The following is a 288,358-nucleotide window of genomic DNA, read 5'->3' as shown; positions in this document are numbered from 1 at the left end:
TCTAGTGCACAGTCAGCTCTCTAGTGCACAGTCAGCCCTCTAGTGCACAGTCAGCCCTCTAGTGCACAGTCAGCCCTCTAGTGCACAGTCAGCCCTCTAGTGTACAGTCAGCCCTCTAGTGCACAGTCAGCCCTCTAGTGCACAGTCAGCCCTCTAGTGCACAGTCAGCCCTCTAGTGCACAGTCAGCCATCTAGTGCACAGTCAGCCCTCTAGTGTACAGTCAGCCCTCTAGTGCACAGTCAGCCCTCTAGTGTACAGTCAGCCCTCTAGTGCACAGTCAGCCCTCTAGTGTACAGTCAGCCCTCTAGTGCACAGTCAGCCCTCTAGTGCACAGTCAGCCCTCTAGTGTACAGTCAGCCCTCTAGTGCACAGTCAGCCCTCTAGTGCACAGTCAGTACACAACACTGCCCATCATTTCTTAGCAGAATCAGATGGTGGCACGGGTCCCAGCAGGGTCAGACGGTCAGGGAAGACCAGTCTATCAATAAAGCTCAGGTGAATTTTGCAGTATATTAACAATATCAGTGAATGATACAATGTTCCATCTTGAATTGATGGGTAAACCTACTGTAGTTACAGGACAGCAGTTTAAAGCTACAGTCTGGGTTCTGGGAATAATGGTCATTTAAATGATTGAACTATTGATTCTATTCTTGAATAATATAATGTATAAATGTACACAAAGGTCATTCTTTGTCATGCCTCGTTTTAGGAGGATCAGATGGTGACAGGGGTCTCAGCAGGGTCAGGCAGTCAGGGAAGAACAGTCTGTGGAACAGAAAAACTACCGCTCTGATGCAACACTTTATTCTCTCTGTGCAGCAAACACTGGACAAGCCAGGTGCTATTTTAAGGCAGTCTGACAAACCTCCAAAGTTGATTTCAAAACTGTATCAAGGGTTGAGAGAAACACAAAGAAACATCCCTTCTTCAGGACCCTGTCTTTCAAAGATAATTAGTAAAAATCTAAATAACTTCACAGATCTTCATTGTAAAGGTTTTAAACACTGTTTCCCATGCTTCTTCAATGAAACATTAACAATTATGAACATGCACCTGCTGAACGGTTGTTAAGACACTAACAACGATCTGTGAAGTTATTTAGATTTTTACTAATTGTCTTTGAAAGACAGGGTCCTGAAAAAGGGGCGTTTCTTTTATTTGAGGTGTTTGTGTTTTTTTTGTTTACAAACCGTTCTCTTGGGAATACATGTTGTTTAAGCTGTGAACTAGGAAGGAAATTGTGTTGGTAGAGAATTGAGTTATTGACTAGACTGGTGGGGCTCGGTGTGCAGGCGGCTCGGGATGCTGGTCGGTCTGGCTGAAATTTGAGGTTTTAATACAGACAGTCAAAGGTCTTTGTATTTTTTAAAGAGTTGTTCATTTGTTAGGCTCTTGGTTAAAGGTACAACACAAAATGTATTATTGAATTACCTTTGATCTAGTTCAGTCTTATTAATCACTTAAACATATGTAATAATGATCTCTTACCTAGCTTGATTACTGTGGGCATTATTGCTTACTTTTTGTTCTAAATAGAGACGGCATATTGGATTGTGTAAAAATGCAGGATGCCCTAAAAAAAGTATGGGGGAGGTTATGCCTAAAAAAGAAGAGTACAGAGAAGTTAGAAGTAAAATGAGTAGCCTACTGATACTACAGTCATACTCAGTCACCCGCCGAGAGAAAAGGAACATAGAAGTCTGTGTCAGTCGATACTAGTGTAGGACATCAAGAGTGTCTGTCCATACGATGATGCTTGCGGCTGGAGGCATCATCACCGGCACCGCGCACTGAAACACATGAGCAGGGGTGATTTTACGACAAAGCAAACTCAGTAGACTAGGCTACAACTGACTTTGTAGCCTATCGCAGTGGATGGAAAACATATATTCAACGTACTTTATATGAGCTATAGCTATTATTGATAGTTATTTAGAGAGTTATTGCGGAAGTGAAACTATGTGGTGAGTGTGCGTAATCAACACCTCTCCAATACGCAGCGGTCTGTCTTGTCAGCTCAGAGAGCGCGGTTCGTCATTGCATGCTCCAGCAGAGACTGAAAGTTACCTGCACATTGGTCCTCGTTGTCTTTTATCAATGTCTCCAATGTTATGTGAACTACAGAGTTGCCGGGGTATGATTTGGAACCCCATTCCCTTTCCATCAGCTCCTGGACAACAGTAAAAGGGGAATGCTATTGAGGCAGTCCGTGGCAGGATCTTGTAGAATAGGTAAGATCGATGGACTAATTGATTACCTTGACTTGCCTTGAATTAATTGCATTACATACTGTCATGCATTTTCAATTCCATTAGATATGAATAATTCATGTAATAACGTATTTATAGAGACAGACTGCGATTGATGAACGTGTGGAATAGCAATGAATGTGTGCCATTTCAGAATTGGACATTCAATTAGCCATAGTTGTATTCCAAATTGGACTAAGCACCGTAAAAGACTGCTAGAAATGATTTGTCATTTCAGATCATTGTTGTCACCTCTCAAAAATGTATTCTACTCACATTAATCAACAAGAGAGAGAGCAGCTCACGAGCCCTCTTCACGCTTACTAAACTGAGCTCTCCAACCAGAGACTCATATAAACATAAGTGCATGTCACTGTCTGTCTGATGAATTATTAGTGGACATAAAATATGCTCTTTGTTGTGTAATGTACTGTGAAGGGAACATTCCTCTTTTCTGAAAAGCAACAGAGATGCATCCTCAAAGGCATATGAGAATCACTTTGTAATTCTAAAGCGAAGGTAGCACACTGAAAAAACACAAACCATAATTGATGCTTTGCCTTGACATGCAGAGAAGGCACTTGCGTGCTGTGGGAATCTTCCCAAATGGACATGATTTTTCATAGAGTCAAAGGTCCAGGCTGAAATGACATTATTTCTCCAGCCCTTAGATAAGCTCCTTAATGTACATGTTCTGTGATATTGCTCCTGGGTGAATGAATCCCCCAAAACATTTCCTAGAATGAAGGATAAATTCATATTCAGAATTCCGTCCCGCCAAGCCTTCTTCTTCCACACAGAAACAGCTACACGATGACTAATCTGACATAGCCATCTTAATGCCATCCTTCCATATAAGACATATAAGATGCAGTGATTATGCTATAGGATACGGGATATATGCTCACTGGGTTTTTTCATTGCCTGAGATGTGTGAGAGAAAATTAAGCTTATATGCTCTCCTCTCATCAGAGCCTCAGTGAGTAAGCTTGGGTGGAAAGATTAATTAGCTGTACAAGAAGGTCATCTCATTGACCTCCTCTGGGACTGAGCTGATACGCTTTCGTTGGCTACTAGTTATATTTATGCTAATTTCCCTGTCTGCTAGTGAGAGAGGGAATAGTGGTGAGTTTTCCCAGCATTTCAGAGCGCATGAATCATACTGCTTAAAACAACAAACTAGCTCACAGGAGGACATGTTACCCTGGCGACACGCTCCCCTGGTGCTGTTACTGACATTATTGAAATAGCATCTTGAGAATACACTTACCGCGAAAATACCTTTGCTATTTCCTTTCGTGCTTTGTTTAGCTTTTTAAAAGTCAAGTGTCTCAACAGTCAACATAACTGCAGCTTACTCATGACCTATGAGAGGCTTCCCCCCACTTCTAGAACTGGGTACTCCAACGATGCAGAGATGACTAGTTCATAGAGGGTATCTTAGCACTATGATCAGTATGCATTAAAAAATCCTCCAACATCTGTCTTCATCTCACTTGTTGGTATGGAGGGAGCTTGGAAAATGATGTGGGACTTTTTACCACCATTTGTATATGAATTTAGGGGCATGAAATGTGCAACAGTGACAGATGGTAATGTGGTGATTCATACCATGTGAGGTGTAATACTATGTGAAGAATATTCCCAGCCCATAAACCATGTCTCCAATCTACGTGTGCTGCATCAGCTTCTTCTGATCAACACCCTATATAGATGCATTTAGCTGATTCTATTGTAAATGCATCAGTGAGAGTTTCATACAATTGAATATCATCACGTATCAAACCTCATCCCACTTTCCATAACTATACCTGTCTTGTCCTTTCTAGCTCCCAGCCTGTTATCAACGTTTGCAGTCTATCCACTCTGATCTCCCTGAAGTCCCTCTCTGTCCCCCACCATGGAGAGTCTGAGTGAGCTGCAGAACCCGCTCCTAGATAAGACCAGCAGCAGACACATGGTCCACAACGACTACCAGGCTTACCAGGGCGACTACCCGAACCGTCAGTGCCAAGAGAACATCATTGGCTACTTCGTCACAGGGAGCAACGGCAAAACTAAGGCCCAGCAGTTCCTGGATGCCACCTCTCTGCACCTGGCAGTGGAGGCCTTCTATAGGCCCAACTTAATCCTGTACAAGGACGATGTCAGCCTCCAGAGCAAGGACTCTAAGAGCGAGAGCTCTGAGACCACCTTCACAGAGAACAAGGACAGTGTAGTGGGAGTGGAGGGAGCCCCCATAGAGGACCCTCAGGACAAACTACTGGGAGAGAAGGATGTGAAGATCCAAACAGTCTCCTATGAGGTGGAGGAGGAGGGACATGAGTATGAGGTGAGAGTTCACACAGAGGGCAACCAACTATAAGTGACCAGCTAGAACTTTGGATTTGGGATGTGATGATGCTCATACAGGCAAAACATTGAGCGTTGTTAAAATCAAAAGGCTTTTTTTCATTAGTGGAGAGCCGTTGGACATAGAAAACGAATAGGACAAATAAAATAACAAGGTTACCTCAAATTGTGTGTATTTTATTAGTTGTAGGGGATGTATATTAACAGAATAATCGGTCAGGGCACTCAATACTGTTCATGTTAATTAACAAAGCTCCCTACTAATAGGCTGTTAAAGCTGCCAGCATGATTCATGCCTATTTGTTCCATCTAACCGTCTGTTCACTAAATGGAAAATTTGATGTATTTTATAGCACATACAAATCCAATAGAGCAGTAGTTTTTCTGTTCCATAATTGTTGGCAAATCTCCCTGTTCATCTTTGATCATATCAATCCAGGCCTTTTGTTATGTTAGGACAAAACTGTGACTAACCACTGCAAATAAAAATGGTGACAGTGGGAGAGCAAATTTTTTAGAAAAGTGGCTACATCTAATTTCATGCAGTAGGGTTGTGAAATACCCAGCGCTGTGAGTTGGCAGCAGGGGAGTGATCCCTAACTGGTCTTACCATCGGTCCAGCTCCTGTCACTAGCAGATGGATAGACGCACAGCAGATACATTCATTAATGCCAGAATGCAGTGCTTTGAAAGTATTATTAAGTGGAGACTGGGCTGAAACATGGCCCCGACACAGGTAACCCAGCAGATCAGTTATTCCAGGTCGATTCACAGAACAAATTCATCTGATTCAAAAAAGAAAATCAAGCATTTTGCCAAATGTTTCAGATGTAAGTGGTATGATTGCGCATTCATTGGGGTTTCACACATCTTTCACCCCTGAGTCCTTTATGCAAAATCAATGTTTTCCGTGAAATAACAGGAGCGCATTTTGTTTAGTCACCAATACATCAGCTAATGATAGGCTCACCATTTAATCATTTTACCTTGTGGTTGATATAGAAAATAAGGATCTGCTGGAGTCCAAATCAAACCAAGATTCTTTATTTCTGAGCTCAGAGAGTAAAAGATTTACATAGCGCACTGTAGACAGTCTGAATTCCGAAGCATTGGATGATAAGCGTATATCTATATAGTTTCCTGTTACTTTATCTATACAAGGATGCAGGATGATACTCCCAAGAACAGGAGATTATAGTCGGACAGATTCACATAGTTTCACAAGGTTAGTCACATACTCAGTTATGTGGACACATAAAATAAACATTTCCCATTACAAACTTGAAGACTTTTCTTTCCCTCTGTTCGAAGCAGTTTGTGTGTGTGTGTGTGTGTGTGTGTGTGTGTGTGTGTGTGTGTGTGTGTGTGTGTGTGTGTGTGCGTGCGTGCGTGCGTGCGTGCGTGCGTGCGTGCGTGCGTGCGTGTGTGCGTGTGTGTGTGCATGTGTGTGGTACACTGTGTGTTGGTAGATGTAGTTCCAGGAATTGGAGATGGAGTGAGTGTGGCAGCCAGGTGGAGATCAGAGCTCTGCAGAAGTCTTTTAAAGTGAACATGCTCTCAACACACTAAGACAAGAGGGAAAGAGCCAGATGATAGATCTTACATGTCAAAGCCAATATCTGCGATTAGTTATTCTACACGTGTTTGTGTTCATCATAAATTATTCCAGAAACCCTGCATTTGTATACAGACAAGACATGGTTCTCAGTAAGAATACAGGGATATGATGGATTTAACTATTCCACACGATAACACATGACTGGACCATGGCCTCAATGGCACCCATCTCAATTATTTTGTTTTGGTAAACTCTCTGGCAATGTTTTATATTTGTATTTGTCTTTATTATGGATCCCCATTAGCTGCTGCCAATCGCAGCAGCTACTCTTCCTGGGGTCCAGCAAAATTAAGGCAGTTATACAAATTTAAAAAGATTACAATACATTCACAGATTTCACTATACACTGTGTGTCCTCAGGTCCCTACTCCACCACTACCACATATCTACAATACAAAATCCATGTGTACATGTGTGTATAGTGCATATGTTATCGTGTGTGTGCGTGTGTGTGGCATGCATATTATTAATGTTAGCTCTCTGTGTACATCCAAGGGCCAGCCGTGCTGCCCTGTTCTGAGCCAACTGGTCGACTGGTCCAGGTGCGACAAAACTAGGGCATGTAGGACCTGCCTTGTTGATAGTGCTGTTAAGAAGGTAGATCAGCCCTTTATTATGGACAGACTTCTCCCCATCTTAGCTACTGTTGTATCAACATGTTTTAACCATGACAGTTTACAATCCAGGGTTACTCCAAACAATTTAGTCACCGAAAACCACGTTATCTATTACAAGATTTCGTTGAGGTTTAGGCTTTAGTGAATCATTTGTCCCAAATACAATGCTTTTAGTTTTAGAAATATTTAGAACTAACTAACAAGGATGCCACCCACTCTGAAACTAACTGCAGCTCTTTGTTAAGTGTTGCAGTCATTTCAGTCGCTGTAGTAGCTGACGTGTATGTGTTGAGTCATTAGCATACATTACTCAAAGCCAGTGACGTGTCATTAGTAAAGACTGAAAAAAGTAAGGGGTCTAGAGAGCTGCCCTGGGGAATTTCTGGTTGTACCTGGATTATGTTGGAGAGGCTTCTATGAAAGAACACCCTCTGTGTTCTGCTTGACAGGTAACTCTGTAAAGCCATAACACATAAGTTTTTCCAGCAACAGACTATGATCGATAATGTCAAAAGCCACACTGAAGTCTAACAAAACAGCCCCCACAATTGCAGAAAGCAACGTTTTCCAAAATGCCAACACTTTAGTTTGATGGGGAATCAGGACATTGCTGGTGTGTAGGGGGGTAAAATGAGATTTAGGCCTAGGTGTGGGTGGATGATGCCAGTGCCTAGTGACATGGCCATGGCCGTCTCTGTGTGCCATGAAGGTGTGCCCAGTGTCCCCTGCCGTCATTAACAAGCCTTCTGGTCGAGCAGCCTGAGGATAATTAACAGACCAGGGCAGTGGAGGAGTCTCATCAATTACACTGGCCTCAAAACGCACTGGTAGCTCAGCTTGCCACTACTGGCTGACTGGCTCACTGGCTGACTGACTGACTCTCAGATTGGGTGTTAATGTAATGCACCAGTGTCTGTCAGTTTGCCCACACCTAGGGGCTAGATTGTATCAGATCCGCGTAAGCCGACACCTGCAAAGCAGTTGTTTTGGCGGTGTTGGAGGTGGAACTGAGTTAGAGCTGTCAAATCCACAAGCGGCTCCCAAATAAAATAAAATAACATTTTATTGGTCACATACACATGGTTAGCAGATGTTAATGCAAGTGTAGTGAAATGCTTGTACTTCTAGTTCCGACAGCAGTAATATCTAACAAGTAATCTAGCAATTTCCCAACAACTACTTAATACACATAAATCTAAAGGGGTGAATGAGAATATGTACATATAAATATATGGATGAGTGATGGCCGAGCAGCATAGGAAAGGTGCAATATATGGTATAAAATACAGTATATACATATGATATGAGTAATGTAAGATATGTAAACATTATTGAAATGGAATTATTTAAAGTGGCATTATGATCCATTTAAGTGATCCATTTATTAAAGTGGCCAGTGATTGTGTCTCAATGTAGGCAGCAGCCTCTCTGAGTTAGTGACTGCTGTTTAGCAGTCTGATGGCCTTGAGATAGAGACTGAAAAACAGCTTCTCGGTCCCAGCTTTGATGCACCTGTATTGACCTTGCCTTCTGGATGGTAGAGGTGTGAACAGGCAGTGGCTCGGGTGGTTGTCGTCGTTGATTATCTTTTTCGCCTTCCTGTGACATCGGGTGCTGTAGGTGTCATGGCAGGTAGTTTGCCCCCGGTGATGCGTTGTGCAGACCGCACCACCCTCTGGAGAGCCTTGTGGTTGAGAGCGGTGCAGTTGCCGTACCAGGCTGTGATACAGCCCGACAGGATGCTCTCGATTGTGCATCTGTAAAAGTTTGTCAGGGTTTTGGGTGACAAGCCAAATTTCTTCAGCCCCCTGAGGACACTGTCTGTATGGGGGGACCATTTCAGTTTTTCTGTGATGTATACGCAGAGGAACTTAAAACTTTCCACCTCCTCCACTGCTGTCCTTTCAATGTGGATAGGGGTGTGCTCCCTCTGCTGCTTCCTGAAGTCCACGATCATCTCCTTTGTTTTGTTGATGTTGAGTGAGAGGTTGTTTTCCTGACGCCCTCACCTCGTCCCTGTAGGCTGTCTCATTGTTGTTAGTAATCAAGCCCACTACTGTTGTGTCGTCTGCAAACTTGATGATTAAGTTGGAGGCGTGCATGGCCACGCAGTCATGGGTGAACAGGGAGTACAGGAGGGGCTGTCCATGCACCCTTGTGGGCCCCAGTGCTGTGGGTCAGCGAAGTGGAGATGTTGTTTCCTACCTTCACCACCTGGGCGGCCCGTCAGAAGGTCCAGGACCCAATTGCCCAGGGCGGAGTTGAGACCCAGGGCCTCCAGCTTGGTGATGAGCTTGGAGGGTACTATGGTATCACCGCCTGGTATGGCAACTGCACCGCCCTCAACCGTAAGGCTCTCCAGAGGGTAGTGAGGTCTGCACAACGCATCACCGGGGGCAAACTACCTGCCCTCCAGGACACCTACACCACCCGATGTCACAGGAAGGCCATAAAGATCATCAAGGACATCAACCACCCGAGCCACTGCCTGTTCACCCCGCTATCATCCAGAAGGCGAGGTCAGTACAGGTGCATCAAAGCTGGGACCGAGAGACTGAAAAACAGCTTCTATCTCAAGGCCATCAGACTGTTAAACAGCCACCACTAACACTGAGTGGCTGCTGCCAACACACTGACACTGACTCAACTCCAGCCACTTTAATAATGGGAATTGATGGGAAATGATGTAAATATATCACTAGCCACTTTAAACAATGCTACCTTATATAAAGTTACTTACCCTACATTATTCATCTCATATGCATACGTATATACTGTACTCTATATCATCGACTGTATCCTTATGTAATACATGTATCACTAGCCACTTTAAACTATGCCACTTTGTTTACATACTCATCTCATTTGTACATACTGTACTCGATACCATCTACTGTATCTTGGCTATGCTGCTCTGTACCATCACTCATTCATATATCCTTATGTACATATTCTTTATCCCCTTACACTGTGTACAAGACAGTAGTTTTGGAATTGTTAGTTAGATTACTTGTTATTACTGCATTGTCGGAACTAGAAGCACAAGCATTTCGCTACACTCGCATTAACATCTGCTAACCATGTGTATGTGACAAATAAAATTTGATTTGATTTGATTTGATTTGGTGTTGAATGCTGAGCTGTAGTCAATGAACAGTATTCTTACATAGGTATTCCTCTTGTCCAAATGGGATAGGGCAGTGTGCAGTGTGATGGTGATTGCAATGTCTGTGGACCTGTTGGGGCGGTATGCAAACTGAAGTGGGTCTAGGGTGGCCGGTAAGGTGGAGGTGATATGACCCTTGACTAGTCTCTCAAAACACTTAAAGATGACAGAAGTGAGTGCTACGGGGCGGTAGTCATTTAGTTTAGTTATTTTTGCCTTCTTGGGTACAGGAAAAATGGTGGCCATCTTGAAGTATGTGGGGACAGCAGACTGGAATAGGGAGCGATTGAATATGTCCGTAAACACACGAGCCAGCTGATCTGTGCATGCTCTGGGGAAGCAGCTTGGGATGCTGTCTGGGCCAGCAGCCTTGCGAGGGTTAACACGTTTAAATGATTTACTCACGTCGGCAATGGAGAAGGAGAGGGGGGGGGCGCAGTCCTTGTTAGCGGACTGCGACGGTTGCATTGTATTATCTTCAAAGCGGGCAAAGAAAGTGTTTAGTTTGTCTGGAAACGTGACGTCGGTGTCTGTGATGTGGCTGGTTTTCTTTTTGTAGTCCTGTAGACCCTGCCACATACGTCTCGTGTCTGAGCCATTGAATTGCAACTCCACTTTGTCCCTGTACAGGCATTTCACTTGTTTGATTGCCTTGCGGAGGGAACAACTACACTGTTTATATTCAGCCTTATTCCCAGACATCTTTCCATGGTTAAATGCAGTGGTTTGCGCTTTCAATTTTGCGTGAATGTCGCCATCCATCCACGGTTTCTGGTTAGGGTAGGTTGTAATAGTAACAGTGGGTACACCTCCAATGTACTTCTTTATAAACTCACTCACCGAGTCAGCATATAGATAGATGTTGTTATCTGAGGCTGACTGAGACATATCCCAGTCTGCGTGATCAGAACAATCTTGTAGAGTGGATTCCGATTGGTCAGACCCACGTTGAATGGTTCTAGTCACTGGTATATCCTGTTTGAGTTTCTGCCTATAAGACGGTAGGAGCAAGATGACGACATGGTTGGATTTGCCGAAGGGAGGGCTTTGTATGCATCGCGGAAGTTAGAGTAGCTGTGATCGAGTGTATTACCCCCGTGAGAAGTGCAATCAATTAGCTGATAGAATTTAGGTTGCCTTGTTCTCAAATTTGATTTGTTAAAATCCCCAACTACAATACATGCAGCCTCGGGATACATGGTTTCCAGTTTACATTGAGTCCAGTGAAATTGCTTGAGGGCCATCTTGGTGTCTGCTTGAGGGGGAATGTACACAGCTGTGACGATAACTGATGAGAATTCTCTTGGGAGGTAATATGGCAGGTGTTTGAATGTAAGGAATTCTAGGTCTGGTGAGCAGAAGGACTTGAGTTCCTGTATGTTGTTATGATTACACCATGAGTCGTTAAACGTGAAGCATACACCCCCGCCCTTCCTCTTCCCAGAGAGGTGTTTATCTCTGTTGGCGCGATGTTATGGAGAACAGTACTGTGGCTGTACCGATTCCGACAACATATCGAGAGAGAGAGAGAGAGAGAGAGAGAGAGAGAGAGAGAGAGAGAGAGAGAGAGAGAGAGAGAGAGAGAGAGAGAGAGAGAGAGAGAGAGAGTTGACGTCACTCTTATATCCAATAGTTCTTCCCGGCCGTATGTAATAAGACTTATGATTTCCTGGGGTAACAATGTAAGAAATAATACATAAAAAACTAAATACTGCATAGTTTCCTAAGGACTTGAAGTGAGGCGACCAGCTCTGTCGGTGCTATTGGCTGCACAGAGTTTCATTAAAAGAAATCTCTTGCAGCCTTGTTTACAAGTTTGAACACTGGAATGAGAGATGTAATCTACACCTCGATTAGGCTGATAGAAATCCTCATTATCATTATCCATCATTATTTAGTTTAAAGGGGCAGTGCTGTAAAACATGTGATTTTCCAAATTGTTATGATAATGGCCTTTTTGTGTAAGAATGGTTTGAAAAGAAATCCTGGAATTTCAGCCTGATGGATTTTTTTGGCCCAGACCATGACATCCCGATCGGATCTGATTATTCTGACCAATGACCAGTCATCTTTTATTTCCATATGTATCCTGATACATTGAAGGGGTAAGCGGGTTAGGTTCTAGAGTTTAGACCAGGCCTGGGCAATTATTTTCCATGGAGGGCCACATTAGAATATATTTCTGCCATCGTGGGCCAGAATCATATTACAGGATTATACATCATGTGTTTGACTGTGTTGACAGATATCTACTGTAAATCATGTCCAGATTTGCTACTTATTTTACTTTTTTAACATGCACAGAAATAAACCACATCCATGTTCCCCTTTTGGTAGGTATTTTCATTATTAAACATGCAATGAACTACACAGAGAGAAAGATACATTGTGCATTCAGCACCACGGACAGAACTCTTGTTAACGGGTATGTACAAAAACACAAGAAAGAGAGGGAGCTCAACATTACATGTCTGTTCACATACATAGGTTGACCCAAACAGTACAAACATCTCTGAGCCTGACTCCTAATCTTTGGAAAGTTTAATTCATCGAGAGATGCATAGAACCTCACTAGTTCTCCAATCACTGCATCAGACTGAAGATCGATAAGCTCAAGTTGCAGGCCAGTGGGAGCATTATCCACATTGAAGGTGAAAGGAGAGGAAACCAAGAGCATGTCATTTTCCGACACTTTGAAATCCTCAAAACAAGAAGAAAACTCACCGTTCAAAGCACGCAGCAGCGATGTATACTTCTCCCGCTGGTCATCTGATAGGGAACAGACTAGTAGCGTCAGAAAGTGGGTGAGATTGTTGGCTTCTACTTGATTGGTGAGGAGGAGTAATTTTCCCTTGAAGGCAAGGTTGTACATCAGATGTGCAAAAAGGCCCTTCCCTTGTAGTTTGGAATTCAGTTAATTCATGAAGGCCATGATGTTCATGGTGAAGGCAAAATCAGCCAACCATTCTTTATCTTGCATTTGAGAGAAATCCACATATTTTCCTTTCATTTGCAGAAACTCAGCAATATCCGACTTCAGGTCCCACACCCTTTTAAGCACCTTCCCCAAAATCAGCCCCAAAATCAGCTATCTCACGTTTGTGTGGTAGGGTAGATCTGCATGACCAGACTATCTCTTCCAAAAGTGAGACAAACTGCCTGTGGTTTAAATATTTTGCTCTTATGAAGTTTACCACTTGAGTGACTGTATCCACAACATTGCTCATTTTCAGAACACATTTACAGAGCACCTCCTGATGAATAATGCAATGCAGGAAAATTATTTTCTGATCTGGGTTCAGCTCAGCTACTTGATCTTGTATCATTTTCAAAAGGCCAGCGTTTTTTCCTGTCAAGTTTGGGCACCCATCTGTGGTCACACTGGATAACTTTCAAAACTCAGTCCCAGCTTTGCCACACACTTATTAACCTCCTCCAATAAATATTTCCCTGTGGTTGTGCTCTTCATTGACTGCACTGAAGCTCCTCTGTAATTTCAAAGTCTGGGGTTATGCCTCATAAGAATATCAACAACACTGCCGTGTCATGTGCATCACAGCTCTCATCCAGGGCCAAGGAGTAGGTGAAATCCTTTACCTTGTCTTTCAACTGTTGTTCCATATTCTCTGTGATGTCCTCAACACGCCGTGTCACTGTTCGTCTTGCCCGGGAAACATTTTCAAACAGCTCTTTCTTGTCGGGACAAAGTATTGCTGCAGTCAATACATTTTTTTCATGAATTTGCCCTCAGCGAATGACTTGTTATGTTTAGCAATTTTGTGGGACAGTGCATAGCTAGCTCTCGCCATTCCGTCTTTGGTGAATGCAATTTTGTGAAAAGTCCTTGATGGCTTTTGCAACTGAGAAAGCAACTCTTTCGATGCACTTGCCTTCTGCTCAGAAGACACTGATATATTTCTCTGCGTGCTTCGTCTGGAAGTGTCGGGACAAGTTGTAGTCTTTCAAGACAGCGATGCTCTCTTTGCACACTAAGCACGCAGCTTTCCCTGAAACCTCAGTAAAGAAACATTTTGATGTCCACACATTGTCTACTTTCCTTTTCTTTGAAATCTTTGAAAAACTAGTTTTTGCGCAATTTCTAGCTAGCTACTATTTGTAACTGTGACGTGTGTCAGCCTGTCAGTCACTGTCTGTTCTCGTGCAGTTGTTATTTATATGCCTTCAAAACAATTGGCCCACATGCGGTGGGAGTTAAATCATTACACAAAGGCGAGTATTCATTGGGCTTTTAATTTTAATTACAAATATGTTTTTCAAAACTTTGTTATCGCAAATTCTTTATGTGATCTGAGCATGATTCCACGGGCTGTGTTGAATCAGGTCACGGGCCGCATACGGCCCCCAGGCCAGCCTTTTCCCAGTACACAGTTGAATCTAGGCCCCAGTCTACAAATGTATCCACTGGAGCATGGGAATCCATTATAAATGTGCTTGGATGTGGAGAATCTCACCTGGTGCTTCAGGTGTACACCAGGAATGAAATAGATCATTTCAAATGCCAATTGTGGGAAAAAGTCTCGTGAACATTGGTTATGCATGTGGGTCTCTGTGTGTAACTTCAAACATAATTGCCATAGCTTCTGTAGCTATATATGGTAAGTATTATGTAATACATTTTAGGCCCTCTGTCACTTTCTCTCTACAAGCATAGTACTCGTAGCATTTCATGCACAATGCAAGAACACTTCAAAATGCTTATCCCTCTCTCTATCATGTTTGCCAATGGGTGAGAGGGTGATATGAGGATTTTGCTGCTATGTCCACTTTGTCTACACACTCTCTATGCCTCTTCCTCTCTCCTCTCGTCCTTTTTAAATTGGCTCATTTATTTTCAGCCCTGAACATCCATTTCCATTTTCTATCCTCCCTCAGTCCCACAGGTTTGTTTGATCCCTGTTAGTAACAAGACTAACAAATGAATCCTATCCTGATGGAGGGACATTCATTTAAACAAACAGCATGTCCCGCTCTGGGAGAACTGCAAAGGTGAGGCCATCTCTTGTTAAAGGTCATCCCAGTGATGTGGCTCCTCGTGTTTTGCTATTCACTTTTGTCCCCGTGCCAGAGTGCCCACAGCAGGGTCTGACTGTCCTATTCATTAGCCCCTCAGCTACCCAGGGGCCTCTGAGGAAAATCAAGGTACAGTATGGGAAGAGACCACACTGGCCCTCAGAACATTCACAGCCTTTCAAGCAAGACGGGCAAAATGACGAAGGGTGGTGGGGTGCGTATGGAGAAAGGGAGGCAATTTAGCACATAAAAGGCAATGTGTTCTTCCTGTTTCTCCTGTCATCTGGTGGGGATGAAACAATCTGTTAATCCAGTGTTATCTGTCATGCCGCTCATGGGTGTTGATAGAAATACAAATCTTCTCTGCCTGGCTGAGCCCATCATGTCCTACATGTAAGCAGAACAAGGGCAGATATGCCTGGTGGTTTTTGTCATCTGATGTCAAACTGTTAGGTGTTACAGCAACGGTAACAGCAAGGTGTGGGCTCACACATTATTGACAGTATCTCTATAGTGCAGAGTCGGATTCAGGTCCATGGAACAATGTTCTCTAATCTGATCCTACAACCTTGCTGATTATTGTTTTATAAATAAAAGTGATGTGCCCCTATTGGTGGGACACGCTTACTCACAGCACAAACTATACTGAGAACGCATCCAATTGTGGCAGTAGAATATGACACGAGTAGCTCACATACCAGGCCTGTCGGGTCCCCCCTCTCTCCTTTTCTCCTTCCCAGAGCGACAGCTCCAGTGACACTGAGAGTGAGGACAACTTCATCATGCTGCCCCCGCGGGACCACCTGGGCCTGGCCATCTTCTCCATGCTCTGCTGCTTCTGGCCCCTAGGGATCGCTGCCTTCTACTTCTCCCAGAGGGTGAGTCCAGGACCCAGGCCCCACTTCACCCCTTTATAGCTACTACCCTGTTATTAATGCTAATTACCCCCAGGACTCTCTGCAAGGTCAGTAGGCACAAGTGCTCTCTCTCAAGTGCTAACACAGCCCATTTTCTACACCCGCCTCCCTCTACCAATTATTGCAGACCATTGACTGCGTAAACCGCATAGGTTCTGTCCCCTTTTACTCTTGTGAACACAAGCAGCAATACCACTGAGAGAGAAATGTAAACTGTGTACAGTTAAAACTTAAGGTTGACTGTGCGACATATGCAGTATGTTTTATTTTATTGTCATTTAGTCAATCAAAAGCCTCATAATACATGTTATTTTATGTTAGCAATACATTGCCCACATGACCGTCTAGCAGATACTATCTAGCTACATGTATTTTTCAGTAGATAATGAATAGACATGATCTGCTTCCCCTGGGACTCTCTCGCCATTGTGACATTGTGATTATATTGAACCCCAGGTCTATCTATAAATAGCAGCACTTTAGTGAGCAGGTCCTGAATGCAGCAGGTCCCCTCCCTGCCCCTTAATCCAACTACAATATATCTCAGTGGATCGCAACATCTCTCAAACTAATTGCAAAGACAATTAAAATGCAAAATGACCCTAATAAAGGATTCAAATGGACAAATGGGTTATGGGCCAGTCTTTTTCAGAGGGATCCAAAAACATCTAAACAACACATTAGTTACTGTCAAAATGCTAGTGACATAATTGCCATAGCAACTAATGGCTCCCAGGGAACAATTCATTGTTTTCTCTCCCTACAGTGAATTTACACCTACTCAAATTTTTCTCAGTCATATGAAATCATGACTAATTTCTCTCTCCTTTGTCTCAGACTAGCAAAGCCATGGCTAAGGGAGACTTCTCTAGGGCAGGCCGTAGCTCCAGAAGAGCCCTGTTTCTCGCTGCTCTCTCCATCACCATTGGGGCAGGGATGTACGTGGGGGTGGTGGTGGCCCTTGTAGCCTACCTGTCCAAGTCTAGGGGACACATATAGGAGCAGGACCAGGGCCACAGGGGAGAGTGCTTGGGAAATCTTCCCTGCTATGGCAACCCTGAAGCACCAGTCTACATGTGGCTCTGTAGGAATGTTTTGGTTTTGGAGCAGCTGAGAGGAGGAGAAGAAGGACCAGGGGGAGAGACAGCCACTTTTGTCTAGGTCTATCTACCTGGTAAGGATTTTTGAGGATCACAAAATAATGAGGGAAAACCCCTAAAGGAAAGAAGAACTATTGTCCCACAATGACTGTTCTGCTCCTCTACATGAATGAGATGAAAGATAGTGAAGTAGATGTGATGATACAGTACTACGTAAATTCCAGAGCTAACCACCTTCACTGATCTTCATTATGATCATGGAGGCCCCGTCCATATTTGTAGCTGTTCTCTGTAAATACTTCTTGTGCAGATGGTGTTTTTGGTCGTATTGATTTTCATGCCACAGTGAGTTATAATGAACCTGCCATTGTGTCTAAAATGCAAAACCAAGAAGGCGTACTTTCATGATTATTCATCAAACTGTTCGCCAGTCCAGTCCAGGAGAATCAACTGCCATCCCTTAATAGACTCTAGACAAAGAAAACGGTGTTTATTGTGCACTGTATATCCTGTCAGAATAAATACATTGAATAATGAGTTTTCTGTTTCTTGTCTTTCTCTGTGGAGAGAGGCATCACTGACGGTGTAATAGAGGGGCATCAGAATGCACTGTTGAACAATGTGAGTTACAGAAACAGTCAAAAGTTTGGACACACCTACTCATTCAACAGTTTTTCTTTATTGTACAATTTTCTACATTGTAGAATAATAGTGATGACATCAAAACTATGAAATAACACATATGAAATAATTTAGTAACCAAAAAAGTTTTAAACAAATCTAAATATATTTTTGATTTTAGATTCTTCAAAGTAGCCACCCTTTGCCTTGATAACAACTTTGCATACTCTTGGCATTCTCTCAACAAGCTTCATAAGGAATGCTTTTCCAACTATCTTGAAGGAGTTCCCACATATGCTGAGCCTTGTTGGCTGCTTTTCCTTCACTCTGCGGTCCAACTCATCCCAAACCATCTTAATTGGGTTGTTGTGGAGGCCAGGTCATCTGATGCAGCACCATCACTCTCCTTCCTGGTCAAATAGCCCTTACACAGCCTGGAGGTGGGTTTTTGGGTCATTGTCCTATTGAAATAAAACGATAATCCCACTAAGCACAAACCAGATGGGATGGCGTATTGCTGCAGAATGCTATGGTAGACATGCTGGTTAAGTGTGCCTTGAATTCTAAATAAATCACTGATAGTGTCACCAGCACACCTCCTCCTCCATGCTTCACAGTGGGAGCCACACATGGGGAGATTCGTTCACCTATTCTGCGTCTCACAAAGACAGGGCGGTTGGAACCAAAAATCTCAAATTTGGACTCATCAGACCAAAGGACAGATTTCCACCAGTCTAATGTCCATTGCCCATGTTTCTTGGCTCAAGCAAGTCTATTCTTCTTTTTGGTGTCCTTTAGTAGTGGTTTCGTTGCAGCAATTCAACCATGAAGGCCTGATTCACGCAGTCTCCTCTGAACAGTTGATGTTGAGATCTGTCTGTTACTTGAACTCTGTGAAGCATTTATTTGGCCTGCAATCTGAGGTGAAGTTAACTCTAATTAACTTGTTCTCTGCAGCAGAGGTAACTCTGGGTCTTCCTTTCCTGTGGCAGTCCTCATGAGAGCCAGTTTCATCATAGCCCTTGATTTCTGCGACTGCTCTTGAATTGTTTTTTAAAGTTCTTGAAATTTTCCAGATTGACTGATCGTCATGTCTTAAAGTAATGATGGACTGTTGTTTCTCTTTGCTTATTTGGGCTGTTATTGCCATAATATAGACTTGGTCTTTTACCAAATAGGGCCATCTTCTATATACCACCTCTACCTTGTCAAAACACAACTGATTGGCTCAAACGCATTAAGAAGGAATGAAATTCCACAAATTAACTTTTAACAATGCACACCTGTTTACTGAAATGCATTCCAGGTGACTACCTCAAGAAGCTGGCTAAGAGAATGCCAAGCGTGTGCAAAGCTGTCATCAAGGCAAAGGGTGGCTACAGTACTTTGAAGAATCTCAAATATTAAATACTGGTAATTTACTACATGATTCCACGTGCTATTTCATAGAAAATCCTTGAGTGGGTGTTTCCAAACTTTTGACTGGTACTGTATTTTGTCAATTTGCTCACCTCCCAGCTTCTCCCCACACTGGCATGGCTTATTCTGTTATCTGCGTTTGGCATCTCTCATGAGGTGACTCTAGCTGCCAAGAAGCTGAAAGCTCAGGCACAAAGAATACATTCTGGAGTCAGGATGTCAGAACGAAACGAGTGCAGTATTTTATTCACCTGGAGACTGGAGAGCCATCAAGCCCATCTCTCTCTCTCTCTCTCTCCCCCTCTCTCCTCCCCCCCTTCTCTATGGTATCTATGTATCTCTCTCCTGCTCTCTCTCACACTCTCTTTCAATGCCAGCATAATGACCCAAATACACGGGAGACATTCTTAACTCTTAACATGTCCTTGAGTTCCCTCATTGTGAGATTGAATAAGAACATGAACCACAGGATATGATATAATCTTTGAACTCAATGATGCACAGTGATGAATAGAAATGACGTATACAGATAACTACCTACCTGTCAAGGGCACCTCCAGCTGAATTCTTGTTGAAGCAGTCACAGCAAACAGCTAATGTTAACAGAGAACAGAATGTTTACCGTCCTACTCTGAGATGGAGACCATTGACCACCATTATGGGAAAGTGGCATTAGTGCTCTTTCATTCAAGGTGGGAAATAGAAATAGACCTGGTAGATGGCTAGTGGGAAGGAAGTGTGCAGGTTTTAATGTGACCTCATCTGTTCCCTTTTCAGCTCCACTCCCTTTTCAGTAGCTCAGGACTCTAATGGAGAGAATGGTCCAGCGGGGAGGATGGGGTCAAAAGAGCTCCTCTCATCAATGAATTCTGGATGGGGTGCTGAAGGTCGGTGAGAGTGGGTGGGTGGGTGAGTGGGTGAGTGAGTGAGTGAGTGAGTGAGTGAGTGAGTGAGTGAGTGAGTGAGTGAGTGCAGTTGTCTGTTCAATAGAGAGGAAAGCTCAGACCACCAGAAGCAAACTGATTCATACTGTTTACTGTAAGTCATCCACCCCACTTGGAATACAACTTTGTAAATAACTGCAGGATGTGTTTGAACTGTGGTAACTAATTATTGAATTTGGTTAATTCCCTTCTTTTGAGCAGAATAAATATGCAGAACAGGGCAGATATATTATTTGAGAATCATACATTTGTCTGTATTTTTATGCACTTTGTATTGCTTATTTGGTCTAAAACACCTTTCCAGTCTAGACATTGTAACGTTTTCTGATTCAGACAGAATCCTATCACTGCTGCTTGACTGTGTCTACATGAAAATGAGTGTCAAATCCAAAGACCTTTCATTTCCCTCTAAAAAAAATGACAGGGTGGAAATTGAATTGGGCATATCCACATTGAACTGAGGGAGGAGATGGAATGGGGCATATCCACATTGAACTGAGGGAGGAAATGGAATGGGGCATATCCACATTGAACTGAGGGAGGAGATGGAATGGGGCATATCCACATTGAACTGAGGGAGGAGATGGAATGGGGCATATCCACATTGAACTGAGGGAGGACATGGAATGGGGCATATCCACATTGAACTGAGGGAGGAGATGGAATGGGGCATATCCACATTGAACTGAGGGAGGACATGGAAGAGAACAACATGGATAAGGAACTGTAAAGGAGTGGAATGACAAAAAAATATTAGAGAGCCACTATGTATATTAAGATTTGAACGTTCATACATCCATGACCCATTATCACTATGCTATTCCTACAGTACCTGTCACAATTGCCTCTAAATGATATCCTCTATCACTAGCATGTTCCTGATATCAAGATGAGACAATGTATCTTACTCTGACATTAGTTAGCTGTGTTCATGCATTTCCCTATGTATTTACATGATTGCCAATGTCTTATTCTTCACAGTGCATTAAATGCATTTCAAGATTACCTGCAGTGAAGATATTTGTTTTTTAGTTAAAGAACAACAGTGTGAAGAAAATGCTCATCTAAATGATCTAATTGCCATGTATAACTCTAAATTCTGCTGTCTTGAGTGAATACTTGCAGTGTTGGGTGAGAGGGTCAATGTTCTCCGGTCTGTTTTATTAGCTATTATAGGAGTATAGCTCATTCTGCGAAATGAATTCTTCAGGCACTATGTTATATTATTACCAGAGGCATATTACCTGCCCAAGGCCTTTTTAGTGTAGAGGACGGGTTTCTGCAACATTCGTTAACAAATTGTAGCTGCTAACTCTTCATCTCTGTGGCAACAGCATAAGGACATATCCCTTGTGAAAACATCCTCCTACAGAATAGACTATGTAAGAAAAAAGGGTGAATTGTGAAATACTGTGTCTTATTAGTGACAAAACTGCACAACCCTTATTAAGCTGCACCACACGCTATATTGTGAATTGTCCCAAATTGGAGCTTCAAAGTCAATTGTGTAGATGACAGATGCTCTAGTGCAGTTTGATGTTCATCCAGAGATGATTATTTTATATTAGTTTAATTATGACATTAATGTTACACAGTAGGACATTCAAGGTCAAGTGTAAGGACAGATCTTGCACTGATGTCGTTTGAATATGTCGTAGGTGTCATCTGCAGTTATATGATGTTTCTTTACACATTCAATATCACTATTGTAATGTTTTATAATATTATAATACCAAAGACAACGTTAAAGTTATTGTAACAATTAACATCCATTTTCATGATTTGGATAGCCGTCTTTTATACTAATATACTTACGTTATCGTTGAGGATACAATAAAGATATAATATGACTTAAATTCACCAAAACGTTTTATTGGAATATGACCCCTTTAGCACCCCAATGCTTTGAGTTGTCAATGAACTATTTTATACCAGCTAGACTCAAATCAACCTCTTATGTTTTGATATAAACTTAATAAAATGTCTTCGGTCGTGGAAAGTCCTTGGCACCTCATATTGCTGGCCTCCTAATGACAGAAATCTAAATAAAAGGGAAACTCATGGCGCTTTACTGTGGCCCCAGTATTTGTTTTACAACTCAAGGATTCTCTTTGGTTTTGAAGCCAATCTGTGCTCCCAAAACACACTAGCTTCTTTAGAAAAAAAGAAATGAAGACATACAGATTCAGCAGCCTAGCCATCAGCATCAATCTCTAATAAAGCCCAGCTCCTTTCAAGAGCCACAGCTTCACTTCAGAGTCCAGTGCGTCTTTGAACCTGTTCACAAGCATGCTTATCTGCCCTCACACCTTAGCTGCACAGCAACATGTTCCTCTCCACGGCAACAGCATTTGCCAGAACAGTCTCTGGGAAGATAACATGCAGCACATTTTGGGCTTGACTTATCTCTCCCAGGCAACAAGGAAACTCTCTCTTTTCGCTTATTTTCGTTTCCATGATAAACAGTGACTGGACACTTTTGTGCTATGAACGTCCCTCAAAACTGCTGTCTTGTGCCAGCTGTGGAGTGATTTGAGTCTAATGCAGCTGAGAGATAAGAGGGACAGACAAATGGGAATGTTTCTAATTAGCTACTACTATTACTACATTTGAGTTAGCAGCACACATCAGGTCAAAATTAAGCTGGCTTGGTGGATCATGTGATGGGTGATTTTTTAAAAGGTATTATTGAACTGAACTGGAAATAACGTTATTTTAGTCTGGCAGATGAGAACTGGCACCCAAAACTGTCCACAGATGGCCTGCTGAAAATACACAGCTCAGGGGGTGGGCTGCTGGTGTCTTGCCACACATCATAAATCTTTCTAGACCATGCTGTCAATGCTAACTGTACAAGATATTTTCAGTATTAAAGTGTTGGCCAGGCCAGGCAACAATTATTAAGTCTCTTGCGTCCAGCAGAGTTGTGCAGTGGTAGTGAAGGTTACCAGGGACAGAAGCACTACTCTCAACTCAAAGATTACCCCATGACTAGATTAGAGGGATTTTATCCATTCAACTTCCATAGTATGGCAATAACGCAACATCAAGAACCACTGGCTGAGAAGTTCATGGCTCCATAAGTAGACTAAAGCATACTTTATCATGTTTTAATGTATTGATGGAAATTAAAACAGTTATCCACCTGATCTCCATCTCACTACCTCTATCTAATACTATGACATGAAGAACCCTAACCCTATTCCTCTATTGAAAACTATGACATGAAGAACCCTAACCTTAACCCTAACCCAAACAGTTCCTCTATTGAATACTATGACATGAAGAACCCTAACCCTAGCCCTAGCCCTAACCCTAACCCTTATCCTAGCTCTAGCCCTAGTCCTAACCCTATCCCTAACCCTAGCCCTACCCTAACCCTAGCCCTAACCCTAACCCTTATCCTAGCTCTAGCCCTAGTCCTAACCCTATCCCTAACCCTAGCCCTACCCTAACCCTAGCCCTAACCCTAGCCCTAGCCTAACAATAGCCCTACCCTAACCCTAGCCCTAACCCTATCCTAACCCTAACCCTACTAGCTTCATGTACACACCCTAGATCAACCCTAACCCTACTAGCTTCATGTTCACACCCTAGATCAACCCTAACCCTAACACTAGCTTCACTTCTACACCCTAGATCAACCCTAGCCCTAACACTAGCTTCACATCTACACCCTAGATCAACCCTAGCCCTAACTCTAGCTTCACGTCTACACCCCAGCTCAACCCTAACCCTAGGCCTAACCGTAGCTTCATGTCCACACCCCAGCTCAACCCTAACCCTAGGCCTAACCGTAGCTTCATGTCCACACCCCAGCTCAACCCTAACCCTAGGCCTAACCGTAGCTTCATGTCCAAACCCCAGCTCAACCCTAACCCTAGGCCTACCCGTAGCTTCATGTCCACACCCCAGCTCAACCCTAACCCTAGGCCTAACCGTAGCTTCATGTCCACACCCCAGCTCAACCCTAACCCTAGGCCTAACCGTAGCTTCATGTCCACACCCCAGCTCAACCCTAACCCTAGGCCTACCCGTAGCTTCATGTCCACACCCCAGCTCAACCCTAACCCTAGGCCTAACCGTAGCTTCATGTCCACACCCCAGCTCAACCCTAACCCTAGGCCTAACCGTAGCTTCATGTCCACACCCCAGCTCAACCCTAACCCTAGGCCTAACCGTAGCTTCATGTCCACACCCCAGCTCAACCCTAACCCTAGGCCTAACCGTAGCTTCATGTCCAAACCCCAGCTCAACCCTAACCCTAGGCCTAACCGTAGCTTCATGTCCACACCCCAGCTCAACCCTAACCCTAGGCCTAACCGTAGCTTCATGTCCACACCCCAGCTCAACCCTAACCTTAGCCATAACCCAAACCCTAGATTCATTTCCACACCCCGGTTCAACCCCAACCATAACCATAACCCTAGCTTCATGGAGTATCACGTTCATCCATTCATTAGTATATTAGTTTCATTTCTACATCCCGGCCTTACCCTACAGTGTAACAATGAGTAAATGCAATATAGTAATTACAATAATACCATTTACAGGCATAAACAGTTTCCAAAGACAGGTTCTCAAATGTTGTGTTTACTGTATTATGTAATAAATTATATTTTCCTTTTGAATTTCATGTAAAGCTCAAGATTACCATCTTGTGGTGAATGCCATATATTCAAGATGAACATCCTGTGGTAAATGCCACTTACTCAAGATTACCATCCTGTGGTAAATGCCACATATTCAAGATGACCATCTAGTGGTGAATGCCACATATTCAAGATGACCATCTAGTGGTGAATACAATATATTCAAGATAACCGGTCTTGTGGTGAATACAATATATTCAAGATAACCGGTCTTGTGGTGAATACAATATATTCAAGATAACCGGTCTTGTGGTGAATACAATATATTCAAGATAACCGGTCTTGTGGTGAATACAATATATTCAAGATAACCGGTCTTGTGGTGAATACAATATATTCAAGATGACCATCTAGTGGTGAATACAATATATTCAAGATGACCATCTAGTGGTGAATACAATATATTCAAGATGACCATCTAGTGGTGAATACAATATATTCAAGATGACCATCTAGTGGTGAATACAATATATTCAAGATAACCGGTCTTGTGGTGAATACAATATATTCAAGATAACTGGTCTTGTGGTGAATACAGTATATTCAAGATAACCGGTCTTGTGGTGAATACAATATATTCAAGATGACCATCTAGTGGTGAATACAATATATTCAAGATGACCGGTCTTGTGGTGAATACAATATATTCAAGATAACTGGTCTTGTGGTGAATACAGTATATTCAAGATAACCGGTCTTGTGGTGAATACAATATATTCAAGATGACCATCTAGTGGTGAATACAATATATTCAAGATGACCGGTCTTGTGGTGAATACAATATATTCAAGATGACCGGTCTTGTGGTGAATACAATATATTCAAGATAACCGGTCTTGTGGTGAATACAATATATTCAAGATAACCGGTCTTGTGGTGAATACAATATATTCAAGATAACCGGTCTTGTGGTGAATACAATATATTCAAGATAACCGGTCTTGTGGTGAATACAATATATTCAAGATAACCGGTCTTGTGGTGAATACAATATATTCAAGATGACCGGTCTTGTGGTGAATACAATATATTCAAGATGACCGGTCTTGTGGTGAATACAATATATTCAAGATGACCGGTCTTGTGGTGAATACAATATATTCAAGATGAACATCCTGTGGTGAATGCCACATATTCAAGATGAACATCCTGTGGTGAATGCCACATATTCAAGATGAACATCCTGTGGTGAATGCCACATATTCAAGCCCTCCTTTCATTTCTATGGTCCATTTTCTCCTGCTACAGTATATTCCCCCTGATGGACAGCATGACAAGGTATGAGGAGAACAATAATAGAAGAAGTCAGCACCACATTTCTCCATATTCTTTTTGTGGTTAATCTCAACCATGTTGAAAACAACAAGCAAACAAAGAACAGCAAGCTAGTAGGTAAAATTCATACCTAACTCAAAGTATGCATGAGGTTGAATGTCTAGCTTGACTTTATTCTTCTGCTCCCTCTGGAGCATATTGACCATAGACAGACATACATATACAGGCAACTGCCAAAATAAAGGAAACACCAAACATAAAGTGACTTAATAGGGTGTTGGGACACCACGGGCCAGAACAGCTTCAATGCACCTTGGCATAGATTCTACAAGTGTCTGGAACTCAATTAGAGGGATGCAACACCATTCTTTTATGAGAAATTCCATATTTTGGTGTTTTGTTGATGGTGGTGGAAAACGCTGTCACCAGACCTCATCCCAGTGTTCAATTGGGATGAGATCTGGTGACTGAGACACACACACACTCACACACACACTTCAAACCCCCTATGCTCCTTTGAGACCCCTCTATCAAAGTCACTGAGATTTCTTCTTCTAGCCATGGTAGACAAAATAATGGTCAACTGGGCATTTTTATAAATGACCCTACATTAAAAATATATTTAACCAGGCAAGTCAGTTAATAACAAATTCTTATTTACAATGGCAGCCTACACCGGCCAAACCTGGACGATGCTGGGACAATTGTGTGCAGCCCTATGGGACAATTCTGTGAAGCCCTATGGGACTGCACTGAGATGCAGTGCCTTAGACCGCTGCGCTACTCAGGAGCCCAAAAGCATGATGGGAGGTTAATTGCTAAATTAACTAATGAACCCCACCTGTATGGAAGGACCTGCTTTCAATATACTTTGTATCCCTCATTTACTCAAGTGTTTCCTTGATTTTGGGAGTCAACTGTAGTAACTACAAGAGTATAAAAACTCTAGTCCTCAAAACCCATCATCTCACCATCAGTGAAACACTGCTTTAGATGCATTCCCTGGAGTGGCCAACAGATGGCAGAACAACATTACATTTGCACGGCTGCTGTCAAGTTATGTCCATTTACAAGCAACTGCATCTATTGAAAAAATAACGCACATATATAGCAATGTTTCTATAAAGTTTACGTTAGTTTATTAATTAAATTCACTATGACTACCATAAAAGGACTTTCTAAAGTACCCCTAAACGGAGGTCGCAGTAATGTAACCACTATTAACAGATCAATTGCTGATTTGGCATCAGCTGCTGACTATAAAGGCAGTGATATACAGATAGTAAGGTCTGAATTGCTCTTGTGATGAACCAGGATACATAGTTTTTAGTCCTCTACTTGCAGTGCAGTTTACCTCTGAAATTAACAGACTGGTGGAATGAGAAGGTGGAATGGAAATGGGTTATTGACATGTATAATGATCTTGCGATGGTCACTTTCATTTGCCACTGTTGAGCTGTTGCCATAGGAAATGATGTTGGTGTTACATCTTCAATTGACCCTAATCTGCTGTTAATAACATGGCTTATGAGCTTCAGCTGCCTCATCTCATAGATTTACTCAAGTTTTTTCTTATGCTTTATGCATTATTTGACCAAGACAATCACTCTAAATGTTGTATTAAGAAGACTATTTTACATAAACCTCTTATCTTACAGTTTAAAGAGTTTGATCTGTCCATCAGAAGAAATATGTTGAATTACCTCCTCATAACTAATATAAACAGCTTGCTCATCAACAAATCTGATCCCTCGTAGGCATCCATTCCATGTTCAGAGGATTAAATAGTTTTGCACTTAGATGAATAATCTTCACTCTGCATATGATTTGGCCCAAGTAATTGAATTTGTGAGTTTATGTATTGTGGCTAAGGGTCCAGTTCACTATTTGCTATACTGTCAGGATTCCGAGGATCCACAACATGGCATTACACATTTTGTCCCTCTAAACTGTAAGGATAACTCAACAACAAAGCTGTATAATGTTTCTGACAGACAAATATCCTCTCAAACAGCTAATGGTAAGTCTCATTTCTACAGCAGATGTTCAAATGAAATTATGAAACTTTTACCCATTAACTTCTTTGCCTAGTTTTATAATTCAGGACGCCAACTTCATTTTGTTTATCCCTGTGAGATTATTATTATTATTTTTGATCCAGCAAACATAAACCAGAGTGGATATTAAGATTCAAAGTATTACAAAGGTTTAGATGTGTATACAGTGCTTTCGAAAGTATTCAGACCCCTTGACTTTTTCCAAATTTTGTTACATTAAAGCCTTATTCTAAAATATGTTACATAAAAAAAAATCCCCATCAATCTACACAATACTCCAAAATGAAAAAGTAAAAACAGGTTTTTAGAATTTTTTGCAAATGTATAAAAAAACATTTTTTTATTGAATATTCTAAACATACAATATACTTGCAGTGAAGCCGCTCAACAACTACATCATACCAGTCATCCAATAGATTCCCATTCAGAGCGACACACAGAAGCATCCAGGGTCAATGCCCTGCTCAAGGGCATGTTGACCGATCTACCACCAGGCCAAAAAACGTGGACCCGAACCCTCCAACATCCCCCCCCCACAGTTCCCCAATAGCTATCCCTCAACCATTCGAGACCCCTCCCACAGTCCCCCCCCAGGAAGAGAAAAAAAAGACAATTAATTATATTTCCCACCCCCAAAATGCACCAACAACCAAGAGAATGAACTAAAGAGAAAAAAGGAAAAGACAAAAGAAAACAGAAAACAACAATGCAAAAAATATATACAAAAAATAATACATTTAAAACATAGGACATCAAGGACAACTAAAATCATCACATCAATGCCAACTGTATATGTTTGTGTGCATGTCTGGCACTGTTACATGTATGCGTGTGTTCTTGTATGTGTTTATTTGAATGAGAGTGTGTGTATATGCATGCGTACAAACACCTGAACAGCATCAGCATCAGGCAAACCGGCATTAGTTGTAAAAACACTGCCACTTAGTGTCATTCAAATGTACTTTTTATTATGTTTTATTTAGACTTTATTATTTTAATTTTTTGAACTTTTATCTTTGACCATCATTCTATCTCCCACACAGCAACTACTACTTGTCTCCAATTCCACATACCAGCGTCCCTCAGCCCATCCCATCTATCTCTGCTGGCCACCCACTTCAGGTTTCTACGCAACACATATTTTTCAACTATGCTGTGATGTTTAACGTACAATTTCAATCTATCTAATCGAATAGAATCCACAGATTGCGAGTTAAAAATAAATACTTTTACTAAAAGTAGTATGTTAGTAGTTGCCTGACCCGGTCTCTCCAGATATCCTAACAGTACTATTTCTAGGGTCAATTTTAGATCAACGCTATGCATTTTCAGCCATTCCTGAACCTGAGACCAGAAACAGGCTACCTGAGGGCAATACCAAAATAAATAGTATATTGATTCTGTATCCTCACAACAGAATCTGCAGAGCTTCAATGATTTTATGCACAAAATATTCAACATTTTGTTGGTGGCAAGAATTGTATATAATAATTTTAGCTGAAAAGCACGAAGTCTTGAATCTTGCGTTGTTTTACATATCAACTCATACACACTGTACCATGGAATCGGTACATCAAAGATCTCTTCCCAACTATTTTGCAATCTGTATGGCACAGTTGTCAACATCCTGGTCCTCAAATGAAGCTGGTATACTTTCCTATTTATGCTATTTTTATTCCTCTGCCAGTTTCGATCCTTTATATTGGGCAGACAGACCAGTTCCCTGCCTCCTCCCGCTGCCACCTGCCTCCTCCATTTTTGGGGTAATGCTGTAATCAATTGGTTGTACTCTTGGATTGAGCAGACCTTCCTGTACAATTCTGATAACTCCATGAAGGACATAACTCTACCATTCCAATTTACAATATCACTTAAGAACAAAATGCCCTTTTCAAACATCTTTCCCATAAATACAGGTATTTTATCAACCAGCACATTTGAGTTTAGCCATAATATTTGTTCTATCTTTTCAGGGGTATGAAACTGAAATTGTAGCCAGCTCTGCAATGCTTGTTTGCAAAAGAGAGATACTTTGAAAAAAGTTATCATTTTTAATTAATCGAAAATGGCAATCTGCACAAAGACAAAAAGGCCATTTTTAAACAATGAGCTTTTCTTAGTAATCTACTTGAGAACCATTTAGTGTTCAAATAAAACTTTTGAATGTGTGAAGCTTTTAGAGAGAGGTTCAGTGCTTTTATATTTAATAATCTCAACCCACCCAATTCATATTCATTATAGAGATAGGCACGTTTTATTTTGTTTGGTTTAGCATCCCAGATAAAGCAAAATATTTTTTGCTCATAAGATTTGAGAAACAAATCATCAGGAGTAGGCAGCGCCATAAGTAAGTAAACTGAGCTATGACTAAGGAGTTAATCGGGCAATATTTCCATAAAAATACAGGTATTTACCTCTCCATGGTTGCAGGATCTTGTCTATTTTTACAAGATTTCTATTGAAATGCATTGTGGAGAGCTTATTTATATGTTTTGTGATATGAATACCGAGTATGTCTACTTCACCATCAGCCCATTTTATAGGTAAACTGCAAGGTAATGTAAAAGTTGTATTTTTTAAGGATCCAATACGTAATATTGTACACTTATCATAATTAGGTTTTTAGTCCAGAGAGTACAGAAAAGTTATCTAGATCTTTAATGAGACATTGCAGGGATCTAGCTTGCGGACTTAATATAAAACTTGAGTCATCGGCATACATGGACACCTTTGTTTTTAAGCCTTGGATTTCTAATCCTCTAATGTTGTTATTGGACCTGATTTTAATAGCTAGCAGTTCGATGGCCATAACAAATAGATATGGTGACAGTGGACACCCTAGTTTAACTCCTCTTGACAATTCAAAACTCTCTGAGCCGTTATTTAGCCGTTATTTACTATTTTACACCTGGAGTTGCTATTCAATATTTTTTACCCATTTTATAAGATAATTCCCGAAATTAAAAAAATACAGGCATTTATAAATAAAATCCAGTCTTACCAAATGCCTTTTCAAAATCCGCTATACATACCATTACTGGCTTTTTATATGTTTCATGATGTTCTATTATTTCTAGTAGTTGTTGAATATTATCTCCAATGTATTGTCCATGTAAAAAACCTGTCTGATCAGGATGAACAATACCTGGTAAAACCCCTTTTAATTCTGAGTGACATGCATTCTGCTAGTATTTTTGCATCCCAACATTGAAGTCTAAGGGGCCTCCAGTTTTTTTAGATAGACTGGGTCTTCATATTTGCCATCTAGGTCTTGTTTTAATAATAGAGAAATCAGACCTTCCTGCAGAGTACCTGACAGACTACCATTTCTATAGGAGTAGTTAAAACAATCTAACAATGGAGCTTTTAGTATATCAAAAAAACCTTGATATCCCTCTACCGGTATGCCATCAAGCCCTGGGGCTTTTCCAGACTGAAAGGATTTAATAGCCTCAGAAAGTTCTTCCTCTGGAATTTGGCCTTCGCACTGATCTTTCTGTACATTTGTTCATTTTCCATTTTTTATATTATTTGGAAATAATTCCTTACCATAATCTTCATTCAGTGGGAAAGGATGAAACGGAAAAGAGAACATCTGTCTAAAATAATTAGCTTCCTCTTTTAAAATATCATTCGGAGAATCATAGATGACTCCGTCTTCAGTAACGAGTTTCTGCAAATTATTTTCGTTAGCGTTCCTGTATTGGAGATTCAGGAAGAATTTTGTGCATTTTTCTCCATATTCCATCCAGTTTGCTTTATTTTTGTAATAGATTACATTAGATCGTTCTTGAATAAGTTCCTCAAGTTGTTTTTTTGTTTTACCTAACTTATTTTGTATCTCTGTAGTATTTTTTTTTCTATCTACCTGTACTATTAGTTAATGTTAGTCTTGTAACGTTCTGAGTGTAGTGGGTGAGAAGTCAGGCGCAGGAAGCAGAGAGTTCAGGGGAGTGCTACTTTAATGCACAAAAACGGCGAACATAAGCCAACCCCACGAAAACACAGGGCGTATAACAAAACAAACGCCCCAAACAGGGGGACTTAAACTGTCCAGCAAAACCCACGAAATGGGAAAACACGTAACCCACAGACGTGCACACAAGTTTACACAAAACAGAAGGTCACAATAATTAATCCCGCACAAGGAACCAGGCGGGCCGGCTGACTAATAAAGCCTCACTAATTATACCCAACTCAAAACAGGTGCACTCAAACACATAAGGAGGGGGAGGAAATAATCAGTGGCAGCTAGTAGGCCGGCGACAACGACCGCCGAGCGCCACCCGAACGGGAAGGGGAGCCACCTTCGGTCGGAGTCGTGACAAGTCTTGTCTCTTTAGCCAGAAACTGCTTTTTTATTATTGATGAATATTGAATTGAATGTCCTCCTTAAGGTACATTTAAAGATATACCAAGGGGATTTGCTGAACCTATATTATACTGGAAAAAAATCAGTTAGAAATGATTTTATCTTAGTTAAAAATAAGTTGTCATCCAGTAAACTTTGATTAGATTTCCAATATCCCCATCCACATGGAAAATCTATAAGAGTTATGTGAAGGCCAATTAGATGATGATCCGATCGCATTCTGTCTCCTATTAAAACTTTTTTAACCTTTGATGCAAGAGAGAAAGAGACAAGTAGTAAAGACCACCAGCTTAAAACCTCTTAAGTCTACCCCTTCCTTTTTCGAACATTCTGTTAAAAATCGCGCAACTTTTCAGCGTCCTGCTACTCATGCCAGGAATATAGTATATGCATATGATTAGTATGTGGGGATAGAAAACTCTGAAGTTTCTAAAACTGGTTAAATCACGGCTGTGACTATAACAGATCGTGTGTTTCATCGAAAAGCGCAAGAAAAACTGCTCTCTGAAAGCTAAAAATTATTTCCATGCGTCACTTTCATGGGTTGTTAAAAGGGCACAAAATTAATTATGGACCTGCATGCAATTCCTACAGATTCCACACGATGTCGCCATTGTCGTCATTTTCCAGGGACTTTTTTCTTGGTAAATCCAACTAACTGGATTCAATTTCTTCCGGTCTCCACCAGGATGTTTTGAATGTGCACATTGGCAGCCATTGATTTGAAGACAAGGAGCTATTGAATATACATCGCCCTGTAATCATTTTGATAGATTATAAACGTTTACTAATACCTAAAGTTGGATTACAAAAGTATTTCGAAGTGTTTTGTGAAAGTTTATCGTCAACTTTTTTAATTTTAAAAAATGACGCAGCGTTTTAAAACTGTTTTTTTCTGAATCACACAGCTTCCATAGAAAGCTATTTTGGGTATATATGGACCGATTTAAACAAAAAAAAAGACCCAATAGTGATGTTTATGGGGCATATAGGAGTGCCAAGAAAGAAGCTCGTCAAAGGTAATGAATGTTTTATATTTTATTTCTGCGTTTTGTGTAGCGCCGGCTAAGCTAAATCTTTGTTTACGTCGCATTCAGGCATTTTGGGGTGTTGCATGCTATCAGATAATAGCTTCTCATGCTTTCACCGAAAAGCATTTTAAAAATCTGACTTGTTGGCTAGGTTCACAACGAGTGTAGCTTTAATTCAATACCCTGCATGTGAATTTTGATGAACGTTTGAGTTTTAACGAGTACATTTAGCATTTAGCGTAGCGCATTTGCATTTCCAGGTGTCTACTTGAGACATCTGCGTCTCAAGTAGGAGCAATAAGTTAATTAAGTCTGTTCCATGTATATCTCACTAGGTCTCGGTTTTTTAGTCTCCAAATGTCCACTATTTCTAATGTGTCCATAGTTTGTAGAGTGATTACCTTTATGGTCCATTGAGATACTTATCACTGTGTTATAGTCTCCTACTGTACCATAACGATTAGATCATTTGTTGCCTGTAAGTTCAATAAATTGATATAAATGTTTTCGAAGAAGTGTGGATCACCCAGATTTGGACCATATAGATTAATGAGCCAAATCTCTTTTTCGTCCACTTTCATATTCAAAAGGATCCACCTTCCTTGCAAATCATTCCTGATTATTTGCACATTCAGATCAAATGTTTTTTAAATTAATATCACCACACCCTTTGAGTTCCTTTGTCCATGACAGAATTATTTCACCACCCCATTCCTTTTTCCACGCAACTTCATCTAAGGATGTAGAGTGAGTTTCCTGTAAACAACTTCATCTAAGGATGTAGAGTGAGTTTCCTGTAAACAACTTCATCTAAGGATGTAGAGTGAGTTTCCTGTAAACAACTTCATCTAAGGATGTAGAGTGAGTTTCCTGTAAACAACTTCATCTAAGGATGTAGAGTGAGTTTCCTGTAAACAACTTCATCTAAGGATGTAGAGTGAGTTTCCTGTAAACAACTTCATCTAAGGATGTAGAGTGAGTTTCCTGTAAACAACTTCATCTAAGGATGTAGAGTGAGTTTCCTGTAAACAGTATATGTTATAATCCTTTTCTTTTAGCCATGTAAAGACTGAACTTCTTTTTTTAGAATCTGCTAAACCGTTACAATTATAACTGGCTATACTTATTTCTCCCCTTACCATAACTAGATACTATTCTCAGTCTAAATTTACCATAATTAGAGATTGTAAAGTTACTGCCATCAGAGGTATTATGAAGGTCAAAACTAGAGCTTTCAAATGTCTGATATTTAGAATTCAAGAAATAGGTTCTAGCAATATTTGTTTTATTCCCTTGCCTGTTTGCCTGTGAGCCAATGCCACAGATTTGAGAAAATTGAGACAAGATATTATGTGTGTAGCAAATCTGAGTAGGTTGATGTGTATGATATTGAATGTGATATAGTGAGTGTGTACGATGTTTGTGTAAGAGTAAGACTATAATATGTGATGTCCAAATAAATAATAACTCTGCCAATTTGCATGGTTGAGTGTCTATGTGTGTAACATGTAGTGTGTATTGCCTTAATATTCATGATGATAATTGTAATCCATATCGTATCACAATCATAGTTGCATCATAATTAACTTTAACATAATTGAAAAACACATCCCAGCATTTCCAAAGCAATTGACGTTTCACATGATCATGAAACAGACATTGCAATACTCTCGAGACGGCTTCACTAGAGTATAAATGTATTCCGTACAATATGTTATTATTTCCCAAGACCCCTATTCTGATATCTTTCCCTTGCTTGTTGTAAACATATATAAATTTGTAGACAAATACATAAAAAAAGATAAACAATAAACATATTCAATTATAAAACAGTTCTCGACAATAGAGAGAGAGGGAGAGAAGAGGAGAAAAGAGAGAAAGAGAGAGTGAGAGAAGAGAGCGAGATCGGGTGTGTGTGTGTATGTATAAGTCTGTATGTGTAAGCAAGCATCTAATTGAGTACGTGTGTGTTCATATCCACTTCATAATGTTCAGATATTTGTTCAGTTCCCATACCTTATTTTTTTTGTAACCTGAAGTCCCTGTTGAATTTAGTACAGCCATGGTGTTATGGAGCTGTCTCAGAATAGCTGTCCATCTATAAAGAGTTTGTCCACAATGATAAAGACACGCTAGCCATTCTCCCTTTGTTGTCTTTGTACCGGATACAGTCTCTTACGACATTTGTTTATCTCCCTTGGAAATTGGTCATTGAGACCGAATTTGGTCCCTTTAACCTTTCTAGGGCAGGCGTTCCGCTAGCGGAACCCCTCGACAACATTCCGCTGAAAAGGCAGTGTGCGAAATTCAAAAATATATTTTTTAGAAATATGTAACTTTCACACATTAAGTCCAATACAGCAAATGAAAGAAACTTCTTGTTAATCTACCCATTGTGTCTGATTTCAAAAAGGCTTTACAGCAAAAGCACCACATATGATTATGTTAGGTCAGAGTCAAGTCAAAAAACACACAGCCATTTTTCCAGCCAAAGATAGGAGTCACTAAAAGCAGAAATATAGATCAAATTAATCACTAACCTTTGATGATCTTCATCAGATGACACTCATAGGACGTCATGTTACACAATACATGTATGTTTTGTTCGATAATATGCATATTTATATCCAAAAATCTCAGTTTACATTGGCGCGTTACGTGCAGTAATGTTTTGATTCCAAAACATCTGGTGATTTTGCAGAAATACTCATAATAAACATTGATAAAAGATACAAGTGTTATTCACATAATTAAATATAGACTTCTCCTTAATGCAACCGCTGTGTCAGATTTCAAAAAAACTTTACGGAAAAAGCATAGGGCGCTCAGAGCCCATTCCAGCCAAAGAAATATCTGACATGTAGGAGTCAACAGAAGTTAGAAATAACATTATAAATATTCACTTACCTTTGATGATCTTCATCAGAATGCACTCCCAGGAATCCCAGTTCGACAATAAATAACTGATTTGTTCCATAAAGTTTCCTAAAGTCCATAATTTATGTCCAAATAGCCACTTGTTGTTAGCGTGTTCAGCCCAGTAATCCATCTTCATGAGGCACGAGCACTACGTCCATACAAAACCTCGAAAAGTTCCATTACAGGTCGTAGAAACAAGTCAAACGATGTATGGAATCGATCTTTAGGATGTTTTTAACATAAATCATCAATGTTACGAATCCCTTTTGGCCCGACAGTCTAGGGGGGATGGTAATGAGACCCGTAACATAACTCATGTACATTATAATTGTGACAAAGTAAAAGTGTGAACGTAATAACCAGGACAACTGAAATCTACCGTCAAACTCAAGGTTTATTTGATAAACACACGGTAATGGGCGGAGCAGGAAAAGGGGCTGAGCTGGACCCAAGGAAAGAAACAAATATGCAAAAACACCCCTAAGCTAGACTAGCCTACTTTAACAACAGCTAACTAACCAAAAATACAGTGGGTGGTCCGCCCAGTTCTAACTAGTGTTTTTAACAAAGTTTACCTACGGGTAGTGTATGCCCATGGGCGACTTGTCTTGGTTTCCCCTTTTCCCACCAGCAAACACCATAAGCAAAAACAATACTCACAGGAGATGACAACGTGATTTGGAGGTGCTCAAACAAAAGAGAGGTTAATTAATACACAGAGAGCGAGTGAAAAACAGAGGTCTACAAACATGGGATTACAAAGAGATTGAGCTCTTGAAATCTACAAAGAACAGAGATCTACCAACATGGCATTTACAAAGAGATTGAGCTCAGGAGCAAACAAATGATGGGGTTTTTAAACCATGGGGAAGGAACTGTGATAGGGTAGGAAACAGAAGGAGGTGTCTTCTGATTGATGGGTTGATTGTTGACTGATTGGGGAGTGATGATTTTTACCTGTGAGGGGAGAAGGAGAGAAAAGAAAACACACAGGATACACTCACACACAGGATAACTGTATCCGTAACACTCCCACCCTTAAAAGAGCAACCCTAGGGGGGGATTGCGATCACAGTATTACAATTAATACTCACAACAAAGCAACAACCTTGCAAAACATACAAAAATCATTTTTACACACGAGACAAAGCATCTGCCAACACATTATCTGAACCCTTTTTGTGGCGGATCTCCAAATTATAATTTTGTACAATCAGCGCCCAACGCATAAGGCGCTGGTTCTGGTTGTACATCCGGTGGAGAAAAACTAAGGGGTTATCAATCAGCTGCTCACGAGTGACTGGTAAATGTATTGCATCAGCAATAAGTTCAACGTTCTTTAATTCTTTCCTGGGCTGTTTGTCAGAGGTGATCAATTTCTCAGAGGTATCACACAATCGATCCTCTTGATCATCCTCTTTGAACAGAACAGTGTTCGACAAATCTATCACGTCACCCTCTTGTAGTGCCTGAGCACGAGTGACAGCACAAGCGGGGAACACATGTGGATAACTCTGTGCCAACTCATTTGAGAGAGAGTGGTCACTTTTATCCAATACTTCCAATACGGGTACTACCTTTCCTCCGGCAATATCGTTACCCATTATAAAGGTCACACCTTTCACTGGCAACATAGGACGTACCCCCACTCTGAATATTCCACTGATTAACTCAGTGTACTTTCACAAAGTGCAATGGCACTGGGACAAAACCCACTTCAATACCCTGCACTAACACACTGGAACCACAGTATGTATCGTCAGATAAGGGCAACACATCAGACAATATAAATGACTGCGCCGCACCAGTATCTCTAAGGATTTTAACCGGACGCTGAGACGCTTCGTCATTCATTAGGGACACAAACCCCTCGGAAATGAATGGTTCATAACTGCGGTCGGGGACTGAGACTTTCAAACTACAGTTACCCTTAGGCACCTGTTTTGTTGCAGACCTCACAACCGTCCGTACGAATTAGAGCAACACCTGTTGGTGGCTTGGCACGAAGAGACATCCCTTGTTTGCGTTTAAGCAGGAAGCAATCATTAATCATATGTCCCACTTTATGACAATAGAAACAGGAACGCTCATTCTTCTGCCGTGCTTGATATACTACTGCTGGCCGACTAGGGCTAAAGGTAGGAAACTCAGTGGCTCTACTCTCAGTTTGAGCCGAAAACACACTCTTGTGCGTCAACACAAACTCGTCTGCCAACACAGACGCTTCTGCCAGGGAGGATACTTTCTGTTCGTTTAGGTAAACTACAATGCGTTCGGGTAAGCAATTTTTAAACTCTTCCAACAAGATTAACTCCCGGAGAGAGTTGAAATCAGTTACCTTACTAGCAGCATGCCATTTATCAAATAGATTTCCCTTGTCTCTAGCAAATTCCACATAAGTCTTACTAGAAGACTTTCTATGAGACCTAAATCTCTGTCGGTATGCCTCAGGCACAAGCTCATAAGCACGAAGAACAGTAGCTTTGACCACTTCATAATTCAAACTGTCCTCCAGAGGTAGCGCTGACAAAACCTCTTGGGCTTTACCAGTTAATTTACACTGAAGTAATAGACACCATACCTCTTCAGGCCACTTCAATGCTACGGCTATACGCTCAAATACACAAAAATAGGAGTCAACCTCCGACTCTCTGAACAAAGGTACTAAGGCAATCTGCCTACTAATGTCAAACGTGTTTGAGGACACAGCTGGTGAGGACGACTCACTAACAGTGACAGCAGGAACGAAGGCTAGCCTCGCTGTCTCTGCCTCCAGTTCCATCTCTTCCAACAATACATTTAACACCAGCTTTTTAACCTCCGACTTAACTACATTCTGTGGAATCGATACTGAATAATGGTCAGCCAAGGTCATTAAATCAACTCTACGACATTTGTCAAAAACCTCCCACGAAGGGTTACCCAAAAAGGACTTCAAATCAAAAGTAGCCATCTTACACTACTTCACAAGAGCCAACGAAAATAGCAAACACTAATGCTACTTCAGCTATGACGCTCAACACTGAACTATACCACTATCAACAATCTACATGAGCGGCATGGGTGTCAGTAAAGACAGATCCCGGATGAGCCCCCACTTATGTTACGAATCCCTTTTGGCCCGACAGTCTAGGGGGGGATGGTAATGAGACCCGTAACATAACTCATGTACATTATAATTGTGACAAAGTAAAAGTGTGAACGTAATAACCAGGACAACTGAAATCTACCGTCAAACTCAAGGTTTATTTGATAAACACACGGTAATGGGCGGAGCAGGAAAAGGGGCTGAGCTGGACCCAAGGAAAGAAACAAATATGCAAAAACACCCCTAAGCTAGACTAGCCTACTTTAACAACAGCTAACTAACCAAAAATACAGTGGGTGGTCCGCCCAGTTCTAACTAGTGTTTTTAACAAAGTTTACCTACGGGTAGTGTATGCCCATGGGCGACTTGTCTTGGTTTCCCCTTTTCCCACCAGCAAACACCATAAGCAAAAACAATACTCACAGGAGATGACAACGTGATTTGGAGGTGCTCAAACAAAAGAGAGGTTAATTAATACACAGAGAGCGAGTGAAAAACAGAGGTCTACAAACATGGCATTTACTAAGAGATTGAGCTCTTGAGATCTACAAACATGGGATTACAAAGAGATTGAGCTCTTGAAATCTACAAAGAACAGAGATCTACCAACATGGCATTTACAAAGAGATTGAGCTCAAGAGCAAACAAATGATGGGGTTTTTAAACCATGGGGAAGGAACTGTGATAGGGTAGGAAACAGAAGGAGGTGTGTCTTCTGATTGATGGGTTGATTGTTGCCTGATTGGGGAGTGATGATTTTCACCTGTGAGGGGAGAAGGAGAGAAAAGAAAACACACACAGGATACACTCACACACAGGATAACTGTATTCGTAACAATCAATAAGGTTCCAACCGGAGAATTCCATTGTCTGTAGAAAAGCACTGGAACGAGAGCTAACTCTGATTTTCCACTTCCGGGTTGGATTTTTCTCAGGATTTCGCCTGGCATATGAGTTCTGTTATTCTCACAGACATCCTTCAAACAGTTTTAGAAACTTCAGAGTGTTTTCTATCCAATACTACTAATAATATGCATATATTAGCATCTGGGACTGAGTAGGAGGCAGTTCACTCTGGGCACGCTATTCATCCAAAAGTGAAAATGCTGCCCCCTATCCCAAACAGGTTTAAGCTCCCTTCCCCTGCTTTTGATCAGCTCCAAGGGGACCCTTGGTCTTGTCGCTCTGAGCTCCAGGTCTGTGTACTCGGTGGAAAGCCACCTTGTTTACAGTCTCTATAGGAAGTTTCAAGGCGGATTGCATGAATTCTCTATTTTCGCCCTCTGGATTATTGGATGCGTCCTCAGGAATCCCAGAAAAAAAAATATTTTCACGCATGCTACGACTTTGTATGTCTAGTAGCGACTCCTTCATCACCCTGTTTTCCCTGAGTAGACAATCCATGTTGGGATCGTGGATTTTTACCTTGGCTGTGAGTGTATTGTTTTCTCTTTGGAGCGGGAGAATTTCACTCTGGCTGAACTCCAAACTCCCCCTCAGCCCTGCTCACACTCCTCACAAATGTTTCCAGTGTTGCATGGATTCCAGCCAGAGCACTAGCCTCTACCTCAATGGTAAGTAAATTGTCCATGTATGCAGATGAATCTGTCAGGTTAAAGTTATTTTTGTCAGGTTAAAGTTATTTTGTGAGGTGGTCGGATCTTTCCATGATGGAGTATGTTGTTCCTCCATAGCGTAAAGCTGTTGGTACTCATCAATTTCCCCCAGGATCTCCTTTAGTATCCAGATTGGATCCTTACTGGAACCAGTTGTTTTACGAAAAGATAACAATGAGTCTTTCCCACAACGACGACAGGTGTCTGTAGTACAGCCAGCTAGAACTCGCGGAATCCTCGTAAAAAAAGGAACACAAACTTGCAGTCCCAGCCGTCCAGGCTAACCGCGTCGTGGAGTCCTTAGCAACAAAACTTTAGTTCGACTTTAGTCGATTTAATGAAAATGTTTTAACATAAACAACAAACCGAGTGTAGCCAGTACAATGTTCTGTTGCGCTCTCTGATGATGTATCTGATTACGTATATCCGGTCAATACCTGCAAATGTACAAAAAATGAAAAAACAGAAATAACTTATTTAAAAGTATTTAGACCCTTTGCTATGAGACTCGAAATTGAGCTCAAGTGCATCCTGTTTCCATTGATCATCCTTGAGATGTTTCCACAACTTGATTGGAGTCAACCTGTCGTAAATTCAAATTGATTGGACATAATTTGGAAAGGCACACACCAGTCTATAGAAGGTCCCACAGTTGACAGTGAATGTCAGAGCAAAAACCAAGCCATGAGGTCGAAGGAATTGTCCGTAGAGCTTCGAGACAGGATTGTGTCGAGGCACAGATCTGGGGAAGGGTACCAAAACATTTTTGCAGCATCAAAGGTCCCCAAGAACACAGTTGCCTCCATCATTCTTAAATGGAAGAAGCTTGGAACCACTAAGACTCTTCTAAACTGAGCAATCAGGGGAGAAGGGCCTTGGTCAGGGAGGTGACCAAGAACCTGATGGTCACTCAGACAGAGCTCCAGAGTTCCTCTGTGGAAATGGAAGATCCTTCCAGAAGGACAACCATCTCTGCAGCACTCCACCAATCAGGCCTTTATGGTAGAGTGGCAAGACAGAAGCCACTCCTCAGTAAAATGCACATGACAGCACACTTGGAGTTTGCCAAAAGGCACTTAAAGACTCTCAGACCATGAGAAACAAGATTATCTGGTCAGATGAAAGGTTCACCTTCCAACAGGACAACGACCCAAAGCACACAACCAAGACAACGCAGGAGTCGCTCCGGGTCAAGTCCCTGAATGTCCTTGAGTGACCCAGCCAGAGCCTGGACTTAAACCCGATCTCACATCTCTGGAGAGACCTGAAACTAGCTGAGCAGCAACGCTCCCCATTAAACCTAACAGAGCTTGAGAGGATCTGCAGAAAAGAATGTGAGGAACTCCCCAAACCCAGGTGTGCCAAGCTTGTAGCTTAATGCCCAAGACGACTTGAGGGTGTAATCGCTGCAAAAGGTGCTTGAACAAAGTACTAAGTAAATGGTCTGAATACTTATGCAAATGTGTTATTTCTGTTTTTATTTTTTTAGACATTTGCAAAAATTGGCCAAAACCTGTTTTTGCTTTCTCATTATGAGGTCTTTTGTGTAGATTGAGGATAAAAAAAATGAAATCCATTTTAGAATAAGGCTGTAACATAACAAAATGTAGAAAAAGTCAAGGGGTCTGAATACTTTCCGAGTACACTGTAAATGGCATTTTTTTATGTGATGTGAAATTTCCGGCATTTCTAATAAACTGGACCATTGAATCAATAGTGGCAAATATCACTCAATGAATGAAATCGATGTTCCTAAAACATATATTTTTTAGACAAATCAGTCATTATCACACCAGATGTCATTGAATTGATTACACTTAATTAAATTAGGGTCAAATGAACAGTGTAAATCTAATGACAGTGGCACTAGCAGGGTCAATGATGATGAGGAGCAGCTGGAATCAAAGATCCAGTAGTGATGATTCAGGATGGACAGAGTGCTGCAGATACACTATAGGAGATTAGTGTTGAGCAGGCTGCATCCCCACATCTGGCTATTAGTACTACAGTAGGCCTAATACCATTTATAAAGTGGTCAAGTTCCTTAACATTCCAAATGAAATGCAACACTTATTTGGAATGTTTTAATATTCCTATTATGCTGCATCTAGTAATGCTATTTTCTTATCATTATTATTTATGTATGCTTGTTTCTGTCAGTTAGAAATTGCCAGTATTTCCCCTAACATGTGACACAGGTAGCCCAATTCCGATCTGTTTCCACTAATTGGTATTTTGCCAATAATTGGACAAAAGATCAGAATTGGGCTGCCTGTGTAAACGTAGCCAAAGATTATTATAATATTCTGGCGTGCAAACATGTTGATGCCTACTGACACTCATCTGCCACTGAGGAGTGAATCTGATTCAACATGCAATCTGATGGATCCCATCTTGCATCCACTCTTAATAAATCAAATCTAAATCTAAAATCCCTTGCGTCACGTTGACTTGTGAACCAATGCATATACGTTAGCTCAACTTTGCAGCTAGCAGTATGTGCATACATAAAAAAGCTGGGATGGATAAGTGATCTAAACATCTGAAATGAAGGGATAAAAAAGCATTACTAGAGCCTGATAAGGTTCTTGGTAAGTATCAGAGCAGGCGCCTTTAATACAGGCTGAGAGCTTCTCATCTGGGCTGTTTCACTGGCTCTTCCATATGGTCCTCATGCATCGGCCCCATAGTTTAATTTGAGAGATTGAAGTCTCTCAACTGCAACAGATTGCAGACAGACCACAGTGCTACACTTGGCTGCCCTGGGAACAGGCAGAGCGTTCAGTTAAAGGACCAGCTAGCCACCTTCTAATGAGCATGACCAACGGAGCATCATGCACAGGGAACGACAACAAGGACAACTCTGGTGGATTTTAGAGCATCCTTTGTCTGGTACAGCAGTCCAGGACTTACTTCTTGCTGCTTACGGAAGATGTAAATATCATAAGTAAGCCCAGATTGTGAAGAATATCAAAAAGTATAGACCTACAGCTTCTCTCGTGCAGGTTCATCTGGCCACTTGGCTTTGTGATGAGGTAATACACAAAATAATGTAACAGCAGAACTCATAAAAAAATGGTTTAATACTTTGTATTGCATACTATACAGACTGTGAAACAAAAACACAAACATTTAAAGACTACATTAAAGTATATTTTAACAGTGCCTTTGTGAGCCGTCTTTTTCTCCATTATATACAGCATAAGAACAATGTAAGACGTTTTAATTATGGTGTGTTCCAAATGAGTGGAATAATGGTTTCCCTTTCGTACATCATCATCCCACAGATGTCTAGTCGCTTCAGTGGAGCGACTAGACAAGAAACACAGTCAGCATCAACACTATGGATGCTGTGAATTCAATATAGAGTACAGTATAGTTTCAGAGATTGGCTACTTATATATCAACAAACTTATATATCAACAAATGTCCTAATTGGTTCATTATAACAAACACAAGTATGCACTTTGCACACTGAATTAGTAGTTTAAGAATATTCAATGATAGTGTAAAGTGGGTATCTTCTAGTTATAGGGGTTATCAGCAATATACATCTGTATGGACTGCTAACCCCATATTAAACCATTTTCAACCATATGTAAGCATCAATATTTGTATGAATGTCAGTGAGTAAGAAAGACAGAAAGTGCATTGGGGTTTTTCTTAGTCAATAAAATACAAATGTAGATATTTAATCTTTCCAATAGGAAGACCAGTATAAAGCAGGTCATTTTAAAACAGTATAATAGAGATCTAGGATGTTCAACATGTAAAAACCTCTCAGAGAACACTGTAATACTGATCAATCTAGTTGAGTCCATACAGATGTTTAGAGCACAGTCAAGGGCACTGCAAAGTCTGTACAAAGTGAGGGTCTATGGACTCTTGGGCTCTTCCACTGGACTCAAAGGGCCACTAGATTTTTCCTCTGTCGCCTGTCTCTCCACTTTGCTCTCTGATCTCTCGCATGTAACAGTCCCAAGCACCTTGGCACTGTGCTCCTGTGCTTTTGCCCTGAGTGCTGCGATGCTGTTCTCCCTCAGTTCCTCTTTGGAGATGGGTGACTTGCCCTCCGCCCTCTTCTCCTCCACGTCGCACTCTTCAGCCCTCTGAATGGCTGGCTGCTGGGGAACATCGGACTTCCCTTTTGGCTGGACGACCGTGGTCTCCATGGACTTTTTGTGCATCCCTGTAAAGAATTGTGGGTATTCGGATTTAGAAAAGCGTCTGCTGATTGGAAAGCCATCTTGAACTGAAAATAGTAAGCAAAGAAATAGTTCTGATTTAGCTATAGGAATATGATCTTCAAATTGAGGATTCATAATAAGTGTAAAATGATAATAAATATTTGCTGAATAGTTTTTTTCTCCCACTAAGTGATATGTAAATTATGATATCTTGATCATTTCATTTGATGAAAAGATGAAATCAAGTATGAAATGGTGTGTTTGGCCTCTTCCCTGAATGACGAGGAACACAACCCACAATCACAAGTAGGAAATTAAAATGTGGAAAATATCTGAGAGTAAGCATGGAGGGTGAAACCTGCTGTAGATAAAACATTAGTCTCATACCAAGCAGCCATGGGGCACAGGAGTCCATGATGCCATCCTTGGCAGACTTGAGGATGGAATCCGGTAGGGGAATGGAGTGGCGGACCATGGCTCCATACAGCCCATACTCTGCCATCACACTGCTGCGACCCCAGCACTTCTCCCTCTTCCTCCATTTGGCCCTGCGGTTCTGGAACCAGACCTGTAAACCCAGGAGGAATTATTCAGTACCCCTGACCAACACTGAAACTAGCAATATTCAGACACACTGACACAAGCAGCATCAATGAGTCTACTAACTGACAGACACCACCACCTTAACTGGCTCTAGCACTGGCATCACATTGTGACACAGTTGTCCACCCTGTGAAAAATCCAGCCCAATCTTTGGCAGACCTAATGGCCCTTTATGCCAATTATTTTACTTTATTTGTGAAAACTACATAACTTAATCTGGTCTTGTTTCTCTCACTATTATTCCAGTTAACATTCACTTCAGTGTTGTGTTGTTTTGAGATATCTGTAAGATCTCTTAGGTAATGTGTGGTGATATAAGATAAAACTGATGTGATTTGATTCAGCACATTGATTTCCCATACAGGCTGCTGGTGGTCTCTGAATGATCTCTGCCTTCTGTCAGTCCCTATCTCCCCCCAGCCTGAGGTAGTGTAGATGGATAGTGACTAAAACATTAAGATACTTCACTTGCCCAACCATGACTAGTGGTTGGGGCCCCCAGGCTATCTGTCAGCTCAGTGAGAGGCCAAATTGATTTCATAGCACAACACAGAGCTGTTAAACAGCCTTGGCCACTTCTGATGGCTGTATGTGCAGTGCAAAAAAAAATAAGAGGGGCAAGCACAGAGATGTCTCGACTGTGGAGGGGGACCAGACATTAAATTGAAAATGATCAAAACCATTTAGAACCTTTTTCTGGTAATTCTGATGATAGCCCTCATTTCATACAAGATGCTTTTTTATGAGAAATTGTTTCTCTGGCCCTCAAAGGAAGCCGAGGGGGAAGCTGCGAGCAGAAGCGACCCCTAGGGCACGCGAGGCTGATTGAAAAATAAGTTAATTTCAAGCCCAATCGATGGTGGACAGGCGGGCAAATATCACGGGAAATTAAACGAGCGGGACTCGGGGGAACGGCGCTATTGACCCGTGCTAATAAATTCAATGTAGTTATTTCGTCTGAACTCCCAGTGTCTCGAGCCAGCCTCCCCCTGGAACAAGGCAAGCTCGTCTGATTTAACTAATTACAATCTATGAGAAAATTGGGTGTTCATTTTATTTAGGATAGGAATAGCCTACGTTTATTTATTTATTTCCTTATTATTTATTCGCGGCAAAGAGCCTTAATGAGAACGAAATTAAAAGGCGCTCGGGCAGATGGATGGTCCAGGTCACACCGCAATCTTCTTCCGCCTTGATAGCATGATTAGGTCGTTAGCTCCTCTCCGAGAACAAATTGTTTCACATCCAACTGCGCCTGATGAGAGATGATCTGCTCTGGCGAGGATGCTGCTAGAGGTGTCTTTGACATCTCTGATCGATTTACGTGGGCTTACTTGCATCCTCCGTAAAACATTATGTGGTTAACTAGTTCGTCAAGTGCAGAGTAGGCTAGCCCTAGATCACTCCACTTTTCATTTTTTAGGCAATTCATTGTTTTTTAAATACCTGCTTTAGTTTGAATCAAGGCTATTTAAATCCCACGGCTAACTAAAGCCCAAAATGTTGAGACGAGTCTAATTTCAACGTAAAGGTCCAGTGCAGTCAAAATCTTCATTTTCTTATGTTTTATATACAGGTAATTGAAAAAATAAAGGAAATACCAATATAAAGTATCTTAATAGGGCGTTGGGCTGACACAAGCCGCCAGAGGCGTCAGGACAGCTTTGATGCGTCTTGGCATATATTCTACAAGTGTCTGGCACTCTATTGGAAGGATGCAAGGATGGAAGGATGGTGTTTTGTTGATAGTGGTGGAAAACGCAGTCTCATGCCCTGCTCCAGAATCTCCTATAAGTGTTCAATTGGGTTGAGATCTGGTGACTGAGACACACACACACACTTTAAACCCCTTATGCTCCTTTGAAACGCCTCTTTGAAAGTCACTGAGATCTCTTCTAGCCATGGTAGCCAAAATAATGTGCAACTGGGCATTTTTATTCATGACCCTAAGCATGATGGGATGTTCTAATTACTTAATTAACTCAGGAACCACACCCATGTGGAAGCCCCTGCTACACTTTGAATCCATCATTTACTCAAGTGTGTCTTTTATTTTGGCAGTTACCTGTATATTATGAGGTTGGAATAATGCTGTGAAATTGATGGTAATGCCCTTTTAGTGTAAGAGCTGTTGGAAAAGACTTCCTGAAATTTCAGCCTGTTTGGTGTGATGACATCACCAGCAGCACAGGAGGTTGGCGGTACCTTGATTGGTGAGAACGGGGTCGTGGTAATGACTGGGGTGGAATCAATGGAATGGTATCAAATACATCAAACACATGGTTTCCAGGTGTTTGATGCCATTTCATTTCCTCCATTCCGGCCATTAGTGTCCTGTACTCTGTCCATGGACCCCAAAACCACCGTCTGCCCATAAAGGAATGATATGATATTCCACAGGAGTTTTGGCTTTCCATGGTGACATCACCATGTGGTAAATTGGTTAATAGACCAATAACAAAGAGAGTTCCAAACCTCTCTGCTAATGAAAGCTAGTTTTCCCCTCCTCCCTCAGACCACTCCCAGACAGTCCTAGCCAAATGTTTGCTTGAGAAATAGTTTTTTGATAAATAGCTACTTTTGCCCATTTTAATGGTAATCCATTTAAGTAAGGTACTTCATTGTTAGCCAGAAATGATTTGATATTGATATAAAAACGGCTGCATTGGGCCATTAAGGCTCAACTGATCATTCATTTGTTAGCAAAACTACAACCATTATCATGTACATTGAACTATGATTATTTCCAAGATAATAATGCTAACAATGCCAATATCAAAAGCAGATCACAGTCGCAATGTATCCAGTGACAGATATCAATAGTGCTTAATAGGGCTTGCTCTAAGATAAATGCAGAACATATATTGAAAAGAAGAGGAATTATTCACTGTTAATCGCATTTAATTGGAGAAATAATTTTTACAATTAGCACAAGTTCTCCTGTATTAAATATTTTGCAGAGTAACAATATTCCAGTTTGATTTTCTTTGCAAGGACACTGAGTAAGATGTAAAAAATAAAAAATAAACTAAAACTGACATAATATTCCAGTCAATTTATCCAGTAGATAAATACAAATAATAGGCTATAAACATGAATAATGCTGTTCTGAGACATTTAAAATGCTATTTTAGTTTATGCTAATAAATTGAATGCATTAATGTTGGGGAGGAAGAACTCAAGTAAAAAAAAAAAAAAAATCCTCTGACATGATATACAATAAGAAACTGCCAACATCAACAGCCTGCTGTCATACCTGTATCCTGTCCTCAGGAAGCTCTGTTTTCATAGCCAGCATCTCTCTTGCATACACATCTGGGTAGTGAGCTTCATTAAAGGCCTTCTCCAACTCCTCGAGCTGGTAAGATGTGAATATGGTTCTGAAGAAATATGAAATATGTAAATTGGCCACATTGAAAAAATGGTCGCAATGCAAATAAATAGGCAAGCTCGGTTGGCTCGGTCCCATCATAGTATTTCATTACAATAACAAGTATTCAGTAGCCAATGCATGTAAGCCAGAAAGCAACGTGTAGGGGATATTGCATCATTTTCATGCACTCGGTAAGTGAGTATAAATAAATGGGTAAATTAAAAAAAGATTAGCAAAACATTTAGCAGGTTCTAATCCCCTTTCTTTATTTATGCTGGAGGAAAAGGAAATGATCTATTTCCATTTCAATGTATCATCCCCCTCATAAAGGAATTATAAAGTCTACACAGACTAAGCCTATATCTTTATGAAACGTTTTAATAAGTAAAAGGTAGGCTATATCCATATGGTGTACTATTAGGTCTATACACTCGATTGTAAAAAGTCTATATTCAAAATAGGCCCATGCATCATGAATTGACCGGGACTGATTCGCAACAAAACGCTGATGCTTTCACAGCCCAGAACAAATGTACATCAAAATGAATTAACAAAAATGTATGAAATAATACGGAATTGTTAGAGTAGACTAGCCTGTAAATTCACACTTGTAGGCCTAAATCAGTAATTTGCTATATGGAAAAATGGAATCCAAAGACCATTAAACAAGGAAATTAGTTGTAAGCCTAACTGCATAAAAATAATTTGTATTAACTTTATAACATCTAGGCCTAGAACCCATTAAATGTAATTCCATATTTGTTACAAGGTTATTGATATTGGAAAAGGACAAGCTGTTTGTCAGCTCAGTAATTAGCATGGGCTACTTTTTCAATTCTTCAATACATTTTCTAATTTTTCAATCTTGTTACAATAGCCTTCACAAAATCCAAAATAGTTGTTCTTGAATTAAGACAGTTCAAAAGCCCTAAACAAAAAACAAGTATCGTTAGGCCAAACAAAACATTTTTGAAACGTGCGCTTCAGAATTTGAAGCTATTAGGCTATAGCGTTCTGATAAACAACAATAGGCTTATCATGTGTTGGAATGCAACACCTACCGGTGCCGTCTTTTCTTCCGTTTCTTGCTCTGGCTTAATGAGTTCTTTGAGAGTTTTCGTTCGCTTGATGACACATCTTCTGAGTCTGTGAATATTAGAAAACGTTGGAATAACATGAATGACTCGTTTGAGGAATTAGACATATTCAATATGTTATCACAATTGTAGTGTTAAAATTGAGTAGGCTAAGAAACAACGTATAACAAAGATGTTATTATATTCTGTTCTTGTCATAATACTGACATAAGTAGCCTATTTGTATTATTGTTAGTATAATTTTATATTATAAGTTGCCTATGGTTATCCATTGTGCTTTTAAAGTTCAGCCTAATAATAATATTAATACTAATACTAGCTTACTACTACTACTACCACTATTAAGAATAATAGGCTAACTACTAATAATAGTACTACTATTACTACTACTAATAATACAACTGTATATTTTAAGTCTTTAATGTAATGACGACTGCAATTCCTACCTGAACTGGGGGACTGACTGTGGTCCAGATGTCCCACAGTTCTATTGTGGGTTTGCAAGTGAACGTTCTGCGCATCCTGCAGGACCTCCAAAAACGCTGGTTGCCTGTAGAATGACGGAATCCCTCCAGGCCCGATTAATCCCATCCCAACTCCTACACCAGCGGGGCCAAGCATTGACCTGGCGGCAAGCAGGTGCGCCCCAGCTGGCAGCGACTGCAAGGCGCTCCTCGGGGCCGCCGAAGGCTCTTTATTCAGCCCTAAAATCTCCTGTATCCCGAATCCCGTGCATCTGGGAGGGTGCGTGGCGCTGTTCTTTGATTGTTGGTGCAGGCTGTTATTCCCTCCGTTAGCACCGATAGAGGACGTTTTGGATATATTCAACGTTTCCGATAGCACCGCAGCTCCTTGTTTACCTGTCATGGTGTCTTCGATAGTTGGCCTATTCCCTATTTGTATCGGCTCACAGGTCGGTCCCCAGTGCACTAGCCACGATGTATCACTCGAGACTCTCTAAAATGGTCCTTTTATCCAACAGGTCCATCCCAACAAGAGTCAGAGTCCAGCAGCCAATCAGATACGAGGGATTTTTCCGGATTCCTGCGCATCATGCATTATTACGCGCCTTTGGAAACGGATTATTCCGAAATAACTGATATATTATAAGGCTGTAGGTAGGCTACACAAACCAGAGTGTCAGGTTAACCCAAAACGCCTGCGGATAAAGAAGATGAAACAGGTGGACTGATTTGAAGAATGTAGGCTAATACGAAGCTATGCTATCCATCCAATGTACTGAGAAAAATATATAGCCACACGCCGTTTGCTATGTTTTTCATTGATATGTGTGACCGTTTATACTGTATATAGAATATGACAATTATTCTGGTATTTAAACGTGATCTCGATATTATACGTTTCATGCAGGATTACAATTATTTGAGAGGGATTGAATCGACCTGGGATCTGGATTAAGTTACCGATTTCATAAAATTAAGATGCATGTTAGTCAGTGTTTAGGCTATTAGCCTCTTCATTGAATATATTTCAGACCAGCTTCTAGTGCTATTTCTATCTTCTATGATCTCCATGTCCATCCGTTGCCTCACATGAACGGATAATTGATCTCCAGATGCTACAGAGGAAACGACACAGAAATCAAAGCCTCTCCAAAACGACAGCTGGACGCGAACACACATCTCTGCCTCGCCACAGACTGCTATTTCACAACAGCGGCAGTACATTACAGATTATGGAGATATTTATTTCACATGAGAAATGGAAAATTAGGAAACAATCTGGGCTACCAACGTTTAGGCCTATTATAAGCTATTTATTAAACAACGTGGTGTCTAATTAATTATACAAACAAAAGCAACATTAGCCTACTGTTTCACTTTCAATCGTTTAGAAAAGGATAGTCCGAGTTGTATTAAACCTCTTAAACCCCAAAAGTTACTGATGCATGGGGAGCATGCTAAGCATGCGTGCACGATGTTCAAATGAATAAAGATGATTACCATTATCAAAAATGTCACCATTTTATCGGATGTTTAATGTGTTACATACATTTCTTTATTTGTCTTGCTAATTGCTTTTCTTTTCAATTCACATTTTAATCCCCGGCGCAATCCAGCGCAATTTATATGCACAATTCACTTTGTTTGAATAAAGGCAGTTTATGTTAAATATTTGGAGAGAACATGTAGGCAGGCCTATTTTAACGTCAAAATCTATTTCGACTATTTTGTTCTAAATTTTATCGAATTAGGCTATTTGAAAAACAGATTTTATATAAATTAAATTGGCATTATTCGTATAATTGTTCCAACAATAAATTAGATTAGATAGCCACCTTTTCTCCTTGCAATAGCATTCGTTATCCTATATATCAGAGGTCTTTTCCACAGAATAAGTCGTTTCATTTGAGAGGAATAGTATACTTCATTTGGTTCAATTCACAGAGTGACCTACTTAGTTAGTTGTAATGTAATGACATTTTATTGGCCATATACACATATTTAGCAGATGTTATTGCGGGTGTAGCGAAATGCTATTGGTGTAGCTAAATGCTTGTATATGGCAGCATTCTTTTGTCAAGCTGTTGTGAGCAGGTTTACGATTGGGCCTACTAATGGGTCAAATAAGTCATGCAATCATTGTTTTCCGCATAGGGTTTGGATGCGTTTGGACATGTGTGTGGGACAATTTGGACATCTGGACAGATAATTACACCCAGATAATTTATGGAAATGAGTTGAAACTATCTGAGGGGGACAAAGCTAACTCCGATCTTATCTAAGTGCCACGTGGTAATAGATTAATACATGTCCTGGTTTAAAGTAGACAAGAAGCGCGTTAGGTATTATGCCTACTTAGTTATTCCACAAGAAATGACACATGGGAAATTGATGTTATTGTGAATGTGAACATTTACGGATGATGTCCAGCCATGGCTACTGATAGAGACATAATCCCGTTGGAGCCAGGTGTGGGTTATCATGTATAAACAAGACACCTCATACCATTAGCCCACAGGCTCTCTGATTTACGTCAGGCTAAAACCGACCTATCCATGGCTACAGAGCGGTTCATTCAATATACAATTTACACGTTTGAAGATAACCCCATTTCGATGTAGATAGTGCCTTAGAAAAGTATTCATACCCCTTGATTTATGCCACATTTTGTTGTGTTACAGACGGAATTAAACATGTATGAAATATATATTATTTCACCCGTCTACAAACAATACCCCATAATGACAAAGTGAAAACATATTTTTAGACAGTTTTGTAAATGTATAGAAAACGAAATATAGAAATATCACGTTGGGCCAGTACCCGACAGGTTGCTAGATCGAATCCCCGAGCTGACAAGGTAAAAATCTGTCGTTCTGCCCCTGAATAAGGTAGTTAACCCACTGTTCCTAGGCCGTCATTGTAAATAAGAATGTGTTATTAACTGACTTGCCTAGTTAAATAATCATTTTTAAAAAATTGCTAGGCAACCATTTTCAGGTTTTGCCATAGATTTCCAAGTAGATTTAAATTAAAACTGTTCTTGGTAAGCAATGCCATTGTAGATTTGGCCTTGTGTTTTAGGTTATTGTCCTGCTGAAAGGTGAATTAATCTCCCAGTGTCTGGTGGAAAGCAGACTGAACCAGGTTTTCCTCTAGGATTTTGCCTGTGCTTAGCTCCATTCTGTTTCTTTTGTATCCCGAATACAAGCATACCCATAACATGATGCAGCCACTGCTATGCTTGAAAATATGGAGAATGGTACTCAGTAATGTGTTGCATTGGATTTGCTGTATTACTTTAGTACCTTGTTGCAAACAGGATGCATGTATTGGAAAAGTTTTATTCTGTACAGGCTTCCTTCTTTTCCCTTTGTCAGTTAGGTTAGTATTTTGGAGTAACTACAATGTTTTGGAACCATCCTCAGTTTTGTCCTACTCTGTAACTGTTTTAAATTCACCATTGCCCTCATGGTGAAATCCCTGAGCGGTTTCCTTCCCCTCAAGCAACTGAGTTAGGAAGGACGCCTGTATCTTTGTGGTGACTGGGTGTATTGATACACCATCCAAAGTGTCATTACTAACTTCCCTATGCTTAAATTCACTGCTCGACTGAGGGACCTTACAGATAATTGTGTGTGTGGTGGAGATGAGGTAGTCATTCAAAAATCATGTTAAACACTATTACTGCACACAAGAGTGAGTCCATGCAACTTTTATGTGACTTGTTAAGCACATTTTTACTCCTCGATTTATTTAGGCTTGCCATTAACAAAGGGGTTGAATACTTATTCACTCAAGACATTTTTACAAATTTATAAAAACATAATTCCACTTTGACATTATGGGGTATTGTATGTTGGCTAATGATAAAAAATCTCTATTTAATACATTTTAAATTCAGGCCGTAACACAACAAAATATGGAAAAAGTCAAGGGGTGTGAATACTTTTTGAAGGCACTGTAAATAGCCATTAGGGCATGGCAATTTATGTCAAAAAGGAAACGTTTGGTAAAATGGTTATTCTGGCAGGCTAAATTGCATTTTGTTCTTGAAATGTGTGATTATGTCCATATCTGATCTAGTCAATAGGGGTGAATGAGTCATGGATGCTAAAACAAAATAAATATTGTAAACTACATCAAACTGTTAAAATTGAGCCACTGATTAAGAGGGAGAAAAACATTACCGCAACAATTACTCGATCACCAGTTGAAACTAATTAGGAGGCTATTAAGTGGAAATTTCATTACGGGTAATGAAGAAATCAATGTTATCAGGATATGCTAATGACGCATCAGTCAGTCGAGATAAACCCATCTATTCACATGGAACCGTGAGTCAGGATGACCTGTCAATTACACCGTGTGTTCCTGCCCTCACTCCACTTCTGTTGCAATCTATCACGGCTTTGTTGTTTATTGTTGCAAGAGACCCTCTTTCTCAGTATGGCTTTTAATAATCCATCTCCATATGAAAATGACTCCACCCTGATTTACATGCAGAGGAGAGGAGAGTCTAATAGGGCTCTAGATTAAGGGAAGATTTAGTTCAGTCATTCGTGTATTTGGTTGCTCATCAAAGACCACAAGATCTGAAGGCTGCAGATTAAAAGGCAAACAGCTGTTGCAAAAATGTGTTGATCTGTTCTGTTCCCCCTTTCCCTCTGTTTCCATCTTACCGTGGGAGAGTTGTCATGTTGTGTAAACCAGACTGCCCTCAAATGAGAAACAAATATAGGTTAAGATTTCAACTCGACGAAAGGAGGCTGAAATGGAGAAGAAATAAACAAATGTGTGCTTCAACTTTAAAGCACATTATTACATAGTCATATTTGGAATGGCTATCTAGTGTGTTAGACAAACTGAGGTCATCTGAAGTAAACTTCTTGACCTTCATAGACGAGAGATCAAACCAGAGGATGTTTAACTGTCACTTTCCATTTCACCAGATATCTTAATGTCGCAAAAAAAAACTCCTCCTTTGAATATGAATGGAGTCTTCAGTCTGCTGTCATTTTGATGGGAAAAGCTTGATGTCTATTTATAATGAATAGGTAAAGAACTTTCAGTATACAGGAAGGTCACTAGATGATGGGCTGTATAAGTAATATAACTATGCATTTGCACAGCCCCTGCAGATTGCTTGAACTTGATATCTCATACTATGCAATCTAAATGAAGGATCACTGATGCTCACACAGCCATACATCTGCATTCACCCTATACTGTGCAGATATAACAAACGAGACGCAGCATATTTCAACTCTAATCAGACTGTGCCAGCAGGTAAATCCAACACATTTTGTGATTCAGCTGTTATAGTTCTGAATCAAGCCCGGCTCCTAACTCTATAGCTCTGTGTTGAAACAGGGAGCCTGTCCTGATGACAGAACACATCTTGTGCCGAGTCAAGGGAAAACTAAAACACTGCAAGAGGTTCTGTTTTTTTTCTTTCCCCAAAGCGCTGCCAAGGGCGTGATGACCCCCTGATGCAAAGTGAGTTTGCAAGCTCCAGTTCTCATGGCTCCTCTACAATGGCGTGTTTGGGAGCTGCCTGCCGGCATTGCTTAACTAGGCGAGGAGTTGATTAATTTGCACTAATTGACAGCTAATTAAAGGCCTGAGGGCACATCGGATTGACATTTGTCGGGGCAGCGAGGCTCGGGGAGGTCAGGTCTATGTATTGTTGATGGATGGAGGAGTTTTTTTCTCTCTGTATAGACGACCCCTCCATGGGGAATGACCTGTTTCTTGAGGAGCATGTCTGGCTGGACTGGAGGCTTCGCATGACAGGCAGCCACCAGCGATTGCAGCATATTGTGAACGTCAGGTCACTTACTGTGTCAACGCTCAGTAGACTGATCAATGTACATCAGCCAGTAACAACAAGTGTTAGCCAGCCAACTCAGCAATATGCCATGTAAACCAGTGTCAACCAGTCAGCTCTACACTACCTGAGCTAAACAGTCCCTTTTCACCCTTCTAACGATGTAAAACTTCTCTTAAAAGCTTCCATAGTGGTTATTTGACAAAAAACAAACACACGGTACACTAGACTAGAGCAGACCAATTAAACAGACTACAAGGGACCATAATAAACCTTGGATGCATTGGGGGTAAAATAAGTAGATTGCCCTCCTCCCACATTTTAAATTCCTGCCCATCAGTCGATGCTGCACATCCACTCCCCTAACCCCATCCACACAGGAAAACACACACGCTGTCTGGGAATGGGGAAATTATATATATATATAATATATATATATACACACACAATACAGTACCAGTCAAAAGTTTGGACGCACCTACTCACTCAAGTGTGACAAGACATCAAGACATCAAAACTATGAAATAACACATATGGAATAATGTAGTAACCAAAAAAGTGTTAAATAAATCAAAATATATGTTATATTCTTCAAAGTAGCCACCCTTTGCCTTGATGACAGCTTTGCACACTCTTGGCATTCTCTCAACCAGCTTCATGAGTTAGTCACAGCTCCATGAGGCATTTCAATTAACAGGTGTGCCTTGTTTTAAAGTTAATTTGTGGTATTTCTTTCCTTCTTAATGCGTTTGAGCCAATCAGTTGTGTTATGAGGTAGGTAGGGTTGGTATACTGAAGATAGCCCTATTTGGTAAAGGACCAAGTCCATATTATGGCAAGAACAGCTCAAATAAGCAAAGAAAAAAACGACAGTCCATCATTACTTTAAGACATGACGATCAGTCAATGTGGAACATTTCAAGAACTTTGACATTTTCTTCAAGTGCAGTCGCAAAAACCATCAAGCTTTATGATGAAACTGGCTCTCATGAGGACCACCAAAGGAAAGGAAGACCCAGAGTTACCTCTGCTGCAGAAAATAAGTTCATTAGAGTTACCAGCCTCAGAAATTGCAGCCTAAATAAATGCTTCACAGAGTTCAAATAACAGACACATCTCAACATCAACTGTTCAGAGGAGACTGTGTGAATCAGGCCTAGATGGTCGAATTGCTGCAAAGAAACCACTACTAAAGGACACCAGTAATAAGAAGAGACTTGCTTGGGCCAAGAAACATGAGCAATGGACATTAGACCGGTGGAAATCTGTCCTTTGGTCTGATGAGTCCAAATTTGCGATTTTTGTCTTTGTGAAATGCAGAGTAGGTGAACGGATGATCTCTGCATGTGTGGTTCCCACCATTAAGCACGGAAGAGGGGTGTGATGGTGTGGGGGTGCTTTGCTGGTGACACTGTCTGTGATTTATTTAGATTTCAAGGCACACTTACACAGCATGGCTACCACAGCATTCTGCAGCGATATGCCATCCCATCCGGTTTGAGCTTAGAGTGACTATCATTTGCTTTGCAACAGGACAACAACCCAACACACCTCCAGGCTGTGTAAGAGCTATTTGACCAAGAGTGATGGTGTTGCATCAGATGACCTGGCATCCACAATCACCCGACCTCAGTTGGACTGCAGAGGGAAGGAAAAGCATCCAACAAGTGCTCAGCATATGTGGGAACTCCTTTAAGACTGTTTGAGAGAATATTAAGAGTGTGCAAAGCTGTCAACAAGGAAAAGGGTGGCTACTTTGAAGAATCTCAAATAATTTGTCTAACACTTTTTTGGTTACTCCAAAAACACATTATTCCATGTGTTTTTCATAGTTGTGATGTCTTCACTATTATTCTACTATGTAGAAAATAGTAAAAATAAAGAAAAACCCTTGAATGAGTAGGTGTGTCCAAACTTTTGACTAGTACTGTATATAATCGTTATTTTGTAAGAGTTGAAGCTGGGTCCGTGCGAGAGGCAGGGGGTGCAGCCACTTGGGTAGCCTCTGTCTGTGTGAATCAGAAAGACAATTAGGGGCTTATTAGCAACCTGTGGAGATGTGTAACTTGTGGAGAGTGAGAGCTCCCCAGTGTGGCCAGAGCCCCTGCGACATCTCCAGCCGGGAACAGTCCGAGACATTGTCTCACCTAATTATGCTGGACGGACTTCTTTTTGTTTACCATTCAGCATGCCTGTCTGATTCCCTTTCTGACTGGCCGCTAGCTCCGACGTCGCTGGAAGTGTGCTAATTAGAAAATAAATGGTCCTAGTAATTATGTCAACTCTCATTAAACGGGACGAGAATGAGCAATATTATTTTTACGCATTGTTTTGTGTAGGGCCTCTACTTCCAATCCTCATTAAATGGAAAAATGCCCTTGTAGCAGGGAAGCACTCTCATGTCACAGCTCCTTACATGTCCAAAGCCAGAGAGGTGCTCTAACAGAGTGTCTATGGAGTGGCACATGCATGAAGTTATTGCCCTAATTAAAAGTTTGAGTTCCCCAAAAAACTGTCGCATCATGAAACCAGTTTCTGAAGTGAATTCCATTGTATCCTAACCTATTGAAAGATGCAATTGTATTCACAGACGCACACTGAGGTTGATTTCCAATTCGGTTGATTAATAAATATGTTACTACACTAAAAGATGTAGGGCTGGGCAATATACTGTATTTTATGATACACCGGTACTGACGCACGGACCGGTTTGGGTTTTTACTTTACCTCCTATAACGGTATTTGAATGTTTGGTTTGCTAAATGTGATAAGCTGTGTGTAAAGTCCATTTTTATATACTGAACAAAAATATAGACGCAACATTTAAATTGTTTGTCCCATGTAATATGAGCTGAAATAATAGATCCCATACATTTTCCATACACACAAAAAGCTTATTTCTCTTAACCATGCCAGCCCAGGACCTCCCAATCTGGATTCTTCACCTGCTGACTGGACAGCTGATTAAATTGAGGAGTATTTATGTCTCTAGTAAAGCCTTTTTGTATGGAAAAACAAATTCTGATTGGCTGGACCTGGCTCCCCAGTGGGTGCGTCTATGCCTCCCATGGCTGGGCCCTGCCCAATCATGTGAAATCCAGAGATTAGGGCCTAATGAATGTATTTCAATTGACTGATTTCCTTATATGAACAGTAACTCGGTAGAATCTTTGAAATTGTTGCAAGTTGCATTTATATTTTTTGTTCAGTATCGTTTACTTTGCTACACGAGTCATCTCTCTCTGCCGCTTTCCACACAGACCTAACCCCGTCCCGTCACTCATTTTTGGTTGAAGACCAATTTAACATTATAAAACAATCAGAATGGATAAAGACCCATTAAAATAACTTAGAATGTGTGTGTTGCAACCCTAGGGTCAAGCACTACTCATGAAGCAAATGTAAAACCTTTCTTATTAAAAAACAAACTACAATCATACCGTCAAATGTTATTTTATTTTATACTTCGATATGATATTTTGGCCATATCGCCCAGCTCTAAAATTATGGAGGAAAAATATTTAAAATGTTAAGACTTTATTACATAATTTTCTTCTACAAATTACCAAAATGTAAATAATGCTCCAAATACAAATAAAAAATATGAATAAATACAGAATATACACTCATTTACAAAACAGTCCTACGAGCTAGCTAAAAAGGATATTGAAAGTGACTCACCATTTCAAATCATTATAAAAGTAAATGGAACCTTCTTTAAGGACCACAGGAGGTGAAAAGTGTTGCAGTCATTGGACTCTTAAGGACGTTACACACTTTACGCAAACGAGGCAGGGGGTGCATCCCCTTGGACAGTGGATGGCTCTGTCCGTGTCAATTGGAAAGACAATTAGGGGCTTATTAGTGGCCAGTGGAGATTTGTAACTTGTGAGAGTGAGTGCTCCCCAGCACGGCCAGAGCCCCTGCGACATCTCCAGCTAGGAACAGTCTGAGGCATCGTCTCACCTAATTATGCAACAGGGGGTGAAAATAATGCTCCAAATACATAATGCTCTACGTACTTTGTGCGGATCAAATACGACACTCCCCATTTGCATAGAGTGTGTAGGGTCTGTTAGAGGAGAACTCTGCAGTCAGTGAATTTAGCCCAACTGTCTCTATTTAAATGAAAAGTCCAGGAACTTGATGATGGTTGTAGTATGAGTGTATACATGAAGGCATAAGTCTGATTCTTAAATCAGTCGTCTGGGTGTTGTATTACTCTCTTTGCAGACATACTGTGTAAAGAGCAGTCCTGGGGTCTTCACTTCTTGGGTCTCTCCAGGATGTTCAGGAACTTCCCCCTGGTCATCTCCCTGGCTGGAGAATTAACAAATGATACAATGTAAATATCAACAACTGAACATTTCAGAAATCGAACGTTTTGGAGCACCTCTTATTCAACTTGAGGTAACCTACCTAAAAACAATTAGTTAATTAAAAGTATTTCCACTCATTCTCTATATGCTTCTGGGAACTAGTGATGCACGGGTCTGCTGTTTGTTCACCTGCCCACAATTGCTAATAACCCATCCGCAACCGCCCAAATATGTGTGATAGATCAAATCCACACCCAACCCTAACCAGCTGATATAGAAAATTGTTGCCACAAAGTTGGAAGCAGAGAAACGTCTAGAATTTCTAGGGTTGCAAAATTCCATGAACTTTCAATAAATTCCCAGTTGCAGATTTCCCAGAATAAGCAGGAAATCCAACCAGACTTTCTGGAAAACCAGGGAATTAAAACGTTTCCAGAATTTTGCAACCCTAGTCGTACAGTAGTGTTAAGATTTCCCTTCACTGGAACTAAGGGGCCTAGCCCGAACCATGAAAAACAGTCCCAGAACATTATTCCTACTCCACCAAACTTTACAGTTGGCACTATGCATTGGGACTGGTATCATTCTCCTGGCATCAGCCAAACCCAGATGAATTTGTTGAACTGCCAGATGGTAAAGCGGGATTCATCACGCCAGAGAAAGTGTTTCCAATGCTCCAGAGTCCAATAGCGGCGAGCTTTACACCACTCCAGCCAAAGTGCATCGCCCATGGTGATCTTAGGCTTGTGTGTGGCTGCTCGGCCATGGAAACCCATTTCATGAAGCTGCCGACGAACAGTTATTGTGCTGACTTTGCTTTCAGAGGCAGTTTGGAACTCATTAGTGAGTGTTGCAACCAAGGACAGACGATTTATACGCACTACGCACTTCAGCAGTCGGGTTCTGTGAGCTTGTGTGGCCTACCACTTTGTGGCTGAGCTGTTGTTGCTCCTAGACATTTCCATTTCACAATAACAGCACTTACAGTTGACCGGGGCAGCTCTAGCAGGTCAGAAATTTTATGAACTGGCTTGTTGGAAAGGTGACATCCTATTACGGTGCCACTTTGAAAGTCACTGAGCACTTCAGTAAGGCCATTCTATTGCCAATGTTTGTCTATGGAGATTGCATGGCGGTGTGCTCGATTTTATACACCTGTCTGCTACGGGTGTGGCTGAAATAGCCAAATCTACTAATTTGAAGGGGTGTCCACACACCTTTGTATATATAGTGTATGATTCTGCGTATAATTTTCCGTCATTTGGGTAAGCTATTTGTTAGTCTATAATTAAATACATGCACCTTCTCTATTGTCATTGCCCTAGAACACTAAATAAACCCTTGCTCAACAGAATAATGTAATAGATTGATAGAACGAATGCTTCAATTTAGTTGACATTGGTAAAGTTCTCTCTGTCATCTTATTTCACGGAGCAATGCAATAACACACACACACACAAAAAGGACACGTTTTTCTTTACAAAACGTCCAAATGACAGCTGTCTGACTGGTTGTAACGGAAATAGAAAGCTGTGAAAACGACCCAATGTGTTTCTGATAAGATTTGAGTTCAGCTTCGATGCATATTTCATGTGTTTGAAATACTATCAGATTTTATGATGCTGATAAAGACAGCACCTCTACAGATGGTATCTGAGCATTCACATTCTCTCAAGTGTCTCAAGGGTTTCCTGGTGTCAGGAAAATAACCTCACACTCAACGTCAACAAAACAAAGGAGATGATCGTGGACTTCAGGAAACAGCAGAGGGAGCACCCCCTATCCACATCAACGGGACAGTAGTGGAGAAGGTGGAAAGTTTTAAAGTTCCTCAGAGTACACATCACGGACAGACTGAAATGGTCCACCCACACAGACAGCGTGGTGAAGAAGGCACAACAGCGCCTCTTCAACCTCAGGAGGCTGAAGAAATTTGGCTTGTCACCAAAAACACTCACAAACTTTTACAGATGCACAATCGAGAGCATCCTGTCGTGCTGTATCACCGCCTGGTACGGCAACTGCTCTGCCCACAACCGTAAGGCTCTCCAGAGGGTAGTGAGGTCTGCACAACGCATCACCGGGGGCAAACTACCTGCCCTTCAGGACACCTACACCACCCGATGTCACAGGAAGGCCAAAAAGATCGTCAAAGACAACAACCACCCGGGCCACTGCCTGTTCACCCCGCTATCATCCAGAAGGCGAGGTCAGTACAGGTGCATCAAAGCTGGGACCGAGAAACTGAAAAACAGCTTCTATCTCAAGGCCATCAGACTGTTAAACAGCCATCACTAACATTGAGTGGCTGCTGCCAACATACAGACTTAATCTCTAAGCACTTTAATAATTAATAATGGGATGTAATAAATGTATCACTAGTCACTTAAACAATGCCACTTCATATAATGTTTACATATCCTACATTACTCATCTCATATGTATATACTGTACTCTTTACCATCTACTGCATCTTGCCTATGCCGTTCGGCCATCGCTCATCCATATGTACATATTCTTAATCATTCCTTTACACTTGTGTGCATAAGGTAGTTGTTGTGAAATTGTTAGATTACTCGTTGGTTATTACTGCATGGTCGGAACTAGAAGCACAAGCATTTCGCTACACTCGCATTAACATCTGCTAACCATGAGTATGTGACCAATACAATTGGATTTGAAGATGCTGAAATAAATAAATGACTTTTCTCCACTCCTGTTCCCAAGTCCACATTTTGCCTACATTTGATGTCTTTTTTTACTGCAGGGATTTTTTTATTCTGCAGGATTTAATATTAAGACTATGTGAGAGGTTATAGACCTACAAAGTGTATCCAGATTTCAGTTTCCATTTAATCCATCTTAACAGTAGGCTACAGTTCCCTTGACATGCCATAGGCCTATGTGAAGTCCCATTTTGTGACTGTTGAATTTGTATAGCACCACACCATCATCACACACAGCTGTCATCCTCTTTTACCACTTCACCAAATCTTTCCCAAACATGACTTTTTCTGGCCCTCCTTTCTGTTCATTTTCAACTCTCCTTTCACAGCTTTTGTCTTAATGAATTAAACTTCGACAATGTCCGTTTTGCCTCCATGGATTGACATGAACTTCCCAAAAGCATTAGTTGATTGGCGTGTAGGCTATTTGGCGCACGTACAGTTAAGCTTAGGCTTATGCACTAATACCAGACAGCCTAAATTAATGAAATAAAAACCTTAATGTAGCCTATACATATAAATTGCACAAGAACTATACATTTATAGATTTAAGGTATTGTTTTCTCTTTATTCAACCCGCCCACCACCCACATGCCTTGCAGCCACACAATATTTAATGATCCTAAACCCGTCGGATATAACCGCGGGGACAACAGGTTATGAGTCAACCCGCGCGTCACTACTGGGAACACTACAAACCGTATGCTGTCAAAACACGCTTTGACCAGGGTTTTAGACTAAAACAAGCTACAGCACTCCATCTCTCAGCCCCCCACTTCAGAGCAGAATCACTTATCAATGCAAAGCATGCATTTCATTTGTGAGATGTCTAACAGGGAGGTAATTTACACCAACATCTGTTCCATTCTGGGCATGGAAAACAACCTAAGATGCAGACTAGCTACCAAAGACAATAAGCTACAATTGTGATTGCCGTCTCAAGGCAGCCAGATACAGGTATTCAAGCATCTCAGTATGTACACTACCATTCAAAAGTTTGGGGTCACTTCGAAATTTCCTTGTTTTTGAAAGAAAAGCTATTTTTTGTCCATTAAAATAACATAACATTTATCAGAAATACAGCGTAGACATGGTTAATGTTGTAAATGACTATTGTAGCTGGAAATGGCAGATTTTTTATGGAATAGGCCCATTATCAGCAACCATCACTCCTGTGTTCCAATGGCACATTGTGTTAGCTTATCCAAGTTCATCATTTTAAAAGGCTAATTGGTCATTAGAAAACCCTTTTGCAATTATGTTACCACAGCTGAAAACTGTTGTTTTGATTAAAGAAGCAATAAAACTGTCCTTCTTTAGACTAGTTGAGTATCTGGAGCATCAGCATTTGTGGGTTCGATTACAGGCTCAAAATGGCCATAAACAAAGAACTTTCTTCTGAAACTCGTCAGTCTATTCTTGTTCTGAGAAATTAAGGCTATTCCATGCGAGAAATTGCCAAGAAACTGAAGATCTCGTACAACGCTGTGTACTACTCCCTTCACAGAACAGCGCAAATGGTCTTTAACCAGAATAAGTGTTTCATGCCATTTTGAGGCTGTAATCAAACCCACAAATGCTGATGCTCCAGATACTCAACTAGTCTAAAGAAGGCCAGTTTTATTGCTGCTTTAGTCAGAACAACAGTTTTCAGCTGTGGTAACATAATTGCAAAAGGGTTTTCTAATGACCAATTAGCCTTTTAAAATGATAAACTTGGATTAGCTAACACAATGTGCCATTGGAACACAGGAGTAATGGTTGCTGATAATGGGCCTATTCCATAAAAAATCTGCAATTTCCAGCTACAATAGTCATTTACAACATTAACAATGTCTGTGCCTGTAATTGCTATTTGAAAGGAAACACAGCATAACGATGTCAGGGCAGCCTGGAGGGATAAATGCGCAGCAGTAGCTCAACGCAAGGTTAAAAACATTTTCAAAAGTGTGTTGTTTTATTAAATTAAGAATTTAAAATATCATATCCTTGTAGGTAAAAATGTCACAATTTAGACAAAACTTTTTCATTTTTAAAATAGGCCTACAATTGTTTTTCTCCAAAGATGACACTCACTCAAGTAATTGAATACGAATGTCTGTTTGGATATCTGGATATTCGATTAACAGTGCCCATACCTAATCCACAACTTTCCATCATAGAGTGCCTTATGTGTAAGAGACTATGGCGATATCCACATTTTTCCTCACTGACTGCCATTACTATACACTTACCACTGAAATACCGTAGTAAGAACCAAAGACACTGATCAGATACACAGACCATAAAGGTTAGCTAGAAAAGCCTATGAACTGGGAGAAGTACTTTGTAGAGACATAATGAAAAGCACTTGGTGGGGGTCTACAAAACAAGCTCTGCGCAATAGTTCTGGATCCGTGCCAACCCCATACTGTAGCGCGACAACAGATTGGCCCCAACTGAAGGCCTTTTGTCACTTTGCTTCTATCTGGTAAGGAGAGTATTTCAGGAGGTTTTCAGTCAACAATAGCCAGATTATGTCACAATGGAAGCTACAGGGATGTTCCTCCAGCATCAGTGTGACCCTGGAGAGGCCTCATCCAGGCCCAGTAATTACTCTTTGTTCTTGGTAATAAGAGAAGAAGGCTCTTAGCACCAGCAGAGAATCAAAGCTCAGGCAGGGCCAAGAGGGGAGCAGGGATCACCTCTTCGAACCTGCACAAAAAACACCTCCTTCATACAGTTACCTAAGCATACCCACCAGGACATGAAGAGCAATACAGGCAACACATTTCAAGTGGCCCTTCCATCTGGTATCTTTTTGGAAAAACATGCATACAAATACCACAGTCCCAAGCTTTCCCACCAACACAGAAGGTCCACAGTTGTAGAAGTGTCTGTCTCTGCTCGTTGAACCTGACACCAGTGCTGATGAGCAGCCTGGGTGTCTGGGTGTTTGTTGGGCTGTGCAGAGCGGTGTGGTATATGGTGAAGGGGTTAGCGGCTAATGAAAAACCAGGGTGGATTGTAATTTAGATGAGCCGCCCAGCCTGGAATGATAATGCCCCGGCTGAGCAAGGGCCGCTTCACCTTGAGGTGTCCATCATCAGGTTAACATGACGCTAATTGGATTGGGATTGATACATTTTGTGCGGCACTGCTGTCTCTTCGAATAACACTAAACAAAATAATCAGAGCCCCCGGACAGACAGGCAGACAGGGTCTTAGATCGAATGAAACAATCAGTATCAGGTGGGATGTAATGAATTAGGATGACCCAAAACGACTGGTATAATTTCCCTATTTGGAAGAGTTGGGCTTGGTGAGCCAAAGGCTACCACAACAGTGTTAAATATCACTAATTAGGCCTACACACCGCACAGAGGAATAGAGATCTACACGTTAAATAGAGAAGATAGATCCAACAGCATGATTAGTAGTCTGCTATGACCATGTATTTGATGACACTAAATAAAAAGACAAGAGTGTAGATAAAACTATAACCTAAAATTATAGACTTATCGCTGTATTGCGTTCATATACAAATGACATACTTCATGTGCATGGAGACAGGACCTCTAGAGCCTTCAAACTCAATTCTGGACCTCAAAGCCAGTTCCACTGCATTTTCTCATTGTTGCCCTCTAGACCTGGAACACCTGTGTGCAATTAATTATCAAGCAGAACAGAAAACCAGCACGCTCCGGACATCGTAGGGTGTTTTCACACTTGGTCCCTTTCAGACATTTTTTGTGGATTGTGAAGACTCCAAAAGGAACTCAGACACATCAAAAGAGCTCCCAAAGCGAACCAAAACTGAGACCATCTCGATATGTGGTCTGAGTTCGGTTTGTTTGAATTCTGCGGTCTGGTTCCCTTATTTTAAAATTGTATTTTACTTTTACCCCTTTTTCTCCCCAGTTTTGTGATATCCAATTTGTAGTTACAGTCTTGTCCCATCACTGCAACTCCTGTACGAACTCGTGAGAGGCGAAGGTTGAGAGCCACACGTCCTCCAAAACACGACCCCACCAAGCCGTACTTAATTATTTTATTATTTTTCACCTTTATTTAACCAGGTAGGCTAGTTGAGAACAAGTTCTCATTTGCAACTGCGACCTGGCCAAGACAAAGCAAAGCAGTGTGACACAGACAACAACAGAGTTACACATGGAGTAAACAATAAACAAGCCAATAACACAAACAAGTCAATGACACAGTAGAGAAAAGAAAGTCTATATACAGTGTGTGCAAAAGGCATGAGGAGGTAGGCAATAAATAGGCCATAGGAGCAAATAGTTACAATTTAGCAGATTAAAACTGGAGTGATAAATGAGCAGATGATGATGTGCAAGTAGAGATACTGGTGTGCAAAAGAGCAGAAAAGGAAATAAAATAAAAACAGTATGGGGATGAGGTAGGTAGATTGGGTGGGCTATTTACAGATGGACTATGTACAGCTGCAGTGATCGGTTAGCTGCTCAGATAGTTGATGTTTAAAGTTGGTGAGGGAAATAAAATTCTCCAAGTTCACTGGCAGCAGAGAACTGGAAGGAAAGGCGGCCAAATGAGGTGTTGGCTTTGGGGATGATCAGTGAGATATACCGGCTGGAACGTGTGCTACAGGTGGGTGTTGTTATCGTGAACAGTGAACTGAGATAAGGCGGAGCTTTACTGAGCATAGACTTATAGATGACCTGGAGCCAGTGGGTCTGGCGATGAATATGTAGCGAGGGCCAGCCGACTAGTCGCAGTGGTGGGTGGTATAAGATGATTTGGTAACAAAACGGATGGCACTGTGATAGACTGCATCCAGTTTGCTGAGTAGAGTGTTGGAAGTTATTTTGTAGATGACATCGCCGAAGTCGAGGATCGGTAGGATAGTCAGTTTTACTAGGGTAAGTTTGGCGGCGTGAGTGAAGGAGGCTTTGTTGCGAAATAGAAAGCAGATTCTAGATTTGATTCTGGATTGGAGATGTTTAATATGAGTCTGGAAGGAGAGTTTACAGTCTAGCCAGACAATTAGGTATTTATAGTTGTCCACATATTCTAGGTCGGAACCATCCAGGGTGGTGATGCTAGTCGGGCGGGCGGGTGCGGGCAGCGAACGGTTGAAAAGCATGCATTTGGTTTTACTAGCGTTTAAGAGCAGTTGGAGGGCACGGAAGGAGTGTTGTATGGCATTGAAGCTCGTTTGGAGGTTAGTTAGTACAGTGTCCAAGGAAGGGCCAGAAGTATACAGAATGGTGTCGTCTGCGTAGAGGTGGATCAGGGAATCGCCCGCAGCAAGAGCGACATCATTGATATATACAGAGAAAAGAGTCGGCCCGAGAATTGAACCCTGTGGTACCCCCATAGAGACTGCCAGAGGTCCAGACAACATGCCCTCAGATTTGACACACTGAACTATTTCTGTAAAGTAGTTGGTGAACCAGGCGAGGCAGTCGTCAGAAAACCCAAGGCTATTGAGTCTACCGATAAGAATACGATGATTGACAGAGTCGAAAGCCTTGGCCAGGTCGATGAAGACGGCTGCACAGTACTGTCTTTTATCGATGGCGGTTATGATATCGTTTAGTATCTTGAGCGTGGCTGAGGTGCACCCGTGACCGGCTCGGAAGCCGGATTGCACAGAGGTGAACGGTACGGTGGGATTCGAAATGGTCAGTGATCTGTTTATTAACTTGGCTTTCGAAGACTTTAGATAGGCAGGGCAGGATGGATATATGTCTGTAACAGTTTGGGTCTAGGGTGTCACCCCCTTTGAAGAGGGGGATGACCGCGGCATTGGTCTGAGGGATCTCAGACGATACAAAAGAGAGGTTGAACAGGCTGCTAATAGGAGTTGCAGCAATGGTGGCGGATAGTTTTAGAAAGAGAGGTTCCAGATTGTCTAGCCCAGCTGATTTGTACTGGTCCAGGTTTTGCAGCTCTTTCAGAACATCTGCTGTCTGGATATGGGTGAAGGAGAAGCTGGGGAGGCTTGGGCGAGTAGCTGCGGGGGGATGGCGGAGCTGTTGGCCAGGGTTGGAGTAGCCAGGAGGAAGGCATGGCCAGCCGTTGATAAATGCTTATTGAAATTTTCGATTATCATGGATGTATCAGTGGTGACCGTGTTACCTAGACTCAGTGCAGTGGGAAGCTGGGAGGAGGTGCTCTTGTTCTCCATGGACTTTACAGTGTCCCAACACTTTTTGGAGTTAGAGCTACAGGATGCGAATATCTGCGTGTATTGGTTCCTGACTTCCCTGAACAGTTTCATATCGTGGGTACTATTCGATGCTATGGCAGCACTGCTTCTTGACACACTGCTCGCTTAACCGGGAAGCCAGCCGCACCAATGTGTCGGAGGAAACACCATGGCGACCGAATTCAGCGCGCATGCGCCCGGCCCGCCACAAGGAGTCGCTAGAGTGCGATTGGACAAGGACATCCCGGCCGGCCAAACCCTCCCCTAACCTGGATGATGCTGGGCCAATTGTGTGCTGCCTCATGGGTCTCCCGGTCGCGACTGTCTGAGACACAGCCTGGGATCGATCCCGGGTCTGTAGTGACGCCGCGTCAGTGCCTTAGAACGCTGCACCACTCGGCAGGCCCAGTTCCCTTTTTTAGCGCAATGTGAACACAAAGCCTCCCAGGCTAGACTACTGCAACACTGTTTTCCCTGCCATAACCCCTCACACTAGACTACTGCAACACTGTTTTCCCTGCCATAACCCCTCACACTAGACTACTGCAACACTGTTTCCCCTGCCATAGCCCCTCACACTAGACTACTGCAATACTGTTTTCCCTGCCATAACCCCTCACACTAGACTACTGCAACACTGTTTCCCCTAACATAACCCCTCACACTAGACTACTGCAACACTGTTTCCCCTGCATTAACCTCTCACACTAGACTACTGCAACACTGTTTCCCCTTTATTAACCCCTCACACTAGACTACTGCAACACTGTTTCCCCTGCCATAACCCCATCACACTAGACTACTGCAACACTGTTTCCCCTGCCATAACCCCTCACACTAGACTACTGCAACACTGTTTCCCCTGCATTAACCCTTCACACTAGACTACTGCAACACTGTTTCCCCTGCATTAACCCCTCACACTAGACTACTGCAACACCGTTTCCCCTGCCATAACCCCTCACACTAGACTACTGCAACACTGTTTCCCCTGCCATAACCCCTCACACTAGACTACTGCAACACTGTTTCCCCTGCCATAACCCCTCACACTAGACTACTGCAACACTGTTTCCGCTTTATTAACCCCTCACACTAGACTACTGCAACACTGTTTCCCCTTTATTAACCCCTCACATTGGAGAGAGAAGATGATGTGCAGGTTCGTAGAAAAAACTGCTTTTGGATATTGACTACTTCCAAAATATACGTGGAGTTTTGTACTGACACAAATGTTGAGATTATTTGTTTGCAATATATTGATCTATAGGCTAAGAGAGATTCATAAACTGATTATTCAATTGTGGGGTTTGAATGGTGTGAGAAGACAACAACATAGTTGCTGATAATCAAAACATAAGGTACAAAATTCATTCCATCTCTTAAAGGGGCAGTAGCCTACATTGGGTGCACAATTTTCAGGTAGGCCTACAGCATTATTTAATCTCCAGTAAATTCTTCTGCTATTTAATCTGTTATCAATGATATTTACATGTTAATATTATCATCTGATTACAATAATGTTTTTTAACTAAATCAATTCGTTTACAAAATGTTGGTATATCTAGCTGTCCGATAACACGTTCTGATAGAATGGCTTGTCCTGTACTTTTACCCAGAGTGCATTGAGTGAATGTTGGAAAAATATCTTGGTTCCTTGCAGGACATACCAATTTGAATGCAAAGAGGACAAAGACCTCAAAAAAGGTGAAGTGAACTGGCAAAAGAGTTGAGTCTTCATGCAAATGCAAGGGCAGTGTGAATACAAAGAGAACAGAGTTATTTTGCTTATTTTTTTTTACCGAGTTCACATTAAAAGAGGACTGAGGACTATATGTGAAAACGCCCTAACAGTTAAATACCCCTGCTTTAGAGAATACTATTGAGTCATTGGTCTCCTAATCCCAGTTTATCTTTCTGATCTCTCTGCTAAGAGCGTGTTAAATGGACCACTAGTTTCTGGAGAGGCCTGCTAATGGGAGAGACTGGTGGCCCTCTCCCTCCGTATCTCTCTCGATCCCCCCAACAATAAATGATGGCAGCCTGGTCTGTGGCTGTAGACCCCCCCCCCACCCCCCCTTGATGAAGACTAACCCCTCTGAGCCACTCATTAATTACGAGTTCAGTTTAGCATCCGCCTCTGTCACATAGAAACTCATATGATTTGCATTGTAAGATAAATATTAAAAGCGGGAAGAGAAATGATCAGCCGGTCAGCCACCCTCAGGCAACTGGACTCTCGCACACGGAGTGGAAGACACCAACATAGATCGCAGACACCCCCCCGCCCCACACACAGATGCATGTGCACATGCCCACACATAGACGCTGTTACACAGCAGGGGCAATCAATACTGATTAGAGGGAGTTAGAGATGTGTTTAGTTGATTACAAAGGTCAATCACTAATTCTGTACTTATTTATCAGTGACTTGTTACAGCTGCCAGCCATACTAAATAACACCTTATGGATTGTGAGGGCCATGTCTTCACCCTGTTGATTAGTTGAGCTCTAATTATCATTTAGCCCTGGCTGGGCTGGCCTGGGGACGCCATCACAACGTGGGACTGATGGGAAATAAAATGACAAAATGTCCCCCTCAACCAAATGAATATCCAATACTGAATACAATATTCGTCCACAAGCACTTCTCAAAATAGCATTCTCCCAATGTAAATATATAGCCTAAATGTGTGACATCACCTTCCTACCATTTGGAGTGGGTGATCTGGGTGTCATTGTCACATCAACTCGCCCCCCCCCCCCCCCCCCCCCCGTGTGTAGAATGGTAGTAATCATGGTCAGGCCGCTTCACCTCTCCAGGCACACGCCAGAGGAGCCAGCCAGACCCCTGTTAGTCCTAGAGACAGATGACCACCTGGGTTAACTGGCGTCCCAGCCTCCAGCCCCGACTTCCACAATTCACTATCATTAAGACTCAAGCAGACTAATCTGACCCCTGCTGCCCATCTTTAAGTGCCACTCAGCTATTACTGGTTGTAAGCTTTACTTAATGGATTTAACATCCATTCTCACTGTCCACTTCCCCTGGGACCCGGGGATGACACCCCCCACAAACCCCTCCTTCCCCCATTAACACATTCACTCACCCCCCCCCCTTCCCATATACACACCCGCCTCGCAAAACATAGCCTACACCTGACGCTCATGTTTGTGTTCACAATTCAATTACCTACTTATTGATACTTCACAGGGATATTTAAGATGCAGACACAGCCAGTGATTTCCCAGGGGAGCCACTGGTTCCTCTTTTATGTCCCAACCGAGAGCGCTCCTCTCCCCCCTCTTCTCTCCCTCCAATATATTCCTGCCTGTGTGCACTGAGACACACACACACGCTCGCACAAACAAACACATCTACACCTCCCCACCCATGCCATAGCCTATCCCTGTTCAAGAGGTGTCCTTATTAATAGGCAATCAGTCAAAATTCATTCATTAAAATGCCTAAAAGGTTTTACACCGCCACTATGATTAGCTGGGAAAGAAAATCCAATGAATTCCTAATGCGTTTATGGAAATGAGGTGTCATTTCCGATCTGCTCAGGGAAGCGGCAGGCAGGCAGGGCTGAAGAACAGGCGGTATGTGCAGCTCTCTTTCCCTCTACCATGATACACACCTCCAACACTGATACAGAGGCCACCTCACCATAGCTTCTAGGCTGTTTAGACAATCTTAGTGTAATAGTTGAACATTCAAAATTGCTAAAAGTGAGTTTAAGAGTTTGATGAACCACAATTCTGATTGTACGATTGCGATTCAGCACTGACTGTCGCTACATGCTTCAACAGCAGCACTAAACAAACAGTCAGGAAACTAAACTGCGTTAACCATGCAACACTGGTTTGAGGCTTCTGGATTAACTTGGTACATATTTTGCTAAACATAAATGTTTTTTTTAGGGACAATTTTCTCATACCAGCAATTTCATCTCCTCAAGCCAAACAACATTTCCCCCAAAGTATGCATCTCAAATAGCAAAAAAATATACAGAAAAATTATCAACACACATCATCGTTTGACTCGTTTCAGTTTCCCATCACGCCATTCCTAATGGCGTCTTCACCACGGACAATTCTCCAGCGGGTGGGCCTTGCTATTCATCTCCACTATGAGCTCATAAAGCAGGCCGGTACGGAGAGGAGGACAGAGGAGGAGAGGAGGGGGTGGGTCCCCTGTTCCTCATTCAGAGGTTGTCAGGGAGCAGAACTTCATAACGGCACGCCCAGCGGTCGCTCAGGCCGCCCTGATGGATTGATGAAGGCACATTAGCACCATGGGCCAGTGTGAATGCAATCATATTCAGCAGCCCTGGCCTCTTAATAGGAAGGAGATTGATGCTGGGCCATTAGGAGCTGTCAGCACTGACCTTCAGCCTCAACTCCACATAGGCAGGGATGTAGGGGTCATCCTGGCTGTACTGTGGTGGCGGCACAGTGGTGTTTAGACCAGGACAGCTCTTCGCCACCGCCAGCCAATACTAAGCAGGACTGGTCTTGACTGGCGTTCCCTTGTACCAAACCAAACCTGGAGGATTACCTGGATGATTATGACAGCCTCATTGAGGAAGATTGGCAGGTCTTGCTGTAAAATAATGTGGCAGCAGCAAGACCTGTCATCTGTCCATCTGTGCAGAGCTCTGCAGAAGGCGACTAAAATCACATCAGACTCTTTCCATCCACTCCACACCAAATTCCAACCCCTCCCCTCTGTCCACAGCTACAGGCAGCCAAAAGGAAAAACCAACAGAGACAGAAAGTATTTTATTCAAGTGCAATACTTCAAAATTAACAAGATCTTAGACTAATATGCACTTTAAGCACTTTGACATGCAAATGGATCTTTATATAAACTAGTGCACCAGTGAGGATTTCCTACACTAGACAACTTGTTACAGCTGTTGATAAGTCATTGATAATAATCTGCCATTTTTTTCATCTCATTACATGAAGATATACGGGGAGAACATAGCTATATTCAATAAAATTCACGAGTTGATTTAAAACCTGTTTAACCCTTTATCATGGTTGGTGTCTTGACGGATTTGTCAAAAAATTGTGTGACATAAAACGTTACTTTTCTGTCCTTGCTTTTATTGCAGTGCAAGTTGTCATTATGTAATATATTAAGTATGAATCAGTTAAATTAGATATTGAACTTGAACCCTGTAAGAATCCTGGATCTAGCTGTCAGACAGTTTTTTGTATAGAGATCGGAGAAATGCAGTGTAACTAGGTAACACTTTGTGTCTCCTTATGTTACGGGGTGAAAACAGTTTTCATGGGCACACAAATCAAAAATGATGTATGAGATTGCAAAATCGCATGCTTCTAACCGAAAGTGTCACCTTACCTTGATACTTAAAACCTAAATCAATACTGTCATTAACGTGGTTCTTCAATAATTATGTATAACACTTATTCGATGGGCATTTGGTGTCAAGCTGATTAGTTACACCATGATATTTTCACACATCATCATCTGATCCATGAGGGAAGGACAGTCAAGTGACAAACAGCTGTTGTGATAGCGCATACCATGCAACAACAGCTCAAGTGCTGGAAAAAAAGGAGTTTGCGAGGAATATTTGTGTGTCACTTGTTGCTGGTGAAGACAGTTGTGCTTGGATTCACGTTAGATCTAAAATCCCTAGCGAAATGATGTTGATAATCTGTTGTCTGCTTAATTTAGAGCAGGGGTCTTGTTAGATTTAACAGAGAAAGTATTAGATAGTATTAGTATTAGATAATGAGTTCATGTTTTCATATATTTTTGTGCCTCGGATTGGACACCGAGTCTACTGCGCTCAATTGTGTAAGATAGGCTTTTGCGCAACACCCAACGCTATTCCTATTAATTATTCTGGATATAATGACAAATTACATACCCCAGTGGGCTTACTCACAATATAACTTGGTAATGAAATAACATGAAAAATAAATTTTGTTTTCCATGTTACACCTGCAATTTTAAACAGTACAAGGGGCTTGAAGTAGCCTACTTGAACTTTAATTTGGAGGTCAGAAATTCAAGTATTTGAATAGGCCTACCTTGAAAATCAGACATTTGGTGGTTGAAAAGTCCTTGCAAATATTTAGCCAATATATAAGTTCTCCTGCTCCCTTATAATTTTCCATGAGCTCAATTTTATCCGTTTTTGTGAGATGTGGCCACTTTCGTTTGTTTTCTGCCACTTCAATTGATTGACAAATTGACAAATTCTTCCAATAAAAAAGGAACCTGTTTTTTGCTCACTTTCTCATTATGAAAACAGAGATGGTGAGATGAATGCTATCGCTATTCATGGCTTTATTATGTGTGCCTGCGTCGGCCACATAGGCTACAGAAAAATGGCCATCCAATCTATTTAGTCAGGTAATGTCCACATTATTCTCACATATTTTAGAATGTATTAATAATTTGAAAATCAATGCATTGGCAAGACCCCCCCCCCCCCCGAAAATAATTTTTCTGAAATGCTTTTTTAGGGGGAGGGGGGTCTATATTATTAAATTCTGTCTTTACAATTCTATAACAGAGGTCCTTCAATGAACTGCTTAAAAAAGTTCCTGAAAGTCCTTGAATTTGACTTGCCAATGTTTTATGAACCCTTCTTAAAGGGATGTATAGTCCTAGGCATATGATATTGTATAGGTGAAGTTAATAGCCAATTTGTAAATATTCACTTTTATTCCTGCATGAAAATCTTTTTTAATTCTGTTTCAAACCATTTAGAAATTTTAACACGCACAAAAAAATTCTGTGGCAAATTTGACTTAAATCTGAATCTATTTCCAACAATAAATCCATTGCAGTGAAAAATCAGGAGGCTGGTTCTGTACAGTACTTGTCCTCATCATCTGACTCTAAAGAATTATACAGAAAAAATGATATCAGTCTACACTAAACGGTCTCTGCATAGGGAAGCTGCTTGGCTCCATATTTAGCCACATCATAGATAAAGATATCAATGCATTAGCAAGGAGCCAAGTCTCAGTCAGTCCAGTCAGCTGGTGGTGGTGGTGGGGATCAGTGAAACCTACAAGTGTGTTAGAGCAGCAGCCTGAGGCCTGTCCCTCAGGACCAATCCCCTTTCAATTACCTCCAATAACAGCACTTATCACAGTAGTCAGCACTCTCCTGGGACCCAGGGCCTGATGCCGAGCTCAGCGGCCCACAACAGGGGCATTCATCACAGGTCGAGGCAGCAGCTGGGGTCTGGGGAGGAGGCATGCGCCAGGTCCCCCCTGGGGAACACTGTGGCAGCATCACACAGCCATGGGGGGGGGGGGGGGGGGGGGGGGGGAATTAAACACCCATACAAACACATATGTGCATGCATAATGTACAGTGGGGCAAAAAAGTATTTAGTCAGCCACCAATTGTGCAAGTTCTCCCACTTAAAAAGATGAGAGAGGCCTGTAATTTTCATCATAGGTACACTTCAACTATGACAGACAAAATGAGGAAAAAAATCCAGAAAATCACATTGTAGGATTTGTAATGAATATATTTGCAAATTATGGTGGAAAATGAGTATTTGGTCAATAACAAAAGTTTATCTCAATACTTTGTTATATACCCTTTGCTGGCAATGACAGAGGTCAAATGTTTTCTGTAAGTCTTCACAAGGTTTTCACACCCTGTTGCTGGTATTTTGGCCCATTCCGCCATGCAGATCTCCTCTAGAGCAGTGATGTTTTGGGGCTGTTGCTGGGCAACACGGACTTTCAACTCCCTCCAAAGATTTTCTATGGGGTTGAGATCTGGAGACTGGCTAGGCCACTCCAGGACCTGGAAATGCTTCTTACGAAGCCACTCCTTCGTTGCCCGAGCGGTGTGTTTGGGATCATTGTCATGCTGAAAGAACCAGCCACGTTTCATCTTCAATGCCCTTGCTGATGGAAGGAGGTTTTCACTCAAAATCTCACGATACATGGCCCCATTCATTCTTTCCTTAACACGGATCAGTTGTCCTGGTCCCTTTGCAGAAAAACAGCCCCAAAGCATGATGTTTCCACCCCCATGCTTCACAGTAGGTATGGTGTTCTTTGGATGCAACTCAGCATTCTTTGTCCTCCAAACACAACGAGTTGAGTTTTTACCAAAAAGTTATATTTTGGTCTCATCTGACCATATGACATTCTTCCAATCTTCTTCTGGATCATCCAAATGCTATCTAGCAAACTTCAGATAGGCCTGGACATGTACTGGCTTAAGCAGGGGGACACGTCTGGCACTGCAGGATTTGAGTCCCTGGCGGCGTAGTGTGTTACTGATGGTAGGCTTTGTTACTTTGGTCCCAGCTCTCTGCAGGTCATTCACTAGGTCCCCCCGTGTGGTTCTGGGATTTTTGCTCACCGTTCTTGTGATCATTTTGACCCCACAGGGTGAGATCTTGCGCGGAGCCCCAGATCGAGGGAGATTATCAGTGGTCTTGTATGTCTTCCATTTCCTAATAATTGCACCCACAGTTGATTTCTTCAAACCAAGCTGCTTACCTATTGCAGATTCAGTCTTCCCAGCCTGGTGCAGGTCTACAATTTTGCTTCTGGTGTCCTTTGACAGCTCTTTGGTCTTGGCCATAGTGGAGTTTGGAGTGTGACTGTTTGAGGTTGTGGACAGGTGTCTTTTATACTGATAACAAGTTCAAACAGGTGCCATTAATACAGGTAATGAGTGGAGGACAGAGGAGCCTCTTGAAGAAGAAGATACAGGTCTGTGAGAGCCAGAAATTTTGCTTGTTTGTAGGTGACCAAATACTTAAATGTTTCACCATAATTTGCAAATCAATTCATTAAAAATCCTACAATGTGATTTTCTAGATTTTTTTCCTCATTTTGTCTGTCATAGTTGAAGTGTACCTATGATGAAAATTACAGGCCTCTCTCATCTTTTTAAGTGGGAGAACTTACACAATTGGTGGCTGGCTAAATACTTTTTTGCCCCACTGTACATGCAGTGCTGCCCCACTTGCCTTTCACACTTGGGGCCTCTGTTCTACAGGTATTCATCCTTTGGATCTCCAAAGATTAGGCTACATTTAGCCATTTTACATGACATTAGGCTGGTGTTCCAAGTCCTTCTGAAGGTTCAGGTGAAATCAGTGTCCTCTAGGTCAGAGGTGTCTACGTCTGGCCCTTCTCCTTCCTCCACAGGCATCAAGGCGGGTGTTTTCACTGGCTGATTGTGCTCTGCCCATTAACCAGCTCAGTTTAATGGGCCACATGTTTAAAGGGGGGTAGTAAATCGTGTCCCCTGCCCTGGTTTGTGTTTCTCTCTCTCTCTCTCTCTCTCTGAGGAAACAAACATGATGAAAAAGTAGCTGAGATTTACAAGGCCTCCTCTGACAGCCGGGAAAACAAGAAAATTAAACCAGAGCACATTAAAAAGGCATCAATACAAGCTGCTCTGAGACCGATAATAACCATCATTGTGTTACTTCATCCCGAGGTACATGACATGGTTGCAAAGACAACATCCCTTCCTTTATGGCTGCTAACATCTTCATAACTAACAAATATGTCGTATGGTAGACAACATGAAGCATTTAATCAAATGAAAGAACATTAACAGATCACTGCATGCTCAGGGCACGAGACAAGCTGATCTGAAAAATGTGAGGAACATCAGATAGCGCCATTTTCCCATAAATGCCTGTAAATTAAGCTTATCACGTTTGGGTGAGACTGGTCCCACAGACCCTGGATCAGACTGTATGATCAGCTTGTTTAATTTGTATTTAGTTACAATATTTAGCTATAATATGTGTGGTAGACAGAGCGGATCCTGACCTGTAAATATGAGCCTGGAATAAGCAGATCAAATGTGTTATCTACAGCTATGCTGAAATCAATGACACTAATCTGAGCTTTCATAATGCCTGCTGCATAATAATGAGACATTCGAGCAGTGTCATTGCTTTTGTCATCCCCACCAAGTCTACGTGCACTTTGAGGCAATTCATTGTCACTCAAGCGGTCAAGTCATGCGCTATATCTCGAGGTAGCTGGCTTGCTTGATCAACATAAACGTTGCCGTTAAACAAAAATATATCTCTCATTTCTATGAGCGAGCAGGGCAAAGCCCAGACAAATCATGTTTGCAATAATCCTTTCCAGAATGAGTCTACTTTAATCATTCTGTCTTTATGGAATTTGACAAATCAGCGGTGAGCTCGCTGTGGAGCGGGACCTATCAGCCCTGCACCCCCTCTGCATAACCAACATGCTCTACATCTCTCCGAATCACAAAGGGGGGCAGAGGGTTCCTCATCATCACTGTACAAGATTACAGTTTCTGTTTAAGCATTGAATGGAGGTTAAATCCAGTCCAGATTTAAGGTAGAAATCCACCCAGAGAGCATAGACTTAAGGGAGTGCTCTATTCTACAACAAGAGTGTGTGCAAAACGAGTGCAGCCAATGTTAAATGCATAGTTAGAATTCAACAATACTTTAATTTTGGCAGCAAAAAAAATACTTTGAGAGGAAATGATTTAAGTCTGTATCAAATCTCTGTCACGGCGTTTTGTTTCTGGGTTTGTGCATGGTGTGCTTGTCCATAGCGAGCTAAGTACCCATATTCCTTTTAGGAAAAAAGGGAGCACTTAGCTAGGCTACATCTCTCTAATCCACACTTTATGGATTAGGACAATGGATGCAGAAAATCTGTCAATCCACATTTTGCATCCATCACATGCTTCAATACTTGTTGTGTTATGTGAGACCTGCCACTACATTACCAGACTTCTAAACGTTTGACAGTACCAGTCAAACGTTTGGACACACCTACTCATTTTCTACATCATAGAATAATTAGTGAAGACATCAAAACTATGAAACAACACATATGGAATCATGTAGTAAGCAAAAAAAGTGTTCAGCAAATCAAAACATATTTTATATTTGATATTCTTCAAAGTAGCCACCCTTTGTCTTGATGACAGCTTTGCACACGTCTTTGGTGTACAACATGATAGTTGCATGTAGCTTAACACCCCTACTGAAAAAAGAACATGAAATCGCGCTTGAGGCATGGAATGCATAGTTCGAACATTTCGACCATATCTTTAGTGCACAACATGAAGTTTCCCCCTCCATGGAAGTGGCAGCGGAACAGTGGGAGCACAGAGCAGAAGTTACATTGGCAGCAGTATGCAGCAGCTAAGTAAAACAAATTCCTGCACCTGCGCAGAAATATTCGTATCAATAGCTACGGCATGTCGGAACCGCAGTCACTCCAGTACTTTAATGTAGCTGTAAATTGGTGTTGATAGCAAGTGGCTGACTCATGAAGTGCTTACGTAACGTTAGCAGGCTGGTAGGGTTAACTTTAGCATGCAAGTAGGGCTAGTTGGCTAGCAACCAAGGAAGCTGATTTGTAACAATAAATCCAAGTATTTACTTGTAAATTGGCTGAAAATTAAATTGAAACCCTTAGTCATGAGTGCAAACGATTTGGTTTAATTTTAAGTTATACATTTGAAGTAATTTCTGCTGGAGTTTACATTACAGGGAATAGGCTGGCTTGCCGGGTCCTCCATATACCTCCACATCCCGCAAAAATGTTTCCGTCATGATTTCGGCATTCTCATCCATTTTATTTAAGAACAAAACAAGTTTTGAAAAGTGAGGTGTAACTTTGCATTGGAAATTTTGATGCGTATACTAATGTAAATCCATTTGTTTATGCTAACTACCCTTTAATGTGAAAATGCATTCAAAATGGTTGCCCTCTGCTGACGTGCAATGATACAAGTAAAAGGAGGGCTGTGATTGCCTACTACTGCCAATTTCTCTGTATAAAATAGCCATAACTTTAAACTAGCAGAAATTACAGTACCTTCAGAAAGTATTTACACCCCTTGAGTTTTTCCAAATTTTGTTGTGTTACAGCCTGAATTTAAAATGGATTAAATCCCATAATGTCAAAGAGGAATTATGTTTTTAGACATTTTTTACAAATTAATTAATAATGAAAAGCTGAAATGTCTTGAGTCAAAATTTAAAAAGTAGACATTGAATATTCCTTTGAGCATGTTGTTATTAATGACATGGTGGTGTATCAACACAACCAGCCACAACAAAGATACAAGTGTCCTGCCTAACTCAAGTGCAGGAGAGGAAGAAAACCACTCAGGGATTTCACCACGAGGGCAACATTGTAGTTACTAAACAATATTAACCTAAATGACAAAGAGAAACAAAGGACATTTGTCCTTGTGGCAAAATGTGGCAAAGAAATACACTTTTATACCCTGATTACAAAGTGTTGTATTGAAATACTCTTCATATTTTCAAGCATGGTGAAGGCTGCATCATGTTAAGGGTATGCTTGTCATCGGCAAGGGAGTTTTTTTTGTTGTTGATGAAAATAAACGGAATAGAGCTAAGCACAGGCAAAATCCTAGAAGACCTGGTTCAGTCTGCTTTCCAACAGACACTGGGAGACAAATTCACCTTTCAGCAGGACAATAACCTAAAACACAAGGTCAAATATTCACTGGAGTTTCTTACCAAGACGACTTTGAATGTTCCAGAGTGTCCTAGTTACCGTTTTTAGTTAAATAGGCTTGAACATCTATGGCAAGACTGGTTGTCTAGCAATGGTCAAAAACCAACTTCACAGAGCATGAAGAATAAAAAAATGAATAATGTGCAAATATTGTACAATACAGTTGTACAAAGTTCTTAGAGACTGCCAAAGGTGATTCTAACATGTATTGACTCAGGGGTGAATACATATTTAAATTAGATATTTCTGTATTTAATTTCCAAAACATGCAAAAAAAAATATCTAAAAACATGTTTTCACTTTGTCATTATGAGGTATTGTGAGTACTGTAGATGGCTGACTTAAAAACAACAACAATTCAACTCAGGCTGTAACAACAAGATGTAAAATAACTCAAGGGGTATGAATACTTTCTGAAGGCATTATATTTTAATATTTTCCAAATATTTTTTAAAATATATTTTCATGTTTAGAAGTTTCAATATTCATAAAATATATATATATATTTAAATCAAAATATTACAGAGCAAGCGGTAAAGCTTAAAATGACACTATTTATTTTGCTTTGTAGCATCTGATGAAAGATGAAAAATGATGGAGTCTTTGGTTAAGGCTAAAACGTCATAAATATGCCAACTTTAATTATTTCTCAATTATGCTTTTAGATACAAATGTCAAATATATCTCAACAATCCATCCTCCAATGGACTATTCTATGGATCACATTTTGTGAAAATTACAAAAATCACGTTATTTTTTTGTCTGGATTTCATGAGGAATCACTCCAATACTCTCCATTTACAATCTATTTCTGTCTAAGTCATAACAATATTCAGAAAGAGTAGAAATACATTGAATCTTAATAAGCGGTGTCTACTTCGTGAAATGTAAAATGAGTTGAATGACTGTAGCAAATACTTGAGATGTTCCTTGACTGTTCAGACATAAATTAGCCATAAGGCTAGCAGCACCATCTAGAGGTAGCCTATGGAATGACAACTAGAGCTCTGCTACACGACCCGAGCCTGATGGGCCTTGGTTAGGGCTGTTTTATCATCAATAACTAGGGTACGGGCAGGGCATCACTAAATTGATCATCAACATTTTGAAGCGGAGTCGTTTCTTTGTGCTCTGCTGCGCAGTACAGTCAACAGTATCTGACTAAGATCACAACATGGTGTCAGAAGCGCTTCAACCTCGTCAAATATAAGACGAGAGATTATTTCACAGAAAATAATCAAGTTCATTGAGTTTTGTAAGAGTTTAGAGTGATGAAAAGTAGCCAACTGCTCTCTATATATGTCTCGTCAATGAGCAGAGCAGCTCAAGCGGAGCCGTTGCTATGGATACTCACAGATCCAGAGCCGCCATGAGCAGAGCGCATGCAGATTGAGCAGCGCGCAGTGAGAAAGTTATGGATTTACTAACGGAGGAAACTATTTCTAATTTCGGGCAGGGCCTTAAATTTGGCAGAAGCAATCGGGCCCGGGTAGGGTAGGGCCTGAGTATCACGGGCATGGGTAGGCCTTAAAATATATGCCCGTGCAGGGCTCTTGTCCCCAACTGGTTGTGAGTGTGTATGTGTATAATGTGTGTATACTTACACTCCTCAAGGCCCAGCTGGTAGGCCAGGTTCTGTAGCCCTTTGACCTTCTCCATCAGGTTTGCTGTGGTCAGACTCCCCAGCTCTGTGGGAGGAATAGAGTTGGAGTACAGTCAGTGAATACTTATTAGTCTATTTTCACAAGTAGGCAATGCTCAACAGTAAGTGTACCATATGACACTACTGTACTTTACCTTTTAACATTTCAATGTCCTCACTCTCCAGTTCAGCCATCCATTTGGGTGGAGAATTGGTAATTGGCTGCAAGACAAAAAATAAGAAGAATGTGCATTCTCTCAGCCATGTAGGTCTACTCATTTATCAACGCTAGCTATAGATCTTGGAAAAACACTCACATTTTTGCAAGATGCAGCAAATTCTGCAACTCCTGGCACTGTGTGAGAATCAGAATCAGGAATGAGTAAATTGAAATGATAGGCTTTATGAAGCGAACACAGAGGAGAAGACAAACTTACGTTGCTCTGGCCATAGGTCAGGAGATGCTCTATCCAGCTTCTCAAAACTCAGCAGAGAGGACTCAAAATCATCACCTTACAAAGGGGGAAAATGTATTTTAGTCGTCATCAACCGATTCAACACTAATAAATGTGAAAGAGCAGCCTTTAGCTAAGTGCTGTTCACGCTGAGTCATTGCGCTTGCTTGCTTGCTACATTAACAGGGCTCATTTAGTATAAGTAATTAGGGATTGGGTTTGAATTTAACATAATGTTATGAAAGGAGCCATAATCCTTTCTTCTCCATGTACAGTGAGTTTGAGTGCAGGCTTTGTTAAGGCTCTACCAGGGGTTGGAACCGGAATTATTTTCCAATAGTTTAGTTCTGAACAGAACCATTATTGTTTTCATTCCGTTCCACTGGTCCAACCAGCAAAATAAAGTTCTGACCCGTTTCGAACCCCAAAGAAGTAACGGTTTATATCGTTCCTTTCTGTTCCTTTTTAGTCCTCTGAAAACGACATGAAATTAGTTCACCAATGGATAGAGCTGCTTGCTATGGAGCGGGAAAGCTATGTACATGCATTGGACAGACAAGTGTAGTGTAGGGTGCGACATGCGACTGAAATTTTGCAGGTGAGCACTGGGCATCTTGTTTTTATGAAATGCATTGTCTGAATTAGGCCCACAGAATTATATCTACGGAGGAGCAGCTTCTATGAAGGAACTTTGAATGTCTTTGAACTTCAGAGAATTGGCTTAACTAACTTTGGACCAGAGCTAGCTCTTGATCATGACTCTCAGTTCCATTACATTCATTACATTACACATAATGCTGCCTATAGTTTGAGCGCTAGACCAGACAAACTTGTGTGAGCAGAGTGGCACCAGAATTAAAATAAGACGTCTTACGTTTTTGTAGTTAATAAATCCAATGTGAAACGTGATAACTATAGTATCCTTAACTAACATTGAAAATGTTAATTAATTGTTCTCTAATCAAAAAATCTCTCCCTAATTTCTAAATCATGCCTGTAATGTCAGTAGCTACATTAGACTATGCATGCTTCGGAGGGAGGGGAAGGTAGCCTACACAAAAACTGGCAAAGATGTTCAGCTGGCAGGCAGACACTGGAACACATTTCTGAGTAACAGTGAGGACTATGTATTGGTGCCTTGTTGCGTTTTTTTGTGGGACTGGAAAATGGAAAATAACGGTAATAACTGGTTCGTTCCGGAACAGTATAGATCACTTTCGTTCTCAGTTCTGTTCCTCAAAATGGTTTTATTTTCCAATTTTCGGTTCTGTTCCCTGAACCAGTTCCAACTACTGGTGTCTACATTCTATAGCTAGACAGACCTTTTTGTTCAACTAACCAGTTCTTGCCTTAATTTTTTTCACTGAATCAAGAACTTACTAGTATCTTAGAAATGTCAATTTCCAGTTGCAGAGGTGTGTGGAAAAGACACAAATGTACCTCCATACAGGTGGTTCTACAAAATCCGGCAAAAACTCAGATATTAAATCCATGTTTATCATCGAGTGAGATACTTGCATGTGTGAAGACCTTGTGTTTTGGTCACACTGTGTGACGCACTGTCATCACATAGATTTCCTGCAAAGATGTTGGGAAATGCTAGATGTGCAGCAGCTAAATCGGAGAGGAACTCCCTCGCAAGGTACAAAACATGGATGATCTTTGAGTTTTCGATGTTTTTTGTAGAACCACCTGCAACTGGAAACGGACATTGCTAAGATAGGTACTTTTTTCACAGAATCAATAACTTAGAAAGCATTGCCAAGAACAGGTTAGTTGACAAATCTATTGGTGGTGGTTTGTATGGGGCTTTCTTGTAACGCCCAGTATTGGACACCCAATCTTTGGTTATATCACATTATCTGGCGTACGGTCTGTAGCTAGCTACTAGCATGCACATTAATTAGCCATTACAGCTACTGTTCCTTTGCTGACCACCTAGCTATGGCAGTGTCCATTAAAATTGCCGTTACTGTTAAATTGGATAGGCCGAGATGGCTAATAAGACAAACTGCATAGTTATCTTATCAAGTAGGAAGAAGGGCATTGCTAGCTGGCTTGTTTTGATTTGTCTGACATAACCTGTTGTGTGAGCATAGCCTGGTGAAAAACTTGAGACATTATTTGTACAACATATGAACTCAGAATGTTCCACCAAATAGAAATACGAAGCATACTGGTTTCATTAGCATCTCGGTATCAAGATGTCAATTTATACACTCAACGAAATTAGAATTTACCTCCATTTGGAGACGCCATTTTCAGATCCACACACGTGATAGAATGCAGCCAATGGGTTGATGTTGCTTCAGATTGACGTGTCTGCACCAGGCTGCACTACAAACGTCTGTCAGTAGGTGGCATATGTATCACAGTGCCACACAACTGCATCAAAGATTCTTCTACTGAACAAAAACAAACGCAAGATGTAGTGTTGGTACCATGTTTCATGAGCTGAAATAAAAGATCGCAGAATTTTCCAATATACACAATATTTACCTCAACATTTTTGCACAAATGTATTTACATCCCTGTTAGTGAACATTTCTCATTTGAAAATATAATACCTGACAGGTGTGGCATATCAAGATGATTAAACAGCATGATCGTTACGGGTTCCCCTTGTGCTGGGGACAATAAAGGGCTACTAAAATGTGCAGTTTTGTCACACAATACCACATGTCTAAGTTTTGGGGGAGTGTGCAATTGGCATGCTGACTGCAGGAATATCCACCACAGCTGTTGCCAGATACCATAAACCCTCCAACATAATTTTAAAGAATTTGGCAGTATGTCCAACCGGCATAACAACATGTAACCACACCAGCCCAGGACCTCCACATCCGGCTTCGTCACCTGTGGGATCATCCGAGTCCAGTCAACTGGACAGTTGAAGAAACAGGAGTATTTCTGTCTGTAATTAAAGCCCTTTTGTGGGGTCCTAGCTTCCAAGTGGGTGGGCCTATGCCCACCTATGGGCCATAATCCATGTGAAATCCATAGATTAGGGCCTAATGAATTGATTTCAATTGACTGATTTCCTTATATGAACTGTAACTCAGTAAAATTGTTGCATTTATATTGTTCAATATAAATCATTTAATATTTAAGAAAAAAAACATTCATCTGTGACTATGCTCAAAATATTAAAACATCTAGATGAACCTCTAGGTGATTACATGGCAGCAGCCTACAATATATACTAGGTATAATATTGATTCCAAAAATATCCATTGCTTGTAACTATATAGAGAAAAATGATGCATGACATTCAGTGCTCCTTTTCTGCATTCGAGAAGTAAGACAATGATGTCTTAATTTGTCACAAACACATGATCAAATGTATAAGAGTATTTATTCATAACCACACAACATAAGATCAATTTATTTTACTTTTATTTAACTAGGCAAGTCAGTTAAGAACAAATTATTATTTACAATGACGGTCTAACCCGGACGATGCTGGGCCAATTGTGCGCCACCCGATGTGACTCCCAATCACGGCCGGTTGTGATACAGCCTTGAATCAAACCAGGGTCTGTAGTGACGCCTCTAGCACTGAGATAGTGCCTTAGACCGCTGCGCCACTCTGGAGCCCCAAACACTGCAACAAACATAAAATGGGACACACCAAGAGCAATGAAAAAGGCCATTAATATTTACTATTAAAATGAACAAAAAGATATACAAACCAACAGGTAAAGAACGGTTGTTTTGAAAAGTATCAGATTCCTTTCATTGAGAAAGCACAATGCAGAACCGAAAATCATTGAAAGCACCATCTTGCCAAAGATTCATACAATACTGTGAACACAGATTGTTTCTTGCAATTTTTGCTCAAAGAAAAAAGGAAACAGTCAATATTTGACATTATAAAAATAGAAACATGTTCATTCATTCATATCATAAAACATTTCAATAGAATATTTGCATTCTCAAATGTATTTAGGCACTTAGCTCATTATTGCAACTCAGTCAAGAAAAAAACAAAACATGTTAAGGCAGTTTAGTAGACATTAGCGGTCAATAAAATACCACTGATAAAAACAACAAAAATAACGATATCACTATGTCAGTCCGAACTCTCCCTGACTGTTCACCTGACAAACTTCCAGGAGTCCATTCACTTCAGGCCAGCCATGGTACTGGCAGGGTCATGGGCTAGCGGCCCTCTCATACCAGAAGACAAGAGGTTTAAACAGGTCAAATCTGCATGGGTTAGAAAAGCTGAGAGGGAAACTGAAATGTAAGCTGAAGAGAACATAAACCAATTTCAAAATATGTTTTTTTGTGTGTAGATTTACTGTTGCCCCAATGTCATACTGTAGGCAATAACACTAACATGAACAGAACTTACACAGTTAACATGTTATTAAGCTCCAAGGCATATCAGCAGTATGAATAACAAGGAGGCCGTATTATTAGCTCACCTGTAGAGGATGGTGAAGAATAGCATTGCCTGTCCTCTGAGCAGCCAGTGGGAATAGTGTAGGCAGAGCCACAGGTCAGCACTCTAGCAGGGTGGCCTGCTATTGCCACATTTTGGAAGTATGCTTGAGGTCATTGCCTATTTGGAAGACCCATTTGCGACCAAGCTTTAGCTTCCTGACTGATGTCTTGAGATGTTGCTTCAATATACCCACAATTTTCCTCCTCGTAATGCCATCTATTTTGTGAAGTGCACTAGTCCCTCCTGCAGCAAAGCACCCCCACAACATGCTGCCACCCCCGTGCTTCACGGTTGGGATGGTGTTATTCAGCTTGCAATCTTCCCCCTTTTTCCTCCAAACATGGTCATTATGGCCAAACACCTGTTTCCTTCAGCATCTTCACAAGGTCCTTTACTGTCGTTCTGGGATTGATTTGCACTTTTCGCACCAAAGTCCGTTCATCTCTAGGAGACAGAACGTGTCTCCTTCCTGAGTGGTATGACGGCTGCGTGGTCCCATGATGTTTATACTTGCGTACTATTGTTTGTACAGATGAACGTGGTACCGTTAGGTGTTTGGAAATTGCTCCCAAGGATGAACCAGACTTGTGGAGGTCTACAATTTTTTTTTGTTGAGGTGTTGGCTGATTTCTTTTGATTTTCCCATGATGTCAAGCAAAGAGGCACTGAGTTTGACAATGGCCCTTGAAATACATCCACATGTACACCTCCAATTGACTCAAATGATGTCAATTAGCCTATCAGAAGCTTCTAAAGCCATGACATCATTTTCTGGAATTTTCCAAGCTGTTTAAAGGCACACTCAACTTAGTGTATGTAAACTTCTGACCTACTGGAATTGTGATAGTGAATTATAAGTGAAATAATCTGCCTGTAAACAATTGTTGGAACAATTCTTGTCTCATGCACAAAGTAGATGTCCTAACCGACTTGCCAAAACTATAGTTTGTTAACAAGAAATTTGTGGAGTGGTTGAAAAATGAGTTTTAATGACTCCAACCTAAGTGTATGTAAACTTCCGACTTCAACTGTAAGTAGCCTTGTGCAAGCCGGAACAGCTCATTGGAGCAGGAGCCTAGCTCCTGTTTCTGCAGCATGAGGCAGCTTGATGGCCTTACCCCCAATCGATCTCCTTGATGCTGTGGTGGCTCCAGGCAGAGACGCATCGGATCATATTTTTTGTCTTTTGGTATGAATCGAACTCCCAACCTTCCACTCCAAGGACCGATACTAACCGGGGGAATTATGGGGAGCATGTGTTTTTGTGGTAGGCCCACTGTATCTGTTAGCATGCTGCTGAAGAGCATGGCAGGGAAGTAGTGGTGGTAGTAAAGGATGCGGCCTATGGTGTAGAAGGGTACGTGGTGTAGAAGGGTACGTAGTGCAGCAGCCAGCTCAGGAGCAGCAGTCCTCCACCTTCCACCAGCACGCAACAATGCTCTGCACATACACATCAGCGTTAGAATGAGGTACTCAAAATAAGTTTCTCATGACAGTGACAGGGAAGTTCTAAATCCTCCTACCTACTTTTCTCTTGTCCAGCTGGACTCCTCTGCGGCGGGCCAGAGACTGCTGCCACCATAACCACATACAGGCCCAGACTGACCAGGTTCAGCCACCAGATCACCTGCAGAGGAGTTCCAGATTTAGCTATATTATAGCAGGGTTAGCATACTCTGAGTGGAGAGAGGTACTTACAGGGTTCCCTAACAGGTAGACACGGTATTCCGTCTCATTCACTCCTGAGAACCTCTATCCCTTTACAGAAACAGAACAAAGGCACAGTGATAAGTTCATATTTTTATGGGACTGTCAACCCACACTGAAGTATTCAACATGCTAACCTGGTAGTTGATTGGCCAGGGTTTAGGGTTAATTTCATTGTCTTTGGGCTTCAACCCACTGTTACCCTGTAACAATATACATTTTGTTGTAATTAATCCAATAAGTATGTGGGAAAATGTGAAGTACAGTGAGATGCGTGTTATTTTGTTCTCTCACCCTGATCATGATGATGTTGAACTCCAGGAAGTGGGGCTTTAGCAATGAAAGGCTAATGTTGGGCACTATCAATACGCACAAAAACAAAAAAAACACAAATTTCAATTAATATTAGGCATTAAGCACACACACAACATCACATATCAATCAGTAGGAACACCATAAAAAAATCTGAAAGGAAAGTAGGGTACATTTGGTTTTGATGTGATCCTCAATATTCCATTGAGAGTTTGGGGTCTCCTTCAGAATTGTTAATTACAACTGGAACAATGTCCGTCAATTGGTTTTCTTTGAACCCTCCTAACTGTTCAAAGATAACTTAGGAAATAATAATTCTTATCAGTGGAATGCTTGTGACAGCCTGCTGCAACATAGCCAACAAACGAAGCCCGACAAGTCCCCTATTACATTGTACAGGGAATAGCTAACTAGTAAGAACTTGGCATAAATGACAATGAATGTATCACTTGTAATGTTATCCTTACACACTAGTTAGCATTGTAACAAGCTAGCTCGCAGAAACAGCTATCAAACAGCTTTGTACCTATTTTTTTATACCTTTATTTAACTAGGCAAGCCATTTAAGAACAACCTGTGCGCCACCCTATGGGACTCCCAATCATAGCCGGTTGTGATACAACCTGGAATCGAACTAGCGTGTCTGTAGTGACGCCTCAAGCGCTGAGATGTAGTGCCTTAGACCGCGCCACTCGGGAGCCCAAAGGGAATGTAAATCTAATCAGTTCTTCTCATTCTTTTTTTTTACGTGATATTCAGTGTATGCAATGCATTAAAAGCAGGACTTCACAGCCTATGTGATTGTTGGCAAAAAAATCGGCTTTGGAAACAGGTATTTCTCAAAATAAAACTTATATCCTTGCATGCACTCCTCTCTGTGTTTGCGTTACACGGTGCACAGATGTCAAAATTACCCGACGTGTTTCAGAAAATATCTGCAAAAAGTGCGCACCACGCACGCGCGCAATGTAGTCGCTTCTCAACGCTCCAAATTTAGCCGCACAGCGCGTGGTTTCTGGGATATGTATGCTTTTCCATCCTTCACGAAAGAAATAGGATCCACCGATATCGACACAATTTCCCTGTATCCAACTGAAATTCAGTACTAGCCTCATAACCGTGGGAAAATCCTTCCAAACGCTGTGGTTGAGCGGTCCGTGCAATCCGGAGTCCTTGGGACGTCCATATCCCATTGAAGTTGACATTTAAATTGGTTAGGGGTAGGTAATGGTTATGGTTCTAGTTAAGGTAAGGGTAGCAGTTAAGGTTAGGGTTTAGGGTAGGGACATCCCAAGGATCTGTTTTGCACTGTCCGTGTTTGAGCTGTACTAGAAGGCCACTGGGTGGCGTCAGAGCACAATAAATCACAGGCTCACACTGTCAACGGATGCTCACAACACATAACATTCTCCATTTGAGCTGAAAGTACAGTATATTTGCATTATAAACATACTGTTTAGAAATATTATTGTGATGAAGTATATTATTGTGTAATGTGTGTAGCATATTCCACAGATAAGGGAGAGAAATGTAGATATTTTCAAATTTTATTTTGATGACTGATAGTAACTATAGTTTAGAGGTAAACAAAAGGAATGAACATGATATTTTCTTAAGTAATATCGAATACATGTTCACAATTTGTATAACATCAATGTAAGACTTGTGGAGGCATGAATCATACAGTATAGATAAGAGTACAGACCGTAAACATCTCTTTGAATACAGGCCAAGGACATCAGCCATTGAAAGAAGGCATCCTCCAAATATGTATAAGATAGGTTCTGGAAAGATCTCTCTGAATGGAAAGTTTGAGAACATCAGCAATCATGTGTTTCTAGTGACTTGAATGCGAAGGACAATGTTTATTTTTAATTGGAAATGCTGAATGTGATCACTAAAATGATTGAAAAACGTCACTAGAATAACATGCTGATTCCAGTAAGATTATTTGAAAGGCAAAAAAGGTTTAGTTTTAATGGCACAACAGATAATGGTTGCATTTTAAAAAGGCATGTCTTTGTTTTGTACTTGAAGGATCAATGGCACCACATTGTGTTGAAAACAGTGCTGCCATTCCCCTAAAATTACATTTCAATGTCTGCTCCACAGGGCAGGATACATACACTTTATCTGGTACAGTGTAAACCACTTTTCTCATACATAAAGATATGTTTAAAAACATTTTAACAGAAATATATATAAATCTACATATTGCTAAACTGTAATGCTGGATTTTTTTTGTCAAACAAAAATATTGGTTGCACTATATGCATTATTAGAATGTAACAAAAAATTAATACATAGTACTAGATCTGTACAAAATATCCCAAACCTTTTTAACAAAGCCTTTACTCACATTCAGAGATGCATCAATGGGAATGTTCTTACATGGGATCTGAAGTCAATTGTGAATGTGTGGTTGAATGTAAGGAACATTTGCCTCGGGATATTGTACGTGTCTTTTACTGACTAGTGGGAAAGTGCTAGTGGACCCTATACAAACATATTACATATCTATCATAGACCATCATATACATTTACAGCCTTTCCAAGCCCATACTCAATGCCCTTTTTTTCTTCAGTATACTTTTGTGCTGGTGACAGATTGAAGCAACATTGTAACAGCCTGTGAAGATGAGCTGGACCTTGTTTGATCCCAGTTCTTGCTCTTGAGACTGACTACCTTGCCACCTTTGGAACCTTTTAGCTTGGAGGATGAGGACTAAGGACTGTTATGCAAGTCCAAGTGGTTTTTCAAGACCCAGAGAAACACAGAAGACCAGTGGAAGGAGTGGTTGGTTCTTTTTCTAGGCCTCGCTGACCACCAAAGCATCCCAAATACAAGTAAAAAGTGGTTTCAAAGTGACTCCCTGTATAGCAATGTGATTATTATGTTACAATATGAATAACATGTGGCATGCAATCAGCTTCCTCCAGGTTTAGTTATCCAACTTCAAAAACGATTCACACTGTTTCCTCTCATCATTAGTAAAGTCTATTGGTCTGACAAATAAGACAATATAAATCATATGTGCCCTCTGAAATGGTTTTCATTGTAACTTTGCAGAGCCTTGTCGTGTACATGAAATAAATAATTAACCCAAAAGATAAATGGAGGAGAAAAACAATGCATAAAATATGTATATATGCATAGCAAACTGTCTGGGGTCACTGAATAAAATCCCTTTAAGGCTAAATGCAAATGTTAAGAAATAGGATATCCCATGGAATACACTCACTGCATAGCTTCTGGTCCCCTGTGGAAATGTGAATGAGTATGTTTGTGTGGTAGAAAGAAAATATGAAAAAGCCAATGAGAGAATTGTATGTGTGTCGGTGTGTGTGTTTAGGGGATAAGCGTGGACGTTTCAGAGTTCTTGGAGGTTTAGTGCCAGGATGAGGGGGGGGGGGGGGTGGAGGGAGGAGAGTAGAACCTCCCAACAGCTACACTCTCAGTTTCCAGCCACTCTCTCTGAGACCAGACAATGGGACCTCTGGGATACATTCATGGGGCTTGGCGGAGGCCTGGAAGCCGGGCAGGCAGGTGCACTTGTACGACCCCTCAGTGTTGGTACAGGCCCCGTTCTTACACAGCGCCACGTTGTCACTGATGTCCTCACACTCGTTTATGTCTGCAGGAAAAGGAGACAGGCAGTGTTAAGAGAGTAGACCAATTTCACTGCACCTGCATCTGTTCCCTCCACATGTCCTGTGTCAACAGTCCAGCGGAGTGGCCTGGTTAGTGTGGGTGGTAGGATGGGACCATAGTCACGTACAGCAGTTATCTGGCGACAGAGGGGCCTAGAGGGAAGCCCGACTCTCAGTACTTATGAAAAATACATTCACACGTATCACTTAAGCACTTTTGTTCTCTCTTCCCACATTAACAATATCCCTGTTCACTCATTTCACCTCTCTGTCACACACCCATGTTTTTCTGCCCCCCTTCTCTGTATACGTGTTATGCAATTTTATCTGAAAGGCAGCAGCACAGTAATTATTTACACAGATCAAGCATGGCGTCGTATTGCGTGTTTGGGTTTGATGAAGACATGAACTCTTCTCTGGCCATACATACAGTACATCTGACAAGTCAGATGTTTTTGCTTACACTAAAATGCTATTACATTGTTGGCCTTCAAGTGGTTTCTATTTCCTAATCTGGCATGGGAGGTTTGGTGTCATTTCTCTGCAGTCAAACTCAAACCTCCTCTCTCTGTTGACCTAATTTCTGTGTGGGAAATGTTGGTGGTATCTATAATATGACACTTGGAAAGGAGAGCTTCGCTCCCACAAGTGTTTTCACAAATTAGAAGCACAGAGTGGGAATCCACTCCATTCGCCCTGTGTTGGCCTCGGGGCTGATGATTCTCTATGGGAATAGAGTCCTGGTCTATTCAGTAATCTCAGCACATCATTATGAGAGGGGTTTCACTTTCAAATTAAACAAACACGACACATTTCAAATGTGTAATATCCATGTATTACACGATGTGGCTGCGATTCAAGGCCTCTCTGCCTGTTGACAGGGTGTGTCTATATATTCAGTCAGGAGAGTATAGAACAATCCACTCGGAGTACTTTGATCAGTTTCCCATTAAAAATAACCAAAGCAAGATTGTAAATGTGAGTCTTTCATTGGGCTGAGCGATATTGCATGGTGAGTTACCTCATCAAGAGAGACCCGTCTCCAAAAGGCATAAACCTCGGGGAGGCTTCTTCATTCTAAAGCAGGGTTTGATCTTAGCCCCACAACATACATCATTTTCAAAAGTGGGAAAATGGAACAGATCATTGAATAATTTGTTTCTAGGAATTCCAAAAAGCAATGATATATTTACTTGAAACACAGAGGAGAATCTGAGACTGAATGTGGTTGGTTCATTGTGAGACACTGGGAGAAGAACCTACCGATGCAGGCCATTTTGGTGAGGTCAAGCTCGTATCCATCAAAGCAGTCACAGGTGTAACCTTCCCTCACGCGCACACACCGGCCATTCTCACAGCCGTTCAGGATACCACACTCTTCTGCTCGCAGGCCTTCAAAGCCATCATAGTGGTCTGATTGCAAACAGGATATGAAATAATTAGGAGTCCCTACAGAGGTAGCATTTCACCATGCTTTAGCAATAATATGAATAAATGTGTCTTTAAAGAATATATATATTTCTAATAAGGTTACCATTGTTAGAGTCTACAGGGTGAGGCTGGAACTCTCTTGGCCGGTGGATGGGGACGCGTAGCGACGGTTCTCTGTCTCTCACTCGTGAGCCATAGTCGTTGGTATTGCCCTGGGTGTCCTCTGGGTTGTAGTAGGTACCCCCAGGCCCAGAGATGGGCACTCCTCCATAGTTGTCCCAGTAGGGGGGGACATAGGGCCCTTCAGGACCCTCGACACCAGGGCCGTACTCATTGCCTGGCCGCTCTCGTAGACTGTCAGAGCCCCTTCTCCTAGGCAGGTTACAAAGTAATGCGTAGTCATCTGATCCAACACACACACACACACACACACACACACACACGTCAGTGTTGCATTTACAAACCATCACAGGTCACACAAATGATTTCAGCTACATAATAACTATGAATGACAACTACATCTGCCATTTGTTATTTACCAGAGTCCCTACTGGGGCAGAAGGCACATTGTTCACTCCAGGCCACTCCATAGAGACAGCAGCACTCTGTGTAGGTGGTCCTCCATCCGATGAGGGGCTGGATACACACATACAATTCTATCATGTCCCGCCAGCAGATGTCCAGATGGATGTCCTCATCAGGCTCATCAATCTCTGTGGGGCAGAGGATGGAGGAGAGATGAGAGAGGGAAGGAAGGAAGAAGGGAAGAGAGTGATTTACAAAAGAAAAAAGGATGGAGTTGGAAGAGGTTTTACAAACTTTATGTTGTCAATGTTGAACAGATGAATCAATAATCTGGCTGGTAACCATTTCATCTGGATAAACTGAGATGGAGGATGTAGTTTATCTGTAAAAGTGTGCTGCTGCTGTGTGAGTGTGTGTGTGTGAGAGAGAGAGTGTGTGTCTGAATCGCACCTTCGGTGGTGTTGACGCTGATGCAGTGGCGGCAGGTGGTGTCCAGGACCAGAGGAGGACTGCAGAAGCAGTTGAAAGAGCCAGGGGTATTCACACACACCCCACAGACACACGCCTTCTCTGTCAGGCACTCGTCATAATCTGGAACACACACACATAAACACACGTCAACAACTGGGTCTAAAAGTTGAGATTTGGAGCAGGTTTGGTGGAACAGGGAAAAGCAGAGTGACAGCGAGGGGCCCTTACCCAAACACTCCAGCCGGATGTTGTCGTAGTAGAAGCCTGTACGGCAGAAGCAGGAGTACGAGGAGAAGATGTTAGAACAACGGCCATTCTTACAGATATCTGGCCCAAACATCTTACACTCATCCACATCTGGTGAGAGAGAGAGAGGAGAGATGGACAAACACAGAGAGAGAGAACAAGAGGGAGGAAAAGAGTTGTGAAGAATCAATACCTGTTGAAATAAATTCACATACTACTATACACAAAATCCCCTTTTCTTTCCTATTTCACCTCTAGAATCTGCCTTTGTGTAGGCCAAAGTGAATGTCTATAGAGTCTATAGAATGTTTACTTTATGCATGTGCTGTAACAAGCTACACCACTGAAATCCTAACCACTACTGTAAAATGAGCATGGCACCTTGCTCGTGACAGCCTTCTCTATAAGAACATGCTGTGGGTGCAACACTTGTGCTTAATTAGCTGGGTATGCAGGTATCCCGTCACGGTGTAAAGGGCTAGCTTGAAAGAGAACCATAAATGAGGTGGGAAATTATGCCGGATGTTTTTAACAGCTGTTATGGGTGGAAACAAAAGGGGAGCTGAAACTGCCATTTTCTTTGTGTTGGTACAAAGTTATGGGAGAAGGAAAAACGGTGAAACCTCAGGTATACCGACTGTAAACAGAAGCCAGTGGCTTGAGGAGGCAACATGGGAGTAAAGTACCTTTGAAACTCTGCTGTTCCAGGCTGTGGGAGGAAACAGCTTGGGGAAGAAGCCCACTACCATGTGGACACAACTGGTTATACTCCTCTGAAGAAACAAACAAGAATGAATGGACAAACATACTGTAACACTGCATCATACATAGTGTATTGAGAAGGAGTAAGCACACAGTATGTGAAAAGTTGTATCTGAATCTTTCTTGGGAGTGTCACTCAGTCCCAAATCATACTGTCGTAAGCCTACCTCTCCCTGGGACAGGGCAGGGGTGGATCTCACAGTCGTCCCCCCAACCAGACCCCACCGTGCAGCAGCACTCCTGCTTGGTGGTGTTGCGAGACAGCACGTTGTCACAGAAGTTAGCATCGTTCAGGTTGTAGTAACACTCCTTCCTCTGCTCCTCCGTGGGTGAGGCTGGCTTAGGAGGATGAGGAGGAGCATCTTCATCTGTAGCAGCTGTGGGACAATCAGACCACTCATGAAGAGAAATAGATGCAGAGGGGAATAATTGGAGGGGATTTGCAAAATAAATTGTGACTAGTTGAATTACTAGAGTAAAGACTACATCTATTACCACTAGATATCATATTTATTGCCATCATGATATCAGTGAGAATCAGTCAGTCTAATTGGCCCCATGTCTAACAGTAATAATGAGTGCCACTATTTCCCCTGGTCAAGAGAACCATGTCTTACAGTAGGGCAGGCAGGCAGTAGGCTGGAGTACCTTCAGCTGCTAATTTATCCACAGACATGCTCTCAGGCATTCACAGTTAAGCAGTGGGCATGGCCAAATGGAAACACTGGCATGGGAATCAACACACCGTTCATTCTGACATGACTGATTAGCACACGTCAAAAGTCAAATGTGGTCAAAGTACACAAGGCATACTTGGGGTTTAATACTGAACGAGAAGAAAAACATCCCCGTCGAGAGCATGCTGCTTATTAATGTAAATATGTCCCGTCTGTGTATTCATGCCCATGTCAAGCTAAAGACAAGCCAATGCCACAGACAAGGTAAGCTTGACCTTTATTTCTGTAATCTGTTTACAGTGAGCACTGTTAGTGTTTCTGAGAGAGATCTTTCCATGGCAGTTTTGCCAATAGCTATACCTTATCCTTGTATGTCTTCGGGGGAATTTGACTGGGGGAGATTTGACCATGAGGGAGAATTTGGAGTGAGTTGTTCTCTGAGCACAGCAAATCAATTCTGTAAAGGATAGCTGGAATAGTTTTTCTGCAATTTGTTCTTTCCTGCAATTTATTCCCCAGATGTGAAGACAGTGAAAATTCAATCCCCCAGCGATAGGACGAACCCTTAAGTCCCATAAGTCCCTGTGTGTGCTGTTACCCTGCGGGTGGCACTGGCTGGTGATGGGATCAAATTCCTCATTGTCGCTGGGGCAGATGCACAGGAAGCTGCCGTCCACGTTCTCACACAGGGCCTCTCCACACAGCGCTGTGCTCATCTCACACTCGTTCACGTCTCCACGGAATGGGAGAGAGGGGTTAAAGTCACACTGAGGTTCACGCACGAATGCAAAGCATGTACACACAGACACAAGTGTGGGTACAAACACACACACGTTCACAAACACACATACCACCATGTACAATGAATACAGTACGTACTGCACATTGGTACTGTATACAGTAACTGACCATGCTGACCAGTGGAGTGTATCATTTAACAGTTACTTACCTACACAGCCATGGGCCCCGGCATCACCAGGGGGGTTGGTGTAACCCCGGTCACACTGACAACGGTAGGAGCCGTCTGTGTTCTCACAGAAGCCATGGTCCCCACAGATGGTCTCATTCACACACTCATCGATATCTAAACAAGAGGGCACCCAAAGGTGAGCATAAAATAACACATTCCAATGTTTCTCTGCTACATGTGTATAACTGTACCATTTCACATGACTGGCTTGCTAATGAGAGTGTGTTGCAATACTAAAATAAACACTACTGCCGCTAAAACTTGCAATAGCAATCACCATCATCATAACATGTCAAATGAATACAGGGGGAGAATGGGATCGTTTACAGCTTTGTGGGGGACACAGATCAATTGATTGAATCCATTCTGCTGACTCCGATGGCTATCAATGAGCCCAGTGAAACGTCTGTAAGGGCTTCCTCTCAGCATGGCTACATTGTGTTAAAGTAGACCCAGCATCTGGAAGCCTTTAGGATCTAAGGGTTCCTCTGCTGGGGTCTATGGAGTGAGAAGTGACCTGTTGCTTACTTTCTGTCCCAGTGAGGTCTTGGATTATGTAACAACATGGGACTGGCTTACAGACATGGAGGGGCCTGCACATCCACATAAGCTACTTCAGAGACATTTTGTCAAACCGGCTACGGGTAACTAACATTTGAATGAATGCACATTTAGTGCAACAACTCTGACAGGCCCGCATTGTTTCCTAAATTTCCCTATTTTTTAATTTGACATCTTACTTTTGTAATTCCAAAAATGTGTCCCATGCAAGAAATCTAAACAGGGGAGCTGATCTGGACTCATTCAGAATATTTTCTGCGCGCAAAAGGATGGAGCGGACCAGACCTGGCAACTGTGTGCAGCTGCTCGCATGCACAGCCATATATCATAAAGCATGTTTAACGAAGCCAGAGGAAAGACCTTGTTATGTGTACATTGAATGTGTGAGCAGAGGAATGTATGGACCTTAACACTGGATCATATAACACTAGTGCTAACAGCTCTGATTCCCAACCACCCTCTGTTTTAAGGGAACATTTGTTAGCAATTTCTCACATACATCATTTCGTATTTCTTGGCGTACATTGCACAGCGCAGAGGCCAAAGACAGATACTCTTAGAGAGGCCAGACTGATTATAATTGTTTAAAAAAACAAATATATGGTTTGATCACTGGTCAATGTTAACCTGTTTGTGCACTGGCCAAGTCACCAGGTTATGTTACACACAACCATTATTATGTTCCTACAACACTTCTCTATGTTATCACATGTGCACCCCCCCCCCCCCCCCCCCCAGCACTACACAGCTGATTCAAATAACCATCTCATCGTCAAGCACTGATTATTTGAGTCAGCTGTGTAGTGATAGGGCAAAAACCAAAACGTGCACCCAGGGGGGGCCCCGGCACCGGGTTTGGGAAACCCTGCCCTAGAGATCACACAAAGGTAAAACGCACACAAAAGCCACATTCATAAAAATGATTTTTTTTTTGGAAGGGCACCTTTGTTGAGGAATTTGAGGGAAGTCTGCCAACATCTCCATTGATAGAGGCCACATGCTGTGTGTGTTATTTTCTAATTAGAATCAAAACGCCTGACTCAGCAAAAGCTAATGGTTTACAGGGCATTTACAGTAGTGGGGAAATAGAGAAGTATCTGGTTCTGCATTCTTTTCGCTATATGTCACAACGTTAGGGGCATGACATAATGCCAGGTACAGTAGGTAGTAAAGTATACATCACCTTCAGGGCATCTAGTAGCCCAGTGTGTCTTATTAAACATGCTAACGCATCAATTGAGAGCAAATGAAAATACAGTGGCTACATAAGTCAGCAGGTTTGTAGAGGAAAAAAATAAACGACATTCACATATTGTCTATCAGATTTTTATTCTGTCTCCTAGCTCTCATAAATGCTGCATCATTCGAGGAATGAGGAGAGTCAGCCAGAGCGACTGCATTAAGCAATCTATTCAGCAGGGACGGAGAGGGCTTGGCTTGGGCCCTGCTCTACTATTACATTACAGAGGAGTGCATTCTGAGAGGCCTGACCCACTGTCCAGGGGGCAGGGAGAGGCAAAGCCATCCAGAAGATGGTGCTAATAGTGATGTCAGCCAAATGACTCTGACATGATGAAGACAAAAGTTGACATTGGGACATAAATAAGAGCCACCAAAATCCAAACTTTGTGTTTACAAACCTATTGGATGTGGCAATTATCAAAAACATGTAGCCGTTTCCCCATTAAAATGTTTACTTTTGGGCTTTGGGGCCTTGCTACAGACTTGTAGTAAGATGAGGTGTATACTGTAACACTGAAGAACATTTTGGCATATGTGAAAACCCTAAGTGGGGTTTTGGATGGTCAGCGTAAGTAATGCAGCCAGCTGGGAGGTCTCTCAGGAAGGTCATCTAAGCACTCAGCTGCTACATGAAATAATCAGTGTCTGCCTCAAGGTTTTCATCCATCTGAAACATGGAAACATAGTTCCCATTTTTACATGTAGTGGGGTGCATGATGCTATCAAATCATCATCTCGGGGACCAAGGGAAATGTCTGGGCCAAATTTCTTTAAAAGTCTTTCCATGGCCATGTCTTTGACTTGGATCCTTCGAAACGCTTGGACTAACAGACCTACTAAACTCTTTAATTAAGACTGACTGTCCAGCCAGAGAGTGAGCATGTTAATAAAATACCTGAGGCCAAATGGCCTATGGGAAATGCATACTCTAACAATACAGGCTATCTAGGGCCATCTTCTCTATTACACCCCCCCCCCCCCCCTTCCTAATGGTCTGACCCAGGAGCCCCTTCCTGAGTGTGGATCAACCCGGCTTGGTAATGGTGCAGGCTAGATCAGGTGAGCAGGTTAAGTGGGGGTCTCTGTGCCGTGTTGTAATGTGGAGCACATGGTGGGCCTGTGAGGCTAGCTGACTGCTGGCTCACCCTTCACACGTCTCCCCTACTCCTGGTTCCCTGGTTAAACCCTGGCCTGATTGAACCCATATGCAGGCCAGGGTTATTTGATGCGTAGGATTGGTCGGGGATGAGGAGGGATATTTATTTCCCCTGTTTCATCCGTTGTTTCATTCCCGACCCCGCCAGACCTGGGTCACCTCCTGGGTTAAACCCTGTTTTATAAACTGTGTATGCACGCCCATTGCCCAACATCTAGACCACAGTGACCACAGCGGGCTAAATGTCTTTTGAAACGCGTCACATTTCCATACATTAGTCAATGTGGGAGGTAGGAGACAGTGTGACCACAAACCATTTCCAGCCCTCTATGCCTTATTAAAGACAAGCCGTAGCCACACAAAATTGATAGCCACAACGCCGAACTACAGCTGGAAAGACAGGATCTAAATGAGATGCAGGTTTCTTTTCCAACACATTGACAATCACACACTGCTTTTCTCATACAGTACTCACCAGTGTTGGGATAAGTTGGATATTACTCGTTACATTTAACAAAACTAACACGTTACTTTACAATATTATTCTGTGTGGAAAGTAACATGTTATATTACCAGTTATATTACTTTGGGTTACTTTCATAAAAAAATCTCACTGTTTGACTGTCAGAGGGAGCAAGGTAAGCCCTACCAAAAATAGGTTACTTACTCATGTTTGATCACTAGTTTCCCCTTTCATCTGTTGCACGGCTTTCCTGTGGAAGTCTACAAGTGCTACACTATATATATATTGGCTGCTTAATTAGCCATATATACTTTAAGCCAAGCATCTGTACAGATTTCCTATCTTTTCATTCAAAATCTTTCTCTTGAGCAGCCAGTTCTGGTTATAGATCGTAAGTACACGGACCCATAGAGATGTATAGAGGGCACACTTGCAACTATAAGGGAAAGCCCTCTATGGACTTTGCTATCACCGAAGCGATCAATGGCAACGATCAGAGATGCGCCCTCTATACATTTCTATGGACAGCAGCTGTCATGACTAGGGCTGCCTATGTATGCCAGTTAGGCTCTACAGCATTTGTAAAGCGTATTAATGTGCTTCATTTTAGGAAGGTTAATAAATATAGTAGGCCTAGCCTATAGAAAGCTGATCCTCAGTTATTTGGCCACTTTCGTTGTCATACAAACCATATCAAAACATATAGGCCTATGGGCTGAGCTACATGAGGTGTGTGACTATGATTTGAAAAAGTCGCACAAAAAAAATGCATGGCCTGTTTCTTGCCCGACTTCACACACTGGGCATATTATTATCTTGCCTCACTTAACACACTATAGGCTAACATTGTCACCCATCAGACTATTCTTAATTGAATCTTGTCTTTAAATATACTAAATAATACATGTGTGAAATTTGTTTTGATTTAGAATGGACCATTATCATGCACCCGTCTCGGAACAGGGGAAACAAAATATGTAATCTATGCACTTAAATGGAGGACACTTTCCCCATGGTTCATATTCATGCCAGCTAGGTAGGCTATACTCCTGTTGTATAGCAAAGCAATGTGTTTAATATTAGGAAAGTTGATAAATAAATATAGTAGGCCTAGCCTATAGAAAGCTGATGGGATCCTCCTCTTTTTAATAGAGGCCATCAAAACTCACGCCATTGCACAGCCTATAAAAATGTTTTGCAACATGAGCTGAAGGGCTCCCATTAAGTGTTCAGATATTTAATTTGCATTTATGTCAGAGTGATTAGATGGACAGTAGAGTGCTTAGGACCAGGCAGTTAGCAAGTTTGATAGGCTACTAATGACCATCAGCAGCATCAGAGCTTGGAGAAGCCTAGTTACCATGACTAAATGCTCACATGGAATTTGACTGCGGTCATGACTCTTGACCGCTGGTGTGGCGGTAATACGGTCACCATAACAGCTGTAGTCATGACCTTTCTCTGCTTACTCGAGAAGTAAATGAGGAAACAAGTCAAGATCGGATCATGGAAACACGCGCCCGGTAGAGATATAATTCAGAAAGTAATGCAAACATTGTTTGACAAAGTAACTGTAATAGTATTACCCAATTTGAAAAAGTACCGCGTAACTTTACTACATATAAAAGTAATCTGATTACGTAACACGTTACCTTCGTCACTCTATACAGTAGGCTGTCATAGCAGGGCTGAGTGAACAACTCCAATGGATGAAGGTAGAGCGTAGTGGCAGCTGAAGCTCTGCTGAGGAGAACGTCTGTTTTCCCATTTTGTATTATGGCCACAAATTGAGTGTGGTGAGCAGAGCCAAAGACAACCGCCGCCCCATCGGAGGCCCGGGAGTAAAAATAAATCAACGCCCCTCTGAGAAATGGCAAATTACAGCGTATGGCCTTCTTAAATATTGGATGATTTTTACAAGCAGACAAAAATGTCTAAGAGTAATTGAGCTCCCTCCCCGGACGTTTTATTGGGGTGACGGCAGCATCTCCCATAACCTCACATAATGCCTTGGAACAAGTGGCCTTTGTGCAAGATGCTGAGCTGTGGAGGGGCGAGAGAGAGGCGAGAGGGCTTGCTCCTCAGATTCCACAGCCCAGGCTGAGGGAGTTGAGGCCAGGGACTGGAGGGGAAGAGAAGCTCTGTGGTCAATGTCTGTGATGCTTTGTGGGGATGTACTGTATGTACAGTGGGGCAAAAAAGTATTTAGTCAGCCACCAATTGTGCAAGTTCTCCCACTTAAAAAGATGAGAGGCCTGTAATTTTCATCATAGGTACACTTCAACTATGACAGGCAAAATGAGAAAAGAAAATCCAGAAAATCACATTGTAGGATTTTTAATGAATAATTTATTTGCAAATCATGGTGGAAAATAAGTATTTGGTCACCTACAAACAAGCAAGATTTCTGGCTCTCACAGACCTGTAACTTCTTCTTTAAGAGGCTCCTCTGTCCTCCACTCGTTACCTGTATTAATGGCACCTGTTTGAACTTGTTATCAGTATAAAAGACACCTGTCCACAACCTCAAACAGTCACACTCCAAACTCCACTTTGGCCAAGACCAAAGAGCTGTCAAAGGACACCAGAAACAAAATTGTAGACCTGCACCAGGCTGGGAAGACTGAATCTGCAATAGGTAAGCAGCTTGGTTTGAAGAAATCAACTGTGGGAGCAATTATTAGGAAATGGAAGACATACAAGACCACTGATAATCTCCCTCGATCTGGGGCTCCACGCAAGATCTCACCCCGTGGGGTCAAAATGATCACAAGAACGGTGAGCAAAAATCCCAGAACCACACGGGGGGACCTAGTGAATGACCTGCAGAGAGCTGGGACCAAAGTAACAAAGCCTACCATCAGTAACACACTACGCCGCCAGGGATTCAAATCCTGCAGTGCCAGACGTGTCCCCCTGCTTATGCCAGTATATGTCCAGGCCCGTCTGAAGTTTGCTAGAGAGCATTTGGATGATCCAGAAGAAGATTGGGAGAATGTCATATGGTCAGATGAAACCAAAATATAACTTTTTGGTAAAAACTCAACTCGTCTTTGGAAGACAAAGAATGCTGAGTTGCATCCGAAGAACACCATACCTACTGTGAAACATGGGGGTGGAAGCATCATGCTTTGGGGATGTTTTTCTGCAAAGGGACCAGGACGACTGATCCGTGTAAAGGAAAGAATGAATGGGGCCATGTATCGTGAGATTTTGATTGAAAACCTCCTTCCATCAGCAAGGGCATTGAAGATGAAACGTGGCTGGGTCTTTCAGCATGACAATGATCCCAAACACACCGCCCGGGCAACGAAGGAGTGGCTTCGTAAGAAGCATTTCAAGGTCCTGTAGTGGCCTAGCCAGTCTCCAGATCTCAACCCTATAGAAAATCTTTGGAGGGAGTTGAAAGTCCATGTTGCCCAGCAACAGCCCCAAAACATCACTGCTCTAGAGGAGATCTGCATGGAGGAATGGGCCAAAATACCAGCAACAGGTTGTGAAAACCTTGTGAAGACTTACAGAAAACGTTTGACCTCTGTCATTGCCAACAAAGGGTATATAACAAAGTATTGAGATAAACTTTTGTTATTGACCAAATACTTATTTTCCACCATAATTTGAAAAAAAATTCATAAAAAAATCCTACAATGTGATTTTATGGATTTTTTTTCTCATTTTGTCTGTCATAGTTGAAGTGTACCTATGATGAAAATTACAAACAAAAAAATTTAAGTGGGACTTGCACAATTAACTTGCACAATTGGTAACTGACTAAATACTTTTTTGCCCCACTGTATGTCCCAGGGAGATGCTGGGTAGCCTGGAAGAGAGGAGGGAGGCTGGCATCAGAACAGAGGTGAAGAGAGAGTGGGTCAGAGATGGCCACGGCTGGCTGCATCACTGGACTGGACCAGAGAGGATGGAGCTGTTACAATGCTCTGGGGTGTTATAATTTGGACTGTTGAGTTTTAACAGGCTCAACCTAAACAGTGTGGTGGATCATGATCCACAATGTGTGATCGTAACAGTCAAGCTGCTGTGGAAAAACCTTATTGGTGGTTAGATAAGTAAGAGGAGACAGTTACACAACAACATGGCTATCCGGTGGGGCCCTAATGCAATTACCATCTGCACGTATTTACATCACAGAACTTAATCAGACTATATTGAATTGAGCCTCTGTGAGCAGAGGATGGGCCATGTTGACGCTATAAATGGTAAAACAGAGGTGAGGAGGCTGTGAGCAGCTGTTTTGGATCTGGCCACCTCTCACAACAGGCCCCTCCATGATGGGATCCAGCCACACAACATCATAGTCCTCCGAGGGGAGAGGGCCACACCAAGCCAGGCTCTGTCATCGGCCCCGGTGTGCTGCCGCTCCGCTCTCCAGTGTGAGTCAAAGAAAGAGTCATGGCGATGAGAATATAACATGGTGCTCAATGCATCTCAAAACCCTCTCTCTCAGTCCGCCCCATCCGGGGCTCACTAGATCATTCCAGTAGATCATGCTATCACACTCTGCCCTTCAGTCCTGGCCTTGCCTGTTTGGAAGCCATTTTGATAAGAGCAAATTCTTGGCCTGTATGTTTTTGTTCAATGTCAGCTATGCCTCTTCTAAAACCGACTTGATTCATGTTTTACGGTAACTGAGAAGTTTACCAGCAGAGGGGAACAACAGCGCCAGCCACCGCCGATACAAACTGCTTCGAAAACGGGTGTGCTCCAGCACTAATCAAACACACTTCTGAATATAGTAAAATTATGTTAATCTCTCATAGACACACACATACACAGACTGATGGTCTGTCTTTGCCAGTTAACACACAGGCGGGGTTGTTTTCTGTTGTCATGGAGACAGGGCTGTTTTGTTGTTGTTGGATAGATGTTAGACCCAGATGTGTCGGTCGTCTCCACCCCTCCCAGGCCATACCAGGTGACCACCCGACTGGGTGTCTGTCGCAATGGCATGAGGAGGGCAAAGGCTGGCTGGGAGGGGTGGGGTGCACCGTATGTCCCATCAGATGACAGCCCTGCCCCACTTAGAGAGGAGAACAGTGGCGATCAGGTTATACTCATCGCCCTTGCCAAAAAACCTCCATTAGCCCCATTGTCTGGAGGATGAGACCTGGCCCTATTATCAAGTGGCCCAATTTCAGGGCCCATTTCCCCTCACTCTGCTCCCCTGACCAGGAAGGCTGAGTGCACCTGATAGCATTTGATTCACATGAGCCTCTTTGTGTGTGAGTGCCAGGCTGATATCGGTATCTCTGTAGGATGGGGGTGGGCTAGGGGGGCCATCGAGACAACGCAGAGTGTTTCTTTCAGACAACTGCCCAAGGTGAATGAGCAGTAAGGCTGATATTCAAGTGCCTTCAGCTATCCACTAAGTAAGTACATTGCCTGTTGACTAAGCACAGGGCCTGTGGTCCACTTACTTACCACAGTCTGGGTTGTCCTGTCCATACAGGCCAGGCTGGCAGCCCATGAAGCAGCGATACGAGCCAATGGTGTTCTCACAGAGCCAGATGCCACACACCGAGCTACCATACTCCTTACACTCATTCTGATCTGTGGAGAGAAAGATGTACTAATGTCATACACACATCATTCCTATTCTTCACCCTTCACAGCAGCATGGATATTCAGCATGAGTAGGCCCAGCCAGGAGGACTGAGATATCCATGTGCTTATGTCATACATGCACACACACATGCACACACACTCACTCAATCACCAATCCAATTCCCCCTCCACTCCTCACAGTACAATGTTTGCCCAGCATGAGTAGGCCCGGCCAGGAGGCCTGTGGTGCTGCTGTCCTCAGTGCTCAGCAGCAGACACTGGGCATGGCCAAGAACAATATTTGCACAGGAACCGAAGAACTTGTGAAGAAGCAAAGGGACACGTTCCAGAGGGAGAAACACCTCCATCCCACAATGGGGTGATTCATACTCCCCAAGGGAAGATGGGGAGCAGAGCTCCAGCCACAGGGAGCTCCCTGTGGCGCAAGACTACAGCCCGAGGAAAGCCTCTGGGCCATAGTTGGACTCTCACTGAGAGAATGTCACCATTGACACTGCATTGACTACAGCTACATAATCAATCGTTACAAAAACGTTTCACACACAGGGCGGACTCTGGTCTAAAGGGACCGGAATGTTCTATTAACTTTTCTGAAATTTTGTGAAAACACTGTGTTTCAGCTGGGGCAGAAGCAGTGGATTCTGGGTAGAATGAGGGAGTTATGAAGTCGGTAGAGTGTTCTTACCCTCACAGTCAGCTGTGTCTGCAGAGTACTTGAAGCCAGCCTCACACAGGCAGAGGTAGGAGCCATCTGTGTTGAGACACTGGCCATGGGAGCACACGCCGTCCTTACTGCACTCATTAACATCTGGAGGGAAAGAGGAGGAGCAGGAGAGGGGGAGAGAAAGAGTCAGAGAGAGACAGACACAGCAAGACAGAGACACAGACACAGAGAGAAAGACACAGAGACAGAGACAGAGAGAGAGAGACACAGAGAGAGAGAAATGGAAATAAGAAGAGAGGAAAGTATGAAAGAAAGTGTTCTTTGTTTATGAAAGTCCTGGCGTATTTTCTTCTTTGGTGTACTATGAATCAGTCAGCCACCGAGAATCTCATTCTCTCTTAACATGACGAAAACAATACATGTCTGCAATCAAGTGCTTGTCTGAGCATAAGATACATTGTCCATTTGGAACACTTTATGGTACTGGCAAAATATGAAAGCAGTATGTAACCTAGCTATTGGTCTGGGAACATTCCCTCCGACTAGTAAAAAGCATATAATGATGGCTATATGCTTGATTAAATGTAGATTGGTGTAATTGCCACATTACAACACAACTTACAAGGTATTTGGACTGAATAGCCTAATAAGTGGGGTCAAGGCAGAAAAGCAACAAAAATAAAACATATTTTGCCAAGGGCTGATAATGAGACACATTTTTCAATGTAGACAGTAAACACATGTAGGGGTAAAGAGAACAAAACATTCTGAAAACAGCATGGGACAGCACCTCAATTTATGTTCCGGTTTAATAGCCATGTGATTCGATACAAACATTTACAGCAATGATTTATCTAAAACAGAGCTGTATGGCAGGTTATACTAGATTGACTAGTGATTAGTAGTTCATCTTTATGATTTATTGAGGTTAGTCCACTGTCCATGGTTATGTCCCAGACAGTACCAGCGCCCATAGCCCTGTAAGCAGCAAGCCATCCAGCCAGTTCACCTGTGAGCCAACCAGAAGGCCAACCACTCGGGCTCACCTGTCCCCTCCTTCCCCCGTCTCCTCTCCCTGCAGGGCCCATGGCAGAGAGGCCTGGCTTTCACTGTGTCAGCACTGCACACACAATGGCAGATGACCTGAATATATATGCCCAGCCTCTGATTTATAGGATAATATTTGCTGTAGCAGAGGGCCAGGGGAGTGCAGGTTGGACCTGCCTTGCTCACTATTGTGGATGATGTCTGGTGCTACAGTACATGGCCACAGCCCAGCAGACTGAAGGGAAAGCCCAGCCATCATCACAGGGCACTGGGGAGGGGCTGCCTAGCCTGCCGGGTACGTATGGCCTGGAAGAGGTCCAGTCCCCTCGCACCATGGGCCCCTCACCCACTATAGCCCTCTCCAGGATCTTCCACCCCCAGAGAGTGGCCCTGCTCCATGCTTGCCTGCTTCACAGCGATAACATGCTCAGTGTACTGCCCAATGATTTGTCATTCAGGTTACGCTAATGCTCGATACCGCTCAGCAGTAAAACAGGCCAGAATCAATAATATGCAGCTTTAGCCAAAGTTACATTCCTTTCATATTGATTCTTCCAGAGTGCTCCATTCCTCTGTATTTTGACAGCTAATGCTCCAGAAAGTTCCAGTGAAAGGCCAGCTAGTGCTCTGGCCAACAGTCAGGAGCAGCATTTCTCTCTCTGGTGTGACCAGGGCAATGGGTGCGGGTGGAATGACATAAAACCTGGTCAATTGGAGGTGAAAGAGGAGGAGCAGTGAGACTGTTGATGTCTGGCAATAGCTTATTAGAAAAAATGGCTGGGTTTGACCCCTGCTGCCTAACTGGAGCTGGAGCTGTGGGGAGAGCAAGGGGGAAAGGGGTCAGCCCAGAGAGAGACAGGTCAGGGAGTACAAGCTGCCCTCTGCATGCACTGTCTGTCCTTACCCAGACAGGAGGAACTTGTGGCTCGTGCTAATTGTGGTAATGCATTCAAACCAGTTGGTAGTTAGTTATAATCCTAGCATTATAGCTTGGCAGCTCATCTTGGCAGCCGTTTCCCTCTGTGGTGCATCCATAGGGACAGATGCAGAGGTAGGAACCATCTGTGTTCAGACAGTCCTCTTCTCCACTGATCACCCTAGACTGACACTCATCCACAGCTGAACAGGAGATTTAACTGTCCCATTTCCTCCAAATCCACATGACTGATACACACTAAGGACATCCCCAGAGAGAGGATGGGTGTGTCACAAATGATACTGACTCTTGCTGAACGCAACATGTAAAGTGTTGGTCCCATGTTTCATGAGCTGAAATAAAAGATCCCCTACATTTTTCATATGCACAAAAAGCTTATTTATCTCAAATTCTGTGCACAAATGTGTTTACATCCCTGTTAGTGAGCATTTCTCCTTTGTGACGATAATCCATCCACCTGACAGGTGTGGAATATCAAGAAGCTGATTAAACAGCATGATCATTACACAGGTGGACCTTGTACGGGGGACAATAAAATACCACTCTAAAATATGCAGTTTTGACACCAAACACAATGCCACAGATGTCTCAAGTTTTGAAGGAGTGCACAATTGGCATGCTGACTGCAGGAATGTTCACCAGAGATGTTGCCAGAGAATTTAATGTTAATTTCTCTACCATAAGCAGCCACCAATGCCATTTTAGAGAATTTGGCAGTACATCCAACAGGACTCACAACCGCAGACCACGTGTACGGTGGCATGTGGGCGAATGGTTTACTGATGTCAACGTTGTAAACAGAGTGCCCCATGATGGAGGTGGGGTTATGATATGGGCAGGCATAAGCTACGGACAACGAACATAATTCCATTTTATTAATGGAAATTACGAGATCCTGAGGTCCAATGTAGTCCCATTCATCCACCGCCATCACCTCATGTTTCAGCATGATAATGCACGGTCCCATGTCGCAAGGATCTGTACACAATTCCTTGAAACTGAAAATGTCCCAGTTCTACATATTCACCAGACATTTACCCATTGAGCATGTTTAGGATGCTTTGGATTGACGTGTACGACAGCGTGTTCCAGTTCCCGCCAACATCCAGCAACTTCGCACAGCCATGGAAGAGGAGTGGGACAACATTCCACAGGCCACAATCAACAGCATGGTCAACTATGCGAAGGATATGTGTCTGTCATGCTGCATGAGGCAAATGGTGGTCACACCAGATACTAACTGGTTTTCAGATCCATGCCCCTACCTGTGACCAGCAGAAGCATATCTGTATTCCCAATCATGTGAAATCCATAGATTAAGGCCTAATATATTTCAATTGACTGATTTTCTTTCTATGAACTGTAACTCAGTAAAATCTTTGAAATGTATATTTTTGTTCAGTATACTTTATATTATCAACATATTTATAATATTACTTATCAGCATGCCATATTTTGCTAGCATCCCCTAATTTATGAGTGCCTTTCACTCATGTGTGCTGTGTTATTTATGATTGCCATTCTCACGTGTAAAATTGAATAGCATGAACTATTGACTTGCTTCACAGGTTTTGCGGTGATTCTACAGATTGGCATGGACTATATTGACCATGAGACAGCTGTTGTCAATGCCTATCACGTCCTCCCTCCCCAAACTAATTGCTAAACACGCCCCAGAACTAGAGGCAAAAGTAAATGGACGCTTACCTCCAACGCGCCATTCGACTTGGAACCTCTCCACTCTGACTTCTCGCTGCACCTCTGTCTCTCTCCACTGACCGCCTGGGAGAAAATGATTACATTACAATGCTCTCTAGAACACTAAAGAAAAGTGCTTTTGCCTAGCGTGTGTGATGCTAAGCTGTAGGTCAGTACATGCTCTAATTGTATGTTACAGACATGGGGGACACGCTTGGCGCAGCAGGGAGAGCCTGCCATCCAGCTTTCGACTACAGAGAGTGGACCTGTACAACGCTCACAGAAGCACCATCTATAGGAAAGTGTTTGTTCCAGAGTATGTGAGTGCAGCCTAAGTACTGTACACAGCCACTGGGAGGTTCCCCACCAGAGTTGTTGGGGAACACAGTTTCAACGCCACATCCCTCAACGAAGCCACGTACGGTGGGCAACCCTGCACGAATGTAAACCAATGCTCTGTGTGAGTGAAGTAACTCTGCAGCTGTTAGTTTTTCCCTCTGGGCTCAATGTTAAATTCAGGCTATACCACAGTCCTAACTCCTAGCCTCCTTAAACGTTTAACTGGGCGCTTAGTTTAAAACAGAATCAATCAACTAATGCTACTTAAGATCAGCAATAAAGAGCCTTTTCATTGTACTTACAGTGCCTTCAGAAAGTATTCATACCCTTTGGCTATTCCACTTTGTTGTTTCAGCCTGAATTCACCCATCTACACACAATACCCCATAATGACAGTGAGAACATGTTTAGACATTTTTGCAAATGTATTAAATAAAATATAGAAATGTCACATTTACATAAGTATTCATACATCTGAGTCAATACTTTGTAGAAGCACCTTTGGGGGTGATTACAGCTCTGAGTCACCTTGGGTATGTCTATCAGCGTTGCACTTCTGGATTTGGGGATTTTCTTCCATTCTTCCTTGCAGAGTTTCTCAAGTTCTGTTAAGCTAGATGGGGATCGGCGGTGAAGAGCAATCTTCAAGTCTTTCCACTGATTTTTAAAACGGATTCAAGTCTGGGCTTTGGTTAGGCCACTCAAGGACTTTCACATTCTTGTTCTGAAGCCATTCCAGCGTTGCTTTGGTTGTATGCTTGGGGTCATTGTCCTGTTGGAACTTAAATCTTCGCCCCAGTCTAAAGTAATTTGCACTCTGAAGCAGGTTCTCGTCAAATATTTGTCTGTATTTTGCTCCATTCATTGTTCCCTCTATCCTTACCAGTCTCCCAGTCCCTGACGCTGTCTGGTCACTCTCTCATAAAGCCCAGATTGGTAAAGTGCTGTAGAGACTTGTCCTTCTGGCAGGTTCTCCCATCTCAAGGAACTCTGTAGTTCTGTCAGAGTGGTCATTGGGTTCTTGGTCACCTCCCTGACCAGGGTCCTTCTTGTTCAGTTTGGACGGCCAGCTCTAGGCAGAGTCTTGGTAGTTCCATATTTTTTTAATTTACCAATGATGGAGACCACGGTGCGCTTGGAAACTTTAAACACTCTAGAAATGGATGTATACCCTTCCCCAGATATATGCTTCATCACAATTCTACCTCAGAGATCTACAGACAGTTCCTTGGACTTCATGGTATAGTTTCTGCTCTGACATTCAGTATCAACTGGGACCTTATATACAGATATGTTTCTTTCTAAATAATGTCCAAACAATTGAATTGGCCACAGGTGGACTCCAATCAAGTTGAAGTGAAATCCCAAGGATGATCAAAGGAAATTGGATGCACCTGAGCTTAATTTGGAGTGTCATAACAAAGGGGTGTGAATACTTATGTAAATAAGATTTCTGTACTTAATTATCAATAAATTTGCTAACATTTCTAAAAACATGTTTTCACTTTGTCATTATGGGGTATTGTGTGCAGATGGGTGAAAAAAATGTACGTAATCCACTGTGAATTCAGGCTGTAACACAAAAAAATTGAATAAGTCAAGGGGCATGAATACTTTCTGAAGGCACTGTATTTGTCTCTGTGGTTGTGTTGGGATCCTAGAATTCCACTTTTGATGTGTTTGTGTGTGTACCTCTACAGGACGTCCCATCCACCAGCTCCAGACCCGGGGGACAGGAGCAGCTGTAGGAGCCGGGGCTGTTGGTGCACTGTCCTCCCAGACACAGACCGCTGTCCTCACACTCATTGATGTCTGCCGGGGAGGGGACACGGAGGGGAAACACACATACCATACAGTCTAATGTAGCGTGACACATTCACACCACAGATGGCAGATCATTGGCTATTAATCCAAGTGGGTTCTCAGTTTATCCTCCAAATAATGTGGCCAAAACTTTGAGGAAAGTGTCACAACCTCCCACAAGAATATACATCATTTTCAGAATTGACTTCAGGGAATTATGACGACTCATATCAGTTTTGGTCTACCATGCAGAGCTGTGACTGACTGGAAAGAAATCATCAGCATAAGAGGAGAACTTCCAGCATGAGTGAAGGGACATTAGAGTTTAGTCCCTCGTAAAAAAATTGTGTACCTTCACAGGAGAGCTTATTGGGCGCCAGCGTGTAGCCAAGATCACAGGTCATACAGGAGTAAGAGCCCTCTGTGTTGTTGCAAACGCCCATGGGACAGACCCCCATGGACAGGCACTCGTTTATGTCTGAAGAAGAGAGAGAGCGAGAAGGAGAGAGATTGAGAGAGAGTGCATCAGAACATGAGTGAGGTCAGATCTAGCCTATCAGTTCTAGGAGACAGCCTCTCAGAGTCTCTGGCCTGATAACATGACTAATGGCTGAATGCAAGGAGACAGCCTCTCAGAGTCTCTGGCCTGATAACATGACTAATGGCTGAATGCAAGAAGGCAGCCTCTCAGAGTCTCTGGCCTGATAACATGACTAATGGCTGAATGCAAGGAGTCAGTCTGCACATACAGTAAGCAAAGCCTCCTTTATTAGCTTGCACTGACAGTGCTTTATTAAAAAGGATGGAGAGACAGGCTAAGTATGCAGGACAGGCATCGATTCCAAAACAGCAAGCTATTACAGGTTGGCTATAATTACTGTACAACAAACACTCCCTGGCTCTCTGTTATGTGATCATTGAAAATTCCTTGCTCTGGTACAGATTATATTTAATATTGGGAAAATAGTGCATTCCATTGTTAAGTGATTGAAATGGCTCTGTTTGCCTGTGGGTCAAAAGAGGAGTTCCACAGTGTGTGCCGACTACATACGAGCAGGGCAGAGGTCGGTTTAATTTCAAATTAGGCCGTTAATCCTTTCCTGGCATGGAGACATCCATTAAAACCCAATCAAAATCTGAATTGAACTTGTTTTCAGGATTTTCCCAGAGCAAAACATTTCAAAAAGGATATCTTCGTCCTGGTCTCGATCCACCCTTCCATTAAATAACATTGAATAATAACGGACTGGATCTGTAGTCTTCCTCTTGCGGAGAAGAAGGGGAGGGTGGGGGTAAGTGTTTTCCAGAGGTTAGTTAGGCAGTCTTACCCATGCAGTGGGAGCCGTCCTCAGACAGGGTAAAGCCAGTCCCACAGCTCCTGCAGGAGAAGGATCCGGGGCTGTTCCTACACAGCTGGCCTGGGCACACGTTAGCCACAAAGCACTCATCCACATCTGAACAACAGGACAGAGAGACAGAGAGAAGCCCTGTTAACTACATCCCTAAACTGTCGCAGAGGTCAGCAGGCCTGGTGGAAGACATGACAGTGTGCCACATGTAATCATTTTGATCAGTTTATAAATTATATGGCATAAAGTTCCACTGTCAACACATCTATCTCTCCAGCTGATCTATCAGTGGGACAGGCTGACTTCACTGTGTTATATTTGAGGCCTATGGCTCATTCTTTTGAACACATGGTGCCAGAGGGAGAGGGATCCAGGAACCAGTTATGATGTGATGTCTGGGAGGAGTATTTTGGGATCTTTAGCTCAGGAGATGGGCTTTGTGTCCAAGTCGTCACACCTGATGCCATTTACAGACAACCTGAGCCTGCTGTTAAAACAGGCAATGTGTGAGAGAGAGGCCTGGCTGGACTCACACAGGGCCCAGTGGGGTGTTCCTGGCACCCTCTCTTACGTCTGACACACGCAGGTCCGAGGGCAGAACCTAACATCCTTACACAGCATACCGTAACACACCTTCACACTCCAGCCCATCCTCAGTCACTCTGTAGCCTGGCCTGCAGGTGGTGCAGATGAAAGAACCCTCTGTGTTGGTGCATGTTCCCTTGGGGCACGTAGTGGGCAGCGCACACTCATCAATATCTGTTCCAATAAGTAACAAACAAACTCAGACTGGTCGGTAACATACAACTCCTTCAGGACAGACCATTAGATGTGGTTTCAGGGAGGATGGACAAACCTTCACAAAGCTCTCCATCAAGGGAGACGCTGTAGCCTGAGGGACAGGTGATGCAGGAGTAGGAGCCCTCAGAGTTCAGACAGATTCCGTTAGCACACACAGACCCAGACTGGCACTCATCAATATCTGGAGGAGACACGCAGACAAGCACAGACAAGATCTACTATTGATACAGTTGATACACGCAAAGGGCAAGTCTTAGAAGGCGTGGGTGAATGTGCCAGCTGGGGAAGGCTTTGACTGCACTCACCCTCACACCTCTGCCTGTCCTGGGAAACCCGGTATCCGTCCTTACAGCTGGTGCAGGTGAAGGAGCCCTCTGTGTTGGCACATACCCCTCCTAGACACATGTCTGCTTGGGAGCACTCATCCACATCTGGAACAAGGACAGGGATTAAGAATGTAAAGCAGGTTGCTACACACTATCTGACATGGTAGTTATACCATTGACTGAAACACTAAAGGTTGTACAGGTTACATACAGTACCTTCACATCTCTGTCCATCAGCTGATCGCTGGAATCCCGGGCTGCAGTTCTTGCATGAGTAGGAACCTTCGGTATTAGTGCAAATTCCCCCGGGGCACACATTAGGAGTAGCACACTCATCGACATCTAATAAAACAATGATGAGGCATTAAAAAAGCCACAGAGAGCTCAGGGCTCAAAGAGAGCTGCGTTATACCGTGAAGAGTCATATTCCACACATCTAATCCTTTACAGACCTTCACAGGCCCTGCTGTCAGGAGTGGTTTGGTAACCAGGGTTACAGCTGCACCTGTGGGAGCCATCCAGATTGACACACCTGCCATGGAGGCAGGCACCAGGGAGCAGACACTCATCCATATCTGGAGAAAAGACAGTGTGGAGGAGGACCTCGTTAAACCACCACTGCTCCTCACGGTTAACAACATTTATTGAAAGCCCCTGGACCTCTAAGGCTTCTTCAGTAGCACTATTGCCCATTCAGAGAACTGTCACTTTAAGACCAAACCTGGGAAATGTATGTGTGACTGTTCTCACAAACAAGTACCTTGACAACTGTTGTTGTCCAAAGAGGCCTGGTATCCTTGGTAACAGTTACAGCTGTAAGAGCCCTCGGAGTTGGCACACCTACCATGGAAGCACACCGATTGGTCCAAACACTCGTTTACGTCTGAGGGCGAGACAGGTCAATAACATTAAGGTCACCATGACAGGTATCAAAAACACACCCACAACCCATGACATGATCAGTAGGAATACACTGTTACCGTGAATGTTTGTCGTTATCTATTGCTCTAAGTCAATACACAGGATAACGGCAGAAACACTTTATTTGTGTAGAAACATTCATGCAAAAACATTGTTTTAAAGTAGACTCCAAAAGGCATAAATCAAAAACTGTATTTCATGGATCTAAGCATGTGCCAGACGGTTCTATCTCGTGTGTGGATCGAGCATGGAGATGTGTGTGTGTGAGTGGGCAGAGTTGAACTCTCTCCACACAGCTGTGCAGGCAGCTTTAATGTGAGGTGAATGAGACAGTAGAAACAGACGGCTACAGCGCTGAAAACATCCAGTGGAACACAGGCAGGGCTTTGTGTGTGCCTTGCCTTGCCTGCGGTGGCTCTAGCCAGACGTCTGTCAGTACGGCCCAAAACGTTGTTTCTGCGATCTCCTGGCATCTCTCAGTCCTCTACGATATGTCTGACATGGGGCTGGAGCTGTTCTCTCTATCGCACAACCAACTAGGCTTATCCATTTACGCAGCCAATTGGATTCCAACTACTGTCCTACGCTCTTAGAAAAAAGGATTCCATAAGATTTCTTTGGTTCTGTCCCCATATGAGAACCATTTTTGGTTCCAGGTTCAACTTTTTGGGTTCCATGTAGAACTCTCTGTGGAAAGGCTTCTACATAGAACTCAAAAGGGTTCTACCTGGCACCGAAAAGGGTTCTCTATGGGGACAGCCGAAGAACCCTTTTAGGTTTTCTAAGAGTGTAAAGAGTGTACAGGCAATTGACTAAGGCAGATGCTGGAAACAAACATGGGGAACACACTTGCTGCTTGCATACATGGTCCCTGGTTGAGTTGAGTTCCTTCACCATGTGGATATTAGCCTGTTGCTGGTCCTTTTAGTGGGGGTTTATTTAACTCCTGTGTTCCACCTCATTTCCAGAGGAAGTGCCTCTCAGCAGCTAGTTATACTCCACATCATAACATAGAACGCTATGAGAGGATTGATTGTATGTGTTCAAAGACCTCTTAGCAGACAACAGTGGAGCTAACTTTCTTTGAAGGGAATCAGATTGAAGTAATCAAAGAACCCATGAGGTAAGCTCCAGCCTTGTTTAGTCATAGGAATCATTGGGAAGACATTCTAGAAATGTCAAAAACTGACTGAACATTACGTTCACCTTTCACATGTGAGTTCAGACTGGAAGCAGTGGGGGAAAAGTACTCCATTTTCATACTTGATTAAAAGATACCTTAATGGAAAATGACTCAAGTAAAAGTGAAAGTCACCCAGTTAAATCCTACTTGAGTAAAAGCCTACAAGTATTTGGTATTACATTTACTTAAGTATCAAAAGTAAATGTACAAATAATTGAAAATTCCTTATATTAAGCAAACCAGATAGCACAATTTTAGTAAAGTAAAGTACAGATATCCCAAAAAACTACTTAAGTAGTACTTTAAAGTATTTTTACTTAAGTACTTTACACCACTGACTGGGAGAACTTGAATTTGACAAATTAATCACCTCAGAAGCTCAAATATTCAACCCTTTTCTTGATGAGTGGGGATGGTAGTGGCGAGAGGGAGAAGATGACGCAATACCAGCCAGGAGTGCCTCTTATGTAACATGAGCACCTCGAGGTTAGGGGGGTTGCTACGCTGTGTTGTTGGCTCCTTCAGCATGCTACAGACCTTGTATAGTGTGTCATGGACTGTGTATTGGAGCTGTATAAACCCTCAGAGGTTTTATAGTGTAACAGAGGCAGGGATATAGGTGAATAACCACAGCCCTGTTTGTCTGACAGGGCATTTTAACAGTGGGGTAATATTAACCCCTCCATATATCTCAGTCCTCACTCAGTCCTCACTCAGTCCTCACTCCGTCCTCACTCCGTCCTCACTCCGTCCTCACTCAGTCCTCACTCAGTCCTCACTCAGTCCTCACTCCGGACTCCACTGCAGTGGCCAGAGCCATTCAAAAAATAATAGGCTGTTTGTTTAAGGCTGAGGCCAAGGGAAAATATTTTGACTCTCCCAAAATGAAGTATTATAAACAATCTTTTACAGCAGCAGATGATATGAAAAGATCAGCAATAACAAGGCGATGTGTTTAAACAATATGGGTGTTAGGGGGCTAGGGATAGGTGGGGAGAGCAGGAGGGGCAGATATTACACAAATAATGGAGCCACTGGAAGGGAAAGAGTGAGAGAGTGGAGGACCTAGCCTAGGTGTCACTAACTCACTGCCATCACTCAAGGCCCACCAGGCCTCTACTGCTACTCTGCACTGTGGTTGGGGTGATGTGGTAGTCCCCTGAAAATACAACATCCAATATTAAGCCTTAGAAACCATAGAAACATAAAGGCATAGAAACCATAAACAGTACATGTATTTCCATGGCAGAATTAAAAAGACATTTTGGACTGACCAATGTAGATTGTTTTAAAAACATGCAATTTAAGAGGCATATCACTTTTGGACATCAGAGCAAACTTGAGGGAATCTTATTTGAGTCAGAAATGGATGTTCATATGATTGGTAAGATATATAAAACCTTGCAGAGAGCATATCCAACTGACAATCTCCTAGAAAAAAATATAAACTATTGGAACCAGACTTAAAAAGAACTGATGTTGGCACAAGATGGAGGGAAAGTTGGAGCATAACTAATGAAATTATAGTTATTTATGCTTAATCCAGTTTAAACTAATGTATAGAATGTTTTATACAAGAGACAAAATTCACAAATCCTTCAGGCAGAGTCATGTCTCAAGTGTAAAACTAATAATGACTCAATAATCCATGCTTTTTTGGAATGCTATAAAGTCTTGGAAGTTGTGGGCCGAGCTAGAAAGTTGGCTGTCAGAAGTACTGTATTACAATGTAAACTTACTTTGAATCCATCTGTCTGCATATTTCAAGACATGACATATGGGGGTGTAGTGAGACCCAATGGGCAGGAGGATTTTCTTCTTATCACTCATCTTGAAAAAAACATATACTAAAATCTTGGAAGTCAATCAATCCGCCATCATCGACACAATGGAAAAATCAAATGATTTATTATTGAAATACCATTGGCAACCGAGAAAAAACGAATTGCTACAATTTAAGGCCAAGTGGCAAACGATAATGAAGGATGGGGGAGTGAGCATGCGGGTCAGGGCAGATAAGATGTAGTCATTGTTTGTGTGTGTCTGTAAGTTGTTGTTATATGTATAAGTTTGTATGTGAAGTGTAAAAAAATAAAAAATTAAAAACGTGAGATTAGAGGACCTAGTCGAGGAGTCACTCACTCAAGCCCTGAGATAATTATTCTAGAATCCTCAATGATTCCAGACTTTTGAGCTAAAACACTAGTGAAAAATCTAATTCAGCTGTGTCCAATTTGAAGGCAAACTGTAGAGTATCAGGCCTGTCAACACGTCCTTAAGACCATTCACTGTTGCACTAATGACGTCTTATTTGTCATTTCTGGTGTTACCAACAGCAAGCTTTGCTCACGTAAAATGTGCCAGGCAGGCTGAGGGAATATTATCCAATCATAAAGAAGTTTAAGAGGGAAACCCAGTTCATTTCCAGGCATGGCCTTTGGAGGCCACTCTTACCCAGACATCTCCCTCTGGCAGCCTTGAACCCGGGGCCACAAGCCTGGCACTGAAAGGAGCCTGGGGCGTTGACACACCTTCCACTGGGGCATGAGTGGGGGTCCCGGCACTCATCCACATCTGGCCAGGGAACAGGGGAGGGAGAGGGGAGGTGAGGAAATACCATTAAAACAAGCCTTCGATTAGCTGGATCCAGTCTGCATTTACACAAACACAGACCAATACCCATGCACACAGCCCCTCTCTGGTACGGCCTCCAATTTAAAGTCTCTACATTGTTTTTCCCCTGGCACAGAACTAAGGAAAATACAACAATGGCTGTTCTGTGGCTGGATTGGACAGGAACCCAGGGCAGTCAATAAACACCGCTGGCCAAGCTGCAGTGTGATGTAGCAAGTTTTAAGTTCCTCGGCATACACATCACAGACAAACTGAATTGGTCCACTCACACAGACAGCATCGTGAAGAAGGCGCAGCAGCGCCTCTTCAACCTCAGGAGGCTGAAGAAATTCGGCTTGTCACCAAAAGCACTCACAAACTTCTACAGATGCACAATCGAGAGCATCCTGGCGGGCTGTATCACCGCCTGGTATGGCAACTGCACCGCCCTCAACCGTAAGGCTCTCCAGAGGGTAGTGAGGTCTGCACAACGCATCACCGGGGGCAAACTACCTGCCCTCCAGGACACCTACACCACCCGATGTCACAGGAAGGCCATAAAGATCATCAAGGACATCAACCACCCGAGCCACTGCCTGTTCACCCCGCTATCATCCAGAAGGCGAGGTCAGTACAGGTGCATCAAAGCTGGGACCGAGAGACTGAAAAACAGCTTCTATCTCAAGGCCATCAGACTGTTAAACAGCCACCACTAACACTGAGTGGCTGCTGCCAACACACTGACACTGACTCAACTCCAGCCACTTTAATAATGGGAATTGATGGGAAATGATGTAAATATATCACTAGCCACTTTAAACAATGCTACCTTATATAAATGTTACTTACCCTACATTATTCATCTCATACGCATACGTATATACTGTACTCTATATCATCGACGGTATCCTTATGTAATACATGTATCACTAGCCACTTTATACTATACTATGCCACTTTGTTTACATACTCATCTCATTTGTACATACTGTACCCGATACCATCTACTGTATCTTGCCTATGCTGCTCTGTACCATCACTCATTCATATATCCTTATGTACATATTCTTTATCCCCTTACACTGTGTACAAGACAGTAGTTTTGGAATTGTTAGTTAGATTACTTGTTATTACTGCATTGTCGGAACTAGAAGCACAAGCATTTCGCTACACTCGCATTAACATCTGCTAACCATGTGTATGTGACAAATAAAATTTGATTTGATTTGATTTGATTTGATTTGATCTTCTGTTAGTTCAGAGTGTTAAGCCTATCTGTCTCTGTGCTGGACTCACCTTCACACTGTCCCCTCCAGGACTTGGCGTAGCCACTCTTGCATTCACAGGAGTAAGATCCCTCTGTGTTGAAACAGTCCCCATCCTGGCACTTGTTGGCCATGTCACACTCATTTATATCTGCACAAAATCACCCGAACAAGTCAGAGTAACAAAGACGACTTGTTCTACGAATCTGGCTTAGAGGAACATTGCTTGTCTGAATTTGTCCTTACCAGTTCTATTCTGGTATGAGAGCAGGAAAACTACAGCTAAAACTACAGCACCCAGCATGCTTTGCCTCCTCCTCTTACCATGGCAGAACTTCCTGTTCTGGGTGATGACCTTGCTGTAGCCGCTGTAGCAGTGGCAAGTGTAGGAGCCAAAGGTGTTCACACAACGGCCCTTCCCTCCACAAGGGTCTTCCTCACACTCATTCACATCTGGAGAAAAAGAATATGAGAGAGAGAGAGAGAGAGAGAGAGAGAGAGAGAGAGAGAGAGAGGAGAGGGAGAGAGAGAGAGAGAGAGAGAGAGAGAGAGAGAGCGAGCGAGCGAGAGAGAGTGGAGTGGGAGGAGAGGCCAGAGTGTTACATTTCAGTTACATTTCACCACTGAAGACCTTGCACTTTCCAACCCTTCACTCTGGAGCCCCTCCACAGTGCAGGCATTCCTTCGTGATGGCCCAGAGCAGGGCTTGGACGGCGACTGCAGAGTGAGGTAACGGATTAAAGCTCCGTGGCAGCTCTCTGGATCACTCCGACCGTGTTGTCAGGCATCGCATAACGGGTCAACATAAACACAGGGATTGCTTTCACTTGGCTCTTAATTTCTCAAGGCCTCTGTGCTTGTATAGTATGTGGTGTGAACAGCGAAGCTCGTGTTGAGACAATGATATGGAGAGCTGACAGAACCCTCGGAGAAGCCCCCTTTACCCGCCCGCCTCTTCCCGTCTTACCGATGCAGTTGGTCTGGAGCGCGCTCAGCTTGTAGCCGGGGTCACAGTAGCAGGTGTAGCCTGTCTGCACTGGCACGCACAGCCCATGGCCACATATGGTTGGAGTGATGGCGCACTTGTCAATATCTGTGAGGAGATACTGACACTGAGTAACCTGTGTAAACATTCAAGACAATACCTCAGTACATAGACATGCCGTGTTCGTCCGATCCTATTGGGTAACCCTTTGTACACAACTCTTCCTAATTCACTCGTCCACCACGTTATTCTCCATGGAAACGTTCAGGTTGTTTTATGGTGGAGCCTTGGATGGGAGGACAGGTTGGTGTAGTGTTGTAAGAGGGGGCAGGTGCTCATTAAGGGTCAGAACGAGAAGAAGGGCAACGCACTGTTAAGCCTGTCATTGGACTTGTCGGTTGTTTGTTTCAGTCCAAAGTGGTTCTTGTAAGCACAAGCTGAGGGTGGGCTACTGGGTTTGGCTCAGAGCTCTGACCCTCTCCATAGGATGACCGCGAGTCACTAACACACAGTCTTCTCTCTCTTCTTTTCATGCAGGCCCAGCGCCTGGCAGCTGTCCAGTCCATTTATCTCTTCCAAAAGGCACACTCTCTCTGGTTTCTCGCCCTCTCTCTGGTTTCTCACCCTCTGTGCTACTCGGAAGCCTGAAGCCGAGTTGGCTTGGAGGAGAGGGTCCACTAAGAGACCCTTGCTAAACTACAGGTCAGCCCTCAGAAATGTCTATCAAACAGGCCTGTTGGACACAACTCACAAATTCACTGAGATCCCATCTGTATCTAGAAAGAATAAAGTTTACTTGCAAGTCATCATTTAAATAGTTATTGGGGAGAATTATGAGTAGACTGTTCACCCCATCAAATCAAAATAAAACTGCATCTCTTAATGTACTGTTACTAACGTAAAATCAGTGGATGTCAAAGGCACAGTGATGTCAAATCAACATCTATTCCACGTTGGTTCAACGTAATTTCATTGAAGTGGCGTGGCCATGCAGTGTACTGTGACCATGACTCTCACCTGTGACCTGAGTGGCCACGATGATGGAGGCTGTACGCTGGCCCTCAGACTCAGGCCCCAGGTTGACGGGAGAGTCAGGAGTGACTTTCTCTACCACATCTACTAGAGAGAGTTGGGGGGAGGGAGAGAGACGGAGAGAGAGGGAGTGAGAGGGAAAGAGAGAGAGAGAGACACTGATATAGTATCTGCTTTTCCAACCGGCAATGTCATGACAATCACTCACAAGGTCATCCTACGGTAGCATGGCAGGGATGTAAAGATGAAATATGCCCTTTCTGCTGGATAAAAACGGCACAATAAAAGACATCAGCGGGACTCATAGATCAACTCAACCTATATACTTTATCAATTTCATTGGCAGGGGAGTACCGGGGCAGGCTGCCTCTGCTGTGTGCTGTGTGTGAGCGATTTATAGAAAATGGATCAGGACTCCACGTGCCTTACTGCATGGTAAAACCGCGCTCATTTGCTTTATCAATGCACCATGACCTACAGGACCACTGTGTAAAAACACCACAGTAAATGACAGGCTGAAACCGGCATTATGAGTTATGAATATGACACCATTGTGACAAGGTTCTTTGATGAATTGGAAATTAGATAAATTACCTGAGTACTTCAATGGTGAGTCTGTCGCAACAGGAGACTGTGGAATAAGCAAGAATAGCTTATAATTGGGTTTTAAGACACGTTATAACCATCAAACTAAAATATGTTCTTCATATGTTGTATGGAAAGACCTAATACCATATGTGTCTTACAGCTGAGAGATGCTGGAAGCTTTTTCTACAATAAACATTTCAAAAGCATGTGCTTTTTTCCGGGAAGAGGAACTCACCGGGTTCAATATTTCCACATCTGTTAGGAGACAGAGAAGAGGCCGTTTTATCAGTAGAGAAAGCTGACATTCTGTTTGCATTATCACATATAACCATTGAGATATCAATCTATGTTCTCATCGGGCATTTTACTGTTTAGAAGCCATCTTAAGGTCTTTGTTTCTAATAAAACATTTATCCTTTAAGCCGGGGAGAAGACCTGGACTCTGACAATAATGTACACTACAGTCCATGGAATAAAGAAGGGATAATAGGTATCTTAGATAATTAAGACACAATCTATGAATCATTCTTCTCGGGCCATGGCGATAAACAATCTCATAACTGCAAATCAGAAGAATGTTTCACAGAAGATCCAGAGGTCGCAGATGTTTGACCTGTGTGGATTAAGTCCTCTGCTCAAACGCTTAAGGGAGGTGTATTCTGACAGATAGAGGAAGCAAATACTGTTTGATATTTAGTAGATGAGGGTAAAGCGACATTTGTGGATAAAATACATCCTGTTGATGTTTTCATCTGTGTAAATAGCTACTTTATCCTTGTCTACTAAAAGGGTTTCCATTGTGTAACCTTGCAACTTTAAATCCATTTTAGTACAGTGTGTTGTAGAAATAATATTATCAGTGGTCGACACAAACGCCACAAAGTATGTATAATATTATCATTGTTCTCACCTTGTGGCTGGCTGTGGGTCTCCTCAGCAGGATGCTGTGTGTCTGGGTCTGGATGGAGAGGGTACTGGGGTTGTTGTACAGTGTGAGGGTACTGAGGGTTCTGAGGTGTCTGGGGGTGCTCTGGATGGTGGAAGTGCTGTGGGAGCTCTTGGGGGTGCTGTGGATGGTGAGGGTATTGTGGAATCTGTGGGGTCAGTGGGACGTGGGGCAGCTGCTGCGGGGGCTGAGCTGGCTGCTGGGGCAGTTGGGGGTCGCTAGGGTTCTGGGCCTCCCAGGAAACAACTGTCCTCCTCAGCTCCTCTTCCTCCAGCTGTCTCAGGGAGATCTGCACATCGGAGCGCGAGTATGTGTAGCCGTGGCCAGCCGGACAGATCTCCTTGAAATGGTCTGCAGGCGTACAGGGGCAAACAAAGAACCATAGAAAACATCATAAGGGCATATTCCCCCCTTGGGCTCCTGAGATAACATAAAACGCTGCCAGACAGTAATTATGGATCGCATTTCTGTCTGGTGTTCGCAGCAATACCATAAGCCATCCGTGTAATACCATTATGTACAGCATGCCATACTGTAGTCTCTCCTCTGTGAAGGGGATTGGTTTTCAGCCATGGCCAGGGAGGGAGCTGCCAGGGCAGTGACAGCCGTCAGAGAGGATATCACAGGGTGGATTTGGATGTGTCAGACACTCAGGGCAGTGCCAAGGGGGAAGTAGAGGATCATATAACATATCTGACCTTTGAACTCTGGGCAGTAGAAGACTGACTGAAGAGGTAAAAGGAGGGTGATTGCATCTCTTTGTGTTGGAGCCCAACAGACTTCAGCAGGGGTAAATCTATTACAGTTAAACAGTATTGTCCCCTATCTGACCTGGAACAGAGGCCCCTGGAACAGAGGCGAATGTTATAAAGGACGGAGAATCTCTAATATTGATAGCATTGTGGTTAAATGCAGGAAGTGTGGCTATGATGATAGTCTCCTGACTGATGTCTATAATGCGGATGGAGCTGGGGGTTTGTGGCTGTATACACATCAGAGCCTTAAGTCTGACATGATGTGAAGTCAACGTGCTCCTATTACCAGACTACTAATAATGAGTCGGGATTCTCTGTGTTCAACATGGCTCTAACAGATTGTCAGGTCATACAACAGCCAGTGTCTGACTCAGGGTACTCAGTATGTGGACTATATCTGCACACAGAGACACAGAGTAGAGTACTAGTCTGGCAGAGCACCATGGAGATCTGGTCTGGCTCTCAAATATCTGCTGATCTGTGACAACCTCCATGAATCACTCACCGAAACAGGCACCACTCTAAATAATGTTATTTTCTCTGACTTTGAAGATAAAATCTGCAAGTATAAAATAGGATAAAAACCATTTTCCATGTTTCATTTGGCCTGACTCTCTTTTCGAAGGAGGGGGGGGGGGGATTGCTAGCTGGACTATTACTGTCATTTACCTCCAAGAACCTGTGTGATACAAGATTGACTTCCACTATTTTAATATTATGAAGCTTTGACATATGAAAGTTCTGTTGTTTTGAGCTTATTCCACATTAAACATTTTGGGTTTTCTTTGAACTGCATTACATGACTGGCGGGCCGAGACAGCCAGCATAATACGGTGAGTGAAGCCTGAACGACTGTTGTGTTGAGTAGCACGTATGTTTTCATTAAGATCACACATTTCATACCACCTTTAAAATCCAACCCAGCCAACAAATGTTCACCTAGTGTAATCAAAGTATTTGACCAGTTCATCGAGGTTGGAGTGGCCATCTCCACCACATGTACTAGAGAAAAAGAGCACAATAGACAGAGTGGTAGAAGTAGGATCTGTGTGTGTGGGTACCTGTGTCTGGCAGAGGGCACCTCTCGCAGGCCGTGTCCCAGACCGTGCCCCAGGCCGTGCCCCAGGCCTTGCCCACTCCGCTGCAGCAGCAGATCTGTTTGGTGATGTGCTGGGTGAGAGGCAGAGAGCAGGTCCCTGCTGATGCTGAGCGGTAACACATCCCCCTCTGGTCCGACACAGCCTTGTCCGCTGTCCGAAAAAACATATACACCTTCATCAGACGGACTTCACACACCAAGGAAAGACCATATGACAGACAGGCCATCAGTCATAGCAACAGACAGTAGGAGTACTCACAGACACAGTGGCTCCTGGCAGGGTCCAGCATGTAGCCTGGTTTACAGGTGCATCTGTAGCTTCCTCTGGTATTCAGACACTCAGCGTTCTTACAGATCCCATTCATCAGGCACTCGTTGATGTCTAGGAGAAGAAAACACACCATGGCAGACTTGCCTAGTTAAAAAAGGTTCAACAAATACATCAAATAAATAGTACAGTATCTGATTGTTGGGTTATAACAAGGCATCGAGGCAATGTTTTTGGTGTCAGAATGGCAAAAAAAAAAAAAAAAAAAAAACTCTTTCATTATGTAATAATGATCTCATATCCAATTACACATCTCCATGTATAAGAATAAGTTACTTACTCTCATCCCTAAGTCTACATTTATTCCAGACTCCCATACACAAAAATGTGTTGTATTCTACAACGTTTCTGACAGCTAGAGAAGATGGAGGAAGTTAATAATTTGTCATCATCACACATTGAGATATGCCCAAGTAGTAATATGGGGTGTAAGTAATCAAAACCATTAGCTACTGGCAAGTGATGACAAATGATAGATGCCCTTGATGACATGATAGATACCCTAGATGACATGTGATAGATGCCCTAGATGACATATGATAGATGCCCTAGATGACATGTGATAGATGCCCTAGATGACATGTGATAGATGCCCTAGATGACATGTGATAGATGCCCTAGATGACAAATGATAGATGCCCTAGAACTGCCTGACCTTTCAGCCTAAAAGTGTAAGGACAGATGATTGAAGACGACAGAATAGTGTCTGGACATGAAAAACATAATGACAATAATACTGACACGGGGATGAAACAGAGGAACAGACAGATATAGGAAAGACAATCAAAACGTGAAGGAGTACAGGTCCAAGTCCAATGAAGCACTGATGCGCGTAAAGAAGGTGACAGGTGTGCGTAATGATGGGCAGTCAAGAATATATTTAGTATAATTATACAAAGTCCTAGAAAAAATGTAGGCCTATAGCATATTTTCGTTTCCTTCACAATAAAAACATTACAGTGTAATCCATTTGATCAACTTTATTAGTAGATTTGATCAGTAATAAAGATATAGTAATTAATTAAGTCCAGTTACAGCTTATTTTGACAAAGTAGAAATGAAAAATGATTTGCTGTATTCCTAAACAAAAGCACCACTGCATGAACAATTGTAAAGGATGAATTGCATAAATGAATATCAGTGGAAATATATTCATGACAAGATATAAAAACAGTCATTTGTTGATTGTATTGGACCCTGTATTGTGCCCTTATACCCATGCCCTTTTACACATGAACTAATCTCATCTTCTCTTCATGCTTTGGGTCCACAATCAGCATACAGCTTCGGGGCTTTGTGTGAGTAAGCCCCACAAACAAATCGGTTGTACTGCACATGGTTTTCATGGGCCTTGTATTGTGTGCACCTGCCGCAGGTGTCGCACAATCTCTCTGAAGCGGTTGTGTCCAACCATACCAATCAGAACAAAATGAATTCACATCCGTGCTCTTTCTGCCGGACGACCCGTGGACATACAAGAGTGCAATAAATGCTTAGAGTTCATCCGTAGACGTAGCCCACCTACTGATTCCTTTTCAGTGTGCATGAGCAACAGTACGATCTCTGATGTGCTGCAACATGTGCATCTCTGTTCTACCCAAACCGTGCCATCCCTCCCAGACTCCTGTCTCACTGTGCCATCGCTCCCAGACTCCTGTCTCACTGTGCCATCGCTCCCAGACTCCTGTCTCACTGTGCCATCCCTCCCAGACTCCTCTCTCACCGTGCAATCCCTCCCAGACTCCTCTCTCACCGTGCCATCCCTCCCAGAATCCTGTCTCACCGTGCCATCCCTCCCAGACTCCTGTCTCACCGTGCCATCGCTCCCAGACTCCTGTCTCACCGTGCCATCGCTCCCAGACTCCTCTCTCACCGTGCCATCCCTCCCAGACTTCTGTCTCACCGTGCCATCCCTCCCAGACTCCTGTCTCACCGTGCCATCCCTCCCAGACTCCTCTCTCACCGTGCCATCCCTCCCAGACTCCTGTCTCACTGTGCCATCCCTCCCAGACTCCTGTCTCACCATGCCATCCCTCCCAGACTCCTGTCTCACCGTGGCAGTTGGGATCACTGTCTCAGTTGGCTTTGTTCTGGCGCTCAGCATCGAAGGCAGAGGCTCGATATCAACATCAGAATCAGATGAAGGCTCTTCATCAGCAACGTCGATTTCAAGCTCAATATCTGATCCTCCATCCGACTCCAACTCATCTAGATTCTGCAGCATTTGCAATGCTGTCAGTGCGTCCATTTGTTTGGTTCGGCTTGCCATTGTGAACTACACACATTGTATGTTGTACTCAGTTCACTCTCCCAGGGGAAATTATACACCATGTCCAGCCTTTCATAGTAAAATAATTAGACCACCCACAGTTCTTCATCAAAATGACACTATTGTTCTAAATTAAATCATCCTCTTCACCCTCATCATTCAGATCAATTAAATTAAATCACCCTCCTCGTCATTCAGTTCACTGAAGTCACATACACAATTATCAGTTTCTATCTGGTGTCTATTGCCCGTTCATTGCCCATTCACGGTGGCTAGGAAAAACTGCCTTTCTAGCCACTGTGCTTCTACATCTGCATTGCTTGCTGTTTGGCGTTTTAGGCTGGGTTTCTGTATAGCACTTTATGACATCGGCTAATGTTAAAAGGGCTTTATAAATACATTTGATTGATTGATTGATCCATTGGCGACAAAATAGCATATTTAAATTGGTACGTTTATTATGCTACTAGTTTTTGCTTAGTTGCCAGACCAATGCTGCCGCGCGTGTGGTCATGTGTTGAATGCATTGGCAGCACCGATATTCTTGGGAAAAGTGACATTTGGAAATAGAGCTGCACCGCTTGGGCCTCTACTGTTTTTACTGTATATTAACGATATGAAAGACGCTTGTTCTGGCCAACTTTTCCTTTATGCCGATGACTCTACACTTCTGGTGTCTCACTAAAGTAAAACTATGTTGGAGAGCATATTTAGCACAGAGCTTACTAACATTAGCAAATGGCTTGGAGATAATAAGCTATCTCTGCACTTAGGCAATTAACTTTGGGTCCAGACCTAAATTGAGTAGGTCGTCTGAAATCAGAGTGGAGTTAAGGGGTGAGGTGCTGACTACTAAAACCTCTGTTAGCTACTTGGGATGTATCCTTGATGGAAGCTTGGGAGGTGTGAGCATGGCCAATAAGGTGCTAGGGAAGGTTAATGCCAGGACTAACTTTTTGGCTAGAAAGTCCAAGCTGCTTGATAAGGACTCCATGAAAGTGCTAGCCCCTGCCCTCATGCCCTCAGGAGCCCCTGCCCTCAGGAGATGCTTTCAGGAACTCAACTGGCTGCCTGTTGAGGCTAGGGTGTCCCAGATTAGACTAGGTTTGGTTTACAGGAGTATTTATGGTTCTGCGCCCAGATATCTAAGTGATTACTTTCCCCATGTTAGGGATGCACACAATCACAGCACCAGATCAGGTGTTGCTGATGTGTGCTTATACAGGTTCAGGAGTAATGCTGGGAAAGGTACTGTCTTGTATACTGGAGCCTCAGAGTGGAATGAGTTGCCTCTGCCCATAAAAATGACGTCCTCTCTGGGCAGCTTTAAAAATAAAGCAAAAATATGTTTGATGTCTTCTGTGCCCATATGAATAACCCCTACGATGTAACTGCAATGATGAGATAGATGTTGTTCTTCTTTGTTTTTATGTTTTATTATCTCAATGCCATACTGTGTTTAACTGTATTCGATCTTGCCTAGCCATCTCGTCTTAAGAGGACCGCAATGGTAATAAGTCCCAGACTTTGTGTTATCCTCCATGATTGAACAATGGTAATAAGTCCCAGACTTTATTGTGTGTTATCCTCCATGATTTTACTCATGTGCATGTATTGCTTTTTCAAGTTTTATGTGTGCTTGTTATTTTTTAGTTGGTCGAATTAATAAACTCAACTAAACTCTTGAATTATGAGAGCTATTTGACAAATGTAAGTGTAATAGAACCTGCAGAATATGCTCATCAGATTGTCAATTTCATTTTGCCTATAGGCTAACTCTTATTATGTGTGAAATTAGTTTTGGTATAGTTTCGATGGACCAGCTGCTCAGGCTGACTGGTATCGTTTGTTTCCCGATCACTAAGTTAGATAGTCAAGGATATGTTTTGCATTACTCTAAAGGCCTACTGCAACACATAGCATGCTTTCATTTCCCTTACGATACATTCGATTAGTAATAGAGATAGCAAATAAAACAGTCCCATAACAGCTTCTTTTTACAAAGTAAAACGTAAGAGAAAATGGTATCAATCCCAAAGGTGTGTGGTCAAATGATTTGCTGCTGATACAGTGGAAGTCGGAAGTTTACATACACCTTAGCCAAATACATTTAAACTCAGTTTTTCACAATTCCTGACATTTAGTCCTAGTAAAACCTCCCTGTCCCTGAATGTGAAAGTAGTAGAGAATGATTTATTTCAGCTTTTATTTCTTTCATCACATTCCCAGTGGATTAGAATATTACATACACTCAATTAGTATTTGGTAGCATTGCCTTTAAATTGTTTAACTTGGTTCAAACGTTTTGGGTAGCCTTCCACAAGCTTCCCACAATAAGATAGGTACATTTTGGTCCATTCCTCGTGACAGAGCTGGTGTAACTGAGTCAGGATTGTAGGCCTCCTTGCTCGCACATGCTTTTTCAGTTCTGCCCAAAATGTTCTATAGGACTGAGGTCAGGGCTTTGTGATGGCCACTCCAATACCTTGACTTTGTTGTCCTTAAGCCATTTTGCCACAACTTTGGAAGTATGCTTGGGGTCATTGTCCATTTGGAAGACCCATTTGCGACCAAGCTTTAACTTCCTGACTGATGTCTTGAGATGTTGCTTCAATATATCCACATAATTTTGCTCCCTCATGATGCCATATATTTTGTGAAGTACACCAGTCCCTCCTGCAGTAAAGCACCCCCACAACATGACGCTGCCACCCCCGTGCTTCACGGTTGGGATGGTGTTCTTCGGCTTGCAAACCTCCCCCTTTTTCCTCCAAACATAACGATGGTCATTATGGCCAAACAGTTCCATTTTTGTTTCATCAGAACAGAGGACATTTCTCCAAAAAGTGCGATCTTTGTCCCCATGTGCAGTTGCAAACCATAGTCTGGCTTTTCTATGGCTGTTTTGGAGCAGTGGCTTCTTCCTTGCTGAGCGGCCTTTCAGGTTATATCGATATAGGACTTGTTTTACTGTGGATATAGATACTTTTGTATCTGTTTCCTCCAGCATCTTCACAAGGTCCTTTGCTGTTGTTCTGGGATTGATTTGCACTTTTCGCACCAAAGTATGTTCATCTCTAGGAGACAGAACACGTCTCATTCCTTAACGGTATGATGGCTGCGTGGTCCCATGGAGTTTATGCTTGCATATTATTGTTTGTACAGATGAACGTGGTACCTTCAGGCATTTAGAAATTGCACCCAAAAATGAACCAGAATTGTGGAGGTCTACATTTTTTTTCTGAGGTCTTGGCTAATTTCTTTTGATTTTCCCATAATGTCAAGCAAAGAGGCACTGAGTTTGAAGGTAGGCCTTGAAATACATCCACAAGTACACCTCCAATTGACTCAAATAATGTCAATTAGCCTATCAGAAGCTTCTAAAGCCATGACATAATTTTATGGTATATTCCATGCTGTTTAATGGCACAGTCAACTTAGTGTATGTAAACTTCTGACCCACTGGAATTGTGATACAGTTATAAGTTAAATAATCTGTCTGTAAATAATTGTTGGACAAATGACTTGTGTCATGCACAAAGTAGATGTCCTAACCAACTTGCCTAAATTATAGTTTGTTAACAAGACATTTGTAGAGTGGTTGAAAAACAAGTTTTAATGACTCCAACCTAAGTGTATGTAAACTTCCGACTTCAACTGTAAATAGGCATAACACAAACTCATCATTAATCAACCTCATCACCCTCCTTATCCTTCAGTTAGGCCTAATTTAAATTCAATTTTGAAGTAAGGTGCACAATTATCGTACATGCGTTCATTTGTCATTAATTCAGTGAGGAGAGAAATAAGCATTGGCGCCTGGATGGGTACCAACATCCTACAGCACATTGTCTTGGGGGGTTAAGTTGGGAATAGGTGTGAAAAGGTAAAAAGACCCTAAATACTTTTCTGTTTGTGATTCCAAAATGCTGACAAATGAGCAGTGTAAAATACAAACATTTAGGAAAAGTCAGAGAAGAAGCAGGACATAGCTTTTTTGGCCTGATATTTTTTATTTACAATATCAAACGTCAGTGTCCATTGGCCTATGGCGGTTCTAGTGTTGAACAACAGTAAATCATTAGGCCTTTTCCCATCGCCGTGACGACTGGAACCTGACAAGTTGCCATGGCAGATTTTCCCAATAATAATGAATCTGCTCTTGTTTCGCTGTTGTGCTGGCCGGTGGAAAAAGATAACTTATAAGAGAACAGGGAAAGTCTGGGGAGTGATGGGAGGAAAAGCAAAACTACCATGAGAGTACAGGCCTCTCCTTCTCTCGCTGTGTGTGTGTGTGTGTATGTGAGTATGTATGTGTGTGCGTGGTTGTGTGTGCATGCGTGTGTCTGTGTGTGGATCTGTGTGTCCGTGCCTGTGTGCTTGTCTTTGTGTGTCTATATACGTGCCTGTGTGCGTGTGTGTGTGTGTGTGTGTTGGTGGTATGGGGGATTAAAAGGGGAACCAGTTCAAGGTCATAACGTTAGCTGACCTTTCCCCAGCCCCTCTGTTATTAATGATGTAAACAGGCTGACTCAATTGTAAGCAAATGGGCGGACAATATTTCCTGTTTGGGTGAGCCACGCGGCACATAAAGAAGATGCAATGGAACTGCTGTCATGGGGTTATACACTGTGAGCTCTAACCAAACCATTTCTCTTGGGGAAACTCTGCTACCTCCCACTTAGAGAGACAACAACACTGCTGTGGAGGCGCTGTGGGACTATAGGGACTACTTGAGACCGGTTTAAGCTGCATGTTATCTGGATGTTGAACTGAAGGCTGAAGTTCAACGTTAGGCTCAGCCTTCCTTCATCACATGGGGTCTGTAATCCAGGGTTAGGTTGATTCAGGATAGTGTTAGTGCTACAGTCTGGTCGAGGGTAAGGGATTGGAACTGACGAGAATGAAAGCCTGTCATGACCTCCACTAATCTCAACACCTATCTGACTTCATGGTTGGTCGCGCGCTCATTCTGCCGCAGACATTCTCTTTTATTGTACACGGTACAGTTGGAACACACAGACGTCCATCAGAGTTCTCCTCGACAGGTTTCTCATGACACCATTGTTATTGTAGTAATGACGCAGAATGATGACTCCAGCCAAAGAGTCCCCTGACTGCGCTTAAACTGACAACCTGCCTGTCCTGAACTCACTCGACCTGTAATTTCTTACTTTGTGACTGCAGGGCCAAAATAAACTTGTAGAGGATTCACATAAACAACCATGATAATTATTTACTGCCATTGTAAAGGAAATACCTAGCCATACTTTATTTAACAGTAATATCCAGGATTATTGTTGAGTACTGCTAGAGTGGGGACTGGGAGGTTCTCTGTCAAATAAGACAGAGCTGTTTAAATGTTTTGAATCAGACACTAAACATAAGTCATGAGGCAAAAACCCCATCCATTCGAGGACTTGGGAATAGTGAGTGATCCTTTTCCAAACCTTTCCAAAGCTGCTATTAATTGGAGATGCATGTTACTCAGTTAAGAACTTGACCTGTCCTTAGCTGAACAGCAATGTGTTATTCCTCAAAAGCCCAATATGGAAATGCTTGCCTGTCGCCTTGCCTATATTCTCTCTAGAAAAAGCCATATCTCAGACCGGGGGTAAAAAATAAATAATTGATTCAGCCCATACTAAACGTCTGGCAGTGAGGCCATAGATGTTCCATTACATAAGAAGCCCTATAGGTGACTCCAGCCGAACCAGTTCCTCTACAGTGTTTTTCTGGAGTGTTTGGAAGACACAGGCCTCTCCTGAGGTCACAAAACAGCTTGTATTTCTGAGGGGCCATTCTATCTGTGACGCGAGGCCCACTGTAAGCCCCCGAGCCCAGCACCAGGAGCAAAAAGAGAGAGCAGGGCGAATCACGTCTGTGCTCAGACACACAATATGACACAAGACTCTTTCTCCTCCTGTGAGGAATCACACTTTGGCAAGGAGGACACCTGCTTGATAATAATGACAGCATCCCAGAAGAATCTCCGTTTTGCATCCTTGGCAGTTGTTCTAAAGGCTGAAATTCAAAATGATTTTTGGGAATGGAGCTCCAGCAGAATGGGAATAAGACTTTGAAGCTGGCCAGTAAATATTGTGAATATCTGTCAGTTTGGTTTTTCAGCCTCAAAAAATGAGGGACTGTTAGTTAACATCTTGAAGTGATCAGAAAAAGCAAGTTGAATCAAAGTTAGATTAATTACTGCGTTTGCTGGCAACTCTTGACACCATTTTGGACAGCATAAAGTGTCCTTGTCCACAGCTTTTATTTTATGTTCATACACTACGGTTCAAAAGTTTGGGGTCACTTAGAATCATCCTTGTTTTTGAAAGAAAAGCACATTTTTTGTACATTAAATAACATCAAATTGATCAGAAATACACTGTACATTGCTAATGTTGTAAATTACTATTGTAGCTGGAAACGGCAGATTTTTAATTGAATATCTACATTACATAGAGGCCCATTATCATCAAACAACACTCCTGTGTTCCAATGGCATGTTGTGTTAGCTAATCCAAGTTTATCATTTTAAAAGGCTAATTGAGCATTAGAAAACCCTTTTGCAATTATGTTACCACAGCTGAAAACTGTTGTTCTGATTAAAGAAGCAATAAAACTGGCCTTCTTTAGACTAGTTGAATATCTGGAGCATCAGCATTTGTGGTTTCGATTACAGGCACAAAATGGCCAGAAACAAAGAACTTTCTTCTGAAACTCGTCAGTCTATTCGTGTTCTGAGAAATGAAGACTATTCCATGCGAGAAGTTGCCAAGAAAATGAAGATCTCGTACAACTCTGTGTACTACTCCCTTCACAGAACAGCGCAAACTGGTACTAACCAGAATAAAAAGAGGTGTGGGAGGCCCCGGTGCACACCGGAGCAAGAGGACAAGTACATTAGAGTGTTTAGTTTGAGAAACAGACACCTCACAAGTCCTCAACTGGCAGCTTCATTAAATAGTACCCACAAAACACCAGTCTCAACGTCAACAGTGAAGAGGTGACTCCAGGATGCTGGCCTTCTAGGCAGAGTTGCAAAGAAAAAGCCATATCTCAGACTGGCCAATAAAAATAAAAGATTCAGATGGGCAAAAGAACACAGACACTGGACAGAAGAACTCTGCCTAGAAGGCCAGCATCCCGGTTTAAAACACTGACCAGAGAGAGAATGTCAAAGAACACAGCAAAGAACTGCTGTTTTTATGAGTGAGATCATATCTAAGTTTTTATTCAGCACTGTCAACACTTTTCAGCATGATTAAAAACATAAAACGCGCTTCTCCCTACTTCCACTCGCAATACAGCTGCAATATATGAGTAGCAAAGTGTATCGATAGCCCTGCGTTTTTTATCATTATTAGCAGCTGGTAGTGTCTATTTTAATACAGAGGAATATTTAACTTTCTCTGGTCATAGGAACTACATGAATTTGTGCAGGTGCGACTGTAGTTTTGCCATCCGGTGGAAGACGGTGTCTCCTCTCTCTGGTCAGTCTCACCAGAGGAAAGGAAGGAGAGAGTAGGGACCGTGAGAGGCGGACCCTCTGCTGCTCTCTCCCTCCCTCTGCTGAGACTAATGCTGTGTTCAAAACAACTGGGAATTTGGATATCTCCGACTTACAACTTCAGTGCGTTCAAGACAACTTGGAACTCTCCCCCAAAAAACAAGATGCGACTGGGATTTTTTGGCGGGGTGGTCATCCAACTCGAATCGTTGGCATCTTTCTACAGCTCCGACTTTTTGACCTGAAGATCACTGGCATCATGATTTGATATTTTTTTTCCCCGAGTTCCCAGTTGTCTTGAAAGCACCATGACCATCAGAAGCAGGTACCATCAGTCAAGTCAAATAAAAAGCAAATTATTAGCAAATTATTTCATTTTATGCTCAGCGTTGCCTCGCAAGTGCTACACCAACTGATCTATTTTGTTATCAAAACTCAAGTTTGAGATATAATATGGTCTGAGAAGAACAATATTGTCAAGGCAGGCATATAGCCAATATGCTGTGATCAAGTATTAGGCCTACTGCCCAAACCTCATTCTTCCAAAACTGTTATTATTAGGGTAATGTTATAATGTAATAATGTAATGTAAAAAATTCTGAGTGGTAGATCTCAACTTGCTTTTTGACTGTGAAAGTGAGCTTGACTAACTTGGTGACCACTGCGCTATTGGTATAACTAAACACAAGCAAATCAACAGGGCATCATCTTCATCTCTGTCATCTCCGTACCCTTACCTTGACAATGAGTCAGGTTCACCCTCTTGTAACCCTTGGGGCATTCCACTTGGCCGTTCGCAATCACTGCATACGCTGTGGGATAAAATAAAAAAAGATCAGAGAAAGAGACATCACATTCTGCTTGTCTACTTTAAAAAGCATTACATCCGTAACACACAGATGGAGGGAGAGGGATGGTTCATGTCTAGCAGGGGACCATATGTTACAGATGTGCTGAGCTTAGCGGGGGGAGAAATTAGATGGGGACCCACAGCTGGGCCCTGTGGGACACCAAAACGCTGCCATGTAAATGGATCCCCATCAACCACTGTTATAAGACAGTACTGCCATCACATAAAATCATCAACAACACACAACATTATTAATAATCATATTACATAGACCCTGGGGACACATACACAGAAAAACAGAGCCAGTACATCATTGTACTCTGTGTCCATTCATGCCCCCAGCGCAACCATACACTTGCTGAGGCCTGAAAACATGATGTCATTATTAATTTGGCTCCTTTAGTTGTTGGTACTGAGGAAGGAGGCTATTCTCAATATCAGATGGCAATCACTGAGCCGTCACTTGTAGGGATAGGGGGAAGGGGTTGAGGTGGGATTGAGGTAGGTGCAAATCGGAGCTGAATGTTGGACAGGAGCAATGTGATTAGTCACAGATTTCACAGTTATGGAAAACTGAAAGAGGAGACGCAGACGAAGAGCCTCCTAGAATACCATCAGACACATGTTAAAAGGAGAATGGCCCTCCTCATAATTTTGTAGTCTGGCTAGGGTGTCTTTTTCATTTCAACATGATGGGACAGTACAATGTATTCACTCCCTTTACATCCAGTGGAAGAGTAAAACAATGTTGACTTCATGTGACATTCTTGTCTTTTCCAGTTGATCAGATCGCGCCAAACACAAGCTTAGAAAAGGATATTGAGATCTCATCTGATAAAAATCTTCCAGCATATACTGTCTACACACACACACACATTCTCATTCATAGCTTGAAACACGTACACAGTATGACAAACTGTATATGTGAGCTCCATAAGTACCATCAATATCTAGGGTGTCGCAGGCGAGCAGGCCGTCTGACAGACAGTGGTGTCGCAGGCAGGCAGTCTGACAGACAGTGGTGTCGCAGGCAGAAAGTCTGACAGACAGTGGTGACGCAGGCAGGCAGTCTGACAGACAGTGGTGACGCAGGCAGGCAGTCTGACAGACAGTGGTGTCGCAGGCAGTCTGTCAGACAGTGGTGACGCAGGCAGGCCGTCTGACAGACAGTGGTGTCGCAGGCGAGCAGGCAGTCTGACAGACAGTGGTGTCGCAGACAGGCAGTCTGTCGGACAGTGGTGTCGCAGGCAGGCAGGCAGTCTGACAGACAGTGGTGTCGCAGGCAGGCAGTCTGACAGACAGTGGTGTCGCAGGCAGGCAGTCTGACAGACAGTGGTGTCGCAGGCAGGCAGTCTGACAGACAGTGGTGTCGCAGACAGGCAGTCTGGCAGACAGTGATGTCGCAGGCAGGCAGTCTGACAGACAGTGGTGTCGCAGGCAGGCAGTCTGACAGACAGTGTTGTCGCAGGCAGGCAGTCTGACAGACAGTGGTGTCGCAGACAGGCAGTCTGTCAGACAGTGGTGTCGCAGGCAGTCTGACAGACAGTGGTGTCGCAGACAGGCAGTCTGTCAGACAGTGGTGTCGCAGGCAGTCTGACAGACAGTGGTGTCGCAGACAGGCAGTCTGTCAGACAGTGGTGTCGCAGACAGGCAGTCTGACAGACAGTGGTGTCGCAGGCAGGCAGTCTGACAGACAGTGGTGTCGCAGACAGGCAGTCTAACAGACAGTGGTGACGCAGGCAGTCTGACAGACAGTGGTGACGCAGGCAGGCAGTCTGACAGACAGTGGTGTCGCAGACAGGCAGTCTGACAGACAGTGGTGTCGCAGGCAGGCAGTCTGACAGACAGTGGTGTCGCAGGCAGGCAGTCTGACAGACAGTGGTGTCGCAGACAGGCAGTCTGACAGACAGTGATGTCGCAGGCAGGCAGTCTGACAGACAGTGGTGTCGCAGGCAGGCAGTCTGACAGACAGTGGTGTCGCAGGCAGGCAGTCTGACAGACAGTGGTGTCGCAGGCAGGCAGTCTGACAGACAGTGGTGTCGCAGACAGGCAGTCTGTCAGACAGTGGTGTCGCAGACAGGCAGTCTGTCAGACAGTGGTGTCGCAGGCAGTCTGACAGACAGTGGTGTCGCAGACAGGCAGTCTGTCAGACAGTGGTGTCGCAGGCAGTCTGACAGACAGTGGTGTCGCAGACAGGCAGTCTGTCAGACAGTGGTGTCGCAGACAGGCAGTCTGACAGACAGTGGTGTCGCAGGCAGGCAGTCTGACAGACAGTGGTGTCGCAGACAGGCAGTCTAACAGACAGTGGTGACGCAGGCAGTCTGACAGACAGTGGTGACGCAGGCAGGCAGTCTGACAGACAGTGGTGTCGCAGACAGGCAGTCTGACAGACAGTGGTGACGCAGGCAGGCAGTCTGACAGACAGTGGTGACGCAGGCAGGCAGTCTGACAGACAGTGGTGTCGCAGGCAGGCAGTCTGACAGACAGTGGTGTCGCAGGCAGGCAGTCTGACAGACAGTGGTGTCGCAGGCAGGCAGTCTGACAGACAGTGGTGTCGCAGACAGGTAGTCTGACAGATAGTGGTGACGCAGGCCGTCTGACAGGCAAGTAGACGGTGGGTCAACAGGACCTGACAAGAGCCCCTTTCATGCAAACAGGCCCGGCATCCCCACAGCCACATCAGCACATCTGCCCATGTAGCACTGTAGGACACACGCCACACAGAGACCCTGCAGTCAGCCCTCCTCTTCCTCTGTTTGGGAACCCCTGCCATTTATTTTCCTTTTCTTTCATACACAGGTAATAAGCTGTTAATTGGAAAACTTTAGGTGGAATTCCGATTCCAGATCCAGCTGCAAAAGCTCTCCGTTTGTGGGATTGGTGATCCTCAGTTTATCAACAGGCTATCAATATCGCAGGGATGAGGAGGGTGAAGTCTTGTTGGGTACCTGGAATGTACCTACAATCTTATTTATGGTGTTGAATCATTTTCCATGTTATCCCATCTGAGTGGTTGTGAGACAGACACAACGCAGTGTGCGTTCAGGGCTGTGGAACAGGCAGGGCTAGTGGAAGTACCTGAAGGTTCACACAGCAGATCAGAAGTGGGTCAGACCAGACGGAAGCTCCTCTGTTGGGTCGGAGATAATTGTGTCAAAGTGAAGCGCCTGTTCCTGTCTGCGCGCCCCGTCCTGCACCCATGGAATCCCCAGGGATGCATCTGGGTAATGAGCTGTTGTGACGGGGCAGCGGGTGGTACAGGTGCGACCCCCCATGAGGACAGGATCAGATTCTGCCCTGAGTGACTGCAGGAGCACATGCCAAGAGATGCCCAGCAGGGGGCGGGCCTCCCAGTCAAGCTTATTAGTACTGAGAGACTAGAGGGAACACAGAGGAGAGCAGGTCTGTCTGAAGTAGCTTCACCAGCAGGTTACCTGAGATGACAAGTCATCATCTCTATGGTCAACCCACTGCTAAAGACAATGGCAAACCAAAAATATACTGCATAAATAGGACCAGAAGTTTTGCCTAACTACCCTACCAGGAAAAATTCTTATAGGCTAGTGCAATCGACAACAAACATACCCAAAGAGCGAAATCTATTGTAGGCTATGTATCTAGCATATATCCTAGTTCAGGATGTTTTGTGGGTAGAATGCCACTGTGGAATGGTTTTGACATGCCGTCATGCTGACCCAGACAATGTTCATTGTCACAGATCCCAAAGCAGTCGAACGCAAGAGTGATCTTGCTGCATCATTAGTGTCCCCCCTGGTTACATGGATGCTGGGACAGAGAAACCAGACTGGTGCATATTCATTGTGCTTTACAAAGAGGAAGCACAGGGACACAGACTGTTGGCCTTACTTGTATCCCCCTTCATTCATTCACTGCAAAAGACTGTCACCCCTGACTGATTTGTTGTACTTCAACAGTCATCTTGAAATTGCATCAGGAATTTTATTTGCAACCATTCAGCTCTATTTGCTTGTAAACAGTTAACCGTGCAATATGCTGAAATCGCTTCACCATTTCCTGGTTGCTAAAATTCTAATAGTTTGCCTAATTTTAATCTAAACCATTGTGAAATATATTTTCAAACCCCAAATATAGTATTTTCAGCTGTTTGAAGCTGGTGTACAAAACCACAAGTAAATGATGTAAAAATAAAAGCATAGAAATAGCGCATATAGAACATATCACTTCTACCGCTTCTTAGACTTGCTTTCAATGAATGGCAGATCTATAACTCACATTACTATGTGAATTTGGTCTGGTCACCCAAAAAGATACATATAGAAGCTTTAGCGTCATATACAATTTCTTAGTAGGTGGCATTGCTTTCTTTTGAGAGCCAAATAAATTTCAGTGAAAGCTCTACTCTAAAACAGGTGTCAAAGCTACCTTAGGACAGGCTTCAATGTGGGGGTTTACTGAGTGTATTTAGAGAGGAGGAGAGGTTACGCAAAAGAGGAGTGATGGTAAGGAGAGAGAGGGGGAGTGGGGAGGAAGAGGGGCAGGTCTAGCTAGTCAAATGGGTTCTGATTGACAGAAATCTAATTGGAAATTTAGTGCAATCATTATGTGGAGGCCTATTTTGAGGTCCGATTGGCACATCCTTCACAGGCATAGAACTGTACTGAACCCACAATATCCAGCTCCCCCATGAGGCCTGCCCCCAGTCACTCCCTACCTCCAGGCTAATCCAGAACCCCCGCTGGAGAACCTGAGAAGAAGAGGTAGACCAGAGAGGGGGAATGGATGCAATCCACAGGAGAAGGGGAGACAATCTTTCCTCTCCATTCCAACGTTAGATATTCTATAGGAACACAACAGACATGAGTGCCAAGACCCTTCAAGACCCTTTAAGTGACATGCTTTCAGAGAACAAACCGCCATGGGACAAACTGGCGCCATGGAGAGACCCAAGCGGCAAACCAAACTCAACTCTTTAATCACAAGGAGTTGTTTCATTCCCTTTGAGATGAAGATGAGAAATAAGTCATCTCCCTCTGGCCTCCAGGCCAACGGCTGATTAGAGAAAAAAGCTAAGGGGAAGTAAATTGCCTTCAAAGCCGAATGTCTGTTTGGCACACGCCAAGTTTGCCAATCTGGCATGGCCCATATCACCAGCCCTGTAAATAAGACCTTCAGTAGCAGCCATCCAGTCAAGCGCTGGGACATCAGATGAGACAGTCACATGAGCCTAGGTCCCCTGTGATTCAGTTGGTATAGCATGGTGCTTGCAACGACTCCCACAGGGGACCAGTCGCTCTCGATAAGACTGTCTGCTAAATAACTCAAATGTAAATAATTAGCCCAACATCAACATCCCCATGATGAGATCAGCCCCAGACACAAACACACTAATGCAAAGCAAACATTTGTCTTACAAAAAAACTCGGTATACCAGCTAAAAGTTTGATATTGAGTAAATTAAATTCCCAGCTGTGTGTTCACAGGCACTGACAATTACCATGTTGTGGCAGACATTCTATATAGACAATTGAGCTGCTTCGATCAAGGCATTGATCTCAATCATGTTCGGTTTGATTGAATCCTTATTCAAAAACATCCTATTAATTATCTCAGTGTTTAACATCATTTGATGCATTTTGCATCTTTGTTCGTAGTTTGACAGTTTATCATTTTCTCTCCTCCCTTCTTTACGATGCCCATGGCAGTGTGGTTGTGACCTCCCATTTAAAAACAGACACACTCCCATAATCCCCCACTGCTGCCACTCGACATGAAATATTTACCACTGGGCCAAGGCCAAGAGACGACATGGTACAGTCCATACCCTATGATGAACAAGCCTAACATGTATCTTATTACACACATTTCGTTTCCATGTGCCTCCAACTCACTGGCACGGTGTCTTGGACAGCGGTGCCCTCTTGGACAGATAGATTATGTCTGCATTAGGATTTATACCTGTGAGCAGCCAGGCCAAGTCAGCCCTCCTTAGCCACACCGCTGTCTATCTAAAAGATTCACACTGTTTGCACCCGGCGTTAAACTAAATCAACACAGAACGAATCCGAACGTATCAAAGGATGGAAACGTCTCTGTCTAATCACGATGAGAGAGTGGATGCAGCAGTAAAGAGAGAGAGCAGCCTGGAACCTTGGCACGGACCACAGCAGATGTTTAGCAAAGTCACACCCGTTGCTCGGTTTTGATCTTGGTCATTAACAAGTGTTCAATGTTTGATCACTGCTAATAAAAAGTAACACGCACATGCTTTGGTCCTAAATTAATGGCAGATTCAATACTTCTCCATGGGACTGGGAGGGATGATCTCATGTGGGTCAATTTGCAACTTGCCCTCTCCTCCTCCTCATGTTATATTAGTGATCTAATGGTCAGGAATAACGAGAGAGAGAGAGAGAGAGAGAGAGGGAGAGAGAGAGAGAGAGAGAGAGAGTCAAAGAGAGGGTGCTTTCTCAGTATAGGAAGGGGTCAAGGAAGGAGGGGCAGAGGGCCAGGAGGCTGACATCATCATGCTGTGGCATCACGGTGTGACCTCAGTGGCCTAGGGAGGAGGTGCCTCCAGGGCCAGGGCTCCTGTGGTTGGGACTGTGATTTATGTGGGCCCGAGGTACCCCTGATCCTGCTCCCTGGGAAGCATCCCATTGTCCCAGAGTAGAAGAGTCAATGGGAGGGAAGACTTCCCGGAATGACAGATAGGGAGACAACCGGAGCCATGCTTTATGGAATTACATAAACCATGGGACACACAGGGAGTGGTGGCGATTAGGTGGTATCCAGCTAAATGCTAATGAGCCCATTGAGAACATTTTATACAGTCTCTGACTGTATACTGCCCAACCCTAGTGGCACCATAGAAATATAATTACTATGGGTGGCCATATACTCCATATAGAGTCACTCTCACACCAGGTCAAAGAGTCACACTCAGGGCAGAGCCAGTGGCCTCTTCTCAAGTGTCTCAGATTATTTTACATGATGAACCTTTCACTTAAAGTGATCAATGTAGAAAACCAGAGCATGTTGGTCCCTGTTCCAAAAAGTCTGAGGCACTGATATATCAGTCATTATACAATGGGAGAGTCTAATCCTGGATGCTGATTGGTTAAAACCACATTCCAGCCGGTGTCTATTCCACAAGTTACCACCGGCTAAAGCTATGACGGTGAAATTACTATTTACTCTGTTCCATCTCACTGAGCAATATACTATCTCATCAGCCCAGCCAGGCAATTTCTAAACTTGATTTGCACTATAATAAGCATCTAGACGTTATCTTCTTTTAGACTAGCATTTGGTTCTGAACTTCAATTTGTATAGACCTTGCTGTCTGTCTATTCAACATTTGCAACATTGTTTTAATACTGAAATTTGATCTCCAGCTGTGCTATAGAAATGAACGTGTCGTTAGTTGGGACGAGACAGACAGGCAGTCAGCTTTTCTCAGCCAGTCGAAATCATGAATCAGCTGGAATCATTTTTATGGATATACAGTATACAAATAAATATCAATAGAAAACAGGTAAAACAAAATTAAATGCAGCTAGTTTGCAGTGATTGTGTGTGCTGGGGGTTGTTGTCTAGCTCCTCTGAACAACAGTGAGAGCACGTTTTCTATGCCAGGCAAAATCGTGCATCATTAGCTCATTGTTATGGATGTATCCAAATATATGTCACTAGAAAACATCTTAAACAAATGAAAATGAAGCTACTTTGTTGTTATTCCCAGCTGCACTGTTTGACATGACTAAGTTAGCTGTAGTTGGCTAGCTAGCAAGCAAGGGATAAGAATGTTGCCAGCCTGGATGGCAATGGAACATTTAGAACAAACGACTGGGTCGCGTCCATAGATACAGAACAAAAATACTTAACGACTGGGTCGCGTCTCTGGCAACTGATCCGACAGAACAAACGACCAGCCGGCCCTCGACAACACAGTGCCAATGTATCCTCCAAACACCGGCTTCTCGGGCACTATCATTTTAGTGATATGATCTACTGTCTCTACAAAGAGCTGGATTCACTTCATTAGATATGTTTCCTAATATACTTCGAAAGCAAATTAGCTGTCAACTACATACCTAACACTTTCCTTTCCTCATCCAATCAGGTTTCATCTTGCATCCCAGGGGGACAAGCAGCTCTAACTGCTTCCATCTCCTCTCCTGCGACACACAGTCTCTCTCTCTCTCTCTCTCTCTCTCTCTCTCTCTCTCTCTCTCTCTCTCTCTCAGCCTCATAAGAACCAAAGGGAGAGGAGAGATGACCACGGTCATTATTTAACTGGAGTTCATTACGCATTGGAATTTGCAGCATGTGGGTTTACAGTGCATTCGATCCTACAAGGCTGAACAGGGCTGGGGCTTCCACAGTGTAGGCCTGGGACTGACAAGCACATCTCACTGTCATAACCTCCATTACGTCAACCTCCGTCCTTCCCAAAAACACAAACCCATTAGTTTCCCCACTGCACAATGGCTTTCTCCACTCCATATAACAATAATAATACTTTAACTACCAAAAATAACAATGTAGTCTGGCAGTGTCTTGGATGGGAAATCTCTTACCAAATCAAATCAGTCAGAGTTCAGTGAAGGGAGAACAACAGGAGAAAGATGTGGGAATGGTGTGGGAATCAGAGTTAAGACTGAAGACAAAAACAGGGAGCAGAGAGATACATCCAGGGATGTATCTCCACAGACCGATGCTGCCACTAAAACCACACTCAATGAGCTGTATACCGCCATAAGCAAACAGGAAAGAGCTCATCCAGAGGCGGCGCTCATAGTGGCCGGGGACTTTAATGCAGGGAAACTTAAATCAGTTTTACCTCATTTCTATCAGCAGATGCTAAAGCAGATGCTAAACTACAGGACTGTTTTGCTATCACAGACTGGGACATGTTACGGGATTCTTCCAATGACATTGAGGAGTAGACCACATCAGTCACTGGCTTTATCAATAAGTGCATCGAGGATGTCATCCCCACAGTAACTGTACGTACATACCCCAACCACAAGCCATTGATTACAGGCAACATTCGCACTGAGCTAAAGGGTAGAGCTGACTTATTCAAGGAGCAGGACTCTAACCCGGAAGCTTATAAGAAATTCCACTATGCCCTCCGATTAAACATCTAACAGGAAAAGCATCAATACAGGACTAAGATGGAATCGTACTACACCGACTCCGACACATGTCGGATGTGGCAGCAATTGCAAACTATTACAGACTACAATGGGAAGCACAGTCAAGAGCTGCCCAGTCACATGAACTTACCAGGCAAGCTATATAACTTCTATGCTCGCTTCGAGGCAAGTAACACTGAAACACGCATGAGAGCATCAGCTGTTCTGGACGACTGTGTGATCACGCTCTCCACAGTTGATGTGAGTAAGACCTTTAAACAGGTCAACATTCACAAGGCTGCAGGACCAGACGGATTACAAGGATGTGTACTGCGAGCATGCGCTGACCAACTGGCAATGTTGTTCATTGACTACAGCTCAGCGTTCAACACCATAGTGCCCTCAAAGTTCATCACTAAGCTAAGGATTAAACACCTCCCTCTGCAACTGGATCTTGGACTTCCTGACGGGACGCCCCCAGGTGGTAAGGTGATCATCAACACAGGGGGCCTCTCAGGGGTGCGTGCTCAGTCCCCTCCTGTACTCCTTGTTACCTCATGACTGCACGGCCAGGCACGACTCCAACACCATCATTAAGTTTGCTGATGACACAACAGTGGTAGCCTGATCACCGACAACAATGAGACAGCCTATTGGGAGGTGGTCAGAGACCTGACAGTGTGGTGCAAGGATAACAACCTCTCCCTCAACGTGCTCAAGACAAAAGAGATGATTGTGGACTAAAGGAAAAGGAGGACCGAGTGCGCCCCCATTCTCATCGACAGGGCTGTAGTGGAGCAGGTTGAGAGCTTCAAGTTCCCAATTTTTCAGTTTTTGATTTGTTAAAAAAGTTTGAAATATCCAATAAATGTCGTTCCACTTCATGATTGTGTCCCACTTGTTGTTGATTCTTCACAAAAAAATACAGTTTTATATATTTATGTTTGAAGCCTGAAATGTGCCAAAAGGTTGCAAAGTTCAAGGGGGCCGAATACTTTCGCAAGGCACTGTACATATGATATTAGTAATGTAGGATATGTAGACATGATTAAAGTAGCATTATTTAAAGTGACTAGTGATACCTTTATTAAATCAATTTATTAAATGTATTAAAGTGGCCAGAGATTTGAGTCTGTACTGTATGTAGGCAGCAGCCACTCAATGTTAGTGATGGCTGTTTAACAGTTTGATGGCCTTGAGATAGAAGCTATTTTTCAGTCTCTGGGTCCCAGCTTTGATGCACCTGTACTGACCTCACCTTCTGGATGATAGTGGGGTGAACAGCCAGTGGCTCGGGTGGTTGTTGTCCTTGGTTATCTTTTTAGCCTTCGTGTGACATTGGGTGGTGTAGGTGTCCTGGAGGGCAGGTAGTTTGCCCCCTGTGATCCATTGTGCAGACCTCACTACCCTCTGGAGAGCATTTCAGTTGTGGGCGGAGCAGTTACTGTACCAGGCGGTGATACAGCCCGACAGGATGCTCTCGATTGTGCATCTGTAAAAGTTTGTGAGTGTTTTTGGTGACAAGCCAAATTTCTTCAGCCTCCTGAGGTTCAAGAGGTGCTGTTGTGCCTTCTTCACCACGCTGTCTGTGTGGATGGACCGTTTCAGTTTGTCTGTGATGTATACTCCAAGGAACTTAAAACTTTTCACCTTCTCCACGACTGCCCCATCGATGTAAATGGGGGGATGCTCCCATTCAGGCCAATCACTGTTGTGTCGTCTGCAAACTTGATGATTGAGTTGGAGGTGTGCATGGCCACGCAGTCATGGGTGAACAGGGAGAACAGAGGAGAGGGCTGAGAAAGCACCCTTGTGGGGCCCCAGTGTTGAGGATCAGAGGGGTGGAAATTTTGTTTTCTACCTTCACCACCTGGTGGCGGCCTGCCAGAAAGTCCAGGACCCAGTTGCACATGGCGGGGTCGAGACCAGAGTCTCCAGCTTGATGACGAGTTTGGAGGGTACTATGGTGTTAAATGATGAACTGTAGTCAGTGAACAGCATTCTCACATAGGTATTCCTCTTGTCCAGATGGGATAGGGCAGTGTGATGGCGATTTCGTCGTCTGCAGACCTATTGGGGCGGTAAGCAAATTGAAGTGGGTCTAGGGTATCATGTAGGGTGGAGGTGATATGATCCTTGACTAGTCTCTCAAAGCACTTCATGATGACAGAAGTGAGTGCTACGGGGGCGGTAGTCGTTTAGCTCAGTTACTGTACCTTAGCTTTTTGAGAACAGGAACAATGGTGGCCATCTTGAAGCATGTGGGCACAGCAAACTGGGATAGGGATTGATTGAATACGTCCGTAAACACACCAGCCAGCTGGACTGCGCATGCTCTGCGGACGTGGCTAGGGATGCCGTCTGGGCCGGCAGTCTTGAGAGGGTTAACACGTTTAAATGTTTTACTCACGTTGGCCACGGTGAAGGAGAGCCCACAGGCTTTCGTAGTGGGCCGGGTCAGTGGCACTGTATTGTCCTCAAAGCGAGCAAAGAAGTTGTTTAATTTGTCTGGGAGCAAGACGTCGATGTCCGCAATGACTTACATGACAAAATTGTCATCAAGCCTTTAACTGACTGACCTGACCAGTCCCAGAGAGATGTACGGGATGACAAAATGATTACTCTTAATTTATGCTTGTCCACTTGTTTTAGTTATACAAAGTATAATCAAGCCAGTTAAAGCGAGTTCTGGACACATTTCTATACAGGGAACAATAAGACTGGAAAGAAATGCCAAGTATTCCCTATTAAGTCCTTCAAAGTATACCAACTAGCATGGGACCTATGTGGCTTCATCCTTCTCTTTTTGTCTTTCATTCTCTCATCTGACTCTGCATGTGACCTGAGACCGAGGCCCAAGCTGCCCCTAAACAACTACATAATGAGAGAACGGAGGGATAGTTCTGTTTCTCCCCACTTCAAAGGACAGAGGAGAGGAAACCATCTGGAATCCAAAAGAGATGCTGATGTGGGTCTTGAGAGAGAGAGATTCTGGCACAGAGAGAAGAGAAGAATAGATTTGTGTTTGTGATGAATGGACCTGAGTGAGATGATGTCTGCTCGCGATTAGAGCTCCGGCAGACAGACAGACAGACACTAAATAGGGACAGGCTATGACAGCACCCTGTGCAGGCAATTGACATCTACCGCAGCCAGACCTCTTCCTGATAGGAATTAACAGTGAAGGGCAGGGACAGTCTCTCCCAACCATCACACACCTCCTTGGAGAGCTCCAGTAACAGCACTTGGGGGTCCTTGGGGGGGTCATCAGGGGTCAGGAGTGCTCTTCTACTACAAACACAATGATGGAACACACAGCAGCGACAGTCCAGGCAGCTATGGTCAGGGACCACTGCGGTTCATTCTCTTCTGTTACTTAAAGTAGGACAGGGAGAGTCAGCCTGCCAGCCGCTGTTATTCATGCTAAATGTGTTTTCATTTGGTGCCTTGTTTTTTTTATAGAATCGAAAACTGCTTAATTTTATAATAAGACGACAAGTAAGTCCCGATGCCAATGGAGTCGAGGCACAATCCTTCTAATCTGGAATACACAAATCAGCAATCATCCTGAATTATCACCCCATGTTAAAGTAATTGACTGTTATTCTCCGAGATACATTGTGTTTATGAATGAAGTAAAAGGAGATGTTTAGCTACATTAACACATCATAACAAATATATAACACAAGGTAAAGCACTGGAGGAGGTTCAGTGGTTCAGTGTGTTCAGTATGTGAGGAGACTCACCTGGTTTGGTTGGACACTCTGTGCACTTGTTCAGGCCCCATGAGGCTCCCACACTTCCACAGCAGTCATCCTGTTTGGTCAGGCCAGGAAGAGGCTTCCCACACTGCAATGACAACACACACACATCTCAACACACTCACACAACACAGGACACATCACTGACACCTTCCTTTTCCACTTCATTTGAGAGTATGTTGCTTAACGTCACTGTATTTGTGTGTGTGTAATACCTGTGTGTGTGTGTGTGTGTGTGTGTGTGTGTGTGTGTTTAATTGGATTGTGTGTGTGCTGTGTGTGTATGCATGGGTGTGTAGTAGTGTGTGAGTCTTCCCATCGGAAAGAGGACAGAGTGAGCTGAACAGAACACACCTGAGACTGGTTAGACAGCAGCAGAGGACATAATCAGGCTGATCCACAAATAGCTCTAATGCTGCTGCTGGCATGGTTTGTTTAAGGAGCTTGGCTATTATCAAGATTATTATCAAACCTCACTGCCTGGCAAATGGTGCCTCACGGATCTTTGGGAAGAAAAGATAAGGACACATTGCTATGGAACACCTAACTAGGGCACTGGCAAAGTCAGTCAAGACCAAACAGAGATCTTATTTGAGGAAAACCAGTAAGCAACCGCAGGATGAAGACATGGCATAGACAATGAGAGATCCCCTCCAGCACAAACATACTCTCCCTCTGCTCCTCTGCTCTGTGTCCAGCAGCAGATATCACATAGCCCAACACTGGCCTGGCAGCAGCTCTACAGAGGAAACTACCGCTAGGGTTGGAAACACAGAAGGAAGGAGCATCTCTTACAGCCTATCCAACAGATGCTGCCTGTACAGGACCTCCGTGAGGAACTCTAATTACCAGTGGCAGCCAGTGGAGTTTGAAATTGAGTAACGGCTCATGGTAATGGCTGGAATGGAACGGTATCGCAAACATATGGTTTCCATGAGTTTGATACCTTTCCAATCATTCCATTCCAGCCATTCCAAAGAGCCTGTCCTCCAATTTATTCCTCTACTGGCCACCACTGCTCTGTCTTTATTTACTCTGTGTGTGTGAGAGAGTGTGAAGGAGATGCATTGTGGGTGTAGCAGTTCGCCTTGTCTTTGAGACAAGTAGTGGATTTCAGTCTCCTTCCTTTTCCCTTCATTTCAGGCCTAACTCATAACTAACTTCTAACACGCCTGTGTGTGTTGGGAGGGGAACATGAGGTGACCAATGTGTTGACAACTCATAAATCCTGGATGCAGGACAAATTAGAACATAGGCAGCTTCTACCAGACAGACAGAGGAGGGAAAGTAGGTATGCTGCCCTGCGGCACAAACGGTAAAACACACAGATGCCAAACTTGGTCTTCACCTCAAAGACTAGGCAAACATCCTGACCGTATAACCAGTCATGGTAACTAGGCTTCTCCAAAACTGCATTCTGATGCCACTGATGGTCATTAGTAGTCTACCAAACTTGCTAACAGCCTGTCACTAATGGCCTGGTACTCAGGGCTCTACTGTCCCTCTAATCACTCTGATGTCAATGCAAATGCAATTGAAAATCAAACACTCTTGCATTCAGAGTTTGAGTAGAAAAGGATCACCTGTTGTGGAGCGAGAGCCAGCTCCTCATAGCTGGTTGATGAACGGAATGAAATAAGTGTTCTTATAAACCCATGTTATGCAACATTTATATTGGCTATACTATCCAATTGCATGAGAAAACACAGTTTTGATGGCCTCTATTAAGGCCTACTATATTTATTTCTCAACTTTCCTAATATTAGCACATTGGTTTGCTTTACACCAGAGTAGCCTACCATTCGCTACTGGCATCCTAGCATCCTCCATTCGCTATTAGCATCCTAGCATCCTCCATTTGCTATTAGAATCCTAGCATCCTCCATTCGCTATTAGCATCCTAGCATCCTCCATTCGCTATTCAAGTGCATACTGATGACACGTCTTTTTTCCCCTGATCTTGTTCCGACAGGTGCATGATAACGGCCCATTCTAAACCCAAACTAATTTCACACATATATTGTATAGTATACTGTATTTAAAGACAAGATTACATTGAGAATATTCTGATGAGTGAGAATCATAGTGACACGCATCATGTAGCCTTGCCCATAGGCCTATATAAGGTGTGTATCACAACTAACTGTTAGCGTAGCCTATTTTCAAATCATCATTAGAGTCGCATCATGCAGCCTTACAATGTATTAGAAATCAAAACATATAGCCTAAGGTTTGAATCTCAATTAAAGTTGCATAAATAATTATAAATCAAGCATATAGGAGGACCTGTTTCAAATTGTGACTTTGTTAATCGCTCGACACAGAATAGGTGCATGTGCATACTCCCTCGAAAAACGTTTGGACAAAATATCCTTTCTATATTATTCAGCTATGTTCAATTGTATTATTCTTATTATAAAATAAAGGTACGGGAAATCTTAGCAAATCTTGTCTGCCCACAGTCATATCAGGCCCTAACATAAGGACAACTCAGAATACGCTATTCTGTTCTTCTGAAATAAACAACATTTTCTTCATATCATCATTTCTTTAGACCTGCCTAAAACAAATCATGTATTTATTGTACAGGTGTAGGCTATATTAAATACATTTATTAGACTTTTTAAGATGTTCCAAAGGTCCGCATCAGTGGCTTGTAGGCTATGGGTGGAAGCCCGCAGATACTAAACGCGTTTTATTTTATAACCGGCAGTTATTTGTATGACAGTTAACGGCTGACAAAATGTCATGGCCTCCACAGCCCTAGCTAGGATCATCATCAACTATAATTTACTGTGTTCAGTGTACTTCACTCAGAGCACTGTACCTGTCCATCGACGGTCTCTTGGAAGCACCTTCCCACATATCCGTTCTGCCGAGTGTGGGGTCTGGAGTTGCTGCTGCCGTTCCCGTTGGCTAAGGTGTGTCCGTTTCCGTGGCCATTCCCATTCCCGTGTCCGTTTCCCTTGGAGTGCCCATGCTCATGCCCATTGCCGTTGCCATGGCCAGGTTGGGAGCGCTGCTGTATAGAGTGACCCCCCTCGGCTGCGGGGGGTCTCTGGCCAAGCTTGACCCGGGCTACCTGGTGGATCTGGACCTCAGCCTCATGGGGGTGCTGGATGTGGACATTCACCAGGGACGGATGTAGAGAGACTGGACAGGACACAAAACGCACAGCACAGTCAGTCAGGCAAAACTCTCTACCATCACACCAGCAGAAACACCTTGAACCTAGGCTGGATGGACATGGTAAAAAACATGATGTCCTGGACCTGACCTTGCAGTAAAATCTGAAATTCAATGATTCTCAAAGGATGTTCCCAAAAGGCTGTAAATAACCTCTTCAGCCCAAGCCAGGTCTTAGCATATAGAGATACAGTACAAATGAAAGGGCACTTAAAACGTACTAAAGTGCTTCCTTGCATAGCTAAAGGTCTTAATCTGGTGTTGTCTAGTACTGTCTTTTTACTACGGCCATCTACTTTAAGTGCTGCCCAGTAGCCTACTTGATGTGTGAACTTCTGACTGCTCATAACTTGCAGATGATTGTTAGCACATCAACCAGGTGTTTGAACCATTTCATGTGTCTGAAGGTACAAACTCTGTCTTCCCGGCGGGCCCGGTGAGCAAATCACGTGCACATAGGCCTACTACTGGCAATTTGGATGGTTCAGATGACCATGTCTGCAGTAACATAGCAGGCATAAAATAAATCTACAGCAAAATTGATACTGTGAGATTTCAAAACTTTTAAAACCATGACTAGAGAGAGACCGTCAACGAACACATTAAAGAGCTGCTGTTTATATGAGTGAGTTCATGTTTAAGTTCTCGCTCAGCACTACCAACACTTTTTACTCAACACTTTTATAAGCCATAAAACGTGTGTTCTTCATAATTCCACTCGCGCTACAACAAGCAGTGCAGTAGTAATGAATGAGTTGGAAAGTGCATCTATAGGCTTGTGTTGTTGTTATTAGCGGCTTGTTTTTTGAGGGGGGGATAATTACATTTCTCTGTTCATAGGAGTAACAATATGAATTTGTGCATGAGGCAGAAATAATGTGGTGCGACACAAGTTATGCCATCAGCTCGAAGAAAGTCTCCCTTTTTGGTCAGTGTCAGTGGAGGACAGGGAGAGTGGAGAGACGTTGAGAGGCAAAACATCAGTCTGCTGCTCTCTCCCTCTGCTGAGACTGACCATCAGATGCAGGCACCATCAGCCAGTAAAATAAAAATAAAAATCAAATTACGTAAATGTCTGCTCACTCAGCTGTGCCTCACATGTAATACAACAACTGATCTATTACCAATGTGATCATATAGCCTACCTCCTCAAGAAACCAACACTCGACCCCTCTGAAGTCAGAAACTACAGACCGGTATCCCTTCTTTCTTTTCTCTCCAAAACACTTGAGCGTGCTGTCTCTGACCAACTCTCTCGCAATCTCTCTCGAAACTATCTTCTTGACCCTAACCAGTCAAAGCTGACTCTCTCTCTTCTAGGTTCTCATCCTCCTAGATCTATCTGCTGCCTTCGATACCGTGAACCATCAGATTATCCTCTCTACCCTCTCAGAGCTGGGGGTCTCAGGTTCTGCACACTCTTGGATTGCATCCTACCTGGCAGTCCACTCCTACCAGGTGGTCTGTACTCTCACTACTGGTGTCCCTCAGGGCACAGTTCTAGGACCTCTTGTCTTCTTTCTATACACCAAATCAGTCGGCTCTGCAATAAACTACCTTTCCCCTTCCCCCTTCTGAAACTCAGGTGGCGACACAGATCTCTGCGTGCCTGGCAGATATATCAACTTGAATGTTGGCCCACCAGCTCAAGCTCAACCACGACAAGACGGAGCTGCCCTTCCTCCCGGGGAAGGCCTGCCTGCTGCAAGACCTCTCCATCACAGTTGACAACTTCTTGGTATCCCCCTCCCAGAGTGTAAAGAACCTTGGCGTGACCCAGGACAACACCTTGTTATTCTCTGCAAGCATCAAAGCAGTGACCCGCTCCTGCAGATTCATGCTCTACAACATTCGACCCTACTTCACACAGGAAACAGAGCAGGACCTAATCCAGGCATTTGTCAACTCTCGTCTGGACTACTGCAACTCGCTTATGGCTGGGCTCCCCACTTGTGCCATCAAACCCCTGCTTCTTATCAAGAAAGCTGCAGGCTGCCTGGTGTTCAACCTTCCATAATTCTCCCATGTCACCCCGCTCCTCTGCACACTCCACCGGCTTCCAGTCGAAGCTTGCATCCACTACAAGACCATGTTACTTGCCTACGGAGCAGCAACAAGAACTGTCCCTACCTACCTTCAGCCTCTGCTCAAACCCGAGTACACCGTTCTGCCACCTCTGGTCTCTTGGCCCTCCCACCCCTATAGGAGGGCAACTCCCGCTCAGCCCAGTCCAAGTGCTTCCCTGTCCTGTCCCCAAGGGTGGAACCAGCTTCCCCCTGAACCTAGGACAGCATAGTCTCTGCCCATCTTCCGAAAACATCTTAAACCCTACCTCTTCAAGGACATTTTAAATAATCCCACAGCACCCCGCTGGCTGCTCATTTTGCTGCTCTTCATGGCACTGGTTAGGGCATGATCTGTTTCTCATTCACTATAGGGTCTTCTGTTGATAGATGGAGCACTATCCTCAAAACACCTCATTACATATTCTACTGAGAATCCATTCACTGCTGCTTCGCAAAGGTAGATTACAGCACAGTTACTAATTGCACATCAACAAATAAATCTGAGTTAGTTCAAACAGAACCAGAACAGTTGAGAGGGCATGATTAATTCAATTTATAAAGGACAGCAGTAAAATGAGCAGAACTGGAGGAAACAGTGTGTCTACAGAAGACCGGGCTGGGGAGGCCCTGGAGACCTGGCCAGAGACTGTGTCCTTGTGTTCCATCGAGCCAGCCAGACAGATGGCTAGGTGATTACCTTGTTGATTGGACAGCGGCAGGGTGTACATGGAGTGGGATGAGGAGTTAAGTCCGGCCAGGCTGCCGTCCTTCCGGCTGAGGGTTGGTCTGGCAGAAGGGGGGGCCGGGAGATGGCAGAACTTCCCTGTCGAGTTTGATGGGCACCAGCACTGGTCCCTGCCAATGCAGCGCCCACCATTCAGACAGGGGATCTGACAGAAGACTGCAGGAGAGAGAGCAAGAGAGACCAAGGTCATTACCAAAGAGAAAGGTTAGTTAGTGTAAGAAACCGCCAGTTTTAATTAGTTGATTTATGCTTATACCCATACACATAATGAGAAGCAGGAGGGATAGTTCTGAAAGAAATTGTGTACGGAGACTTCATGCGGCCAACTTGTTTTCTGGAATGTAATGTTCACATAACCACATTCACGAGCAGACACCTCATTTGACATGGGTTTATGAAGTTCCAACTTCACCCTGAGGGCAATGCACACTAATAATATCACCCCTCCATATTAAGCCAAGCCTTTCTCAGCTGTCCCATGATGTGTGTATGTGCCTCATTTAAACACCCAGGTTTCAAGAAAATAAGGAATGTACACACTCCTATATTTGATACTTTCTCTGTTGACAATGAAACTCTCACTTATTTCAAAGGAGTAAGGCAATTGGTTCTTGAGCAGATAAGTGTCACGCCCTGTTCTGTTTCACCTGTCTTTGTGATTGTCTTCACCCACCTCCAGGTGTCACCTGTTTTCCCCATTAGTCCCTGGTGTATTTATCCCTGTGTTTCCTGTCTCTATGTGCCAGTTCGTCTTGTTTTGCCAAGTCAACCAGAGGTTTTCCTAGCTCCTGTTTTTCCCTGTCTCTGTTTTTTCCTAGCCCTCCTGGTTTTGACCCTTGTCTGTCCTGACGCCGAATCCGCCTGCCTGACCACCCTGCCTGTCCTAACCTCGAGCCTGCCTATCGCCTGGACTCTGACCTGGTTTATGAACTCTCGCCTGTCCCGACCTGCCTTTTGCCTACCCCTTTTGTTGTAATAAATATCGGAGCTCAACCATCTGACTCCTGTGTCTGCATTTGGGTCTTGCCTTGTGGCCTCATAATAAGACTATTGAATCCCTACATAACACTGTCTTTCTTTGAATAATTTGATTTGATTTACTTTGCTTTACACCCTGCAACCCTGCAATCTTCCTCTACAAGGAGAAGCAGCTAGTGCTTGACAGGTTGAGCCTTTTCATCTCTTGGCAAAGGTCCCAGTGTCCTACATACCTGCTCCATACCAGGATATACAAAGGAGCTCAAACCTTAACCTCAACTCACTCATACTTCAAAGCCTGAGACTGAGAAATTGATAACAGCCTTGCCCAAATAAAAGGCGATATTCTAAGTGAACAAAATAAAAAAGGTTTATGCCCTTTTGGGTCCAAAAGTACCAAAAATTACCTAGATTTTTTTATGCTGCATATCTAGACTTATCCTGACTAGTGACCGATATCCAATATATTCCTTGCCAAAAATAACGATACCGATATTTAACATTTTTGCGGCTTTTTAAGTATTCTAGTACAGTTAAATAGTTAACACACACACATGGACGCAGCAGTCCAAGGCACTGCATCTCAGTGCAAGAGGAGTCACTACAGTCCCTGGTTTGAATCCAGGCTGTATCACATCCAGCCGTGATTGGGAGTCCCATTGGCCCAGCATCATCCGGGTTTGGCCGGGGTAGGCCGTCATTGTAAATAAGAATTTGTTCTTAATTGACTTGCCTAGTTAAATTAAAGGTTACACACACACCACACTGACCAAAACGTTATTTTGTTGGCATTTACGTATGTCCCCATTACCAGTAAAACAATCAAAACCTATTTCTGTCACTCTTACTTGCTGTGCTGTTTCGTTGTTCATTTGTTCAGTCATTTCATTCTCAACCAGGATTTCTATGGAACGCCGTTTGGGTCTTTGCATGTTAGAAAATATACTATTTAACACTATTTGACATGTCAAATAAGCCTGTTGACCAATCATGACCTGAATGTGACTGCAGCTCACATAATTTAACACGTTCATGAATTTGTTACGTAGTTATTACACATTGATTACATTATCACTCGTATTTCACATGTCACAACGATTCATCGATACGTATGCTATGATGCTGGTAAAGTTGTCTCTTGCACCTACAGTGATGGCCATAAAAGAAAGCTAGCTAGCTCATGGATGCAAACAATGTTCTTCCCAAAACAACATAGCAAAACTACATCTGTTTCAGTAGCTATTAGCCAGCTAACTATATAGCTCGGTGTCATCATCTAAAATAACCCTAATTTTTAAGACGGTTCTTATTGGATTAATTGTGGTCGGACGCATCTATGTGAAGCTAGCCACAATAAGAATTAGCCACAATAGTGGAATTTGCGGTTAGCCTTCAAAATAAATGTATGGCATAATTCTACTATTTGTATTCATTTGCATCACTGTCAATGACACTTTTATTTTGAAGGCAAACCGCAAATTCCACTATTGTGCCTAATCCTTATTGTGGCTAGCTTCACAACACATAACCTGGTCCGGTCGAGCCTCACTAGCCAGATGAAGCAAGTTGGCTGCTTATAATGTTCGCTTTGGGCAACAGGGTTAAGTAGCTGGCTAGCTATTTATTTTCATGAACTAATGTTCAATTTCAATAGGCGAACAACAAGAGGCAACCTAGCTAATACTTACTCACAAGGATACCTAAATCATTGCTAAGAATAATGAAAATGACTGCAGTTGCTACTGGTCGTTGTTTTCAGGCTGGTTGTATTGTTGCTAGCTAGGTACCAAGCTAAAGCTCATGACCCCAGAAGTTGCAGTCGAAGAAATTATGCTTTATTACCAACACGGTATTGTAAACTCATCGTTTGTGGTCGGTGTTTGCTTGCTTTTTTGTACAGCTTTGACAGTGCTACTGTATCTTATTTGACACGCAAAGACCCAAACAGCGTTCCATAGTATGTATGTCATGAAGCTAATAGCAGTGACACTATTACTGTGTAACTCCGGTAGGGCAACATCTGAAAAATAGCGCACTTGGTAGTGTGTACCGGTGCTTGACCAGTCGGCGAAAGCCAACATCACCCACGACAGAGAACGGTTGATTATCAAGGGCAATGAATTCCATTATCTTGCCATTTCACCCTTGAGTTGTCTCACTGAAATTGTGTTACGCTTTCAAATGACTTCTCGACTTGTTGACTGCTCCATCCACACAGCAGACATTGTGGGCTAGTTAAGGAATGCTGTGTTGCACACATAGCGCAACATTCTACGTGGCTTCACGTCATGTATCTACGTTATTTAGGTATGTCTCAGTCTCGCCGCAGACACAGTCTCAGTCTCGCCGCAGACACAGTCTCAGTCTCGCCGCAGACACAGTCTCAGTCTCGCCGCAGACACAGTCTCAGTCTCGCCGCAGACACAGTCTCAGTCTCGCCGCAGACACAGTCTCAGTCTCGCCGCAGACACAGTCTCAGCCTCGCCGCAGACACAGTCTCAGTCTCGCCGCAGACACAGTCTCAGTCTCGCCGCAGACACAGTCTCAGTCTCGCCGCAGACACAGTCTCAGTCTCGCCGCAGACACAGTCTCAGTCTCGCCGCAGACACAGTCTCAGTCTCGCCGCAGACACAGTCTCAGTCTCACCGCAGACACAGTCTCAGTCTCGCCGCAGACACAGTCTCAGTCTCGCCGCAGACACAGTCTCAGTCTCACCGCAGACACAGTCTCAGTCTCACCGCAGACAAATTCTCAGTCTCGCCGCAGATACAGTCCCGTCCCCAGCTTCGACTTCAGCCTAGCCCTAGTTAACCTCAGCATGGGGCAGGAATTATTCCTAGACAACAACCTGACTTTTTACCCAACCTCTACCTACCAGACAGATAGGAAGATACAATTCAGGCCCGTGCCACACACCACCACGGATGTCTTTGAAATGCATTGTTAAATGGCTTCTCTAAGTCTCTTGTCCCAGTAATGTCAGGGTTTAGAATAACTGTTCAATGTTGTGAATCCAGGGAGCCCAACAGTGTAATGATGTTATCCACCTAGTTTTTACTGCCCCACATTGGGAACATAACAACATGACATAACTGTTCGCTGTCCACTTGACATTCCTTGAGGAACACGCACTTCAGCAACAACAAAATGCCAGCTTGGATGTCGAGAAATTTCCTTTAACAGAGTCTTTTTACAGATGTTTTAATGGTCAGAGATTTCTTTAAAATAAAATCAAACATAAAAACAAACTACTTCTCAGGATCACCCAGAAGTTCCAAGGAATGCATTGTGAAATTTCTCTGCCAAGCCATTGAAGTGTTTGGAGTAAGTTAACATTTTCCCAAAACCTATTAATGGGAGCATAAATCTGCAAAACAATCTGTTTATCTATTCAGAACTCAGCCAGTTCCTCCCATGAGGAGCTTAGTGTGTTAAGTGTGGGGCGGCGGCGGCGTGTGTATTTGATATGGGCGCTCTTCACTTCTAATCAGTTTAAGTGATTACTGTGAGCCTTAGTTGTGTGGTAGGGGCTGAGGGGAACCCTATGGAAACAGGGCCGGAACCCCAGCATTGGTTATTGTTCTCCCCCACCATGGAGAGACAGGGAGGGAGACTACTCTCCTGTGTGAGTTTGTAGCAAAGCCTGTGGATAAATGGCAGCTTTAATGTAATCCCTATAAAATCCTGTTCACGCGGTTACTCCCTCTCTTTCTCTCTCCCTCGCTCTTCCTCTCTATTTCCTTCCCTCCATCGCTCCCAGTGAGCACGTTAAATGGTTAACAGTGGCGCTGAGAGCGAGACGTAAACCACAAAAAGACTGTGCTAAGTGTTGGGAGCGTGAGAGCGCCGCTTCCACGTGTGTGGTCAGCTTAACCCCCTCCACTGAGCCCTGCAACACAATGGGCAGGGAGACCTGCTCTTAATCTGCTCTCCCCTCCCCCTCGCTCTCTCCCCTCTGCCCATCTCTCTCTCTGTCACACTGTTCCTAACCATGCATAATCTCCCCCACTTTGTCCCCTCTCTCTCCCTGACTGCCTGCTATTCAGTGTTGACAGTGCCGCAGTGGGAATGGGTTTACCTACCAGGATCCCCTCTTTCCCCTGGACTACATTCAGACAGTGGGGGGGGAGAGAGAGAGAGAGAGAGAGAGAGAGAGAGAGAGACAAGAAAAGGGGGAACTCACAGAGTCTGAAGCCCTGGGTCTTGGGTGGCTGGTGCTGGTTCTCACTGTAGACGGTGGTGGTGTCACCCTTCTCACAGTTGTTGTAGCAGCGGCCGCCACTGCACACCCTCCGACACACCATGGGGGTGAAGACGATTTTGATGCGGTCCAGGTTGGAGGTAAGGTTGGCCCCTGGAGCACAGCGACACACAGAGACCTGGGTGAGCAGGAGCAGCGCTGCGCTGGAGAAGAGCTGCATTCTTAACGAGCCACAGACAGACAGACAGACAGACAATCTCTGGCCCTGCTGCCTGGCTAGCCCAACAGAAGGGGAGGTTAATATGAGTGTGTGTGTTTGGGCGTGTGTGTGTTTGTTTATGCGTGAGTGTGTTTGTGTCAGTGCCTTGGCAATGGAATGGTACAGCTGAGAGGATGCCTGTCCTCCAAGCCTTTATTATTGGGAAAAGGTGTTCTAGATGTGTGAGTAAACCTGTAATGGTGGGAAGCTGTTCAACACCGTTGCCCTAGTAGCAGGGAAAAACAAGAGAAACTTAGACAGCAGACAGCTTTACAGAGGGCTCTGTTCTGTTCTGAGAGGGTTGGAGGGGTTTCTGGAAGTTTCTGGTGGCGGGGGGGAGGGTTATGTCAGGGTGCAGCCTGTCATGGGGCTGAGGTGACAATGAGGACCGTGGTGCCTCCCCCTTCTTCCCACCTCCCTCTCTGGGTCCTAAGGGAGGGAGCACGGCTGTCCAGTGATTGAACACTGCAGACACTCCAGAGCAGAGAGTGGATATCAAACGTCTGTCGCTCATGTGATGAAAACCACAGGGAGGGAGGGGAGCCTGGGACGGAGCCAACACCACTCCCCCCCCAAATCTAATGTTCCATTCAGTGAAGACAGAAATTCACTGTGTGTGTATGTGGCAAATCAAATCAAAGTTTATTTGTCACGTGTGCCGAATACAACAGGTTACCTTACAGTGGACCCTTCGGTCATAGCATTATGTCTGTCATCACCCCCACCTACGTGTACAGACCTTACAGTGAAATGCTTACTTACAGGCTCTAACCAATGGTGCGGGAAAAAAATGTGTGTGTGTGTCCTGCATACCGTAGGGTATATTTGTTTTAACTTTGTTAGAAAGCAGGGTAATAAAGAAATAAAGAACAGTGGTATCGACTTGGATGAAACTCTTTTTTTCTTTTCTGGTCATTACCTGCTGGCGCCACTGCATCGTTGACTTGTCTGGCGGTGTGGACATTGGTGGTGGGTCTGTGGCCGTTACGACCATTCCCCTTCCCATTGTCATGTCCGTTGCCATTGGGCAGGGCGTTGGAGGTGATGGGGCCAGTGGATGATGGGTATCGTTTGACTGTGCGAGACGTCCCAGTCTGCTGGGGAGACGAAGAGTCGGCTGGTCCTCGCCTCACCTGGGTCCTGGTAACAAGACAGATGACACCAGATCCTTTAAAACGCTCTCTCAACAGCAGTCACTAAACAAATACAAACAATATACAGAACACTGCCACTTACACATGGTCAACATGTTAAACATAACGTCCTACTGTATTTGTGAGAGTTTGACACACAAAACATAGCATTATGTCTGTCTTAGCTCATAGCGTTATGTCTGTCTTAGGTCATAAAGTTATGTCTGTCTTTGGTCATAGCATTATGTCTGTCTTTGGTCATAGCATTATATCTGTCTTAGGTCATAGCGTTATGTCTGTCTTTGGTCATAGCATTATGTCTGTCTTTGGTCATAGCATTATGTCTGTCTTAGGTCATAGCGTTATGTCTGTCTTTGGTCATAGCATTATGTCTGTCTTTGGTCATAGCATTATGTCTGTCTTCGGTCATAGCATTATGTCTGTCCTCGGTCATAGCATTATGTCTGTCTTCGGTCATAGCATTATGTCTGTTATCGCCCCCACCTACATGTACAGATTACCTCAACTAGCCTGTACCCCTACACACTGACTCAGTACCGGTGTGTCCTGTATATAGCCTCGTTATTGTTATTCTTATGTTGTTACTTTTTATTATTACTTTATATTTTAGCCTACTTGGTAAATATTTTCTTATTCTTGAACTGCACTGGTAAAGTCTACACTTGTTGTATTCGGTGCATGTGGCAAATAAAGTTTGATTTGATTTGATGTATGTCTGTCTTAGGTCAAATCAAATGTTATTTGTCACATGCGCCGAATACAACAGGTATTAGACCTTACAGTGGAATGCTTACGTACAAGTCTGTAACCAACAATGCAGTTTTAAGAAAATACCCCCCAAAAAGTAAGAGACAAGAATAACAAAAAAATTAAGAGCAGCAGTAAAATAACAATAGCGAGACTATATACAGGGGGGTACCGGTACAGAGTCAATGTGTGGGGGCACCGGTTAGTAGGTAGAGTTATTAAAGTGACTATGCATAGATGATAACAACAGAGAGTAGCAGCGGTGTAAAAGAGGGGGAGGGAGGGTAATGAAAAAAGTCTGGGTAGCCATTTGATTAGATGTTCAGGAGTCTTATGGCTTGGAGTCTGACAATTTTTAGGGCCATCCTCTGACACCGCATGGTATAGAGGTCCTGGATGGCAGGAAGCTTGGCCCCAGTGATGTACTGGGCCGTACGCACTACCCTCTGTAGTGCCTTGCGGTCGGAGGCCGAGCAGTTGCCATACCAGGCAGTGATGCAACCCGTCAGGATGCTCTCGATGGTGCAGCTGTAAAACCTTTTGAGGATCTGAGGATTCATGCCAAATCTTTTCAGTCTCCTGAGGTGGAGTAGGTTTTGTCATACCCTCTTCACGATTGTCTTGGTGTGCTTGGACCATGTTAGTTTGTTGGTGATGTGGATGCCAAGGAACTTGAAGTTCTCAACCTGCTCCACTACAGCCTCGTCGATGAGAATGGGGGCGCGCTCAGTCCTCCTTGTCCTGTAGTCCACAATCATCTCCTTAGTATTGATCACGTTGAGGGAGAGGTTGTTGTCCTTGCACCACACGGTCAGGTCTCTGACCTCCTCCCTATAGGCTGTCTCATCGTTGTCGGTGATCAGGCCTACCACTGTTGTGTCATCAGCAAACTTAATGATGGTGTTGGAGTCGTGCCTGGCCATGCAGTCATGGATGAACAGGGAGTACAGGAGGGGACTGAGCACGCACCCCTGAGAGGCCCACGTGTTGAGGATCAGATGTGTTGTTACCTACCCTTACCACCTGGGGGCGGCCCATCAGGAAGTCCAGAATCCAAGTGCAGAGGGAGGTGTTCAGTCCCATGGTCCTTAGCTTAGTGATGAGCATTGAGGGCACTACGGTGTTGAACGCTGAGCTGTAGTCAATGAATAGCATTCTCACATATGTGTTCCTTTGTCCTGGTGTGAAAGGCACAGTGTGGTGTGCAATAGAGATTGCATAATCTGTGGATCTGTTGTTGCGGTATGCAAATTGGAGTGGGTCTAGGGTTTCTGGAATAATGGTGTTGATGTGAGCCATGACCAGCCTTTCAAATCATTTCATGGCGTGAGTGCTACAGACGTGAGTGCTACGGGTTGGTAGTCATTTAAGCAGGTTACCTTAGTGTTCTTGGGCACAGGGACTATGGTGGTCTGCTTGAAACTTGTTGGTATTACAGACTCAGACAGGGAGAGGTTGAAAATGTCAGTGAAGACACTTACCAGTTGGTCAGCGCATGCTCGCAATACACATCCTGGTAATCCGTATGGCCCTGTGGCCTTGTGAATGTTGACCTGTTTAAAAGTCTTACTCACATCGGCTGCGGAGAGTGTACTCACATAGTTGTCTGGAACAGCTGATGTTCTCATGCATGTTTCAGTGTTACTTGCCTCGAAGCGAGCATAGAAGGAGTTTAGCTTGTTTGGTAAGCTCATGTCACTGGGCAGCTCTTGGCTTTGCTTGTAGTCTGTAATAGTTTGCAAGCCCTGCCACATCCGACGAGCGTCGGAGTCGGTGTACGACGATTCGATCTTAGTCCTGTATCGAAGCTTTTCCTGTTTGATGGTTTGTCAGAGGGCATAGCGGGATTTCTTATAAGCTTTCGGGTTAGAGTCCCGCTCCTTGAAAGCGGTAGCTCTACCCTTTAGCTCAGTGCGAATGCTGCATATAATCCATGGCTTCTGGTTGTACGTGCAGTCACTGTGGGGACGATGTCATCGATGCACTTACTGATAAAGCCAGTGACTGATATTGTTTACTCTTCATTGCCATCAGAAGAATCCCGAAACATATTCCAGTCTGTGCTAGCAAAACAGTCCTGTAGTTTAGCATCTGCTTCATCTGACCACTTTTTATAGACTGAGTCACTGGTGCTTCCTGCTTTAATTTGTGCTTGTAAGCAGGAATCAGGAGGATATAATTATGGTCAGATTTGCCAAAGGGAGGGCAAGGGAGAGCTTTGTATGTGTCTCTGTGTGTAGAGTAACGGTGGTCCAGAATTTTTTTTCCTCTGGTTGCACATTTAACATGCTGATAGAAATGAGGTAAAACTGATTTAAGTTTCCCTGCATTAAAGTTTCCAGCCACTAGGAGCGCCGCCTCTGGATGAGCTCTTTCCTGTTTGCTTATGGCGGTATACAGCTCATTGAGTGCGGTTTTAGTGCCAGCATAGGTCTGTGGTGGTATGTAGACAGCTACAAAAAATAAAGATTAAAACTCTCTTGGTAGATAGGCGAGCAAAACCTTGAGACTTTCTTAGATATCGTGCACCAGCTGTTGTTTACAGAAATGCATAGACCCCAGCCCCGTGTCTTACCAGAGGCTGCTGTTCTATCCTGCCGATAGAGTGTAGAACCCGCCAGCTGTATGTTCTTAATGTCGTCGTTCAGCCACGACTCGGTGAAACATAAGATATTACAGTTTTTAATGTCCCGTTTGTAGGATATACAGTGCCTTGCGAAAGTATTCGGCCCCCTTGAACTTTGCGACCTTTTGCCACATTTCAGGCTTCAAACATAAAGATATAAAACTGTATTTTTTTGTGAAGAATCAACAACAAGTGGGACACAATCATGAAGTGGAACGACATTTATTGGATATTTCAAACTTTTTTAACAAATCAAAAACTGAAAAATTGGGCGTGCAAAATGATTCAGCCCCTTTACTTTCAGTGCAGCAAACTCTCTCCAGAAGTTCAGTGAGGATCTCTGAATGATCCAATGTTGACCTAAATGACTAATGATGATAAATACAATCCACCTGTGTGTAATCAAGTCTCCGTATATATGCACCTGCACTGTGATAGTCTCAGAGGTCCGTTAAAAGCGCAGAGAGCATCATGAAGAACAAGGAACACACCAGGCAGGTCCGAGATACTGTTGTGAAGAAGTTTAAAGCCGGATTTGGATACAAAAAGATTTCCCAAGCTTTAAACATCCCAAGGAGCACTGTGCAAGCGATAATATTGAAATGAAGGAGTATCAGACCACTGCAAATCTACCAAGACCTGGCCGTCCCTCTAAACTTTCAGCTCATACAAGGAGAAGACTGATCAAAGATGCAGCCAAGAGGCCCATGATCACTCTGGATGAACTGCAGAGATCTACAGCTGAGGTGGGAGACTCTGTCCATAGGACAACAATCAGTCGTATATTGCACAAATCTGGCCTTTATGGAAGAGTGGCAAGAAGAAAGCCATTTCTTAAAGATATCCATAAAAAGTGTCGGTTAAAGTTTGCCACAAGCCACCTGGGAGACACACCAAACATGTGGAAGAAGGTGCTCTGGTCAGATGAAACCAAAATTGAACTTTTTGGCAACAATGCAAAACGTTATGTTTGGCGTAAAAGCAACACAGCTGAACACACCATGTCAAACATGGTGGTGGCAGCATCATGGTTTGGGCCTGCTTTTCTTCAGCAGGGACAGGGAAGATGATTAAAATTGATGGGAAGATGGATGGAGCCAAATACAAGACCATTCTGGAAGAAAACCTGATGGAGTCTGCAAAAGACCTGAGACTGGGACGGAGATTTGTCTTCCAACAAGACAATGATCCAAAACATAAAGCAAAATCTACAATGGAATGGTTCAAAAATAAACATATCCAGGTGTTAGAATGGCCAAGTCAAAGTCCAGACCTGAATCCAATCAAGAATCTGTGGAAAGAACTGAAAACTGCTGTTCACAAATGCTCTCCATCCAACCTCACTGAGCTCGAGCTGTTTTGCAAGGAGGAATGGGAAAAAATTTCAGTCTCTCGATGTGCAAAACTGATAGAGACATACCCCAAGCGACTTACAGCTGTAATCGCAGCAAAAGGTGGCGCTACAAAGTATTAACTTAAGGGGGCTGAATAATTTTGCACGCCCAATTTTTCAGTTTTTGATTTGTTAAAAAAGTTTGAAATATCCAATAAATGTCGTTCCACTTCATGATTGTGTCCCACTTGTTGTTGATTCTTCACAAAAAAATACAGTTTTATATCTTTATGTTTGAAGCCTGAAATGTGGCAAAAGGTCGCAAAGTTCAAGGGGGCCGAATACTTTCGCAAGGCACTGTACGTGCTTTCAGTTCGTCCCATTTATTTTCCAACGATTGAACATTAGCTAGCAGGATGGAAGGTAGAGGCAGATTAGCCACTCGTCGCCTGGTCTTGACAAGGCACCCTGATATTTTTCTGCGAAATCTCAGTCTCCTTCTCCAGCGAATGACGGGGATCTGGTTGGGTGTCTGCAGTATATCCCTCCCGTCCAACTCATTGAAGAAAAACTCTTCGTCTAATCTGAGGTGAGTAATCGGAGTTCTGATGTCCAGAACCTCTTTTCCGCCATAAGAGATGGTAGCAGCAACATTTTTGTACAAAACAAGTTACGAACAAATGCGAAAAAACAAACAAAATGGCATTTTTGGTTTTGAGCCGATAAGACAGCAGCCAGCCACTCTGGCGCCATCATTATTTGTCATAGCATTATACCTGTCTTAGGTCATAGCATTATATCTGTCTTAGGTCATAGCATTATATCTGTCTTCGGTCATAGCATTATATCTGTCTTAGGTCATAGCATTATATCTGTCTTAGGTCATAGCATTATGTCTGTCTTAGGTCATAGCATTATATCTGTCTTAGGTCATAGCATTATATCTGTCTTAGGTCGTAGCATTATATCTGTCTTAGGTCATAGCATTATATCTGTCTTAGGTCATAGCATTATATTTGTCTTAGGTCATAGCATTACTTAATTGATTCCATATGTTTTTACATATTTTGCTTTAATTGAATCAAGAATATTATACCGTACTTAGGTCCTATAGTAATCCACTGTCTCACATCTGTTGTTGGTCAGAGCAGCATGTGCATGGCTAATTAATAGAAGATTATGTTTAGTATAAAAGGCATTTTGTAATATACGACCAGTCACCACTGATTAAGAGAAAATAAAGCATCCAGGAATTGGGTGAATAACACTCATGATTTCCCTTTGGATCCATCTGCACGTGTGTGTGTGTGTGTGTGTGTGTGTGTGTGTGTGTGTGTGTGTGTGTGTGTGTGTGTGTGTGTGCGTGCATGCATGTGTGAGTGCCTGGTGGGCATCAGCCCGAGTGTTAAACAGTGTTGGAGGAAGTATTACAAATCTGGTAGAAGAACAAAGCGGTCACACTTCTGGCTGCCTGTGCTGTGAGCATTTGATTTGGTGTAATTACAAACAGCAGCAGTGTGCGGAGGAGAAGCTGAGCTCATGTGAGAGCAGTGGACCAGGCACGTGCTTTCCCTGTCAGACCTCCTCTACCTGGGCTCTGTGGGCAGCATTACGCCACAGACGGGAATTACTTCACCCCTTAAAACATCTGCATCCCACTGGTCTGGTCTCCCACCGACCACATTGCAGACTACAACACAAGACAGAGAGGAGACAGACCCAAGCCCTTAGTCAGAGAATCAGCTCCTCACAGTTGTACACCTGCAATGCTTCAAGTTATTTAAGGATGAAATGAAACCACTGATTTAGAATAACAATAACATTTGCCTCCCGGGTGGCGCAGTGGTCTAAGGCACTGCATCGCAGTGCTAGCTGTAACACCAGAGACTCTGGGTTCAAGCCCAGGCTCTGTCGCAGCCGGCCGCGACCGGGAAGTCCATGGGGCGACGCACAATTGGCCTAGCATCGTCTGGGTTAGGGAGGGTTTGGCCGGTAGGAATATCCTTGTCTCATCACGCACTAGTGACTCCTGTGGCGGGCTGGGTGCAGTGTGTGCTGACCAGGTCGCTAGGTGCACGGTGTTTCCTCGAACACATTGGTGCGGCTGGCTTCCGGGTTGGATGCTCGTTGTGTTAAGAAGCAGTGTGGCTTGGTTGGGTTGTGTTTCGGGGGACGCATGACTTCCGTCTCGCCTGAGCCCGTACGGGAGTTGTAGCGTTGAGACAAGATAGTAGCTACTAACAATTGGATACCATGAAATTGGGGAGAAAAAAATATAACATTTTTAAAAATCACAATGACACAAACATAAAACACACACTGAATATGCGTCACATGACGTTGGGAACTTCCCTCGATTTCTCACCAAACAATTGTTTGTTTGGTACAAACATTGCTTGTTAAATTAGCTAGGCCTATGCCATCACTAGTCCCATCACACATTGTACTTTTTATTGACTGAACAAATGGCAGTCTGGTTACCTTTATAATCTATTTAGAAATGTTTAGCATTGTATTTACACGTCTCCTGGTAATTGGTTTCTCCCGTTTCGGGGGTGTTTTCATTGCTTATCAGAAACGCAAATGTTTATACTTATCATGCCAAGTTAACAGCCATTGTAATGTAAAGTGTGCAATAGCCCTATTATTGCTGGTTTATGTCAGGTGTTGGGTCAGTCCTTTTAGGATGTTGCTGCTCCACACCATCGAACTAAATTTGCTGCCGGATCCTCTGTCTTAAAAAACTACAAACCCACCGCCTCAGCTGTACTGAGCAGCTCAAGACTCAGCATGTTGCTATTCAGAGAGTCCAAACCACATTCCTGTTGCCAGCGTAACATGACCCTCAGGGAAAAGGAGAAATGGAGACAAACGGTCCTCATATAAACCATCCTTCAGAAAGACAACATGCATCTAGCTGACAGCTGTTGACCCAGTCCTTCCTGACTCCCCTACTAGAGACCCTATTCGTAGGAAATGACATTGGGGAAACCTGATGTGCTTGTATCAGTCATCAATCAGCCGGGTGTTGGAGCAGGGGAGAGGTGCATGGCGGTGCGGTTGCCAGCACCGCCCAGGTCATGATGTTTTTTTTCTTCTGTTCCTGAGTGTGACACCTGGCCTGCCTCACTTCACTTCCTGGGCCAAGCCAGATGTTTTTGCTCCCAATGGCAAACTATTTCCTCAAAGCATGAGGTGAGCCGTACAAACAATATTCAGTATAAAATGATATCAAAAGGGAAACATTGCGCTCTCCAAGAAGCTTGGCTGGTGTGTAAAACCAGTGAATTCACACAAACAGAAAAGTGCAATGGGTCCACACTCAGTAGAAAATGATATACCATTCCATTTTAATTAAATCAGTATCTGCCATGACAGGGAGGGCCACATTATCATCATGATGATGAAGAACAAAAGACAGCAATGAGGAATGATTGAATTAGTTGAAACAAATGTATTGAATTTGCTCTTGCCTTCCATAGTCCAAAATAGAAATACAGACTTGAGTCTCATGTCGCCACTCACACACAGATATGTGTTCCTGAACTTCACGGACCAGGCTGGTAGTAATAAACCAGGCTGGGATCTCTTAAGGCGCCAGCATGCTTCAGTTCGGCTGGCACCTAGCTGAAGTCGACTAGCCAAACCGAACGAGTGGTCTTAAAAGACATTCGCTTGAAAAACAAGAAAAAAGCAGCCGAAAAAGTTTGTCCATTTTGAGACGCCGTAGCCAGTATACACTTCCTCAAAATAGTCTAAATGAATCTAAGATAACTCAAGAAATATGTCATAAATTTGTACGTGTTTGCAGAGGAGTTCTTAGTCGTACAATTTTCCATCTCTAAGATGTTTGGTGCAGTATTTCCCAATGTAAAAATGTGTATGAAAGCGAGTCATCTCTCATTGAATGACAACAAATACTTTATTGAAGAATCCCTACTGTTGACCAATCACCGACGAAGGAGCATAGACTTTATTGAAGAATCCCTACTGTTGACCAATCACCGACGAAGGAGCATAGACTTTATTTAAGAATCCCTACTGTTGACCAATCACCGACGAAGGAGAATAGACTTTATTGAAGAATCCCTACTGTTGACCAATCACCGACGAAGGAGTGTAGACTTTATTGAAGAATCCCTACTTGTCACACCCTGACCATAGTTTACTTTGTATATTTCTATGTTTTGGTTGGTCAGGGTGTGATCTGAGTGGGCATTCTATGTTACATGTCTAGTTTGTCCAGTTCTATGTTCGGCCTGATATGGTTCTCAATCAGAGGCAGGTGTTTGTCATTGTCTCTGATTGGGAACCATATTTAGGTAGCCTGGGTTTCACTGTGGGTTTGTGGGTGATTGTTCCTGTCTATGTGTTTTCACCAGATAGGCTGTTTAGGTTTTCGTTACGTTCATTACGTTCTTTATTTTGTAGTGTTTGTATTGATTCGTGTTTTATGTTTGTTTATTAAAACATGGATCGCAATCGACACGCTGCATTTTGGTCCGATCCTTGTTCTACCTCTTCATCAGAGGAGGAGATAGAAGAAAACCGTTACAGAATCACCCACCACAAAAGGACCAAGCAGCGTGTCAACAGGCAGGAACAGCCCAAAGTGGAGTACAGTATGGACTATACTTCTTGGGAGGAGATAGACAGGTGGACGGTCGACCCAGGGAGAGTGCCGGAGCCCGCCTGGGATTCGATGGAGCAGTGCGCGGAAGGATATAGGAGAATGGAGTTTGCGAAGCAAGCAAGGCGCCGCGGACGGAGGCCCCAGAGTCAGCCCCAAAAATTTCTTGGGGGGGGGGGCTCAGGGAGAGTGTGGCAGAGTCAGGAGTCAGACCTGAGCCAACTCTCCCTGTTTATCGTGAGGAGCCAAGGAGGAGACCAGAACCAGAGCCGGCGTTGGAGGTGAGCGAAACAGAGACTGTGAAGGAGTTAATGGGGAAATTGGAGGAGAGAGAAATGAGGGAGTTGCTGTGTTGGTGCTTTTTGCATGGAATTCACCCGACGGAACGTGTCGGGGATTTGATGGCACCTGGGTTAGCGCTCCATACTCGTCCTGAGGTGCGTGTTAGTCGGCTGGTGAAGTCGGTGGCAGCCTCACGCACCAGGCCTCCTGTGCACATCCCTAGCCTTGCACGTTCTGTGCCAACACTGCTCTCAAGATCTCCAGTACGCCTTCACGGTCTAGCCCATCCTGTGCCACCTCCACACCCCAGCCCTCCGGTAGCAGCTCCCCGCACCAGGCTTCCTGTGCGTGTCCTCGGCCCAGTACCACCAGTGCCAGCACCACGCATCAGGCCTACAGTGCGCCTCGCCTGTCCAGCGCTGTCGGAGCCCTCCTCCTCTCCAGCGCTGTCGGAGTCTCCCGCCTGTTTAGCGCTGTCAGAGCTTTCCGCCTCTACAGCGCTGCCGGAGTCTCCCGCCTGTTCAGAACTGCCAGTCTGCAAGGAGCTGCCAGTCTGCATGGAGCTGCCAGTCTGCATGGAGCTGCCAGTCTGCATGGAGCTGCCAGTCAGCATAGAGCTGCCAGTCAGCAAGGAGCTGCCAGTCTGCATAAACCTGCCAGTCTGCAAGGAGCTGCCAGTCTGCAAGGAGCTGCCAGTCTGCATAGAGCTGCCAGTCTGCAAGGAGCTGCCAGTCTGCATAAACCTGCCAGTCTGCAAGGAGCTGCCAGTCTGCAAGGAGCCGCCAGAGCTGCCAGTCTGCAGGATGCCGCCAAAGCTGCCAGTCTGCAAGGAGCCGCCAGAGCTGCCAGTCTGCAAGGAGCCGCCAGAGCTGCCAGTTAGCATGGAGCCGCCAGAGCTGCCAGTTAGCATGGAGCAGCCAGAGCCGCCAGTCAGCATGGAGCAGCCAGGGCCGCCAGTCAGCATGGAGCAGCCAGGGCCGCCAGTCAGCATGGAGCAGCCAGGCAGCATGGAGCAGCCAGTCAGCATGGAGCAGCCAGTCAGCATGGAGCAGCCAGAGCAGCCAGTCAGCATGGAGCAGCCAGAGCTGCCAGTCAGCATGGAGCAGCCAGTCAGCATGGAGCAGCCAGAGCTGCCAGTCAGCATGGAGCAGCCAGTCAGCATGGAGCAGCCAGAGCTGCCAGTCAGCATGGAGCAGCCAGTCAGCATGGAGCAGCCAGAGCTGCCAGTCGACCAGACTCTTCCAGAGCTGCCAGTCGACCAGACTCTTCCAGATCTGCCAGTCGACCAGACTCTTCCAGATCTGCCAGTCGACCAGACTCTTCCAGATCTGCCAGTCGACCAGACTCTTCCAGATCTGCCAGTCGACCAGACTCTTCCAGATCTGCCAGTCGACCAGACTCTTCCAGATCTGCCAGTCGACCAGACTCTTCCAGATCTGCCAGTCGACCAGACTCTTCCAGATCTGCCAGTCGACCAGACTCTTCCAGATCTGCCAGTCGACCAGACTCTTCCAGATCTGCCAGTCAGCCAGACTCTTCCAGATCTGCCAGTCAGCCAGACTCTTCCAGATCTGCCAGTCAGCCAGACTCTGCCAGATCTGCCAGTCAGCCAGACTCTGCCAGATCTGCCAGTCAGCCAGACTCTGCCAGATCTGCCAGTCAGCCAGACTCTGCCAGATCTGCCAGTCAGCCAGGATCTGCCAGATCTGCCAGTCAGCCAGGATCTGCCAGATCTGCCAGTCAGCCAGGATCTGCCAGATCTGCCAGTCAGCCAGGATCTGCCAGATCCGCCAGTCAGCCAGGATCTGCCAGAACCGCCAGCCAGCCAGGATCTGCCAGAACCGCCAGCCAGCCAGGATCTGCCGGATTCAACTACCTGCCTGAGCTTCCTCTCAGTACTGAGCTTCCTCTCAGTGCTGAGCTTCCTCTCAGTGCTGAGCTTCCTCTCAGTGCTGAGCTACCCATCAGTCCCGAGCTACCTCTGTCCCGAGCTGTCCTTCTGTTCCGAGCTGCCCCTCTGTCCCGAGCTGTCATTTAGGAGGGTAACCTATCTAGGGACGCTAAGGAGGTGGACTAAGACTATTATGGAGTGGGGTCCACGTCCAGCGCCAGAGCCGCCACCGCGGACAGATGCCCACCCAGACCCTCCCCTATAGGTTCAGGTTTTGCGGCCGGAGTCCGCACCTTGGGGGGGGGGGTACTGTCACACCCTGACCATAGTTTACTTTGTATATTTCTATGTTTTGGTTGGTCAGGGTGTGATCTGAGTGGGCATTCTATGTTACATGTCTAGTTTGTCCAGTTCTATGTTCGGCCTGATATGGTTCTCAATCAGAGGCAGGTGTTTGTCATTGTCTCTGATTGGGAACCATATTTAGGTAGCCTGGGTTTCACTGTGGGTTTGTGGGTGATTGTTCCTGTCTATGTGTTTTCACCAGATAGGCTGTTTAGGTTTTCGTTACGTTCATTACGTTCTTTATTTTGTAGTGTTTGTATTGATTCGTGTTTTATGTTTGTTTATTAAAACATGGATCGCAATCGACACGCTGCATTTTGGTCCGATCCTTGTTCTACCTCTTCATCAGAGGAGGAGATAGAAGAAAACCGTTACACTACTGTTGACCAATCACCGACGAAGGAGAGTATACTTTATTGAAGAATCCCTACTGTTGACCAATCACCGACGAAGGAGCATAGACTTTATTGAAGAATCCCTACTGTTGACCAATCACCGACGAAGGAGCGTAGACTTCGGCTCCGAAATATATCCAAAATCAAACAAAAACGTCACAAAATGTTGTTATAATATATGCACAAACTCTTCCGAATTGTTTCGACTGGTAAGCATGCGGACGCCTTCAGGCTGCGTATAGACAGGCAGCCCAATTCTGATATTTTCTTCCCCACTAATTATTCTTTTGACCAATCACATCAGATCTTTTTCAGAGCTGATCTGATTGTTCAAAAAAGCAATTAGTGAAGAAAATATCAGAATTGGTATTTCTGTGTAAATGCTGTGAGAGCTGTGAATAGGACTACATAGCTAAAACACAGCTGAACAACTAACAACTAATTACCAACTGAACTGTCCCCCACCTCAATAGACCTTAGGCTTTTGAGTACTTCATGATGGAATTCATGTGAGACCAAATAATAATTACGTTTACCACTCTGCAAATTAAATTACAAACGTCTGAGAGCCATACTTAGGGGCCGTGTGTGTGCATGCGTGTGATGGATGATATAAAGTTGTTAGAAACATATGTTGCTGTCAAAACAAATTAACCTTGTATCCTTATTGACCTTTTAGTGTTGCACTGTCTCTATGCACACTCACTGGGCCCTGCACACTCACACACACACACACACACACTCATTCCATCATCTGCTCATTCACAAGTAATATGCACGTTCATTTATGTGGACTCTACACACACGCACACCCACGCACATACAAGCTGCCGCTTCTCTGTTTATCTTATATCCTGTTGCCTAGTCACCTTACCCCTGTACATATTTACCTCCATCACTCTAGTATCCCTGTCACCTTACCCATATACATATCTACCTCCATCACTCCAGTATCCCTGCACATTGTAAATATGGTATATGAACTGATCCTGCTTACTTACTTACTTTATTGTGTTCTTCATATTTATTATTTTTTCTTGTGTTTTTTTCTAGTATTACATTGTTATTGATTATTGCATTGTTGGGTTTTGAGTTTGCATGGAAGGTGTTTCACAAATTAAAATATCTTCTAATTCTGGCTTTACCCCTATTTTATCTTATGCTTTCACCCCTCAGAGTTAGAGTACAGTACAGGTAGAGGTGAGATCCGGATGGAGACAATAATAAGAGAGGGATCAGGGGCCAATTAGGGGGTGATATCGCCCTGTGCTGATAGTACAGCCCAATCAAAACAGAGCACAGAACCAGGAACTGAAGAAGATTCCCGTAAATCGAGTTGTTAATATCTTTCAATTACAATAACCCTGCCAAGTAAAATGGCAGGCATTCTTTTAAGTGGGGGGTGTAGAAACCGATGCTTTCGTTGTGATATTCTGCAAGGCGGCTTTGTTGTGCTACCAGGAACAGCCAGATACTAGGGGGGCTCTCAAAACAGATCACTTCTGCTAGTGGTGCACGTCAGAAACAGCAGCACTATAAGCTAGGCCCCAGGCAGCGCCTACATTCATCTGATGGTCCCAGATACACTACCACCACAAGCCCCACCACTACCCTGCTCTACCTCCCACCACCTAGACCCACCCCACCACTACCCTGCTCTACCCCCCACCACCTAGACCCACCCCACCACTACCCTGCTCCACCCCCCACCACCTAGACCCACCCTACCACTACCCTGCTCTAACCCCCACCACCTAGACCCACCCCACCACTACCCTGCTCTACCCCTCACCACCTAGACCCACCCCACCACTACCCTGCTCTACCCTCCACCACCTAGACCCACCCCACCACTACCCTGCTCTACCCCCCACCACCTAGACCCACCCCACCACTACCCTGCTCCACCCCCCACCACCTAGACCCACCCTACCACTACCCTGCTCTAACACCCACCACCTAGACCCACCCCACCACTACCCTGCTCTACCCCTCACCACCTAGACCCACCCCACCACTACCCTGCTCTACCCCCCACCACCTAGACCCACCCCACCACTACCCTGCTCTACCCCCCACCACCTAGACCCACCCCACCACTACCCTGCTCCACCCCCCCACAACCTAGACCCACCCTACCACTACCCTGCTCTAACCCCCACCACCTAGACCCACCCCACCACTACCCTGCTCTACCCCTCACAACCTAGACCCACCCCACCACTACCCTGCTCTACCCCCCACCACCTAGACCCACCCCACCACTACCCTGCTCTACCCCCACCACCTAGACCCACCCCACCACTACCCTGCTCTACCCCCCACCACCTAGACCCACCCTACCACTACCCTGCTCTAACCCCCACCACCTAGACCCACCCCACCACTACCCTGCTCTACCCCCACCACCTAGACCCACCCTACCACTACCCTGCTCTAACCCCCACCACCTAGACCCACCCCATCACTACCCTGCTCTACCCCTCACCACCTAGACCCACCCCACCACTACCCTGCTCTACCCCCCCCCACCTAGACCCACCCCACCACTACCCTGCTCTACCCACCACCACCTAGACCCACCGCACCACTACCCTGCTCTACCCCCCACCACCTAGACCCACCCCACCACTACCCTGCTCCACCCCCCACCACCTAGACCCACCCTACCACTACCCTGCTCTAACCCCCACCACCTAGACCCACCCCACCACTACCCTGCTCTACCCCTCACCACCTAGACCCACCCCACCACTACCCTGCTCTACCCCCCACCACCTAGACCCACCCCACCACTACCCTGCTCTACCCCCCACCACCTAGACCCACCCCACCACTACCCTGCTCCACCCCCCACCACCTAGACCCACCCTACCACTACCCTGCTCTAACTCCCACCACCTAGACCCACCCCACCACTACCCTGCTCTACCCCTCACAACCTAGACCCACCCCACCACTACCCTGCTCTACCCCCCACCACCTAGACCCACCCCACCACTACCCTGCTCTACCCCCACCACCTAGACCCACCCCACCACTACCCTTCTCTACCCCCCACCACCTAGACCCACCCTACCACTACCCTGCTCTAACCCCCACCACCTAGACCCACCCCACCACTACCCTGCTCTACCCCCACCACCTAGACCCACCCTACCACTACCCTGCTCTAACCCCCACCACCTAGACCCACCCCATCACTACCCTGCTCTACCCCTCACCACCTAGACCCACCCCACCACTACCCTGCTCTACCCCCCACCACCTAGACCCACCCCACCACTACCCTGCTCTACCCCCCACCACCTAGACCCACCCCACCACTACCCTGCTCCAACCCCCACCACCTAGACCCACCCTACCACTACCCTGCTCTAACCCCCACCACCTAGACCCACCCCACCACTACCCTGCTCTACCCCTCACCACCTAGACCCACCCCACCACTACCCTGCTCTACCCTCCACCACCTAGACCCACCCCACCACTACCCTGCTCTACCCCCCACCACCTAGACCCACCCCACCACTACCCTGCTCCACCCCCCACCACCTAGACCCACCCCACCACTACCCTGCTCTAACCCCCACCACCTAGACCCACCCCACCACTACCCTGCTCTACCCCTCACAACCTAGACCCACCCCGCCACTACCCTGCTCTACCCCCCACCACCTAGACCCACCCCACCACTACCCTGCTCTACCCCCACCACCTAGACCCACCCCACCACTACCCTGCTCTACCCCCCACCACCTAGACCCACCCTACCACTACCCTGCTCTAACCCCCACCACCTAGACCCACCCCACCACTACCCTGCTCTACCCCCACCACCTAGACCCACCCTACCACTACCCTGCTCTAACCCCCACCACCTAGACCCACCCCATCACTACCCTGCTCTACCCCTCACCACCTAGACCCACCCCACCACTACCCTGCTCTACCCCCCACCACCTAGACCCACCCCACCACTACCCTGCTCCACCCATTCAGAAACATCAGATACCGTCACATACTGCCAAAAATGAGAAAAATATTGCAATATGATATTTTGGCAATATATCGGCCAGCCCTATTCTCAAACTAACCCCTTGATCAAAAAAAAGCACGAACCACAGCGCGAACCAATGCTTTTAACCAGGGCAAGGTGACCGGAAACATGATCGAATAAAAACAGTGTAGCTATTCCCTCCGCAAGTCAATGAAACAAGCTAAGCGTCAGTATAGAGACAAAGTAGAGTCGCAATTCAACGGCTCAGACACAAGAGGTATGTTGCAGGGTCTACAGTCAATCACGGATTACAAAAAGAAAACCAGGATGTCTTGCTCCTAGCCAGACTAAGTAAATAACCTTTTTGCCCGCTTTGAGGACAATACAGTGCCACTGACACGGCCCGCAACCAAAACTTGCGGACTCTCCTTCACTGCAGCCGACGTGAGTACATTTTTTTTAACAAGTTAACCCTCGCAAGACTGCAGGCCCAGACTGCATGCCCAGCCGCGTCCTCAGAGCATGCGCAGACCAGCTGGCTGGTGTATTTACGGACATATTCAATCAATCCCTATCCCAGTCTGCTGTTCCCATATGTTTCAAGAGGGCCACCATTGTTCCTGTTCCCAAGAAAGCTAAGGTAACTGAGCTAAACGACTGTAGCACTCACTTCTGTCATCATGAAGTGCTTTGAGAGACTAGTCAAGAACCATATCACCTCCATCCTACCTGACACCCTAGACCCACTCCAATTTGCTTACCGCCCAAATAGGTCCACAGACGACACAATCGCAACCACACAGCACACTGCCCTAACCCATCTGGACAAGAGGAATACCTATGTGAGAATGCTGTTCATCGACTCCAGCTCAGCATTTAACACCATAGTACCTTCCAAACTCGTCATCAAGCTCGAGACCCTGGGTCTCGACCCCGCCCCATGGAACTGGGTACTGAACTTCCTGACGGGCCGAGGTGGCGAGGGTAGGTAACAACATCTCCACCCCGCTGATCCTCAACACTGGGGCCCCACAAGGGTGCGTTCTGAGCCCTCTCCTGTACTCCCTGTTCACCCACGACTGCGTGGCCATGCACGCCTCCAACTCATTCATCAAGTTTGCAGACGACACTACAGTGGTAGGCTTGATTACCAACAACGATGAGATGGCCTACAGGGAGGAGGTGAGGGCCCTCGGAGTGTGGTGTCAGGAAAATACCCTCACACTCAACGTCAACAAAACAAAGGAGATGATTGTGGACTTCAGGAAACAGCAGAGGGAGCACCCCCCTATCCACATCGACGGGACAGTAGTGGAGAGGGTAGTAAGTTTTAAGTTCCTCGGCGTACACATCACGGACAAACTGAATTGGTCCACCCACACAGACAGCGTTGTGAAGAAGGCGCAGCAGTGCCTCTTCAACCTCAGGAGGCTGAAGAAATTTGGCTTGTCACCAAAAACACTCACAAACCTTTACAGATGCACAATCGAGAGCATCCTGTCGGGCTGTATCACTGCCTGGTACGGCAAATGCTCCGCCCACAACCGTAAGGCTCTCCAGAGGGTAGTGAGGTCTGCACAACGCATCACTGGGGGCAAACTACTTGCCCTCCAGGACACTTACACTACCCGATGTCACAGGAAGGCCATAAAGATCATCAAGGACAACAACCACCCGAGCCACTGCCTGTTCACCCCGCTATCATCCAGAAGGCGAGGTCAGTACAGGTGCATCAAAGCAGGGACCGAGAGACTGAAAAACAGCTTCTATCTCAAGGCCATCAGACTGTTAAACAGCCACCACTAACATTGAGTGGCTGCTGCCTACACACTGACTCAACTCCAGCCACTTTAATGATGGAAATTGATGTAAAAATATATCACTAGCCACTTTAAACTATGCCACTTTGTTTACATACCCTACATTACTCATCTCATATGTATATACTGTACTCGATACCATCTACTGCATCTTGCCTATGCCGTTCTGTACCATCACTCATTCATATATCTTTATGTACATATTATTTATCCCTTTACACTTGTGTGTATAAGGTAGTAGTTGTGAAATTGTTAGGTTAGATTACTCGGTTATCACTGCATTGTCGGAACTAGAAGCACAAGCATTTCGCTACACTCTCATTAACATCTGCTAACCATGTGTATGTGACAAATAACATTTGATTTGATTTGATCATCACAGGCTTACTGCACATTGTCAACCTGGTAAAAATGCAAAGAGGATCCTTTGTTCAGGACAATAAAGGACATTCTGTAGCATCTTCCAGAATGCTGTCTGATCACTGCTAATCCACACTAAATATATCATAAATCAGTCAGTTAGAGACTAATGCGTTTCAATAACAGAATCTTGTTTCGTTGGACTTCCAGGTGGCCTGGAAAGATGCACAGGGCTTTCATACAAACAGGTTTTATACAGCTCTCTCAGAACTTTGAGAGACTCTGTTCGACACAACTGTCTTACCCTGGCAATGCTCTGTACTCAGAACCCACATCTAATGGCATGGCTTTTGCTAGTGACAGGCAGATTAATGCAGAATATACACTGAGGGTACAAAACATTAGGAACACCTGCTCTATCCATGTCAAAGACTGACCAGGTGAATCCAGGTGAAAGCTATGATCCCTTATTGATGGCACTTGTTAAATCAACTTCAATCAGTGTAGATGAAGGGGAGGAGACAGGTTAAAGAAGGATTTTTAAGCCTTGAGACAATTGAGACATGGATTGTGTATGTGTGCCATTCAGAGGGTGAAGGGGCAAGAAAAAAATAATAAAATGCCTTTGAACGGGGTATGGTAGTAGGTGCAGGCACTGGTTTGAGTTTGAGTTTGATTTTATTTCTACAGGGACTCCAGGCATTAATCAACGTTTCAGTAAAAGTGCCGGTTTTAGCCAGCCGGCTAATTTTCAACCGCAGTCCCTGGGCAGGTTAGGTTAGAATGTTTCAACTGCAACGCTGCTTGGTTTTTCACGCTCAAACGTTTCCTGTGTGTATCAAGAATGGTCCACCACCCAAAGGACATCCAGCCAACTTGACATAACCAAGGGAAGCACTGGAGTCAACACAACCAGCATCCCTGTGGAACGCTTTCAGCACCTTGGAGAGTCCATGCCCCAACAAATTGAGCCTGTTCTGATTGCAAAAGGGGGTGAAACTCAATGTTAGAAATGTGTTCCTAATGTTTTGTACTCTCAGTGTAGACCGATATGGATGTTGGAAAAGCAATTTGGCTTTGTATCGACTGTCTAAACAAGCTTGTTTGACGGCAGAAGTGTGGCCGTCCTTGTCTGGGTCTGACCTCCACAGCACACAGCTCAGTGCACGGTGGCCACATTGCCTCCTTTGTACAGCCCTTATATTTAGCTTCGCACTGAACATGCCTCCAGAAAAAAATGTGGCATGTCCCCAGGGCCAATCTATAATGCCACAACTAATTACCAGAATAATAGCTCACTCTATCATGGCAATAATAACCCAGTGATTTTTTTTCTCTCTCTATTTACACAAAATGCTTGAAGATGGAATCTGTAGTAGGGGGAAACAGCTCCACTGGCCGCCCCAACAGAGGAGTGTCACACAGTGTCACACAGCATGGGGGGGGGGGGGGGGGGTGCAGTACATAACGCGCTCTTAAATCATATGTGCAATGATGTCCGAGGGGAAAAAACTGTGTCTGTTGTTTTGAGTAACTTCTTTGTTGTTGTAATATCGCAAACGGATGTAGCTGTTTCACCATTAAGGATTCCAGCTTTAATGTCTCCATTTACCTCCATCGCTCGCAATTAGCAGCAATTTGAAGGCTAGTTGGCAAATAGGAAAGTAAATTATGGTCATCAAAGATCAAGTGGAAATCCAAGTTTGTACATGTTTTCTCATTATAAGAAAATATAAGCAAGAGAACTTCACTTGGCTGATGAAGATTGAATATGTAGATCATCAGACTAATTTGGAGGAACAACAGTAACCTGGCAAATGGGCCAATTGTTATTAAATTTACAGATTGTGGCTTCAACAGTGATAACGTTGTACTACACAGTCATTGTACTGTAAACACCTTTTTTGGCAATCAAAGTAGAGACGATTTATGGGTACAGTATATTGTGAGAATGAGCTTGAACAGGGAACTGTGTAATTCTTTACTGTAAGCTTCCCACTGGCCACACTGTCATTTCAACGTGGATATGGGTAATATTTGGTTGAGACATTGATCAATTACAACTCACTCAAAAAGAGCCAAAAGATAGTTGAATTTCCAATGCTTTATCACTAAGCTTTCAACCATCTAAAACCACAATCAAAATACAATGTAAAAACAATGTCCGTTTTTTGTTTTCACCCAAATGTCTATCACTGCACTTTCAACCATTTCAAAGCACAGGGACGCACAAATGGAAATACAATGCCGTATTCATGTGTAATCGCTGTGCTTCATCTATTAGCAGAATCAAATGTCCTGGATGGCAGTTGAGATTACATTAAAAGTACATGGTGCATGTGATTACAGCAATTGTGAAAATCTCCACAGACCTGCAACGACCTATGTGTGTTATCTTGAAAATGCACACTTTATATGATTACATTAGAAGACATTCCTAATTACAGTAACCTCAAAATGTCACCATGGATGTGTTACACATTTTAAGGTTTGTTTTATATTAGTTTGTAAGATAGCCTTAATTTGAACCTATTTACTGTATTACAAAAGTAATATTGAATTGTGTTTGGTTAACAACGCAACCAAATATCAACATTGAAAGGAGATGTAGGCAATGTTCCCTATAATCTTTTCAGACACTTCTGGTGCGCCTTTACTGGGAACATTGAGGCTGTAACTGCTTTAAGTTACAGTTATAACAGTGGCCAAGTAGGCCAGCTTCTTCAGGCAGAAATTTGCATCCTGTAGCTCTAACTCCAAAAAGTTCTGGGACACTGTAAGGTCCATGGAGAACAAGAGCACCTCCTCCCAGCTGCCCACTACATTGAGGCTAGGTAACACGGTCACCACCGATAAATCCATGATTATCGAAAACTTCAACAAGCATTTCTCAACGGCTGGCTATGCCTTCCTTCTGGCTACTCCAACCTCGGCTAACAGCTCCCCCCCCCCGCATCTACTCGCCCAAGCCTCTCCAGGTTCTCCTTTACCCAAATCCAGATAGCAGATGTTCTGAAAGAGCTGGAAAACCTGGACCCGTACAAATCAGCTGGGCTTGACATATTGGACCCTCTATTTCTGAAACTATCCGCCGCCATTTTTGCAACCCCTATTACCAGCCTGTTCAACCTCTCTTTCATATCGTCTGGATTGGAAAGCTGCCGCAGTCATCCCCCTCTTCAAAGGGGGAGACACCCTGGACCCAAACTGTTACAGACCTATATCCATCCTGCCCTGCCTATCTAAGGTCTTCGAAAGCCAAGTCAACAAACAGGTCACTGACCATCTCGAATCCCACCGTACCTTCTCCGCTGTGCAATCTGGTTTCCGAGCCGGTCACGGGTGCACCTCAACCACGCTCAAGGTACTAAACGATATCATAACCGACATTGATAAAAGACAGTACTGTGCAGCCGTCTTCATCGACCTGGCCAAGGCTTTCGACTCTGTCATCACCATATTCTTATCGGCAGACTCAGTAGCCTCGGTTTTTCTAATGACTGCCATGCCTGGTTCACCAACTACTTTGCAGACAGAGTTCAGTGTGTCAAATCGGAGGGCATGTTGTCCGGTCCTCTGGCAGTCTATGGGGGTGCCACAGGGTTCAATTCTCGGGCCAACTCTTTTCTCTGTATATATCAATGATGTTGCTCTTGCTGCGGGCGATTCCCTGATCCACCTCTACGCAGACGACACCATTCTGTATACTTCCGGCCCTTCCTTGGACACTGTGCTATCTAACCTCCAAACGAGCTTCAACGCCATACAACACTCCTTCAGTGGCCTCCAACTGCTCTTAAACGCTAGTAAAACCAAATGTATGCTTTTCAACCGTTCGCTGCCTGCACTCGCATGCCTGACTAGCATCACCAACCTGGATGGTTCCCACCTAGAATATGTGGACATCTATAAGTACCTAGGTGTCTGGCTAGACTGTAAACTCTCCTTCCAGACGCATATCAAACATCTCCAATCTAAAATCAAATCTAGAGTCGGCTTTCTATTCCGCAACAAAGCCTCCTTCACTCACGCCGCCAAACTTACCCAAGTAAAACTGACTATCCTACCGATCCTCGACTTCGGCGATGTCATCTACAAAATAGCTTCCAATACTCTACTCAGCAAACTGGATGCAGTTTATGACAGTGCCATCCGTTTTGTTACTAAAGCACCTTATACCACCCACCACTGCGACCTGTATGCTCTAGTCGGCTGGCCCTCGCTACATATTCGTCGCCAGACCCACTAGCTCCAGGTCATCTACCAGTCCATGCTAGGTAAAGCTCCGCCTTATCTCAGTTCACTGGTCACGATGGCAACACCCACCCGTAGCACGCGCTCCAGCAGGTGTATCTCACTGATCATCCCTAAAGCCAACACCTCATTTGGCCGCCTTTCGTTCCAGTTCTCTGCTGCCTGTGACTGGAACGAATTACAAAAATCGCTGAAGTTGGAGACTTTTATCTCCCTCACCAACTTCAAACATCTGCTATCTGAGCAGCTAACCGATCGCTGCAGCTATACATAGTTTATCGGTAAATAGCCCACCCAATTTACCTACCTCATCCCCATACTGTTTATATTTATTTACTTTTCTGCTCTTTTGCACACCAGTATCTCTTCCTGTACATGACCATCTGATCATTTATCACTCCAGTGTTAATCTGCAAAATTGTAATTATTCGCCTACCTCCTCATGCCTTTTGCACACAATGTATATAGACTGTCTTTTTTTTCTACTGTGTTATTGACTTGTTAATTGTTTACTCCATGTGTAACTCTGTGTTGTCTGTTCACACTGCTATGCTTTATCTTGGCCAGGTCGCAGTTGTAAATGAGAACTTCTTCTCAACTAGCCTACCTGGTTAAATAAAGGTGAAATAAAAAAAATAATAAATAAAAATCTCTTGCTCCTCTGCGTGGGTTGATATTTCTTCTGCACAGCAGTTCCGGGGGAGTGGCTTCTTCCTTGCTGAGCAGCCTTTCAGGTTATGTCGATATACAGTTGAAGTCGGAAGTTTACATACACATAGGTTGGAGTGAATTATAAGTGAAATAATCTGTCTGTAAAAAAAAAAATGACTTGACACAAAGTAGATGTCCTAACCGACTTACCAAAACTATAGTTTCTTAACAATAACTTTGTAGAGTGGATGAAAAACAAGTTTTAATGACTCCAACCTATGTGTATGTAAACTTCCGACTTCAACTGTATATCGACATAACCTGAAAGGCTGCTCAGCAAGGAAGAAGCCACTGCTTCAAAACCGCCATTAAAAAAAGCCAGACTACGGTTTGGAACTGCACAAGGGGACAAAGATCGTACTTTTTGGAGAAATGTCCTCTGGTCTGATGAAACAAAAATAGAACTGTTTGGCCATAATGACCATCGTTATGTTTGGAGGAAAAAGCGGGAGGCTTGCAAGCTGAAGAATACCATCCCAACCGTGAAGCATGGGGGCGTCAGCATCATGTTGTGGGGGTGCATTGCTGCAGGAGGGACTGCTGCACTTCACAAAATAGATGGCATCATGAGGGAGTAAAATTATGTGATTATATTGAAACATCTCAAACTTGGTCGCAAATCGGTCTTCCAAATGGACAATGACCCCAAGCATACTTCCAAAGTTGTGGCAAAATGGCTGAAGGACAACAAAGTCAAAGTATTGGAGTGGCCATCACAAAGCCCTGACATCAATCCTATAGAAAATGTGTGTGCTGAACTGAAAAAGTGTGTGCGGGCAAGGAGGCCTACAAACCTGACTCAGTTACACGTGCTCTGATAGGAGGAATGGGCCAATATTCACCCAACTTGTTGTGGGAAGCTTGTGGAAGGCTACCCGAAACATTTGACCCAAGTTAAACAATTTAAAGGCAATGCTACCAAATACTAATTGAGTGTATGTAAACTTCTGACCCACTGGGAATGTGATGAAAGAAATACAAGTTGAAATAAATAATTCTCTCTACTATTATTCTGATATTTCACATTCTTAAAATAAAGGGACTGTTTACTAGGATTAAATGTCAGGAATCGTGAAACTGAGTTTAAATGCATTTGGCTAAGGTGTATGTAAATTTCCGACATCAACTGTATCTCTTATTTGTCTGGAAACTCATTGTAGATTCAACTGGGTTGTTTGGGAAACAGTGAGAAGAGGCTGTGAGAGCATTAATGTTCTATTACTTAAACAGAATAGCAGCACAGCTGCCCCCACAGTGGTCAACCACCGCCCCGGTGGCATATCTAATTTCCCTGGCTTTATTTCTAGAGCCCATACGCAATGGGTGGATTGAGCTCTCTCTCTGTGCTCCTTTCAATAAAGACCTCAAAGCTTGACACTGAACAGGCTATAATAAATATGATACCCTGACAGCACTGGGCTTATTTCATGTATTGTTGTAGCTTATTCCTCATGGCAACTTGGACAATTCTGTGAGCCACGGAAACATTGGTGTTCATTAGAAAACCTAAAATAACCCAGTAGTCTCTGTCACATCAAAGCCTGACCTATAATTATAGCCTCTGTGAAGGTTTCATCTGTGGTCAGTCGTGTAAACCGGGCCCTACATATCTGCTGGGTTGTGGTGTAAAGTGAAAGCTTGGGAAGAAGAAAGCCATTGGCCTGTTTTCAGAACTGGCGCTGAGCTGTTGCTCCTACACTGTAGCTTCTTTGTATCTCAACCAAACAATACATCTTCATCCAAAAATGTCATAAAACCTTATCCGTTGTTCCTTTGGACACAGGCTTTAGCAATTCATGTTTATTGACATCTGCCTCGATCTTACTTAACGGGATGTAAGGAAACAATGTCCTCATTATCAATTTGCCATGTAGTAACATTTTACCAGATATATGTGGATTCAATCAGGAGCGAGGACACAGGGGGATACGAGGAGCGTTCTCTAGCGAGCTCCCATTACGACATTATCCAAAATACTTTTTTTATGGGAGCAGCAAACGAGCAGCTGAGGAAGCTAACTGAGGATTTGATTGAAGTTTCACCCTCTCCTGGCTGCAGATCGGCACCACATTAAAAAGCACCAACCAACTGTTGAAATATATAACACATCGCTATGCAGATAGAAGCTGTACCACTGACCTCCATGTTGGAAGCAGCCTGAACAGTGCTGCTGAACATCCACCATGGCTGCACTTCTGAGCAAATACCTCCTTCTATCCCCTGTAATCCACACACATTCTCAAACCCAGAGCAACTACAATTCAAGTAACAAATCTTACAACACGTCCATGTGTTTTTCCTATGTGTTTGATGAATCCCTAAACAACCCTGTCTCCTGAAACTAGATGTTACTTTGAGGTATTTTCTCCGGCATATATGCATGCAACCAACCACACTGCACATTAGTGCTATTGTTGGTCCCATCTCATAAGAGAAAAACACCTGGTTAGTGGACATAATGTTCTAACCACAGAACAGGAGAGAGTTCTGGGTCTTCTCATTACATAGTTGCACAGGGCCAAACATCAAACCAAGATTGGCCTATTGTGCTTTGATAGCACCTCTAGTCATTATGGCTTGGCTAATTGTGGCTCCTGGCAGATTATTTTCCCCTCATGAAAATCTATGGGTGCGTCACAGAGCGGATCACACTAGACGTAGACGCTGGATTAATTCATGTTCTCCTGTCTAGCCTCCCAGGAATCCTGTTGGTAGCAGCCATTGCCTGGGTGCAATGAATTAGAAAAGAGTTAGATTAAATCAGTGAGCTGTATTGAAGTAGCTCCATGCCAACTCCTACCTCAGCCTCTATGTGCCCCCAGGGGACAAGGCTTAAATCAGAGGACAAACTGTGCCTTCCGGAGGTAGGAGAGCGAGCACAGCACAGTCCCCTCTCCTCCCTACAAGGTACTCTAATGGGTTTGATTTAGGTGCTAACCACATAGAACTGAAACCTTTTTCCTTCATTTTTCCCCTCATGATTTACATCAGAATATACTTTTTCTAAACTTGATTCCAACGAGGTACACAGAGATGCTCTATGTGCAAGTGAATGACTATATTTCTGTCCACCATATTTCTGTCCACTATATTTCTGTCCACTACATTCATGCCCACTATATGTCTGTCCATTATGTCTGTCCACCATATTTTTGTCCACGATATTTCTGTCCACTACATTCATGCCCACTATATGTCTGTCCATTATGTCTGTCCACCATATTTTTGTCCACTATATTTCTGTCCACTATATTTCTGTCCACTACATTCATGCCCACTATATGTCTGTCCAATATGTCTGTCCACCATATTTTTGTCCACTATATGTCTGTCCACCATATTTTTGTCCACTATATTTTTGTGCACTATATGTCTGTCCACTATATTTCTGTCCACTATATTTCTGTCCACTACATTCATGCCCACTATTTTTCTGCCCACTATATTTCTGACCACTATATTTCTGTCCACGATACTTCCGTCCGGTTAACTTCGGGCCAAAAATCAGTGAAATAATCTGTTGTTACGTCCTCCCTAGGGGGCCATATTATGTGACTCCCTCGCCAGTCCATCAATTTCCACCTGGGTTCTTGGAGAACGTGAGGAGTGTAAGGCTGTGAGAGGCAGGCCAGAGAGCTGTGCTTGGACAGGATGGGAGGGGAAGAGAGGCCTGTGGTTTGTCTGGTTCAGGGAATAGGCCCAAAAGACATGGAAAACTGAGAAGCCATTCAAACCTCTCCAATATATTACAGTCGCTCTGATAATTAATTTACCAAATTATAGCGAGACAGCTCAGCAGGAAGAGGTGTTCTGTGATGCCAAGTCCTAATACAATAAAAGCATGGTTTTGTTCTGAAATGTCAGATCTTCCTAGATTTTCAATCAGTAGTTGCTACATCCATTTTTGGATGTTAATTAAAGGTAGACTCAGCAAAATGAGGTTGTTACGAGCAGCATTGCAGATACTGAGATGAGCTATATGCAAGACTTCACTCTCACCCAGTCACACAGTATCTGCACAAGTGCATGGGTTCGATTCACGCTGTTGACATCGTGGTAGCCGCTTGGCCAAAACAGCAGAGATGTTGAGCCTCACGCTTCGACGCTCGTAGTTGTTGCGGAAATTGACCCACTTTGCTTTTCACTTTCTTCATCTAAACTATTTATACAAATGTATGAGAACACCACTTCGGATTAGTGGATTCGGCTATTTTAGCCATACCATTGCTGACAGGTGTATAAAATCGAGCACACAGCCATGCAATCTCTATAGACAAACATTGGCAGTAAAATGTCCTTACTGAAGAGCTTAGTGACTTTCAATGTGACACAGTTTTTGGGTGCCAACAAGTCAGTTTGTCACATTTCTGCCCTGCTAGAGTTGCCCCGGTCAACTCAAATCAAATCAACTGTAAGTGAAATGGAAACCTCTTGGAGTAACAACAACTCAGCCGCAAAGTGGTAGGCCACACAAGCTCACAGAACGGGACCGCTGAAGCGCGTAGCGCATAAAAATTGTCGGTCCTCGGTTGCAACATTCACTATTGAGTTCCAAACTACCTCTGGAAGCAACGTAAGCACAATAACTGTTTGTCATTAGCTTCATAAAATGGGTTTCCATGGCAGAGCAGACTCACACAAGCCTAAGATCACCATGCACAATGCCAAGCGTCGGCTGGAGTGGTGTAATGCTCGCTGCCATTGGGCTCTGGAGCAGGGGAAACACGTTCTCTGGAGTGATGAATCGTCCGAAGGACGAATCTGGGTTTGTTGGATGCTAGGAAAACGTTACCTGGCCCAATGCATATTGCCAACTGTAATGTTTGGTGGAGGAGGAATAATTGTCTGGGGGTGTTTCTCACCCTTAGTTCCAGTGAAGGGAAATCTTAACGCTACAGCATACAATGACATTCTAGATAATTCTGTGCTTCCAACTTTGTTGTAACATTTTGGAAAAGGCCCTTTCCTCTTTCAGCATGACAATGCCCCCGTGCACAAAGTGAGGTCCATACAGAAATGGTTTGTCGAGATCGGTGTGGATGAACTTGACTGGCCTGCCCAGAGCTCTGACCTCAACCCCATCAAATAACTTTGGGATGTATTGGAACGCCAACTGCGAGCCAGGCCTAATCGCCCAACATCAGTGCCCGACCTCACTAATGTTCTTGTGGCTGAATGGATGCAAGTCCCCTAAGCAGTACTCCAACATCTAGTGGAATGCCTTCCCAGAAGAGTGGAGTCTCTAGCAGCAAAGGGGGGGATCAACTCCATATTAATGCCAATGATTTTGGAATGAGTTGTCCACATACTTTTGGTCATGTAGTGTACATCATATTGCTGGGTCTACCTTTAATGGTATGCACTCATTCATTCTTGAATGAAGAATTCTTGAAGAATTTAACATATAAATGTCTCATGAGCTTAGTTAAACTGTCGTTCCCATCCTAACCCAAAATATAAGCTTGTTTTACTCCATTTTTTGTAAACAAAGTAAATGTAAACAAACACGGTATAGCCTCAAAACAGAGTTAAAACTATGTTGATATCATGGATGGTCAATCCTTGCATCCATAGGTCTGTCTATGAATTTGAGAGTGATGACATTTCTCCACCCCCATCCCTCACTGAAACAGTGGCGGGGAAAACGCCATGTTATTGTTTCAACTGCTGATTGGCCCTTTAAGCTGAGCAGGTTCACAAACAAGAAGACTGATGAATACAGCCCAAGGAAGTTAACTTAAAAGCAATACAAAACATTTCTTTATACTGAGAACGACCTAAAAACAGCAAAAAAAGGCCAGAGAATTATTTCCCCCCCCCCCCCGACATCTGGAAACAAGAACCAGCGATAAATGATATTTTTCAGTGGGGGACCCACACACATCAGATATGTATGTAATCACCTATTGAGCAGCACACCATAAACTAGCTAGTGCTCACCAAGGACCAGAGGCGGACATTGTTAGATATTTTAAGCTGGAAGTTGTGCTCCACTGCCTCAGTCCCCAGGGATCCAGCTCTCTGACCTCTGCCTGGATGAACTGGTCCCATGCATGCACAGCCATGAACAACCTAAAAACAGCAAAAATGTCCAACAAAAATCGTTTTCCCGACATCTGGAAACAAGAACCGGCGATAAATTCAATTTTTCAGTGGGGGACCCACACATGTCAGATATGTATGTAATCACCTATTGAGCAGCACACCATAAACTAGCTAGTGCTCACCAAGGACCAGAGGCGGACATTGTTAGATATTTTGAGTTGGAAGTTGTGTTCCACTGCCTCAGGCTGTATCTAGACTTGACAGTTCATGCAGCTTTAACATTCTGATCATATTACAAATGACCTCGACTAACCTGTACCCCGCTGTATATAGCCTCGTTATATCTATGTTACTTTTTTACATTTTGTTTAGTAAATATTTTCTTAACTCTATTTCTTGAACTGCATTGTTGGTTAAATAAGTAAGCATTTCATGGTAAGGTCTACCTACACCTGTTGTATTTGGAGTGTGTGACAAATAACATTTGATTTGATTTTGATTTGTTTTGAGTTCTGATCATGAAATTCCAAGCGCGTTATGTGTCTACACCTACATTTAAATATGTCTACCGTGTCCACCGTGGGTCTGAATTCCCTTTTCCCGTGCTATATTAAAATGCCAGTGTGCATTCTACAAACGGTAGAATAGGCAAAATATGATATTAACTCACCAACAACTGATGGCAGTAGCTAACTACTGTAACTAACTAGCCAGCTAACTTCTGTAGCTAGTCAGCAAGCTATCAAGCAACACTAAAGGAATTGCAGACGGGTTAGCATAACTCCAGCCAAACATTTTTTTCTTCTAAATATTAGCTAGCTTGCTAGCATTTATGAGGCCAGCAAACACATTCCTCACACGCTGGGAACATATTTCCTCCAACGTTATAATGAAAAGGTGCCTCTCTGTTCCAAAACACGTTTTCTGGAGTCTTGTGGGTGGTGCTGATGACGTCGCCCACTGTATGCGCTTTCGGTAGCCTGATTGGGTCCAGACTGAGGAGAAATCTGCACACAATGCACCCATGACCACCTCCTGAAGTGGTCAGCCAGATCTGAACACAATCAGACTACAAAGCGACCTTTGTGTCGAGACCCGTCTTTTCAATGTGATCTTTGGATTCTGATAGCAGAAGTCGCATGCAAGTGTCAAGTGTAGACACGACCTTAGTCTCCAGGGATCCAGCGTTCTAACCTCTGTGGATTAACTGGTCCCATGCATGCACAGCCATACTGATAATTCCTGTTTTCAACACCAAGCCCCATCATGGGAACTCAGACCGATGTTGTGCTGGATGATGAAGTGCAGTGTGGGAGGGACACTTTGTTTCCCATAAATTGTTGTTGTTGTCTCTGCTAACGACAGCTGCATCAGAGAGGCCTGCTGATTGATGTGCTGGATTAGGATTTGGCTTGGAACCTACAGCCCGCCGGGCCAGACCAGGCTGGGCCGGCACTGTGGCAGTAAGTGGGTGTCTGACGAGGCCCTAGAGAGCTTGGCGAACATAGAGCCATATCTGTTCCGTGCTGCAGAGCTTTCTAAGAACCTTTGTTCCCTGTGGCCTGACAAGGAAGTCAACCACTCATGGGTCTTTGTTGGGCTTATCTTTGCAACAGGGGAACAAACTCTAATCTTCAGTCTTACTCTGCCAATATCCCTGTGTCTGTGCTAAAGGCTACTTTCTTTGTGTTGAGTTGACTTCCCTCTCCCAAATCAGTCATCTAATCCTGTAATAGTTGTATGTAGCATTGTATATGTAGCATTGTATGTAGCAAAAGTATGTAGCATTGTATACCCACACTGTAGTTAGTACATGTTTATATAATTACAATTTAAATATCACCAGAAACATTCTAATTTCCTGTTTCACATTCTTTTGTTTCCCTCAATTTCATGTAAAATGTCAACTTTGACTGATATACAACAAACCAGCTCTTCCATAGAATACCAACATAAACACACAAACAAGTATGCAGAACCAAAGTAACTTTAAATGTGACAGCTGGTTTGTACAAATTCCAAACATCCCCACACCTTCCCATCCTAAACCCCACAAGGGTTCATGTGAGGACAAAGTAGCCTCCAGAGCAGAGTCAGCACTCGTTGCCATGTGACGTTCTGTAATCCAGAGTTGGCAGAGAAACACAATGCCCTTATCCATTCACATCACAAGTGAAAGTGCTCATCCGTGACCAGGGTCGAGCCAGAGGTCAAGTTTGTAGCATCAGCACAAAGACAAACAGCCCGTCCCTCCCTCCCTAACACTGCACACTAACCCTGCCCAGGCCTCATTTAAGTTCATTCACACCCAGACTAGTGAAACAAATCAGGGATCCACACCCTACAGTCTATCCCTGCAGAGCATAGAAAGAACAGATTGAACTGAAATGGGTAAAGGTTAAACAGTTATGACATATGGGAATTAACACTGATTCCGAACTCCCCCTACATAGCCCTCCATTCCCCCAGCTCAAGGCATACTCTTTTGGCTGCAGAATCTGGAGACAAGGGGATGACTCTTGGTCTTCCTCCCTGATTAGGATAGCTGACTACCAGATGGCAGGATAACTTTCCCAGGCAGAACGGCTTAGCTTAAAGAGCATACAGGATTCAAAGTGCCAAGAGTATCAGAGACCTCAACTAAAGCTACCATGGGATTTGCTCTTTGACATTTTTCCCTACTCTGTAGTTATGAGGAAAAATGTATTTCCTTGCTTTCAACATTACAGCTGCCATTCCACCACTATTGCTAATAGACCCCTTTCTGTGTTTGTAAATGAGAGCGATGCGTGCCATGTTAATGGCAGAACACAGAAGTTCTCATAGAGTGCCATGTACATGTTGCTTAGGAGTGCTTTTCACACTACTTTTGGATTATAATTGGAATTTAAGGCTTGTATGAATGTCCTGCTTAACATAATGTTTGTGTCATCATCACAAATCAACTTCTTACACTTAAAAACAACTTCAACCAGTAAAATGGCTCTTTGGCTTGCATTTGCTACAGCCTATGTCAATGACCGTTGACATTCTAGCTAACAATTACTGCATTCAAAATAGGTATTTTGCAAAGATGACCGCCAAATACATCATCTTAGCGACTTTTCAAGCAATAATCAAAACAACATTGTAAGCATATCAGAACCCCAAAACGTTTTTATTTTTATTTAAAAGTAATAATTACGTAAATGTAAACTATGTTAAATGGGGGCAGATGGGATGGCGCTCTTTCTGCATCCTTGATGTGTGCACATCCGTGCCTGACGTCAGTGTGTTGTATACTGAAAAAACATCTATATCACCCTCACTAGGCCTCCCAGCAAACCTACTGCTAATACCATGTCTCACACGGCTCCTAATTCTACAACAATAACAGCTACAGATATATCACCTAACAACCCACATAAAAATACTACAGTTTACTATAGAATACTATAGTACCTAATATAGAATTACATAGTAAACTGTAGTATATTATACACTGTAGTATCCCACTGTGTAGTATAGTACTTAGTAAATCATTTTGCAGTATACTGTAGAGTACTATAGTAAATACTACAGTATTATCCCCCAAAAACAATGTAATAAATACTACAGAAATGTCTGCAAAAACACTACAGTCCCCAAAAACATAAAACATTTTACTATAGAAAATACTACAGTGTTTAATTTGGATATACCATGCCAATTCTCCTCCCCCATTTCCCAGTTTGTGCCACACATACATGAGAAACGTACATTCAAAGTATATACACACCATATATTTAGTTCCCTATGGGTATAGAAAAGAGCAGAAGCTTTGAACTCTCTGATCACAACCCTGTCCTACCTACACGTTATGGAACATTTGCTCATTTAGTATTTCTCCAGTAGGAGAAAGCCCCCCACTGTAATGGCTGTCGTCAGGAATGAGACCAAAGCACAGCATGGAAAGTGTTCATGATTTAATGTTTTTTTTTTTAAACACTCAAACCAAATGACAAAAGGAGAAACCGAAAGCACACAGTTCTGTCAGGAAAAAACCTAAACAGAAAACAAGATCCCACAAACACCAAAAGGAAAATGACAACTTATATGTGATCCCCAATCAGAGACAACGATAGACAGCTGCCTCTGGGAACCACACACACACACACACACACACACACACACACACACACACACACACACACACGGCCAAAAACAAAGAAATAGAAAACATAGACTTTCCCAGCCGAGTCACACCCTGACCTAACCAAACATTGAGATCCTTTTTATTCTCTAAGGTCAGGGCGTGACACCCACGTATGTCAAAGATAATAAAACAAAAACAAACTTCAGTGAATACTAAAGTAATGCCCACAAAAACACTACAGTAAATACTACAGTATACAACCGTCTTCAAAATCACTACAGTAAATACTACACTATAATGTACTACAGTCCGGAAAAACACTACAGTAATTACTATAGTATATTACTCTTGTTTTACTACAGTATTTATACTTTAGTAAACTGTAAATACTACAGTATACATTTATATTTTAGTCATTTATCCAGAGTGACTTACTGAACATTTATTTTTCTTAAAACTGCATAGTTGGTTAAGGGCTTGTAAGGAAGCAATTCACTGTAAGGCTGTTGTATCGGCGCATTTGACAAATACAATTTGATTTGAAAATATGATTTGACTTACAAGACCAATTACGGTTGAGTGCCTTGCTCCAGGGCACATTTTTCACCAATCAGCTTGAGGATTCAAACCAGCGACCTTTCGGTTACTGGCCCAAGACTCTAAACCGCTAGGCTACCTGCCTACAGAATACTACAGTAAACACTACAGTATTCGCTGTAGGGTTTTTGCAGACTACAGTGAATACTATAGTAAACTCCACAAAAACACTAAAGTGAATACTATAATATTCCTACCATAGTATACACTATAGTATTTTTTTTCCTGTGGAAACAGTAATACTTTCTGGCAGTTCCGTAAACACCTACGGTGGCATGTTGACAGTAGCTTGCAGTAGTGAGAGTGGTGTGGTCTGTCTGGGGTTAGGCTAAAAAGGAATGACTGTTCCATGATTAACATGGAGAACTCCCTCACTGACCACAGTTTCCTCTGAAAAGTGACTGTGTGTGTCAGTGTAAAGCCTCGAGTCAACAAGCGCTGTAACCACTGGGCCTATTAGTCAACCAGCAACAAAGGTGGGCCGATATGAGGAAAACAGTTACAGCCTGCAGTAAGATACACTACCGTTCAAAAGTTTGGGGTCACTTAGAAATGTCCTTGTTTTTGAAAGAAAAGCACATTTTTTGTCCATTAAAATAACATCAAATTGATCAGAAATACAGTGTAGACATTGTTAATGTTGTAAATGACTATTGTAGCTGGAAACGGCTGATTTTTTATGGAATATCTACATAGGCGTACAGAGGCCCATTATCATTATTATATGTAATCGAACCCACAAAAGCTGATGCTCCAGATACTCAACTAGTCTATAGAAGGCCAGTTTTATTGCTTATTTAAATCAGCACAACAGTTTTCAGCTGTGCTAACGTAATTGCAAAAGGGTTATCTAATGATAAATTAGCCTTTTAAAATTATAAACTTGCATTAGCTAACACAACGTGCCATTGGAAAACAGGAGTGATGGTTGCTGATAATGGGCCTCTGTACACCTATGTAGATATTCCATAAAAAATCTGCCATTTCCAGATAAGCTAGCACAAGTGAAAAGATTGCTATTTAGGATGTCATGCAGTAGGATCCAGGTCCCTCCTCCTCCTCCATGTGTGATTATGTAATCATGGAGCACATAGAGAAATCACCTTTGGAGAGATGTCAGTGCATGCTGCACACACATCCTGCTCTGCCCCTGGCCTGGCCTGTTTCCTGTGGAGGCCTGATGTCAGAGAGGGACGGGAGAGAGGAAGGACCCAGGGGAGGCAGTGAATGTGTCCTCCATGCCGTTCTTTATCACCGATTCAACTGAGCCTGGAGTGGAGCGGTTCATGGCTGGCCCTGACCCTCATAAAATGGGCTGACAGACTGGCTGTGACCACCAGGATCTCTTGCTGGCAGGGAAGGAAGTTTCACTACTTAAGCTGAGCAAAGGCCCCCACAGGAAATCTTGCGTTCCGCTGAACCTCTGTCAGGTCTGCTCTGCATTTGACCGTAAGGTGCTACAGAGGGTTGTGCGTACGGCCCAGTACGTCACTGGGGCCAAGCTTCCTGACATCCAGGACCTATACACTAGGCTGTGTCAGAGGAAGGTCCAAAAAATGGTCAAAGACTCCAGTCACCCAAGTCATAGACTGTTCTCTCTGCAACCGCATGGCAAGTGGTACCGGAGGGTCAAGTCTTTGACCAAAAGGCTCCTCAACAGCTTCTATCCCCAAGCCACAAGACTGCTGAACAACTAATCAAATGGCCACCCAGACTATTTACATTGACACCCTCCCCCTTTGTTTTTACACTGCTGCTACTTGCTGTTTGTTATCTATACATAGTCACTTTACAAATTACCTCGACTAACCTGTACCGCCGCACATTGACTCAGCACTGATACCCCCTGACTGTCACTCATAAAATGGCGGCGGAAGAAATGGCAGCAGTTTTACGGGCGCCCAACCAATTGTGCTATTATGTGTTTTTTTTGTGCATTATTTGTAACTTATTTTGTACATGATTTTTCTGCAACCGTATCTTACAGCAATAAAATGCTTCTGGATATCAGGACAGCTATCACTCACCTCGGATTAGACAAAGATTGTTTCTACAACAAGGAGGACGCACAGGACATTCTCCAAACACCACACAGGGCCGACATCCCCTTTATTTGCAAGAGGAAGCGATGCAGGTACAGAGGACAAAGAGTCGGATGCCTCGTCAGGACCCGGAGAAGGCGAGTGGGAAAGCTGCCATTACCATCAATACTACTCGCCAACGTGCAGTCATTGGACAATAAATTAGATGAGGTACGATCACGAATATCCTACTAACGGGACATCAAACTGTAATATCCTATGTTTTACGGAATGGTGGCTGAATGACGACATGGATGTTCATCTAGCGGGATATACTCTGCACCGGCAGGATAGAACAGACGAGGAGGGGCGGTCTGTGCATATTTGTAAACAACAGCTGGTGCACGAAATCTAAGGAAGTCTCTATATTTTGCACGCCTGAAGTAGACTATATTGTGATAAATTGCAGGCCACACTACTTGCCTAGAGAGTTTTCAGCTATACTTTTCGTGGCTGTTTATTTATCACCACAGACAGATGCTGAACCCACTCAGTCAGCTGTATAAGGAAATGGGCAAACAGGAAACCACTTACCCAGAGGCGGCGCTCCTAGTAGCCGGAGACAATAATGCAGGGAAACTTAAATCAGTTCTACCGAATCAAATCAAATTTTATTTGTCACATACACATGGTTAGCAGATGTTAATGCGAGTGTAGCGAAATGCTTGTGCTTCTAGTTCCGACCATGCAGTACTATCTAACAAGTAATTTAACAATTTCAGAACACCTACGTTATACACACAAGTGTAAAGGAATTATTAAGAATATGTACATATAAATATATGGATGAGCGATGGAAGAACGGCATAGGCAAGATGCAGTAGATGGCACAGAGTACAGTATATACATATGAGATGAGTAATGCAGGGTATGTAAACATTATATAAAGTGGCATTGTTTAAAGTGGCTGGTGATACATTTATTACATACATTTTTCCATTATTAAAGTGGCTGGAGTTGAGTCAGTATGTTGGCAGCAGCCACTCAATGTTAGTGATGGCTGTTTAACAATCTGATGGCCTTGAGATAGAAGCTGTTTTTCAGTCTCTCGGTCCCAGCTTTGATGCACCTGTACTGACCTCGCCTTCTGGATGATAGCAGGGTGAACAGGCAGTGGCTCGAGTGGTTGTTGTCCTTGATGATCATTTTGGCCTTCCTGTGACATTGGGTGGTGTAGGTGTCCTGGAGGGCAGGTAGTTTGCCCCGGGTGATGCGTTGTGCAGACCTCACTACCCTCTGGAGAGCCTTACGGTTCTGGGCGGAGCATTTGCCGTACCAGGCGGTGATACAGCCCGACAGGATGCTCTCGATTGTGCATCTGTAAAGGTTTGTGAGTGTTTTTGGTGACAAGCTGAATTTCTTCAGCCTCCTGAGGTTGAAGAGGTGCCGCTGCGCCTTCTTCACCACGCTGTCTGTGTGGGTGGACCATTTCAGTTTGTCCCTGATGTGTACGCAGAGGAACTTAAAACTTTCCACCTTCTCCACTACTCTCCCGTCAATGTGGATAGGGGGCTGCTCCCTCTGCTGTTTCCTGAAGTCCACGGTCATCTCCTTTGTTTTGTTGACATTGAGTGTGAGGTTATTTTCCTGACACCACACTCCGAGGGCCCTCACCTCCTCCTTGTAGGTCGCCCCGTCGTTGTTGTTAATCAAGCCTACCACTGTAGTGTCATCTGCAAACTTGATTATTGAGTTGGAGGTGTGCATAGTCACGCAGTAATGGGTGAACAGGGAGAGGGCTGAGAACGCACCCTTGTGGGGCCCCAGTGTTGAGGATCAGCGGGGTGGAGATGTTGTTTCCTACCCTCACCACTTAGGGGCGGTCCGTCAGGAAGTCCAGGGCCCAGTTGCACAGGGCGGCGGGGCGGGGAAAAAAATTCTAGATCACCTTTACTCCACACACAGAGACGCGTACAAAGCTCTCCCTCGCCCTCCATTTGATAAATCCGACCACAACTCTATCCTCCTGATTCCTTCTTACAAGCAAAAATCAAAGCAGGAAGCACCAGTGAAAAAAGTGGTCAGATGGGGGCCTCCCGGGTGATGCAGTGGTCTAGGGCACTGCATCGCAGTGCCACCAGAGATTCTGGGTTCGCGCCCAGGCTCTGTCGCAGCTGGCCGCGACCGGGAGGTTCGTGGGGCGATGCACAACTGGCCTAGCGTCGTCCGGGTTAGGGAGGGCCTGACCGGTAGGGATATCCTTGTCTCATCGTGCACTAGCGACTCCTGTGGCGGGCCGGGCGCAGTGCACGCCAACCAGGTCACCAGGTGCACGGTGTTTCCTCCGGTGCGGCTGGCTTCTGGGTTGGATGCGCGCTGTGTTAAGAAGCGGCGCGGCTTGGTTGGGTTGTGTTTCGGAGGACGCATGGCTCTCTCCCGAGCCCGTACGGGAGTTGTAGCGATGAGACAAGATAGTAACTACCACGAAAGGGGGTAAAATATAAAAATTAAAAAAGTGGTCAGATGCTAAACTACAGGACTGTTTTGCTAGCACAGACTGGAACATGTTCCGGCATCCGGGATTCTTCCGCTGGCATTGAGGAGTACACCACACTGGTTTTATCAATAAGTGCATCGAGGACGTCGTCCCCACAGTGACTGTACGTACATAACCCAACCAGAATCCATGGATTACAGGCAACATTTGCCTGAGCTAAAGGGTAGAGCTGCCGGGGTGCGGGACTCTAACCCGGAAGCTTACAAGAAATCCTGCTATGCCCTGTGACGAACCATCAAACAGGTAAAGTGTCAATACAGGGCTAAGATTGAATCATACTACACCGGCTCTGACACTCGTCTTATGTGGCAGGGCTTGCAAACTATTACAGACTACAAAGGGAAGCACAGCCGCGAGCCTACCAGACGAGCTAAATCACTTCTATGCTCGCTTCAAGGCAAGCAACACTGAGGCATGCATGAGAGCATCAACTGTTCCGGACAACTGTGTGATCACGCTCTCCATAGCCGATGTGAGTAAGACCTTTTAAACAGGTCAACATACACAAGGCTGCGGGGCCAGATGGATCACCAGGACGTGTGCTCCGGGCATGTCTTGCACCTTTGCACCCCAGTATCTCTACTTGCACATTCATCTTCTGCACATTCTACCATTCCAGTGTTTAATTGCTATACTGTAATTACTTCGCCACCATGGCCTATTTATTGCCTTACCTCTCTTATCCTTCCTCATTTCCACATGCTGTATATAGATTTTTTTACTGTATTATTGATTGTATGTTTGTTTATTCCATGTGTAACTCTGTGTTGTTGTATGTGTCGAACTGTTTTGCTTTATCTTGGCCATGTCGCAGTTGCAAATGAGAACTTGTTCTCAACTAGCCTACCTGGTTAAATAAAAATGAAATAAAATGTGCTGACCAACTGGCAGGGGTCTTCACTGACATTTTCAACATGTCCCTGATTGTGTCTGTAATACCAACATGTTTCAAGCAGACCACCATAGTCCCTGTGCCCAAGAACACAAAGGCAACCTGCCTAAATTACTACAGACCCATAGCACTCACGTCCGTACCCATGAATTGCTTTGAAATGTTGGTCCTGGCCAGGCACGACTGCAACACCATCAATAAGTTTGCAGATAACACAACAGTGGTAGGCCTGATCACCGACAACGACGAGACAGCCTATAGGGAGGAAGTCAGAGACCTGGCCGGATGGTGCCAGAATAACAACCTATCCCTCAACGTAACCAAGACTAAGGAGATGATTGGACTACAGGAAAATGAGGACCGAGCATGCCCCAATTCTCATCGATGGGGCTGTAGTGGAGCAGGTTGAGAGCTTCAAGTTCCTTGGCGTCCACATCAACAACAAACTAGAATGGTCCAAACACACCAAGACAGTCGTGAAGAGGGCACGACAAAGCCTATTCCCCCTCAGGAAACTAAAAAGATTTGACATGGGTCCTGAGAACCTCAAAAGGTTCTACAGCTGCAACATCACTGCCTGGTACGGCATTTGCTCGGCCTCTGACCACAAGGCACTACAGAGGGTAGTGCGTACGGCCCAGTACATCACTGGGGCTAAGCTTCCTGCCATCCAGGACCTCTACACCAGGCGGTGTCAGAGGAAGGCCCTAACAAAGACCCCAGCAACCCCAGTCATAGACTGTTCACTCTACTACCGCATGGCAAGCGGTACTGGAGTGCCAAGTCTAGGACAAAAAGGCTTCTCAACAGTTTTTAACCCCAAGCCATAAGACTCCTGAACAGGTAATCAAATGGCTACCCGGACTATTTGCATTGTGTGCCCCCCCCAACCCCTCTTTTTATGCTGCTGCTACTCTCTGTTTATCATACATGCATAGTCACTTTAACTATACATTCATGCACATACTAGCTCAATTGGGCCAACCAACCAGTGCTCGCGCACAGTGGCTAACCGGGCTATCTGTGTTGTGTCCCGCCACCCACCAACTCCTCTTTTACTCTACTGCTACTCTCTGTTCATCATATATGCATAGTCACTTTAACCACATCTACATACTTTCTCAATCAGCCTGACTAACCGGTGTCTGTATGTAGCCTCGCTACCTTTATAGCCTCGCTACTGTATATAGCCTGTATTTTTACTGTTGTTTTATTTCTTTACTTACCTATTGTTCACCTAATACCTTTTTTGCACTATTGGTTAGAGTCTGTAAGTAAGTATTTCACTGTAAGGTCTACACATGTTGTATTTGGCGCAAGTGACAAATAAACTTTGATTTGATTATTCACTTTGCAGTTTATCCACAATAATAGTTTATCCTCCTCTGCTGGAGAGCTGGAGGCCCTTTACAGTGGGATCTCGCTAGCGTGACCATGAAAGAACACATTTTTAAGAACATCTGATGCTACAGGATTGCCTTTTTAATTTTTCCACGTTTGGATTTCGTAAAATTACATTTGAAGTGTCTCACTCTCTGGGAATTTCTGCCTGTGTGAGTCAAGTCGACTTCAAATTCCAAGTAGAGTCTGACAGACAATTAGTAATGGAATGGATATAACAGCCTTCCCATATAGTGGTAAAGTGAATGAAGTGCAGATCGAATTTTGACTAAAAGAGGTCCTTATAACTAATAAGGCATCATCATCACCATGTTGTTTAGACAGCGGTAGCCACAAACCCAAGCATGGCGCCAAGTGACAGAACTACCGATCAGTGACACCTACCGGCAAGGCCATTCCTAAGGAACTGTCCATCCGCTGCAGTGAAGAGTTCAGCGTTCCACCTGCTGATGATAGCCAGTCAACAAAGGTGGAAACAGTGACAAACCCTGATGCAGAATGTTATTGGCATGGTTACAGTAAAACATGTCATCTGCAAACATCATGAACACTCTTTTCTTTCCCGAGTGGCCTCTTTTACTACTCTACACAGGCCTTCTGTAAATTGAGTTAAGTGCAGCAAACATCTACACCTGTTTTACTGGAATGTCTTACAGACCGTCCCGATATTCCCATGTGTTGACAAACCACTTCACGAAATACAGTAGACAGTATGCTTTCCACATCTGCTGCTGACGCAGTGCACACAGGGTGATTTCATTACCGAGGGAGGCCAACTGGCAGGTCTGGAGAGCAGGCCGTCTGGACTCCCAAACCACTCCACGTCAGCCAGCCAGGCGACTTCTCATGCCCTTATCACTGCTGGACAAATTGGCCCACCTTAAGCCCAGCTCCGCTTGAAGGTGCTAATAAAAATGCCCCCATTGTCAGTGCACAACCCAACAGGCAATACAGGCAAAGTCAGCAACTAGGTGCTACTGTCATAACAACCCAAATCTGTTTCCCAGACATACCTGACACCTTCCCTCTTATGGAGAACAGGAAAGGCCTGGACAGGCTGGAGGCAGGAGAGGAGAGGCAGCAGAGGCAGTGGTCTGGGGATGTTGTGCCCTTCTCCAAGCCAAGAGAGGAGAGAGGGTAAAACCTGCAGGACGTTGTAATCTTTGCAGAGGTGGCTACCCTGACTCGTTAATTTGGGCTTGGCACCGCTTTACACTCTCTCAGTGACCTCATATTGCTCCTACACCTCTGGCCACAGCACAACCAAAACCTGATATCTAAGACAAAGCCCCAGGTCCCCTGATGATCCAGGGGTAAATTGCTCCACCTCTGGCTTTCAACAGAGCCTGAGCGGAGAATGTTGCTCACTAGAACTTGACCAACAGAATACATCACATAAACTTCTGAGCACTAGCTCTCTACTAAGTAAATGCAGACACATGTGAACCTCCCACATGAAAAAATACTAAAGTATACTATGGTATAAATACTATAGTATTCACTGTAGTGTTTTTGGAGACTTTAAATGTAGTTTTCACTGTAGTTTTTTCCCCAGGCTAAAGTCTGGGGAAACACAACAGCGAATACAATAGTATTTACTGTAGAATACAGTTAACTATAGTATAAATACTCTAGTAAAAGAAAACTAGAGTATACACTATAGTAATTAATGTAGTGTTTTTGTGGATTGTAGTATACTATAGTATTTACTTTAGTGTTTTTGTGGTCTGTAGTATACTGTGGTATTTACTATAGTGTTTTTGCGGACATTCCTGTGTTATTTACTACATAGTTTTTTAGTGGATAATACTGTAGTATTTACTATAGTATTCCACAGTGTACTACAACATTCTATAGTAAGTACTACACATGTTCGAGGAATAATACAGTGTGTATTTAGTATAGTATTCTACAGTAGTAGTATTGTAGTATTCTATAGTAAACTGTAGTATTTTTTCATGTGGGCTGCCACTCTCCGAGTGGGCTATATGAATAATATTTTCCAAATGTCCACACACACACTGTTTTCTATACTTCTCATAGTTTGACCCTGTTTCTGTCTTCAAATCCCCTTTTTTCTAAGTGGATGGGTTTACCAGGGCGTCCACAAGCTTTCATTTGAGCGGGCTTGTGTTGTGGAATAGGAAATGGCTCATCTTCAGATTAACAGCACCTGCTGAGATGTGTTAGTCAGCTCCATTAGAGACGAGAGAGATCAAGCCGCACATCGCCAGGTTGTGTGTGACTCAGTAATGGTGTCTTCCTCTTCTAATGTAAAATGTGCAGTTTTGCTCTCTTGTTTGTCCCAGATCTGTGACTCAGGCTACAAATATGTCCACTCAATGAATATCAAAGCACACATATGTATAGCAAGATTTATTGTGACTAAGAAACAATGCAAGTGAAAAAAGAGTAACACCGCTTTAGGAAAACATCTGCCAAAACATTTACTTGGGTTACTTCAAGCTACTACAGGCATCAGAGGGGTTTTGCCAGAGTAATTCCATAACACAGAAATCCGATGTGACATAACCACGTAAAAGGCACTCGCTATTAGAACATACTGGACCATAAACGTCAACTGTAATCGAATAGAATACGTAGTTTTAGGAGAACGATATTACCCAGATGACACTTTGGCTGAAAATGAAGGGTGACCTCAGTGCTCAAACTAATTATGGCACTTTATACAACTGCCTGAGGATTAGAAAACCATTGGGCTCTCATCCAAGGCAGAGAAGCATTTGACAAGATAAACCTATCCCATTCATAGCAAACAATATGCCTGAACAGTCATAGACACAAACAAGCATCACATTTCAACACCCTCAGTCAGAAATACGGTTCAAACCATAACACAAGCTTAATCAGAAGATTTGGCAGTGACCTCCAGGCTTAAAAATGTCCTTAAGCAAACAGCGGAGGGAGGAAAAAACTCAATATTGTGAGCAGAATAATGCTCTTGAGTATCATTTCCAGAGTAATTGCGACAAAAATAGACTGCTGTCGAAGCCAAAAGTCTGATACCATTCTCTGGTTTGATTAATGGTCTTCTGAGAGTAGCTGAATGTGCTGTGAGGGCCTAGTCTGACCAGTTGTCACGCTATGTGCATCAGTAGTCATTGTTAGTCCAGTCCAATGAGTCACAGAATAAATGTCATTTTTTATAGTGTTACACAAACCCAAAGAAAATACATTATTCATTCAAATCAGGTTTATATATTCATAGCAAATGGCAAGCGTTACTGTGACTTTCCTATCTGGCCAATCAGACGCTGTTTCCTTTCATTCTACATGTTGATCTTCATGGGTTTTCAGCCACGGAGCAGCTCTTTTCAATGGCGAAGAAGGAAAGACATGCTAGGTTGTTTAGCTCTGGTTTTACACAGCATTAAGCATTAAGTATTAAACATTTAACATATGGACCCGCTCTTCTGGTTTGATTCAACCAAATAACAAACACAAATCATAATGCAAACCAGAATAAAAAACGTCTGTATGCCGTATGTTGTACATACACATCACAGAGAATACCATTGCACTTACATGACAGCATGTATTACATTGTCTATGTAACTGTTGTTGTAGTGTAACTAATGGTGGTGGGGAGAGTACATTGCCTTTCTACTCCCTTTACATACTCCTGTCAGAATAAGGATGATTTTCATTAGATGAGAAAAAAGTATTATGTGTTCGTACTTTATAAATGAGGAGCTTAGAGGCAATACTCGTTTTTATATGAGCAACGTTTTATCAGAATAAACCGCAGAATCAACACTTGAGTCCAAGTTTGACTGTGAGACAAATTCCATGTTCAAATGAAGAAGGATATCAGTGTGCCATGACACCGGCCAAAAACATTTCAATACGCCTCGGGGTTGGCATGCCCACATGTCAGACTGCCATCATAGATTCTGAACAACAACAATTTAAACAAATCTCAGATGTCAGTGATCTAGAACATCAGTATTGATTACACTTTAAAGACCCACTGTCTGCTTGGAATAGAAACCAAGAATTTTTGACTGTCACCCCATTCTTTAGTATGTTACAAATACAGAATGTATGCATCTTGGGCAAAAGTCCAGAATTACATATGCAGTGTTTACTGAGCTCCTAAAGCCCTTATCCTCTTTTTATATTTAACCTTTATTTAACTAGGCAAGTCAGTTGAGAAAAAAGTATTACTTACAATGACGGCCTACGAACAGTGTGTTAACTGCCTTGTTCAGGGGCAGAACTTGACCTTGTTATCTCGGGGATTCGATCCAGCAACCTTTCGGTTACTGGCCTAAAGCTCTAACCACTAGGCTACCTGCCACCCCAGTATTACATATTCAATGTTCACTGAGCTCCTATTCTCTTAAAGCCCCTATCCTCTTAAAGCCCCTATCCTCTTAAAGCCCCTATTCTCTTAAAGCCACTATCCTCTTAAAGCCCCTATCCTCTTAAAGCCCCTATCCTCGTAAAGCTCCTATCCTCTTAAAGCCCCTATCCTCTTAAAGCCCCTATTCTCTTAAAGCCACTATCCTCTTAAAGCCCCTATCCTCGTAAAGCTCCTATCCTCTTAAAGCTCCTATCCTCTTAAAGCCCCTATTATCTTAAAGCCCCTATTCTCTTAAAGCCCCTATCCTCTTAAAGCCCCTATCCTCTTAAAGCCCCTATCATCTTAAAGCCCCTATCCTCTTAAAGCCCCTATCCTCTTAAAGCCCCTATCCTATTAAAGCCCCTATTCTCTTAAAGCCACTATCCTCTTAAAGCCCCTATCCTCTTAAAGCCCCTCTCCTATAAAAGCCCCTATCTTCTTAAAGCCCCTATCCTCTTAAAGCCCCTATCCTCTTAAAGCCCCTATCCTATTAAAGCCCCTATCCTATTAAAGCCCCTATCCTATTAAAGCCCCTATCCTATTAAGCCACCGTTTTATGGGATCCTGAGCAATTGTGCTATTTTGTGTGTTTGCACTGTTTTTAACTTTTCTTGTACATAATGTTTTCGAAAAAGTTTCCTATGACTGAAAATACCTTCTGGGCACCAGAACAGCATTTACTCACCTCGAACTGGACAAGGTATTTTTCTTTAATGAGTCAGACACAAAGGATATACTGCTCCTCCTGGACCAGGCCCAAATCCCCGTCATTCGTATGAAGAGGAGACGGGGGGTTACAGGGGTTGGCGAGCCGGATGCCTAGTGAAACTGAGTAGGTGAGTGGATAATCCACTTCTACCCTCCGTTCTATTGGCGAATGTTTAATCACTGGAGAATAAATTGAATGAGCTCCGTTCGAGACTATCCTATCAACAGGAATTAAAAACTGTAATAGACTATGTTTCACTGAGTCGTGGCTAAACAAGGACATAGCTAATACACAGTTAGCTGGGTTTTCCGTGCATCTACTAGGCAGAACAGCAGCCTCTGGTAAGATCGGGGGGGGGGTCTTTGTCTCTTTATTAACAACAGCTGGTGCGCAATCGCTAATATTAAGGAAGTCTCAAGGTTCTGCTCGCCTGATTTTGAGTAATGTACCTCATGATAAGCTGTAGACCATAGTATTTACCAAGAGAGTTTTCATCTACAGTCGTGGCCAAAAGTTTTGAGAATGACACAAATATTAATTTCCACAAAGTTTGCTGCTTCAGTGTCTTTAGATATTTTTGTCAGATGTTACTCTGGAATACTGAAGTATATTTGCAAGCATTTGACAAGTGTCAAAGGCTTTTATTGACAATTACATGAAGTTGATGCAAAGAGTCAATATTTGCAGTGTTAACCCTTCTTTTTCAAGACCTCTGCAATCCGCCCTGGCATGCTGTCAATTCACTTCTGGGCCACATCCTGACTGATGGCAGCCCATTCTTTCATAATTAATGCTTGGAGTTTGTCAGAATTTGTGGGTTTTTGTTTGTCCACCCGCCTCTTGAGGATTGACCACAAGTTCTCAATGGGATTAAGGTCTGGGGAGTTTCCTGGTCATGGACCCAAAATATCAATGTTTTGTTCCCCGAGCCACTTAGATATCACTTTTGCCTTGTGGCAAGGTGCTCCATCGTGCTGGAAAAAACATTGTTCGTCACCAAACTGTTCCTGGATGGTTGGGAGAAGTTGCTCTCGGGGGATGTGTTGGTACCATTCTTTATACATAGCTGTGTTCTTAGGCAAAATTGTGAGTGAGCCCAATCCCTTGGCTGAAAACCCCACATATGAATGTTCTCAGGATGCTTTATTGTTGGCATGACACAGGACTGATGGTAGCCCTCACCTTGTCTTCTCCGGACAAGCTTTTTTCCGGATGCCCCAAACAATTGGAAAGGGGATTCATCAGAGAAAATGACTTTACCCCAGTCCTCAGCAGTCCAATCCCTGTACCTTTAGCAGAATATCAGTCTGTCCCGGAGTGGCTTCTTTGCTGCCCTTCTTGACACCAGGCCATCCTCCAAAAGCCTTTGCCTCACTGTGCGTGCAGATGCACTCACACCTTATCCCAGTGTGCTGTTCCCACATGCTTCAACATGGCCACCATTGTTCCTGTTGCCAAGAAAGCTAAGGTAACTGAGCTAAACGACTATCGCCCCGTAGCACTCATTTCCGTCATCATGAAGTGCTTTGAGAGACTAGTCAAGGACCATATCACCTCCACCCTACCTGACACCCTAGTCCCACTCCAATTTGCTTACCGCCCCAATAAGTAGACAGACAACACAATTGCAACCATACTGCACACTGCCCTATCCCATCTGGACAAGAGGAATACCTATGTGAGAACGCTGTTCATCGACTACAGCTCAGCATTTAACACCATAGTACCCTTCAAACTCGACCCTGGGTCTCGACCCCGCCCTGTGCAACTGGGTACTGGACTTCCTGACAGGCCGCCCCCAGGTGGTGAGGGTAGGTAACAAAATCTCCACCCAGCTGTTCCTCAACACTGGGGCCCCACAAGGATGCGTTCTGAGCCCTCTCCTGTACTCCCTGTTCACCCACGACTGCGTGGCCATGCACGCCTCCAACTCAATCATCAAGTTTGCAGACGACACTACAGTGGTAGGCTTGATTACCAACAACGACGAGACGGCCTACAGGGAGGAGGTGAGGGCCCTCGGAGTGTGGTGTCAGGAAAATAACCTCACACTCAACGTCATCAAAACAAAGGAGATGATCATAGGCTTCAGGAAACAGCAGAGGGAGCACCCCCCTATCCACATTGACGGGACAGTAGTGGAGAGGGTAGTACGTTTTAAGTTCGAATCGAATTGGTCCACCCACACAGACAACGTGGTGAAGAAGGCGCAGCAGCGCCTCTCCAACCTCAGGAGGCTGAAGAAATTTGGCTTGTCACCAAAAACACTCAACTTTTACAGATGCACAATCGAGAGCATCCTGTCGGGCTGTATCACCGCCTGGTACAGCAACTACTCCGCCCACAACCGTAAGGCTCTGCACAACGCATCACCGGGGGCAAACTACCTGCCCTTCAGGACACCTACACCACCCGGTGTCACAGAAAGGCCATAAAGATCATCAATGACAACAACCACCCGAGCCACTGCCTGTTCACCCCTCTATCATCCAGAAGGCGAGGTCAGTACAGGTGCATCAAAGCAGGGACCGAGAGACTGAAAAACAGCTTCTATCTCAAGGCCATCAGACTGTTAAACAGCCACCACTAACATTGAGTGGCTGCTGCCAACATACTGACTCAACTCCAGCCACTTTAATAATGGAAAAATTGATGTAAAAAATGTATCACTAGCTACTTTAAACAATGCCACTTAATATAATGTTTACATACCCTACATTACTCATCTCAAATGTATATACTGTACTCGATACCATCTACTGCATCTTGCCTATGCCGTTCTGTACCATCACTCATTCATATATATTTATGTACATATTCTTCATCCCTTTACACTTGTGTGTATAAGGTAGTTGTTGTGAAATTGTTAGGTTAGATTACTCGTTTGTTATTACTGCATTGTCAGAACTAGAAACACAAGCATTTCGCTACACTCGCATTAACATCTGCTAACCATGTGTATGTGACAAATAAAATTTGACCTGCCTGCTGCCATTCCTGAGCAAGCTCTGTACTGGTGGTGCCCCGATCCCGCAAATGAATCAACTTTAGACAGTCCTGGCGCTTTCTGGACTTTCTTGGGCATCCTGAAGCCTTCTTCACAACAATTGAACCGCTCTCCTTGAAGTACTTGATGCTCCGATAAATGGTTGATTTAGGTGCAATCTTACTGGCAGCAATATCCTTGCCTGTGAAGCCCTTTTTGTGCAAAGTAATGATGACGGCACGTGTTTCCTTGCAGGTAACCATGTTTGACAGAGGAAGAACAATGATTCCAAGCACCACCCTCTTTTTGATGCTTCCAGTCTGTTTTCGAACTCAATCAGCATGACAGAGTGATCTCCAGCCTTGTGCTCGTCAACACACACCTGTGTTAACGAGAGAATCACTGGCATGATGTCAGCTGGTCCTTTTGTGGCAGGGCTGAAATGCAGTGGAAATGTTTTTTGGTGATTCAGTTCATTTGCATGGCAAAGAGGGACTTTGCAATTAATTACAATTCATCGGATCACTCTTCATAACATTCTGGAGTATATGCAAATTGTCATCATCGAAACTGAGGCAGCAGACTTTGTGAAAATGTATAATTGTGTCATTCTCAAAACTTTTGGCCACGACTGTATATTCTTCATAGCGATGCTGGCACTAAGACCACACTCAACGAGCTGTAAAAGGCCATAAGCAAACAAGAAAATGCTCATCCAGAGGCAGCGCTCCTAGTGGCCGGGGACTTTAATGCATGAAAACTGAAATATGTTTTACTTCATTTCTACCAGCATCTCACATGTGCAAATAGGGGTAAAACCTCTAGATCGCCTTTACTCCACACACAGCGACACGTACAAAGCTCTCCCTCACCCTCCATTTAGCAAATCTGACCATAACTGTATCCTCTTGATTCCCGCTTACAAGCAAAAACTCAAACAGGAAGTACCAGCAACATGCTCAATATGGAAGTGGTCCGATGAAGCGGATGCTAAGCTAGAGGACTGTTTTGTTAGCACAGACTGGGATATGTTCCGGGATTCATCCGATTGCATTGAGGAGCATACCACATCAGTCACCGGCTTCATTAATAAGTGCATTGACAACGTCGTCCACACAGTGGCCGTACGTACATATCCCAACCATAAGCCATGGATTATAGGCAACATCCGCACTGAGAAAAAAGGCTATAGCTGCCGCTTTCAAGGAGCGGGACACTAATACGGACTCTTAAAATAAATCCTGCTATGCCCTTCGACAAACCATCAAACAGGCAAAGCGTCAATACAGGACTAAATTTGATGCTTGTCAGATGTGGCAGGGCTTGCAAACCATTACGGATTACAAATACCAGACAGGCTAAATCAAATCAATGCTAAATCAATTCAGACCACCATAGTCCCTGTGCCCAAGAAAGCCAAGGTAACCTGCCTAAATGACTACTGCCCCGTAGGAAAGCCTACGTGAGAATGTTGTTCATTGACTACGCCATAGTGACCTCCAAGCTCATCACTAAGCTAAGGATCCTGGGAATGCAACTGGATAATGGACTTACTGACACTGACTCTCAACACGGGGGCCCCTCAGGGTTGCGTTCTTAATCCCCTCCTGTACACCCTGTTCACCCACGACTTCATGGCCACGCACGACTCCAACACCATCATTAAGTTTGCCGACAACACAGCGGTGATAGGCCTGATCACTGACGACGATGAGACAGCCTATAGGGAGGAGGTCAGAGACCTGCCAGTGTGGAGCTAGAACAACAACCTATCCCTCAATGTGAGCAAGACAAAGGAGATGATCGTGGACTACAGGAAAAGGAGGGCCAAGCATGCCCCATTCTCATCGACTGGGCTGTAGTGGTGAAGGTTGAGCGTGTCAAGTTCCTTGGTGTCCACATCACTATGGACCTATCATGGTCCAAACACACTAACACAGTCTTAAGCGGGACACGACAACGCCTATTCCCCCTCAGGAGGCTGCAAAGATTTGGCATGGGTCCTTAGATCCACAAAAGGTTCTACAGCTGCACCATCAAAAGCATCCTGTCTTTCAGCTTGGTATGGCAACTGCTCGACATCCGACCGCAAGGCGCTACAGAGGATAGTGCGTACGGCCCAGTACATCAGTGGGGCTGAGCTACCATCCAGGACCTACATACCAGACGGTGTCAGAGGAATGCCCTAAAAATTGTCATAGACTCCAGCCACCAAAGTCATAGACTGTTCTCTCTGCTACTAGACGGCAAGCGGTGCCAGAGTGCCAAGTCAGGGACCAAAAGGCTCCTTAACAGCTTCTACCCCCAAGCCATAAGACTCCTGACCAGTTAATCAAATGGCTACCCAGACTATTTACATTGACCCCTTTACTTTATACACAGTTGGTCAGAAGTTTACATATACCTTAGCTAAATACATGTAAACTCCTTTTTCACAATTCCCTGTCTTAGGTCAGTTAGGATCACCACTTTATTTTAAGAATGTGAAATGTCAGAATAATAGTAGAATTAATTATTTATTTCAGCTTTTATTTCTTTCATCACATTCCCAGTGAGTCAGAAATTTACATACACTCAATTAGTATTTAGTAGCATTGCCTTTAAATTGTTTAACTTGGGTCAAACGTTAGGGTAGCCTTCCACAAGCTTCCCACAATAAGTTAGGTGCATTTTGGCCCATTCCTCCTGTAGGCCTCCTTGCTTGCACACACTTTTTCAGTTCTGCCCACACATTCTCTATAGGATTGAGGTCAGGGCTTTGTGATGGCCTCTCCAATACCTCGACTTTGTTTTCCTAAAGCCATTTTGCCACAACTTTGGAAGTATGCTTGGGGTCATTGTCCATTTGGAAGATGCATTTGCGACCAAGCTTTAACTTCCGGACTGATGTCTTGAGATGTTGTTTCAATATATCCACATAATTTTGCTCCCTCATGATGCCATCTATTTTGTGAAGTGCACCAGTCGCTCCTGCAGCAAAGCACCCCAACAACATGATGCTGCCACCCCGGTGCTTCACGGTTGGGATGGTGTTCTTCGGCTTGCAAGTCACCCCATTTTTCCTCCAAACATAAAGATGGTCATTATGGCTAACCATTTCTATTTTTGTTTCATCAGACCAGAGGACATTTCTCCAAAAAGTACGAACTTAGTCCCCATGTGCAGCTGCAAACCGTAGTCTGGCCTTTATGGCGGTTTTGGAGCAGTGGCTTCTTCCTTGCTGAGCGGCCTTTCAGGTTATGTTGATATAGGACTTGTTTTACTGTGGATATAGATACGTTTGCACCTGTTTCCTCCAGCAATCTTCACAAGGTCCTTTGCTGTTGTTCTGGGATTGATTTGCACTTTTCGCACCAAAGTCCGTTCATCTCTAGGAGACAGAACGTGTCTCCTTCCTGAGCGGTATGACGGCTGTGTGGTCCCATTTTGTTTATACTTGTGGACTATTGTTTGTACAGATGAACGTGGTACCTTCAGGCATTTGGAAATTGCTCCCAAGGATGAACCAGACTTGTGGAGGTCTACAAAAGTTTCTGAGGTCTTGTCTGATTTCTTTTGATTTTCCCATAATGTCAAGCAAAGAGGCATTGAGTTTGAAAGTCGGCCTTGAAATACATCCACAGGTACACCTCCAATTGACTCAAATTATGTCAGTTAGCCTATCAGAAGCATCTAAAGCCATGACATCATTTTCGGGAATTTTCCAAGCTGTTTAAAGGCACAGTCAACTTAGTGTATGTAAACTTCTGACCCACTGGAATTGTGACAGTGAATTATAAGTGAAATAATCTGTCTGTAAACAATTGTTGGAAAAATTACTTGTGTCATGCACAAAGTAGATGTCCTAACCGAACTATAGTTTGTTAACAAGAAATTTGTGGAGTGGTTGAAAAACGAGTTTTAATGACTCCAACCTAAGTGTGTGTAAACTTCTGACTTCAACTGTATTATTATTTGTTGCACTGACTCTCATGTACAGGCTCCATGTACACTCACTGGACTCTAACCACACACTCACACATACTACACTGACACTCCAACACACACACACACGCATATTGACGCCACACACATTCATTCACATTCCTTCACACTCTTCACCCACGCTGCTGCTACTCTCTGTTTATCTATGCATAGTCCCTTTATCCCTACCTACATGCACATTGACTCAATGCCGGTAACCCTTCTACAGTATATATCCTCGTTATTGTTGCTGTTATTTTTATTGTCTTACTATTAGTAGTTTATTTAGTTTATTTATTTAGCCCATTTTTATTACTTAATTTTTATAACTGACTCCAGGTCATCTATAAGTCTCTGCTAGGTAAAACCCCGCCTTATCTCAGCTCACTGGTCACCATAGCAACAACCGCCCGTAGCATGCGCTCCAGCATGTATATTTCACTGGTCATCCCCAAAGCCAACACCTCCTTTGGCCGCCTTTCCTTACGGTTCTTTGCTGCCAATGACTGGAACAAATTGCACAAGTCACTGAAGCTGGAGACTTATATCTCCCTCATTAACTATAAGCATCAGCTGTCAGAGTAGCTTAGCGATCACAGCCCATCTGTAAATAGCCCACCCAACTACCTCATCCCCATATTGTTATTTTTTTTGCTCTTTTGCACTCCAGTATCTCTACTTGCACATCATCATTTGCACATCTATCACTCCAGTGTTAATGCTACATTTTAATTATTTTGCCACTATGGCCCATTTATTGCCTTACCTCCCTAATCTTACTACATTTGCACACACTGTGTATAGATTGTTTTATTGTGTTATTGACTGTATGTTTGTCTATCTCATCTGTAACTCTGTGTTGTTGTTTTTGTCACACTGCTTTGTTTTATCTTGGCCAGGTCGCAGTTGTAAATGAGAACTTGTTCCCCAACTGGCCTACCTGGTTAAATAAAGGTGAAAAAAAATAAAAAAATAAATAAACTATGCATTGTTGGTTTAGAGCTCGTAAAGTAACCATTTCATGGTAAGGATTACACCTGTGTCATGTGTCACCATCTATAAATGTCTAAATACTCCATCAGGAAGGAGGTACAGTGCAATGATGGACTTACACAGGCTGGAAAGACTGCCTGGTGGTCTCAGGGCTGGGGATGTCTACGGCCTGCCTCTCCGTGGGTTTCCTCCTGGGCTGCTCCCTCTGGAAGGGGTTGGTGCCTGGCTGGATGCGCCTCAGGGACCCTCCGGTGTGGATGTACACCTGCTCTGGGGCAGCCTCCTCGCAGCGGGCCCCCTGGAACCCAGAGCGGCACACACAGGTGTGGGGCCTGCTGCAGGAGCCACGGTTTTGGCAGGGGGGCTGGCAGTCGGCTGCAGGGGGCAGAGAGAGAGATGGAGGCAGATCTTTAACGGTGTCATGTTAGAACATGTGGCCTTTCACATAAAAGAGCATCTCCAGACATGGCCTACATTATCTCAGCACTAGCCGACTTTACTTTAAGTGATTCAATCAAGGACCAATTAGTTGTGTGTCCATGCCGTTGCTTTTACTCTGGTTTCCTTATAGTACAAAGCCTGGAGGGAATGTCATGTTCAATTTCACCTGAGCCCAAGACAGCCCTGTTAAGTCTAAATGTATGTGATCTCTTACATTTAACCCATTTCTCACTAAGGTAAGAGTCACTTCAGCTCCTTGGCTGTGCTTAATGCTGCTGGTGCTCCAATGATCAGCAGTTTTTCTAGAAATTCCTTTGGTCACTGATTCCAAATCTAATGCGTGCAGTTACAGGGGATGTGGGGATGTGTTTTCCTTGTCTGGTCAACGATTGATGTATAAACAATAGTTCTCAATTGTCTGCAAATACAGCAATCGTTGAGGTAATTTCATGGTTATGGCAAAACTATCTGCACACGTCCAAATCTGGGCCCTCCCTGCACCTCACTCTGGCTACTTGAACACTATTCTTAGACCTGCGGCATGAGATTCATAGCAAACAACCTTTCCATCTTGTGACACAAATGTATGCACTGGATAGCACTGCAGAATTGATGACATTGTTCTCAAACACTAAATCAGGTTGCTACTCTCTGGTAGCTAAAGCAAACTGCAGTGCTCTGTCCACAGTGGTGGAATGCTATTGACACAGATGCCGTGCCACTGACAGATCGCAGGCAGGAAAACTTCCACTGCTTTTGGCACTGTGAGGAGAGCTGGTAGCTAAGGGCCCCACGGGCTGCATGGTCTACCTGCTGTAGGCTTCCTGTTTTAGCAATATGATGCCATTCAGACATGGGGTCCAGTTTGTCTGGTGTGAGAGACGAATGGACCTCCTAGGTGTCCTCTAATGCATGAGGATGACCGAGTCCTTGGCTGCCACACCAAGGAACATGATTATTCTAATTTATGAACTGGGTGGTTTGAGCTCTGAATGCTGATTGGCTGACAGCCACGGTATATCAGACCATATACCACACGTATGACAAAACATGTATTTTTACTGTTCTAATTATGTTGGTTACCAGTTTATAATAGCAATAAGGCACCTTGCGGGTTTGTGGTATATGGCCAATATACCACAGCTAAGGTCTGTATTCAGGCATTCAGCGTTGTGTTGTGACTAAGAACAGCACTAAGCCGTGGTATATTGGCCATATACCACACCCCTTCAGGCATTATTGCTCACAGCTTGGCTTCAGTCTTTTGTTCTCTCGCTCTCTCTAATTGTATCCGAGCAATATACCTAAAATTACCATGAAATGGCAATTTGAATTAAACTAGCACCACATGGTTTTGAATTCAGCACAACTTTCTCACAACATGATGCATGCTAATTGAGAGTATGCAATACAAACAGTCAATCATGGCAACATGATGACAAAAGGGAACAAACTGGGAATTAAATAATAGTCCTTGACCATATTCCTGTGGTTTATGGTGAAGTCTATTCTATTTAAACCCACACATTTGCTAGAGCATTAGTTTGAACTGCTTTGGGGAAAATCCAGCCCTTTCTGATAAAGTATACTACACATTCAGTCAGGGAAATGATGATGAAGTATACTACACATTCAGTCAGGGAAATGATGATGAAGTATACTACACATTCAGTCAGGGAAATGATGATGAAGTATACTACACATTCAGTCAGGGAAATGATGATGAAGTATACTACACATTCAGTCAGGGAAATGATGATGAAGTATACTACACATTCAGTCAGGGAAATGATGATGAAGTATACTACACATTCAGTCAGGGAAATGTAACTTGGTATGTGATCTGAGTTTTCTAGTACACTATGGGATCAAATAAGAAATGCTTTGTCTCTATTTGGCAAATAGTTAAATATTTCATCCACTAACCAGACTTGAGGCTGGCCTGTTGCCACCATCGTGTCCAGAGTCTGTTCGACCTCAAAGATTACAAGGGTTTGAGGAAACATTGAGGATCAAACAGTCCAAAGACATATGAGGAAGGGAGAGTTCATTAAATGAGCAACCCCCCCCCCTTCCAATTCCACCCCTCCCAACCTCCACACCCACTCTGACACCATGCCATCTGAATTGGAACAAATATGTATACTAATTTATCAATTTGTGTAACTGGCCTAGAAAATTGCCTAATTGTACGGTTGGTATACATCACAGTCTGTGTATGTGACCCTGAATACATGACCCTCTTCAGCTCTGTCGCCCAACAGCAGTCATTAAAGTGACACAATGTGGCACCAAACATGCATTCCATTAATTGACAATGGGCTTGGCTGGGCAGTGGGTACTGACCCTGGCCCTTCTGACTCTTACTAGAGTCCCACACAAGCCCGGCTGCTGCAGTGTCACTGTCTGTCTCTCTTCCCTTGGTCTGTCCTGCTGCATGGGGCTGGCATGCCTCCCTGCCTGGCTGGTGAACACTTTGTCGCGGTAATTGCTGTCGTGCAGATTTTTCTTGCACATCATTAAAACTAATTGCCTCACATTCCATCTATTTCACAAATATGTGGTTTAATTATTGCATTGGGGAATAATAATAAATACTCATTTTCTTTGAAACACTAAACAGAAGTTGGGAAACATATACCTGGCAGGGTCTTTGTTGTGGTTAATTATGACTGAGACTGAATTAGAAATTTAAAGCGACAGATTCCAGATCCAGTCATCTGAAAAGTGCATAAACATGGGCATTACTGGACCTGGTCATTCAATGGAAGCATGTACTCCATGTAATACAAGCAAGCAGATACTGTCCATTAATCACAGCTCTACTTTGTGAGCTCAGTTCAAACATGTAACTGTATGAATGTGAAATCCAGTTCAAGTTCCTTAAAACCAATCTCCAGTCCAAGTGCTGTCCTTAAAACCAATCTCCAGTCCAAGTTCTGTCCTTAAAACCAATCTCCAGTCCAAGTGCTGTCCTTAAAACCAATCTCCAGTCCAAGTCCTGTCCTTAAAACCAATCTCCAGTCCAAGTTCTGTCCTTAAAACCAATCTCCAGTCCAAGTTCTGTCCTTAAAACCAATCTCCAGTTCAAGATCCTTAAAACCAATCTCCAGTCCAAGTTCTGTCCTTAAAATCAATCTCCAGTCCAAGTTATTTGAGGGCAGTTTTAAGGAAGGGAGAGGGAGGGATGTCAGGGGGATAACAGTCCTGAACAAACCCATGACAGCTGAGGTCTACTGTAGAATCCCTAATTTCCAAACAACATTCACTCTCTGGCCAAAGTAATCCTGTACAACAGACCATAAAAAAACATTCTAAAAAAGCATGCACATACAGTATTTGAAGATATTGTATTGTATGAGTTCTTCATTGATTTAGTGGGAAATTGTGTATATTAAAATAAGATAGGACCTTTATAGCATTCAAATAGCATTCATAGTTCCCACAGCACAGCAGGTCTGAGTTACCTATTAAGGCCCTGTGTGGGACGGAGAGAAGCTTGAGGTAGGCAGCAGCCCCTATCCACTAGTGATGGGAGAAACAATCAATACAGTCGGGATATAATTTGACAATATATCATAATATCATTTTTGTCAGTATCGTAATATAATTTTTGCGCTAGACAGCTGTACCTTCGCCAAAACTCCAGTATTCTTCCTTTTATATGTTGTTCTCCATCTTCTTTTTAAAATTGTGAGACAACATGGTTTAGCACTATTATACCCATGACTGATAAAATCTCGTTTTCTTATGGCTCTCTCTTGTCCCTCTGCAACAATATGTTTGGAAGATCGAATCGCAGTAAAATCACCGTATTCTTATCGGCAGACTCAACAGCCTTGGTTTCTCTAATGACTGCCTCGCCTGGTTCACCAACTACTTCTCAGATAGAGTTCAGTGTGTCAAATCGGAGGGCCTGTTGTCCGGAACTCTGGCAGTCTCTATGGGGGTGCCACAGAGTTTAATTCTCAGGCAGACTCTTTTCTCTGTATACATCAATGTCACTCTTGCTGCGGGTGATTCTTTGATCCACCTCTATGTAGACAACACCATTCTGTATACATCTGGCCCTTCTTCCTTTGGACACTGTGTTAAAAAACCTCCAAGCGAGCTTCAATGCCATACAACACTGGCCTCCAACTGCTCTTAAATGCTAGCAAAACGAAATGCATGCTCTTCAACCGATCGCTGCCTGCACCCGCCCGCCCGACTAGCACCACTACTCTGGACGGTTCTGACTTAGAATATGTGGACAACTATAAATACCTAGGTGTCTGGCTAGACTGTAAACTCTCCTTCCAGACTCACATTAAGCATCTCCAATCCAACGTTAAACCTAGAAGTGGCTTCCTATTTCGCAACAAAGCCTCCTTCACTCATGCTGCCAAACATACCCTCGTAAAACTGACTATCCTACCGATCCTCGACTTCGGCGATGTCATTTACAAAATAGCCTCCAACACTCTACTCAGCAAACTGGATGCAGTCTATCACATATACTACCCACCACTGCGACCTGTATGCTCTCGTTGGCTGGTCCTCTCTACATCCTCATCTGCACATATATCACTCCAGTGTAAATTGCTAAATTGTAATTACTTCACCACTATTGACCTATTTATTGCCTTACCTCCTTACTTCATTTCCACACACTGTATACAGGTTATTCTATTGTGTTATTGACTGTACATTTGTTTATCCCATGTGTAACTCTGTGTTGTTGTTTTTGTCACACTGCTTTGCTTTATCGTGGCCAGGTCGCAGTTGTAAATGAGAACTTGTTCTCAACTGGCCTACCTGGTTAAATAAAGGTGAAATTTAAAATTTAAAAAGCACAGTTTCGAATTGCAATACATATTGAATTGTGAGAATCGCAATACATATTGTATCAACACCTAAGTATCGTGAGGTCCCTAGCAATTCCCAGCCCTACTGTTCACTGCATGGGGCCGGGCTCTCGTTTCCAACAGAGTGCATGTCTTCAGGCCATTACTATTTGCTGAAGATTTGCCCCCTCTCTCCACCTCACAAACTTTTACAATCCTCTCTCTCAGCCCAGGAAATTTGAAACTCAAAGACATATAAAAATGTCTCAAATGTATCTCACAGGTCAACAATACTACCTCCGCTAACTTGATATTGGTGCTTTTTGAAAATTATATAAATAACGACAGCGGAATCGTGATAATCCTGGGGAACCCCTCAATTCACGGTTGGAGGAAATGATGTGCCATTCAGAACATTAGGGCCAGGGAGCCATTCAACAAATTAGGATTGAGGCTCACTTTGTAGAGAATACAAATAACTAAAGAGCTCACCACCAAGGGCCCTTTCAAAATATATGAAAAAATATCTGTTCAAAGTGAAGAATGGAAACATGCTAAACTCTGGAACACTGAGCCGTGTGTGTGATATCAGAGAGAAGTCATAACACTAACACTTGGCCCTCACTTTACCACACTCCCTCACCTTCTACAATACAACAAAGACCTGCTCCCAGGAGGTTTTATTAAAGCACATTGTCATAATTATTTAACGTTGGACTGACTAAGGAAAGGACTCTCGTATTTTGCTACTGAACGGATGTCTTTTAAAATAATTAAACGGTAGGCCAGGCTCTGGGAGGTGAAATCATTTCTATTGAAGGGTAAGAACCAGAGATCGGACAGAAGCCATTTATATGTTAAGTGTTATGGATTCTGGGATTGGCTAGATATATTGCCACTTGTAGTATATGGTACTACAAGTGGAAAGAAGCATGTCTAAAATGTTTCCTAACAAATAAGTAACACTGCAGAATTGTCTCAGCAGAATTGTGGTACACTGGTATTTTAGCACCCCTGATATTGATCAGATTATTTATGTTATTAAAAAGCACAGGTTATATTGTTTTCAAAATTGAGCATTTGCACATTTCAGTACCATCATTTAACATCCATAAGAAGAATTTCAGAGTTTGTCACTGTCCATTGCCCAATATATCATCCAAAAACAGAAGTTATGAATCATCCCTCTCACCCACCACTATCTAGCAGCCTAATCATTACCAGCAGAAGTGAGGGAGCTCAGCTCAGGACTGACTGATGACTGGTCCTTTGTGGTAGTTCTGTGTACTTTGTGCTCTTTTCCCTTTATGGTAAATCCTTAAGGGGTAATCTTTCAGAAAATAGAGGTGCCCTTTTCATATCTTTTCACTTTTTCTGTCACAGTGCAATTTTTCAACCGAATACAGTAGTTAGGGCATTCACTCTCTCTCCTACCACATCAAGTTGTCTGGGGGGGTTTAGTTAACCTGAGGTTGACCCATGACATTGTGTACATTACCTTTAGCCACACTATGTCTCTTCGCCACACCCCTCAGGCTCCCTACTTCAGCCTATAACGAGCAATGTACTGGGGGATATCTAGGGGTGTGTGCCCACTACAGTATGTGTAACTTAAGAATGTGAGAGGTCGTGGTCACCAAAACCCACAAACTCCATTCTCCTCGGGATAACATCACAACATTTTCCAGACGGCCATGGAGCCGGAGGGAGCATGATATATGATTGGCTATGTGTTGTTCTGACTAAACTGTGGCGTGCAGGAGAGTGTAAGGCTATCACAAATGATTGTGAAATAGAAAAAAGTTACTTATGTGAAATTCGTGACAGACACAAGAAAAAAAGTCACCACAAAATGTTGTATACAGTGCATTTCAATCACAGATAAAGACATTAGGTTACTTAAGACAGAAACAATAGGAAGAGGGTTTGTCGGGGAGGGTGGGTAGGTGTATAAGGCGACGTGTATAACCCAAATGTTGTGTGTTCAAATAACATGATAGACCACTTTAAAAGTCCTTGCTACTTTTTAACTACTTAGCATGTCAGCTAACCCTAACCTTAAAACCCTTCAACTACTTAGCTAGCATGTTACCTAAATCTAACCCTTGCCGTAACCCCTACCCCTAACCTTAACCCATAGCCTAGCTAACATTAGTCACCAAGCTAACTTTAGCCACAACAAATTGGAATTTGTGTTGAAGAAATTGTGTACTGGACACAAATGCGTTATGAAACAGAAAACCACGTGGTGCCACGAACTTCAAATAAGTAATTTGTGTTTATTTCACAATAAACTGTGACAGTGTTGGGGGGGCGCAGAGGTGGGCATAGCTTTTTGTTTGGTGTTATGTATGTAAATGAATATGTGTTCTCAGTCAACTTACTTGGTAAAATAAGGGTTAAGTAAATCAATAAAAAAAGCAAAGTCTTGCAATTCTCTAGTCTCTCCATTTAAGAGATTTCTGACATATCCACTCTCTGCATCATGACACCAGTTACATCACACACAAAGAAACAGAAACAGCTAAATGTAATTGAAGAATGTATTACACTGGACAGACTTCCTACGGCTGGAGCAGTGTAGCAGCTTTCTGCTCCCCTCTCTAGTGGCCCTACATCAACAGAGGCTCGCCTACCAAAACCAATGTGTAAACAGAAAGACATCCCTTTCACCTCCTCATCCACAGAAAAACAACTACTGTATATGGAGAGACAGTGCGGTAACTCATTATAGCTATGTTGTGGTCCATGGTAACTCATTCTAGCTATGTTGTGGTCCATGGTAACTCATTCTAGCTATGTTGTGGTCAATGGTAACTCATTTTAGCTATGTTGTGGTCCATGGTAACTCATTCTAGCTATGTTGTGGTCCATAATAACTCCTTTTAGCTATGTTGTGGTCCATAATATCTCCTTCTAGCTATGTTGTGGTCAATAATAACTCATTCTAGCTATGTTGTGGTCCATAATAACTCATTCTAGCTATGTTGTGGTCCATGGTAACTCATTCTAGCTGTGTTGTGGTCAATCCTAACTCATTCTAGCTATGTTGTGGTCCATGGTTCCTCATTCTAGCTATGTTGTGGTCCATAATAACTCATTCTAGCTATGTTGTGGTCCATAATAACTCATTCTAGCTATGTTGTGGTCCATGGTTCCTCATTCTAGCTATGTTGTGGTCCATAATAACTCATTCTAGCTATGTTGTGGTCCATAATAACTCATTCTAGCTATGTTGTGGTCCATAATAACTCATTCTAGCTATGTTGTGGTCCATAATAACTCATTCTAGCTATGTTGTGGTCCATAATAACTCATTCTAGCTATGTTGTGGACCATAATAACTCATTCTAGCTATGTTGTGGTCCATAATAACTCATTCTAGCTATTTTGTGGTCCATAATAACTCATTCTAGCTATTTTGTGGTCCATAATAACTCATTCTAGCTATGTTGTGGTCCATAATAACTTATTCTAGCTATTTTGTGGTCCATAATAACTCATTCTAGCTATGTTGTGGTCCATAATAACTCATTCTAGCTATGTTGTGGTCCATAATAACTCATTCTAGCTATGTTGTGGTCCATAATAACTCATTCTAGCTATTTTGTGGTCCATGGTAGCAATTAGAAAAACATATGGCCAGAGGAGGCCCAAAAAGAACCTGATTGCCACCTCCACACAGACAACAAATGGTGAGGAGAAGGCAGGACTCCTGGTTTGGGAAGAGTAATGTAAAGTGTCCAGTGTGTGGGTAATGATAGGGCTGTGTGAGCATGGTGTGTGTATTGATTACAGGATCTGTCTAATGGCCCATAAAGCCATCCAGACTGCCAGGGAGAGTTATGCCCTGAACTGTGAACTGTGCAACCCTCTGCTAATCCGCAGGGTGCCTGTAAAGCAGAGTTGGCCTACACAGCTGTCTGTGTAGCAATTATTTCACCCCTGACTGAACAACGTCACCAGAGAGGCCAGTGGCTTAAAGACAAGCCACATTATTAGGCAGATTTGGTCAACATCCCCTATATACATAAACTGAGTATGCTCTTTCCTTTCGAAGAGATTTCAGGCTGAACTCTATGTGTGTGTGATGCTAGATGACAATACATATAAACCACATTTTCCACAGTATATTGGCCTGATATCTCTTTCATACAGCTAATGCATTTAGCAGTGTATGCTCTTCAAACAATTGAATGGAACATAAAAATCTTTCCCCCCAACAAAAACTCATACAGGTGACTTGGCTGACAAGCATATATGGTTTTGATAAGGATGAGCAACTGGCCCACAGACATGGAGGCAAAGGAACATTGTCAGATTCAATGATAGGCTTGAATATGCACTGGTTGGATGCAAAGACAAACTTCACGCTAAAACATATTTTGAGCTGTCGCAATGCATGCCTAGCCTCTGGAGCACAATCATCTATTTTGTAGGAAGAAAGCACCACTAATAACAAGCCAAAACATTTTTGAATCTATAATACCCAACATGATTGTGAAGCTCTTTATGTGAAGGTAGTCTTTACAAAACGCTCACACATTTATGTTCTTGATACTTTACCAGCTGGTGGACACATGTTGATGTGAGAGGAACATATATTAAAAGTGGACTCTGTTTCACACCAAGGCTTTATGACAGGTCCCCAATGACAGCTTCATGACAGGTTCCCAATGAGAGATCCAGACAGGTATGTGGTTTCAGTAGGATGGTTGTAAACCACTGGGGCTCAGTGTTGTAAGAGAAGACACGGACAACATGCACGGACAACATGTACACTACAGCCAGCCATCTACAGCCAGCCGTCTATTTTACAACATGGACCAAAAGAACTCAATCAGTAAAACAAATTACTCTTAGAAGAAGAACTGACAGGTAAATTAACACCATTTCACATATATTATATTCATCTGTGAAATGTGACTATTTTCCCCAATTAAACAGTTTTCAACCCCACGACTCATACATACAGCATATGTACATAGGCATATGTTATGTTATGAGGTAACAACAAAGTATGTAATTCTGAGCATGGGCAGCACAGCACAGCCTGACGCAAAATATACAGAATTCCCAACGGTGTCTCCAAATCGAAGTGCACTGGAAGGCTTTAATCTAGCCCCAACAGCAGTGAGGATATGATGGAATTAAAGAAACATTCCACGTGAGAATTTTATGTTTGGAAAGAGGGAGAGAAATAGCAAGGAATGGGTGAATGAAAGACACAGAGGCAGACTTTCTGCATGACGAGTTATTTTAGGGTTGGATGGGGCCCTGAGCAGCACAGCAGGCCAAAGAAAGCTGGAAGGAAAATCAAAAAGAACCTCCTTTCTACTGCATTTCACTCTGTCAATCACCGGCTACTTAAGAGGCTGAGAACAACGTTATTTATTTTCTTGAATGATGCACCTTTCATCTGCCCTCTCAAAGACAGCTAAAGATTTAAATCAAGAGGCAATGCTATGCCTTTCATGGTGGGGCCATTCTTTCATGGCTGATTATACTTGTTGAATGATGAAATAATTCCATACATACCATGCACTATTTTCTCTTTACTATAGTAGGTACAGTAAGTATGACTGCAGAAATAGCTTACTGGATCGATACGACTTTGTGCCATGACACTGGGTAAACTCAGTGTGCTGGGTTGAGACGGTCAGGAGGACACAGTGTGCACGGTGGGGACTCTCTCTCCTGTGAGAGGCATTCTGCATTCTGTCCTAAATTGTGGGGAGGAGAAGGCATTGCAAACCCAATGACACTGATGCATAGTGACCCGGGCGGTGTGGATGCCAAGGGCTAGCCCTGTCTCTATGGCCGGTGGACACGTGCCAGACTCAGTATGTAAACACCTGTTGGTCAGGATTTAAATTTCAACTTTGATAGGAATAAAGGAATAGGAATAAACCTCCTAACCAACCAGAAATAAACACTACTAATAGATGAGAGCTGAATGCTCAGTTGGCTCAGATCAACTTTGTGTAATACTGTAGCCCAGATCATGTTCACTGTGAGATAACTGCTGTGAATCTTACTTTCAATACCACAGGTCCATAGATTAGAGTGAGATATCTAAGTGAAGCATGAGTAGAACAGGAGAGAGTCTATTTCTATCTACTGAATTATAAATACTGGATTCCAATTCTGGTACGGTTGTGACAATAAATCAGAAAGATAAATGTCCTTCCATCTAACAAGGTGACCTTTTCTTTCCACCTCATTTGATTTCATTTGGAGGGTTTGCTATTTTGGAAACAGGTTACTGTGGCTGTTTACGATACAAAGCAAGGGAATTCCACTAATCCAATGTTCAGCCTCTCTTTTTCTGGCAATAATTGTTTATCAAGATGGACTGCATTCCCACTGCTTACCATTCCTGGTTCATTTCATGAATTACTGGTTTGCTGGTGAAGTATTCATTCATGCTTTGATTTAAAACTGTGAATTGTGATTGTAAATTAATATTGGCCACTGACTAAGTTCATTTCTAAACCCGGTTCTGGCAAAAGGAGGAACCTACACTTATTTTTTATCATGTAAAAAATGTGTAGAGCAGTATTAGGGCTTTACAGTAAAACTTGCTCTCTGGGACTGAGGCTTCTTTTTGTAAAGAGAACAGAGGATGACCCCCAAACCAGATGCACCATTTTGGTCCTGTGGGGTGTAGCTAGGCTAAATGATGATTGTAAATAAATATGAATATAAATGTGACATTTTTCTATGGTCATTGGCCACAGTTACATCTCGCTTCACTTTATGGCCTTTGTCAATCCAAGCAGAAAAACCCAAAGAGCTATATGTCTTATGAAAGCTATCAACTGGATCAGACCACGGTCACATCTGACCATGTTGACAAAAGCGTAAAACATGAACTTCAAAGCCTGATTAGAATGTATACTGAACAAAAATATAAATACCACATGGAAGATCTTCAAAGATTTTACTGAGTTACAGTTCATATAAGGAAATCAGTCAATTGAAATAAATTCATTAGGCCCTAATATATGGATTTCACATGACTGGGCAGGGATGCAGCCATGATAATTGGCAGCCAGGCCTAGCCAATCCCCCCCCCCCCCCCCCCCCAGACGATCCCACATGTGAAGAAGCCGAAAGACCAGGGCTCAGGACACGTGGTCTACGGTTGTGAGGCCTGTTGGACGTACTGCCAAATTCTCTAAAACGACGTTGGAGGCAGCTTATGGTAGAGAAATAAACATTCAACTCTCTGGCAACAACTCTGGTGGACATTCCACATTTTGTTACGTTACAGCCTTATTCTAAAATTGATTAAATTGTTTTTCCCCCCTCATCAATCTACACACAATACATCATGATGACAAAGCAAAAACAATTTTTTTGACATTTTTGCAAATGTATAAAAAACAATTAACGGGAAATATCACATTTACATAAGTATTCAGACCCTTTATTCAGTACCTTGTTGAAGCACCTTTGGCAGCGATTACAGCCTCAAGTCTTCTTGGGTATGACGCTACAAGCTTGGCACACCTGTATTTGGCACATCTCCCATTCTTCTCTGCAGATCCTCTCAAGCTCTGTCAGGTTTGATGGGGAGCGTCGCTGCACAGCTATTTAAATGTCTCTCCAGAGATGATCGGGTTCAAGTCAGGGCTCTGATTGGCCACTTAAGGACATTCAGAGACTTGTACCGAAGCCACTCCTGAGTTGTCTTGGCTGTTTGCTTAGGATCGTTGTCCTTTTGGAAGTTTAACCTTTGCCCCAGTCTGAGCCCCTGAGTGCTCTGGAGCAGGTTTTCATCAAGGGTCTCTCTGTACTTTGCGCCGTTCATCTTTCCCTTGATCCTGACTGGTCTCCCAGTCCCTGCCACTGAAAAACATCCCCACAGCATGATACTGCCCCCACCATGCTTCACCGTAGGGATGGTGCCAGGTTTCCTCCAGATGTGACATTTGGCATTCCGGCTAAAGAGTTCAATCTTGGTTTCATCAGACAAGAGAATCTTGTTTCTCATGGTCTGAAAGTCTTTTAGGTGCCTTTTGGCTAGCTCCAAGTAGACTGTCATGTGCCTTTTACTGAGGAATGGCTTCCGTCTGGTCGCCCTACCATAAAGGCCTGATTGATGGAGTGCTGCAGATATGGTTGTCCTTCTGGAAGGTTCTCCCATCTCCACAGAGGAACTCTGGAGCTTTGTCAGAGTGACCATTGGGTTCTTGGTCACTTCCCTGACCAAAGGCCCTTCTCCCCCTGATTGCTCAGTTTGGCCGGACGCCCAGCTCTAGGAAGAGTCTTGGTGGTTCCAAACTTCTTACATTTCAGAATGATGGAGGCCACTGTGTTCGTGCGGACCTTCAAAGCTGCAGATGTTTTTTGGTACCCTTCCCCAGATCTGTGACTCGACACAATCCTGTCTCGGAGCTCTAAGGACAATTCTTTCGACCTCATGGCTTGGTTTTTGCTCTGACATGCACTGTCAACTGTGGGACCTTATAAAGACAGGTGTGTGCCTTTCCAAATCATGTCCAATCAATTGAATTTACCACAGGTGGACTCCAATCAAGTTATAAAAACATCTCAAGGATGATCAATGGAAACAGGATGCACCTGAGCTCAATTTCGAGTCTCATAGCAAAGGGTCTGAATACTTATGTAAATAAGATATTTTTGTTTTTTATTCTTAATAAATGTGCAAAAATTACTAAAAACGTGTTTTCGCTTTGTCATTATGGGGTATTGTGTGCAGATCCTCATTATCTTTCAACAATTTTAAAATAAGGCTGTAACATAACAAAATGTGGAAAAAGTCAAGGGGTCTGAATACTTTCCGAATGCACTGTATATATTTCTTGTTTTTGCTTATATATATTACATAGCGCCAAACTCTTTTAGACAGATGTAACTTACTAAGCAACACAACATATAAAAAACAACTGTGTTAACCATCCATCCTTCTACAACAACACAGAGACAGAATCAGGATATTATTGGAAGAATCTGGGACAAAAGCCCATGTTGGACCAAACACACAACAGGACAAGAACTCTTAAAACAATTTTAATCCATATCTAGATCCCCCACCAGACTAGGGTGACCACATATCCCGGATTGTGCGCAACAGTCCCTCATTCAAATAATCATGTCCCACATTTTATAAAGAAATTAAAACACCACTAATTTACAACAACAAAAAATTATTTGTTCCGTATTTCTGTCAGATTTCTAATTTATTTGATGAGAATTGACATTCTAACATGTCTCTTTTGCAGTCACGTTGCGCTTATGACAATATATATATATATATAGGGTTATGTAGGGTTATATAGGGTTTATCTTTATTTTTACAATTTTTACTAAGACATCAAATCTATGAAATAACACATATGGAATCATGCAGTAACCAAAAATGTGTTAAACAAATCAAAATATATTTTATATTAGACATTTTTGCTTACTACATGATTCCATAAAGAAAAACCTGGAATGAGCAGGTGTGTCCAAACTTTTGACTGGCACTGTATATACAGTTGAAGTCGGAAATGTACATACACCTTAGCCAAATACATTTAAACTCAGTTTTTCACAATTCCTGACATTTAATCAAAGTAAAAATCCCCTGTCTTAGGTCAGTTAGGATCACCATTTCATTTTAAGAATGTGAAATGTCAGAATAATAGTAGAGAGAATTATTTATTTCAGCTTTATTTCTTTCATCACATTCCCAGTGGGTCAGAAGTTTACATACACTCAATTAGTATTTGGTAGCATTGCCTTTAAATAGTTTAACTTGGGTCAAACGTTTTGGGTAGCCTTTCACAAGCTTCCCACAATAAGTTGGGTGAATTTGGGCCCATTCCTCCTGACAGAGCTGGTGTAACTGAGTCAGGTTTGTAGGCCTCCTTGCTCGCATACACTTTTTCGGTTCTGCCCACAAATTTTCTATAGGATTGAGGTCAGTGCTTTGTGATGGCCACTCTATTACCTTGACTTTGTTGTCCACAACTTTGGAAGTATGCTTGGGGTCATTGTCCATTTGGAAGACCCATTTGCGACCAAACTTTAACTTCCTGACTGATGTCTTGAGATGTTGCTTCAATATATCCACATATTTCTCCTTCCTCCTGATGCCATCTATTTCATGAAGTTCACCAGTCCCTCCTGCAGCAAAGCACTTCCACAACGTTATGCTGCCAACCACGTGCTTCACGATTGGGATGGTGTTCTTTGGCTTGCAAGCCTCATCCTTTTTCCTCCAAACATAACGATGGTCAGTTCCTTTTTTGTTTCATCAGTCATTTCCCCAAAAAGTACGATCTTTGTCCCCATGTGCAGTTGCAAACCGTAGTCTGGCTTTTTTATGGCGGTTTTGGAGCAGTGGCTTCTTCCTTGCTGAGCAGCCTTTCAGTTTAAGTCGATATAGGACTTTGTACCTATTTCCTCCAGCATCTTCCCCCGGTCCTTTGCTGTTGTTCTGGGATTGATTTGCACTTTTCGCACCAAAGTACGTTCATCTCTAGGAGACAGAACGCGTCTCCGTCCTGAGCGATATGACAGCTGTGCGGTCCCATGATGTTTATACTTGCATGCTATTGTTTGTACAGATAAACGTGGTACCTTCAGGCTTTTGGAAATTGGTCCCAAGGATGAACCAGACTTGTGGAGGTCTACAAAAAAAATTCTGCGGTCTTGGCTTGTCTTGATTTCTTTTTGCTTGACACCATGGGAAAATCAAGAGGCACTGAGTTTGAAAGTTGGCCTTGAAATACATCCACAGGTACACCTCCAATTGACTCAAATTATGTCAATTAGCCTATCAGAAGTTTCTAAAGCCATGATATCATTTTCTGGAATTTTCCAAGCTGTTTAAAGGCAGAGTCAACTTAGTGTATGTAAACTTCTGACCCACTGGAATTGTGATACAGTGAATTATAAGTGAAATAATCTGTCTGTAAACAATTGTTGGAAAAATGACTTGTGTCATGCACAAAGTAGATGTCCTAACCGACTTGCCAAAACTATAGTTTGTTATCAAGAAATTTGTGGAGTGGTTGAAAAACGAGTTTTAATGACTCCAACCTAACACGGAACCCAAACCGGCTGTGCTCGTGCGCTATTGTGCATAAATGTATTTTGTCCCTCTACACCAAACGCGATCACGACACGTAGGCTAAAATATCAAAACAAACTCTGAACCAATTACATTACTTTGGGGACAGGTCGAAAAGCATTAAACATGTATGGCAATTTAGCTAGTTAGCATGCACTTGCTAGCTAATTTGTCCTATTTAGCTAGCTTGCTGTTGCTAGCAAATTTGTCCTGAGATATAAACATTGAATTGTTACTTAACCTGAAATGCACAAGGTCCTCTACTCCGACAATTAATCCACACATAAAACGGTCAACCGAATAGTTTCTTGTCATCTCTCCTCCTTCCAGACTTTTTCATCTTTGAACTTATATGGTGATTGGCATCTACACTTTCATTGTATTACCACGACAACCGGCAAAACAGTTCGTCTTTCAATCACCCACGTGGGTATAACCAATGAGGAGATGGCACGTGGGTACCTGCTTCTATAAACCAATGAGGAGATGGGAGAGGCAGGACTTGCAGCGTGATCTGCATCAGAAATAGGACTGGCTTCTATTTTAGCCCTTGGCAACGCAGATGCTCGTTGACGCGCGTGAGCAGTGGGGGTGCAATAATTGAATAATACAGATTCCTACATTTATTTTGCAACGCTCGCGCACAAGACGCGAGCGGTGTAGTCAGGGTATAAGTGTATGTAAACTTCCGACTTCAACTGTATTATTCTTTGTTGCACTGACTCTCTTGCACAGGCTCCATGTACACTCACTGGACTCTAACCACACACACACTGATACACACACACACACGCATATTGACACCACACACATTCCTTCACATTCCTTCATACTCTTCACACAAGTGTATGTAAACTTCCGACTTCAACTGTACAGTGCGCGCTAACCAAGGTTGCCAGGTGCACAGTGTTTCCTCCGACACATTGGTGCGGCTGGCTTCCGGGTTGAATGCGCGCTGTGTTAAGAAGCAGTGCGGCTTGGTTGGGTTGTGTATCGGAGGACCCATGACTTTCAACCTTCGTCTCTCCCGAGCCCATACGGGAGTTGTAGCGATGAGACAAGATAGTAGCTACTAAACAATTGGATATCATGAAGTTGGGGAGAAAAAGGGGTTAAATTTAAAATCAATAAAAAATAAAAATAAAAATCCTTGTTGGCATTCTAACTGGACAACTAACAAGCTAACTCCTGCCATGTACAGTGTTTGCTGTGACTTCAACCTGATTCAACAAGCATGTATTGTTGAGAAACCACAACAAGACACCAAAGTCACAGTCCCAAATCCGCTTTCCCAGGTGAAACTTACCACTTCAAATTCTTCACATAGAATTTTCTCGACGTGGCTCAGTGAGGATATGTTTTTACTTATGGCCCAGTTGACATCCTTTTCTTTCCCCCAGGGTTAGTTCAAATGTTTTCTCATGCGGCCGCCCCCAACTACTGCTGCCCTGTTAGGGTCTGCAGTAACACACTCCGAGAATGTGATAGTTAGTGAGGGGTTTCCACCACCACGGAGGAGGTTCTCCATTAATGGGGGTCCTTGTGTTAGCACCAGGCCAGGGCCCGACCCGGGGTCGTGGTGTGGGGTTCACTACACAGCTGATAGTACCCTACCCTCCAGCCACACCTGGGTGAGGGCCAAACTACTAACAGATACCAGATGGTAGTGGGATGGAGACCTTCTTAGATGGTCCACAGTACTGTGTTTAACATGAATGGTTTAGAAGGGACAAGTTACTTTCTAAGTAACCTAAGTAATTGACACCTCTGTAAGTGTGCCTTTGGCTGGCTTGAGAAAAAGAGGCAGAACCAGAGGTGGGAGGGAGAGAGGGATAATGAGGAGGCTGGCTAATGAGCTTGCTTTGTAATCGGATGAGGTGACTTTATTGACTGAGTTGATAGGCAAACAACATCAGCTTCTGTAGTTTGGGACAGTGTATGTGTGTGTGTGTACTGCTGTCTTGTCTGGGTGGGAACTGTTTCAGCCTAGAAATGCAGGTTGTGAGGCTTTCACATTCTGTGCTTGTAAAGCTTAAAGATAACTCTTTATTTAACAGCTTCTCCTATAAATCCTGATATTTAAGTCTGCAACATGATGACAGACACAAATAAAAGGAAAAACATTCTCAAAATGTTTTGGTAGGCTGTAGAATAATATTTGCAACCAGGAGCTGGTTTGTAGGTCACAATCCTCTCTCAAAAGAGATTCTTTAAGGCTGCTGCCCCTACTAGGAAGCATACAGAGCACTTAACAACCCACAGAACAGTAAAAAGGCAGATGTCAAGAATGTTACAATGAAAAGCTTGGTAACACTTGTAAGCTGTTAAAATTCAGCCGAAATTGTGTTTTAAAAAGTGGGCAATTATTTACTCCCCCCCCCCCAGTATCTGCCATTGACTTTTATGTGGCAGTTAAGATCCAATATTTCTGTGGTAAAAATAGTGCAGTTACACCCTAAATGAAGCCCTTGCGTCCAACAGAGCGAGCCAAATGCTAAGCACTGGTAATTTACATGTTAAAACTCTACATGCAAATCCACATGAATAACATGACCATGGAGGGAATATTGACACACTCGTAATACCATCTGACACTATATTCTTACACAGTTCGTAGGCATTGGATTTGGTGTGTTTCATACCCAGGGCCAAGCCTGAGAATGAGCAGTTAACAACTTGAGACACGATTGAGAGAGATGGTCAAGAGACAGTCATGAATGATTGTTTACCTAAGGGCAGATATGAATACTTACGCTTTATACAGCGGTTGGTCCCAGAAGCCACAGCCCATCCAGAGCAGCACTGGTGACCTCCACATACATTAGGCCTGCAGAGAGAGAGACAGAAATGGGATATGTAATATATACTGTACGTAATGTTTAAAATGGACTGGCATGCAGGAAGTACAGTACCCCACAATTCATAATTCATAAGGGGAATAATGGTTTGAGTGTTCATGGTCTCAAACCTTAACATTCCTATCTGATATTTAATTCTGACCCCACTATAGTTCCACATCCCTTAATGTGGTTGGCCTATTGAAGGAGCACCTTAGAGATTCGAACATAATTACATTTGAAGCAATAACATTTTCAGGCAAAGCATGAAACTCTATCTGTGAGTGTAGAGCCACACACCACTCTCTCTGTGTTGCATGGAGTCTAGAGTGAAAACAAATACATGGCTATCTGAGCCTAGGAGGGAAGAGGAGAAACAGGAAAAGCACCCAGGCTGCGCATTACATAAATCTCTAGGCAAACTGTAATAACTGGATTCTTTACATACTTTAATCAGTAAGAACAGCACTGGCCAATTTTTACAGGGAAATAAATGAAAAGCCACCACACCACAAGAGCAACTCCAGGGCAAATTCAAACCTATAACAATAGTGCTTGCATAAATCGACCTCCCATCATCTTGCCACAAGATATTAATGGCAGTTTGTTGAGCAATTGTATGACTTATGCAGATGCGGTACGATATCTAGGCTGAGTCAGGACTTGACTAGTAAACTGTTAGTGTAAACACAGGGATACAGTAGGACTGTCTGCCTTCTGTTAACATCACCTGGTCAGACAGCTGTTGTTTTTCTAGTTTGAGAGTTCTTTAGATTGTGGATGGATGGATGACTCTCTGTAGACAAACACTGGATGGAGACCAATTACTCTGATGCACATTTAATGATGAACTGACCACATTCACAAATATGCATCAAGTCAACTGTTCTCTTTTGACAATTAATACACATCTGACCAATCAGATTTTAGCAAAGTAGTTGCTAGGAAGGTAATTAATTACCTTTACCTTTTCAAGAACTACACAATACTTAGAAAACAATACCTCCCAAAAATTGTCCTACATTTTTATAAAGATAAATTATGAATATGAACCACACAAAACAGACCAGGTCTGTGGGGATGTTGATGCTTATATGCAGGGCTCTACGCTGACCTTTTTTAGAAGGAGCACGTGTGCCTAAGTTGAAAAATGTAGGCGCAATCAAAGAAATTTAGGAGCACAATAAAAAATATTTGAGGTATTAAAGCTAGAATCCTTCAATTTTATAGGTGCACCGGTGCGCCTAATTTAAAATTCCAGGGTACACAGCGAAATATTTAGGCAAATATGCGAATAAAATGGTCGCACTGTAGAGCCCTGATATGGATGGATCATTCCTGAAAGCCTCATGGAGAGTACACTAGCATGGTAAAAGTATTCCAAGCTCTTCATAGCGAAACCATTCATAAAAGCTATATAAATATCAATGATGTCATATTTGCACTCGTCATGACCCATTTCATGCAGCCAGGTTGAGCAGTTTTCTGAGTTGGAGCAGTCAGCGGTCTTCCTGACAGACTTTGCTGGAGATGACATGACAGGTACATCGTATGAAACTCCCTCTCCCCGAGGGCTCACCAGAAACCAGATGGTGAGTAAGGAGAGAGTGGGAATTCCAAGAGGAAATGTGTCATGCAGACACACGCTCTCTAACGACCAGCAGAGGATTCATTTCAAGCTAATGAATCAGAAAGAGGTGAAAAAAATTTGAATTACCACGGGGTAATGCCTCTGAAGATTTATGGCACCTTAACTGTTACACCCCCTTAAACTCACAGTGCCCTATTCAATCAAACTAGTAACTAGGTTTCCGGATAAACAAATAATAACACTCTTTCTGTCAGGGGAGCAACTTTGGTTTTAGAAGTGGGGGGGGATGTAATATTATTTTTATTTTTTTATCCAGTGGGATAAACACTCCAAACAGCCTACCCAGTCACTCGGAGGCGTTCGCATGGTCCTAAAGCACACCGGTGCATCGTTTTGTATCACATTCAAATGATAAAACCGGGGGGGACAAAATTGCAATTTCAGAATGTGGGGGGGACATGCCCCTGTCCCCAGTGAAAGTTGCGCCCCTGCTGTTTGTGCAGTGAAAAAGCCTGTTGACAGCCACATGGATTGGAATTTATTTTTTATTCACATTTTGTAACATTGGCTTGTTGAGTACATGAATTCAAACGTGCATTCTTAAAGCACAATAAATAAGATTACAGTACCGAGTATGATGGAATCAAGCCCACAGTGTTGTGTGGACGTAAGTGCTTCATGCTCTGCTTTCAGTTACAGTAATAAAGACATTGGTGCTGAACACACTGGTGCTTGAGTGTCTCTAAATCTCCCTGTGAAAGGCTATGGGAACCATAGACCAATGTATGTGTTGTGTTTGCTTTTCTGGAACCAAGCAACAAAGCCTACCTGAGCAAGATATCAAAAGCAGAACTGGGGTTGAAATCAGGGCACTCAATGTCAGACATTGAGTCCGCTAGGCATTCCTCACCATGCCTATACAGCAGTGTATGTGCTTTCATCCCCCAATTAGAATGGATCCTCATATTGCTAATAAAGTGTCCCTCAGAAATTGGCCATATAGTGTATTTAACCTTATTCCTATAGGGCTCGGTGAGCCCAAACTCAAACAAAAATATTCCATTCAACATTCAGGTAATGTCTGTAACCCAAGGTGAACTATTAAAGTCCATTCTGATTATAATGTAAACACCTCTTTCCTATGTGTGCCATGCTTTGTCTTGTGGAACAAACAGGGTTGGCTGCACGAGGGTTCATTTAGCAAAAATAAATAGGTTTTAATGGACACAACCGATGGTGGTTCTGTTTAGCCAATGGCACAACATATTAATTTATGGTTAGATCAGAATCGCCGTCATAATCATTGGCCTGTACAGAGAATTAAGTTAAAAGTCCAAATCCCCATCTCCATCCATGGCTTAAGAAAGGGCCGATTTAGCAAGCTAGCTACTGCAGGACATAAACATAAGCAGCACAGAAACAGACACGTTTTTCTGAAAATGACATTTTGCTTAGGAAGTGATTTGATTGGTGTGAAGCCAAATCCAAACTGGCCTCCCTTGGGGGAAGTTTTGATGCACCAGGGCAACCCACAGTTGAGCTCAGCTTAACGCTGATTGGCTAATACTTTTAGAAAAAACCAAGGGAGGCTAAATGCTTGCTGGTATCAATCAATCAAATGCTACGGCGACAATATGTTATACTCTTTTGGTCCAGACAGCATCAGATACATGGGCTACACATACTGAGACAAAGGGGAGCTGTTTCCCTAGCTCGGATGATTTCTCAGGTGAGATTCAGCGACTTGCGAATCGACTGAAAATTATGAAAACACAGAGAGAGACAAAAGAGAAATTACACTGAACAAAAATATAAACAGAACATGTAAAGTGTTGGTTCCATGTTTCATGAGCTGAAATAAAAGATCCCAGAAATGTTCAATATGCACAAAAAGCTTATTTCTCTCAAATGTTGTGCACAAATTTGATTACATCCCTGTGAGTGGGCATTTTTCCTTTGCCAAGACAATTCATCCACCTGACAGATGTGGCATATCAAGAAGCTGATTAAACAGCATGATCATTACACAGATGCACCTTGGGCCGGGGGTGATAAAAATACACTCTAAAATGTGCAGTTTTGTCACACAACACAATACCACAGATGTCTCAAGTTTTGAGGGAGTGTGCAATTGGCATGCTGACTGCAGGAATGTCCACCAGAGCTGTTGCCAGAGAATTTAATGTTAATTTCTCTACCATAAGCCACCTCCAACATTGTTTTAGAGAATTTGTCAGTACGTCCAACCGGCCTCACAACCGCAGACCATTGTGTGGGTGAGCGGTTTGCTGATGCCAATGTTGTGAACAGAGTGGCGGTGGGGTTATGGTATGGGCAGGCATTAGCTACAATGAACACAATTGCATTTTTTTGATGGCAGTTTGAATGCACAGATACCATGACGGGATCCTGAGGCCTATTGTCGTGCCATTCATCCGCCGCCATCACCTCATGTTTCAGAATGATCATGCACGGCCCCATGTCGCAAGGATCTGTGCACAATTCCTGTAAACTGAAAATGTCCCAATTCTTCCATGGCCTGCATACTGTGCTCACCAGACATGTCACACATTGAGCATGTTTGGGATGCTCTGGATTGACGTGTACGACAGTGTGTTCCACTTTCCGCCAATATCAAGCAACTTATCACAGCCATTGAAGAGGAGTGGGACAACATTCCACAGGACACAATCAACAGCCTGATCAACTCTATGTGAAGGAGATGTGATTGCGCTGCATGAGGCAAATGGTGGTCACACCAGATACTGAATGGTTTTCTGATCCACGCCCCTACCTTTTTTTTTAAAGGTATCTGTGACCAACAGATGCATACAGTGCCTTGCGAAAGTATTCGGCCCCCTTGAACTTTGCGACCTTTTGCCACATTTCAGGCTTCAAACATAAAGATATAAAACTGTATTTTTTTGTGAAGAATCAACAACAAGTGGGACACAATCATGAAGTGGAACGACATTTATTGGATATTTCAAACTTTTTTAACAAATCAAAAACTGAAAAATTGGGCGTGCAAAATTATTCAGCCTCTTTACTTTCAATGCAGCAAACTCTCTCCAGAAGTTCAGTGAGGATCTCTGAATGATCCAATGTTGACCTAAATGACTAATGATGATAAATACAATCCACCTGTGTGTAATCAAGTCTCCGTATAAATGCACCTGCACTGTGATAGTCTCAGAGGTCCGTTAAAAGCGCAAAGAGCATCATGAAGAACAAGGAACACACCAGGCAGGTCCGAGATACTGTTGTGAAGAAGTTTAAAGCCGGATTTGGATACAAAAAGATTTCCCAAGCTTTAAACATCCCAAGGAGCACTGTGCAAGCGATAATATTGAAATGGAAGGAGTATCAGACCACTGCAAATCTACCAAGACCTGGCCGTCCCTCTAAACTATCAGCTCATACAAGGAGAAGACTGATCAGAGATGCAGCCAAGAGGTCCATGATCACTCTGGATGAACTGCAGAGATCTACAGCTGAGGTGGGAGACTCTATCCATAGGACAACAATCAGTCGTATATTGCACAAATCTGGCCTTTATGGAAGAGTGGCAAGAAGAAAGCCATTTCTTAAAGATATCCATAAAAAGTGTCGTTTAAAGTTTGCCACAAGCCACCTCGGAGACACACCAAACATGTAGAAGAAGGTGCTCTGGTCAGATGAAACCAAAATTTAACTTTTTGGCAACAATGCAAAACGTTATGTTTGGCGTAAAAGCAACACAGCTCATCACCCTGAACACACCATCCCCACTGTCAAACATGGTGGTGGCAGCATCATGGTTTGGGCCTGCTTTTCTTCAGCAGGGACAGGGAAGATGGTTAAAATTAATGGGAAGATGGATGGAGCCAAATACAGGACCATTCTGGAAGAAAACCTGATGCAGTCTGCAAAAGACCTGAGACTGGGACGGAGATTTGTCTTCCAACAAGACAATGATCCAAAACATAAAGCAAAATCTACAATGGAATGGTTCAAAAATAAACATATCCAGGTGTTAGAATGGCCAAGTCAAAGTCCAGACCTGAATCCAATCGAGAATCTGTGGAAAGAACTGAATACTGCTGTTCACAAATGCTCTCCATCCAACCTCACTGAGCTCAAGCTGTTTTGCAAGGAGGAATGGGAAAAAATGTCAGTCTCTCGATGTGCAAAACTGATATACATACCCCAAGCGACTTACAGCTGTAATCGCAGCAAAAGGTGGCGCTACAAAGTATTAACTTAAGGGGGCTGAATAATTTTGCACGACCAATTTTTCAGTTTTTGATTTGTTAAAAAAGTTTGAAATATCCAATAAATGTCGTTCCACTTCATGATTGTGTCCCACTTGTTGTTGATTCTTCACAAAAAAATACAGTTTTATATCTTTATGTTTGAAGCCTGAAATGTGGCAAAAGGTCGCAAAGTTCAAGGGGGCCGAATACTTTCGCAAGGCACTGTATCTGTATTCCCTGTCATGTGAAATCCATAGATTTGGACCTAATTCATTTATTTCAATTGACTAATTTCCTTATATAAACTGTAACTCAGTAAATTCTTTGAATCGTTGCATATTGCATTTATATTTTTCTTCAGTATATAGAGTTATTTCATTAATTAGATTAGACTAGAGCAATATACAGTAGAGGTGGGTAAAATCACTGGGGAAGCCAAGCCAGAAAAAAACGCCATATTACAACCTATGTGTCGTGATAATTGCATTACTTGCTCTATAACCTGTTAGTTCATATGCCTTGCGACCGTGATATATAGGCCTAAGGCCGGGACCAAATCCCTATCTCCATCCATGGCTAATTTAGGAAAAGGCCAATTTTAGCTAGCTAGCTAGCCACCGGAGGCCAACAAACACAACGAGATGCACAAAGAGTTTCTGTCAAAACGTATGCTCTCGTGCGATATGATTGGAGTGAAGCCAAATACAAACTGGCTTCCCTTGACACTTTTGTTTTGGTGCTCCAGGGCCATTCACAGTTGAGCTCACTCAGTTTAGCTCAACATTGATTGGCTATTATTTTATACAAAAAAAATATCAAGGGAGGCCAAATGCTCGCTGGCTTCCCTTGCACTCAATGCTAGAGGCGCAACAATGTCATACTCTTTTAGACCAGACAGCATCAGATAGATGGCCTACACATACAGAGACAAAGGGGAAGCCTGGCTTCCCTTGGCATCCATGAATACACGCCACTGGCAATATAGCCAATGTTTCCTAGCCTATATGTGTGATATAAGCACCCAGTTTGCAGTTAGCAAGGACACAACTGCATAGGCTACAGATCACTACAGATCACCAACTAGATTCAGCTCCCAGTTGGGGAACCCTGCTCGATGGTATAATACAATCATTGTTGTATAGCAGAGTAACAGCAAGTGTATGCCTACCAACTAAGCAAAAGTTTCACTTTAATGGACTTGTGCTTATTCATGACATTCCCCACAAGCCACCAACATCAATCACTGTCTCTGAACACCAATGACAATTATGTAGCCTTGATACAGGTGTTCATAACTACCCTATGCGTACACTCACTGAACCCTATACTCACTTTACAACCCCGGGAAGAGACAGCAGGTATAATGTATTAAAAAAAGTATTTAAATGATTGGTACATATGTAGGATCTAAATGGCATCACACCATTGCAGGAGACTTGTAGTGTATTTGACTTGTTGTGTATTTGAGGTTTACAAAGGCTTGAGAAGTTTGTAATTTCCACTTTGAAATGTCAGTCTTGATTTTCCCTTACGAAAAATGTGTTAACCCCTAAAGGATTATTTTCCTGCTGTAGCATACTGGCTCAAATTAAGATCCTACATCTGTAGACAAACTCAAACGCACTCCTGCAGGCATTTTTTTTTTTACAACCGATAACAAGCAAAATCTTACCCTGCAAGGCGCCTGGTGTGCGTGGAGCTGGGTTTGTTGCTCTGTCTGTAAATTATTCGGGGTCTGTACTGTGATGAGTGATGGGTGCCGAGCTGTCTTGCGGCTCTACGCGCAGCATCTTGTGCAACGGTGGAATCGTCCGCCCGGTGGGAAGCTTCTGTAATGGGAGCTGGAACTGGTTTAATTACCGTCGCGTGCCTGTTATTTCGTTGATATAATGAGCTCACAGGAGCCCCGCGACCGGAGGGCGATACATTGTGAGAGGACCTGTGCGAGCTTTCTCTGGATGGTCTGGCGGGGTCAGCGTCGTTCGCTCCCCCTGCGGAGTGACCTTGCCCCCTAGCTCGCGCCCGGAGCTGATCCCACATCTCCTGTCCACCACCTGTTGAGTCCTTCCGACAGTCACACATTCGTACAACTGCAATGGTTAAAACCACTAAAACTGCAATCCACAACCGGTTCATATTTTTGTCAAAAAATAAATTGCTGCTGCGTGTACCTTGGTGACTTATCAAGATTCCGTTTTTTTCTATAGCCACGCGCGATATCAAGTGGTTAAATTGAGGCGAACAGAATTATTTAGCAGCAATGTAGTCCTATTCTTTCCCAAGCATGCAAAATGCTCTTCATAATGTCCAGGTAACCATTGCGCAGAATGGATATCAATATCTTAAATATACGTATATCAATTCGCAGGTTTAACATATGCTCATAAAATCGAAAATGTATAGCTTCCCTATACTTACAAAAACAATCGATTATGAAAATTATGTCAGATACATTTTAATCCATCTGTAATAGTTCATGGGTTTTTTTCGCGCGCGGGCAGCAATGAGATTCCAGGGTTGGAGAAACAGTACTACTCGAAGTGAAAGTTCTCGACTTTGAATGGTGCTCCCATGGATATGACCACCTTCTTGGATCTGAAATCACCGGGAATTTTTGGGAGGCTTTGCGTGCATTTTACAAGAAGAAACTCCCCCTTCGTGGTCTTATTGATGCCTACGCTCAGCCCCCCTCGGTCCAAGCGCTCAGCGGCCACACAATTGCTACCAAGTTACAGTATGATATAATATTTCCTTGTGTGTTAATAAAATATGCTCCTCTATTCTGCCATTGAATAAAACGCACGTGTAGCACGCAATTTGGATACCACATAAGGCTACAGCGTTCAGATTTTCGGCGAATTAGACAATTGTTTATTCTGCGAGTCTTTTGTAATGGTCATTCTAATCAAGGCACATTTAGATTGAGTAGGCTATGCTAGATTAAGTCAATTTGTCATGCATGTATAATATAGCACTTAATAATAAACGGCTAACTATTGAGTAGTAGTAGAACAGCAAGCACTCATTATTGAACATTGACAAAACAATATGATCTTTGTGTCACACAATGTGGGGGATATGGGTAATGCACACATAGTTCAAGCTCAATTTGAGTTCTTGGAAAACTAGAGAAGTTATATAACAAATCCCATTCATCTTCCCCTTTCATCCATGCTGCATCATCAGTTTCCCTGTCCTTGACTGTCTGGAAACAACATTTATTTTCTCCCATAAGATCTTAAACAACCAACAGAGAGTTGGCCGCATCATCCCATTCAAACCACAATGATACACTTATACAGTATGTCTTTCATCTCCTGTCTCCACCATGCCAACACCATTACTGTTACACACATCTTCCAAAAATCACAAAAGTAAATGGCTAGTTGGGTCAGCATGCATGGTCTGTCCATTTCTTTTCTATCCCACGTAAGTGAAGTAGGCTATGTTTGTATTTCTTTGACCTAGTTTCTTGGGAATTAATGAACAGAAGTTGCTACATGCAAGACAATCATCATAACTTCGCTGTGTGTTTGGGAGAAGCAAAGCTAGCTGTCTTTCCTCTGAGTAACAGCTAACAGAAGAGCATTGGACCCACCAAGCTCGCTCCTGCTCTGCTCAGCTTCGCCCCTTCAGAGTCATGATCATTTCCAACCCAAACATGTCTAGTGCGTGAGGAGAGGAGAGCAGGGCTTACAAGAGCTGTGTACTGTCCAGTGCGTGAGGAGAGGAGAGCAGGGCTGACTAGAGCTGTGTACTGTCCAGTGTGTTAGGAGAGGAGAGCAGGGCTGACCAGAGCTGTGTACTGTCCAGTGTGTTACGAGAGGAGAGCAGGGCTGACCATGGCTGTGTACTGTCCAGTGTGTTAGGAGAGGAGAGCAGGGCTGTGTACTGTCCAGTGCGTGAGGAGAGGAGAGCAGGGCTGACATGGGCTGTGTACTGTCCAGTGTGTTAGGAGAGGAGAGCAGGGCTGACCAGGGCTGTGTTCTGTCCAGTGCATGAGGAGAGGCGAGCAGGGCGGATCAGGGCTGTGTACTGTCCAGTGCGTGAGGAGAGCAGAGCAGGGCTGACCAGAGCTTTGTACTGTCCAGTGCGTGAGGAGAGCAGTGCAGGGCTGACCAGAGCTGTGTACTGTCCAGTGTGTTAGGAGAGGAGAGCAGGGCTGACCAGCACTGTGTACTGTCCAGTGTGTTAGGAGAGGAGAGCAGGGCTGACCAGGGCTGTGTACTGTCCAGTGTGTTAGGAGAGGAGAGCAGGGCTGACCAGCGCTGTGTACTGTCCAGTGTGTTAGGAGAGGAGAGCAGGGCTGACCAGGGCTGTGTACTGTCCAGTGTGTTAGGAGAGGAGATCAGGGCTGACCAGGGCTGTGTACTGTCCAGTGTGTTAGGAGACGAGAGCAGGGCTGACCAGGGCTGTGTACTGTCCAGTTTGTTAGGAGAGGAGAGCAGTGCTGACCAGGGCTGTGTACTGTCCAGTGTGTTAGGAGAGGAGATCAGGGCTGACCAGGGCTGTGTACTGTCTAGTGTGTTTGGAGAGGAGAACAGGGCTGACCAGAGCTGTGTACTGTCCAGTGTGTTAGGAGAGGAGAGCAGGGCTGACCAGGGCTGTGTACTGTCCAGTGTGTTAGGAGAGGAGAGCAGTGCTGACCAGGGCTGTGTACTGTCCAGCGTGAGCAGGGCTGACATGGGCTGTGTAGAGTGGAGATATACTGGAGCTGATTAGCGCTTCTTCTCTTGCCCATGGGAAATCTAATTAGAGCGGAAGCTGCAGTTGTCTTATGACTCTGGGGTTGATTCGACGGTGCTCATTCCGATCCTCTGGTGTGTTGCCCTGTGCGTCAGGGTGGTTGGCCTGGCCCTGGCCTCTATTGTCTGGGAGGCTCCTAAGGTTGCTCCTAACATCATAGATATTGAACATGTTATATTGTCTATGCAGTAAATACTCCCCGGCTAGTCGACCACTATCATCTGATAAAGCATTGGTGGCAATTCCTAGGTCTATAACATAGACTACTGTACATGCACTCAATGAGTTTGGTGGATTGAGTGTTGTGTCTGTTGAGCTTTGCTATGAGTTCAGAGGGTCAGTTAGTGAGGGGTTTCTACAGGTGAACCATTGAGAGCATTCTGTCGGGCTGCTGCACCGCCTGGTAAGGCAACTGCTCCACCCTCAACCGCATGGCTCTCCAGAGGGTGGTGCATGCAGCCAAACGCATCACCGGCGGCACTCTGCCTGCCCTCCAGAAAATCTACAGCACCCAGTGTCAAATCAAGGTCAAAAAGATCATTAAGGACCTCAGAAAATCATTAAGGACCTCAGAAAATCATTAAGGACCTCAGAAGATCATTAAGGACCTCAGAAAATCATTAAGGACATCAGAAAATCATTAAGGACCTCAGAAAATCATTAAGGACCTCAGAAAATCATCAAGGACCTCAGCAAATCATTAAGGACCTCAGAAGATCATTAAGGACCTCAGAAAATCATTAAGGACCTCAGAAGATCATTAAGGACCTCAGAAGATCATTAAGCACCTTGTTATGTTGTAACAACAAAGAAGAAGTATGGGGGGGAAATAAATGGTGGTTATGTGAATTTGGTCAAGTTTAGAATAAGGGTTTAGGGGAAGGGTTAGCTAAAATGCTACAGCTGTCCCTAACATGACTCGAACACGCAACCTTCAGATTGCTAGCTTGTCGCGGATTACACCCATCCATCCTCCCCGACCATCTCCCTACTTTTGTTTCTGTCTAAAGTAACTAGACCATTAGTGGGTGTCATACGTCTTAGAGGTGCTCAGAAATATGTAAAGTGTGCTTTGTATGGCTCTGAGGCCAGGCTGGTCTTTGTGCCTTTGCTTTGGGCCTCACTGATCCCTCCCTTGAATGATCACTCTGTGCTGTGAAATGAGAGGCCATTGAGGTGGTCAGCATTGTGGGGCCATTGAGTCATCATATTCTATGGATTTGACACCTTCTAATCAATTCTATCTGGGAACAAACACCGGAGGATTTGCCTGTCAGTGGAACTGTCCCAGTAGTGACACATTTGTGTTAGTTTGGTCAAATCAAATCAAATCAAATTTTATTTGTCACATACACATGGTTAGCAGATGTTAATGCGAGTGTAGCGAAATGCTTGTGCTTCTAGTTCCGACAATGCAGTAATAACAAGTAATCTAACTAACAATTCCAAAACTACTGTCTTGTACACAGTGTAAGGGGATAAAGAATATGTACATAAGGATATATGAATGAGTGATGGTACAGAGCAGCATAGGCAAGATACAGTAGATGGTATCGAGTACAGTATGTACAAATGAGATGAGTATGTAAACAAAGTGGCATAGTTTAAAGTGGCTAGTGATACATGTATTACATAAGGATACAGTCGATGATATAGAGTACAGTATATACGTATGCATATGAGATGAATAATGTAGGGTAAGTAACATTATATAAGGTAGCATTGTTTAAAGTGGCTAGTGATATATTTACATCATTTCCCATCAATTTCCATTATTAAAGTGGCTGGAGTTGAGTCAGTGTCAGTGTGTTGGCAGCAGCCACTCAGTGTTAGTGGTGGCTGTTTAACAGTCTGATGGCCTTGAGATAGAAGCTGTTTTTCAGTCTCTCGGTCCCAGCTTTGATGCACCTGTACTGACCTCGCCTTCTGGATGATAGCGGGGTGAACAGGCAGTGGCTCGGGTGGTTGATGTCCTTGATGATCTTTATGGCCTTCCTGTGACATCGGGTGGTGTAGGTGTCCTGGAGGGCAGGTAGTTTGCCCCCGGTGATGCGTTGTGCAGACCTCACTACCCTCTGGAGAGCCTTACGGTTGAGGGCGGTGCAGTTGCCATACCAGGCGGTGATACAGCCCGCCAGGATGCTCTCGATTGTGCATCTGTAGAAGTTTGTGAGTGCTTTTGGTGACAAGCCGAATTTCTTCAGCCTCCTGAAGAATGATGCTGTCTGTGTGAGTCAGAGGCACAATGACTGAATGAGCCTTCACCATTAGAGTGCTGCCCTTGGGGTCAGAGTTCAAGTGTTCCCATTAGAAACCCAAACAGTATTATTACACTCAGAATGTAGGGTCCTCATTGTAATCAAGTATCAACAGTACATTCTAAGTCACGGCTCCGGAGTTTTAAGTGTTCAATTTGAACCAGCCTCAGTGACTACCCTTGATGGAGGAGACCATGTAAAATGTCCATCTCTTAGCTACCTTCTGCCATTTGTACCAATATCCTCTGCTCCCTTTTAGCAGCCCAACTGCAGACATAATACAGATTTTGTTCAGGCTGTGCAGCAGTCAAGACCTGGGGAAAAGGGGAGGGAATACAAATCTTATAAGTTCAAGAGAAATGGAACTCGTTTTGATGGAATAACATTTTGGAACAGCTTAAATAGAATATCCATTCTATTAATGATCTTTTTATTTTTTACAGCTTCTCCTTGGAGCAGATATCATTTTAGACCTCCGTCGTAAAAACTTTACATAAAAGAGGCATTCCCTGACCAAAGGGAAGCGGTGGAAGATAACTGTAATGTGCTTAGACTGAGGTGTCCCCCCCAGCTTGTACTGCACAAATGAGGTGCTGTCAGATTGGGGCAATGGAACTAGGTCACATGGGCGAAGGTTGACATTTATTGGGATGAGTCTTGTCCTGGAGGCAGAACAGCGCAATTTCCACGAGATGGGCCAGCAGCAAAGTCAAAATTGTATGACTTTGTGGCTGTGCCAACTTGTGACCACTCTGCAGAGCTGCCTCCAGAACAAGATATAAGACGAAAAACGGTAACCTGCATTTAAGACAGCCACTTCTCCTTTCATGATACTCATACTTGGCTTTTTAAATGTTTTGTGTGGAATTGCGAGTACTGGCTTGAGAGAGCACTATACCACACCGATATAGACTTTGTGTGTGTGTGTGCGTGTGTCATTGTTCAGTTCCTGGATTGCTGGAGAAGAAGTGGAAACATTTCTCAATGTTAAAATGAGAGTGGGAGTCTAGTAACACTTCAAAGTTACACAGAACTCAGCACCCTTGGCAATGAGTTTCAAGTATGTCATCCAGTACTGGTATTACATCCACACTGCATTATTTCACAGCTGAAGGATTGTTTCATTCATTTGCGGGTATGAGTTGTTTAAGGTTAACAAAGACTTCATGCACTAGCCACACAGAGATGACGTGATCAGATGAAGAACTTCAGAGTGGAGCTCCCTCAAATCCACAACCTCTTAATGAAAATCACCCCTTTCACCCTCCCAAACCTTCATCACTGGACACGTGCTTGCTCTTAACATCTTCTTGGCAAAGGCACTGCCAGTACATAATGTACATGCTACTCCCACAGCAAAGTGTGTGATATGGATGACTCCTGGCAGTTCTAGGGATCCAGGGGCCAGCTGCAGCAAATGAGGTAAGGCCTGAAGTCGGGGCCTTTCTGCAGCACAAAAGGACTCAATTCATCCCGCCAAACTTTATTTTTCCATGTGTTATGAGTCTGTGTTTGTTAGGTATACGTACGTATGGCTCAATGACCCTACTGACCATCCAGGGTCCAGTGTTGGTTGAGGCTGATCAGTAAGGTTTCTGCCTGACTTGAGGGGGGCTATGTGTTGTGTGGGTAGCGCTCACAATCTTTGTCTTGTTTCTGATGTTCTGGGTTACACGGCAGGGGCTCAGCGACCCTGTTTGTGTGTCTTCTGGCCCGTGTAATAAACTGTGTCTATAGTGGACGGGGCCCTTACTCTGAAATCAGAGGAAGCCAATGTTTCAACAAGCCAGGCTTCCCTCACAGTCTCTTCTCTCACTCTCCCTCCTGAGCGGTCTGCATGGAGAGCCCCATGAGGGCCGCCTGCCGGCCCTTCCCTGCAGAGATTGAACTCATCTGCAAGCTGGAATGCACCGGGCTGAAGGTTAACAGGGTCTCCCGCCGGTCCCATCCAGCTCTGTCGGCCCAACTCTCCGAGAAGCTCGTTTACCAAACATAACGACTGAAATTTGAAATGTGATCAGGCCAGCTGCCTCTCATTAGCATAAATCACAATGTTAAGGTGCTTGAGATTTAATTGCCCAGCTCCATGCCCTCCTCATTCATCTGGTTTTGGTTCAGCTGCTGAAGTGAAGTGTGATTTGGGCCAGGGGACTTGGATCAAGGGCAGCAGAACCTCGGACATAGACCAGACCAACATGAAGAGGACTGTTTCATAGTTGTCTCAGATTTATCACATCAGAGTTATTTTGTCCATGGCAACCCAGGTGGGCCCTTAAAAAACATCTCTGTTCAGATCAACATTTCCATTCTAGTCAGGCAGGAAATAAACAAACACATTAATTGTGAATGGGTTCTTAAGTCACCACCTTGTCTCTGCCGCACATGGTGGGGAAGGCAGACAGTCCTCATGTCTCTGGAAATTTGATTTAGAAGTGTCCCCTTTATAAACAAAGCTCTGCATGATGTCTTTGGCCTTGTTGATAAATGCCACTGGAACCAATTCAAAGGGCAGATCACGCTGGCAGCCAATTAGGCCAAGAAAGACCCTGCTGCCATAACTTTCCAGCAAGTATACATTTTCCATATATGAGAGGCCTTCCATTCATTAGTCAAACTTAGTCTGAGACTCTCTCATACTCACATAGAATCAGTCAAGCATAAATCAATAGAGAAATGACTTTACTAAACTAGTAAATAAGGGTGGAGTGCCAAGTGCTGTGGTATGGGGGGAGTGCCCTGTGCTGTGGGATGGGGGGAGTACCCTGTGCTGTGGTATGGGGGGAGTGCCCTGTGCTGTGGGATGGGAGGAGTACCCTGTGCTGTGGGATGGGGGGAGTGCCCTGTGCTGTGGGATGGGAGGAGTACCCTGTGCTGTGGGATGGGGGGAGTGCCCTGTGCTGTGGGATGGGGGGAGTACCCTGTGCTGTGGTATGGGGGGAGTGCCCTGTGCTGTGGGATGGGAGGAGTACCCTGTGCTGTGGGATGGGGGGAGTGCCCTGTGCTGTGGGATGGGAGGAGTACCCTGTGCTGTGGTATGGGGGGAGTGCCCTGTGCTCTGGGATGGGGGGAGTACCCTGTGCTGTGGGATGGGGGAGTGCCAAGTGCTGTGGGATGGGGGGAGTGCCCTGTGCTGTGGGATGGGGGGAGTACCCTGTGCTGTGGTATGGGGGGAGTGCCCTGTGCTGTGGGATGGGAGGAGTACCCTGTGCTGTGGGATGGGGGGAGTGCCCTGTGCTGTGGGATGGGAGGAGTACCCTGTGCTGTGGTATGGGGGGAGTGCCCTGTGCTGTGGGATGGGGGGAGTGCCAAGTGCTGTGGTATGGGGGGAGTGCCCTGTGCTGTGGGATGGGGGAGTGCCCTGTGCTGTGGGATGTGGGAGTGCCCTGTGCTGTGGGATGGGGGAGTGCTGTGGGATGGGGGGAGTGCCCTGTGCTGTGGTATGGGGGGAGTGCCAAGTGCTGTGGTATGGGGGGAGTGCCCTGTGCTGTGGTATGGGGGGAGTGCCAAGTGCTGTGGTATGGGGGGAGTGCCCTGTGCTGTGGGATGGGGGAGTGCCCTGTGCTGTGGGATGTGGGAGTGCCCTTTGCTGTGGGATGGGGGGAGTGCTGTGGGATGGGGGGAGTGCCAAGTGCTGTGGTATGGGGGGAGTGCCCTGTGCTGTGGGATGGGGGGAGTGCCCTGTGCTGTGGTATGGGGGGAGTGCCAAGTGCTGCGGTATGGGGGGAGTGCCAAGTGCTGTGGTATGGGGGGAGTGCCCTGTGCTGTGGTATGGGGGGAGTGCCAAGTGCTGTGGTATGGGGGGAGTGCCCTGTGCTGTGGGATGGGGGGAGTGCCCTGTGCTGTGGTATGGGGGAAGTGCCAAGTGCTGCGGTATGGGGGGAGTGCCAAGTGCTGTGGTATGGGGGGAGTGCCCTGTGCTGTGGTATGGGGGGAGTGCCAAGTGCTGTGGTATGGGGGGAGTGCCCTGTGCTGTGGGATGGGGGTAGTGCCAAGTGCTGTGGTATGGGGGGAGTGTCAAGTGCTGTGGGACGGGGGAGTGCCCTGTGCTGTGGGATGGGAGGAGTACCCTGTGCTGTGGGATGGGGGGAGTGCCCTGTGCTGTGGGATGGGAGGAGTACCCTGTGCTGTGGTATGGGGGGAGTTCCCTGTGCTGTGGGATGGGGGGAGTGCCAAGTGCTGTGGTATGGGGGGAGTGCCCTGTGCTGTGGGATGGGGGAGTGCCCTGTGCTGTGGGATGTGGGAGTGCCCTGTGCTGTGGGATGGGGGGAGTGCTGTGGGATGGGGGGAGTGCCCTGTGCTGTGGTATGGGGGGAGTGCCAAGTGCTGTGGTATGGGGGGAGTGCCCTGTGCTGTGGTATGGGGGGAGTGCCAAGTGCTGTGGTATGGGGGGAGTGCCCTGTGCTGTGGGATGGGGGAGTGCCCTGTGCTGTGGGATGTGGGAGTGCCCTTTGCTGTGGGATGGGGGGAGTGCTGTGGGATGGGGGGAGTGCCAAGTGCTGTGGTATGGGGGGAGTGCCCTGTGCTGTGGGATGGGGGGAGTGCCCTGTGCTGTGGTATGGGGGGAGTACCAAGTGCTGCGGTATGGGGGGAGTGCCAAGTGCTGTGGTATGGGGGGAGTGCCCTGTGCTGTGGTATGGGGGGAGTGCCAAGTGCGGTGGTATGGGGGGAGTGTCAAGTGCTGTGGGATGGGGGAGTGCCCTGTGCTGTGGGATGGGGGAGTGCCCTGTGCTGTGGGATGGGGGGAGTGCCAAGTGCTGTGGGATGGGGGGAGTGCCAAGTGCTGTGGTATGGGGGGAGTGCCCTGTGCTGTGGGATGGGGGGAGTGCACTGTGCTGTGGGATGGGGGAGAGCCCTCTGTTGTGGGATGGGGGGAGTGCCCTGTGCTGTGGTATGGGGGGAGTGCCCTGTGCTGTGGGATGGGGGGAGTACCCTGTGCTGTGGTATGGGGGGAGTGCCCTGTGCTGTGGGATGGGAGGTGTACCCTGTGCTGTGGGATGGGGGGAGTGCCCTGTGCTGTGGGATGGGAGGAGTACCCTGTGCTGTGGTATGGGGGGAGTGCCCTGTGCTGTGGGATGGGGGGAGTACCCTGTGCTGTGGGATGGGGGAGTGCCAAGTGCTGTGGGATGGGGGGAGTGCCCTGTGCTGTGGGATGGGGGGAGTACCCTGTGCTGTGGTATGGGGGGAGTGCCCTGTGCTGTGGGATGGGAGGAGTACCCTGTGCTGTGGGAAGGGGGGAGTGCCCTGTGCTGTGGGATGGGAGGAGTACCCTGTGCTGTGGTATGGGGGGAGTGCCCTGTGCTGTGGGATGGGGGGAGTGCCAAGTGCTGTGGTATGGGGGGAGTGCCCTGTGCTGTGGGATGGGGGAGTGCCCTGTGCTGTGGGATGTGGGAGTGCCCTGTGCTGTGGGATGGGGGGAGTGCTGTGGGATGGGGGGAGTGCCCTGTGCTGTGGTATGGGGGGAGTGCCAAGTGCTGTGGTATGGGGGGAGTGCCCTGTGCTGTGGTATGGGGGGAGTGCCAAGTGCTGTGGTATGGGGGGAGTGCCCTGTGCTGTGGGATGGGGGAGTGCCCTGTGCTGTGGGATGTGGGAGTGCCCTTTGCTGTGGGATGGGGGGAGTGCTGTGGGATGGGGGGAGTGCCAAGTGCTGTGGTATGGGGGGAGTGCCCTGTGCTGTGGGATGGGGGGAGTGCCCTGTGCTGTGGTATGGGGGGAGTGCCAAGTGCTGCGGTATGGGGGGAGTGCCAAGTGCTGTGGTATGGGGGGAGTGCCCTGTGCTGTGGTATGGGGGGAGTGCCAAGTGCTGTGGTATGGGGGGAGTGCCCTGTGCTGTGGGATGGGGGGAGTGCCAAGTGCTGTGGTATGGGGGGAGTGTCAAGTGCTGTGGGATGGGGGAGTGCCCTGTGCTGTGGGATGGGGGAGTGCCCTGTGCTGTGGGATGGGGGGAGTGCCAAGTGCTGTGGGATGGGGGGAGTGCCAAGTGCTGTGGGATAGGGGGATTGCCCTGTGCTGTTGGACGTGGTAGTGCCCTGTGCTGTGTGATGGGGGGAGTGCCAAGTGCTGTGGTATGGGGGGAATGCCCTGTGCTGTGGGATGGGGGGAGTGCCCTGTGCTGTGGGATGGAGGTGTGCCCTGTGCTGTTGGATGGGGGGAGTGCTGTGGGATGGGGGGAGTGCAATGTGCTTTGGGATGGGGGGAGTGCCAAGTGCTGTGGTATGGGGGGAGTGCCCTGTGCTGTGGGATGGGGGGAGTGCACTGTGCTGTGGGATGGGGGAGAGCCCTGTGTTGTGGGATGGGGGGAGTGCCCTGTGCTGTGGGATGGGGGAGAGCCCTGTGCTGTGGGATGGGGGGAGTGCCCTGTGCTGTGGGATGGGGGAGTACCCTGTGCTGTGGGATTGGGGGAGTGCCCTGTGTTGTGGGATGGGGGGAGTGCCAAGTGCTGTGGTATGGGGGGAGTGGCCTGTGCTGTGGGATGGGGGGAGTGCCCTGTGCTGTGGGATGGGGGGAGTGCACTGTGCTGTGGGATGGGGGGCGTGCCCTGTGCTGTGGGATGGGGGAGAGCCCTGTGTTGTGGGATGGGGGGAGTGCCCTGTGCTCTGGGATGGGGGAGTGCCCTGTGCTGTGGGATGGAGGGAGTGCCAAGTGCTGTGGTATGGGGGGAGTGGCCTGTGCTGTGGGATGGGGGGAATGGCCTGTGCTGTGGGATGGGGGGAGTGCTGTGGGATGGGGGAGTGCACTGTGTTGTGAGATGGGGGAGTGCCCTGTGTTGTGAGATGGGGGAGTGCCCTGTGCTGTGGGATGGGGCGTGTTCCCTGTGCTGTGGGATGGGGTGTGTTCCCTGTGCTGTGGGATGCTGTGGGATGGGGGAGTGCCCTGTGCTGTGTGGAGTTCCCAGTGCTGTGGGATAGGGGAGTTCCCAGTTCTGTGGGATGTGGGAGTGCCCTGTGCTGTTGGATGGGGGAGTGCCCTGTGCTGTGGGATGGGGGAGTGCCCTGTGCTGTGGGATGGGGGAGTGCCCTGTGCTGTGGGATGGGGAAGTGCACTGTGCTGTGGGATGGGGGAGTGCCCTGTGTTGTGAGATGGGGGGGAGTGCCCTGTGTTGTGAGATGGAGAGAGTGTCCTGTGCTGTGGGTTGGGGGTTTTCCCAGTGCTGTGGGATGGGGGAGTGCACTGTGCTGTGGGATGGTGGAGTGCCCTGTGTTGTGAGATGGGGGGGGGGTGCCCTGTGTTGTGAGATGGGGGTAGTGTCCTGTGTTGTGGGATGGTGGAGTGCCCTGTGTTGTGAGATGGGGGGAGTGCCCTGTGTTGTGAGATGGGGGGAGTGCCCTGTGTTGTGGGATGGTGGAGTGCTCTGTGTTGTGAGATGGGGGGAGTGCCCTGTGCTGTGGGATGGAGAGAGTGCCCTGTGCTGTGGGATGGAGAGAGTGTCCTGTGCTGTGGGATGGGGGTATTGTTCCCTGTCGCATTGTCCCTGGTGAACTCCAAATACTTAATGAGAGTCATCATGTTTTGATTGGCTTTTGCCAGAGCCCATGTTCTAGTGAGGAGGGAGGTGTGTGGGGGTTTACGGGATGTGATGGATGGGCCTTTGAACTCCTATTCCCTCTCCCTCCCATTCCCTCCTCCCTTCACCATCAGCACAACACACTTACATACCCAGTGGTACAAGCCCATGCGAGTCCTCTGCACTGCCCCTGCTGTGGCCTGGTCAACTGTGCTATTTGGAATGGGTCCACTGCTGGGCTTCCACATAAGATTGTCATTTTGCGCTCTGAAGCTGCCTTTTGCTCCTTTTTTCGAATCACAGCCATGCTCCCCATTCACGCTGCTCCACCAGCAGAGCATGGAAAATCTGGGTCAAGCATTTTCCACATTAGCAGCTTTACTACCCAGGAGGTTAGAAATGGATATCTGCTGGGTTGTAATAATTCCCTAAAAAAAATGTGCTCAGCACTAAACACAACACACACTTATTTCTCCCAACAATCTGGCCACGGCTAATGGCAACTGATGTCTCTATTCGGCACAATTTCATAAACACTCCTTGTAACTTCATAACCAATGGCATGAATGACTCACATCTGGAAGTCCATTAGAAGGAGGGTTCTTACTGTAAAAGAAATGGGGGAGAGGTGAGACAGAAGTTGCAGTACAGACGCCAACTGTCTGGCACATAATTCTAATGGATTTCCTTTTCTCTACCATCCAGGTTTATTCCACAGAATGTGTAAACAATCACCTAATGTTTTACAAAGGCACAAGGATTAGATCAAATTGTAATTCGCTGCCTTGCAGTTTGCTGTAAAACAACATCATGGCCATAAAGCTTCCACTGAGGTTGAAGAAACATTAAGACTGTTTCCTCTTTCCTTTAGCTCACATTGATGAATGTCATAGAGACCTTATTAAACAGATTTTATACTTGAACCAGGACCAGTAAAATGCATTTTAATACAATTTTTGCGAGGAGAAAAATATTAGATTCACATAATTTGCTTGATCATCTCCATGTCACGGGTGAATTGGAGTGGACGGTAGGAGTCAGGTGCAGAGAGTGGAAGGTTCCAAAAAAATAGGCTATTTATTCCGGCACAAACGGTCATGCCCAAACACAGGGCGGAAAACCCTGACCAACCCAAAACACAGGGTAAAACGGTCTGGAGCACAAAACCACAGCCAACACTAAATGTGAACACAAAATAATCCCACACAAACTAGAGCGGGCCTAACAAGCTTAAATAGGCTAGAAAATCAAGAAAACACAAATAGGAACATGTGCAACTAATAAGAGTAAATTAACAGAAAAGGATAAAGGGATCGGTGGCGTCTAGTAGGCCGGTGACGACGACCGCCGAGCACCGCCCGAACAGGCAGGGGAGCTAACTTCGGCGGGAGTCATGACATGTTAGTCGAGGAGTGGCGAAGGTAGTTCTGAGCGAGCTCTGCCCATGGAACATACCTCGCCCACTCACCAGGCCGGTCCCGGCAATACGACCGCAGAAACCTACCCACATCCTGGTTTACTCGCTCCACCTGCCCATTACTCTCGGGTGGAAACCCGAGGTCAGGCTGACCGAGACCCCCAGCCTCTCCATAAACGCCCTCCAAACTCTGGACGTGAACTCGGGACCCCAATCAGAAACGATGTCCTCAGGCATCCCGTAGTGCCGGAAGACATGAGTAAACAGAGCCTCCGCAGTCTGCAGGGCCGTAGGGAGACCGGGCAATGGGATGAGACGGCAGGACTGAGAAAACTGATCCACAACGACCAGGATCGTAGTACTTCCCTGGGATGGGGGAAGGTCAGTGAGGAAGTCCACCGACAAGTGTGACCACGGCCGTTGCGGAACGGGGAGGGGCTGTAACTTCCCTCTAGGCAGGTGTCAGGGAGCCTTGCTCTGAGTGCACACCAAGCAGGAAGAGACATAAAACCTCAAGTCCTTCGCCAACGTGGGCCACCAGAACCTCACCTTAAGACTCCGCACTGTCCTCTCGAGGCCAGGATGTCCTGAGGAGGGTAGAGTATGGGCCCAACAAATGAACCTATCACGGACACCCCGCGGCACGTACTGAGCCCCTGCTGGACACTGAGGGGGTGCAGGCTCCAACCGTGATGCCCTTTCGATCTCTGCGTCCACCTCCCATACCACCGGTGCCATGAGACATGAAGGTGGAAGGATGGGGGTCGGCTCGATGGCCCGCTCCTCGGTATCATATTGGTGGGGCAGCGCGTCAGCCTTCGTGTTTTGGGAGCCTGGCCAGCATGAGATTGTGAAACGTAACAGGGTAAAGAACATGGCCCATCTAGCCTGACGCGGATTCAGTCTCCTCGCTGCCCGGATATACTCGAGATTACGATGGTCAGTCCAGATGAGGAAAGTTTGCTTAGCCCCCTCAAGCCAATGTCTCCACACCTTCAGAGCCTTGACTACAGCTAACAACTCCCGGTCCCCCACGTCATAGTTTCGCTCCGCCGGACCGAGCTTCTTCGAAAAGTGCAAGGGCGGAGCTTTGGTGGCGCGCCCGAGCACTGGTACAGTACGGCCCCTACCCCAGCCTCGGACACATCCACCTCCACTATGAACGCTAAAGATGGGTCCGGATGCACCAACACGGGCGCATTGGTGAACAGCTCCTTCAGACGACTGAAAGCTCTGCCCGCCTCTGCTGACCAGCGCAAGCACGCCGGTCCTCCCTACAGCAGTGAGGTAATGGGAGCAGCCACCTGACCAAAACCACGGATAAACCTCCGGTAGTAATTGGCAAACCCTAAAAACCGCTGCACCTCTTTTACCCTGGTCGGAGTCGGTCAATTACGCATGGCTCTAACGCGGTCACACTCCATCACCACCCCAGATGTGGAAATGCAATAACCCAGGAAGGAAACGGCTTGTTTGGAGAACACACATTTCTCAGCCTTGACGTACAGGTCATGCTCCAGCAGTCGCCCAAGTACCTTACGCACCAGAGACACGTGTGCGGCGCGTGTGGCAGAATAGATCAGTATGTCATCGATGTACACTACCACTCCCTGCCCGTGCAGGTCTCTGAGAATCTCATCTACGAAAGATTGGAAAACAGCTGGAGCATTCTTCAACCCATATGGCATGACGAGGTACTCATAATGGCCAGATGTAGTACTAGATGCGGTCTTCCACTCATCCCCCCCAGATACGCACCAGGTTATACGCACTCCTAAGGTCCAGTTTTGTGAAGAAACACGCCCATGAAATGATTCCACCGCCGTGGTGATGAGAGGTAGTGGGTAACTAAACCCCACTGTGATTGAATTTAGATCTCTATAATCAATGCACGGACACAGACCTCCCTCCTTCTTCACAAAAAAAGAAGCTTGAGGAGACGGGTGACGTCCCTGTCCCAGAGATTCAGTGATGTATGTCTCCATAGCCACTGTCTCCTCTTGGGGCAACGGGTACACGTGACTCCTAGGAAGTGCAGCGTTCTCCAGGTTTATCGCACAGTCCCCTCGTCGATGGGGTGGTAATTGGGTCGCCTTCTTCTTACAGAAGGCGATAGCTAAATCGGCATATTCAATGGGAATGCGCACAGTGGAAACCTGGTCTGGACTCTCCACCGTAGTCGCGCCTACGGAAACTCCTATACACCTGCCTGAACACTCCTCTGACCACCCTCGAAGAGCCCCGTCTCCATGAAATCACCGGATTGTGATGAGCTAGCCAGGGAATTCCCAGCAACTCTGGAAACGCAGGTGAATCGATAAGGAAGAGACTAATCCGCTCCTTATGATCCCCCTGCGTTACCATGTCCAGTGGAACCGTGGCCTCCCTGACCAGCCCTGACCCTAATGGTCGGCTATCTAAGGCGTGCACGGGGAAAGGTTGGTCTAACGACACCAGGGGAATCCCTAGCCTTTGCGCGAGCCTAAGATCCATGAAGTTCCCAACTGCACCTGAATCGACTAGCGCCTTATGCTGTAGAGAGGGAGAAAACCCAGGAAAATAAGTTAGCAAAAACATATGGCCGACAGGAAGCTCTGGATGTGTCTGGTGCTGACTCACCTGGGGTGAACGAGTAGTGCTCCACCTGCCCTCCCGACTCCCAGACGAGCTCCTCCAGCACCAATCGGCAGTGTGTCCTCGCCGACCACAACTGGTGCAGGAGGAAACTCCTCCTCCGGTCCACCTCGATGCAGCCCCCCCTAACTCCATGGGGATGGGAGCAGGAGGCCCGTTCTGGACGCCCGCAGGCAGCCAGCAGGTTGTCCAGACGAATGGACATGTCAATCAGTTCATCCAGGGAGAGGGTGGTGTCCCGACACGCTAGCTCCCTGCGGACATCCTCCCTGAGGCTATAACGGTTGTGGTCCATCAAAGCTCTGTCGTTCCACCCCGCCCCTGCAGCCAAGGTCCGGAACTCCAGTGCAAAGTCCTGCGCGCTCCTCGTCTCCTGTCGCAGGTGGAACAGCCGTTCACCCGCCGCTCGGCCCTCCGGTGGGTGGTCGAACACAGCCCGGAATCGGCGGGTGAACCCGGGGTAGTGATCCCTTGCCAAGTCTGGGCCATTCCACACTGCGTTGGCCCACTCCAGGGCTCGTCCGTCGGACGAACGGTAGCTAGGTACAACTCCAGTTGTAGGAGAAACCCATGACACCCAGCCGCCGTCCCATCGTACTCCCTGGGGAGCGCCAGACGCAGGGCACTGGAGCCGGATGCTGAAACAGGGGTAGGTGGTGCTGGTGGAAGGGGCGCTGGAGGAGCGGTGGGAAGGCCACTCCTCTCCAATCGGTCCATCCTCTCCATCATCTGATCCATAGCCGACCCAATCCGGTGAAGAAATGTGGTGTGATGGAGGACCCTCTCCTCCATCGATGGGAGAGGAGGTGCGGCTGCTCCTGCTGACTCCATAGTAACAGGTGTGGGATTCTGTCACAGGTGAATAGGAGTGGAAAGTAGGAGTCAGGTGCAGAAAGCAGAGGGTTCAAGAAAAATAGGCTATTTATTCCGGCACAAACGGTCATGCCCAAACACAGGGCGGAAAACCCTGACCAACCCAAAACACAGGGTAAAACGGTCCGGAGCACAAAACCACAGCCAACACTAAACATGACCACAAAATAATCCCACACAAACTAGAGCGGGCCTAACAAGCTTAAATAGGCTAGAAAATCAAGAAAACACAAATAGGAACATGTGCAACTAATAAGAAAAGGAAAAAGGTATCGGTGGCGGCTAGTAGGCCGGTGAAGACGACCACCGAGCACCGCCAAACAGGCAGGGGAGCCAACTTCGGTGTGAGTCGTGACACTCCAGAAGGTTACTCGCATCTCAGTACAGTTTTTAACCCAGTAGCTAGGTTTTCATCCAATTGCCGACAGATTTTCATGTGAATATTCTAAAACCTACATAAAAACAATATGCGTATTTTCCCACCAGAGAAATGTTTCCATCAAATTAAAATAACTTTTGCGGTTAAATTCCCATGTACTGAATAAAAAATACAAGTTAAATCGGTTTCCAGGGCATTTTCAACTCTACTGATAGTTTTGTCACAAACAATGTTGTGTTATATAGCAAATGTGCCCGTTCTGGTCTTGACACGTGCTCCAGGCAACAGCTGGCAGATATATAGCCTACATGATGACAATATTATGGACATAAAGATCAATATAATGTTTATTTGTCAAACGGCAGCCAATCATCGATCATCATGTCATCAGAAGAATACCCTAGATATTTATTGGAAAGGAGCATCAACCTCATCACCGTGCACTTTCACCACCCTGTGAAGTTAATCATAACTAATTTCATCTGTAGCCTAATAAATTACATGTTTTCCCAAATCGTAGTGGGAGGACCACACAATATCATCGCGTGACTCCAAGTCTACTATCAATATTTGTGAATAACGGTGTTTACACCTCCATTTCTCGCGTAATTAATTCTACCGACAGAAAAAAGATCCCACCTATCGTCTTTTGTTTAGTCAACATTTGGAAAGTTTACAGACAAATGTGCTGTTTCCATTAGGTCTGTCGTGGTATTTCTTATCCAACATGTACTTTTCTGGTTACTTAGAGAAATTACTCCTGTTGTTAAAGGAGTGAATGTAGATGTCAAACGTGTAAACATTCCCCTAAAATCTCCACATATGTACAACATTGCAACTAGGTTTCCATCCAATTGGCGACAGATTTTCATGCAAATATAAAAAAATATATACGCATTTTCTCACAAGATAAAGTATCGGTTATGGTGTGAATTGCATTTTCCTGGCATGGTTTAGGTCCACTTGTAGAATCTATGCCAAGGCAATTTATGTTGGTGTTTCCTTAATTTTCTAAGATATCTGTATGTATTTCTGATAAAGTATTGATCCTCTGTGGCTAAATTATGCGCTCTGGTTTATTTTGAGCATTGAGAGCGGGCTCCTGTGGTTGGATACAAAATTATAATAATATATAAAATAAAAATAAACAATTTGTTTTGCCTGTTGGGCCCCCTTCGGACTTGGTCCCAGACCCTGAATCACACAATTGACCAGTCACATGTATTTATTACGCAGGTTTGTTGTTGTATTAATCAGTTACCCAATCAAGTAAGCCCCTGAATTAATCAGGCCCTGTATATAAAATAGGCTATATCTCAATCAATTAAAAAAATCTTTATTTCTGGTGCTCCTAATTTTTATGTTGTGCTCCTAAACAGTTTTAAGTGGTGGGTCACCGGGTCCACGTCCCACACCAGAGCCGCCACCGCGGATAGATGCCCACCCAGACCCTCCCCTATAGGGTTAGGTTTTGGGGCAGTAACCTTTGGGGCAGGTTACTGTCACGTCCTGACCTTAGAGATCCTTTTTATGTCTCTATTTTGGTTTGGTCAGGGTGTGAGTTGAGGTGGGCGTTCTATGTTTTTGTGTTCTATGTTTTTTATTTCTGTGTGTTACTCAATCAGAGGCAGCTGTCTATCGTTGTCTCTGATTGAGAACCATATTTAGGTAGCCTTTTCCCACCTGTGTCTTGTGGGTAGTTATTTTCTGTTTAGTGTTTTCTGCACCTTACAGGGCTGTTTTGTTTTTTCGTTTATTCACGTTGTTTTGTATTTCTGTGTTCAGTTAATAAAAATCATGAACACGTACCACGCTGCGCTTTGGTCCACACCTTCTTCATACGACGACTGTTACAAGAGGCAGGAAATCAACTGAGTATTTTAGGATATGGTTACGGGAAGCAAGACTTATACACTCATATCAAATCAAATCAAATGTTATTTGTCACATACACATGGTTAGCAGATGTTAATGCGAGTGTAGCGAAATGCTTGTGCTTCTAGTTCCGACAATGCAGTAATAACAAGTAATCTAACTAACAATTCCAAAACTACTGTCTTGTACACAGTGTAAGGGGATAAAGAATATGTACATAAGGATATATGAATGAGTGATGGTACAGAGCAGCATAGGCAAGATACAGTAGATGGTATCGAGTACAGTATGTACAAATGAGATGAGTATGTAAACAAAGTGGCATAGTTTAAAGTGGCTAGTGATACATGTATTACATAAGGATACAGTCGATGATATAGAGTACAGTATATACGTATGCATATGAGATGAATAATGTAGGGTAAGTAACATTATATAAGGTAGCATTGTTTAAAGTGGCTAGTGATATATTTACATCATTTCCCATCAATTCCCATTATTAAAGTGGCTGGAGTTGAGTCATTGTCAGTGTGTTGGCAGCAGCCACTCAGTGTTAGTGGTGGCTGTTTAACAGTCTGATGGCCTTGAGATAGAAGCTGTTTTTCAGTCTCTCGGTCCCAGCTTTGATGCACCTGTACTGACCTCGCCTTCTGGATGATAGCGGGGTGAACAGGCAGTGGCTCGGGTGGTTGATGTCCTTGATGATCTTTATGGCCTTCCTGTGACATCGGGTGGTGTAGGTGTCCTGGAGGGCAGGTAGTTTGCCCCCGGTGATGCGTTGTGCAGACCTCACTACCCTCTGGAGAGCCTTACGGTTGAGGGCGGTGCAGTTGCCATACCAGGCGGTGATACAGCCCGCCAGGATGCTCTCGATTGTGCATCTGTAGAAGTTTGTGAGTGCTTTTGGTGACAAGCCGAATTTCTTCAGCCTCCTGAGGTTGAAGAGGCGCTGCTGCGCCTTCTTCACGATGCTGTCTGTGTGAGTGGACCAATTCAATTTGTCTGTGATGTGTATGCCGAGGAACTTAAAACTTGCTACCCTCTCCACTACTGTTCCATCGATGTGGATAGGGGGGTGTTCCCTCTGCTGTTTCCTGAAGTCCACAATCATCTCCTTAGTTTTGTTGACGTTGAGTGTGAGGTTATTTTCCTGACACCACACTCCGAGGGCCCTCACCTCCTCCCTGTAGGCCGTCTCGTCGTTGTTGGTAATCAAGCCTACCCCTGTTGTGTCGTCCGCAAACTTGATGATTGAGTTGTAGGCGTGCGTGGCCACGCAGTCGTGGGTGAACAGGGAGTACAGGAGAGGGCTCAGAACGCACCCTTGTGGGGCCCCAGTGTTGAGGATCAGCGGGGAGGAGATGTTGTTGCCTACCCTCACCACCTGGGGGCGGCCCGTCAGGAAGTCCAGTACCCAGTTGCTCAGGGCGGGGTCGAGACCCAGGGTCTCGAGCTTGATGACGAGCTTGGAGGGTACTATGGTGTTGAATGCCGAGCTGTAGTCGATGAACAGCATTCTCACATAGGTATTCCTCTTGTCCAGATGGGTTAGGGCAGTGTGCAGTGTGGTTGAGATTGCATCGTCTGTGGACCTATTTGGGCGGTAAGCAAATTGGAGTGGGTCTAGGGTGTCAGGTAGGGTGGAGGTGATATGGTCCTTGACTAGTCTCTCAAAGCACTTCATGATGACGGATGTGAGTGCTACGGGGCGGTAGTCGTTTAGCTCAGTTACCTTAGCTTTCTTGGGAACAGGAACAATGGTGGCCCTCTTGAAGCATGTGGGAACAGCAGACTGGTATAGGGATTGATTGAATATGTCCGTAAACACACCGGCCAGCTGGTCTGCGCATGCTCTGAGGGCGCGGCTGGGGATGCCGTCTGGGCCTGCAGCCTTGCGAGGGTTAACACGTTTAAATGTCTTACTCACCTCGGCTGCAGTGAAGGAGAGACCGCATGTTTTCGTTGCAGGCCGTGTCAGTGGCACTGTATTGTCCTCAAAGCGGGCAGAAAAGTTATTTAGTCTGCCTGGGAGCAAGACATCCTGGTCCGTGACTGGGCTGGATTTCTTCCTGTAGTCCGTGATTGACTGTAGACCCTGCCACATGCCTCTTGTGTCTGAGCCGTTGAATTGAGATTCTACTTTGTCTCTGTACTGGCGCTTAGCTTGTTTGATAGCCTTGCGGAGGGAATAGCTGCACTGTTTGTATTCGGTCATGTTACCAGACACCTTGCCCTGATTAAAAGCAGTGGTTGGCGCTTTCAGTTTCACACGAATGCTGCCATCAATCCACGGTTTCTGGTTAGGGATTGTTTTAATCGTTGCTATGGGAACGACATCTTCAACGCACGTTCTAATGAACTCGCACACCGAATCAGCGTATTCGTCAATGTTGTTATCTTACGCAATACGAAACATCTCCCAGTCCACGTGATGGAAGCAGTCTTGGAGTGTGGAGTCAGCTTGGTCGGACCAGCGTTGGACAGACCTCAGCGTGGGAGCCTCTTGTTTTAGTTTCTGTCTGTAGGCAGGGATCAACAAAATGGAGTCGTGGTCAGCTTTTCCGAAAGGGGGGCGGGGCAGGGCCTTATATGCGTTGCGGAAGTTAGAGTAACAATGATCCAAGGTCTTTCCACCCCTGGTTGCGCAATCGATATGCTGATAAAATTTAGGGAGTCTTGTTTTCAGATTAGCCTTGTTAAAATCCCCAGCTACAATGAATGCAGCCTCCGGATAAATCGTTTCCAGTTTGCAGAGAGTTAAATAAAGTTCGTTCAGAGCCATCGATGTGTCTGCTTGGGGGGGGATATATACGGCTGTGATTATAATCGAAGAGAATTCTCTTGGTAGATAATGCGGTCTACATTTGATTGTGAGGAATTCTAAATCAGGTGAACAGAAGGATTTGAGTTCCTGTATGTTTCTTTCATCACACCATGTCACGTTGGCCATGAGGCATACGCCCCCGCCCCTCTTCTTACCAGAAAGATGTTTGTTTCTGTCAGCGCCATGCGTGGAGAAACCCGTTGGCTGCACCGCTTCGGATAGAGTCTCTCCAGTGAGCCATGTTTCAGTGAAGCAAAGGACGTTACAGTCTCTGATGTCCCTCTGGAATGCTACCCTTGCTCGGATTTCATCAACCTTGTTGTCAAGAGACTGGACATTGGCAAGAAGAATGCTAGGGAGTGGTGCACGGTGTGCCCGTCTCCGGAGTCTGACCAGAAGACCGCCTCGTTTCCCTCTCTTTCGGAGTCGTTTTTTTGGGTCGCTGCATAGAATCCACTCCGTTGTCCTGTTTGTAAGGCAGAACACAGGATCCGCGTCGCGAAAAACATATTCTTGGTCGTACTGATGGTGAGTTGACGCTGATCTTATATTCAGTAGTTCTTCTCGACTGTATGTAATGAAACCTAAGATGACCTGGGGTACTAATGTAAGAAATAACACGTAAAAAAACTAAAAACTGCATAGTTTCCTAGGAACGCGAAGCGAGGCGGCCATCTCTGTCGGCGCCGGAATGTGATGTTGCTACTCAGTTCTTTATTTTACTCTTTATTATTATTATTATTATTATCTTTCCTGAAGCCTAGTCACACCCTCACATGTACATATCAACCTCAAATACCTCATACCCCTGCACATTGATCTGGTACTGGTACTCCCTGTATATAGCTCCACATTGATCTGGTACTGGTACTCTCTGTATATAGCTCCACATTGATCTGGTACTCCCTGTATATAGCTCCACATTGATCTGGTACTGGTACTCCCTGTATATAGCTCCACATTGATCTGGTACTGGTACTCCCTGTATATAGCTCCACATTGATCTGGTACTGGTACTCCCTGTATATAGCTCCACATTGATCTGGTACTCCCTGTATATAGCTCCACATTGATCTGGAACTGGTACTCCCTGTATATAGCTCCACATTGATCTGGTACTGGTACTCCCTGTATATAGCTCCACATTGATCTGGTACTGGTACTCCCTGTATATAGCTCCACATTGATCTGGTACTCCCTGTATATAGCTCCACATTGATCTGGTACTCCCTGTATATAGCTCCACATTGATCTGGTACTGGTACTCCCTGTATATAGCTCCACATTGATCTGGTACTGGTACTCCCTGTATATAGCTCCATATTGATCTGGTACTCCCTGTATATAGCTCCACATTGATCTGGTACTCCCTGTATATAGCTCCATTCTTGTGTATTTTTGTTCCTCTTGTGTTATTATTTTAGTCTACACCTGTTGTTTTTGGCGCATGTGACAAATACAATTGTATTTTATTTGACATAATCCATTTAACATACTATGGTAGATGTTTATAGTATGTAACATTCGACAACAAAAATGTTTAATTTTGGTTCCATATGGATTTATCAATCATTCCCACAATGTTATTTTGTTTTGGAAAGAACCCATGCTTGATTAACTGTAAGCTGAGGTTCATCATGTGCTCTCTTCAGTGCCCATTGGAGGAGATCTCAACAAAGTATAAGCCTCAATTGAACCCAATTAACAATGAGGTTTAAGTGTCAGAACATTTTGATGAGATTTAACCCACAACATGAGGCAAATTTGACCTTAATAGGTTCCCATTAAGCATCATAAATTCATGATTTTTCAAACCATTAAACCTTAACACATCCCACTTAGGCTTACTCAGCACAATGTGCTGACGAGGTATACTTGAGCTTTGTTCACAGGACGAATCACTTAGTCTTCCATTGACATCAACGCATGACAAAGTGAATTGACTTAAGTGAAAGTTAGGATTTGCCGTCTGAGAGCTTGCTTACAAGGATAACAAGGGATGACACCACAAATAAGAGATCAACAGGGATTTCTGTCACTAAACATAACTAATCATTAGACTCCAGAAGAGCAGGAGGTAAGGTTCCCTTCAGGTCAGAGCTCAGAAGGCTAACACTGATAGCTAGCGACACCACTGAGAGTGAAGCTCTCTGTCTCTGTGTATGAAAATCAATTAAACCTTGTTAGGGTCATGCGATCCTGGGTGAGAGGACAGTCTGAGAGGAATGGGAGTGGAGAAGTGTGATGGGGAAGGCAGTGTTTCTGAGGCTGGGGAACAGGCCACTCTCTCCAGTCTGCTGCAGAGGCCTCCAGGCAGGAAGACACTCTAGGCCCTTCCCGTCCCAGTGCTTCAGACAGATGTTAGGAAAAAGGGCTCCATTCATCATGCCACTTTAATGGCAGCTCTTTGAACTTCCTTTTATTCTGTGTCAACCTGTATCAGTCAGTGCAGAGGCAGCTTTATCAACTCAGGCTGTGGAGCTGTGGATCTGACCTTTATCTGCTAGATGTTACAGGATATGTCCCACCATCAAAACCAAAGTGTTCTGTAAAGCGGGAAATACAACTCACAGCCTTTTTCACAACTTCATTACCCAATCTGGGATTTCCACACACGACATTAACCTCTACAGGACCAGTGTCCCTCCACCTGGACAGTTGAGCTAACGTGGGCAAATGTGATTAGCATGACGTTGTAAGTAACAAGAACATTTCCCAGGACATAGACATGTCTCATATGGGCAGAAAGATTAAATTCTTGTTTATCTAACTGCACTGTCCAATTTACAGTAGCTATTACAGTCAAAAAAGACCATGCTTTTATCACGACAACTGGCTAGATACATTCACCTCTGAAGGTAAATAATGTACTTACATTCAGTAATTGTTGTGTTTGATAAAATACATTTTTATATTCAAATGTAGGAACGGTTCTAAAGTTTGAACCACCCCTCCCCATCAATCTAGATGTGTGAAGGTTAGTGTATTTTCTGTTTGGAAGCTATGTATGACCTTCCTGGGAGTGTGTAAACTTACATTTTTTATTACCATATCATTTTTGTATGTTCTCTATAGTTATGTACTTCAAAATGTATCAATTGACCAATTCAGCACATTTAGGCAGACTTGATACAACATTTTCTGACATATTGCAATGGTTCACGTTGCACTTACACTGCTGCCATCTAGTGGCCAAAACTGCCTAGACTGCAATAGTATATTATGGCCTTTCTTTTGCATTTCAAAGATGTTAAAAAATGTATATAAAATAAACATGTAACAGATGTAATGTGTTGTATTCTCCTACATTAATTTCACATTTCCACAAACTTCAAAGTGCTTCCTTTCAAATGGTATCAAGAATATGTCATTGTCCTGTTGAAAAACAAATTATTGTCCCACTAAGTGCAAACCAGATGGGATGACATATCGTGGCAGAATGCTGTGGTAGCCATGCTGGTTAAGTGTGCCTTGAATTCTAAATAAATCACTGACAGTGTCACCAGCAAAGCACCCCCACACCGTCACACCACCTCCTCCATGCTTTACGGTGGGAACCACACATGCGGAGATCATCCGTTCACCTACTCTGTATCTCACAAAGACATGGCGGTTGAAACCAAAAATCTAACATTTGGACTCATCAGACCAAAGGACAGATTTCCACATGTCTAATGTCCATTGCTCGTGTTTCTTGGTGCAACCAAGTCTCTTCTTTTTGGTGTCCTTTAGTAGTTTCTATGCAGCAATTCGACCGTGAAGGCCTGATTCACGCAGTCTCCTCTGAACAGTTGATGTTGAGATGTGTCTGTTACTCCGTGAAGCATTTATTTAGGCTGCAATTTCTGAGGCTGGAAACTTTAATTAACATATCCTCTGCAGCAGGTAACTCTGGGTCTTCGTTCTCTGTGGCGGTCCTCATGAGAGCCAGTTTCATTATAGCGCTCAATGATTTTTGCGACTGCACTTGAAGAAACTTTCAAAGTTCATGAGATTTTCTGGATTGGCTGACCTTCATGTCTAAAAGTAATGATGGACTGTCATTTCTATTTGCTTATTTGAGCTGCTATTGCCATAATTTGGACTCGGTCTTTTACCAAATAGGGCTATCGTCTGTATACCACCCCTACCTTGTCACAACACAACTGATTGGCTCAAACTCATAAAGAAGGAAAGAAATTCCACAAACTAACTTTTAACAAGGCACACTTGTTAATTTAAATGCATTCCAGGTGACTACCTCATGAAGCTGGTTGAGAGATGCCAAGAGCTGGTGTGAGTTTGTGTTAGATGGGAAGCAAGGGTGACATGGGAAGGATTGGTCCACATAGGCTTGCCCCTAGTCGACTCCCGCTGACGCCATGACTGATACACCAGTATTTCTACTTGCACATCATCATTTGCACATCTATCACTCCAGTGTTAATTTGCTAAATTGAAATTACTTCGCTACTATGGCCTATTTATTGCCTTACCTCCTTATGCCATTTGCACACACTGTATATAGACTTTATTTTTTTTATTTTGTCTTATTGACTGTACGCTTGTTTATTCCATGTGTAACTCTGTGTTGTTGTTTGTGTCGCACTGTTTTGTTTTATCTTGGCCAGGTCGCAGTTGTAAAAGAGAACTTGTTCTCAACTAGCCTACCTGGTTAAATAAAGGTGAAATAAAATAAAATACTAATGAGTTGGACCGCAGAGTGAAGGAAAAGCAGCCAACAAGTGCTCACCATATGTGGGAACTCCTTCAAAACTGTTGGAAAAGCATTCTAGGTGAAGCTGGTTGAGAGAATGCCAAGAGTGTGCTTAGCTGTCATCAAGGCAAAGGGTGGCTACTTTGAATAATTTAAAATCTAAAATACATTTTGATTTGTTTAACACTCTTTTGGTTACTACAAGAGTCCCATATGTGTTATTTCATAGTTGTGATGTCTTCACTATTATTCTACAATGTAGAAAATAGTAAAAAATAAAGAAAAACCCTTGAATGAGTCAATGTGTCCAAACTTTTGACTGGTACTGTATCTGCATAACATGTTGACGAAACAACCACCATGTGTTTACTATACTGTACCGTTTTTGTATTTATGTTAGAAGGACTTCATATCAAGATCACTGTATCATAATTCAACCATGCAGGCTATGGGGGCTACAGAGTTGAGCACTCAGGAGAGAGCAGGAAGAGAGGCCCTGTGTTCCATGGTCTCGGCTACAGAGTTGAGCAGTCAGGAGAGAGCAGGAAGAGAGGCCCTGTGGTCCATGGTCTCGGCTACAGAGTTGAGCAGTCAGGAGAGAGCAGGAAGAGAGACCCTGTGCTCCATGGTCTCGGTCCTTGAGTGCTGCTGAGCACCCAGCAGGCTTCAAGGGTGAATGGTCATTAAGGAGCAAAGTTTTAATAAGCCTGCAGACAGACACGCTCCTACACAGCCCAAGTGCCAGGAAAGGTGCTTTTCTTTTGTGCACTCACTTCTTTCTCCCTCATGACTCCAGATATCGTGAATGACTGCAGCCAAACACCGCTCAGTCTCCAACATTCACCCATAACACAGGATGATCAGTAGCTTTTCAGATACTTTGTCAGTAGCCGTTGTCTTACATGGATGGGTTGACCCAGTAGTCATAAGATTGTTAGTGCCTTCCTGATAAATTGAGGAAGGCAGGGTTGGGAGGTGGTGGGAACATGGACACATCAGTAGGGTGTCAGGCTGCCTCCTTGCTCAAAGGCCTCTCGGATCCATCCCCACTCCCTCACAAATTTACACTAGATGTACTGTACACCATAACCTTCACCACGCAGGAATACTTTGAATAGCTCTCAATTCAGATAAAACTTAAAATACACACACTATAAAACCTATGGTCCAGGGGCAAATGCCAGAACCAGGAGTGTAATATAACTGTACTGGAGAAGTAGTACTATAACAGTCATCTGTTCCACTGTATGCTCTGATGGTGGATGGACAGTAGAAGAGGATGACAGTGGGGAAAGAGAGAGGTTGTGTCAACAGGCGGTAGGTTGGATCGAAGGGGAGTAGGCAAGGAGGCTGTGACATTACCACTAGACCATCCAGGATGGTCTCAAAACAACCTCCAGTCAACGTGAGTCACCCAGTTTCAGTCCTTTCACTGTCCTTTTAAAATTTGGCCCATGCTGGGAACTGTCCTATTGAGACTGTAGGGAAAAGGTTGGTTAAAAAGGTACAGAATGACAGCTTTGGAGACAGGCACCTGACGACAGACAAAACAAATATCAGAACCTGTTAACGAACAAAATAAAATTCACAATTATCTTTCAGCATTTTGTACTTAACTAGGCTGACTCCTGGAATGTGGCAGAAAGCAGCCACACAAGTAAACCCTGAGAAATGAAACAAGCACTTTACCTTGTTACATTGATTTACATCATGTTCTCTCAAATATGAATATTTTTTATTGATCCTCAGATAGTGTAGCTATACTTCCTACTGCGAATGAGAAGAGTTACAGATACACAGTGACACACTTTACAAATATACTGTAGGTTATAACTTTTAATGTACTGTCTGGGAGGTGTTGGGTTAATGCTCTTCAGCTGCCCCATGGCTGTTGGGAATCATACCTTTCATTCAGAAAAGAGTGTGTTTAAATGAAGTGTGTGTCTGTGGAAGTAGAACAATAAGGCTGTCAATGTTTTAACAAAATATAGTGTGTTTTGAGTGAGCTGATGAAAGCCAGTCAGCGTTCACATATTAGGACTGGCCTGTGGCACTAATATATAGCCCTGTTAACCATGGATGTATCCGGAGCATTCTCCGGCTCCCTTTGAAAATAAACACAGACTCAGTCGCGTTTGGCACCATGACTATGCACATTCTAACAAGACAGAATTTCCTCACTCATGAAATGGACAGCAGAGGAGAGTTGGTAGATAAAAACCGTGATTTCCATAAGGGCTGTAGTAGTGGCCATGTTTGTGTTTGTCCTACTGTTTCCTTCAACCACATTTGTGTTTTCATCCCCCTTATGGATAGCCTGTGACTGTGATGAGAAGCTGAATAAATGCTGGCTGTGATCACTTGGTGAGGGGTCAGATCATCTGTCCAGCAGTCTGCTGAGGAGTGACATGTTTGCTGGTTGGAGACTGGTCTGCTTATCAGATCACTGCATCATGTTTAATGATGATGGATGGTGTCAGCTAAAACGTATCTTTTAAATTGGAAATCATTTCAAAGTATTATTCATTATATTCAGAAAGGCATGCGGGACCAAATCTGGATTCAACCTGTGGTGTGGACTGAGCAAGGCCTAACTAAATAGAGAACACTCAATAGCTTTGGCTAAGGCGCAAAAGTACTACATTAGGTCAATTTAAAAAAAATGTCTATTGTTATGACAACTTTGTTCTTGAGTGAAGGGGGAATGAAACAAGTATGAAAATGTATTATGAAAATTAGAACTGCAATAAATGCTGTACAGGTTAACCAAGTAATTTGGGAATGTATAGTATGTTGTACATATATGGATCAGAAGTTTACATACACTCAATTAGTATTTAGTAGCATTGCCTTTAAATTGTTTAACTTGGGTCAAATGTTTTGAGTAGCCTTCCACAACCTTCCCACAATAAGTTGGTTGAATTTTGGCCCATTCCTCCTGACAGAGCTGGTGTAACTGAGTCAGGATTGTAGGCCTCCTTGGTCGCACACACTTTTTCAGTTCTGCCCACGCATTTTCTATAGGATTGAGGTCAGGGCTTTGTGATGGCCACTGCAATACTTGACATTGTTGTCCTTAAGCCATTTTTCCACAACTTTGGAAATATGCTTGGGGTCATTCTCCATTTGGAAGACCCATTTGCGACCAAGCTTTAACTTCCTGACTGATGTCTTGAGATGTTGCTTCAATATATCCACATAATTTTCCTATCTCATGATGCCATCTATTTTGTGAAGTGCACCAGTCCCTCCTGTAGCAAAGCAGCCCTACAACCCCCTTGCTACCACCCCCTTGCTTCACGGATGGTGTTCTTCGGCTTGCCCGCCTCCCCCTTTTTCCTCCAAACATAACGATGGTCATTATGGCCAAACAGTTCTATTTTTGTTTCATCAGACCAGAGGACATTTCTCCAAAAAGTACGATCTTTGTCACCATGTGCAGTTGCATACCGTAGTCTGGCTTTTTTATGGTGGTTTTGGAGCAGTGGCTTCTTCCTTGCTGAGCAGCCTTTCAGGTTATGTCGATATAGGACTCGTTTACTGTGTATGTAGATACATTTGTACCTGTTTCCTCCAGCATCTTCACAAGGTCCTTTGCTGTTGTTCTGGGATTGATTTTCACTTTTTGCACCAAAGTACGTTCATCTCTAGGAGATGTATGACTGCTGTGTGGTCTCATGGTGTTTATACTTGTGTACTATTGTTTGTACAGACGAAAGTGGTACCTTCAGGCATTTGGAAATTGCTTCCAAGGATGAACCAGTTTGGTGGAGGTCTACAATTTTTTTCTGTCTTGGCTGATTTCTTTTGATTTTCCCATGATGTCAAGCAAAGAGGCACTGTGTTTGAAGGTAAGCCTTGAAATACATCCACAGGTACATCTCCAATTGACTCAAATTATGTCAATTAGCCTATTAGAAGCTTCTAAAGCCATTTTCAAAGCTGTTTAAAGGCACAATCAACTTAGCGTATGTAAACTCCTCACTCACTGGAATTGTGATACAGTGAAATAATCTGTCTGTAAACAATTGTTGGAAAAATGACTGTCATGCACAAAGTAGATATCCTAACCAACTTGCCAAAACTATAGTTTGTTACAAGAAATTTGTGGAGTGGTTGAAAAACAAGTTTTAATAACTCCAACCTAAGTGTATGTAAACTTCCGACTTCAACTGTATAGTGTAGCTAACTGGTAATGCTTGTATCTTAACAATAGCTTATACAATACAACCACACACAGGGCCATAACCTTGGACTAAAGTTATTTCTAAATGAATGCCATTATGTAATAGTGTCACGTGTGCTCCCTCTCCTGCCTCTAGGCCACCAGGTTGCTCGTGATGGCGCACACCTGTCACCATCGTTACGCTCACCTGGACTCTGTCTCTTCCCTGATTACCTTCCCTATATATGTCACTCCATTTGGTTCCTTCCCCAGGCGTCATTGTTTCTGTTTCCTGTCTGTGCGCTGTTCGTGTTTGTTGTTTTGTTCATTTTTTTATTCAATTATGCACTCCCTGAACTTGCTTCCCGACTCCCAGCGCACACGTTACAAATAAACTAATTTGTTCTGTTTAATGTCCATGCCAGACCTCAATGAAGAAGCCTTTATGGTCGAAGTCTGCGCTGACATGTTTTTTTCTGCCACAGAAATCTTAGTGTAGCCAGAGTTCTCTAAAGAAGCAACACACGGATCAAAGATTGATTCGTCAGACGGAAAAGGACATGTTCAAACCATGGTGTGTTTGCACAGTGTGGCATATCTGACCAAATTTGAATCTTCGTCCAGGCTGGGCTGACCCATGCTGAGAGCCCGGCTAGGAGGTTGAGCCCCCCCTGTGACAGCAGCAGTGTGGAATGGGCTGCCTCAAAAGGCAATTTTAATGACTTTTAGGAATTATCGCTGCTAACTAGCTTTGTGGAGAATGACACTGGGGGAAAAAACAGAGAGAGAAGGGTCAAATCTTTGCATGAGTGTGTGCACGTGTGTGAGAGAGAGAAAGAGACAGAAAGAAAGATAGGGAGAGGGACTAAGAACTTGCATTTTACTCCATCCATTCCTGCCACAAGTCCTCTCAGTCAGGGCCTCCAGCAGCTGTTACTAGTTCCTTTCCACCTGCCTCCACCCCAGAGTCCTCTCTCAAGGACCTAACGTCCCTCTGACCAGGTTCTGCAGCTCTGCAGCCTGGAGAAGAAACACCAACGGGCCTCTCTGAACTACAGCCCTGTCCAAAGGAAGCAAATAAATCAGGAGCCTGTCAGACTCTCCTCTGTCAATCAACACAGAAGGGCAATATACTGCATGTATTTTAAATTCATGAATTTACGTGCTGACATTCCCAGGCAACATGTCTTCCTCTTTTAGACATCAAGATAATTCATCTGACTTTGATGTTGTCACTGGTAATTATTAGATTATTTTAAAGTGAAGTCATCTCCAGATGTTTCTCATCTTTGATGTCTGATTCAAAGACCATTCTACCACTCAAATCAGTCAAAATGCCTGAGAAATCACAACTTCTTTAATATATAAGCTAATAACAATGCCGTCTGTCAACTTTACTCAACCTTCTTACACGTTTTAATTTAGCTTACTAAAAAGTCTGAAATGGGTCCAAGAAACCTTTCTTGGTAAAGGAGAAAAAAGCTTTGAAATAGGCACGGATCATCTTACTGAAAGAGTAAAGGTAGTTATTAAAAAGACAGATCTTTTTTACACGTTTCTCCCTGATATTCCTGTTCGAACAGTGTGACGACTCTCAGAGGACCTCCGCTGCTGAGGCTTCTCTTCCAATCACCATAAAAGAAAAATATACAGCCAGCTCCTTCCACGGCTCCCACTCCAAACAAAGTCAACACAGTCTGCCATGGCTGTGGGCCTTCTCATGTATCTCACATGGATCTGGCCTTTAATGTCCTCCCCAGAGGGCATTGGATGTTATCCTCATCACCACATTGGGTGGCTGACACTTTTAAACAGGAAGAGGCTCTTGCACTGACCCGCAGCACTAACACAGTTAGCAGAGAGGATGGTGTGAGTGTTATATCACATCCTGCAGGCACCTGGTGATAACTAAGGGACCAACAGTGTCATAATGTGTTGAGAGATGGAGAGAAGCATGGAAATTGCTCACCTTTGCCCTCATACAATAATCAGGAATTAGCTCAGTACTGGTAGGACAGTGGAAATCAAGGACATTCATTAACCCGTTAATATTCTTGTGAAATAAATACTTCCAAGCAGTGAGATTATACACATGCTAATTTACCTTGCATGTCACAGCCTGATCTGTTTCACCTGTCTTGTGCTTGTCTCCACCCCCCACCAGGTGTCTCCCATTTTTTCACATTATCTCCTGTGTATTTATACCTGCGTTTTCTGTTTGTCCGTTGCCAGTTCGTCTTGTCTTGTCAGGGTTTACCAGAGTGTTTCCCGTTTTTCCTGTTCTCAAGTTTTTGTTTTTTAGTCTTCCTGGTTCTGACCTTTCTGCCTGTCCTGACCCTGAGCATGCCTACCGTCCCGTACCTGCCTGACTCTGACCTTGTCACGGCTTCTAGGAGTAGTGGGTGGAGGAGTCAGGCGCATAGAGCAGAGTTAGTTCAAACGTGGGTATTTATTCCAGGAACAGAGTAACGGTCACGCCAAACACAAGGGCGCATAAATAACCAAGTCCAAAAAAAAGGACGAAACCGTCCGGAAAAAGAATTCCCCCCACATGAACAGAAAAACAAGCCCGCACAAAAGCAGGCGGGCCTACTGGGTTTAAATAGCCCAAAACAAAACCCAAACAAGAAACAGGTGGAACTAATCAGACAAAACTAACTGAAACAGAAAAGGGGATAGGTGGCGGCGACGAGCGATGAGCGCCGCCCGAACAGGAAGAGGTACCATCTTCGGCGGGATTCGTGACAGACCTGGTTTTGCATGCCCTCCTTGTTATAATAAATATTCTGAGAATCGTACTATCCGCCTCCTGTGTCTGCATCTGGGTCATTTTGGGTCTTCACCCTCAAAATACATTACATAATCTGTTAAGCAGAAACACTTCTGAACTAACTTATGTGTGTAGACACAAATGGCTGGACTCAAATCAGCCTTACCACACATCATAGCTTTATATAGATTGAGTGGTGGTGGGCATGGAGGCAGTATAGTTACCTAATAGTACTCAGTCAATCTTTCAGTCGTGTTGAACAGAGCCTCACCCTGTTCTCTGTTACCGCACCACCAGGGTGGTCCCATGGATCTGTAGGCTGTTGAGAAGGCTTGGCAGAGGAAATCACCCATGCCAGGCCCAGACAGGAACGTCCTTCACTGACTCAGCCGTTTCCAGCAGGTGTATTCCCCCTGGTCCCTCTGTCCAGCCCAACCCACCCTGTCCTTCCACCCCACCCATCCTCCAATCAGTCCTCCTCAAGAGGCAAGTCCCTCAGTTCCCCCTGCATAGCTCCAGCCCTGCTCAGTGCCAGTGCAGACACATGCACCACTGTCCTGGCCGAGCTAAACACAAGGCTGAGCAGCTTCCTTATTTTGCAAATTTCTACATCCTGTCTTTGGTGCTCCTTTCAAACCCCTGTAAAAAATGTTTTGTCTATTTTCCCCTCCTTCCTACACTGTGTGTGATTGCTCTAGCAACCAAATGTGATTGGGAGAGGGTGTCATAGTACAGTACCATTACTGACTGACCCACACAAAGAGGTGCCACTGATAGTGGGCTTATGATACATGTGGTCACCAGATGTTGCTATAGTTGTGGTTGTTCAGTTGTTGACATATTTATCCATTTAAAACCTCCTCTTCTCTAATTGGGGGAAAGCAGGGGCAAAGAATACATTCTCCACAGACTTTATGAATACATTCTCCACAGACTAGATCAACTGTGTGATTACAATTCTCACAGAGACACTTGGTGCTGCACATACTCACTCCTCTCTCTGGCACATACCATAGCTCCTTGACTTGGAGAGACTCATCCACAGACCACAACACAACCACTGTGGTGTGTCTGTTTCTATAGTAGAGAACCAGGCTCAGCCCCTCAATGAGGAACAGGCGTTAAAAATCATCCAGGCAGAGCAGGCTCGGTTACAAGAGACAGAGAATGTATATCTCGCTAATTTACGAGTGCAGATTGCACTAAATCTAACTTAAACCAACACTACTTTGAATTTCCATAAAATAAGGTTCCTGGTCAGGACAATGTTCATTGTCATCAACTGTTACAGCAGAACCTCATTCCAAGGATTTACTGAGGGTAGTAAAACAAATATACTGTAAATGAAGCCCTGTGTGTCACCAGGGGAACTGCAACAGAAGCAGGAAATATACAACAGCTATACTATATAGCTATATAGCACCACTTTGTACTGTACTCTCCCTTCAGATCCAAGACCGGATACATCCACTCTCTCATACAGTATTTGTGTTAATAAGTCTGAACAAAACTCTTTGAAGAGCAGCAGTGCTCCGACCTGGCTGGGTTCAGGTCCTCCTGAGTGGCCCGGATCACTCTGTAAGCCTGCAGTCAGTCACTGCGGTTGGAATAGGGGCTTGTGCCAAACCCATTCCTGTGACCTGCCAGCCAGACCTTGGTGCATGTCGAGGCCCTCAGAGATGTAAACATCCACTCAAGCCCCACAGACTTGTGATACCAGCAGGCAGAAAGGCATTGTGCAGATTGAATTCATGACATTGACTTTGACTGTGACCTTGAACTTAAGCATAGCCGTCCCATGGCCAAGGTCCCCGCCATTCGCACACACACCAGGAGAACATGTCTTCAACTGTACCATGTCCTTCTGCATGGGTGAACATCAAGTGTTTTAATATGCGTTTGCTGCATAAGGGACAATTTGACATGGACATGTTTATGTGACCAGGAGAAAACACTGTGCCACTGTTCCATGGTGTTTGTTTTACTTACCTTTACACGGTTCCTGTTTCCACTTTATAACCCATTCATACCTGATATGGTGGTGGTGGGGGACCCTGTATGCTGGGGGACCCTGTATGGTGGGGGACCCTGTATGGTGGGGGACCCTGTATGGTGGGGGACCCTGTATGGTGGGGGACCCTGTATGCTGGGGGACCCTGTATGCTGGGGAGAGAGAAACAATTGAGGACGTCTAACAATGGAGGACTGAGCTTCAGAGAGCCAGGCAGTGCAGAGGAAATATGAGGACATTAAATGTTTCCCGACACAGAAAATAATACGGCAGCACATCCCAGCAGGACCACCAACCCCATGAATCAAGGTGGCCTCCTCCAACACAATATATAACACAGACAGTGACAGACTGGGGAGCATTCCATTTACTCTAACTCCAAACATCTTTCCAAGTCCATTGCTAGTTTTTTAAATATTTTGGATGAAAGAGAATGAAAGAATCTGTACATGTCTGACCTCAGCCTGCACTATGCAAGGTCTTGGATAACCCGTGTTGGTTGTTTTCTAACGAGGACGTAGGCTACATTTTAGAGAGAACAGCTGTGTGTGGCCTCTTCACGGCCCCTCTCTTTCCCTCTTTGACATTAACATTTCAACACCATAAATATCTCACATTCTGTAGACACTGTAGTGACTTCACCTCCAGCGGATTAGCATGAGAAATCTCTGTATTTAAAGCGTTCACAGCCACTTGCATCACCTATAGTCTATTGTACTGTATGGAGGCAAGTAGTGGTGGTGTAGCTGAGGGTATGGAAATCTCTCACCCTGGTACATAGCTCCTGCTATGAGGTCAGCGAGAGCAGCCGGAATGGTCTCTGCTCCAGGCCTTGTTTAGATTGGAGTCATTCCGAGCGTCCCAATAAGGGTGATGAGTTCCAGGTCTCAGTGCAAACAAGAGAAAGGAAGTAATGAGTAAGAGAGAGATAGAGAGAGTGTGAGGGAGAGCGAAAGAAAGAGAGAGAAGGAGAAAAAGAGAAAGGGAGACAAAGTCTTTATCAGCCGCATCCTATCCACACATTCCTCCCCCAGTGATCTGCCAGAGCGCCGTCATCAGCTGGCAGCCCATCTTCCCCAGGATCATATCATAAAGCCACACACTGCTGGCCCTGGCAGCGGTCCAGCAGGAATTTCTGGAGGGGACGGAACCGGTGGTGGTAAATATCCACCAAAGTAATTTAGTCAATCCATCACTTTGTCAGAGCTGTTGTGACTGCCCAGCCGCTGTGCTCTATTACAGGGGCTGAGTCACTGGCTTACTAGGGCTCTTTCATACCGTCCCTAGGAGGGGTGCGTCACTTGAGTGGGTTGAGTCACTGATGTGATCTTCCTTTCTGGGTTGGCGCCCCCCCTTGGGTTGTGCCGTGGCGGAGATCTTTGTGGGCTATACTCGGCCTTGTCTCAGGATGGTAAGTTGGTGGTTGAAGATATCCCTCTAGTGGTGTGGGGGCTGTGCTTTGGCAAAGTGGGTGGGGTTATATCCTTCCTGTTTGGCCCTGTCCGGGGGTGTCATCGGATGGGGCCACAGTGTCTCCTGACCCCGCTTGTCTCAGCCTCCAGTATTTATGCTGCAGTAGTTTATGTGTCGGGGGGCTAGGGTCAGTTTGTTATATCTGGAGTACTTCTCCTGTCCTATCCAGTGTCCTGTGTGAATTTAAGTATGCTCTCTCTAATTCTCTCTTTCTCTCTTTCTTTCTCTCTCTCAGAGGACCTGAGCCCTAGGACCATGCCTCAGGACTACCTGACATGATGACTCCTTGCTGTCCCCAGTCCACCTGGCCGTGCTGCTGCTCCAGTTTCAACTATTCTGCCTGTGATTATTATTATTGGACCATGCTGGTCATTTATGAACATTTGAACATCTTGGCCATGTTCTGTTATAATCTCCACCCGGCACAGCCAGAAGAGGACTGGCCACACCACATAGCCTGGTTCCTCTCTAGGTTTCTTCCTAGGTTTTGGCCTTTCTAGGGAGTTTTTCATTGCCACTGTGCTTCTACACCTGCATTGCTTGCTGTTTGGGGTTTTAGGCTGGGTTTCTGTACAGCACTTTGAGATGTCAGCTGATGTACGAAGGGCTATATAAATACATTTGATTTGATTTGATTTGCTGCACTCCGTGCTGAGAGCATTTGGTCTCATTTTGAGGAGGATGCTCCATGTTGCTGACGTTCTCCACAGTTTGGACCTAGGCCTAAGGATCCGGTCACACGTAACATGAAGTCAGTCCTCCATAGTGCCTGCGAGGAGAGGAGGATGGAGGCCCATGGAGAAGTCTTGCCAAGGCTGCTCCTGGAGAGCGCCTGCCTGCCTGTCCTATCCTTTAATACTGATTGAGACTGGCCCCTCAATCAGCACGGATGATAAATACCTACAGCCAATCAAGTTGCCAGTTAATCAGCGCTGTCCAGTCAGGTAATCAGGAGCCCATGTTGGATTTGGGAACAGGCGGCCCTGAGGCTGTCCAGCAGGAGAAAACATCAGTCATGTTCTTCAAACATTAAGACTGCCGGGCCACACTTCTACTCTCTGTTCCACACGGTACAGTACTGTCTGTGTACAATTATCCTGTAATGGGCTAGCAGACAAACAGATAGACTTCCCCTCAGGAATAGAATGGTTAAGTCGGGAGAGGAAATGGAGCTCAACCCTTTCAAGGCAATCCAATGGTTTCAGCTAACCACCCACAACGGCACTTGTTTAGACCATTGCCTAAGAATTGAAACATTGTCAGAAATTGATGATGTCCCAAAGGATTCCTATTGATGAAGATGATTCTGTGAATTCATTGTATACATCATAGATTATCTTCACACGATATTGCTCATGGTAGGGGATTAACAAATCAACAAACAAACAAATATGGCACAATATCACAATGGAGGGCCAGAGGCAGCCATTTTGATTTGTGGTCCTTATGTATCGAGCATTCCTGCAGGGAATTTGAAAGGGGCCATTATGCAAATACCCAGGTGCATGCCAAGACTGAGGGACTGAACCCCTGTTTCCGAGTGCTTCAAGATGCCTTCGCCTAGCCCTGATAGGATTTACACAACAATGGTGGGAGGCAGGCAGTTTGTGAGCATGTGAATCTAGTGTGGAGGGCCAGGGGTTTTGCATGTTTGGAGTACTCCCCATTCCAACAACAAAACCATTGAATGCTAGGCTTGGCTCTACACTGGATATATGTAGTCCATGCACAGTGATGGTTGTCTTAACCTGCCATTTTACAGCCACAAGTTTACATTCAAGCCTTCTTTTGGCACCGGTTTTCACTTCTGTATACTCAAGTATCACATTCCAGTGCACAGTAGAACACTCAATTGGTTGACTTAATGAAGTATTTAACTGATGGGAAACCAGTCTTATTGAATGAGGTGTATTTATTTTTAAACAGCAATGAGGTGTGAGTGGGCTGGTTCGCTGAAGTGAATCAACTCACTAGATAAATAAATCAGACATCCGCAATCTGGACCATTAATCATTGGACTCTAACTCTTCCTGACTGTGCAGGACTGGAGATTTCAGGACAGGCGTGTTGGCCAGTTGAAGAGAGGAAGGCCCCTCATCCGTTACTCTTAGTGGGATCTGTCTCTAGAGTTAGCGGTAAACTGTGCTGACTGGAGGGAGTCTTGCCATGCTGTTGCTGCTTTACTTCTCTCATGTAGAAATACTGCCCCCTTGTGTTTGAGAGAACATCGTATTCTGTTGGAATCATGTGATTCATTATATTTTTTTTAACCTTTATCAGGGAGTTGTACTGAGACCAATGTTTATTTTACAGATGAGCCCTGAATTACAGAAAAAAACAGAAATACACACATCGATAAACAAATACATAATGTAAGAAAACACAGTCGGAAATTTTTATAAATTAGCAGAAGCTCTTATCCAGAGTAATTAGGATGAAGTGCAGTGCTTAAGGGCACATCAACCGATTTCTCACCTAGTCAGGTCTGGGATTCAAACCAGTGACCTTTCAGTTACTGGCCCAATGCTCTTAACTGCTAGGCTACCTGCCGCCCTTAAAAACAAACACATTCATCATCAATAATAAGGTCCTCAATCAGCTTTCTTTAGAAGCACCAAAACATCAAATTGAAGAACATTTTGAAGTATGTTCCACCAATACAAAGCAAAAAACCTCTAATGACTAAAGTGATGAGATGGCATACCACTTTACAGGCCTACAGGCCAAGGCAATGATGAAAGAAAGTGTGTCCATTGTTATGAAGGTCATTTTTTATGCACTAACTAAACATAACATGCCAATCACACAAATGACAGGCATAATAAATATATCAATAGTAGGAGGGAAGTGAAAGCAGTCTGGTAGCAAACTAGAAGCTCCAGTCCAGGTGAAGAGCAGGGCTCCAGATATTTTCAGCATGTGGCAGTCAGGCAGCATCTGGTTATGCTCTACATGTAATCTTAATGACATTCTAATGCAACATTAGGCCTTCCCATTTCTGCACCAGGAGACTGGCCTGTCACTAGATGGGATAATTGAGGCCAGGCTATGGTGAGGCTGCCGGATGAAATCTCCTCTCCTCTCTGTTCCTTTGATTGTGTCCAAGGACAGACCACTGGGATGTCACATAAAATAGAAATCATCCTGGAAGGAGCAAGACCTTGTCTGTCTTTGGGAATAATCTTTTATTTTGGACTGTGGAGAGGATGGTTGGTGCGTCCAGGCTGCAGTGAAAGGGCACATGCTGTATTGACTAGCCAGCCAGGCTGCTGCGTTCATTACTGTCATGTAGTTCCACCACTCTCTGCTCAGTCAGCAGTCAGAGAGCTGGGGCCTTGTCCGGATTCTCATACTCACAGCATTAATCTCACTCTACATCAGAGAGGGTCAGACACAGGGCTCTCCTCAAAGTTTGGAGTCACTACTCAGGGGGCCATGGATTGGTCCCTGAACTCTTTTTGAATGGTAATAATGAATCAATTCAATGCTTTGATCACTAAATTACACCCAAACACTGTTAAAATCAATGTCTGGTTTTGCATAATTTCCTCCCTCATTTTTTATTAATGGTATTTGCAATGAAGGTGAACCTTATTTGACCAATGTAACTAAGCATACTTGATAGATTTTTTGCCATACCATAATGGAGTAAATTAATTGCTTGCTTATGGTGGTGCAATGTGTCGGATGATGGAATGCCATAGCTCTCTGTTGTTCATGACAGCTAGTAGGCCCTCTGTTCTGAGACCAGTGTCTCTGAAGATGTTGTCCATGTAAACTCAGCTAAAAAAGAAACGTCCTCTCACTGTCAACTGCTTTTATTTTCAGCAAACTTAACATGTGTAAATATTTGTATGAACATAGTATTCAACAACTGAGACATAAACTGAACAAGTTCCACAGACATGTGACTAAAATAAATGGAATAATGTGTCCCTGAACAAAGGGGAGTCAAAATCAAAGTAACAGTCAGTATCTGGTGTGGCCACCAGCTGCATTAAGTACTGCAGTGCATCTCCTCCTCATGGACTGCACCAGATTTGCCAGTTATTGCTATGAGATGTTACCCCACTCTTCCACCAAGGCACCTGCAAGTTCCCGAACATTTATGGGGGGCAATGGCCCAAGCCCTCACCCTCCAGTCCAACAGGTCCCAGACTTGCTCAATGGGATTGAGATCCAAGCTCTTTGCTAGCCATGGCAGAACACTGACATTCCTGTCTTGCAGGAAATCACGCA

The 288,358-nt window shown here is 44.0% G+C and overlaps 4 protein-coding genes and 1 pseudogene across 5 annotated transcripts; 1 reads left to right on the top strand and 4 right to left on the bottom strand.

Moving 5' to 3' along the window:
- The first annotated feature begins 2,011 nt into the window (after positions 1 to 2,011).
- On the top strand, positions 2,012 to 17,591 carry LOC139374278 (synapse differentiation-inducing gene protein 1-like). The gene is made up of 4 exons (XM_071115310.1): positions 2,012 to 2,235; positions 4,083 to 4,585; positions 15,778 to 15,915; positions 16,792 to 17,591. The coding sequence occupies exons 2-4, from the start codon at positions 4,154 to 4,156 to the stop codon at positions 16,951 to 16,953; spliced, it is 732 nt and encodes a 243-aa protein (XP_070971411.1). The 5' UTR covers positions 2,012 to 2,235; positions 4,083 to 4,153; the 3' UTR covers positions 16,954 to 17,591.
- Positions 6,464 to 13,627, bottom strand: LOC139375497 (general transcription factor II-I repeat domain-containing protein 2A-like; annotated as a pseudogene).
- Positions 17,592 to 44,148: 26,557 nt separating the features above from the next.
- Positions 44,149 to 51,222, bottom strand: LOC139374277 (visual system homeobox 2-like). 2 transcript variants are annotated; one of them, XM_071115308.1, is made up of 5 exons: positions 50,755 to 51,222; positions 50,273 to 50,357; positions 49,095 to 49,218; positions 45,623 to 45,803; positions 44,149 to 45,300 (listed from the first exon to the last, which is right to left on the bottom strand). In XM_071115308.1, exons 1-5 carry the CDS (start codon positions 51,173 to 51,175, stop codon positions 44,924 to 44,926), a joined length of 1,188 nt encoding a protein of 395 aa, XP_070971409.1. In that variant the 5' UTR covers positions 51,176 to 51,222; the 3' UTR covers positions 44,149 to 44,923. The 2 variants fall into 2 exon arrangements, with proteins under 2 accessions (XP_070971409.1, XP_070971410.1); XM_071115309.1 differs by having other exon boundaries at positions 44,149 to 45,237.
- An 8,817-nt stretch (positions 51,223 to 60,039) lies between these two features.
- Positions 60,040 to 86,721, bottom strand: LOC139374276 (protein lin-52 homolog). Its single transcript, XM_071115307.1, has 6 exons — positions 86,691 to 86,721; positions 84,433 to 84,507; positions 84,313 to 84,350; positions 84,151 to 84,217; positions 83,958 to 84,041; positions 60,040 to 60,922 (listed from the first exon to the last, which is right to left on the bottom strand). Exons 1-6 carry the CDS (start codon positions 86,707 to 86,709, stop codon positions 60,867 to 60,869), a joined length of 339 nt encoding a protein of 112 aa, XP_070971408.1. The 5' UTR covers positions 86,710 to 86,721; the 3' UTR covers positions 60,040 to 60,866.
- A 5,727-nt stretch (positions 86,722 to 92,448) lies between these two features.
- Positions 92,449 to 246,872, bottom strand: LOC139375231 (latent-transforming growth factor beta-binding protein 2-like). Its single transcript, XM_071116828.1, has 41 exons — positions 246,170 to 246,872; positions 238,588 to 238,661; positions 219,598 to 219,853; positions 165,206 to 165,426; positions 164,010 to 164,180; positions 158,801 to 159,004; positions 155,679 to 156,004; positions 152,837 to 152,939; positions 139,856 to 139,930; positions 129,268 to 129,390; positions 128,971 to 129,159; positions 127,119 to 127,505; positions 126,444 to 126,463; positions 126,215 to 126,251; positions 125,606 to 125,704; positions 124,571 to 124,696; positions 123,928 to 124,056; positions 123,635 to 123,754; positions 122,180 to 122,299; positions 118,382 to 118,504; positions 118,074 to 118,196; positions 117,838 to 117,963; positions 117,601 to 117,726; positions 117,351 to 117,476; positions 117,128 to 117,253; positions 116,474 to 116,599; positions 115,498 to 115,623; positions 115,035 to 115,154; positions 113,013 to 113,087; positions 109,343 to 109,465; positions 108,514 to 108,642; positions 99,632 to 99,766; positions 99,281 to 99,415; positions 98,173 to 98,382; positions 97,930 to 98,016; positions 97,226 to 97,354; positions 96,977 to 97,117; positions 96,541 to 96,714; positions 96,105 to 96,404; positions 95,834 to 95,983; positions 92,449 to 94,554 (listed from the first exon to the last, which is right to left on the bottom strand). Exons 1-41 carry the CDS (start codon positions 246,631 to 246,633, stop codon positions 94,367 to 94,369), a joined length of 6,342 nt encoding a protein of 2,113 aa, XP_070972929.1. The 5' UTR covers positions 246,634 to 246,872; the 3' UTR covers positions 92,449 to 94,366.
- Positions 246,873 to 288,358: the final 41,486 nt, after the last annotated feature.

Source organism: Oncorhynchus clarkii, chromosome 19, assembly GCF_045791955.1.
Source record: "Oncorhynchus clarkii lewisi isolate Uvic-CL-2024 chromosome 19, UVic_Ocla_1.0, whole genome shotgun sequence".
In the NCBI taxonomy this organism is placed as follows: domain Eukaryota; kingdom Metazoa; phylum Chordata; class Actinopteri; order Salmoniformes; family Salmonidae; genus Oncorhynchus; species Oncorhynchus clarkii.
This window is presented reverse-complemented; position numbering and strand designations above follow the sequence as displayed.

Excerpts from the sequence above, each read along its gene's own strand:
- LOC139374276 (XM_071115307.1), bottom strand. Across the intron at positions 84,218-84,312 it reads TTGCTGCATCTTGCAAAAAT|CCAATTACCAATTCTCCACC; the intron begins GTGAGTGTTTTT and ends TTTGTCTTGCAG. Across the intron at positions 84,042-84,150 it reads GGACATTGAAATGTTAAAAG|AGCTGGGGAGTCTGACCACA; the intron begins GTAAAGTACAGT and ends TTCCTCCCACAG.
- LOC139375231 (XM_071116828.1), bottom strand. The coding sequence starts at position 246,633 with ATGAACCGGTTGTGGATTGCAGTTTTAGTGGTTTTAACCATTGCAGTT. Across the intron at positions 152,940-155,678 it reads AAGAGACCGTCGATGGACAG|TGTGGGAAGCCTCTTCCTGG; the intron begins GTACAGTGCTCT and ends TTGTCATTGCAG. Across the intron at positions 124,057-124,570 it reads GCTCCAGACCAACTGCATCG|ATGTGAATGAGTGTGAGGAA; the intron begins GTAAGACGGGAA and ends CTTTTTCTCCAG.
- LOC139374277 (XM_071115308.1), bottom strand. The coding sequence starts at position 51,175 with ATGACAGGTAAACAAGGAGCTGCGGTGCTATCGGAAACGTTGAATATA. Across the intron at positions 45,804-49,094 it reads TTCCTGAGGACAGGATACAG|GTCTGGTTCCAGAACCGCAG; the intron begins GTATGACAGCAG and ends CTGGGTTTACAG. Across the intron at positions 45,301-45,622 it reads CTGTGCCCCATGGCTGCTTG|TTCAAGATGGCTTTCCAATC; the intron begins GTATGAGACTAA and ends TACTATTTTCAG.
- LOC139374278 (XM_071115310.1), top strand. The coding sequence starts at position 4,154 with ATGGAGAGTCTGAGTGAGCTGCAGAACCCGCTCCTAGATAAGACCAGC. Across the intron at positions 4,586-15,777 it reads AGGAGGGACATGAGTATGAG|AGCGACAGCTCCAGTGACAC; the intron begins GTGAGAGTTCAC and ends TCTCCTTCCCAG. Across the intron at positions 15,916-16,791 it reads CCTTCTACTTCTCCCAGAGG|ACTAGCAAAGCCATGGCTAA; the intron begins GTGAGTCCAGGA and ends CCTTTGTCTCAG.